General features: G+C 40.4%; 2 protein-coding genes across 2 annotated transcripts; both read left to right on the top strand.

Moving 5' to 3' along the window:
• The first annotated feature begins 22,316 nt into the window (after positions 1 to 22,316).
• On the top strand, positions 22,317 to 77,025 carry CRACDL (CRACD like). Its single transcript, XM_054586246.1, has 10 exons — positions 22,317 to 22,341; positions 34,210 to 34,289; positions 40,150 to 40,318; positions 45,032 to 45,167; positions 45,524 to 45,688; positions 51,801 to 52,028; positions 56,887 to 58,546; positions 74,079 to 74,266; positions 75,310 to 75,454; positions 76,262 to 77,025. Exons 1-10 carry the CDS (start codon positions 22,322 to 22,324, stop codon positions 76,402 to 76,404), a joined length of 2,934 nt encoding a protein of 977 aa, XP_054442221.1. The 5' UTR covers positions 22,317 to 22,321; the 3' UTR covers positions 76,405 to 77,025.
• Positions 77,026 to 157,080: 80,055 nt separating this feature from the next.
• Positions 157,081 to 288,069, top strand: MGAT4A (alpha-1,3-mannosyl-glycoprotein 4-beta-N-acetylglucosaminyltransferase A). The gene is made up of 16 exons (XM_054586235.1): positions 157,081 to 157,150; positions 161,944 to 162,237; positions 229,223 to 229,390; positions 230,803 to 230,943; positions 242,387 to 242,520; positions 262,023 to 262,069; positions 263,735 to 263,848; positions 265,304 to 265,379; positions 268,121 to 268,235; positions 269,532 to 269,662; positions 272,457 to 272,564; positions 272,689 to 272,882; positions 275,738 to 275,816; positions 276,495 to 276,561; positions 287,411 to 287,523; positions 287,651 to 288,069. The coding sequence occupies exons 2-16, from the start codon at positions 162,144 to 162,146 to the stop codon at positions 287,675 to 287,677; spliced, it is 1,608 nt and encodes a 535-aa protein (XP_054442210.1). The 5' UTR covers positions 157,081 to 157,150; positions 161,944 to 162,143; the 3' UTR covers positions 287,678 to 288,069.
• The last annotated feature ends 289 nt before the right edge of the window (positions 288,070 to 288,358 follow it).

The raw sequence follows: 288,358 nt of genomic DNA, 5'->3' as shown, positions 1-288,358 counted from the left end.
TACGGGCTTGTGTGAAATAGCCGTTTGCCATCCTATACAGAAGAACAGCCTGCCCTCATGCTCTTTGAGTACAGGGATAGCATTTCTGTAGCATTTGGCCTTTACAGTCCACAGTGATGGGATGCAAGGCCTCCATTCCCTGCTAAGCTGTAGACAATGCAGAAGTCATAGGCAGGTGCTGTGGGTCTGCGTAGGTGAGGCCCAGGCCCAGGAGGTCAGACTCTCAGTTGCAGCAAGCCTGCCTGAGCTAGGAGGGTGTGCCCTAGCCCGGACCATGCTCACTATGGCCAGGTAAGAGAACTGTTGGGGAGCTGGTTGGCCATTTTGGCCCTCCCTTTTCTAACGTTTGTGATATTTACCACCTCAATGCCTCTTGAATCGGCACTCGTTATAGCACTCCGTGCTTTGATGCTTTTGTCATGGGTGGATCTTCTCTCCCCCACTATATCAGGGAAGTGACAATTCAGTTTTGAGATTAAGACCCCCAAATCACCTACGAAGTTGACTTGCACATAGCCCTTTAATGAGTACTGATTATCGACTGTTTTTTCCTTTTTTGTGTGAAAAAAGCAGTAAAACCCCAACAACCAGCAGTAAAACTCCACATTCCAGCCAAGTTTCCTTTAGCTGATCCCAAAGTCTTTGTATCTTGATCTATACAGTAGCTAAACTCTAACACCATCAACTCTTGATTACTAATTTGTGAATTCATCATTTGGGATTATATGTGCCAAACTGTAAATCTCACATCAGCTTCCTCAACTACTCAGAAGGCTTTGGGACTCCCCAACCCACTCTATCAATGATGAAAGCATGGGGAGCACTATGATTTTAATGGAACCTAACTGCAGCAAGGGCAATAAGCTGTCTGAGGAAGCCTCACAGTGGGCTCCATAGTTTAGAGATGATCTGGGACCACCTCCCTAAAGGCAGGAAAAGGGCCACCTCTGTGTTCCCAGTACTGTGCTGTACAGTGTTTGCTAAATAAATCTTCAAGTGAGCATGCCAGCCAGAATGGCCTTGTAGCCCAAACTCTATGAATAGCAGAATGTGTGATTGCTCTGCCTTCCTTCTCCTCTCTTATTTTTATGAGATCAGTAAAACAATAACCAAGGCTTAACTGTATCTCCCAAGTTAAGTGTGTAAAGGATTAAAATAAAAGTTAACTTTTCTTTTTTTCGCTAGGTTAAATGGAGCATCCCTACTTTAGGAGTTAAAAGTGACCGAAAAGTTATACCAAAAAGAACCTTTAGGTGTTTTGTGGTTTACTAATCTACTTCAGTAAAAGTCACTGACTTTCCACATACTCCACATCATGAAGTCGGTTTGTTGTTATCAGGGCACCTGTGAGACATACAGTGTCACTAGCATCCGTGAAAGAGAAAATGCAGGTGATAAAAGGAGCAGAACAGCAATATCCATTCGCAATACTTTCAGTGCTTGTGTGTGCAACACCAGAAGGATAAAAGGAGCAAACTATTGTACATGCAACAGATTGGGTGAATCTTAAAAGCCTCATGCTTAGCGACAGGAGGCAGTCTCAAAATGTTTCACACTGTATGGTTCCATTTTTGTGACATTCTCAAAAAGAAAGGACTATGGTGATGGAGAACAGATCAGTGGTTGCCAGGGGGTGGGGGAGGGGGAGTGTGCATCTATAAAGGAGCCGCGGGGGCAGTTTCAGGGGCTGATGGAACTGCTCTGTGCCATGACTATGGTATCTGTACATGTGCCAAGACTCATGGAACTGTGCACACAAAAAAGTCAGATTTATCATAGGGTACTTTTAAAATAAAATAATACTAGAAGACTGAGCAGTGCCTAAATTGTATAGTCACTGACAACAGGTTCACGCCCCCCTCCTCTCCCAGAAGTAACCACCTCTGTGCTGAGAGGTTTAGAAAGATCCCCAACCCCAGGACCACTACCATGTTAGGAGTGTCCGCTGGTTGACTGTTGTCAGGGTATCCCCAAGGTTATGATCTGGTTTTCTCTGTTGCATACAAGATTGCGGGATTTGCTCTTTTCCTCCAGACTTGCCCCTTTGGGTGTATGTGGAGTGCAGGTTGGCGTGAATTTTTTTGGCCAATCTCAAGATTTCCTTTTGTATTTATAGAATTTATATGTGTTTAAATGAATGTAGATGTTTGTATAAAGTTAACAAATACAGAACAATTATTCCTTTTTGCTGTTAAGTTATTCCCCTGAAGTATTTTCTTCTCTGAAAATGTGCCCATGTCCAGAACTGTGAATACATCTTTGTTTCTCTCTCTCTCCAGCAAAGCCGAGTCTGCTGGCTCAGGGAGTGACTCCACTGTCCACTCACAAGCCCAGATTTAAAACCTGGGGTCTATGCTTGTTATCTCTTGCCAGCCCTGCTTTAGGTACCATGTCTTTTATATTGTGTCTCTTAAAGAGCCCTTGAACGGGTCCATTCCTCTCCATCCCATGCTGCCACCCCAGCCCACCACCCACTCTGCAACCAGAGTCTTTCTGACACTCATGTTTGAACATATCATTTTCAGGCTGAAAAATCTTGTTATGCTCTTATTAACATTAGAGTAGAGCCCAAACACCTTAACATGACAATGTTCTTGAATCTGTTAGCTTTCCTCTGCTTCTTTCTCCAGCTCAGTCTCCTTACACACCCCCAACCCAACACTCACACTTCCTACAGCCTTGGACAGGTTCTGTTTGCCTGCTCTGGCCTTTTCAGAGCAATATTCCTACACTTTGTGTCATGCCCCCACCTCTGATCACATAGCATCTGTTTGGCAAGTTTCCTGTTCATCTGTACGTCCTCAGCCAAGATCTCACCTTCTTCTAGGCTGGGCACCCTTCCTTCCCAGCCTTGGAGTAGTCTGTTCTCTTGTCCTGTCACACCATATCACAATTGCCCCCAGATCTCTGCAGGCAAGGTCCTCCCTGTGTGGTCATTCTTGTGTCCTGGGCACCTAGCACAGTGCCTAGAGCTAGAAGGTGCTGAGGAACAATTTTATGATACATGGACAGAGTCAACCTGTAAAATCTCAGAGCCAGCAACCAACAGGAATTTAATGACCTCGAGGCACTAGTTCCTGCCCTCTGAATTGCTTACAGTCTGGTCAGGGAAATGATAGCTGTTGCAATACTTGAATAATGATTGTGTTAAACCAAATGCTGTGGACTGTATGTAGGAGCAGAAGGGGTTGAAGCTGTTGGAGGTTTCACAGAACACCTTTCCCCACACCATTTCTCTGCCTGTTTTCTCACGTTATACAAATTTCCCTCCCTTTTCACACCATGCAGACTGTGGAGGTGTGGTTGTGTTGCTGCTTCTTTGCTCTAACTAGTGTGGAAACACACCCAGTTTGGCCTCTAATAAGCTTTTTCTCTTCTGCAACTCTTCCTCTCCTGTGGCATGTCCTGCAGCCAAATCGTGTATAGAAATGTGGAGGGGAGCAAGGTCCTCTCCCTTCTCTCTCCCCACTCCTCATTTTCCCCCTACACTTAGAAAGATGGCTTTCAACTTGAAAAACACAGTCAAAGTTTGAGCACACATGCAGATTGGAACCTGGGATGGGTCTCAAAGATATCCTTGTCTGGAAGTGGCCATGTGCAGGGATTTCTGCTCTGAGGTTGGGTCTCAGCTCCTCTGCTCAGACCCTAGACCCAGGTAATTGGGGGAAGATAGGTCAGGTGAGCATCTTGCTCCAGCAGGTCCCTGTGGTTCCCTGTAGGCAGGGGAGCGCTGTGCCTCACACACAGGGCTGGCTTGGCCATCTCTGAAGCTGCATCCAGTGCTAAGCTGAGCCAATCTGCCTATCTGCTCTTAAAGTTCCCTCAGGGAAGTTCCCTTGCATCTCACAGCCATTAAGACTGCCGAGGGGAAGGGCCACAGAGAGCTGACAAGCTCTGTTGGCTTCAAAGCTGTTTCAAGGCCAAGGGCACCTACCTGCCCTTGTTTGAAGCCTTGTCTGATTTCCTGATTAAAAACAAACCTCCTGGAACTGGGAAGTCTTACAGTCTTGGCTACAGGCACTGCCTTTGTGACAGGGCCCTGGGTTTATCCTAGCTTCCCACTGACCAGCCAGTGTGGCGCAGGGAGAAGTCACTGGCTTTTCTGGGTCTCTGTTTCCTCATCTCTCAAATGAGGGATTTGGATGAGATGACCACTGTGATTCTCTCCAGGAGTTTGATTTAATAAAGTTATAGTTCTGGAATTTTGGGATGGTAGACTACGCACACACATCCACTCGCCCTCTTCTCTGGGTCCCAATGAAATGACAAACAACAAGGTAAAAAGAAGTGAAGTCACAACAACCTCAGCAAACCAGAAATGCAGAGGAGTCCCTAGAAGGGAAGAATAGATGGGGTTGCCAAGGAAACCAGAGCAGCCTAAGACCCTAGGGAGAGTCTTTCATGGGAACTGTGTAGGCGATCCAAGCTCCCTGTGGTTAAATACAAGGATTAGAATGATGGTGGCGGCGGCAGTGGGAGTTGGGGGGGACGGGGAATCCAAGATGGTGGCAGGATAGGAGGATAGATCGCATACCTCCTCCCAGAACCAGAATGGAAATAAAATTAAAGAGAACACTCACCCAAGTCAAACTGAAGGTTACCTGATAAAGAGACCTTTAACCAAGGATGGCCAAAAGTCATGCCTAGAACAGTAGGAAGGGTGGGGACATCTTAAATGGGCCAGCCCCGTTAACATGGGCAGCTGGCCAAGGTGGCAAGCACAGCTGTAAGAGCTTTCCCTTGAGAGGAGAGAAGTCAGGACCACAGACCAGGCTCCCAAGCACAGAGAGCCAGTGTAGCCATCATCCCACCACGTAGCAAAACCAGTGGTGAGAGGCCACAGTCTTTCTCTGCAGGGAGAGATGAAAACCGCCAGAGACAAATCTACCATCTTTCCCCCCCGCCCACTAAAGGGGCAAAGCACAGGGTTTGGGCTCGCCACTACTCACCTTGGGCCCCAGCAAGGGGAGGGTAGTGTGAACTGGAGTCACATGCGGAGAGTCTGGAACAGGAGACTCTGGGGAGAGGCTTGGGGGAGTAGCTGTGGGATTTTCAGGGCCAGAATATACCTGAGCTCCACAGCAGCACATCTTTCTTGAGAAGAGCAAGCCCCCACCCTGCCCTGACCTCTGGAATTCCACTCACCACACCCTCTGGAATCCTGTTTACTCCACCCTGCACCTTTTTTGTTCTTCTTTCAGTTTGGTTCTCTCTTGGTGGTTTTTGTTTGTTTTTTTCTTAAAGGGACAAAACATAGGTTTTGTGTTTGCAGCTACTCACCTTGGGCCCCAGGGAAAGGGCGGGGGGTGCAGCATGGACTGGCATTGTGCCAGGAGAGTCTGGAGTAGAAGGCACTGGGGAGAGAGCTGGGGGAGCAACTGTGGGATTTTCAGGTTCAGGATATACCTGGGCTCCACAGCAGCCATCTTTCTTGAGAAGAGCAAGCTCCTCCTGGGGGAAAATCAATTACCTTACACTGCTCCCACCCTGCCCTGACCTCTGGAATTCCACTCACCACACCATCTGGAATCCTGTTCACTACACCCTGTACCTTTTTTGTTCTTCTTTCATTTTGGCTCTGTCTTGGTGGTTATTTTTTATTTCTTTATTTTTTTTTCTCCCATCCTGCTGAGGAGAGACTTGGGATGTCAGAGACCGCCTATAGTGCAGAGCCAACCCACTTTCCTGGGAAACAGATTGGTGCTTCTCCATCATGGGAGAGCCATAGAAACACTGTAATGGCTTTCAGGCAGACCCAAAAGCTAGGCTCAGGAGGCCTACTAGAGCCCCACCCTGCTTAGTACAAGAAAATAATCCCAGACAGACTCAGACTAGTGGCTCAGGGGAGGTGGAACACATGCACCATCTTCCCTGATGTCTGAAAGGCACCTGCCATGGGAGATTCAGAAATCACAGCCTCCTGTTTCTGCCAGAAGCCCTTTCAGAAATAGTCAGGTCTGTGACTATTAGACTATATAGTCTAAGATTGACAGCAGGCAGACAGAGACAGGCAGAGGCAGATCTTGAGATGACATGGGATGTTTGCTGACGTACCCCTGGACCCAATGCTGGTAAAAGCCAGCTTTGCAGAGTAGCTTGGCCCATCCTAGAAGCAGCAAAGCCTGGGGGAATCAGCCACAAGCTATGGATCAATTGTAGCTTTGAAAAGGCCGCTGAAGGCCAGATGTGGATAGCACCTGACATTGGCCTACACCAGAATCAGACATCAGAGCCATATCCAAAGGGAGAAATCAACAGGCAAGCACCGAACTCTGCTGAGGCCAATCCATTTAGTCCCTTTTTCACTATTTTCAGTATTTTTTCTTTTTCATAAGCCATTTTATTATTTTTATCTATATTTTATTTTCTTTTATTTTTGGTGTTCTATTTTTTCATACCTCTTATTTTATTCTCACCTTCGATTACACCATTTTCCCTTCTTTCCTTTTGTATATATTTTTGTTTTTCTCTCTGTTCCTTCTCCCCATTTTCCACTTTCAGTTCATTACTAGTATTAGTTCTCTTTCCCTTTCTCCTCTCACAATCACTTTTCTTTCTTCTGGTCCTCTCATATGCTTTTTCCTTTTCCCCTTTCTCTACTATTCAATTCCTCTTTCTGCTTTTATTATTCTTTGCTCTTTTGTAGTTGATATTGCTGTTGTGGTGGTGGTGGTTGTTTTTTATGTTGCTTTGCTTTGTTCTGCCAACACCTATAAAACACTGTACAAGACAGGGTAGGGGTCAAGCCTCTTAGTCAGCCAGCCATAGGGGAGTTCCCACCAACAAACAGGCCAGTAACAATCAGGACCCAAATACAGCAGTTGAGTCCAAATAACCTACACAAAGGACATTCCTAGAGCATCCAGATCAGTACAGTAGATTAAGGAGTGTGCACCACTGGTTCCCACAGAAATCCTACTACATAAGGCCACTCCACAGGACAGAGAGTCAAAGTAGATCTATCTAATACGTAGACAGAAATGCAAAGAGACAACTAAAAGGGAAAGACAAAGAAACAACACCCAAATGAAAGAAAAGGAGGAATCTCCAGAAAAGAGCTAAATGAAATCAAGGCAAACAATTTATCAGACATAGAGTTCAAAGTAATGGTTATAAGGATGCTCCAGGAACTTAGTGAGAACTACAAGGAATTTTGTGGGAACTACATCAGCATAAAAAAGGATATAGAAACTATGAATAAGAACCAGGCAAAAATGAAGAATACACTAGGAGGAATTAAAACCAGGCTAGATGAAGCAGAGGATCAAGTTAGCCAGTTGGAAGACAGGGTAGAAAAAAACACCCAGTAAAAGCAATAAAATGAAAAAAGACTAAAAAACAATGAGGATAGCTTAAGAGAGCATTGGGACAACATGCAGCATAACAATATTCCCATCATAGGGATACCAGAGAGAGAAGAAAAGGAACAAGGGATACAAAACCTGTTTGAAAAAAAATAATGACATAAAACTTCCCTAATCTGGTGAGGGAAAATGTTGTGCAAGTTCAGGAAGCACAGAGTGTCCCAATCCAGATGAACCCAAAGAGGCCTACTCCAAGACACATCACAATAAAAATGGCAAAATTTAAAGAAAAAGAGAATCTTAAAAGCAGCAAGGGAGAAACAGCGAGCATCATATAAGAGAACTCCAATAAAGCTATCAGCTGATTTCTCAACAGAAACACTACAAGCCAGAAGGGACTAGCACAAAATATTCCAAGTATTGAAAAGCAAGGACCTGAAACCAAGACTACTCTATCCAGCAAGGCTCTCATTCAAAATGGGAGAAGAAATAAAGAACTTCCCTGATTTAAAAAAAGGCTTTAAGAGTATAGCTCCACCAAACCAGCACTGCTAGAGATGCTAGAGGGACTGCTTTAAGAAGAAGAAATAGAGAGAGGAATGCAGGTACAATGGGAGAAAAATGGCAGTGAATAAGTACCTATCAATAATAACCTTAAATGTAAATGGATTAAATGCCCCAATCAAAATTCATAGAACAGTTGAATAGATAAGAAACACACCCACATATATGCTGTCTACAAGAGACCCACCTCAGAACAAAAGATATACACAGACTGAAAGTGAAGGGATGGAAAAAATACTCCATGTAAATGGACAGGGACAAAAAGCTGAGGTAGTGATATTTATATCAGACAAAATAGACTGCAAAACAGGCCTTAACAAGAGACAATGAAGGTTACTACATAATACTTAAGAGAGTAGTCTAACAAGAGGGTCTAACCCTTGTAAATATATGCACCTAACATAGGAGCACCTAAATATATAAAGAAAATTTTGAAGGACTTTAAGAAAGAGATCAGTAGCAATACCATCATTGCAGGGTGCATTTTAACACCCTACTGTCAACAATGGATAGATCTTTCAAGTATAGAATCAACAAGGATATTGTGGCACTGAATAACACTCTAGAGCAAATGGAATTAATTGATATATACAGAACCTTTCGCCCCAAAGAAGCAAAATATACATGTTTCTCAACTGCACACAGATCATTTGCAAAGATAGGCTGCATTGTTGGACACAGCACAACCTTAAGAAACACAAGAAAATTGAAATCATATGAAGCATCTTCTCTGATCATGACAGCTTGAAACTAGAAACCAACCTCCAGGGGAAAAAATTCAAAAACATTCAAATACATGGAGGCTGAATAACATATTATTAAATAATGAGTTAACAATGAGATCAAGGAAGAAATGAAAAAATATTTGGAAACAAATGAAAATGAAACACACAACAACCGAAAACCTATGAGACACAGTGAAAGTAGTCCTGAGACGGAAGTTCATAGCATTACAGGCCTACCTAAAGAAGACATAAAAATCTCATATAAACAACCTAACCCCACATCTACAAGAACTAAAGGAACAACAACAAACAAATCGCAGAGCTAGCTGAAGAAAGGAAATAATCAAGATCAGAGCAAGATTAAATGATAGAGACTAAAGAAAAAAAATTCAACGGATCAATGAATCCAAGAGCTGGTTCCCTAAAAAGATAAACAAAATTGACAAACCAGCCCTGGCTGGTGTGGCTCAGTGGATTGAATGCTGGCCTGTGAACCAAAGGGTCACCGATTTGATTCCCAGTCAGAGCACATGCTTGCATTGCAGACCAGGTCCCCAGTAGGGTGCATGAGAGAGGCAACCACATATGGATGTTTCTTTCCCTCTCTTTCTCCCTCCTGTTCCCTCTCTAAAAATAAATAAATAAAATCTTTAAAAAAAATTGACAAACCATTAATCAGACTCATAAAAAAAAAAGGGAGGGAAGCCCCAAATACATAAAATCAGAAATGAAAGAGGACAAGTAACAGCTGATACCAAAGAAACACAAATGATTGGAAGAAATTACTATAACAACAACACGCAAAGGAATTGAAAAACCTGGGTGAAATGGATAAATTTCTAGAAATATACATCTTTCCAAACTCAATCAGGAAGAAGCAGAAAACCTGAATAGACCAATTATGACTAGCTAAATAGACCAATAACAACTAGAAAAATAAACCAAAAAACAACTAACAACTAGGCAATAATAAAAAATCTCCTGGCACACAAAAGCCCTGGACCAGATGCTTCAAAAGCAAGTTTTACTATTCAAAAATGAACAAACACCTATCCTTCTCAAACTATTATAGAAAATTCAAGAATAGGGAAGCTCCCAAACTTTTTATGAAACCAGTATTATCCTAATTCCAAAACCAGGTAGACACAACAAAGAAGGAAAATTACAGGTCAATATTGTTGATGAACATAAATGTTAAATTCTCAACAAAATACTAGCAAACTGGATCCAGCAATACATTAGAAAGATAATATACCATGATCAAGTTGGATTGTTTCCAGGGATTCAAAGATGGTACAGTATTTGCAAATCAATAAACATCATGCATCATATAAACAAATTGCAAGACAAAAATCACATGATTGTATCAATAGATGCTGAAAAAGCATTTGATAAAGTACAGTACTCATTTATGATTAAAAACACTCAACAAAATGGAAGAAGAGAGAGCATACCTCAACATAACAAAGGCCATGTACAAAAAACCTACAGCCAACATCATACTCAATGGGCAAAAATTAAAAGCTTTCTCACTAAGATCAGGACCTAGACAAGGGATTGCTCTTTCACCATTCTTATTCAAAATAGTACTGGAAGTCTTAGCCACAGTGATCAGACAAGAAGAAGTAAAAGGCATCCAAATTGGAAAGGAGGAAGTAAAACTGTCATTATTTGCAGATGACATGGTAGTGTACGTAGAAAACCCTATAGGCTCCAACAAAAAACTACTCAACCTAATAAGTGAATTTGGCAAAGCAGCAGGATACAATATTCAGAAATTGATGGTACTTTTGTACACTAATAATGAACCAACAGAAAGAGAAACTAAGGAAAAAAAATCCATTTACTATAGCAACAAAAAGATAAACTACCTAGGAATAAATTTAACCAAAGAGGTAAAAGCCCTGTACTCAGAAAGCTATAGAACATTGAGAGAAACAAATTGAGGAAGATAACAAATCATTGGAAGTATGCACCATGTTCATGGATTGGAAGAATTAACATCATTAAACGGCCATAGTACCCAAAGCAATCTATAGAGTCAATGCAATTCCTATTAAAATACCAATAGTATATTTCACAGATATAGAAAAAAAGTTCCAAAAACTTATATGTAACCAAAAAAGACCCCAAATAGCCTCAGCAATCTTGAGAAAAAAGAACAAAAATGGAGGGATTACAATATCTAATATAAAACTATACTACAAGGCCACTGTAATCAAAACAGTCTGGTACTGGCATAAGAATAGACAGATAGATTAATGGAACAGAATAGATAGATGGAACAGAAATAAATCCATGTCTCTATGGTCAATTAATATTTGACAAAGAGTGTATGAGCATACAATGAAGTAAAAACAGCTTCTTCAATAAATGGTGCTGGGAGAACTGGATTGGTACATGCCAAAAAATGAAACTCAGCCACCAACTTACACCATACACCAGAATAAACTCAAAATGGATAAAAGACTTAAATATAAGTCATGATACCATAAAAATCATAGTGGAAAAAATAGGCAGTAAAATTTCAGATATCTCACATAGCAATCTTTTTGCCGATAAATCTTATAGGGCTAGGGAAATAAAGGAAAAGGTAAATAAATGGGACTACATCAAATTAAAAAGCTTCTTCATGGCTAAGAAACCATCATCAAAATGAAAAGGGGACCAATGTATGGGAGAACCTATTTGCCAATGATACATTGGACCTTCAAGGGTTTATCCTCAGAATATATGAAGAACTCATAGGACTCCACTCTAGGAAGGCAAACAAGCCAATTAAAAAATGGGCAAAGGACCTGAATAGAAAATTCTCCAAGGAGGATATACAGAGGGCCCATAGACCTATGAATGAATGCTCAACATCACTAGTCATGGAGAGATGCAAATTAAAACCACAATGAGATACCACCTCTCACTTACTAAAATGGCTATCATTAATACATGAACAGTCAACAAGTGCTGGCAAGGATGTGTAGGATGTGGAACCCTAGTGCACTGTTGATGGAAATGCAGACTGGTGCAGCCATTGTGGAAAACAGGATGGAATTTCCTCAAAAAGCTAAAACTGGAACTACCTTCTGAACCAGTGATTTGACTGCTGCGATTACACCCTAAGAATCCCGAAACACCAATTAAAAAGAATTTATGCACCCCTATGTTCATAGCAGCACAATTTACAATAGCCAAGATTTGGAAGCAGCCTAGGTACCCATCAGTAGATGAGTGGATTAAAAAACTGTGGTACATTTATACAATGGAATACTGTGCAGCACAAAAAAGGAAGGAATTCCAACCCTTTGTGACAGCATGAATGGAACTGGAGAGCATTATGCTAAGTGAAATAAGCCAGTTGGTGAAAGACAAATACTGTATGATCTCACTTATAAGTGGAATCTAATGAACAAAATAAACTAGTGACCAAAATAAAAACAGAGGCATAGAATCATGGAATAGACTGACAGCTGTAAGGGGCGGGGGTAGGGATTGATTAAAAGAAGATGCAGAGATTTAGTCAAAGAAATATAAGAAGGGCCCATGGACAACAGTGTGGGGTTGATTATGATGTGGGGGGCAGGCTTGGGGGGTGAAGAGGGACAAGCTGGGATGACTGTAATAGCAAAAACAATAAAAAAGAACTGTATGTGCTCCCCTGCCCTGAGAGCATTCCCTGAAAAAGGTGGTCATCAGTCTGTGTAGGCTCAGTGGTGATGTTGGGTCTGGGAATCGTTGCACAGTCTGAGATAGTAACTCAGACCTCTGAGCAGAATTGGAGGAAAACAAAACAAGGAAAGATGTTGCTGTTCAGGGTAAAGCTGTCTTATTTTTGGCAGTAATGAGATTGTCCCAGGCCTGCAGCCTGTCGACATGTCCCCCTTACCCAGCCAGAGCTACAGCCGCCCCCCATTCAGAGTAGAGGCCTAGGGGAAATATCTTCTACCAAAACTTCAGAATTGTAAGGGTAAAGGAAATATTGTTAAAACTTCTGCCAAAAAGAACAAAATCAAACTGGTAGCAGACTTCTCATCAGCACCACTTGAAGTGACAGTGGAGCCATGCCTGCCGGGGTCTGGGGGAGAGGATCTCTGACTTGGAATGCTGCTCCCTGCTAAATTATTGAAGTGTGAGAACCAATAAAGATGTTATCATTCCTGGAGTACCTCAGAATTCTGCCTTTACATGCTCTATGGGGGGAAAAAGAAAGAAAGATAAATCAGTTAAAGAAGCCCTCCAGATAAAGAAAACAAAATGAAAACAGGTTTTGCGTGGTGTACAAGGACCGGGAGCAGCCAATGATTCAGAAGAAATGAAGAAAGCTGGACAAACATGGAAATGCTTTAATAGATCCCAAGTCTTGAAAGATTTTTCAGATCATAGTACAGACCAGAAGGGAACATAGAAACTACCCATGTGTTATTAGTCTTCTTTAAACATTGGGTATAATTTAGCAGTGAAACCATCTGGGCCTGAGCTTTTCTTTGGAAAAGATTTCAAAATTCCTAATTCAATCTCTCTACTTGCAATAGGTTAATTCATAATTTCTTCTTGAGCTAGTTTTGGTAGTTTGTATCTTTCTAGGAGTATGTTCATTTCATCTGGGTCAGGGGTCTCCAACCCTTGGGCTGTGGACTGGCAGTGCTCTGTGGCCTGTTACGAACTGGGCCACAGGCAGGAGGTGAGCGGCAGGTGAGCAAGCGAAGCCTTGCTTGCATTACCTCCTGAGCTTGTCCGTGGAAAAATTGTCTTCCATGAAACTGGTTACTGGTGCCAAAAAGGTTGGGAATCACTGATCTAGATTACCTAGTTGGTGGCATACAGTTGTTCATAGTATTCCCCTATGATTGATCTTATTTCTGTAAGGCCAATGGTGATAGTCTATCTTTCATTCTTGATTTTAGTAATTTCAGTCTTTTCTCCTTTTTTCTTGGTCAATTTTGTTGATCTTTTCAAAGACCCAACTTTTGGTTTTGTTGATTTCCTCTATTTTTTAAAATTTTGTTTCATTTTTTTCTGTAATCTTTATTATAGTAATCTTTATTATATTTTTCTGCTTGCTTTCAGTTTAATTTGCTCTTTTTCTAATTTCTTAAGGTGGAATGTTAGACTGTTGGTTCGAAATCTTTTTAAATATAGGTATTTAAAGCTATACATTTCCTTATAAACACTGCTTTGTATGATTATAATATTTTTAAATGTATTGAGACTTGTTTTATGACCTAACAGATGACCTATCCTGGAGAATGTTTCATGTGCCCTTTAGAAGAATATGTATTCTACTGTTATTGGGTGAATGTTCTGTAGATATCTGTTGGATCTAGTTGATTTAGCATGTTATTCAAGTCTCCCTTGTTGATCTTATGTCTAGCAAAAATGGGCATTGAAGACTTCAACTACTACTGCTTAACTGTCTGTTTCTTCCTTCAGTTCTGTCAGTCTTGCTTCATGTATGTTGGGCATTGTTTATTAGGTGAATATATGTGTATAACTGTTAAATCTATTGATTGACCCCTAAGAAATTATATAATTTCTTACCTTGTCTCTACTAGTTTTTGTCTTGAATTCTGTTTTGTCTGATATTAGTATAGCCACTTCATCTCTATTTTGGTTGCTGTTTGCATGGTGTATCTTCTTTCCATCCTTCTACTTTCAAGCTATTTGTGTCTTTGAGTTTAAAGTGTGTCTCTTGTAAACAGCATATAGTTGGAGCGTTTTTAAAATCCATTTTACCAGTCTCTTATTTGAAGTGTAATTTAAAAATATTTTATTTATTGATTTGAGAGAGAGAGAGAGAGAGAAACATTAATTTGTTGTTTCATGTATTTGTGCATTCATTAGTTGATTCTTTTATGTGCCTATACTAGGGATCAATCCCACAACCTTGGCCTATCAGGTTGACATTCTAAACAACTGAGATACTCACCCAGGTGAAGTGTAATTATTAGTGTAATTATTAACAGGCAGGGTTTACGTCTGCCACTTTGTTCTTTGCTTTCTGTATGTCTTATGCCTTTTTTGCTTCTCTATTCCTCCATTGCTGTGGCATTTTGTGTTAAATAGATATCTTTTAGTGTACCATTTTAATTCCTTTGTCATTTCTTTACTTTTTAAAAAAAATTATTTTCTTAGTAGTTGCCTTTGGGAATTACAATTTACATTTTAATTTGTTGAACAGTCTAGTTCAAATTAACACCAACTGAATTTCAGCAGTATATAAAAATTTTGCTCTTATATAACTCCATTCCCTCTCCCCTTTTCTATGCTGTTATTATCACACAAATCTTTATGTACTGTGTGCTCATTAACACAGATTTGTGGCTATTGCTTTATGCAAATATTTTTAAAATTAGAAGGAAAATGGAGTTACAAACAATAATATATTTGTACTGTGTTTTATATTTACCTATGTAATTATCTTTACTGGTATCTATTTTTTCATGTGGATTTTAGATACTGTCTAGTTTCCGATAGTATATCTCATAGGGCATGTTTGTTAGTGACAGTTTCTCTCAGCTTTTGTTTATTTGGAAATGTCTTAATTTGTCTTATTTTTCCATAATTTAAAAAATTAAGATGAAAATTATATACATAAAATTAGCCCTTTTAAAGTGAATAATTCAGTGGCATTTAGTACATTCACAATGTTGTACAACCACCACCCCTATCTATGTCCAAAATATAATTTTCACCTCAAGAAGAAACTCTGTACCTGTTAAGCATAAGCTTCCTGTTTTTTTCAGTGTTAAAGGATAGTTTTACTGGATCTAGTATTCTTAGTCAACAGTCTTTTTCTTTCATATTGGAACAGTTTATTCCACTACCTTCTGGTCTCCATGGCTTCTGATGAGAAATCAGCTATTAATCTTATTTGAGGATTTCCTTTAGGTGATGCTTCACTTCCCATTTGCTACTTTCAAGATTTTCTCTGCCTTTGATGGTTTGATTATGATGTTCAAGTGTGAATATCTGATTTTTTCCTACTTGCAGTTTGTTGAAGTTTTTTGATATATTGGCTAATGTTTTCCTCAAAGTTTGAATGTATTCAGTTGTTGACTTTTGAGACAGTCCTTCTGCACAAATCTCTCCTCTCCTTTGGAGACTCCAAATATGGATGTGCATGCTCAGATATGTTCATTTTTATTCATTGCATTTTTTTATTTCTCTGATTGGTTAATCTCAAATGGCCTGTCTTAAAGGTCATTGAATCTTTCTCCTGTCGCTTCAGGTCTGCTATTGTGAGCACCTCTAGTGATTTTCTTTTTTAAATAATTTTGGTTACTATACTTTTAACTCCAGAATTCCTATTTGGTTCTCTTTTACAATTTCTATCTCTTTATTTATATTTTGTATTTTGTGAGACATCATTCTTATACTTTTCTTTATACACAGCTTCTTGGTTCTTTGACCATATTTAAAATAGCTGTTTCTCTTTTTCAATTTGTCTACCAAGTTCTACATCTGCACTTTCTGTACATGGATCATACGTGTGTGTGTGTGTGTGTGTGTGTGTGTGTGTGTGTGTGTCTTATAATGTTTTGTTGAACATTAAAAAAAATATGATGTGGCAACTTGGGGTAGCAGATCTCCTCCTGTTTCCCACCATTTGTTGTTTTTGTTTATTGCCTTTACAGTATTAATTCTATAAAGTCTGTATTTTTTGTGATGTATGGCAACTGATGTCTTTGCTTGGTTAACAATAATCAGCTAATGATTGGGAAGACTTTCTTAAACATCCTCTCAGTTTTTGCTGAGGGACTCTGTGCACTGGGGACACTCCTCCAACACTCATCCAGACATTTAACAGCTGTGTCTAAACCCTCCTTCTTACTTGCACAGAGCCTCAAGGTCAGCTAGAGGTGAGAATTTAGGGCCTGTGCTAAGGAGTTACTAAACTAAGGGTATATAGACTCCTGTGGTGTCTCATGAGTATGTGCACAACCCTCCATGTGGTCTTCCAGATTCCCAGGAATATGTTGGGTAATTTTTTCTTTTAAACATTTTCGTTAGTCTGTCATTGTTTGTCCCAACTGTTATCCACTACCAGTAAAGTTAAATATTTGCCTTTAATTGTCTTCAATAAACACCTCAGTGGGAGGAAAGGACTTTTTTTACACTGATTAGGCTCTGATTCAGGTAAGAATGGGGTTTTTCCCATTTGCAATTGGGGTTTTCTCAGGAACCACCAGACAGGACAAGTAATAACAATTCTTTGGGAATGGAGATTTGAAGAAGCTCCAGTCCAGTTCTTTCCCTCGGTAGTGGCTGCAAGGCTACTGATTTATTTGGTAATTATGAAGCTGTTGGTTTTCCTATTCTTACCAAGATTCAGCCATTTCTCTGGACTAAATCTCCATTAGTGCTATAAGCCTTTGGTTAATTTCAAGAGGTCTAAGAAAGTGGATTCTAACCTTTTATGGTGCCAGCTTTTTCACTGCTTTTATAGAGGAGAGATTTTCTTTTTTGGGGGGGGGGTGGAGGTTCTTATGCCACTATTTTTTGCTGATGTCACTGCTTTTGGTTTAATTGTTAAAAGTTTTTTGAATCCCATTGCATGTTTGGCATCATAATATTTGGATAACTAAGGAGCTCAGTTTTGCTACCTATTGATTGCCCTGGGGCAAGTTACAGACCCTGTCAGCCTCAGTTCTGTTTCTTGAAAAATTCGTTGCCAAGTGAGAACTCCAGTTTTTACCAGTTCTGAAATCCTGGGCTTCTAAATGCCATATGTTTATCTGCATTTTCCATTTTTCCTTATGCAGCTTTAACTGAGTTAATTTTTTAATATTCTTATCATACCCTGACAATTATATTTTGTGATAATTATTTAATTCTATATAAAGTGTAAACATTCTTCAAATAGCATCAGTGTGGTGTTTGGCTGTTATTTGTTCCTGCTGACAAACTTTGAAGATGCAGTTGCTATGTATTTTATCATAATTTTGTCAAAAGGGGTTGGTCTTCCCACTGATGTCCCCCCACCCTTAGTTTAGTAACTCCTTAGCACAAGATTGAAGAAGAGGCCTTTAAATCGGCCCTAGGACAGGGTAATGATGTCAAGGCTGAAGATAAGGTGCCATGTTACTTGAGCTACACGTTGTATGCCCCCTTTGACAGTTGCTGAAAAATCAACCCAAACACATATTTCAGTGACTGTCTTGACTATATCATCTCTGTAAACTGTGGTCCCTGTACTGGGCTTCAGTTTCCCTCTGATAGTCCTGTGGTGCAAACGCCCGATTGCTGCCCTTTCCACACTCTTGCTTTCTGTGCTAGGTGCCCTCTCACTGTCCTCCTTGTGAGGTGAAGTCAACTCAGTGACTTTTCCAGGGTTTGAAGAAGGGACACGGAGTCTAGCAGTTCTTTTGGGAAGGCCCAGATTCATCTCCCCATTTTTCAAGTCCCAGCAGGTGGGTGGCAGTGATGGGGTAGTGTGTACTTGTGGCGTGGCCAGGCAGGTTGGCTTTCTCTCACTGTGGATGAGAGTGGGGTTTAGGTCCAGCCCCACCATCTAACTCCTTTTTCACCTCCTTTCAGCCCTGCATGCTTCTTTGCTGAAGGCCTGCACTCAAGGTTGTGATTAGTCACTGTCTCTATCTGTCCATTGCCATGCCTTGTTCCTTTGCACTGAGCCCCACTCCTGTCTGTCTGAGCTGCGCAGGCCTCTGCATCATTTGACTGGTGCTGGTAATTTTCTACAGATCCAGGCTCTCTCAGATTTGGTGCTGCTCATCCCAGCGGAAAGGGGCAGGTGTTCCCAGCAGGAAGAGACAGGGTTGCCCTGCACTTCCATTGCCTCCTTAGCACCAGGTTCCAACCCACAGGTCCCTTTGCTCCCTCGGCTGGCCAAGTGGATTGGGCATCTGTGGGGGAACTTCTGTTAGCCAGCCAAAGATCGTCTCCTGTGGGCAGCACTATTTCCAAATCTCAGTGATTTAGGGACAGGCAAAGGGTGAAGGGCAAGGCCTGAGAGAGAGAGACAGCCCGGGCTGAGCCATGTAGTGGCAGGAAGATCCTTGGGTGGAAAGAGCTGCGAGTGGTGCTTAGGAAAGCCAGCCTCAGATGTCTCACATGGCGCACTGGGCCGCAGTGTGGGCAGGGAGGCAGAATGCCTCCTGTGCTTCAGGGGTGGTCTGGGGTGGGGCAGTTCACAAACACAGAGGGACCACAACAAGAGAAGACTCAACGCGAGAGCAGTAAACCAGAGCAGGCCTTGTTTGGAGGTGGTGTGGGTGTGTGTGCGTGTGCTGCATTCTGAGTGATGTCAAAAATAGTGGTGAGCAGTGAGATCTCCTGTTAGGCCCCCCTTCCTTCATGCATTATGTCATCTCAGCTGCTCCTTCACAGCAGCTTGTACAACAGGTCTCTTAATAGGCGAGAAACCGAGGCCCAGCTGAGAAGTAACAACCTGGACTCCAACGCAGACAGTAGCTTGGAGCTCTTTCTATTCTACTCAGAGCGGGGTTATTCCCCTATTTGGATTTAGATAGAATGTTATCACTTCCAGTCAGTCAAACAAGTTGCACTTTGTGTTAGTGTTGTACAAACACAGTCTTCCCGAGGTGGCATGGGACTAGTGGTGGATGGGAGCATGTGCTGCCATCTCTCATCCAGTGCCTGCTGTGAGCTGAGCCCCAGGTGCAGGTCTCAGGCCACCAGTGTAGGTGCCTGAAAACAACTTGGTTTTTCTCTAACTCGGCTTCATTCCTGCTTGGACCTGCCAGTGGCCTCTGGCCACCTGTCTTATTCTCAGCCCACATGGTGTTATATTCAGCCCTCAGCACCCAGTGGGTAGCATCTGGGTTCTGGGATGTGGTGCTTGGTATTGGGATGGGAGAAATGCTGCCAGACCTCAGTGCCATCTCTCAGGCCCATCAAGACCCCCCATCCTCCCACTTCTGCACCAGTCGCTCTGGGTTGGTGTTGAGTCCTCCCTTGTTGTGGTCCCTCTGTGTTTGTGAACTGCCCCACCCCAGACCACCCCTGAAGCACAGGAGGCATTCTGCCTCCCTGCCCACACTGCGGCCCAGTGCGCCATGTGAGACATCTGAGGCTGGCTTTCCTAAGCACCACTCGCAGCTCTTTCCACCCAAGGATCTTCCTGCCACTACATGCCTCAGCCTGGGTTGTCTCTTTCTCATGGCTCAGCCTGGGTTGTCTCTTTCTCAGGTCTTGCCCTTCATCCTTTACCAGATTGTTTTCCACCTAATGGAAGAAGTGAGGCCACCAGGACACAAAAGGCATGTGCAGGGAATGGTTCATAGCTCAGAGTTTGCTCATTTTGCTGATTACTGAGCTCTTCAGTGGTGACACTGATACAAAGGAATCATGCTTCTGCCTGGAGCAAATCCACAGTGAACATATTCTTCCTTTACTGATCCTTGCCTTATTGTTTGCCCTCATTATTTGTATATCATTTCAGCTATCCTGAAAGTTTACCAAACCCCTTTGTTCTATAGATCTAAAAATAGAAACAAAGAAAGCATGTCCAAGCAGCTCCAGAGGTTCAAATCATTTGATACCACTCATCCAACCCCTGTTTGCTCAGGGAATTAGTTAGGACTCTTTTCTTAGCATAGAGTGCTTGCAAAGACTTGTTTGGTTATAAAGCACCAGAGAGACAGACCTTGCAGCTCAGGTAACTGGAAAATCATGGATACTGACTTCAGGAACAGCTGGATCCAGGACTCTGAACAAGAGTCCCCAGGTACATTTGCTTTTTTCTCTCCATCTCTTGGTGATTTCTTCCTCTCTAAACTCACATCTTCTCAGACCCAACAGAAAATAAAGATCCTATTTCCACAATTGCATAAAGGCCCTGAACCTCACTCTCCCTGGCCTGAGATGAGTTGCATGCCTGTCCCTGAAACAACCACTCTTTCCAGGGTGTGGAACTTCAGTCACCAGCTTAGACCTGGACCATGTCTTAGCTCCTGTCTTGGCCACACTGTGTATTAAGACTCAGGCCTTGGCAGGTTTTGAGCTGGATGAACATAGTTTCCATCCTTCTGGAGGAAAAGCCTTCTCTGCATAATAGTGCTGGGAATAGAGTTGCTGCCTCTGCCACCGGTTCAAGCAGCATACAGTCTAAGTGGTCTCTAACCTCCTAGGATGGGTTCCCAGGAACTCCAGTTGTCCAGCCCTTCTGAGTATAGCTTAGTCATGATTAGATGGATCTTTCTGGGCTCCCCTGAGCCTGTAGTGGAAGAGCACCTCTTAGAAAGGGCCTGGGTCAATAAGAGCGCCCTCTCCCCAGCAGTGATGTGATGTGCCCAGCTCCCACCACCAGGTCATGACCATGGAGCCACGAATGCTCCCACCACTTGGATGGTGCAGGCACCAGGCTCATGGAAGCTCCTTGTCTTTGTGGGTGACCACCGCATCGTTACCCACGAGGAGTATTCCTGCGGGTGCCCCAGCTGAAGGCTCGTCTAACGACATGAGGGCCACACTCAGAGGTCTTGACTTGCCTCCAGAACAAGTGGTTCTCTACCCTGGATGCATTCTGAAATATCTGCAGGGCTAAAAAAGATACTAAAATCTGGGTCCCCACTGCCAGCAACTGGGCTGAGGCATGGCCTGAGTATCAGGAGTTTTGAAAGCTCCCCAGGTGATTCTGACATGCAGTCAGGTCAAGGACAACTGATCTAAATCATGGTTTCCAACCTTTCATGTGCAGCAGAATCACCTGGGGACCTTGTTCCATTGTGATTCTGTGTCCATAGGTCTGGGTGGAGCCAAGAGTCTGCACCTCTGACAAGCTCCAAGGTGGTGCTGAGGCTTCTGGCCCCCAGGCCACACTTTGAGTGGCAGGGGACCTGGCATGCCATCCATGAGGACTCTGAACATCCCCTGGCAGGTGGGCATATCAGCGTGGGCCAGTGCTTATCCCACCGTCATGGGCTCCATCTCACTGGGATGCCTTGGGTAGAAAGCAGAGCCAGAGCCTCCCCAGTCACAGGTGCCCCCCAGTTTCAGGCAAATGCCAAGGGTGCCCCCTCTGATGTGTCAGCCACAAAGCCATTAGGATCTCTGAAATAGCACTGACAGCCATCCTGAGGGTGAGGCACAGGTCTTCCAGGTTGGTTTACCTCTCAGTGTCTCGAGCTGTCATACAGAGCACTCAGGGAGCTTTCCTCCCTCAGGGGCACAATCAGTGGGGCAGGCGGGTTCTTCCATCGCACGTGGGTGGCTGTGTCACACTTGGCCACAGTTGCAGCGAGAGCATGGGCGGAGGGCTCTCCAGCACCTTGTCTTTCCTCAGAGCCCAGCGTGACTGAGTGTCAGGCGCTTCGCACTTGCCTGACACTAGAGGGCAGCTGCTATTCTCAGTGGCTTATGACCTGCAGCACCTTGGCCCTTTGAGAGAAATTTGGCGAGACAGAGATGGAAGAGAGCCTCCCAGCTGTATGCCTCCCTGACCTTGCTGTCAGAGATCTGGAAATCCTGCTACTACCTCAAGAGCACCCAGCAAACACACTCAGAAAGGAGTCCCTCCCTGGCCCCCAGGCTCACGGATACCAGACCTCAGGGCTCCACCTCCACCCTGCCCTGTGCCTGTGCCTCCTGCTGTTGCCGACTGCCACCTGGTGACTCTGCGTCTTCATGAACAACTTAGAATTGCCTGGCCTGGAAGAAGTACTTGTAATATTCAATGCCGCTAACATTTAGAGAGCAGATGTATGTGAAATATTTACAGCAGTTCCTGTCATGTGGTCAGCTGCCATGGTCATCATGCTTTGCCTTACTAGAAGGTAAAGTTTGAGAAAACTTCCTCATCCCCCTTTGTTCACAGGATCCGGCCTGATCAACGCAGCCTGCCTCCCTCTGCTCGCTTTCCTGCACGTCAGCCAGCAAGGGGATTCATGCAGTGCTCCCTCAATGATGACAATTCCGCGCAGTGCTGTGTCCACAAATGAGCCTGGACAGCAGGAGAAGTGCGTGGTTTATATGTTGCACTGTCTTAACCGCAGTGCATTTAAGAACCTATTGGACACTGGGCACTCTGGAATATACAGAAATAGTGAAATTCATTGGTATTGTTCTCAGACATCAGAGTCTAATGAGGAGGCTGGCTATGACCCATGAGACAATGCAAAAGTCAGTAAGTGTTAAATGGTGTGGGGTATCTATATACTACACCCAGCCCCACAAAACTATTTAAGAAAATGGGGACATTGCCGCTTTTTTACATCTTTAAAATACAGAGAGGCTGGAATAATTTGGGATTTTAGGTGTCTTCACATAACTAACCAAGTGCATGCTCACAGTGCTCCATGTCCTCACACTCCAAATGTGATGTCTTTGAATTACAAAATGGGGAGATATTTGTGTCAAACCCAATCAGCCCACGCATCTGATTCACACGGGAACACTCTGTTAGAAAATCTTACCAAATGGCTCAAATAAAATCAAGCATTGGAGGAACATTTATTTTCAACATTCTAAGGAAAGCTAATAAAGTAAAAGACCTTAGTAAAAGAGATTTGTTATCTAATGAGTGCTTTTTCTAAGCATGGGTGATGAGGCTCACTAATTTATAAAATGTTTACCTGCCGCGTGGTCCTGTCACTGCACAGTGAGCAGGGTAAGCCAGTGCCCAGCTAAAAAGAACAATTGGAAGGTCCCAGGAAAGTAGTTCACAAGACATGTAGGCCCTGAGGTATCACAATGAGCCTTTAAGAACAAATAACAAGAAAGCTGAAGCTAATGTGCAGGGCAGAGACGACATGTCCCCATAATGTCCCACACTGCAGGTCACAGGTGCACACACCAAGGAAGGCAGGAGAGTCATGCAAATGTTCTTGGTGGGGGAGCGAGAGGGTTCACAGGACCTGGGTGTGCCTAGCCCAAAACCTGGGATGTTCTCAGCATTAATTTTCGTTCTTCCTGGGACCAGCCTCAACTCAGATGGGGATGCAGCCCACCTAATCATTGCCCTTTGCCGGCTTAGAGTAAAAGAAGTGTATGTGTTTCTTAGGCAGCTTTGACTATGTGCTGTACATGTGCTGGGAGCCCGTGCGGGTGCCAGGCCCAGGGGAGCTGCTTGGTGAGATGACAAGGACGAGGGCCCCTGATCAGCACCCCGTGGTGTTCCGAGCACCGTAAGCCACTTTGGGGAAGACAAGAAAGTCTTCTCTCTGCAGTAAGTTTCCTGAGAATGAAAGTGCTGGAGGCTACTCCCCTTTCAGGAAGGTGGCTGCCTTCTCATAGGTGGTTGTCTGAGAGCAGAGAGGTGATGGGAGGACTGGAGGAGGCCATGCCACACCTGCCACCCCTGGGCACAGAATAGATCCAGTGTCTATTGTCCTGTGTTCCAGTGAGCTTATGGCGTCCTTCCTTACAGACATTATTTTATTTCCTTGAATTGTATGAGTTCTGGAACAAAATAATGATTTTCTTTGTTTTCTTTATAACACACACATATATTGAATGAGAGGGGAGCAGAGAGTAGAGGCAAGGTTGTGGGGGGGGAGATGAAGGGAAGGAAGGAGAGAGGAAGAGAACTGGGGGAAGAGAGCATTTTTCTCCTCAATATCCCATGCCTGTAACTTGGGTGCACATGCCACAGTCTGCATACCTAGGTGGAGAGGGGACAGCAGAGGTCAAGGTAAAAGGCCATTAGAATTGTTCTTATTCCTAAAGGTCAGCACCAAAGGGCTTGCTTTTCACTGACAGCCTTGGATGTGGGGGAGGACCCGCCGAGCTCCTGCAGACCAGAGGCCAGTGATCCTGCACAGAGCCGCCTCACCCCGCTGCAGGGCACCTCACCCCGGAAGGTGTTTGGATCTAGTGCATTTTGATTGTCACAACAGTATAGAGGGAAGTAGCGCTGTGGCATGATTTAAATCCGTTTTCTCAGCATAAACACATTGCATATCTTGTACACCAGGTGGAAAATTCCCAGTGTGGCAGCCTCTGTCGATTCAGATGATTGTCACATCTACACATCACTTGGGCTGGGTGGACGGTCTTGGGAAATTGATGTTGCATCTGCAGCAACACGCATCCCCAACAGTCACTCTGACGCCAGCCGCACTTTCTTTTGCTACGTAGGGACAATTATCCAACAACTTAAGGATCACTTGTGAATACAGGTCTTTGCACTGTGTGAAGCCCTGTGCATGGAAGTCATCATTATTGTTACTGTTTCGTTAAAAAAATTACTGATAATTACACAACCTCATTTTCTGATTCTGCCTATTTTGAATGGGTCAGAATAGAGTTGTGGTGTTACGTCTTCTTATCAATAGGCTTCATAGCATGACTTGCTACTAAAAAAGTCTTCACTCTGCATCTGCCAAGCTGCAGGAATGCCAATCACGTCTGGAACACCCCAAATAAATGAAGCCCTTGTGTCATTATTTTTGGTACACGTACATAAAAAGGGGGTTTATTGCCTCGATGAGCTCGTGAAGTTAAAAATAAAGCAGCCCTAGCGGCCTTCCCTGTACCCCTGCTCGGGGGCCCTGTGTGTTACCTGTACATGCAGCCACCAGCACAAAATGCAGCTCTCACTCCCAGAATGAAAGTCTCCAAGTTAGATCGCATCTTGGCATGGCTCCCCTAGCATTAGAATGAATTTATATTATATTTTCCCAAGAATTAGGCAGATACAATTTCTTGATTAAGGTCATGAAGTTTGAAGCTCTTATGCTCACCTATTTTTGAAATGATGGTTTTGTAAGTCTCTAATAGATTTTTTTTACTCTAATAACCTGAAAATGTATAAATTAATGTCTTTCAAATCTCATCATCCTAGATGAGTGAAAACAGGTTACTCCTCTGAAAGCTGACATGCACTGCAGTCTGACACAAGTTTTATTGAGCAGTATTCATGTAAATTTAGGTGATCTGTGTGAACTCAAGTTCTTGTGTGCGTGTGTATATTTATATGTGCTGCATTGGACAGCTGTCTGAGTTCCTGGCTAAGTAACTTACCACTCTGCCCATTCACAAGGACTCTAACTACCCATGAAACCAGCTCTTTATCTTATGTAGGATACTATTATGTGCTTATAACTGTGCTGCTGTTTATCTTGTTGATTACTGAGTTTGTTTGAATGAAGGTCTGTTTTTTCTTTGCAAAGAAACATCCTAGTGAGTTGTGGCCCACTGACTTGCTCTCTCTGGATGTCCCCACTGTCTCTGCCTGGCCCATGGCCAAGAGAAGCCTGAGGACGAGAACATGGTATCTGAGGCAGAGTCCTCTCCTACATCCATATTCCTTCACTCCCAAAGGCTGTTGAACTTTAGCTCTACGTGATTATAGGGAAGGTGATGTCTAAAGGAGGGAAATGGATAAGAAAAATCCAGGCTAAAGAAATGTGACATACTTTGGCTAAGTCATGGATTTTGAGGGAAGCCTGTCCTTAAGACAATGAAGTGCTAGGTGACTTGGGAGCTATGATTGGGTAGTTGATGCTGCCTCATTTTTATTAGGAGGTGATTCTCTTGTCTAGCAAGTGTTATGAGTACCTCTGGTTCATTCATTTGTTCATTCATTCTTTCATTCATTCAATAATACTTATTGAGCACCTGTTGTGTGGCAGTACCATGCTGGTCCATGTTCCCTGTCCTCAAGCAGTTAGTCTTCAAGTTTTATATACTTAGCAAGGTAGAAGAGGACTCACTCTCTAGGCCATGCCTAATTTTAGTTTTTTTATAAGATAAATAATTACAGGACACAAGGAAACATCACAACTCACCGCCCACTGAGTTCCTTTACTCTCTCTTCGTGCTCAAGCACAAGGACTCAGCATTTGAGGACTCAGCATCTGAGTTCTCTGGTTTCAGCCCTTTGCTTATGACATTTCTTTGATTTCTTTTTTCCCATATGTCACAGTAGATCTTTCCCTTTCTACTCTGTGTCTTTTCCGACAGGTAGACAGATGCTGTGTGCACACACATCAAAGTGTCTGCTTTAGGGCAGGAGATCCTCTGGCACCTTCAAGGAGAAATGGTTGGCTGTGGTGAGGTCCAGTCTTGACAACGCTGCGTTATGGGTCAGGTGCAGCGGTCATGTTTGCTGCTCTTGAGGAGAATCGTATCTACCATGATTCCATAAGCTGGCACAGTTTTCAAATGGAATTCTCATGGGGACTTTGCAAGCACTGCACATTCCATTTGCCTCAGTAATGTGAAACTTATTTTTCTAAAAATGTTATAGGCAGATCCTGGGGTGACTCACTAGAGAATAATGGTTAAGTCACAGTTTCTTTTCTTCTTTTTTTCCCATAAAAAGGAAAAATTGATTAAGTATATAGGGAATGTAAGCAGTCTTAAATCTATAAAGGGGAACTCGATTAAAGTCGTGCAAATGTTGAGAAGATTAAAACTGCTAAGTGCAGTGAACGAAAGGTACAGGGTGTTGCGGGAGGTCCTGGCTCATCCTGAAGGGCATATCAGTCTTTCCTGAGAAGTGGAATTGAAACTGCTGTCTGAAGGATGAGTAGGCCTTAATAAAAAGAAAGTGGAGCATGAGGGTAGGGAAGAGCATGTTCAAGCAGAGGGAACAGCATCTGCAAAGGCCCTGGCTGGAAGGAAATGAAATATTGTGGGAGGGGAGAGAGCAGGGCCAAAGCCCAAGTTTATGCTAATAGTGCACAGGGCCTCTAGCCAAAGTCCAGGATAATTGTTCGTCTCGTCCATATTTAGGTTTACCCACATAAATATTGCTGTCCATTCCTACCCACGCCTCTAAATGTCCATCTGAGATCATACCCTCTTTTCTCTAGTATTTGTTTTAGTGTGGGATTACTAGAGACAAATTGTATTGTGTTTTCTTTTCCAAAAATGTCTTTATTTTGCCTTTCTTTGTCTTTCTTTCTTTCTTTCTTTCTTTCTTTCTTTCTTTCTTTCTTTCTTTCTTTACTATTCCACTAATGTTTTATTTATATTACTATAAAAGATAGCATTATGGTCTCATATAATCTTTTTTTTAAAGTAGAGATTATATAATTAAGTTTTTCAAGTATCTGCCAGTTTGTTATGTAAAAATAAAATCTTATTGTGTTTCAATTTACCATGTTTGATTGTTAGTGAGGTTGTGAGATTGTATATATGTTCATGTGTTTAAATATCATTTTTACTTGTTTTATGTGAATTAACTTTTTATGTGTTATTCCTATTTCCATGAAATGAATTAGAAACTTATAAATTTTATCCCCAAATAATTTATCAATGCCAGAATATGACCTGTTTCTGATAATTTTTAAATTTATTTATTGATTTGAGAGAGAGAGAGAGAGAAAGAGAAAGGCATAGCTTTGTTGCTCCACTTATTTTATGCATTCTTTGGTTGATTTCTGTATGTGCCCTGACCAGGGATTGAACCTGCAACCCTGGCGTATCAGAGCAACACTCTAACCAACTGAGCTACCCGGCTAGGGACCTGTTTCTGAAAATTTTGCAATAATCATTCCACATACCTGCTAACAAAATATTTTTATTGACTTTATTGGAGTGATATTGGTTAATAAAATTACATATGTTTTAGGAGTACAATTCTGTAACATATCATCTGTGCACTGTTTGTTTTAACCACCCCGAGTCAAGTCTCCTTCTGTCACCATTCATTTCCCTTTACCCTATTCTACCTCCCCCACCCCCTTTCCCTCTGGTAATTACTGTACCATTGTCTACATCTATGAGATTTTTTCCTTTTTTAATCCCTTCACCTTTTTTCCCCCATAGCATAAAGTTCGTCTGTTTAAAGTGTAAAGTTGGTAGATTTTAATATATTTAGAGTTGTACAACTAAGAACATAATCTAATTTTAGAACACATTCACCTCCTCCCAAAGAAACACTGTGACCGTTACTCACTTCCCTTTCCAGCTCCCTTCCCCGAGCAGCCCACTCCCCAACCCCAGGCAAACAGTGATCTGCTTTCTGTCTCTAGGGGTTTGCCTCTTCTGGATATTTGCATATATATTAATAATTATTATATTTGCCTAATGGATTAAAAGCTGCTTCTGAGAGGATAATGTTCGTGCCATCACTGACCTGAAAGTTGGTGAGTACAGAGACCTGGAGGAGATGGCGCGGGACAGATGCAGGACGCTGCCGGGGACAGGAGAGAGAGGGAGAAACATTGGAAGGGCCAGTGGATGGACACTAAATGAAAGGTTTCTTTACCTGGTCTTCCCTAATTAGGTCACCTCCTCAAGCTGGCCCGGGGAAAGGTGAGCTAAGAGGTGACTACTGGTCTTTCTTGAGGTTAGATGAGCTGGTGTTCAAAATTCTAAAAGTCAGGATACTAATACCCATTGACCTTGGTTATTATAAATTTAATAAGCATCCAGTCGGCAGGTATATTTGGATATTCTGCCCCACAAAGCTGCTTTCTTAAAATGTTCTCTATCTGGCATATTCTCCTTTGACTAGTGATGTCCATGTTTACATCTCTGTGGCATTGCATCTCATGTTTGGGAGCATTTGTGGTTTAAACTCTAGGCCACCGAGGCCCCTGCCCTGCTCTCCTGAGCCGAATGTGCTCTGCAGTGTTAGGTGCATGTATGCAGTGTGTTTTGTTTTCTCTGTCATGGCTTCTCCTTCTATCCTTCTATCATTCTTTTATTTTCTATTCTGGGGAATAGTGACAAACGTTCTATAAGGGCAGAAAGATAGACTACTGGGCTGGATGTTAATATTCTGGTAGTCTTCAAGGGCATAGGTGGGAGACCCAGAAATTGATCAGCTGACAAGATGGGACTGATTGGAGTCTGGACGCTCTGAAGGCCCTCATAAATACCATACATTCCTGGAGCTGGAACTGTTTGTGTGAATAGTAAATGAAAAGCTGGTTATAGGCAGATTATGTCTTCAGGGCATTTAAAGAGAATGAAAGAGCAGTTGCCAATGTATGATGCCAGGAATGGTCTTCAGTCCTAAAGGATGTGAGTTTAGTTATTGTTCCATTGTCAGGATGGTGGCATCTGGCTTTCTCACCCACAACCCACCCAAATACACACACCACCATGCATACTCAAACACATGCTGCATTAGATGGGGTTTGAATGGTTGTGAAAGTAGGCTCTGTCGTTACGTGTATATGTATTAATATTCAAAGAGCGGTCATTAGGCTCATGAACACTTTTGAAGTTCAAGGACAAGTGTGTTATGTGGCATACCTGTTTGTTCATTCATTCTGCAAATGTGTTTTAGGTAACTTTTGTGGCCAGACACAGAGCCCCATACACAGATGGACAAGGTAGAGCTCTTGCCCCCAAAGTGCTCCCTCTAGGAAAAAGAGATAGTCCTAAGACTGAGGACTCTCTCAATGTTCCTCATTTTTAGAAACATTAAAAAGTTCAATCCAGTGATTGATAGTTTCAAGATAGCTGTTTGGAATTGGCACTAGGAACTTCAGCTGATTTGGCGCACAAACACTGGTATTTAGATTTGTTATGATTTGCTTTTAGACAAAAAAAAAATACCAAAACAAACAAACAAACAAAAAAAAACCTCTGCATTTATGGATCTGTGATCATTTGCTTTTAAATATCTTAAAGTTACCTAATTTTAATTTTCATCACTCACCTTCAGAATCTCAGGTACGGCCACATAGACAAAGGTGCAATCAACTTTCTTTAGGATGTGGTGACTCCATGTCTTGCAGCCATAGGCACAGGAAGAAGCATAAGAGAAGCACTCACAGGTTGGCCTCCCTGAAATGCAGTCACTTCTGTGCAAATTTACCTCTAGTTTCATCTTTTTAAAGTTGTGCTGCTCTTGTAAAGAAAATAAAGTTTCTTTCATTTCCCCCATAGACTGAAAGGGTCATGACAGGGATTATTTACTTTTTACAAGTCAGGTATCACTAATATCCTGGAGGACTTCCTCAGTCTGAAATTAGATGTAAAACTAGGTCTATTGATAGAATCCAATTGATGACTTTATTGCTGGTTTTTTTCTAGTTGATCATGTCCAGAAGCCCCTCAAGTGTTGTCACCTGTCATGTTTAAGTGTTGAGCTCAGTACAGTGCCCCAGGCACTGTCCTCGGTGCTAAGTGAGTGGCAGATGTGACAGGCACATAACTTGCCCCACCAAGCACACAGTCTTAGAAGGATAGGGCATGTTAGGCAGACATTTTACAAACAAGTCCTTGTTGGCAGCCTTGGTGAACATTGCGAAGAGAGGTACAGGGGCTGAGAAAGAACACTGCAGGGTTGTGACCATGGCCTGGAGGGTGGTGTGGAATTAGCTGGTCCACAGGGAGAACACGAAGGCTTTCATACATAATTACATGCTCAGAGGCTTGTAATCAGGTTATGGATTTTTGTGTGTGCATTGTGTAGATAAACATAATAGACCAAAACCTTTAAAATACCATATTAAAATCTGTTCTCGATCCTCACATAAATAAACTTCTGTAGAATTTTTCAATACGAGCTGCAACTAATGATGGCATTCTGCCCTCAACTTGCAAGAAGCCTGTGGTTACAGTTAGGGTTCAGGGAGAGGGAGTGGGACAGCCCTCACGGGGAGCCTTCTTTGGAGGAAAGACTTTCCTGGACTCTGCAGGCACGCAGGTACACACTGATTAGTGCTGAGAACTGCAGAGGGCACTGGAGGTTCAGCACCCCTTTTGAGTTTATTGGAAGCCCTGAAGAGGCACCCTCAGGTCCAGATTTAAAAACTAAGTTTTTCTATACTTGGACTTGAGCTTTCAGAACAGGGATGGCAGTGTGGGGGCAGAGCTGGTGAAGGGGGTTGTGAGCGGCCTGACTTCATTGAATCCTGAGTTCCACTGAGAAGCAAAGGGGTGCTGGGAGATAGGGGGCATTTGCCACATGGCCTTTCTGATTATGGTTTTCATTCTGGCTTTTCCTTGAATTTCATTCAGAAGGGGAGAACATGCATTCAGAAGGGCAGATTATTGGGCCCAACAGAGAAGACATCCCACTGTAACAGCAGTGGAGGCTTTCCACCCAGAGTGTCCAAGGGAAGGGGGCAGCCCTCCATCTGCACAGTCCACAGTCTCAGAGGACAGACTGCCTCCATGTCCTGGAATGTTTTCATTCGTTACTTGGTGACAGTTTCTCTTGTGGCCCTCAGACTGCAGGACCCGGGCAAGCTCAGGGCTCATCTGTGAATCCAGCTCTTGGTCTTTAACAGATCATGGTGGCTCTAACATGAGCCATTTGCAAGGACACTTTCTTCATGAGACAAATGGACACTCGTCTGCTGCCAGTGGCCAGGTGTGTGTTCCCATCTGCATCTGTGCATATATGTGAGTACATGGTGAGGTGTGGCTGTGGAAACCACCCGCTGTTTTCAGCCGGTGCTCATCTGTGCTGTGTTTTCCATCCCAGGTAGTTAAAGGATCATTATCTCTATTTTGTAGATGAGGAAACTGAGGCTCAACAATGGTAAATGATAGGTTGAGAACTCAACCCCAGGGCCGCCTGACTTCCAAGTCTTGGTCCCTTTTTCTCTGCACCCCGTTGTGGTCTTCCTAGTGTGAAGATGTTTGGAACATAAAACACAGACAGGTTTTAAAACCTCCCATGTGAGGTGAGTCAGTTTGTCATATCCTCATCTGGGGAGTAACTTTTGCCTCCATGTGTGAATCTTTAACAGCTTCTGTACCTGGCCATACCCTCTGCATCTGGGCCCCAGCAGGATGTGCCTACAACAAGCTGGAGACTGGGCCATCCTCAAGGGCCCCCCACCCTCCTGCTCACTCCTCAGCCCTCTGCCTGGTGAGCGTTTATCACCACATCATCCAGCTGAGGAGGAGCAAGTGTGAGCTTCTGGTTTTACTCCACGCTTGGTGGGTGAGGCACCGTCCAGAAGGCACAGAAGACCTATGACTTCTTTCCTCTGTTAAATATTTCCTTTGTATTTCTCCTTTCATTTCCCATTAAGTACTGTGCACAAGTGGTAAATGTTAATTGGTTAATTAAATATTTGAGCGCCCCTCTTAAGTGTGAGGGTTCATAGTAACTGTCAATAAGAAATAGTTTTTCAAATAAATGGTAAGTTTGTATGCGTTGGGTAGAGTGCATCATTTTACATTTAATCCCCACAGGAAGATATGTTTATTGATTTTGGAGGGAGGGAGAGGGAGGGAAGGGGGGAGAGAGAGAAAGAGAAGCATCAATTGGTTGCTTCCTGTATGTGCCCCAACTGAGGATCGAACCCTCAGCCTCTTGGTCTACAGAGCGACATTCCAGCCAACTGAATCACCTTGCCAGAGCTGGAATGCACCATTTAAAAGTTAGCTCTGAAAGGCAGGAACACAGCCCAATATTCTGTAGCAGGAATATTGACCATTAATCATTCATTTGATTTCCATGAAGAGTCAGAGATGTTTTATTTATGAAGAAGTACATATGGATGAAATGATAATAGTATTTGGGATGATTTGCTTTGAAATAACCTAGTAGGAGTTGGAGAGGGAGAAGGGGTAAAGATGAAACTACAGTGAACATATATTAAGCTCATTATATATTCTTTACACTTTTGTATCTGTTTGAAACTTCATAATGAAAAGTTCAAAAAAGAAACTCAATGTAAATTGATGGTGTGGCTTCATATCAAAATATTCTGTAGCCAGTACAATAACACTTAGAATTAGTTAGAAAATCAGGAAGAAATCAGTCTTCCTAGTATGGTATGTGTGTGCATATACACATAAATATTTGCATAGAAAAAAATGTGGGAAGGAAATACATTAAAACATTATCTGTTTTGGTTGATAAGACTATGGATGGTTTTCATTCTCCACATCTTCCAAACTTTTTACAGTGAGTAAGCAAAAAATATAACTTCTGAAAACATTTTTTAAAGAAAGAAACCAGATCTGCATTGTGTAAATTGGTGAAGGATTTTTTAAAAGTATTTTTTCTTTTTATTTGTTGTTCACTTACAGTTGTTCCACCTTTTTCCCCATTGCTCACGCCAACTCCATCCGCCCCTGCTCCCCCCCCCCCCCCCCGCGCCGTCAATCCCCCTCATTGCCCCTGCCCGTGAGTCCTCTATTCCTGTCCCTTTGCTGGCCCCTTCCCTTTCTCTCTCTTGTTATCTTCCTCCTCCCTCCCCTCTGGTCACTGTCAGTTTGTTGTTTATTTCCAAGTCTCTGGTTCTACTTTGTTCATTTGTTTGTTTTGTTGATTAGGTCACCACTTATAGGTGAGATGATATGGTATTTGTCTTACTTTTTTCAATTACATTTAACATCATTCTGTATTAGCATCAGATGTACTGCAAAGTGTCCAGAAAAATCACGTATTCTACAAAGTGGTCCCCCGCATTGCCCCAAACACCCGCCTGGTCCCATATCTATCTCTCTCGATATTATTGACTACATTCCCCATGTTGTAATCCACGTCTCTGTGGCTGTTCTGCAACTCATTTGCAGAAGCATTTGTCCCAGTCATCTATTTTCTATTAAAATGCTTTGGTCACTGATTAGATAAGTGCCTCTGTGGTTACTAATTGTGAGCTGTGTATGTGTTTTTGGGCTGCACTGTCCTGTATTCTGCTGTGCAACATGTCTTTGCTGGTGTGTGGGCAGGCACGGTCAGAGACAAGAAGCAGGCACCACCACACTTTTACTCACTGTTAACTTCTGTTAATCATGTTCCTTTAATGTGAATTTCCATCTGATTTTAGTGAGCTGGACATGATTTCCACAAGAGTGATGGACTTTAAGCTCCGGGAGGCTGCAGAAGGTGTTGGGGAGGACAGCACAGGTAAGGCCCTTGCTCCCCCTGCTCTGTGAAGTGCCTCATGGCGTTGTGGGCCAGGGAGAGGGGCTGATGGAACCAGGCCTTAGGGCTTCTCCACATGGACAATGGGGGTTCGGTTCACAGCATGCTTAGACACCCCCAGGTCTCTCATACTGTGACTGGAGAGCACCTCAGGGGTCGTCCCCCTGTGCTTCTCTGTCAAACATGGAGGATGGGTTAGAGTCATTTTCCTCATTCCTGTCCTGATGTTTGGTTGACTTGAAAGTTTAAGGAAGAGAGGTGCAAGAGAATCATTTATTACCCAAGAACATCTGAAGGTGCCAGTAGGAGACTGGACAAAGTATAAGATAACCAGATCATCCAGACAAATGATACTAACAAAAGGAAGCCTTTAATTCCTCATTCATGGCCATTCTTCTTCAGGAGATCTTATTATATCCTTCACTGAGCTAAATTCCAGGTCCATGAATCATCATCTCATAACATGTCCTAAGAGTTACTCAATTACGTGATTGGTTATTCATATATTGCTATTTATGTCTTCATACAGTTGTAAAATTGACATTAAAAAGCATTGATCTCCCTACAATGTATCTTTTCCATAGGTCAGCCATTTAGACTCACCTTATTTTGATAACAGATGTCTCCATCTCTTTCTATTTAAAGTCAAAATGCTAGTAGTCATTTTTAAATATAGTTCAGGGGGAGTAGCTTCAATAATATTAAATCATAGCTGCTAATCATTAGCTTCAGATAACTCATTTCATTAAAGACTATTTCATATATTTCAATAGATTTTTCTTATTATTCTATATTAGAACTACTTTTTCTTGTCACATTATAGATAGATGTTTCTTATTATTCCATATTAGAACTATTCTTCCTCTGTCGGAATTGAATAGATACCCTCCCCCAAATATATATAAGGTGAGGTTTTTTAAATTAACCCTGAGAAAAAATGCATTGCAAAATTTCTCACATTATGGGACACTAAATTACTACTGATTTAAACAAGAAAATACTGCTTGAAGAAGTAGTTCCTCAGCCTGAACAACCTCCATAACTACTAGCTTGTGGTCCTTACAGAGGTCACCACAAAGAATCAATTTTAAAAAATAAAAAAATAAAAGCTGTTCTTGTTCCTTTTCAAATAGTAGTGTACTAAGTTATTCAGATCAACCTCTTCCCATTAAAAATGTAAAATTCTAAATAAGAGCATTCTTTTAAAAATCTTTTTAAAAGTAAGAAGTAATGAGGCCAAAATTAGAGGAAAAGGACAAGCCAGAGAAGTAAGTGGACATAGAAGCCACTTTTGCCCTCAAATCATTTACCTATCTTGGAAATTTTAAATTTCATTTTTACATCTTCATGAAGTGGGAGGTGAGGGAGAGGGTCGTATATCAAGGTACAGACCTGTACCAGGTAGGCCCCCTTTAATAGAAGACCGTCCCTAAAATAATCTAAGAACCAAAGGAGAAACAAAACCCCTAGACTGAATGTGACCCCAGGTACCTTGCAGAAGGAAACAATCTTCTCTAAAGGAAGGCACCTTCTATCTAGACTTCAGATTATTACAGACTAATATTTTCAGTACTCTGATAGACATGTAATCAGTGATAACCAGGCATATAAGGCAACAAGGCACCCTGAATGAGAACCAACATGTTATGAGTTGAATTGTGTGCCTTCAAAATGCATGTGTTGAAGTCCTAACCCCCAGTATCTCAGAATGTGACCTTATTTGCAATTGGGTCTTTGCAGATGTAGTTAGTAATGATGATGTCATACTGGGATATGCCGGGCCCCTAAGCTAATGTAACTGATGTCATTATAAAAAGGGGGGATTTGGACATAGACTGCACAGGGAGAATACCATGTGAAGGTGAAGTCAGAGATCAGGCTGATGGCATCTACAAGCCAAAGAACTCCAAAGATTGCCAGCAAACCGCCAAAAGTTAGAGGAGAAACACGGAATAGATTTTTACATCACAACCCTTTAAAAGGCCAAAGCCACCTTGATTTCAGACTTCTAGCCTCCAGAACTGAGACAATAACAGTTCTGTTGTTACGCCACTCAGTTTATAGTAGTAATAATGGCAACCCTAGCAAATTAATACACAGCAGAAACAAGAGAAATAGACACCCAAAGGCATTGAATATCAGGATGATCAAATATGTGCTATAAAACAACATGCTATGTTTGAAGATTATTAATACAAAGAAGTTTGAAAATGTCTGGAAGGAACAAGGAACTGTAGAGAGTGTTGTAGCACCCAGCCAGTGCTATAAGGCATGAGAAAGAAATAAAAGGGATCTAGATAGAAAGAAGAAATAAAACTATCTCTTAACTGCAGATGACATGATTATAGAAAATATCAAAAAAAGTACCTAGAGCTCTAGCCCAGGTGGCTCTGTTGGTTGGAGCATTGTCCCATATACCAAAAGGTTGTGGGTTCGATCCCCAGTCAGGGCACATGCCTAGGTTGCAGATTCGATTCCCAGTCAGGGCGTGTACAGGAGGCAACCGGTTGATGTTCCTCCCCCATATCAATGTTTCTCTGCCATATCCATGTTTCCCTCCTTTTGTCTCTCCTTTCCTCTTTCTATAAAATCAATAAACATATCTTCAGATGAGGATTTTAAAAAAAGTACTTAGAACTCTTAAGCAAGTTTAGCAAATTTGCACTATACAAGGCCAATATTAAAAATCAATTATATTTTTATATGTTAGCAATGAACAATTAAAAATTGAAAGTTAATAAAGTGCCATTTACAGTAGTACCAATAAAAGGAATACTTAGGTATATATCTAACAAAGTATATGCAGGATTTACATACTGAAAAATATAAAAAATTGTTTGAAGAAATCAACCAAAACATATACACATGGAGAGATGTACTATGTGTTATGGACTGAATGTTTGTGCCCCTCCAAAATTCATAGGTTAAAATCCCAGTCCCCCAGTGGGGTCATATTTGGAGGTGGGGGCTTTGGGAAGTCATTGTGCTGAGGGCAGAGCCCTTGTGAATGGAATTAGTGTCCTTGTAAGGAGAGGCCAGAGAGCTACTCACTCTCTTCCTGCCATGTGAGGACACAGCAAGAAGTTGACAGACTGCAACCCAGAAGAGAGCTCTCAACAGAACTCCACCATGCTGTTAGACATGCTTTTATTAACATATCAGTAATTACAGTGAGTGTAAATAGATTAATTACATTAATTGTTCCACTTAGAAGTTAAAGATCATCAGTTTGGATTTCTAAAACTGATTCTCTTAAACATAAGGATTCATAAAGTTGAAGGTAAAAGGATAGAAAATCATGTGCCTTGCAAACACTGGGCAAAAGGAAGCTGGCATGTCTGTATTAACAGCGCTCAAAATAAAACTTAAGACAAAGGCATTATTAAAATTAAAGAGGGCATTTCACAAAAGGTTCAGTTCTGGAGCAAGATAACAGTTCTACCTTCCTATGCACCAACATAATGTCAAAAGTTATACAGAAAAATTGACAGTTGAAATAAGGCAAATAAAATCTATAATCAGAGTGGGTTATTTTTAGTATGCTGGTATCAGTAATTGTTAGAACAAATTAAAGGTATAAAGTATTTAGACAGCACAATTAAAAGGCTTTGTCCTATTTGACATATGTAAAACACTGAAAAAATGCATTATTTTTCAAGCACATTAGGAACATTTACAAATTTATGCAAGTCTCAACAAATTTGAGCCGATTTAAGCCATACAGAATATATTCTCTGAATCAAAATACAATTAAACTAGAAATCAGTAACAGAAAGTAATAAGAAAATTCCCAAGTGCTTAGAAATCACCTAAAATTAATAAATTAAACTGTCTAAAAATTAAATAGCTAAGTATCCATCTTATGAAGTTTAAAAAGATAGCAAAGTAGCCCTGGCTGGATGGTTCAGTTGGTTGAAGAATCATCCCATAAACGACAAAAGGTCATGAGTTTGATTCTCGGTCAGGGCACATGCCTGAGTTGCGGGTTTGGTTCCCCTTCAGGGTGCATACAGCAGGCAACTGATCAATATTCCTCTCTCACATCAGTGTTTCTCTCTTTCCCTTCCTTCCTCTCTCTCTAAAATCAATAAGCATGTCCTTAGGTGAGGATAAAAAAAAAAGATAGTAAAATAAACCTGAAAAAAGTAGGAAGGAAAGAATAAAGATAGGAACAGAAACATACAAAAAAATAAACATTCAATAAGGAGAATTAACAAAGACAGACATTTTTTTAAAGCAAATGAAATCAACAAACCTTTGATGAAATTGATCAAGGAAAAAGAGGAGACAAATAGTTAATATCAGGACTGTCAAAGAGAACTTTATTATGGATAGTGTGGATGCTAAAACAATAAGAGGATATTAATCACTATATGCCAAATGCTAAATGCTAAATTTGAAAATAATAGACAAATGCCCAGAAAAATATAACACTTAAATAGATTCAAGAAGTAGAAAACCTGAATAGTTCCTGTCACCATTAAAGATATTGAATTAAAAAATCTAGCAGGTGAATAAATGTAGCACAAACAGGCCCCTACTGGTTGACTGACCAATCACTGCAAGTCAAACCAAGTGTTCAGCGTGAGACTCCGGGCCTGGGTGGCCACTTTCCCCCATACCCACTTACCAGCAGCAGCCTCTTTGACTGTAAAGGACAGTGAGGCTGCATGTTTGCTCAGAGCTGCAGGGATGTGTACCTATTTGTCGACTAGGCAAAGGCCAGATGATGACCTGGCAAATGCAAAGAGCTCTTAAGAGTCTTTCTTGATAATAGATTCTCTGTGAGAACCCCAATTAACAACGTAATTTCTTGATTATAAAGGTAAGGACACTTGCATTAGACATTAAGAAGACTTGGCTGTAGAACTAAATTCCCTTTGGGCAAGGATTTGCTCCACCTAAGATACTATAGGAACTCTTACTAGAGTAATCCTAAATAATTCTCCACATCAGGGCAAAATCATGTACACTTCCTTGGGTGGGGGGTGGGGGGTGAAATGGTAATGTAAACAAAATCTAACAATTTTGTTTAATTTTTAAGAAATTCAGCTTACAGAATTATTCACTTATAAAACTAATAAATTGTTTCAGCAGATTTTCAGGATATGTTAGACAGCTTCCTGGTTATCCATGATGTTGCATCCTTCTATTGTTCATTCTCACAAAGATTCGGAAGGAAAGCAAGGAACTCTGCTTAGCTGCTAATGTGAAATCACAGGATCCCAGATATGATGGAATTTGTGGATGGGAATTCAGGAGGCATCACGTTTACAAGTGCTGTGAATTCTAACAATCCAGGAAGCATGGCAGTCAGATCATCTTTCATCTGCCATCATCGAGAGATAATTTTTCTCATCAAAAGTTGTTAGTTCATCATGGCTTTTGGACTCCCACAAGCACCTCTTGCCCATGAAGCCGGCCCTTCCCTGGCTGTTCGTGATGCTCATGTCCACTCCAAAGGAAGCAATTAAGATTATTTTGAAAAATAATTTGGGTTATGGCATGGTCTTTACCTCATCAGGACTTTTGCTTTTGACTTTGTGTATTTCAGAGATTAAAACTTGATTTCAAGTGAGAGGAAAATTGCTTATGCTTTGATTCTGTGATCATGCTCCAGAGCTTTCTTGGCTCTTTTATTATATGTCCAAAATAAACAGCAGTAAAGATTTGTTTCCAGGTGTGCAAAAACAGAGTGCTGTGTATGTCACGTACCTCTGTGTGGTAAAAGGACTCTTCATCAATGAATAATTTGATGCATGGACAGAAATCTGCGTTCTCTCTTTCTCATGCGTATCTCGCACAGGCTTGGTAAGCACTCACATGCATTCCTTCTGCACAGGAAAGAAAAAATCCAAATTCAAAACGTTTAAGAAGTTCTTTGGGAAGAAGAAAAGAAAGGAATCTCCTTCCTCCACAGGAAGTAGCACCTGGAAGCAAAGTCAGGCGAAGAGTGAGGTCATTGCCATCGAATCAGTGCCAGTGGGCTATGATTCAGAAGATGAGCTTGAGTAAGTTACTTTTCACATCCTTCTGGAGGGGGCATGGGAGGGCCTGTAGACCATATAATCGCCATGGTAAATTGCTGGATTTCTGAGCCTACTCCCTTCCTAGGTAATTTCATGGCAGATTCTCCCACAGAAGTTGTGTTTTCTGTCTTTTCATACATGGAGAAAGTTGGGGCAAAATTATTAGGCACCTGCTGTGTGCCAGGTGCTGCATCTATTAAAATTCTACGATAACTAGGATGGAGGTAGGATATAACAATTTATAAATGAGCAAACCAAGCATTAGTGAAATTTTGGAGAACTTGCCAAATATCCTACACCTGATAGTGGCAGGATTGGGATATGAGCCCTGATTTAATTTGATCTAAAATTCTTTTGAGGACCTGGATACTATAACAGAAAATATATCTCTTTAAGCTTGAACTTTGAATAACCTAATAAGAAAGGTTTATGAAAGAGACAGACAGACAGACAGGAGAGGAAGGCTTTTTGCTATTCCATTTTAGAAGAAGTATCTAAAAATATTTTTAAAGAGGACAGACTAAATAGGTTATGACAATTTTGGGAAGTCTTCTTAATTTTATAACTTGTATTTTCCCCAAAACAGTTACAATACATATGCTCAGTTTTTCCAGCAGTTTTATCTGTGAGTAAAAAGAAAAAAGATTTGTTGCCATGACAACTTTGTGTTTTCTCTGAAACAACATTGGCCCTTAATTTAAGGATAAAATTCTTCAAAGGTACAATGACCCTCGGGATTGGGAAACAGACCACGCGGAGATGGCGTCAGTGGCTTCAGCATCCCGGTGGTGGTGTTCTGCCCCCTCCTTCCTTCCCAGCAGTCTCTTCGCCTGTTTCTAATGGAGAAGAAATTACACTGACCACTTGGTGGCACCAAATGACTGATGAGGAAAGATTCGAGTTTTTTCTTTCTGTTTTTTGTTTTTTCAGTGGTGGTGGTGAACGTCATTCCCACACCACACCTCGTGAAGCACAGAGTGGACAGACTGAACGCTGGGTTTTTAGGCGGCATGCTCCAAACTCTTGCGGGGAAGACAGTATCTTGATATTGACACATTGCTAATTATTAAATGTCTTCACTGGGCCAGCCCGAGGGAAACTGTAACGCTCACGTCGCCCACCCCTCTTGACTAGGTCACACAGTTCTGGTGTTGGGAAGACAGTCCTGAGAGTGGTCCCTCCAACCATGAAACAGGAGTATGGCAGGAGGGGTGAGCAGGGTCAAATGACCTGTCCACTTGTCCATCTCCTCTATCATCAGAACCCATGGGAACGTGGGGACTGTGTCCTTTTCATCTCTCTATTCGCAGCACCTAGCAGGGGGCCTGGGCTTCTGTTACTGGAAATAGTTTGCTGGATTGATGCTAGGAAAGGAAGCTTGAGGATGGAGTAAAGTGGGTCTTTTGAAATGCAAGTAACATTTTTAGAGAGCTGCAGGGAGGATGGGCAAGATCTTAAATGCACTCTTCAGCCAATGCAAGAGTCTGCGAGTCTTGTAGACACTGCAGCAACTGCTCATCCATCACCTTGGCCAGGATGGTTCCATCTGCCAAGACACATTAATGCTGGCAAAGCCCATGGGACTCTGTGGATTTGAAAAGTTGTTGCCCATTTATTGCCTGTGGTTATGCCTCTTAAGTCTCTTAATCTGTAACAAACCCCTACTCCTTTGTTTCATGTCATTGATCTTCTGAAAGAGCAGGGTCAGAAGATTATCCCACATCCTGGCTTTGCTTTCTCTTGGCAGAACTGAATTTGTTTCTATACTCTTTGAATTTCTTGTGAAGCATTAGATGGTATTAAATTAGATTGAGGTTCAGGATGGTAGCTTTCAGATCACAGGGCACATGCTTTCTGGTTATTCCACTTCTGGTGACTCTAGTACCAAGCAGTGGGTTCAGGGGATTCTCCGTGTGATCCCTCCACCGGTCTTCACCTAGTGGGGTTGATACCCACTGATGGTCATTGCCTACATCCATCATTTCATTACAAAATGGTGTTTTTTCTAATTCTATCATTTATTCTGCATGTGCTAGCTGGAATTCTTCTATGAAGAAGACCTTTTCTTCATCAACTTCTTGGTGGTTCTCAAATACAGTTTGTACAGGAAGGGCAAGGTAATGCTTAAATAATTATCCTTTTGTTGATCCACCTTCATAGTGATGATCTGGTACCCTAGCAACTTCCAATTCTGACCAGTGAATTTTGTTTTTTCTTTAATATCATTATTAAGGCATGGATTTTTATATATTTGATTTGCTTTAGCCCCTGACAACTTTTATTGACCTTTTATGTTCACCTTATCCCATGTTATGCTATTGGAGACACTTCAGATTAGCTCCTGGGTTCTTTTAACATGACCCCATTTGTCTTTGAAAGCTTCTTTGCTTTCTTGCACAACGAGAAATCTCAGGTTTATTTTGCACATTTCCTGCCCTAGACCTGTAATCAGCCATTTTGTCACAGGATCCTATTTCATCTTAGTGTGAAGTGGTTTTAGAAGACCACAGGCTAGCTGTCGGGGTGACGATTGCTAGGTAGTTGGCTGTTGTTGCTTCTAGAACTTTCTAGGTCAAATAGCTAGGAAACATGCTTTATTTTTTAAGAGAAAAATAAATCATTAATTCATGAAAATTTCCATTTTAAATTTAGTAAGATAAAATTTTTACTTCTTTGATTCTTTATTTGAATTTATTTTTCTCTTGTACTGGATATCTTGGTTCCTAATGATATTAACAAAATTATTTTCTTCATTGTACAACATACTTATAATAATTTTATAGCCCTCCTTTCCCACACAGAGGTTATATATTATAAAGATTGCTCATCACTGTTGTTTTTTTTAAATCAGTATTACTACTGATTACCAAGTGCAATTTGATATTTGTGGTTGTTGTTCTTAGAATTTACCCTATTATATATAGATAGACAGTCAGAAGTCACTTGGATGTGGAGTTAAAGTCACTTGAAATCACTTTTTTCTGTATGGTTATGCCAACAACCTGATGTAAAATTTGGCTTGTTTCTGGTTGTTTTCTAGTTTTAGAGATTGTTTTATTTCCTTTTTGTTTGACTTTGTCTTTTAGCTATGTAAAATGCTTACATAGTTTCAAAGGCAAAATTGTAACTGTGGGTAACTTAGCACCCTGTCTCCCATCTTGTTCTGTCTGCCCCCCCCAAAGAAATAGTTTTTATTAATTTTTTACTTATCCTTTTATTTTTAGAAATATAAGCAAATACACAAATAGGTTTGCATATGTTTCTATATATTCATATCCCCTTTCCCACACCAAGCTAACACACCATAAATGTTGCTCTGCACTCTGCTTTTTTTTTTTTTTTTAAACTTAATATAGTCTGGTGCTGCCCATAGACAGTTTACAGAGATACTCCTCACCCACTGGTCAGCTGCAGAGGCCCCACTATATCATGTTCACCTCCTGAGGGACGTTTGGGTTGCTTCCGATCTTTTGCTGCCATAAATGTTGCTGTAGTGAATGGTCTCGTGTTTCTGCCAATGTATCTGCAGAGGCCTTTTCATGCTCTCTCAACACCCAGTTCCTTCCAGAGTGGAGGTGGTTGGGCAGTCAGTGTTCATGGCTTCCAAAGGGTGTGGACAGGGGCTGCCCACTGTGGAGGGAAGCCGGGTGTGCCTGTGATCCTTGTGACAAAAGCTTCCATTGGTGGGAGGGCCTGCCTGGTGCTTTCTCACCTGGCCTGATTCCCTCCCAGAAACATAAGGGCATACTCTTCTAGGAGCCATGGGTTCCCCACTTGCAAATTCACCCTTGCAGGCTAGAAAGTAGTCAGAGAGCGTCACTAACCAATATAATTAGATTTGCAGTAGAGCAGGGCCACACCTAAGAGTCCCTAATACCTCACAGAGGACAGGATGTGCAGGGCAGGGTGGTGTCAGGGGTCGTGGTGTACAAGATGGCCTCTGGGGGCAGGCTTTCCTCCTTTCATCATCAGGTCTTAATCACCTCCTTCCACCTATTGTTCAGGCAGCCACTGCTATTAGGAAAGCCCGACAGCTAACTCCCACATCCTCTTAGAACATTTTGTGAATGTCCTGTGGGTTCAGTTCCAAACTGGAGCCTTGAGCTGGGGACGAGGCTGGGGAAGGAGCTGGGTTGGTGATGACAGAGGGGGCTCCAGGACCTAGGCACGCAGGTTGGGCTGCAAGGATCATATCCGGTAATGAAAAAAGGGCATGGCTTTGCAGATGTGCAGGTCTCATTTCACACCTCGCCGTGGATGTGTGTTTTGGACCCTGTGAGGCGGCCTTTGTCAGGCAGGCCCTCGACCTGCTGTGCAGACATGGCCCCCAGCCCAGCGAGGCGCTGTGCGTGCGCCCACAGGAATGACCTCGCCCTCCCAAAAGCCCAGCCAGCCAGCCAAGGCCCCTGTTTTGGACCTCACACCTCGGCAGACCTTGGCTTTTCTATTAATAAAAAGAATTCACACAAACTTCAGGTACATTAGGAAAATTCCTAGCTCTGCAATGCTCCTAACAGTTGACTGGGGTATTTGACAGCGGGGGGATAAACCAAAGGTGGGCACACATCAAAAATAAACGCAGCATGGGCTGGTTGTATGCAAGGCCATTGACCCACAGGCCCCCACTGTTCATCTTGGGGTCCCCCAGTGAGAGGGGAGCAGTGAGCAGAGTTTAACAGTGTCTCCTTCTCCTAGGGAGTCAAGAGGCACGCTGGGCAGCCGGGCCCTCTCACATGACAGTATTTTCATTCCTGAGTTGGGACAGGACCCTCCACGGCCTGTGAGGGTGTTCTCCCAAGAAAACGTCTGTGACCGGATTAAGGCTCTGCAGGTAAACGTCATCTTGGCAGTGTCACTTGGTGTGTATGTCAGATATAAATTGAGATGTTTTAAAATGATGCCTGCTTGATTTATTTGATATATTTTAAAGTATAACTCTGTGCACATCACAATTTCCCCAAGACACGCCAAGTTAGTTACAACTGGATCTTGGCTCGTTCTGACTTATAACTACTGATTTTCAAGATGACGGCCAGGGAGCTGGCGGCAGATGTTCTTTTGGTTCAGTCCTCTGAACCCAGGCACGGGTGTTGAAAATATCTCCTGAATGAATGAATTGAGGCAGGAGGGTTTGTTGATAAACTTTGCTGATGAAAACAAGAGCAAATGTTCTTTATTCCAATCCAGTTAAAAATACAGTGTAATGTGAAAATGGGGCTGCCACCTCCTCCGGGGAGCCTTCCTGCCAAGCGGGGAGATGATGCTGGCATGAGTTCTGAGGATGACGGGCTGCCCAGGAGCCCCCCAGAGATGTCCTTCCTGCACGACATCGGTCCTGGTACAACCATAAAGGTAGATCAGCCTGCATCCCCCATGTGTTCATCCTCACCCACCACAGAGGGCAGCTGGGTACCCAGTGGCCCTTGGGTGATTCCCGTGGTGGGTGGCTGGGCTTGATGCAACAGGAGGCATTCCAGACCAGGTCACTGGAGCCCACAGTCAGTATTTATTTTCATTCTTTGAGCAGAAATTCAGGTCTTGTTAGGAGGTAGGGTTTGGGTGACATTCTTTATGATGGTTAGAGGTCTGATACAATCAACTCCTTACTTCGTTTTTCCTGTCTGAGCAGATGACCAGACAGCAAGGATCTTGTCTCAAAGAAGGAAACACCTTTGTGCCTGTTCTCTGTGGTCATGACACTTGGCCGGAGGGAGAAGGGAGTGGTAAACATATGTGACTTAAAACAGGCTCTTGTGCCTGAGTGAAGGACAATGAGAACTTGTTAGGTTAGGGCTAGGAATGTGAGGCTTGGTTCTGGTAAACAGGGCGAAAGGCAGGAGAGGTATTTATGGCCTCCACAGGGCAGGGAAACTCATCCTAGACACCATCTTCCCCATGAGAATCCATGAGGAGAAACTGAGCTCTTACTAATGTACGAACAACAGAGCCCATAGTGCCTCCATTTTAAGCCCATACCATGTACTTGTACATAAAGGATCACTTTTCCCTTGTAGACAAGCTTGCTCAGGGTTGGACAGGGTTAGAATTACCCATTTATGCTGATGCTTAGAAAACAAATGAAGGCCAGCACCCATTTTTTATAGCCGTGCTCTGGCCCAGAGCATCCTTGGAGTAGCCACTCCCGCCCTGGTGGAGGGCCATTCACAGGGAGGTATCGGGGGTTTCACTGTGACTCGGTGCCTTGCAGATTCTGTGCTGCTCTGAAATGCAGTCAGTAGTCACTTCAACCTGGACATCCGGAAGCCCTACTGCAAAGGCAGAGGAAAGAATATCTGCTCATTTGTGTGCACTTGTGGGTGCCCAGAGGCTCACTGATGACAGGCATGGGGAGGGCTGTGGTGTAACCGAGTGTAAACAAGCCCCAGAATTCTCTTGAGAATTCTGCTCGAGGCTAAGCCTCTCCCTGCTTTCTCCACAAGCAGGGTCTGAGGACAATACACTACCCACAACTGCTCTCCCACCCTGAGGAGAAGGGAGAGAGGACAGGAGGATGGTTTTCCCCATTTCTTAGACTTCACATCAACACTATACTCCTTAACACTTTAAAATAGTGGAGATGTTAATAGGCTTGTGGCTGCATACATTGTAATGATCATGTGACAGAGACATCTTCGCATCCTCAAGTGTGCAGCTTCAGCTGTGGACACTCAGGACCACACATGACTTTGTGTGCTTCAGGGCCACGTGGTGGGGGAGATGTCTCTTGTGAGCCTTTATTGACCAACTCACCCCCGACCCCGCCCATTCCATTACACAGCATTGTCTGATGCTCACAGCATTGAAGTTCTCTTTTTAGAGGGGACAGGCTGTACAGAGAACAGGTTGTTTCTAACTCTATTCACTAAGGAGTGAGCCCAGCTCCAAACCCACAAAAGGTCACCATGCGCAAATTCCACAGTTAGCTGAGTGGGAATCACTTGTGCTGGACAGGGCTGACCTCATCCTTCTCAACATCCCTCCCTTGGTGGTTATGTTCTTTCACAAGAAAAACATTCTGGGATCTTGTCAATTATTGGATAATATGAACAATCCACTAGCTTCATAGGGAACCAAAATCTGAGCCCTTAAGACTTAAAAAAAAGGAAAGATAATCTTTATCATCGTGGTTTTGAAGATACAATGATGCCCTGAAAGTTTTTAGTGTACAGAATGCTGACTGAGGGGGGAAACAATACACACTTTAAGGTGTGTGTATATAATACATGGTATTTGATATAATGGCTCCTTACATTCCAAAGGATGGGATTGTGGGCTGTTTAATTTTTTTCCTGCTACAACACCTGACACAGGCTTACATGCTGGACAGAGAAACTTAATGAAGATTATTGTGAAAAAAAAAAGGCAGTATTTGATGTCACTGCCAAGGTGATATTTCTTGGCAGAATGAGTTTTTCAGGAAATACATGGAATTATTCTTTTTAAATTGTATCACCATGTGATGTGGCAACTGATGAAACTAAATTGGGTTATTTTTAAAGTGAAATTAGATCTAACTAGTCATGTTCTAGGTTTCCTGCCATTAAGTACAGAATCTGGGATAGAGTGTAGCAAACTGGCAAGTCTGTTCCAGGAGGTGAGGGCAGGCTAGTAGAGGGGAGCAGCTCCGGTGGCAAGAGGGGGGCACACCCACCATGACAGGGCCCCCTGGGCAGGTTCTGTCTCCTCTAGGAACCTGTCCTCAGAAGGCTTGGGAGAGAATCAGAAGAGATCAGGCAGGTCAGTCCTTTCCCTCCCCTCACAAGCAAAGGTCAGCTGGCTTCCCATCCCAGAAACAGGGAACCCCAGCACCCCTGCTTCCAGCCAGCAGCTGCTCCTGAGCACACTGTCCTCAGCCGCCTGTCAAGGGCTGAGCCCTCTTTGAGGATGAACATCGTAAAGCAGCTGCCACCCACAGCGACCCCTGAAAAATCCTCTGAACCCCAGGCCCATTTCCTCAGGACCCTGTGAGCTGCATCCCCCAACACACAGCCACAGTTAGACTTTTAAATCATCCACTTCCAGAATCATCCAGAAGCAGATTTCAGGGAAAATTGGGTGACTGGGAGCAAGCAGCGCCAGTGTGAATGCTCAGATGCTGCCAACACACAGAAACTCCGGTCAGCTCTCCTGCCCCCCTCCCCTTGGACCCCATTCCACCTCCTGTAGTTACTTCAGTGATAAGAGATGAAGCCTTGGATTCTCTTAGTCCTGAAGAGGTTGGTCTTTCCAGGCCCCAAGGCCTCACACTGAACTGGGAGAGTTCAGTTCCCAGCAGGAAGTCCCACTGTGAGAGCCAGCACCGGGAGTGTACTGGGGCACAGGTCGTTCGTTGCTCACAGTGTCAGGGAAGTGAAGCTCCCGGACAAGGGCTCCCAGCACAGGGGCCAGCGTGGGCTGCACCAGGACCATCTGCCCAGGCAGAGCAAATGCAGGGGACCCTGGGGGAGAGGAGCAGGGAATGCCTGTCTTTTAGGTTTATAGAGGGGTGACTGGAGGCCCTTTGTAACAAAAGCAATCATTCTGCATTTGCAAAGCAACTTATCTGTTCTCTTGAGTTCCAGTCAGCAAAACAAAAAATCCAAAGTTTTACGAGTGTTTATGTATACTGCTCCCCTAGACAAATGGGGAAATGAAGGATTCTGTGTGATTTTGAAAAAGACTCATTCTGCTTGTGACACTTAAGAAGGACAACCTGGGAAGCTGTCACCAGTTCAATCCAAGGCGACTTCCTTAGTCCTCAGCTACAGCAGGGGCAGTTAAAGCCACAGGTACAAAGGAAGTTGTGGCCAGGAGTCCTGTGGTTTATTTTAAAAATATTTTTTCTTGCTGTAGTCCCATAAGAACCTGAGTAGCTTAAACAAGAGACCTAAAATTGATTATGTCCATTTTTTAAAAAAATATTTTATTTATTTATTTTTTAAAGAGAGGGCAAGGGAGGGAAGAAGAGAGGGAGAGAAACATCGATGTGAGGGTGCAACTTCAGTCGGTTGTTTCTTGCACGTGCCCAGACTGGGGACCCACCCCGCAACCCAGGCATGTGTCCTGACCAGGAATCAAACGGGCAACCTTTCTCTTTGCAGGATGATGCCCAACCAATGGAGCCACACCAGTGAGGGCCGATTATGTCCGCTTATAAGGTCTTTCCCCCGTTTTAGTAATTGTCTTCTCTCAACTGACAGAAATAAACTTCATACTTGCCTTAGAAGATGTAAGGGACCTTTACATGAACAGGGAAAGAGCAGTGCCCTGGCAAGGCAGTCTCTGCATCAGAGCTTGCCTCTCAGCAGCGTCTTCCTTTGGCCCCCCAGTCCCGGGTTAGTGGAGGCTGCTGGGCACCTGCTCTGTGTGGGGCTGCAGGGCTCAGAAAAATGGACCCACACCCCTGGTAGCTGCTCTCTGCCTCCTTCCTGAGAGACTGTTTTCTTCAAGACTCACTAAATCATTATGAGATGCATAAAAGTATGGGCTTAAGTTAAAAAGTAAACTTGACACCAGCTCACCCATTATGATGGCTACTATAAAAAAAAGGAACATATAGCAAGGACTCATGGACAAAACCAAAGGGGAAGAGCTGAGGGAGGGAAGGTGGGAGGGGGCAAGGGAAAGAGGTGCGGGGGAGGCAGAGACAAATGTATTTAAAAAGCAAATAAATTTAAAAAAATATTTTAAAATACAGTTAAAAAAAAAAACTTTTAGCGAGAACGTGGAGAAATTGGAATCCCAGGGCACTGGTGTTGGCAAAGTAAAACAGTGCAGCCACCATGGAAAACAGTATGGAGGTTTCTCAAGACACTGTGATTCAGCAATTCCACTTCTGGATAAATACCCAGAGAACTGAAAGCAAGTTCTTGAAAAGAGATTTGTACACCCATGTTCATAGCAGCATTAATCACAATAGCTAAAACATGCAAGCAGCACAACTGTTCATCAACAGACGATTGAATAAACAAAATGTGGTCTGTGCACACAAGGGAAGGAAACTGACACATGCCACAGTGTGGATGAACCTCAAGAACATTATGCTGAGTGAAATAAGCCCTTCACAAAAGGACAAATACTGTATGATTCCATTTATGTGAATTACTTAGAGAGGTCAAATTCATACAAACAGAAAGTAGAGTTGTAGGTGCAAAGGGCTAGGGATAAGGAAAATGAGGAGTTGTTTACTGGGCACAGAGTTTCAGTTTTACAAGAGGAAAAGTTCTGGAGATTGATGATGTCCTGCTTGCACAATAATATGAACGTATTTAATACTGCTGTACTACACACTTAAAAATAGTTAAGATGCTAGCCCTGGCCAGATGGTTCAGCTGGTTGGGGCATTCCCCCCACCATGCCCCTCCCACCGTACACCAAAAGGTTAAAGGTTCAATCCCTAGTCAGGGCACATGCCTAGGTAGTCGGTTCAATCCCCAAGTGGGGCACATATGGGAGGCAATTTATTGACGTTTCTCTCTTACATTAATTTCTCTCTCTCTCTCTCTCTCTCTCTCTCTCTCAAATAAAAATAAATATTCTTGGTGAGGATTTTAAAAAATAGTTAAGATGCTAAATTTTATTTGTATTTTACTACAGTAAAAAAAATGGAAAATACCATTGGAAAAACCATGTAAACATGAGAGTAATATTGAGCACCATGCTAGAATAGAACATTTGGTTGTGGGTGGCAGGGTTGTAACTAAGGCCAGCACCTCCCAGGTTCTCTCTGCACCTCTCTCATCACCTGGACTGAATTTGTCATGGTGTTCAGTGGGTGTCCCTTCTGTTACTTTATCCTGTTGAACATCTTTGCAGGCGACCCACATAGACCTCACTTGGTGGAGGAGTTTGCCAAGTTCAGTGGGCAGGGCTCTTAGGGTGTCACCATCATTCTTGCATGTGACAGCCAGACTCCCTGGCAACACTTTTGTTCTTAGCTGTCAATTGCTCTCTTCTGTAGTACAAACTAGTGAAATATTGTAACTTAACAGATGGTATCTTACAGTCAAATTTCTCTAAGAGAATGCATAAGGACACAGAAACCTTCTAGAATGAACAGACCACAGCTCTGTTGATGGACTGCCGAGTAGTGGGCTCGACGCATCCTGTGCCCCGGCCTGTAAGTCACACCGCTGAGGCATGCTTTCAGCTTCCAGGTTCCAAGCCTGGTTCTGCCCTTGGAGAAATCGAGCTGGTCTGCGTCATCGAAGAAACTAGCTCTTGTCTGAAGCGCCTGTGCCAGCAGCCATGGGCGGGCAAAGGCAGCTACCCTGGTGAGGGTGCCTGGGTACACGGGGTCTCTGCGTGGCCCAGCACTTCAAACTCCCAGCCCTTCACTCTAGGACCCACTCTGTTGAGACCCGATGTAAAACATGTCCTTTCATGGGAAGATGGGGCCCAGGAAAAGGAAAGAGTTGAAGTGTTGTTTGCTGTACCTATTCATATCAAGAATTAATTCTTGGTGTTTGCTCCTTCTCTCGAGAAGGTCTCTTTTGTTTCCTCATCCCGGCCGCCCTCTCCAGAACAGCCCTCCTCCAGGCACACGAGTGATACCCCCGTCTTTCCCCGGACCTTGAACAGCAGTGTGGCACCTGTGGCTGATTTCAGTCACCCTCCAGAATTCTCCTCCTGCCTGGACAACTCTGCAGCTAAGCACAAGCTCCTGGTTAAGCCCCGCAACCAGCGGTCAAGCAAAATGAGGCGCCTGTCTTCGGTAATTGTGCTTCCTCTCCACCCCCTCCACTCCCTTCTCTCCTCTCAGGATCAAGTGGCCCCTCTGAGTGACAATCATGGTACCATTGGCCTGCTGGATAAGGTCGAGTTGCTTGTCTTTTCAACATAAATTAGATATGTCTCTCCCCTTGCATAAGCCCACCCTTCCTTCCTTCCTTCTTTCCTTCATTCCTTCCGTCTGTCTGTCTTTCATTCTGCAACACTTATCAAGAACCTGCTATGTGCTGTGGGTCCTTTGCCTTCCCCGTGCATTCATTGTGGAGTCAACAGCCTAGGCCTGGCATGCCCGGGCCCTGCCTGTCTCTGAGATGCTTACCCTCTCCCACTCAACATACTCTGTCTCCTCCCTGCTTCTTGAGCTCTCTAAGCTGTCTGGGACCTCAGGCATTGCACCTGCTGATCTTCTGCTCAAGATGCTGTTCTCCTGGGGGATCCTTCTCAGCCTTGGGTTCTCAGCCAGAAGTCCTCTCCCCACGGAGGCTCACCTGACCGTCCTGCGGAGAGCAGCCCTACCTTCCCACCACCATGCTCACTTCCTTCATAGCATTCGCCACACACAGACGTGACCTTTGGAAATGTATGTGCTCGCTCGTTTACTGCCAGTCTTCTCCGAGACCTTGTCCCAGCTCTACTTCTAGCCCCTGGAGCAAGGCTAGTCACAGAGCTGACATCCAGTAAACATTTGTTGAATGAATAAATGAATGAGTGAGTGAATGGCTAAAGAAGCCGAACCACTAAAAGGGACACCTGCTGAGTAGCAGAGGAATGTGCCCCTGTAAGGACAGAGCCCTCTTTGGGCATGCTGCCTGGGCCAGTTGTCAGCTCGCAGTTCTGGGAGCCAAAGACTCACTTGTGGAGTACTTTGGCCTCGTGGTACCAGGGAATTAGTGGTCCACATAGGGTTGGTGCCTTTTCCCCTGCCTGGTGGTGCTTACACTGCCTCACCCCTGGAGGAGCAGAGAAACAGGGTGTGGCCCCGCCTGGCCACAGAGCATACAGTGCTGAGAAAGAGATACTCACAGGCCAACATTCTCTCCCGTCATCCCTTGAGACAGGACTGTGGAGCATTGATAACAAATGCAGGACAAGCTAGGTGCTTCACTGGAGACAGTGGCCTGGGGTCGCTCAGGATGTCAGGGACTCCCTAAGAGAGCAAGTTTTCCTTTGAGCATGCAGAATGTGCTTTTGAAACTTGTGCTAGAGGGCTTGGCATGAGTTTTAAAAGATTGACTTTTAAGGGGACTAAAGCTGGAGAAAGAAGCAAGCTATGGCTATCTCCAGGGCAGTGTGCCCTCATGCAGGCTGGGGACCAGGGGATGTGTACAAATGCTCACATATCCAGGACATTTACAGTTAAAGGCTCTGAGCTGTGGGGACTTGGCAAAGCCCAGTAGCTCTGACCTGCCTGTCCTTGTGCTGAGTGCAGTCACAGGGCAGGGACAAAGCCAGTTCCGTCTGGCCCTCAAGTGTGGGCTTTATTCTCATGGGATGCTTGTTACCTGCCAGGGTATGTTAACCAGCCACAGCTGAGCCAGGATGCAGTGGGAAGTACAGCATCCCTTCCTTCTGCCCTTGGGGGAAGAAGAGCTGTACTTCTCTTTCTTCGCTTTTGAACTTGTCTTAGCTCTTGAAACACATTTTTAGAATAAAAAAAAAGTCCGATTTTCTCAGTCTGGGTAACACACAGTCCTTCCTTCATTTAAACCATCATTTCCATATCTTCCACTCCTCTTTCCCTCCCCTCCTTGGTAGGCAATGGTATTGGTAAGTTTTTGGAGGCATTTGTATTTTTCTGACTGGGCATAGGTATCTGGCCAGTGATTACCAGTGTCACTGTTTGGTCCTCAGGTGGAGGCTTCTGTTCTTCAGTGTCCTCAGCCTCCTTTGCTCTTTGATCATAAGGACCTTCCTGGTAACCTGGCCCCTCTTGGGGACTAAAGTGCTTTCCAATGCTCTCATCCTGCTCTGCGGGTAGGGACGAGCCACCACACTGCACCTTCTGCTGCCCTCCTGACCCCGGGATGTCTGTGGAGGTTCACAGCCACCTTGGGCTTCACTAGACAGTGAGGTCCAAGTTTCCCCTGCTTTTCTGATCCCCCATATAGCTGGGATTTCTTTTTCTATCACCCGCCCACCCCTACCCCAGACTCAGGCACCTGCAGAGTCTCTGCTTTATTCTCTTCCTCCTCCTGCTCAAGTTCCTTCCTCCATTTGGGCAGAACAGCTGTCCATGCCTGGCCAGGCATCTCCAGCTCTGTTATCTGTGGGGCAAACTCTCCTCCACATCATGTAGGCTTTGACTCTTTTGGAGCTCTAGAAGAAAGCAAAACGGCTTTTCTTACCTTAAAAGCCCAATCTTGCACAGTTAAAAAAAATAATCCTTGGCTATCAAGACTGTGATATTTATTTCAAGTTTTAAAGACACAGTCAAGTGCTCATTTGGCTGAATCTGTCTGCCTTCTACTGCAAAGCAGAGGTCAGGAAAGACAAGCACAGGTTGTTATCTCAGCATTTTACCACACTACACAGAACCGGCCGTGTGTGCGGCTCCAGCACAGAAGTGGAAAACCCATACGTGTCTACACTAACATGTCGCCACACCAGTCAGCCCTCATCCCCACCCAGGCAGTGCCAGGAGGAGGGACTGTCATGAATTCTACCAGGAGCAGCATGATCAGATAACTAGATCAAGGTTGCATGGCTGGCAGAGCTGCCAGCTGGAAGTCCCAGGTCTCAGACAGAGACTGGTGCCTCCCTTCACCCCAGCACTGCTTGTCAGCAGCGTCTCCTGCTTGGAGATTATGTGAGTGCTGCCCCCAGACTCTTTCTGGTGAGAGAAGGTTGATGAGTAGAGTAGGCAGCCAGGATAGCCTCCATCCTTGTGCAGGCTGAGCAATGGTCCTCCACTTCCACTTTCTCGGGAGGGCCCAGTGGAGGAGGTGACAGGGATGTGGTGGAGATGGAGTGGCTGTACCCATCCTTGCTGCTGTCCCTAGCCAGAGAGCCCAGGCTGAGTCAAAGCCTCTTTGTTCCCTGCAAAGTTTCTGCTCAGCGCCCAAGTTCATCCTCTAGAGTCCGTGTTCCACACGAGCCTTTACGCTGCCTGCTCTTCCACTGGAGCCTCCTCGGAGCTGCCAGTGGTGCAGGTTGGGATGGGCCCACGTGGGGCATGCTCCTCTGCTCTGTGCTGACTTAGAGTGGGTTCCAAGCATTTTAAAAAATGTGACCCACATCCTAAAAAGGGTTTCAACATCAATGATTTCCTGTAACAGCAGAAGGTCAGTAATGCCTTTGTAGCTGTAGCTTTTGAAAATTCTCCTATAGATTTCCTTACACATCTTCCTCTTTTTGTACCCAGAAGAATAGGATTGTGCATCTTGGCAACAGTAGCTCAGGTATTCTTCAAACATTCCAGTTATCCTGTGTTCTTCTAGCAAGGAGATGCTGGCTAGAAAATGTTAAAAATAACATCAACAAACAACGAAACCCTATTGCAAGCACACCCGGAGTATTTCCTAAAAGGGGGAGGAGAGAGCTGTGCTTGTGCAACTGCCTGGGTAACTTTCCAGGCCCAATGTCATGGACTTTTTACAAAGATCAGTCTCAGCACCCTCTACCTTTGGGTCATTTTCACGTATGGCTTTTGAATGATTCATGATTCATTTTGAATGATTCATGTCTTGATCTCCTTTCCTTCCTAAGAGAGCAGGAACTGACTTAGTGCATGATAAGGAGGAAGTTGATTAAGTCCAAGGAAAATGCCACAAGACAGTTTAGGGTTTCATGAGAGAAGGGAGATTCATAAGCCTCAGGGAAGAAGCGAGGAAGGTTTTCTGTCAGAGCGGCATTTGAGACAGTCTTGAGGGTCCCGCAGAGCAGGGATCCCCAACCCCTGGGCCACAGACCGGTGCTGCTCTGTGGCCTGTTAGGAACAGGGCTGCACAGCAAGAGGTGAGCTTGAATGTAAGATGCTTGAATGATCCCCAAACCATCCCCCTGCCCCGGGTCCATGGAATAATTGCCTTCCATGAAATCAGTCCTTGGTGTCAAAAAGGTTGGAGACCACTAGTTTAGAGTACCCTGGGGGTGTGGGTGAGTCACCCAGACCCCCAGTGGGAGCTTGGCTGGACCTGAGTAGGGAGCTGGAGAAACAAGTTAAGAGCAGAGACTATAGGACTAAATTTAGCTGAAAGAAAAAGTTTGGACTTTATCCTATAAACTTTGGTTTACTGTTGGTCCTGTGTGACATGATGGGAATCACGTTTTAGGCACACCAGTCTGCCCTCGCTATGAGGGTGCACACCTGGGGAGAGAGCACGGAGGTGGAGGCCGCCTCTGAGGACGCCCAGGGTTACCAGCGCCAGTGTTCCACTGGCGCCATCAGCTCAGCCTTGACCAAGGTGTGGACCTGTCTGAGCTCCTGGGAGGAGTGGTAATCCTTTTCTCACTGGGATGAATTGAGGAGTAAATGAAGTAATGAGTGTTGAGCGCAAGACGCGGCAGACCTCCCCTGGTCTTGGTCCCCTTTCCTTTGCTTTGCTCTGTAGAGCACCATCCCCTAGTTTTGTGGCTTGGCCACGAGAGCCTTCGGCCACATTGATTTTGAGGGCATAGCTGCCACTGTCCTGCTGAAAGCTGAGCTTGTGAGGCAAAAATCCAAAATAGGCCAGTAAGGGGGGGATTAGGAAAAGACAACTGGATGTGAATGTCCACTCAGGTGCCAGCTTCTGAGACAACTGCTGCCTTTAAACCATATGATGCCTTGAATAAAGTGGGAAGGTCGCAGGCTTCCTAATATTCAGTGTGTGATGCTGTCTTTGTCCTCTTACCTCTCCTAGCGGGCACAGTCTGAATCCCTGAGCGACCTGACATGCACCCCCGAGGAAGAGGAATCAGATGAGAAGCCATTACCCACGCTCAGCTCAGAGGAGAAGCCCAGTGCTGGACAGCAGGATGTGGTCCTGGACAGAGGCCCGGAGCCCAGGGTCCCAGCCACCATACTGCCACCTGGGGGACTCAGTGCAAGACGGGCACGCCTGCAGCACTGCCCGGCGCTCAGTGCCAGTGCTGAGGAGGAGAGCTTCCCTGGGGACAATGCCTCTAGCCGCCCAGCCACCCCTGAAGTCACGGAGCCCATGTCAGGCCCAGCCCCCTGCTCAGAGTTCCCTCTTTTGCCAGAAGGCTCCCCCCACCCTGATCCCAACAGCAAAAATCAGAGGGAGGAGCTGTCCCTTGAAAGCACATGTCTGCTATCCAAGGACATAGATGATGAGGTGGTTTGTGCTTCTGGAGATGCTGAGAGTTTATTATCGCCCCACATCCCTGAGGAAGGCACAATACCTCCTGGGACCAGCCCCACCATCCTCTTGGAGATTCCCTCGGGTCCAGATGGGCCAGACCACCATGTACAGAAGGAGGCGGAGCTGACACTGGCAGTGCCCAGTCCTGAGGGACCAGAGACAGAATGTTCTAAGGACCATGCCCCAAGTCCCCCAGCCCCCAAGAGCTGCTTGAAGCACAAGGCCCCGGTGGCAAGCAGGAGCCTCAGTGTGTCCCCCACCTCACCCACCTTGGAGCCCTCTCAAGAGGAACCCACCCCCTGTGCCCTGGACAAAGAAGCCACCCCCCAAGAACCCCCCAGGGCTGAGCAAGCTGAGTCCCCACAGGGGGTGCCCAAAAGGGAGGCACCAGAGCATAAAATGGGGAAAGGAGGCAATGAGCCACGGGGCGTGAAGAAGTTCTCCGTGTCCTCTGGTCGGGGGTGGCCACACACAGGCCACAGGGAACGGCTGGGGCACCCTGGCCCTGTGGGCCCCACTGCTGTCTCCTCCACTATCCGTCTGCCCCTACTGAGGAGCAGCCTGGCCTGGAGGAGCGAGGCTGCCCTCGATGACCTCCGGGTGCCTCTGGACTGCCAGAACCAAAAACTGGACCCTGAGGAGCCACCTTCATCAGTTGAGTGTGGCTCTCAGGACTCAGGGAGCAGGGTGGCCAGCCAGGATGGGCCAGGGCAGAACCCGCAGGATGCGGTGACCGCGCCAGTCGCAAGAGACCTCTGCCCCACTGCCCAGGAGCCGCTCACTTGTGGGGACAGAAGCCCCTTCCCAGTCAAGCTCCGGTCCACATCTCTCTCTTTCAAACACAGAGATGTGTCCCTGCCAGAGGTGAAAGGAATCAAGAGGTATAGTGCTGAGGTCAGGCTGGAAAAAGGAAGACTGACTCTGCTCTCAAAAGATGACAAGCGTCACATGGGCATGGCCCCTACTATTCGGGGGGGCAGGTCCCCCAGTGACCAGGGAAAGGGGAAGGCCCGGCCATCAGAGCAGCTGGGCTCTAAGCCACCCCTGCCCAGGAAGCCGCTTCTGCATACCCTTACCCTCCCCTACCCACCTGCGTCCCCTGATGTCAGCCCTGGAGAACTGGAAAAGGTCACGCCACCCCCGGGCCCCAGAAAGGAGACTCGGACAGTGGAGAAAAGGTTGCCCCACCGGGAAACTGGTAAGAGCTCCAACCCAGGAGTTGCCTGGCCTGAACATGTTTGGGAAGGGTGGGGCAGTGGGAAATCACATTAGTGGGAATAGCTTGCTGGACATCCATCGAGTATGCAAATGCCTGGGTAAAAACCCTGTTGCTGGAGAATTGGAAGAAAAAGTCAAAATTCCTCATGGTCTCACTCACATGTTTGATTAAGACTTAGGAACGGAGAGTAGAGAAGGGGAAACAAATACCAGGATTCTGTGTAAGTTCAGAGAAGTCAAGAAATTGTCCACAATCATTTTGCGGGGCATTATTCCCTACGAGGAGGCGGGCCCCTCCGTAGAGCACTCACGTGTCGCTTCCACTGTTTACCTTGGGAACCCAGTGAGGTAAACAGAGCTCTGCCAGGGCCTGCATTCTTCTTGGTTATAAAGGAAGCATTTGGCTCCTTTATCATTAAGTATCCTGACCTTCGCCCCCAAGGAAGCACTTTCCCCGGTTTAGGAATTAGGTTCCCAGGGCCCGGTGCCATACAGGAAGCACCCTGTGTACTGGAGTCACAGCCTTTCTCAAGTGTGAGCCCCTTGGAGGGTGGGCATTAGCTCCCTGTTTCAAAAGGGAGATGGTGTTAGGGTTGAGGCCGAATGCAAGAATCTTCTGAAGCAACTGTCTTCTAAAATGAGCCCTGACAAAATCAATGACTTTTCTAAATCTTTGACATTTGTCACTTTTTATTTATAGTATTTCAAGTGAATTAACAGTCTGTTGGAAATGGGTATTTCCAGTGGAGCTGGAGAGTTTTTGGTGGGTTGTTTCTCACATTAGTGGAAAACTGCCAGAGAATGAAGCTCCACGAACCAGTCGTGTGCATGTATGATGAGGTCCAGGGGTGGGGTTGGGGGGTAACATGTCATGCTAAATTTTATTTAAAAAAAAAGCAACAACAAACTTTCAGGGTATTCTAAGTCCAGGACTCCACTTAAGCGCTGCATTGTGGGACAAAAGAAAGTAGGACCCGAGTTGTCCCCCTACGGGCCCCGCGCCCTGAAAACAAGATGAGAGCACACCCAGGAGGAAGAAACTAGCTCACACAAAGCAACCCGAAGACAGGTTTAAAAACATTCTAACCATTTTTGTCTCCCTCTTCTTTGGAAGTTAGTGAAAGTACAGGGTGCAAAGTGCTTCAAGGCCCTAAGGTGACCCCCAAGCGGCAGGCAGTTCCGGGGAGAAGGGCCAGGAAAACGGAAAGGTCCCCAAAGAGTGTGTGTGGCCTTCCTCGTCCTGCCCCCTGGCTCCACCAGGACCTGTTGGTGCCACCGCCACCACTGCATTAGGACAATTGGTAGGGGGTGTGGGGGAGATCCAGACCGTAGCCAAGGGTTCACTCTGCCCATTTCCAGCGAGGTTATTGAAGCTGTTGCGCAGTGATTCAAAAGCACTGGATTGAAACAGGGCAGGGAGCGGGGGAGGAGGGAGCTTGCTCTCTGCAGATAAAACCTAGACATCAGCACCATCCACCATCATGACCTGAAACTGAGAATGGCCCTCAAAGCCTTGCTGAACGGATGGAATGTAAAAGCGGCGTGCTCGCCTTCGTGGCAGGAGCTGGGGAAGGAGCTTCCGAGGGTGTACTTGGCACATTAATGATTCATAACTTCCTGCGCCATGAGAGTTCGACTCTGTTCCCTGTCAAATGCTTGGATGGGTCTGTAGTTAAAGGCCCTGGGTTTTTTATAAAACACAATATGGTATTTATTTATTAACGGCCTTGCCTGAATAGGAGAAGAGAATTGTCTTGTCCATCTACGTGTATTAACATTCTCTGAGCTACAAAAATAACCAATTCAGATGAATTCCAGAGTGAAAGAATCTAGGTTATGGGCACCGATAGTGATTTTCATTTCAATGCAAAGAAGAAGGAAAGAATTACCTACAATCTTTTGGGAACAGACCCTCCCAAGGGGGTGGTATTTGAGGGACAAGTGCTAGGACAGGCTGTGGCTGCTGCCTGGCCCCCTCAGGGCCTTGGGGTGCAAGGCTGCCACATGCAGATCAGAGCAGGGTCTCAGGGCCTGTGCTGCTGGACCCCGTCAGTAAAGCGGCCTCAGCGCCGTCCCCAGACATTGGATCCACTTGTGGTTTAGTTCATCATTATTACTGCTACCATCATCCTCATCACTCCCAAGTTATAGCAGCTGAAGGCAGTTTAGTTTATAGAAAACATACAAATCAGAGAAGTTTAATAAAGATATTACTCAGTTTTCCAGAAAGTCTTAATTATTGTTGTTTATTATCTCGTAGGGGCAGGCACTTTACCCAGAGCTCCCAATGGGCTGCCACCTCCCTGGTCCCTTTTCAACGGGAACAAACTATAAAGTCAGGTGTTGAGGTGTCCCAGGCAGATGCACAGCTCTGCCTCAGGGACCTAAGCTGCTTTATGCCCCCAGAACTCCTGCTTGCTCTTGCTTTTCTCCTGCACACTCTGTCTTCCTTCTTCGAAGGCCTGAGAAACTCCTCAGCAAGGGAAGCTGGGAGAATTTGATTGCAGTTGCAATAAACAGAGGAGCCCAGCTTGTTGAGGGGGGCTGGGCCTCACAGGGCCACCTTGAGGTGGTGACTGTGAGTCAAGTGCCATGTTTGCGTTCACCCCCCAGAGGACACTGGTCAATGCCCTGACCCGGGGCTATCGAACCTGTCCGCGTGCGCAGGGCGTCCCCGTCCTCCTGCTGGGCCGGTCCAGCCCAGGGTCTAAATTACAGCTTCCTGCATGCAGGATTAGAATTAGAACACAAAAGTCAGGGATTCTCTTGTAGAAAAATGGTAAAATACAGAAAGTATATAGAAAAAAATAATCATTTATGAGTCCATTCTCTAGGTGTTATCCCTGTCGGATTTCCTTCTAGTCTTTCTTTTGTGTGTGTGCATGTGTATAATTTATATTCTACATAGTTTTGGTCACATGGTAGATACTTTGGACAGTAGTGGGACAAATTGCCACCCTCGCCTGGGACCTCATTTGATAACCAGCCTCAGCCTCCAGTCCAGCTCGCCCCATCCAGAGTAGACTGGGGACGCAGGGGCACAATCAGGTTTCTGACCCTCTTTTTATAGATTCTCAGACTCATTCATGCAGTTGTCTTTTTAACAGATATTTCATGTGCTCCTGCCACATGCACATGCACAGCACAGTGCTGTCCCCAGAAGGCATTCAGGGAAAGCGCAAGGACCTGGCCCTCAAGGGGGAGGCAGGCGGCAGCTGGATGTCACAAGGGAGTGTTAGATACCCATCTTGTCTTTGGATGGCAGGGGTATTTTTCTGGAGGAAATGAGAACAAAGAGACTGTTACTTAATGAAAGTTATTTCAGTGTATCCAGGCTCATTTGAGCAGAATACAAGGGAGATGGATATTTTTGGTATCATGCTAAAAATATATTCATATGTCTTGAATTCTTAAAGAAGATCGACCTTGTTCACACGTACCTTTCTTTTTAGTCTTATCCTTCCCTTTGCATTCCTTCCTGAGGGAGTGTGGTCAACCCTCTGGCCTCCATTCCCCATCTTTCCTGTGCTCCTCAAACCACGAATGTCTCCTTGGCTCTCCCACACAGGACACGACACATCACGGATTCCCATCTGTTTCCTGACATTCGCTCTCCCATTGACTCACGCGGCCACAGCAGCTAGCCCCTAACCCTTGGTGGACAACCCTGACTTGACATCTCAACGTTCATAATTCAGTTTATCAACACCTCGCCCACCCCAGACCATTGCCCTTCTCGGAGCCCCCCCCCCCATCTATCCAGGTACACAAGCCAGAGACCTCAGAGTCATTAAAAATATTTTAATATGGAACATACTAAAAGGCCAAAATATTATAGGAAAAATCGCCTTGTAAGTCTACTGCTTAAACAATGACATAAAAAGGGACTTGCACTTCTGCCCGAGGAGGAGTAAACACACTCCACCCCGGCTCTCCCATGGATGCAGTTTAGAACTGGGACCGAATGCAGAGAGCGCACGTTAGCGGATGAAGGGCTGGTAGAGGGGCCAGGGAGGTCAGGGCGCCAGAGGCGACCGTGCTTGTCCACTTCGCCTCTGTGTATTCACCTGATTGTTTCTCTAGGATTGATGCTTAACATTAGGTTTTCCAGTTCACAGAGCATGTACAGTTTTAATTTAATAGACAACTAACTTCAAATGACCCTCCATAAAGGCTGGACCTGGATCACACTTCTTTGAGCAGGATAAAGACTATTTCTCCGCACATTCCTCTCAACATTAATAATTCAGCATGTAACTAGATGGACAGCACCAAATGTTGTCCATCTATTAAAATTTTTTTTCAATCTGATGGATGCAAATTGCTAGCTATGTTTTACACCTTGGTCAGAAAGTCCTGGACGTCCTGATATGAAGTGTCTTTGTCCTCCTCAACCGTGTCCCCATGTCAGCCTTCATCATCTTTAACCTGCCATCGGCAGCATCTCCTCCCCCAACACTCTTGCCTCTACCTTTTTTCCCCAAGTCATGGGTCTAACGTGGAGCTTTCCTCTTTTAAAAACTCTCAGTGTATTTGATGATATATGTAGAATAAAATTCAAACTCTGAGGTAAGGTATATAAGGCTTTTTAGATTTGTACCATAGTCAGCATTTTTGCCTTCCTGGGTTTGCCTGCCACGACTTCATTCCCTCTGATACCCCCGGCCCCACCCCTGCCACCAGCTCACCTCAGCATGCTGCACACACCCCTGCTCTCCCCAAGGACACTGCACCTTGCCCCTGAACTTGAGTTCCCTGAGAATAGCAGGGTTTGTTTGCTCTCTCAACAATCTGTGCCTGGGACTCCTGTCCTTTGGTGGGTGCCCGTGGCTGTGCTCATATGACCAGGTGCAAGGACAGGGAGGGAAACTAGCAAGGCAAGGGGCTGGGCAGTGAGATAGTAGAGCCTGGGTCTGAAGATTGTACTCCCAGATCCACTTACAGCACAGATCCAGGTGCTGAGAGATTTTGATCTGGTGTGTTCCTTAACTTCTGAGTCTTCCTCCTTTGTCAAAGGAGGTTAGTAATACCTAGGGCAGCAAAAGCATTTCAACGTGATACAGTGTCATACAATCCAGTCTCATTTTCCTAAGATGTACCAAAATATCATCCTCCAGGCTGCATAGAGAATGGAATTCTCCTGGTACTGGCTCTGATGAAGGCCCCAGTGTGTTGAGAGCATGTGTGCTGACTATTGTGGGGAGTCATGAACCACCACCCAGCACCCTGAGAACACACGTGGGTCCTGAGAGGGAAGAGGAAGAAAGGGGCTTTGCAAAACACTCTTCGAGAGCACAGCTGCAGTTCTGTGAGCCCCCAGCTCAGTGTGGTGGCACTGGGGAGCCCCCCTTGAGCAGTCTACAGGGGTCGGAGGGGAGGCTTCCCTGGTACTTCTTGGAGAACCTGACTCCACCACCAGGGGCCACACAACTGGCCTGTGCTCCCAGGGCCCTGCTCCATGAAGAGAGCAAAGGGCTACCAGGGCACAGGAGCTGGGGGACACCGAATCACAGCCAGAGAGGCACAGTGGTGGAGGGGAATCCCACAGTTTTAGACTCTGCTAGGCCCAGACAGGACAAAGCCCACTGAGAGCCCTGCCTGTCCTCTGCCGCCTCCCCTCCTGCCCGGACCTGCGGCCCTTGGGAAAGGAGCCCTCACCCCAGCTCAGAACCTGCATTTGGGAGACAGGAAATTTAATGCTGACTCAGCCCAGAGACTGCGCACTGTTCTGAAGTGACCACAGTGACTGCTAGGACCTGAGGGTGACCAGGGTGCCCAGGAAGGTGCTGCACATCTTCCAGTTCCTACCGCAGGGGGTGGGGGTGGGGTGGGCACTGTCGGAGATCAGGGTTGAGCTGTGCTCTGTTCTGTCTGGAGTCTGCTGGCCCAGCAGTCAGTTCCCGCAGGGTGCAGCCCGCCTCCTAGGCTGTAGGTCAGCAATGCCACGCATTGTCCGTCAGCTGTGTTGACGCCACTCCAGAGGGCACTTCAGCCCTTTCTCTAGGGCAGCCACAAAGCTCGTGTGGAGACTGAGGCCCACTGTGCACTTATCCCAGGGCTTGGCGCTGTGGGGGAAGAGTGGGTTTGAAGAGGGTGGGCAGTGTCTTCATGACAGAAGTGGGCGAGCACCCCTGACAGGGCCCCTCTGAAGAAGGCTGAGGACAGAGGGTGCGAGAAAGCCTGAGAGCAGAGGCCAGAGATGGGGACTGTGTAGTCACTAGCATGGCAGCCCTGGGAGTGGATGTCCAGATACAAGGCAGGCGTCCCCAGCTGGTTTCCAGGAGAGTTGGTCAGCCCCGTTGGCAGGCATTTTATATCAGTCAGAAAGAGGACACTGTGGCCTCTCACTTAAGGCTCCCTTGGGCTGGAAACTTGGAGGGCTCCGCAGGCAAGTCTAACGTGTGGCCAGTGCTGAGAACACCTGTTCTAGGGCAGCACTTAATAAGCTTACAGAGCTTGTTAGCATGGAGATTCTGATGCAGTAGGTCTGGGATGGGGACACATTTGCAGTTTAAATGTAAACTGAAATGGATTTAAATTAAATTTTAAAAATCAGTTCTTCTTTCACACTGGCTGCATTTCCAGAGCTCACTAGTGGCATGCGATTAGCCAACAGCACAGACATTTCAGCTTTTCCACCATTATAGGAAGTCCTGCTGAACAGTGCTGGTTAGATCGTGCTCTGGTTCAGAGCTGTCATTAGCAAGTAACATTTTTCTGAGACCCTGTCAGGCTTGTGCTGTTCCAAAAATGTCCTTGGTGTCAGAGCACCATAATACTTTCACCTGTTTGTCCGTGTGTCCGTCTCCAACATCAGGGTCCCACAGTTAAAGTCTGCATAGGATTTACCCATGATTCACACACACGGGCAGTAAGTGGATAGCTAATGACAGAGCTAAAGTATATTTAGCGCTTCCTAAGTACCAAGTGTCATGCCAAGTGCTTTGCAGTTTAATTTCCAACAACAGCCCTGTTTCATAGATGGGGGAGCTGAAGAACTTGCCCAAAAGCACGCAGCAAGTAAACCTTGGGAGGAGCCAGGGAGATGCCCCCGGCAGCCATGCCCTTCCCGCTGGTGGCAGCTGCACATGCTGCAGTGTGCAGGGCAGCTCCCCCTCAGCTGGGAATTACCCACCCCAAGATCTCCACAGGGCCAAGGCCGACTGACTGCCATCTTTCACCACTCAGTGATGGGTGGTAATGGGGAGGGAGTGGGGCGTAGGAAAGTTGTGATGTAGTGGGTGAAGATTGGAAATCAAAAAGCCTGGGTTCCGATGCCACTTGTTGCCGTGTTGGCCGCGTAGCCCTAACCAAGTCCTGTACTTCACAAGACTTGTCCTCTGAAATGGGGGTTGAATATATCCTTACATGAAAAAGAGAGTTGTGTGGGTCATTGTGAACATGATACTGCTCTGAAAATCAAGACCAAATAAACCTTGTCTGTTGGTATTTCTTTGGGAAGGAGAAATTTCCCTGTTCATCTAGGAGTAGGGGAGGGGCTCAGGTGTAATAAAGGAAGGGAAATCCAAGTCTGTGCATGAGGGCCATCCCTCAAACTCGTGATGTTCTCCAGTGGCCACTCGAGGCAGCTCTTGTAAGATTCCGACTATTCCTGGAGCTGCACCAGGAATCCAAGGCAGGGTGTTTGTGTACATTTTGAGTTGCGAGAGGGGGCCATGTAATATAATAGTTTCATTACTTTTTCTCCTTCGCCTGTTGTTGCTCAGAATTTTCAAGTAACAGTGCCTTTCCATCCCCATATATTTAGAAGTTCCCACTCTATCACCTGATAGGTGATGGAGACCAGTTATCTTTGTACTCAAATGGACTTTGGTCATTGTCTTCTGCTCAGAGGCTGTACTAATAGTACAGAGAGTAGTGGCTTAGCAAATGGACTTTCAGTGCTAAGTTTAATCTGAAGGTGGAACTAGAGCACAGCCCCATCAGGTAGAGCAGCAATCACAGCTCTGTGCCTAGGAGCCTGTCACTGGCTCCTGGGTCCCCACTACGAGATGAGGGGGTTGGGCTGGAGAACCCTGGGATATCTGCCAGCCCTGCCATACCAAGGGCTGGGCTCAGCACCTGAAGTCAAGCTATGAGTCAAAGCAGCTGACCTTTGGGGCACCCCAGTAAACATGTCTGCATGTGACCAACCCCACATATCCAAATACAGATGTGATTCATGCACTGATTTTTCTTTATAAATGCTTTTTCACAAATTCTACCTATGGGCAACAGTTAGAGTAGGTGCCGTAACAACAAACAAACAAAAAAGGCCCTAGATCCCCATTTGGGAAAAGACTTAAATGAATTCCTGCAGTGGAGGCCTGTACAAAGCCCCACCCTGTTCACTGCCCCCTGACATAAATGTGCCATATTATGAGACTCTTGCAAATGCTGGCACTGAGAAACCTTCTAACTCTATCGGGCCTTTTCACCGGGGCTGGCTTAGTGCTAAAACCATGACATACGGATAGTTATCAGTGTCGTTTAACTGACTGTGCCCTGCGCAGGTGAGCAAGTGAGATGCTTCACAGCAAGTGTCCACGATATGAGGAAGAGGGGCACAGGCTTAGCCCTCACTAGCTCTCACCTGTTATGGGAATGTTTAAAGAACAGTGGCATTTTTTCCCCCTGACATGTGGGTTAGAAGGTTGTGAGAGAGGAGGAGTATAGATCAGGGAAGGCAGTTTCAGAGGAGCCAGGGGAGGATGAGATCCCAGCACGGCAGTGCCTTCTGTCTTTGACATAGGGGAACGGGGTAGGGACACTTTGGCCCTGCTGGCCAAGAAAGAGACTCTGAGACAGTCACTGTCTTCCCTGGGAGCTCCTTGTTCCATGAGGCTGTGAAGTGAGTCTTTGTTTAGAGAGGCAAGCCCTCTTCCCCTGCAGATTTTGTAGTCTTTTCTGGGGAAGGAAAATGGATCCAGGGGAGCCTTCAGAGAGTGGCGGGGTTGGGGGGAGACTAGGAGGGCCAGGGGCAGCAATAGGAAAAGCATGTGGGCCAAGGACCCACAGTGCATCGAGGGCCAGGGGGAGTGAAGAGGCTGCGAAGGGTCTGCCAGTGAAGTGGAGGGCAGCGCCCCTGCCCCCTCTGGCAACAGCCTTCCCTAAGCACAATATGGAAACAGCCCCATGGTGCAAATATGCCCCATTTCTCTATATGGGCAGGGACCTAGGTTATTCTCCTGGTTGCTATCCATGCACTGAGTCCTGATTCTTTTAGAGTAGTTTTTAAAAAAATACTTTTTATTGAATAATTATACATGTGCAGAGAAGGGCACAGATCATGTATGTGCAGCTCAATGGATTTTCACACACTGAACACACCAACCAAAAAAACAATGAAACCAGTGCCCAGAGGCCTCTCCCATGCCCTCTTCCAGTGTGCTCTGGAACTCTTTCCTGGACCACGGACCCCTCTATTCATAATTGCTCTTGCAGGAAAGCGTGTGTGTGGTACACTGGAGAGATGTGCTAGATTAGAAAGATCCTTCCGCTCAGTGGTCTCAGTGTCTGCCACAGGGCCTGGAGCCTGGTGGGCACTCACCAAGTACAGCCAGTTTTGTGACTTGCAGTAGCCATGCTCTATAATGTCATTGCAAACACTGAATTAGCAGATACTGAACCATTGCTTCTGGAGAAATACAGGGTGAGGTTCCTGCAAGCCTCTGATTACAACATTTTACCAGCTGATCAGTACATAACCTTGCTGCTCTGCACGTGTCTGCAAATGACCATGAAGGATCACAGGTATTGATTTGGGTATTTCAAATACACTTTAGCAAGTAGGAAAATCCCCAAATATGAAATTTTCAAACAGTGAGGACCAACTGTATTTGTTGAATTAGTAAAGGCAGGAACGGTGCTAAGTTTAATCTGGAGGTGGAACTAGAGCACAGCCCCATCAGGTATCATTACAAACAGGAGCTTGCTCTGTGGAAAGTTCTCGCTCAGCCTCAAAATGCTCAGCATGGCTTTGAGATAAATGCTTGCACGAGCACTAAAGCTGCCAGGTTCTGTGGTGAGATCACGCAGCCCGGCTCTGGGCAGCGCCCTCACAGCCACTGCAGACTGCCAGCATGTATTGATCAGGGGCTGTCTGTGTAAGCTGAGACTGACAATAGATCAATAATTGCTTTAAAAAAATACCCTCAACTTTCATACAGAAGCCAGACCTAAACGCTCGGTGTGAGTGGGGCTCTCCCCACCACAGTGATCCCCTAGTGCCTGTGTACACACCTCCTCAGCTCCATGTAAACCAGGGCCTGGCAGAGGGCCTGGGAGTGGGACAGAAACAGAAAGATGCCCTGTCATCAAAGCCCCGAGGCACTGCTCTGGCCTCAGCTAGTGTGACATGTGTGGATGATGTACCGTGTTAGGTCGGAAATCATAGAGCGCATAGTCAGGTCTGTCCTTCCATGGAGAATGCTTTGAAGGGCAGGAATGAGCTGTTGCAATGTGTTTTTAAGATAACAGCATAACAGAAATAGTTGGAAGGAGTGTGCCAAAGTATTAACACAGTGCTGCTGGTTGTTGACTTATGGGGAACTTTTTCTCCTTCTTTACACGTTTATCTGCTCTCTGAAGTTGCACAATGTGCATGAGTGCTTTTATAAAAAGGAAGACATTTCATGAGAGAAAATAAAAATTGCCACTTCAAAACTGGCAGCACGTACCAAGTTTTTAAAAGGCGCAAGAATCCTGCCGTTCCTCTGTGTTAGCTTAGGGCCGAACATCTACTTTACTTTCTTAGCCAAAGGGCAAGAAACCACAGCAGTTTATATGGCGCAACTCAGGCCTCTCACTCAGGAGATGGTGTGCTTGACAACTCCCAGCTTGCAGACTCACAGCTGTGTCCTGCCTGCCATGTGGCTTGTAGACTGCTGTTAGAGTCTCACCCTCTCTTCTTACACTGGTCATTATAGGAGTTTTTGTGAATGAAGGAAACCCTACTTTAAGGCTGAATTTTAATAGGTACGAAAAAAGAAAAGAAAGAAAAAGAACCGTCACCAATCAGTAAGTCAAAATTAAGCAATAAGAGGCATCTCTCACAGAGGGATGGTTCGATATCTAGAAATGGCCTGACATGAGCGCTTCTGAATGGCTAATTTTAGGTCTTCCTGAAAACAAATGATTTGGTTAGAATTGTGTATTGAGGCAGAAAGAGATAAACAAAGTCTTCTCAACCCCTTTTATTTAATCAGGCATCACATCTATGTTATCTGGAATTAATGATCTTTTGAACATGCTTGATCTCAGAAGCTATTTTATGGTGGAATCTTGACCCTGAGTGTTGATCTCAGAAGGTATTTTATGGTGGTATCTTGACCCTGAGTGTTCCTGCTGTAGAGCTGTTGCAGCGTAAGGTTTTTGGCCCCTGAAACTTGCCTTCTCCTTCCCTTTCCCTGCCTGCCCCTTGTGGAGTATGGCACATGCCACATAGCCCTTGCCCCTGCCTGCTGTGGGTGCCAGGGAAGGACATGGGGTGCAGGGCAGAGCGGCCACTGAGGCCTTCCAGCACGTGGCACGATGGCTCCTCACCCAGCTGCTCTGCCTGTGCCCACCTGGGACAGGGACATGCCTGTAGGTTACCTGAGGTTCCAGGTGGAATCTCAGGCCTTTCTTAATTACGGTTGGGAGCTGTCATGGTTTCCCCCCTCCTTCCTGGTGTGTGGACCCTGTCTACCCCCTGTGCCATGTCCCCATGAGGCTGTGAAATGGTCTGGAGGGTATCAGATCCCTCTGGCCTGCTTGCACTCCTGATGAGGAGGAAAAGGGAAAGGAGAGTACAGAAAACAAGGGAAGACAACCACTCAGGGAAAAGAAGTGGTGAAACCAAAAAAGGGAGAAACAGTTGGTGAAAGATCTCGGCCATATGCTCGGTCCAGCACTAGGTGACGACTGCCATCGCAGGTAGCTGTGTCCCACACTGGCACAGCCTGGCACAGCTGTGGCACTTACTCCCTCCTGTGGGTCTGCCCGTGAACACAGACATAAGGGCACACACTTCCCCACAGACAGGCGATGCAGCAGTGACCCTTCTCTGCTCGCAGTGAAATTAGCCAGCACACTCTTGGTGGAAGGAAAGAAAACCACCAGCTCTTGCCAAGCTGGACCTAGTTGCCTTGTTGACAAGATTGCAGTTGCCATGAGCAGACTGGAAGGGAGGAGAATATGATTTTCCTCAGGTGTGAGATGTGGGCCTTGAACACAGTCCAGTCCATGGCCTTGGTCCACCCTCAGGACCCCCAGCCTTGTTCTAGGGCCTCCTCTTACCACAGTCCCCAGGAACACTGCATGCCCCCTGCTCCATAGAACTTTTCCCAGTGAGTTTTAAATACTTTTTTTTTTGGCTCAGAGAGGGTAATCCAATTGCATGGCATAGGAACTCACCAAAGCTATGTTTTGTGCCCTCATGGTAAGAGTGACATGAGTGTCTGGCACCCACACTGAGCTGCTGGGGGGCTGGAGAGGCAACCAGGGCTTCCCTCTCGCACCAGAGATGCTGGGGCTGCCTTGGCACTGCATAGCTATTGTTCTGCCTATAGATTAAAACCCATGAGAGAAATTTTTTCTCTATGTACACTTTATTTTGGCAAAATTATTCAGAATATTTTGTTGACTGAGGTAATGAGTTTCAGCCTGTAGTCCAATCCTTTTGTCCTGTCCGCCCATGCTGAGGCAAGGGCGCTGGGCAGCACATGCTGGCGCTGCCGAGAGGACAGCACGGCCCCGCACCGTGGGCCGGGGGAGAGCAGAGGGCGCAATTGGTGGCTTCACTGAGTGTGCAGAAAAGACCAGAGTTGTAAACTAAGCCTTTTAATAAAAGTCCAGGAAGACAGAGTATGAGAACTCTGCGAATAAGGGATTGATAACAAGGAGTGAGAAACGCAGACTTTCCATAAAACGTGCAGCCACCCAGCCTACCTTTCACATGCCAGGGTCTCTGGAAAAGCAATGAAATGTAAAATTATGTCAGAAATGGGCTACTACCAGAACAGGACCTGGTATGTAGTGAATGCCATGTGTTAAATAAATAAGAAGTTCTAATGACCAAAAGCATGTATCAGTGGGGTAGACAGCTAGCAGACGTGTGTAGTGCCAACCACTTGGGCAGATGTCTCAGAGAGTCACAGGAGAAATAGGAGAGGGAGAGATTGTCAACCTGTAGCCATGGTGGACAAGAAGGGGTGATTCTGGAAAAGGGCATCCAATCCCCTGCCAGTTCTCTGGACTGTGACCACAGCCTCCCTTCTCAGCTCCCTGTTCAGATGTGCCCCTGCATTAATCCCTCAAGGCTCCCCATATGGACAGGATAAAGGCCAGAAGGACCTTTCTCAGTTGCCCCACCTCCCTTGCAGCCTTTTTCAGGGCTTGCAGACCACTCTGCCTCTGCCCTCTGCACCCAAGAGGCCTTTCTTGCCCCCCTGCTCAGCTTAGGTTTGCTGTCCTCCAGGTCGCAGCCCCAGAAAGCATCCTCAAATCCTTACTACTGGCATTAGGCCCTGTGTCTATATAGAACTTTACAAATTGTACCGGTTTCCAATATCCACCATGGTTACTTGTTGGTACTCAATCTCCCGGCCTAGACTCTATTTTTGTAAAGGAACAATGTGTTGTTTCATTTTCCCACCTTAGCATTTAACACAATCCTTGCCCATAGCAGACAATGGATGGGTAGTTGGACAGGTGGATTGAATAGATGGGTAGAAGGGAGAGAGGGAGGAAAAAAGGGGAGTAGAAATGTTGGGCTGTGTCTAAGATTAAAAAGTAGGGCTGGGTGATGCGTTGGAAAGTAATCTGAGCAAATCTGAGTATTGAAATTAGGATTGGAACAGAGAGTCATTTGGGGAAGAAGAGATGCAGGCTGGGGATTGGAGAACAAGGAAGAATTTCCAGGTTTAGAAGCAAGAGTCTGGCAAGAACCTAGAAAGGGAGCACCCAAGGAGGACAAGCTTCCCAAGAGAGATTATGTGGTCACACCAGAGGTGCAGGGGGTAAAGCAAGTTGAGAATGGGGAAAGGCACCAGTATTTATGGTTCAGTGGCTGGGCAGATAGTGCAGTGTTCAGGTTGTGGCTGGGTTAGAAAGTAGCTGAAGAGACATGGACAGAGGCTATATGAGTTGAAGGTAAAGGGGAGTGGAGAACTGGAGCTTCACATGAATGGTGAGCCTCAATGGAGACATTTTTTTCTTTGAGCTGTAGGAGACCCAAACATTGTACAAAGCAACAGGGAAGAAGCCAGTGGCCAGGAAGAGCCTGAAGAGGCAGGAAGGGACAAGGGATGAGTCAAAGAGATGAGCAGGTTCCCAGGGAGCAGCCAGGAGAAGAGCAGGAGCCATTCCCAGCTGCCCAGGCCAAGGAGAGGTCAGTGTGTGAAGCCCTAGGCCATTCTCTGCTCTGGTGAGAGACAGAGGTTCTCAGAACAGTGGCTCCTGTCCCTTGTCCCTCCTTGGTGACCAAGGGACTGAGAGAAAAGGATTCCAGGTGGAACTGAAGGCAGAAGCATAAACACATAGAGTAATATCCCATACACACCAGAACAAGGGATGGCGTATTTCAGAACACAACGGCGATGCCAGCAGCTCTTGTCTTGGACATCCACTGTGAGGCAGACACTGCCTTCCCCTGGCCGACCAAGGCGCCAGTGCAGGACACACCCACGAGGGCCAGGAGCCAGGTGTACAGGGATGACATCAGTCTTTGCTCTGTGTGGTGGAGGCAGACATTCAGAGGGGCAGGCTGCGGGGAACATTCAGATATATGTACTTTGGAGAGAAAGTACTTTTGAACCTGTGAGAGGCCACTTACTTCATCTGCAGTTTTCCTTGAAAAAAAATAAAATCGCTTCATTTTCTTGTTGATGCAGGTAATAGATTCTTATTGTAGAAAATATGAAAATACAGAAGAGTTAAAAAGGGGGATATGGGAGATGCCTTAGTCTTACTACCCAAAGATAAGCACTGTGAACGCAAGAGAAAATTGAGTAAAATGTTATGGTTTTAAAGGCACCATTTCCCTTCTCTCTAAAGTGTTAAGGGAGACAGCTGTGGCCATTTGGGGTGTCATTCTTTACAAATGGAAGGGCATGCTTACAGTTTAAGAAGAAAGAGAATGATAATGTATCTACAACTTCCAAACAAATCAGGAAGTATGTACTAGTCCAAAATGAGAAGGTGATATTAAAAAAATATCTATTTGTGCATTTGCTTTTATGTCATTCCAGAAAAAATATCCCATAGGAGGAAGCTGGCTCTAAAATGTGTGTATAGGAGCAATTGTGGCTCAGTCTAGAGGAGCATAATTTCTTTGGTGAATCTTTTAATGAGAAAACAAAGTCCCCTAAAGAAAAGTAATAGTCTCCCCAGAGAGGCTCCCAGAGGCCTTTTCCCCTCCCACTACCCCCTGCTCCCCTCACCCCCACACAGTGTCCTCTGTGTGGAAGCAGCAAAAGTGAGACTGAAGAGGGGCCAGGACTGTTTTGACAACCTTATGTCTCCTCCCACAGAGAAGGGTCTGCCTCCCGCAGCAACGGAACCTGGAGCAGAGGGGCAGCCTGGGTTGCCCTGGGTCACTGTCACTCCACAGAAGCTGCGAGGAGCCCCGGAGCAGCCACCCCACCAGCAGGACAAGCATGTGGCCCAGACCCTGAAGTCTGAGATAGGAAAGCCAGCCAAGGTACCTGAGAGAACCCAGGTGCTTAGAGCCAACCCTTCCTGTGTGTAGGTGCGGGACAGAGCAGCGAGCTGGGGCTGGGGGCTGGGGGCTGGGGGCTGAGGCCCCGTGAGACCACATGCCCTGCCTGGTCTTTACAGAGCCCAGGGCCTGTGATGATGGCTGCTGTCTGCCTTTGGTGTGTGCTGAGCTTTTAAGGAGGCAGAGAAGCAGGTGGATCCGTTAGTAGGTGGAGACAGCTCTCTGCTCTCTGCCTCCTAGGCAACGCAGCATCTGGAGAAATGGAACAGGGTTAAAATAACTTCTCAGTTAGATGCAGCAACCATATCCAAAGCTCCATCTCAACTCCGTATGTGGTGATGAACCAGCCCCGCTTTTGCTGTTGCACAGCGTGCCTGCCAGGGTTCCTTACTCCCCTCCCAGAGCTGTGGGGCTGGAACCCAGAGATCCATTTTGCAGTCTCGACTGCAAACAACTTTTTCAAATCCAGATGACTGTGCTTTGAAACAAGCTGAGAATCACAGCATTTGTGTTCTCCCTAATAGTCACCACAGTGAATCCACGGGGTGTTTTATCCATCTGGGGAGGTGAGCCAGAGCCTGCACTAGGACCTGCTTCCCTTCAATCTAACCCAAACCTCAACTGGCCCCTTGCCTGAAAACCTGTTGACTTAGAGAATTTATAAAACAAATATTAACCAGTGATCTGATCTGGAGCCTCTGTGAGCACACCAAGTGTCAGAGAAACCTCAAAGCTATTTCCAAACACAATTCATTTTGACTCTCAAATGGGATCCCTGCTGGCCAATATCTGGGGCTGAGCCCAGGGGAAAGGGCAGAAACCAGGATGCCTGTGTGTGCCCTGGAGAAGCCCACATAGTCTGAGCGCCTGTGCTCCGAAGGCTGGACATCAGCAAGGGCACAGAGCAGAGCTCCCCTCAGAAAGCACCAGCCACAGATATCTGCTGGCAGAGAGACCTTGGATGACTTATTGCCCTGGGTTCTGCTTGTACCCATATGAGCTTCAGGTGACGGACAGCATGTGTCTTTCCTGTATCCTATTAGGAACCCATGAAGCAAGCTGACTTTGTCCGCAGCAAGTCATTCCTGGTGGCCCCAGCTAAGCCTACTGTGGACCGAAGGCAGGGCACCAAGCTCCACCTCCAGGAGGGGCTGCAAAGAGGAATCTCTTTGTCCCATCAGAACTTGGGTATGAAACCTGAAAATAGTCCCAAACACTCTAAAATATATTTCTGGGATGGGTCTTGCAGGTTTGGTTTGGTTGGGTTTTTTTTTTCTAAATTACTTGACACATTGATTATTTAAAATAGCTTTTAGTTATCATTTCCATGCTGTGAAACATCTGTTTTAAGTGTACAATTCAGTGAGTACTGATGGGCAATAAACATATACTTACCGAGTTGGACAACCATCACAACCGAATTTTAGAGCCCTGAAAAGCAACCTTGTGCCGCCTTACAGTCATTCATCACTCCCTGCCCCAGCTCTCGGCAACCACAAATCTACTTTCTGTCTCTCTATATTTACCTTTCTTCAACACTTCTTATAAATGGAATAATAAAATATGTAGTCTTTTGTAGCTGGCTTCTTTCACTGAGCATAATGTTTTTAGATTCGTCTCTGTAATTGCATGTATCAGTATTTTTTACATTTCTTTTTAATTATGGTAAAATGCACATAACAAAACTTACCATCCTAACCATTTTTCAGTGTGCAACTCAGTAGTGTTAAGAATGTTCACACTTGTACAACCACTCCCCAGCATTCTGCAGTTTTATTCTGGAAGTTTCTCCTCACTGCACTTGAGCCTACTTGTCAGTCTTCTTGTCACATAAGTTATTATGTGCCTAAATCTGCTTTACATTTTTGCATACTAAGGATTTTATGTTTGAGACCACAGTTAAGATCTTGATGTGTATTTTAAAGAAATTCAAGAGGCTTAAGTGAAAATTTAAACTCATTGCTCATGTTTCTGTTTGTTTTGTCACCTTACCAGCAGCTCAGTCTGCAGCAATGACAGAGAAGGAATTACACCAGCTGAAGAGAGCAAGTTATGCCAGTGCAGATCAGCCCTCCTGGATGGAACTTGCCAGAAAGAAATCTCAAGCTTGGAGCGACATGCCCCAAATTATAAAATAGGTTGACAGTGTGCTGATAAAAAAATGTCCACCACCTTGATGGGTCACTTAGTGAGAAAGTGCCACTAAAGGCAAACAAACCGAAACTTAAGAGTGATTTTTATCATCAGGTTATGGGAGGGCAAGGCTGGGGAAAACGAACCAAGCAAACAAGAAAGACAGACACACAGCCACAGTCCGGGCCAGCAGTGCCCGAAAACAAGAACACCATTCAAAAGGGCCAGGAACAAGGTCTGGTGCCCGAAGGTATGAATGCGAGTCTTTCAGAACCCCTTGATCAGAGGGGCCCCAACAAGGAAGAAAAAGGAAACGAAACATGGATGCATAACTAGGACAGGGAGAACGTGTGTCTGTGCCTCCACTTGAGATCAGCTTGTGTCTCTGGTCTTTGTCTTGCCTGTGGATCCTGTTTTCTCCTCTCATGTTTACTTCTGGGCATGATATTGATGGTAAACAGGGACGCCATTTCCAAGAGCAGCTATAAAAGTCAGTTTTCCTGAAGATAGGAGCAGGACAGAGCTCTACAAAGGAGCAGAAAGGGCACAGCAGGGCACATCAATTCATAGACTGTTTCCAAAAATAATTTTTAAACTTCTCCACTAGGCATCTGTGACTTAACCATTGCACAATACATTGCCTGTTCAATAAAAGGTTTCAAACATGCTTCTGTCATATGTGTAAATGTTATTTCTACTCACATTTAGAGAATGTCCTCCCATACTGAGTTAATGCAAAGTATGGAGTTTTGCTTAATATATATCTCATTTAATATCTCAATTGGGTTGATTTTGGAGTTTGTGTTTTTCTTAAACTAATTTTCTCCCAGTAAAATTTTGGTGTTTATTTTTTGGAAATCAGAAACTAATAATAGGTTTTTTTTCTCTTTTCATCTATTTGGTATAACGTGAAAAATATGAAATTTCCCAAAATGTTGTAATCCTTTAGCATCTAATTAATCTAGCCTGCATATTCCACTAAAAACTAGGTTTTCAATGCATTAGCTGGGATGACCCATGAATGCAGAATGTAGAGAAGCCAGCAGAGGAAGAACATATATTTTGGGATCTCAGAATCATGCCTCTGTTATATAATACCTCTATTTTTAAAAAACATTCCCAATTTGCTCCTTTTAACAAGCTAACCTCCATGGGAATATGTATCTGGTCAGGAACGTTTAGCCATTGGAATCAGTAAGGCCTGTCATGATTTTACATACGCTAAATTCTGGTACTTTTTTTGCATTTTTCATCTTCATGTATAATTACTTTTCCAGCTGTTAGAATTACACAATTTCATCAGGTCTACCTTTATTGAAAATGTCTTGGGATAGTTTTTTTCCTTAACCAAACTGATTTATTAATTACATTGTCTTAGGGAGCATCAATACTGAATGCCATGGTGAATGTGCTCTGAACGAGAACCCCATCCATCTAGTCTCATTCCAAAAGCTTAGACATGAAAAGATTTAACTAGAAAAAAAATTCATGTGGCTATTCCCCCTAACCACTTCCCCCTAAAGTTACAGGAACTATCTCAAGTTTGAGCAAGGCTGCCAATTTGAGGATAACAAGGCTTCCTCGTCCTCACTGAGGAGACGAAATCATCTCCTCTTCACAGAAGAGAAATCATCAAGAAGGATAAAAACACTGAGCTAATATAGGTGCCCCTGTAATTTTAAGAAAAATGTGCTCAGTGAGATGGGTCCTAGATTTGCATCAATTGTATGTGGAAGACTGAGGAAGAAAAAAAATTGAAAGGCAGCAATCTCTGTATTGGATCCTAAGAGAAACAATAGGGAGATATTTCTATGGCAGCTGCAGTGGTTTTAAAATATGCCACAATTTTTGGACAGTCCTCCCTTCAAAACGTGGAGCCTAATTTGCCTTTTGTGAGTGTGAGACAGACTTAATGCTCACTTCTAATCCCAGAATGTAGCAGAAGCTATTTGTGTGACTTCTGAAGTGAGGTGAGGAAAGAGGTTGCTGCCTTACCCTGCACTCTTTGGGACTGTCCTCTCTGAGAGGAGTCAGTCGTCATGTCTTGAGGATGTTATAGTGGCCTACGGAGACACCCAGGTGGAAAGAATGGAGACTTTCTGTTATGAGTTAAATTGTGCCCCCACTACCACCACACACACAAATTATATGTTGAAGTCCTAACCCCCAGGATCTGGAGACAGGACCTTTAAAGAGGTAATTAAGTTAGACAAGATCATGAGGGTGGACCTTTATCCAATATGACTGATGTTCTTATGAGAAGAAATTTGACACAGATACACACAAAGGGAAGACCATTTGACAACAGGAGGAGAAGACAGCCATATACAAGCCAAGGCGAGAGGCCTCAGAAGAAATCAACCCTGCCCGATGCCTTGATCTCAGACTTCCAGTCTTCAGAACTGTGAGACAATACATTTCTGTTGTCTAAGTCCCCAGTGTGTGGCACTTTGTTATGGCAGCAGGAGCAGACTAATAGGCACCTCCTGTCAGTCACTAGCACCAGCTTGCCAGCCATGTGAAAGAGTCCCTTAGAATTGGCTGAGTCCAGCCCCAATCAAGCCTTAGATGACTGTAGCCTGGTTGACATACTGACTGTGACCTCATGAGAGATCACAGGCCAGACTGCCCAGGTAGTCTAGGCTGCGCCTAAATCCTGACACACTGAAATTGTTAGGTAACAAATGTGTGTTAGCATTTAAACCATTAAATTTTGTAGTAATTTGTTACTTAGCTACAGGTACCTAATATAGCAGTTATGTGTTCTTTTTCTGGGTCTTAAAGTGAAAAGTCCTTGTTTTTACATTAATATTTTACCATGTACACAGTATATCTAACACTTCCCAAACTGCAATCTGTCCAAGGTTGTATGGCAGAGATAGCTAGGGGTGTACACGAAAGACCTGTAACCACCTCATGTAGTGTGGGGTTGTTTCTGGAAGCAGATACCCAAGCAGAGACCACATCTCCAGCTGCACCCCTCCTGCCCATCACACACCTGCCTACACATGGGACCCTGTCATTGAGTTGTGGCTGATGGACTGAGAGCACAAGTGATGACCATCTCACACACAAAGTTCTAAGTTTCTAGAGAGGGTCCAGGCAGGCAGCCAAGTTGACAAGGAAGTGTCCTATGGAAGAAATTTCAGAGAAAGGAGATGTTCTGGTCAGAAAGGCCACGGGAAGGCAGCAGAGGTCCCCTCAGGTGTTTGAAGAAAGAGAAGAGAATTGACTTACTCTATGAAACTCCACAGGGAACAAATCAGGACCAGAAATGACAGCTCCAGAGAAGGAGAGAGACATGTTTTACCTATCAGAGTTACACAGCACAACTCCTCAAGGGAGGGTAAGGAACATGGGGCAGGATGCTGTCAGGTCATCCCCCGATGCTCAAGGGGAGCAAGCTGTGGAGGATGGGTGGCCATGCCTCTGGGATGCAGGACAGATCTTGGCCCTGGAAAGGAATGTGGGCTGGGGGCTGACCCCAGAGCTACTCTGGATCTACAAAGCAGGGCCTTTTGCATCCATTTTGTAATGTAGTTACATTATATTGTTCTTAGCTCTAATTATAACCAAGAAGTAACCATCCAGAAAATGATCCAAATGGGCTTTTATGCACAATGTGGTTGTTCAGAGTGCTTTGAAAGCTTTTTAGTGCCAGGAGGAGGAAGCCAGGCAGAAGCAGCCAGTCAGCAGATGGGCCTTCCCAGCCTCCTACTGTAGTTGTACGTGATGGGGGAGGGGCACAGATCTGCTTCCCTAGCCCCACCCCTGAATCTTCCGGTCAGCTCTACTGAACCCCCTCACAGAGGGAAATATTTATTTATTCCTTAGTAGATGAAAATAATCTCTAACGAATAGGCTTCTTAGCACCAAATAGCAGAAATAGTGCAGGCTGAACACATGCATTTTGGGTAATAGCACAGGTGCTCAGGCAGTGGCTGACATTTGCTTTATGTGAGTTGTCTAGTTTCCTTCCTGCTTCTTTGTAGGGAAATTATCATTAGCATAGGAGTAAAGAAGAGCTGTGTTTGTGATGCCCAGAAGATTATTAACAACAACAGTCAGGCTAGGTGTTGGGGTGTGCTCCAGTTTGCTTATTAACCTCTCCCAAGAGCACAGGAAGCATTTGCAGAGAGGCCAGAGGCCTCTAGACTTGGACACCTCTGCTATTACATTTGCAGAAAAACAGAGATTCAACTTTTAGCCCACTATTCAAGAAAGAAGTTGCCCCGGAAAGATTTCCCCACAGGAATAAGAATTCTGGTATTAAATTTAAGAAAATACAAAATTGCTACCGAGACAGAAAAAATGAGGGGCAAATCACTAGGGAGTCCTTTAGAAAAAATAAACCCAATCTTTCAGAAGCTGAAGTCTTTAAATTCAGATGCCCCTTCTTTCTTCTCAAAGGAGGGAAAGGAGGAAAACAATCAGATTGTTTTCGCTGTTGCCCACCCCCACCACCTCATCTACCACGTTCTCTGGGCAGGGGTGCTGCCCAGGCTCCACAAGGCCAGAGCAGGAGGCAGAGCGTGGATGCCCATTACCTCGCTGAGTGTAGGGTATCTCTGCAGAGCCCCAGCCTCTGGGAGCACCATGCACTGGTGGTGCTGAAATGCTGCGAGCATGAGAAATGTTGATGATGGATGTGGGGCTAGGCACTGAATTAGTTGTGGACAAGTTGGGAGCTTGGCTTCCCTGGCAGCAGCTGGAGCCAGACATATCCTGGGTCACCTGGGAACCTGGGAAATTCCAGAAGCTCCTGCCCTTGCAGGCTGAGGTTCTGTGCATCTGCTGGACACATCTGCACTGGCTGTAGCAGTTTTCCAGAGCTGCCTTCTATTTAGGACCTCGATCCACTTGGTGCTGTGCTTCCAAGCTGTTACAGGCTCATGTCCCCCCATATTCATTTGTTGAAGTGCCAATCCCCAGGACCTCAGAATGTGACCGTATTTGGAGAGAGGGCCTTTAAAGAGGTGATTAAGCTATGTGAGGTCATTTGGGTGGGCCCTAATCTTGTCACTGAGGTCCTAGTAAGAGACTGAGGCACAGATCCACACAAGGGAAGACCATGTGGTGACCAAAGGAGATGATGACCATCTACAAGCCAAGGAGAGAGGCCTGAGAAGAAACCAGCTGTGCCGATACCTTGATCTTGAACTTCTATTCTCCAGCATGATGAGAAAATGGATTTCTGTTGTTTAAGCCATCTAGTCTGTGGTGCTTTATTATGACAGCCTGAGAAAACTAATAAACAAGTCTGGATTGGTCTACATTTTGGATTGAGGCTGCCTCTCTCTTCTGGCCTGGGAGAGGTGGCCTCATGGGCCCTTGTGGTGAGCCACAAGGAAGATCAGCTTATTGCCTTGAGCAAAAGCTTTGGCACTTCTGGCAGATTATTGTTTACTGAGGAAAAGAGAGCAATCCCCAGTTTTTAATGCTCTCTCCCCACTTCCTGATACCTTCGCTTCTGTACACCTCATGAGTTGTCAAGACATTCCAGTCTATAATAAAACACCTCATTTCAGTCACATACACTTCACCCTCCTTCATTTCCTGCTTGTCAGAGCCCAGAGCAAAGGTTCTTAGTGGGAGTGGAAGGGCGGGTAGAGAGGGAAAGGAGGAAGTGGGAAAAAGAATCAGTTATATAATACCTTTTTCAAGTTACTCAACCCTACTATTCTCTGGTGTGTCTCAGGCCAAAACTACCTGGTACTTGGAATGTAGCCTTTACACTGACATTTAGTGGCCTGAAGTATGGTGGTTGTTCTTGGCCACTGTTCTATGTGCACTCAGGAAAAGCTGAGTGGAATGTTTTAAAAAACTCACTGAAATCAAGTTGGTTGACAGTGTTGTTTGAGTCCTTTATATCCTTACAATTTTGTGCCTACTTGTTCTGTCATTTACTGAAAGACAATGTTGAACTCTTCATCTCTAATTGTGGATTGTCTATGTCTCCTTTCAGATCTATTTGTTTTTGCCTTGTATATTTTGAAGCTCTGTTGTTAGGTGCAAACATGTAGAATTATGTCTTCTTGGAGATTTGACCCCTTTACCACTATGGAATGTCTCTCTTTATTCCCCAATAACCTTCCTTGTTCTGGAGTTTACTTTAAAATTAATATAGCTACTCCACCCCTTTACTCCACCTCTTTCAGTTAATGGTTGCATGTTATATATTACTGTAGATAGCATATAGTTAATGAGTGCTTTTGTTCAAATGAATGTGAATGTGTTCCAATAAAACTTTATTTATAAAACTAGGCAGCCAGCCTATGGGCCATAATTTGCTGACTTCTGAGCTGTAGAATAACATGAAATGAAAAATCCAAGCCTTGCCCTCCCAGAAGCAATCCCACTCTCTAGAGTAACCACATTAAACAGTTTTTGGCATTCCAGGGTACTGAAACCCATAATTCTAGATAATATGCTTGTTTGGTTTATTAATTTTACATGGCACCTACTGAGTCCCCCTATAAATATGAAAAAATTACCTGACTCACATTCCTCCTCCTCCACTCCTCCCTAAGACTTGTCTTTTATAAACATTATATTTACAGTTTTTCTAATGTTTATCCTTATAACTTTGCTGTTTTTTCCATTAAACAGGACACCATTCCTCTTGCTCCTCCCCACCATGATGTGGGGACCCTCTTTTTCCTTATCACTCTACACTTTTCCCCATCCTCACTCAGGAACCAGGACAAAAACCAAATATGTATTTCTTATATCACAGTATCATGGGGACCGTGACAGGAAAAACAGATTTGTATGTAAGGAAGTTACCTGCTGGACTTCTGGAGATGCTGAGCAAGCACACAGAGTTCAGAACTGAGGTCTGGAATGGAGACATAAAACTGGGAATTGTTAGCATATGGATGAGAGTAATGTTACATAAATTCAAACAAAAACTTTTCAGTGATTTTTCATGGGTTTTGGAATAAACTCTTAACTCCTGCCCATTCTCTGGCACAGTGCTTCCTCCCCCTCAGCTCACTGCTCCTCAGGGTTAGGCCTCAGTGCAGGCGTCACAGGCAGGGCATCCACTGAGTCCCCACCTTCCCTAGGTCAGGATGGATGGTCAGCCAGTATTTGTCAAAAGAAAATGGTGTGGAATTGTTACAGTGGAAAATTATAATGGTGGAAAATTATAACCCACCTCACCATTCTTTTGACATTGTTTCTGTAAGTGCTGACTCTGACTAATATGTAGCTTGTAGGTGAACAGCACGTCTGTATAAGAATCCTAGGAACTAGTTTCAAAAGATGCAGACCCCGACCTTCAAGCATTCCAGTTTCAGGAGAGTTGCTGACATTCAACCATGGAACTGGGACAATGTAAAGCCAGGATGACTAACCAGGATGATGCACACTGGACCATCACCTGCCTTAAGAATGGACTTGCTCTCATCTGCACATAGAGAGCTTTGCAACCCCCTCCCTTGATCTCTTTGTTCTGTTCCCCTCCCCCTCTTTATAAAAACCTCTGCCTCCACTGAGAGGTGAAGATGGGCTTTGTGACATGACTCCCCCATCTTCCAAGTGGCCAGCACCTGAAAATAAAAGACTTTCCTATACATCAGCTCCTGCCTCTCAGGTATTGGCTTTCATAGCAGCAGGCAGCAGGACCTGCGTTCAGTTACAGAATGACCTTTCTGACGCTTATGAGCCAGCCCCAGAGAATACAGATCCCAACGCTGCTGCTATTGGAAGCATCTGGTCACTGGAGTGCAGCCAGTCCCTCCTGGATGCAGTGGAACGTGGGCCCAGAGTGGCATCAAGGATGCCAAGAACAATGCCTATTTGCCCCTTCAGTGTCAGCCTCCCCTTTTCTGGCCATATTTTGATCAACTCTCAAAAGCTTGATCACTGCAGGAAAACTTCCCTAGACCCATCTTGGGTATACACACAGCCGCCACTGTCCACCTTCTACTTGCTGCTCTCAGACGCATTTTCTCTGGAATGCGAGCTCTAATTTATTATTATTTTTACATGTACCTCCATTTATGGCTGAGTTATGTACAAAAAGGTGCTGATCTGCCTCTTTACGCAGGTGTTGCAGCTTTTGGATTATCACTGCTCTGGCAGGAAGCAAAGACTACCAGTTGGAATCACGGTTGACATGAGGTTTTCTGGAATAATTCAAAGATCCCTCAGGGGAGTTGCAGCAGTGAGGACAGGAAAGAATGCCCATTCATTTCAGATTTACTATTTGGGACTGTGCTGGGTGGCCAACAGAAGAACTTCTTAGGTTCCAGGAACCAGGTATCAGCTATTCAAATCAAATAGGAAATATCTGTAGCTGTTCTTTATTAAACTGGACATCTTGCTCAGTGTCAAGGTGTCTGCAGAGTACCGTGGGATGAGCATGGCCTTGGGCAGCAGGATGAAGTCCAGGAAGCCTGCCTGCCCTCCTGCCCGACCCCAGGCCCACACGAGGCAGTCACCTGGAAGCGGCTGGAGAAAGCAATCAGAAGCCTGGTTCGCTATGAGGCTGGCACTCGGAGCGGCCCTGCAGGGCTGTGGTTTCACTCTAATGAAGCCCACAGACTCCTACAGCTTGGCATGAGAAGGCCGTCGGCCATCTATGTTTTACAGATTGAGGTCACTTCAGGAGCTTTGAGATACAATCTCAGAGAATAAGAGTCAGCTGTGTACATGTGCGTGGTCATGGAGGGAACAGTCTTGATACCCTCCTCCTTCAGAGCCCTCCGACTGAACTAGAGGCAGACCTCGCACAGGTGTAGGTGAGTTCTCACCTTCCTCAGAGTTGGCTGAGAACCAGAGGCAATTCCAAGATATACAGCCTTCCTTTTTCCTGTCTCTGGTTTAAAGTGGAAGTCATAGCAACATTCTCTGCAGAGTCCCCCTACCTCCACAGCCCCACTCCCACATCTGACCCATGGGTGGCTTTACCCTTCAGTAAACCACTTTTTTTTTTATTGTTCAAATACATTTGTCTCCATTTTCCCACCACCACTTTCCCCTGCCCCACCCACCCCCAGCTCCCACCCTCAATCCTTCCCCACTTTGGCTTTGTCCATGGGTCCTTTATACATGATCCTTGATTTGACCCTTCCCCTTCTTTTCCCTGTTACCCGCTCTCTCCTTCCCTCTCATCACTGTCAGTTTCTTTTTTTCTTTCAATGTTGCTGGCTATAACCATTTTCTTATCCACCATACCTCGCCAATCTGTTCTAAAGTGGGGGAAGTTATAGCTGGTAAATTATCAGTCTGGGCAACCATTTCCCAGTGTTATTCCAGAATAAAATGTGTGAGGACAGCCTTGACAGTTATTGTCCTTGAAATATAAATTAGAAATCACTGGTAGGTGGTATATTAGTCAGGGTCTCCTAGAGAAACATAGCCAGTAGGACACACATAAAGAAGCTTATTACAAGGTATTGGCTCATAGGATAATGGAGGTTGAAAGTCCAATCACCTGATGTGCACAAGCTGGGAATCCCAGGGAGGCTGGTGAAGTTTGAAGGTTTAAGGGCTGGAGGACGATGGTGTAAATTCCAGCCTGAGGCCTGAGCCTGAAGGCCTGAGAACCAGGAGTGCCAAGCAGGGGAAGACCAGTGTTCCAAATGGGCAGTCAGGCAGAGAGAGCAAATCCAGCACTACTACCTTTTTGGTCTACTCAGGCCTTCGACATATTAGATGATGCTCACCCTGGGGAGGACCATCTGCTTCACTTAGTCTACTGATTTAAATGCTACTCTTTTCTCAAAACACCCTTACAGACACACCCAGAGAGCATGTTTAACCAGCTATCTCAGCATCAAGTAGTCCAATCACAGTGACATAAAATTAACTATCATGATTGGTCATGGTGGTTTTTCCCTCAAAATGTCTGAAATTAAGGTTAAACAGTGTCCACTTTACACTATTACAAAATGCAAATGAAGGGACATTTACGTGATTTGGCATTTTCAAAACAAAGTCCAGCCTGAAGCATCTCTGAGTCAGCCCCACAGGCTGCTTTTTGGTCCATGGTGCAACGCTGTCATAGAAGTACAAGCTGAGCCCTAGCTGAGCATTGTCCCGTACATAAACCAAAAAATTTGTGGGTTAAATACCCAGTTAGGACATATACCTAGGTTGTGGGTCCAATCCCTTCTCAGGGTGAGTACAGGAGGCAACCAATCGATGTTTCTCTCTCACATTGGTGTTTCTATGTTGCCCTCTCTCTTTCTCTCTCCCCCAGTCTTCCTCTCTCTCAAATCAATAAACAACATGTCCTTGGGTCAGGATTAAAATAATTAACTTATTTTTTTAAAGTTGCAAGCTGGGTGTTTAAAATTTGCAGATGATATTTAAGTGGTGCATTATAGAAAAAAGAATAAAATGCCTTTTGTCTCTTTTCTGTTTTCAGTAACGTTCTTGGCAACATGTTTATGGTTTTTTGGTACAGAGGCCATAAGTAAATATTGTGGAAAACACATTTGTGTACCTTCCAAGGCCTTGGTCATTGTGGCAGTTATCAAAGGCCTAAAAAAGCTTCAGCACTAAATCACATGACTCAGAAGTGCAGTAATAAATCTATAGTTGAGTCTTTCCAGAAGAAATGTGAACTACAAATCAACTGGCCTCAGACAATTCGTTTATTTAATTTATCTTTTGGATTTAGAAGGGAGCCAATTAATTTAAAGATGCTTTCATTGGTGCTGGCTGCTCTGGATGGTTCTTTGTTGAGAATGTTAAGTTCCTGGAAGCAATGACTCACATCTTATATTTCTGTGCATCCTGTTCAGTCCCTAGAACTGAGCTCTCTTCATCTCAGAAGCCCAAGGGATTAACCCCTTCAGATCCTTCAAGGGGACTCTTTACTAGGATTGAGGTGCTGAAAGGACCTTTCTTCCAAAGGAGAATCTTTCATGCTGACAGACCTGGATCAGAAAATACTCACCCCTTCACCAAATGCTATCTGAGGCTTAAAAAGCATTTCTAGAGCCTTTGCTGAGAACACCAAGCTCAGGCTCGTAAGAACTAATGTGTGAGCTTAAACTCCCACAGAGGCAATGCAACTCATTCCTTACTTAGTTAAACTTCAGCTGTTGACCTCACTTTTAGTTTCCCAAGCTGATAAAATGATGCATAATATCAATATACAGGGAAGGAGAAAACAGTTCTGCTTAATGGATTAATAATATTCTTTCAAATACCCCTAGAATATGAAGAACTGGGACCAATAACCTCCTCTTTGGAGAAAGATAAATTCAGGTTAAAATTCTGTTTTGGAGACTTTTACAAACTAGCAGATCTCTTTAGAATTACTATTCCTTATATTCAAATAATGGAAAAATATAAGTGATTGTTTGATATGAAACTAAGATTTTCCATACTGTATGAATTATTTGGTTAAGGTTTTTTACAAAGTTAAATCTACCTTGTGTATCTCAACTGGTGGGCAAATGTACCTACAGCTTCCTGTTTTCTAGGTTGCCAGCTGGTGGTTTAAAAACAAAAAGAGTACAAGAGAGAAGACTGACCGTGCCTACTACCCATAGTTACTTGATTTTATATTCCGGAGAACAGAAGAGGGTGCCAGCAGCAGATCAGATATTGACATAATGTTTGGAGGTGGAAAGTGGACATGATGACATTGCTGAGTTTCTGTAGCCCAGTGAGCCATAGCCCAGAGGATGCAAAAGAGAAAATAGCCTGGAAACAGAGCCTTTGTCTTGGCTCCCCAAAAGCTCTAAGCTCAGAATTCACAGGTACAAAACATACCAGTGGAAATAGAGGCTGAACTTAGGTTGGTTCAACAAAGGTATCAGAAAAACTGTGCCGCACAGTGCCAACTCTGAATATTACCCCAGCTAAACCGGGATAGCTGCCCTCTATTGAAATGACAAGGTGGGGGTCTGGGGGAGTTGGGTTAGGCCCCAGTGTGGATGTTTGTGCTCCCTCCCAGAGGAAAGTCCTCCTTATTTGGAGGATAGGAGATAGTAGTTACCTGTTTCCTGCCTATGCACTCTAAAATTGATCTTATCAAATGATCTTCCCATCCATGAACTTTATCTTCCTATTTTTGAATGGGATTTGGGGGAGAAAAGGACCACACAAATGCAGAGGAACCCACAACCACTTCCCTTACCAGTCTGGCTTTCATCCATAAAAACAAATGGACAACCAAGTTAGCCTGGAGGAAAAACCAACAGCTTCAGAGAAGAACTGAGACAAATAACTCAAGGATAGTTCCCAGGGGAAGGAGAGAGAATTCAAGAAAGGGATGTCTCAGAGCTCTTTGTGAGGGTTTGCTTCTGTGAAACAAGAACAGGTTAACCTGAAAAAAAAGGCTGAGAACAAGTATTCTTGAAGGTTAATGAGAGGATTTCCAGGATAAGACTGCAAATTAAAATGCGATATGATTTTGAGTATTTGCTGGAGTATAAGAAAACAACAATCCACATTGCTTTGATGCTTAGGACATTCTCTATGGAGAGATGTATTTAGTACTAGAGGATTGTATTTATTTTTCCAATCACACAACTTGGTTCTGCAGTGATTAATATTTACATAATTCAAACATTTTAAATGTCATGTCCTAGTTTGTAATTTTTAGGATCAACTTCTGACAGAGTACCAAAGACATAGTTCATTTACAAAATGAACTGTAAACACTATGATATGGGCCTTGAAAAGTTAACAATGAAACTGACAGTAGCAGTCTTTGTCCTGGTTCCTGCCACAAAAGCTCCTACAGCCCTGGTGATTTCTTGTTTGAGGTGAGGGGAGCAGCTTTTTTTTCTTCACAATCAGCCTCTTTCCACTACACCTGAGTTCATTCTCCAGGTGACTTCTGGAGGATGGGGACTGGCTATGGGAGAAAGGAACCTGTAATTAGGGATTGGAACCTTTCACTCCACCTCCAGACATCCAGGAAACACTTCATTCTGGGGATCTTGTAGAAATTCCGATTCTGTTTCAGCCGGCCTTGGGTGGGTCTTGAGATTTGTAACAGTGTCCAGGCAATGCTGAGGCCACCGATCCTAAGATTTCACTGATGGTAGTAAAGTCCTAGGGGAACACTAGGAGCCAGGTTAGCCAGAATGTCTTGCTAGAGGGGAGATAGCTCAAGATGAGGCCGGAGATGTGGGTGATACATGCTCAGTCAGGGCCTTGGGGTACAGTAAGAAGATTGGGTATTGTTCTAAGTGGACAGAAACCCACTAAAGGGTTTTTATGCAGACTAGAGGTGGAAGTGGCATGCATGATCTAAGTTTTGCTTCTAAATTACTCTAGCTGCTAGGTGGGTGGGCATAGTGACAATGGGGAGACCCATGGGGAAGCTATTGCACAAATATCATTCCGAGATGATGGTGACTAGATCAATGTGGTGAGGGAGAAAATGGGTGAAAGTAGACAGACTCCAGATGCATTCTGAAGGTGGAACTAAAAGAACTCTGAAGAGTTTGATATGGGGAGTGGAGGAAAGGGAGGAATCAAGGACTTCCCTTGGGTTTTTTACCTGAGCAAGTGAGCGGCTGTATTGCCATTGACTGAGATGGAAGGAGAAGCAGCGAAGGGAGGGGATGAGCTTCTCGGAGTGGAGATGTCAATGAGATAGATAGTTCTGTGAGTCTGGAGCTCTGAGGAGGATCCTGGATTAATATATAAATTGGGAGTTGTCAGCATTGACATTTTTAAGGCTGTGAAAATGGTAATACTGCCTAGGAAAGGGATATATAGAGAGAAGAGTAGAAGCTCTAGGAGAAACCCTGAAGCTCACCAATATTAAGAGAGTGGGTAGATAGAATGAGCAACCAGGCTGGAAAGCAGGAAGACAACAGCATCCACTACCATCAGAGGTTTGAAGTGGGAAAGGCTGGGCAGTCCGAAGAACTAAGGCATTCGTGGAATCATTTTAAAAGAGAAAAGAAGGGTGGGAGGGCGAGTGAGGGCCACCTGTGGAACATATCTCCCTGGCTTTGAGGGGATTAACCCAGCATTTGTCAAATCATAGCTACTCGATGAACAGACAAAGGCTAAACCTGCAAATCATAGCAGATACAGCCTGTTTGCCTTTCTGTCCTGTTCATATTCTTCATGTTGATCTGTTACTTTAATAATTTAGTCATTGTGTGTCCAATGATCATTTTCTTACCATTTGTTTATTACTATTTCTTGATTTATATTGTCACATTAGATTTTATACACATGGGAGCCTATAGGGAATATCTTTGTTTATTAGTTTGCAACTTAAAAAATGAATATTTTATATATAGAAACGTTTAAAACAGAGGCAGAAAAACTCTTAACCCAGTTTTATCATAATGCTAAAAATGCTATCACTAATTCTCAAGCCTCTAAGCACTGTGCAAATAATCCTTGAGGAAAGGGTATTATCAATTATTAATGACTATTAAATTAGCATGGAGTTTGATTCTCCCCTAAGAATATTTCATAACTGTGAGGGAGGGAAGGGCCTCTGTTCCCTCCTGGGCCTCTTGCTCAGACAAAGCTGAAGCTTGTCCAGTCACCTGGGCTCAAGGTGTACGCCAGTCACTGAGCCCATGGCTACTGCCCCTGATCTGCAGGGCACCCTAGGAGGGGGCAACCCAGGCCCAGGGCATCCCCAGGCCTAGGAAATCCTCTCAGAGGGAAGGATGAGCCCATTTTCCAGGGAATTCCTGGCAGGGACACATGACCCCAGTGTTCTCCACAAGTCGGAGAAGGGGGCTATGTTTGGATTTTGTCCTCCCCGTCACCTATTATGTGCCGAAATAGGTACCCCCACACCAAATCCATATGTTGAAGTCCTAAACTTCCATACCTCAGAATATGATCATATTTGGAGATGAACATTTAGATAGGTAGTAAGTTAAAATGGGGTCATTAGAGTGGACACTGATCCAACATGATTGGTGTCCTTATAAGAAGAGGTTAGGAAATAGACATCACAAACAGAAATATGACCATCCATAAGCCAAGGACAGAGGCCAAAAAAGCAAACGTGCTCACACCTTGATCTTGGACTTCTGATCTCCAGAATTGTGAGAAAATGAATTTCTGTTGTTTAAGCTGCCCAGTCTATGGTGTTTGTATGGTAGCCCCAGCAAACTAATACACCATCTGTGTCCCATCTTCCTATTATGTTTGGTGTCCTCATAACTGTCCCTCTGTCTAACTCTGCCCTGAAGGGGGTCTCACCCAGCCTTGCCCTGTGTATACATCTCCCCTTTCTCCCTTTTAAAACATGATCTGGGAAGCTGTGCTTTGGTGATCATTAAAGTGTAAGAAGTTGTGAAGAGCTTAATATATTGCCCTGACCATCGCAGTGACCCAGCCCAGGAAATGAGAAACCAAATCAAGAGGTACTTTGAACCTCACCAACTGTCTTTAAACAGAGTAGATTGGGGGGAGCAGAAGAGCCCTTCCTTTTGCCCTGTCCACACCCACCCAATTAAGGCCATGACTTGCACCTGCCTTTTTCCCAGGAAGTGTTTACAATAGCTCTTCCCAACCCCAGGTGGCTGCTGGTCCTTTCTGGAAGTTCTTTGAATTTTGGCCCTACAGTTAAGGAGTCAAACATTACCTGCTGCCAGGCATTCCCTCAGGCCACCTCTAGCTGTTCCCCAAACCTGGACCACCCAATCCTAATTAAAGAAATTGAGGTTTCCTGTTGAAATGGAGATGACTCTGTTGGAGGGTAGAAGAGAGGCTTAGGAGAACCACCATCCCTGACTGGGCTGGGATTGTCTGGGATACTCTCTTCACCTGAGTAAGTATCATGATTTTTTAAAATAAAATACTACACATCTGTGGTTAGGAAAAAACCACACAAGAAATGAAGCTCTAACAGTTAGTTGCCTTGTGGGAATTTCTTCCTCTCACTAGGACTACTGAACCCCAACAAAATAATACCTAGTGGAGAAAACACATTTCAGGAAACCCATCCCTCCACCCAAAAGTAATACAGTTGTCATTAAGCTATGGACAGCCTTGTCAAAATGGTCTGTGATGGAAACAGCGAGGAGTGAGAGGGAAGAGCTGTGATGGGTAAAGGAGAAAAAAGAAGGTACTAACCATTTGCCTGGATTATTGTTTCTGCAGAGAGTGGGAACAGCTGGCTATTATTCTTCTTAACACAGGTTGCCTATAAGTAAGTTAACTTCCCCGATCCAGGTGTATAGTTCCCGCATTGAATCAGCTGAGTAGAGGCAGCACACGAAGGACAGCTGCTTTTCCCAGTCAGATCGGCCTTGGAGAGAAGATGAATGGATCTAGCCAAAGAGGCCTGTCTATCCTCCTTCTATGTACTCTACACAAACCTTTAAGACCAACCTGGGCAGAAAGAAAAGATAAGTGAGGCCCATGATTCTGAGTTTTCACCAGAATTACCTCAAAACCCCAGAGTATTTGAGATCTCTATTCTGTGCTTTCAAAGCTAGTGAGAAAAAAATTTTACATATATATAAATATATAGATAGAGGTGCATGTATGTATACATGTATGTGTGTACACACACATACACACGCACAGCTGTTAAGAGCTGTTTTCACAAACCCCAAACAACAAATCACTTTCAGTGACAAATGGTACTCTAAGTGTGTATTCTCAGTTAGGAAGGTTTAGAAGAGCCTGATGAGGGTGCTTAGAGTCCCTCAAGTCACCTCAAAAGAGCCTACTCCCTGCTTGAAGCTAGGGACTGCCCTTCTTTTAATCTGTCCAGCATCCCATACATTGTGCCTTTTGCAGATTGTCTTTCTGTTAGCTATGGGGACTACAAGGACCTTCTGCTTTGTTCTTAGTGGACAGCATAGACAGGGAAGAGATACAGGCTTTGGAATCAGGTTTATTTGAGTTTGTATCCCAGATTTAATATAGGTGAGCCTAGGCAATTTAATTATTTATGTGCCTCAGTTTTCTCATCTGTGAAATGGAATTATAATGGTAGCATCCCCTTTGGTAGTCTGAGACCATTTTCAATGTGTGTGGAGACGTGTGGAGATGTGTGGAGGGTTCCCCCTTACCAACAACAAGAAATACTGCAACACCAGCTGAGTGTCCTACAATTCAACTTAATTCTGTCACTGTCTCCCCAGAGATAGCATCAGGTCCTAGATTAAAGGCTCAGTTCTACAAGACTGCCCTCTATCACCATATTAAATGCCAGTCAAAAGTCCAGGTTGTTACTCATGCCCAAGACCGACTGGTTACAGACTGGAGGTCCCCATGACCCCCTCCCTTGGTCCAATTTGCTAGAGAGGCTGACAGAATTCAGAGAAACCTTTTACTTACTAGATCACCTGTTTGTTAGAAATTCAGGAAGCAGCCAGAGGGAACAAATGCATAGACGAGGTCTGGGGAAAGGTCAGGAGCTTCCATGCCCTTGCAGACATGTTACTCTCCCTGCAGCTCCACCTGTTCACCAACACAGAAGTCCTTCAAACCCTTTCCTCTTAAGTTTTTAAGGAGGCTTCATAAAATTATGTAGGCATGATTGATTAAGTCATTGGCCATTTGTGATTGAATCAACCTTCAGCCCGTCTCTCCTCCCTGGAGGTCAAGGGGGTGGGACCAAAAGATCTAGTCCTCTAATCACACGGTTGGCTCTCCTGGCCACCAGCCCCATCCTTAGGTAGGGTCCAAAAAAATGCCTCATTAACATAAAAAAGGTACCTTTATCACTGTCAACACAGGAAATTCTGAGGTTTTGTGGGAGATGCAAGCTAGGAACTAGATGAAAACCAAGTTAACATTTCTTATAAGTCACAATATCATACTGTCTCCTAGGGTTATGAGGATTAAATGAGTTAGTGTATGATCTTGGCATGTTGTAAGAGTGTTCAGTGGCATTGTCATCTTGATTAGCTGGGTAAGCCTAGGTTTCCCTATCTATAGCATGGAGCTTTATTAAAAGAATTAAATGAGATACTGGATGTCAAGCACCTGGGACACAGTAAATGTTCAATTAATGTTTATTCATTTTTCCCTTCTGTTATTTTAAGGAAAGCTGATAAGTCAGTAGCATCTCATTTGGTAGGAACATCCATTGACATCTGTCGTGGGGAGCGGTGGGATGTGGGTGCTCCTGGACCTGAGGGTTACTGTCCAGAGCCAGCAGAGAAGGGAGTGGGGCTCTGAAACCCACAGAGCCTGTCCCAGGGTTGTCACAAATAGGGGGAATAAACACGAGTTGTCGCAAATACTTCTCTGTTTGCCAGGAGAGGGGACATGGTTCTTCCCTCTAGGGGAGAGAAGGCCTCAATCCCTATGTCCAAAGGCTTTTTTTTGAGAACCATATGCACAGGGGTATGGATGCAAAGCTCATCAATCAATGTCAAAAGGTTATGTTTACAGAAAACAGACAGAGATCAGAGATAACAATTGGAGGAACGCAAGAGATCTGCCTCAGTTCAGACTGTATGATAGTGTAAATCTCCTTCCCAGTATGAGCCAGTCATCATCACTTTTGAGGGAAGAACAAGCAGGCTTAGAGGAATTTACTTCTAGGCCTGATTATCCCTGGGAACCGCCTGGTCCAGTTTAGGGCTCTACCTGCCTTTAGTATCATTCCAAGCCTGAGCCAGGAGGGCAGGGCAGAGCCACGAAGAGATAAGGAGGCTTCTTTCAGATAGAATGAGGACTCTGGCCATGTCCAAGCTAAGCCGAAGGGTGTGGGCCTTTTTGCTCTTTCTCCATGTCCCCCAAGTCCTTGTCTGCTGCCCATACCTGCCAATGTCTGGCTTAGGTCGTCCCTCCTCTTGAGAGAACTTACCTGTCATAGATCACCGACCATCACAGGGCCAAAGAGGGGAATACAAAGGGGGAAGGGGCTGCGCCTCTGCCAGGGGGACAGGTTTGTCTCCTCAGTGGCCTGTTTTCCCAAGGCCTCCTTGATTATCTCCAGTCTTGGGGCCCTCTCGCCTGTTGGCGAGGCTACAGTCCCTGAAACCAGATGGAACGTTTCCCAACAGGCACCAATGTGTTTATTCATCGAAACACAGCCAAAATGAGTGCCATGCTCAGAGGACTCTGTGCTCTCTCCCCTTCACAGAAATGAAGTTCTTTTGAACACTTAGAATGAATCAGATACAACTTCAGCCACAAGTTCTGTCTCACTTAATCCTCATAACAATACTATGAGGTAAATATCATCATCCCTGTCTTATATATGAAGAAACTGGAGCTTAGAGGGGATAGAGAACTTGTTCAAGGTCACAGTGATTATGTTACAGCCTAGTCGTTAAATCCAGGTCAGTAACAGAGTGAAATGCTCAACCTCTCTGACTCCATCTTGTTCAAGCCTGCTTTGTTCCCATGACCTTCAGGCTAATAGCTTCTGCTTAGTCTGACATGTAGACATGCTAATCATTAGAGGAATTCTGTTTATGAGTTGAGTTTTATTGTACAAAAATAGCCCCTTACCAAGAGGTACATCTTCTGAGGAGATAAAGAAAATAAAATAATAACAATAATAATAATGAGAGAATCAAGAAGGCAGAGGAGTGAATGGAAGTCACATTGACCTCCTCCCAGGGCCAATCTGGAACTACAACTAAGTTGTGGAGAAATAACCTGGAATTAACAGCTGAACAATAGTGAGAGAGGAGACTTATAACATTGGACAGACTGAACAACCTGCTTTAGCGCAACCTAAACTGCTTTAGCACACTCCTGGTAAGGAGTGTGGTAGAGACTCGAGAAGGTGAGGGGGGCAAACATGGGCAGCAGCACCAGATAGATATTGAAACAGCTAGTTGTATCCCCCTGAGAAAAGTGGGGTCCAAACCATAAGCAGGAATCTCCAGCCTACAGCACCAGAGCCCAAAAAGTACATCGAAAACAGCCAGCTATGAAAAGTGCCAGGGCTGTTCTCTGTCAGAGACAGGAGGCTGGAGATGCGAAGAGCCTTTTAAAGGGCCACAACATAAATTTTTATTTGCAGCCACTTACCCTAGTCTCTGGCAAAGGCGGAGGCAGAATATGCTAGAGACACCTGAGGAGAGACTGGGGAAGGAGGCTTTGGGGAAAGAACTGAGAGAGCAGCCAGTAGGATCCTGGTGCTGACTCATCCCCTACATGGCAGCAGCCATTTGGCTCAGGCAGATCACTCCCCGCTGAGAGGCAGCAGCTGAGAGGACACAATAGCACCACATCCAGGAGGGCCTTGGGCCTGGCCCTGGTTCTGTAGTGCTAAAGGCTGACTACTGAGTACAGAGTGGTAGCCACGGATAGTAGATCCCTGACTAAGGAGGTGCAGAGTGGTGTAGAGAAACTTGAGGAGAGACTAGAGACAGAGATTTTGGGGAGAGAACTGAGTAGCCGGCAGGATCCCAGTGCTGACTCCTCCCCCACATGGCAGCAGCCATTTGGCTCATGCAGACTACTCCTCTGACTGGCAGCAGTATGAGAGAACCCAATAACCCCATCTTCAGGAGGAATTCTGCCCTGCCCTGTGGTGTTTAAGCCTGGCTGCTGAGTGCAGAGTGACTAGATTAACAACTGAAGGACACCGCCACAGACAGTAGATTCCTGGAAGTCTCAAACAGACTGCCTAAGCTCAGACTGGGTCAATATCTGACATCATCAGAGGCAGATCCAGAAAGAAAAAACAGTGCTCTCCTACCATAGAAGTTCATACCACAAAGTCAGAAAATCAAGAAAGGTCAATTTAAGAAGAAGTGAAAAACAGGAGTCTCACGAATAATGGGAAGACAGAGAAACATCCCCCCGTCCCAACTGAAAGGAAAGGGGAAATCCCCAGAAAGAGAACTAAATGAAATAGAGGCAAGTAAACTATCAGATATTGAGTTCAAAACAGCGGTTATAAGGAAGCTCAATGAGCTCAGTGAGCTCAAAAAACTACAGGGAAACAATAAGGAACTTACTGCAAACTGTATCAGCATGAAAAAGGTCATAGAAACTATCAATAAGAGGCAAGAGGAAATGACGAATACCATTTCTGAATTGGAGAACACAGTATAAGGAATCAAAAGCAAGCTAGATGAAGCAGAGAAACAAATCAGAGATATGGAGGATACGGTAGAAAAAAAGCTCCCAGGAAGAGCAAGAAAATGAAAAAAGACTAGAAAGAATGAAGAAGCAGGACAACCTGAAATGTAATAATATCCATATAATAGGGTATACCAGAAGGAGAAGAAGAGGAGGAAGGGATAGAGAACCTGTTTGAAAAAGGAATGAGGGAAAACTTCCCTAATTGGAGGAGAGAAAAAGTCACACAAGTCCAGGAAGCACAGAGGGTCCCATTCAAGAGGAACCCAATGAGGCCCACTCCAAGACACATCATCATTAAAATGGCAAATATCAAAGACAAACAGAGAATCCTAAAGGAAGCAAGGGAGAAACAGGTAGTAATGTACAAGGGATCCCTGGTACAGCTAGCAGCTGACTTCTGAACAGAAACACTGCAAGCCAGAAGGGAATGGCAAGAAATCTTCCAAGTAAGGAAAAGCAAAGGCCTCCAACCGAGATTACTCTACCCGGCGAGGCTCTCAATTGAAATGGCGAAATAAAGAGTTTCCCAGACAAAAGAAGGCTAAAAGAATACACCTCCACCAAACCAGCATTGCAAAATATGCTAAAGGGACTTCTTTAAGAAGCTGAAGAAAAAGAGTCTCTTAATACCCAGCTCCTTTCACAGTCACCAATACTTGATATTACCAATATTTTTAATACTTAGTAATATGATTGTGACAATGATGTCATTTAATTATTACTTTATTATTTGTTGAAACTAAACCTCTTTTTGTATATTCTTTGCCTATTTCTATTATTTTTAAAAAGATTTAAATAACTTTTTGGTATTCTTTATCCATTTATTGACTAAACATTTGTAGAATTTTTTCCCTAAAAAAACCCAAAAAACTATTAACCCTTTTTTAGATGTGTTGCAAATACTTTCCTATTCTATTACTTTTCCTTTAACTATTTTATATGTGTATTACTGTATAGTTTTAAATGGTTAATATAGTCATATTGTCAATATTTTACTTTATAGCTTCTGGGTTTGAATATTTTACTTCAGGGTAAGAAAAATATTACTTTGTATTTTCTCCTAAAACTCGTTAGATTTTATTTATTGATTTTTAACTCACCTGAATATTTTTTTGTATAATGGGTGACATAGGGCTCTATGTTTGTTTTACTTCAGGTAATAGGGCCCGTGCACTTTATTTGTTGAATAAGTCTTATTTTCCCCATTGATCTGAAATATCAGTTTAATCATATATTCTATTGTTAGACTGATATATACATTTGTTCCTAGAATGCTCATTTTATGTCATTGATCTACTGTATTATTTCTGTGCTGGTGTCATGTTGTTTTAATTGCTGAGACACTATAATGGATTTAATTTTTTTAATATTTTATCATGGAATTTGACATTTAAAAAAATAAATAAAATCAATCTGCATTTAAAAAAAAGGAAAGAAGAAACTCCTGCCTTTTGTGACAACATGGGTGGAAATGGAGAATAATATGGTAAGTGAAAAAAGCCAGTTGATGAAAGACAAATACAATATGATCTCACCTATAAGTGGAATGTATTCAATAAAATAAACTAACAAACAAAATAAACCACTGGCATGGAAACATGTAGCAGACTGAAAGTGACCAGAGGGGATGGGGAAAGAGGACAATGGTGGAAAGAAGGAGAAGGGACTGGACAAAGAATGTGTAGGAATGACCCATGGACATGGACAACAGAGTAGTAGGAATTGACTGTGGGAGTGGAGGGCAAAGGGGGAAAAACTGAGGCAAGTGTAATAAAATAAACATGATTTAAAAATAAAAATAATAAAAATTGTAATGATTGTTCATCAAAGATTTGCAGGAACCAATTCACTTCAATTAGCACAATCTTCCTTGGACCCCTGGTGCTGCCCATATACCTGTGGTGGTCAATCCCCTCTTGGCCCTCCCATTTCCCCTTCCCTTGACATAAAAGAAGCCTGAATTCTGTACTTGGTGAGACAGACCTGAGGATTAGGTGTTCATCTTGGTTGGCACCTTCATGATCAATAAACCATTCCTAACTCCAAACTCTGGCATTTTGAATCTTGGACCTTTGAAGCAGCAGGAACATGGACTTTGGACCAGTGAGGCCTTTCTTACTTCTGAACCTGACCTTAAACCTCTGTGGCGTCCAGCAGCAGAGTGGATCGGAAGCAACTCATGCTATAGAACCTGTCATAGGCAGCCACAAGGACAAGAGGGAAAAGGTATAGCAGAGTAGTTCTGAGCAAAGAATCAAGAGGGACAAGAGGGAAAAGATATAGCAGAGTAGTTCTGAGCAAAGAATCAAGAGGGGCCAAGAATCCTTCAGGATCAAATAGGAGCTATTAGCAGCTCCTTCTGAGGTGCTGTGCTGTCAGCTTTCCTCATCCTTGTTCAGGTGTTTTTCCTTTGTCTTCTGTGAACATTGCTAACCTGTCTTTTAAAATATGGCTTTGTTGAGATTTATTTCTCATACCACAAAATTTACCCATTTAATCTGTACAATGCAATGGCTTTCAATATAGTCATGGAGTTGTGAATTCACCACCACAATTATTAGAACAGTGTCATTTCCCCCCAAAAGAAACCCACATCCCTTAGCTTACCCCCTCCCACCCGCTAGGTTTAGGAAGCCACCAGTCTACTTTCTATCTTTACAGATTTGCCTGTTTTGGATACTTTATATGAATGGAATGATACAATATGTGGTCTTTTGTGACCTGGTTTTAAAGTAAATAATAAAATGGTACAGTATTTTGCACAAAGTAGAGGGGCTCAATAAATGCTTATTGAATTGAAATTAGTCATACATGTTTGCCCTGGCTCATCAAGAAAAGGTTACATTATACTCACCACATTCTTTAAGAAAGCAGAGAAATGATTGATACCTTTTTTAAAATTTTCCATTGAAAATAGATAAAAACATATAATTAGTGCTTAAAGATGTCTTGACTGCTGGAAACTTGGTTATCTAGAGGGATTTGTTCTTGGGGACTCCAGAGAGTAGATGTTTTACTATATTATGTTTTCACTCCATTTTTTATTTGTTTGATTGTTTCTCTATCATTGAAGGTATATGATGCTATCAAACTTTATTCTGTATATTGGTGACTACTGATTTCTAAGTTTCTATTTCCTGTCTTAGATGGTTAGTTAGTATATTAGTAGGTTCTAACTCCATGCTGGGTCATCTCTTTTATTCATTTATTTATGCACCATCCTCTCTCATCACTGATGAAAATGTTAGATATACTGACCCAAGGCCAGTCTTTGAAAACACTCTCTGTATGTCTTTGACATGTTGACCATATTTTTCTGGTTTATTGAGTGGTTATATGGGACAAATTTGATCCCTTGTCAAAGTTAAGATATATCATGTATACGGTATATAAACAATAACCTTTGACTTATCAAACTTAGAACCAGTGAAGTGTTACCAGTCTGACAGGATTTGTTATTCCCAAAGCCATAATAAATAGTACTTTATTTATTCCTGGGAAGGGTTAAGTAATGAGAGGTCCATAATTACTAGGATTAGGTTATTTTCCTTTTTGATGATTTTGAGAATTATTTTTACCAGTTCCTTGTAGTTCCTCACATTGCTAATTCTCCTAAAATTACTAAAATCAATGGCAATTGTTCAGGTACTCTAAATCTCCAGGGCTTATGGTTTATGCATATTTCTAATTAAATACATGTAAATTAATTCTTTACTTCTGGATCATTTCTGCAAATTCCTAATTGTGATGTCGAATTTTCATGTAACCTAGATGCTGGCCCAGGCCACAGGTAGGTTGTGGAGCTGCCTTCCAGGTTCTCCCACACCTTCTATGACCCAGTCCTGACAGTTCCAGGAATCCGCAGGGGCTGTTCTCGTAGATTGAACTTGAAAACCCTTTCCTTTCTGGAAAGCTTGTAATTTGTCGCCAGCAGGCTAAGGCTGAGACTGAGGCTGTGGGGGCAGCAAGAGGGCTTCCAGCATCACAGACGCAGCCCCTCCTCTCACAGTTTTTCCCGGCCTCTGAATCCTGCCCTGGTTCCTTCAGCTGCGTGCACTGTCATCCGCCCCCCACCTTGGCTTCCTATTTCTTCTATTTCCCAATCTGCTCTGTTTGTAGCTGATTACAGTTGGCAGACAGCCAGAAGCCTCATTCACCAAGTGCAGAGTCAGGTCTACAGAGCAGGTGTCCCTGCTCTGGGCTAACCCAGCACCTGGCACGGGCAGGGACTTTTCTAATTCTTGGTACTTCACTGCGTCTGAACCCCTGGGGCTGTTAAGTTTTTCCCATCCTTGGTGCACTTCTCTCCAGAAACCACCTGGCCCACTCCCAGTTTTGTGTAGCCCAGCATTCAAAATAAAAAAATAGAAAAATCAAATAGAGTCTCACAGAAAGATAAATAGAAATCCCATGTATACCTAAAATCCATCTGCTCTTAATCTATTACTTTGAAAATTGTAGCTTATCCTTGGTTCTGAGGCCAAATGGTACAAAAATTATTCATTATGGTAGAAGTTATCATCAATTGCTACAAACTTTGAGAAGTGTAATTTAGTAATATGTGTCAGGACTACTTAAAAACACGTAGAATTACTCATTCCACTCCTAGGAATTTATTCTAAAGACATTAACAGATGTGCACAGGAATTTATGTACAAAGAATATCATGTGGTGTATCTATATTGAAAAACCTTACAAACAGTCTAAGTGCCCCCAAAATAGGACTAAATAAAATATGGCATGTCAATATAGCAAAATGTTATATAACTAGTCAGTTATGTTTTAGAACAATATTTTTAAAATAAGAGAAACTCCAAAACTTGAAGAATTAAAAAAAAAGAGTATATAAGTAAAAAGTGAGATATAATATTTTCTATAATATTATCCCAATTTTGTAAAGAGAAAGTAAAATGTTTGCAGGTAGGCATGCTTAGGACAAACACAAAAACATTAACAGTATTTACCTTTCAGTGGTAGAATTACTGGTGATTTTAAACATATATTTTCCTATCTTTTACAAATCTTCAACAATGTATGCATTATTTCCCTAATCAGAGAAACAATGACTGTTATTTACTAAAGAAATTAGGCCACAAAAAAGGCAAAAACGTAAAAAACACTAAAGGCCTATTGCCTGTTTTTTTTTTTAACCTCTCGACTAACTGTTTCACCCCATCCTTTCTTGTTGACGTAGATCTTGTTGATGATCTATTTCCTTCTGATAGCTTTGGAAGGTGCACATTTTTCCCATTTTAAAGGTAAGGAAACAAATCACAAAGAAAAGGGTGGGAAAACCAAGGTGTGAGTACAGGTCCATTGGTTCTTTCACTTCTATGCTGTCCCTACTTGTAACTTTTCTTTTGAGTTATAATGGATATGAAATATTATATTAGTTTTATATGTATGACATAATCATTCGATATTTGTATATATTGCAAAATGAGCACCACAATTAAGGCCATTTAACATCTATCACTATACATAGTTCCATTTTTTCTCTCATGTTGAAAATTTTTAAGATCTATTTTCCTAGCTACTTTCAAATATGCAATACAGTATTAGTTAACTATAGTCACCATTCTGTACTTTAGATCTCCATGACTTATTTATTTATATAACTGGAGGTTTGTACCTTTGACCCTTTTGCCCATTTGCCCACGCCTCCTTCCCCACTTCTGACAATCACCAGTCTCTCCTCTGTATTTATGAAACTCAGTTTTCTTTTTGTGTTTTTTAGATTCCACACATAAATGAGATCATATTGTATTTGTCTTTCTCTGATTTATTTCATTTAGCATAATGCCCCCAGGGTTTATCCATGTTGTCACAAATGGCAAGATTTCATTATTTTTATGGCTGAATAACATGCCATTGTATTTTGTGTCACATTTTCTTTATCCATTCATTTATTGATGAACAGTTAAGTTGTTTCCATATTTTGGCTTTTATAAATACTGGTGCAATGAACATGTGAGTGCATAAATCTTTTCAAGTTAGTGTGTTCATTTTCTACCAATAAATAACTAGAACTAGAATTGCTGGCTCATATGGTAGTTCTATATTTATTTTTTGAGATATCGCCATACTGTTTTCCATAGTGGCTGTACCAATTTACAATTGCTTCAACAGTGCAGAAGCGTTCATGAACACTTGTTATTTCTTGTCTTTTTTATAATCGCCACTCTAACAGTGTGAGGTGATATCTCGTTGTGTTTTTGATTTGCATTTTCCCGATGATTAATGATGTTGAGCACCTTTTCATGTATCTGTTGGCCATCTGTATGTCTTCTTCAGAAAATTGTCTATTTAATTGGGTTGTTTGTTTTGTTGTTGTTGTTGGGTTGTATGAGTTCTTTATATAGTTTGGATATTAACCCTTTATTGGATATATGATTTGCAAATATCTTTTCCCATTCAGTAGTTGCATTTTCATTTTGTTGACGATTTCCTTTGCTGTGCAGACGCTTATAGTTTGATGGAGTCCCACTTATTTATTTTTGCTCTTGTCTCTGCTTTTGGTGTCAATACAAATAATCATCACCAAGACCTGTGTCAAGGAGCTTAACTCCTATGCTTTCTTCTAGAAGTCATCTGGTTTCAGGCCTTATATTCAAGTCTTTAATCCACTTTGAGTTAATTTTTGTGCCTGGTATAAGGTAGTCATCCAGTTTTAATCTTTTATATTCTTGGATCCTTGTCATAGATTAACTGACCATATATATGTTGCTTTGTTTCTAGGCTCTCTATTCTGTTCCCTTGATCTATGTGTCTGTTTTTATGCCAGTACCATATTGTCTTTTATTACTATATCCTGGTAATATAGTTTGAAACCAGGAAGTGTGATGCCTCCAGCTTTGTTCTTCTTTCTCAAGATTATTTGGGATATTCAGGGTCTTTTATGGTTTTATACCTACTTGTGATACTTTTAAGTTGCATCTTATACTGTTCCCAATCTTTCTGATTTTATCATAATAAACCGCCTTTTAATAAGAAAGATATTCTACTTCCTATAAAATTCTCATTCTAGCTAACTTTCTTTTGCTAAGATTTTTACCTAAAGAGTATCAATTCTTTGAATAATAATATTAAAAAGACAGTCTAATTGGTTTTAATAAAGTTGAACAACTGAATGGTTAAACAAGCTGGATACAGCATTTTTGCATGTGTCTTATTTTGGCACAGCAATAATTATAAACAAATGTTCAACACAAAAGTCTTAAAGAAGTGATAGTTTATTGCCGTAAGACTGAAGAAGTTGTCATCTCCCCATTTCCTCACAGAATGTGCTTGTGACTGGTGGCATTAGAATTCTGCCCATCCAGGTGAAGGCCTGACATGTTACAGGAAGCCCCAGGTGGGGGCTTACCAGGCCTCAAATACTCCTACATGTCACCTCAAAGTTCATATAGTCATGAAAATTACCATTAATTACCCATGTTCCCTGGATTTGAGATAACTTGTAATTATGGTAGTTGTATCATTTTGCCATTTTCCTGCCTCTGTAGTTACACTGCCATCATATACAAATCATCACTGTGTTCTAGTAACCTGTTATAAGACCTAGGAGAATCAGCAGATATGCCTGAGTTGGGCAAAATCCAAATGTTTTTCTTCACATTTTATAATAAGGATATGGGGTACCAGAAAAGTTAAGCAATTTACCCAAGGTCATGCAATTTTGAGTGCATCTCTCTCTCTGAATTGTGCTGTTAATAGATGTGCTGCTGCTGCGTGTGACTATTGAGCACTTGAAATGTGGCTAGTCCAAACTGTGATGTGCTATAAGTGTAAACTCAAATTTGGATTTCAAAAACAGTTTGAAAAAAAATAATGTAAAGTATCTCACTTGTTATATTTTATATAATTTCATATGTAAATGATTATTCTGAATATACTGAGTTGAACAGAAATATATTATTAAAACTCATTTCACCCTATTCTTTTTACCTTTTAAAAATGTAGTTACTAGCCCTGGCTGGTGTGGCTCAGTGGTTGAAGCATCATCCCATAACCAAAGGGTCATGGGTTTGACCCCCAGTTAGGACACTTACCTAGATTGCAGTTTCAATCCCCAGTCTGGGAGCTTGTGATCCCTGTTCTGGGCATGTACAGGAGGCAACCAATTAGTGCTTCTCTCTTGCATCGATGTTTCTCTCTCTCCCTTTCTCTCTCTCTCTCAAAGCAATGAAAAAAAAAATGTCCTCTGGTGAAGTTTAAAAAAAAATGTAGATACCAGTAAATCTTAAATTACAAATGTGATTCGCAGTATATTTTTATTGGACAGTGTTGTCACAGAACCTGTTTCTTTATCTGCAAAATGAGGTTAACAATCAGAACACACATAAAGTGCCCAAGTCAGTAAGTGTTCTATAAATGTTTGCATTCCTCCCCCCGCTACTTTTTATCACCAGAACACCCAAGTCTTCTGACTTTCATGTGCATGAATGTCCAGAGACTTAAAAGAACTGCTGTTCCTCTATTTCCTCCAGACTCCTCTTTAGTAAGGGCATTTTTTTAGTCATGTGTTATTTGAAATCTCATGATGTACGGTTTGTAAATAGCAAGTCAGAAATTGGAAATTCAAGCCAGCAGAGACACTAGAGAATGTACCCATTCATAAACCTGCCACAGGCACTGACGAAAAGGGAGACTCAAGTGTAGACAGGAAATGCATACAAGGAAATTCATTGCTGTTGAAATTCACTGAGCTTCAATCTGGTTTGATATGAATCATTCATGCATCCCCCTCATGGTACCCTTATGTTGAAGACTGATATCAGACAGGATCTGTACTCCCTTCTCCAACTCTATGCTGAGCAGTTGTGTACAGGGGCAACCCCCCAGCTCTCCTCCAAGTGGGCCCAGAGACTGAGAGGTCAGCCACCACAGTTAGGCCTCCTTGTCCAGCTACCAGAAGACAGATGAATTCACCCAGCAACCAGCCCAGAACTCCTGAGTGAAGACCTGGAGATAATATATAGAATTGATTTATGCTGCTCCTCTTTCCACAAGAATTTATGGTAGCTGTATAATATAAGTGGCCTTTTGTTGAATTTACACACGTGTCTTCTAATTTCATGTTTCATATGTCCCAGCTGCAAATGACAAATTCATATGCTAAGGGCCCAAGCAGTTACATTGATAAAGAATAAGGCAACCGGGAGTGGTGGAGCCTGCTCTGAAGCAAAGGAGGCCTGCCACAGGGGTTTGGGTTTGGGTTTGTTACATCCTCTGATTTTTCATAAGAAGCCAGGTTCCCAGATTTTAATGGGGAAATCTCTTGATTTGTAAATTTTGGAGGTGAATGAAGCCTTTTATTAGTCCACTTCAACCAGGTTGCTTATAATATCTGACCCTGTGTATTTACCCATAGAAATGGTAGGCTTTTGTGGGAAGGAACTCTAACTTCCATGTCCTCTCTAGTGCTTACCACTCCTTGCATAATATATAATATTTATATCAGTTATCATTTTCAAAGTTAGACACCAGTTACCACTTTGCTAGTTGTTCCACATTCTTTTTCTACTTCTTAATTATTCCTTTTTGTGCGCTTCCTCTTGTTTCTTGAAGTTTTCCAGACAGCAAAAGAGAAGAGGAAGCATGAACAGGAGTTAGTAATGGCTCTTTATTGACAATACCCTGCTCATCTGTAAGAAACTGTGAATAAAACCCCCTTTCCATGTTTTATCTTTTGTACAGCCAGGACATAGCCAAGGTGGCAGGGGCTTAGGAATGTAGAAGGAAGGAATTCCAAGTGAGGGCCCAGAAGGCTTCTCCTTTGATTTAAGGCAGTGCTACAGCTGTTAAAGTCATGCCCAACCCATTTTCATACATCATTCACCCTGCCCTGCTCCCACCTCTGCATATACCCACTGCTTTTGGAAACAGTCTCCCTTTTCTGTGGCCCGTTCTGTGATGAGGGTGCCCCGCATCCTAATACTCACCCCCATTCAACCAGATATTTTGTCTTTGATGACATGCCCGAAGGTCCTGAGGAAATCTAGGCTGTTTCTGCACAATTAACCAAAGCCTCTCGGTATAATTCAGTTAGGTAACTGGCTATTTGGAGCCTAACAGGCAGCTTATTGGGTTTTGGTGTCTGTTTCTGCAGTATTTATTTCTGAGAAAGACACACATTGACTCCTGTCCATAGGAAGCAGATCCAGACCACTTCTTTAACAGATGCTCTGAAGCCAAAGTTTTGGGAAATGTAGTATAGTTATAAAATATGTTAAAACGTTTTTTAAGGAATTGAGCGAGGAGAGCTTTATGCTCAGGAAATAGATTGAGAAACACTCAGTGAAGACACATTTGTTTCCACTTGTGCAAAAACCCAGACATGCAGCAGGAAGTTTGCCCTATTTGTGGCCCATCTGATGGGCCACACTGTGAACAGATATAACACGATGGTGACATGTTCTGCCACGGTGCAGCTACTTTCCTGGTAAGGTACAGGAAGACCAACTTCCTGTAAAAATACTGTACATGAAACATTTGATACAGGTGCCAAGTTTTGCTGCTGCTCAGAGAGAGCCAGCACACACAGAGAATTTATTCTTTAAGGATTTTACTCACCCAGTCTTGGAGCTCGTGGGACTTCTTTAGATTTCTGCAGCTAAGGATGCCAACACAGACATTTCAAAGTTCTCTGTGGGGAGCAGGGGAACAGCCTGATCCCCACGTTGACGATATGGAGTATTCAGAGACAGTGTTTTATATTTGAGGGCACACAGTTTGCCTCCATATTTTGTTTGGGGCAGTATACACTGACCTACATATGTCTGCAAATATATCTACTTCTATCCCTACACATTTATCTATCGTTTTTTTGATCTATCAACCTATCTCAGTATATCTATATACACTCACATGAGATCATGAAGTGCACACAATTTGATAACTTTTTAAAACTGAATATATCATGAGCATTTTCCCATGTCATTTTCTTCTACTATTGTATAGTCTACTAAATTACTTTTAATAATTTAATGCATAATATTTCATATAGCCTACTTTTACCAACCCTCTGTTGTTTATTAAGATAAACTCATAGAGGTGGAATTATGAATAAAAAGTGTAAGGCTTTTGCTGTTCAATGACACTGTCCCCCAGATGGTCTGTTTCTATTTCTACTCCACCAGCAGGGTTTGAGAGGGCCTGCTTTCCTGCCTCACGACCAAACATTAGTTTAAAATTTTATGTTTTGTTTTGTGCTTTTAATGTTTTGTTTAAGAAATATTCTCCCTGAAGTCATGAAGTTATTCTCCTATGTTTGCGTCTAAAGTTTTATTGTTTTACTGGCCCTGTTTAGGTCAGGCGTCCACCAATTCTATGTAGTATCTATGTGCCCTACATCTACAGCTCTCAGTTATCATTCTAACTAGAAACATACTGAGTGGCTGAGAACAGGCAATTCCCCAATGAAAGAAGGTTGTATCTGTGAGCTATTGCATTTAGCTGCAAGTGAAAAAAACTAGAAAAGCAGTGGCTTAAATAAAGTAGGGCAGTGATTCTCAACGTTTGCTCTGTAGTAGGATCATCTGGAAATTTTAAAAAACAACATGCCCTGCTGGCTTCTTATCAATTACATCATAATCTTTAAAAGTGAAATCCAGGCAGCAGTCATTTTTAAAGCTCCTCTGGTGAGTACAATGAACAAACACATGCAGGGAACCACTGATGAGGGAGTTTATTGTTCTCTCACAGGACAAGAGATACGAAGGTAGAGAGTTCGAGGCTAGCGAGGCAGCTTCACAAAGCGCTAGGGAGCCAGGCTTCTCCTAGCCCTTTTGTCTAATATTCCTGGGGCTGAAGCCTTTTTCCTTATAGTCATAAAATTACTGTGAAAGCCCCAGCCACCAGCTCCACATTCTGTACAACAGGAAAGAGGAACAGCCAAGAGTAAAAGTTCACTTAATAATTTCTACTTAACTATCAATGGCAGGAACTTTATTATACTGTCGCCCATATTTGTAAGGGGGACTGGGAAATGTATTCATTTGGTCAGGTACTTGCCATTCCCAGAAGAATGGAGAACTGAAATAGGATAGACAATTTTCTGTTCCTGCCACAAGAGTGCTTGTTAAACAAAATCCAATAGTTGCCCATTAGAGTTCCCTTCACATCCCTGGAAGCCTCCAGTGTATAGAGGAAGAAATGTCTATGCCACACAATCTAATGATAGATGAAAATAAAAGCATACTTTCTAAAAAGATTAAGACATATAGTAAGTCTCATTTTAACATGTGCCTTTGAAAAACGTCTTCAGCTTAAAGAGACAAATTTCTTTTCTCAGACATTTTTATTGCATAGGCCCTTTATGATTTAAAATCATATTTTTTGGACAAAAAGATGGCAGAGGAGTGAATAGGAGTCACGCTGACCTCCTCCCCCCAAGACCAAACTGGAATTGCGACTAAATAGTGAAGTAATAACCTGGAAAACAATGGAACGATAGTGGGAGAGGAGCCTTGGAGCCGCTGACAGACAGTGGATTCAACTCTCACACATCCCAACGGGTGAGAAGTGCGGTGGAGGCTCGAGAGGGTGGGCTGGGTGCCCAAGGGCACTAGCACCAGAGGGACATTGAAACAGCCAGTTAGCTCCCCCCGAGAAAAACAGGGTCTGAATCATAAACAGGGACCCCTAAACTACAGCAGCTAAAACCAAGAAAATACAGACAAAATGCAACCCCAAAAAGCTTAGGGGCGCTCTCTGGCAGAGACAGGAGGCTGGGGATGCAAAGAGACATTTAAAGGGCCAACACAAAAATTGCAGTGGCAGCCACCCTCCTTGATCTCTGGGTAGAGGCACAGCAGGGTGGGCTGGTGCCTGGGAAAAGACTGGTGAGGAAAACTTTGTGAAGAGAACTGAGATGGTGGCCGGTGGAGCCCGGGTGATAACGCACCTCCCACTCTGCTGCTACCATCTCGCTCAGGCATAAGGGAATCAATTAACCTGCCTTTTGTGCGCTCCGCACACAGCTTGTACGCGTGTGAGCTACGGGGCTGAGTGCAGACTGGCTGGGAAAGCCTTGAGGAGAGACTGGAGACAGAGGCATTGGGGAAAGAACGGGAGGAGGAACCAGAGAGTCCCGACTCCCTCCCCGTTCGGTAGTCTCCATTGTGGGCTGGAAAGGCGCACCCCCAAAGAGGCAGAAGTAGGGCACGGATGAAACATACTGCCTGCTATTGAAATGCAGCCCACACAGGGGGTGGATCCTTGGCCGAAGGGGTCACGGAACTGCCCAGAGACTCCTGAGGAGAGACTGGAAACGCAGGCATTGGGGAAAGAACGGGAGGAGGAACCGGGGAGTCCCGACTCCTTCTCCTTGCCGTAGTCTCCATTGTGAGGGAAGAGGCCACACCCCTAAAGAGCCAAAAGCCGAAAAGCACACATAACACCCCAAAGCCACCCAGTGCAGACGCGCACACTTGCACCAGTGGCCAGCAAGGGTTGGCGAGCATGTGTGTGGACCCGCGCAGGCTGGCGAGGGCTTGCATGGGCTGGCAAGGCCTCCCACAGATTGGCACCGATAGGGCCTGCGAGGGAGTGCACAGAGCGGCAAGGGCAGGTGTAAACTGATCCAAGCGGCCCGCGATTATGGAGTGGCTCACAGAATTAGTAGATCTGGGGCCGAAGGGGTCACAGAGCTGCCCAGAGTCCCTGGAGGAGAGACCTGAGACAGGATTAACTGGAGAGTCCTGGAGCTGAGTTCCTCCCATTTCTGTAGTCTCCATTTGGCGAGGGCAAGCAACGCACCAAAAGAGCCAAAAGCGGGGAAAACACACAATAGAAGACCCTAAACTGACCAGAGCCAGGGTGCCCACTGGCCAGGGGGGCCAGACGAGTACGCGAGGTCGCGAATAAGCCCCCTGGTCTGGGGCAAGCAGGCGCGAGCCCAGGCCAGTGGGGGATCCTGCTGCGCGGGGAGCGTGCTCAAGGAGCCGGCGTGAGAGTGCGGAGCAATCCAAAGAAACAGTCCATCCCTGACCGAAGGGGTCACAGAGCTGCCCCAAGCAGGAGTCAGACACAGAAAGTAGACTTCTGGAAGGCTCAAACAAACGACTCAATGTCATAGAGGATCAACAACTGATATCATCAGAGGCAGGCCCAGAAAGAAAAGTAAAAGGGAAAATAAATAAATAAATAATTAAAAAGACCCACCTACTACCATAGAACTTTAATCCACAAAGTCAGGAAATCTAGATGGATCAATTGAAGCAGAAGCAAAAATAAGTGAATAAATAAATGAAAAATAATAGACTCTCACAAAAATGGGAATAAAAAGAAGTTCCCCTCAAATGAGTGGAAAAGGGGACTCCCCACAGAGAGAGCTAAATGAAATAGAGGCAAGGGAACTAGCAGATACTGAATTCAAAACAAAGGCTCTAAGGAAGCTCAATGAGCTCAGCCAGCTCATATAGAACTATGAGAAACTGCAGAGAAACTATCGGGATCTTACAACAAACTATAGCAACCTGGAAAAGGACATAGAAACTATCAAGAAGACACAAGAAGATATGAAGAATACCATTTCTGAATTGAAGAACACAGTAGAAGGAATCCAAAGCAGGCTGGATGAAGCCAAGGATCGAATCAGTGAGATGGAGGATAAGGTAGAAAGAAGCTCCCAGAAAGAACAAGAAATGGAAAGAAGACTCCAAAAGAATGAAGAGACATTTAGGGAATTGCCGGACAACCTGAAACACAATAATATACATATAATAGGGATACCAGAAGGAGAAGAAGAGGAGCAAGGGATAGAGAACCTCCTCGAAAAAGTAATATGGAAAATTTCCCCAATTTGAGGAGAGAAAGGCTCTCATGGATCCAGGAGGCACAGAGGACCCCACTCAAGAGGGACTCAAAGAGGTCCACTCCAAGACACATCATCATTAAAATGTCAACTATCAAAGACAAAGAGAGAATCCTCAAGGCAGCAAGGGAGAAGGAGAAAGTAACATACAAGGGGGCCCTGATACGCCTAGGAGCTGACTTCTCAACAGAAACACTACAAGCCAGAAGGGAATTGCAACAAATATTCCAAGCCATGAAAAGCAAGGGCCTACAGCCAAGGCTGCTCTACCCAGCTAGGCTCTCAATTAAAATAAAAGGGGAAATAAGGGGTTTCCAAGACAAGAGAAGGCTAAAAGAATACATCTCTACCAAACCAGCACTCCAAGATATGCTAAGGGGACTGGTTTAAGAAGATGAAGGAAAAGAATGAGAGAGAGAGGAACACCGGTACAAAGAGAAAAGATGAGTAAGTTTCTATCAGTAATATCTCTCAATGTGAATGGACTAAATGCCCCAATCAAAAGACACAGGGTAGCTAAATGGATAAGAAAACATGACCCACACATATGCTGCCTACTAGAGACCCACCTCAGAGCAAGAGACCTACACAGATTGAAAGTAAAGGGATGGAAAAAAATATTCCAAGCAAATGGGCATGAGAAAAAGGCCAGGGTTGCCATACTTGTATCAGACAAAGTAGATTTCAAAACAAAGGCCATAAAAGGAGACCCAGAGGGGCACTTTATCATACTTAAAGGAAGAATCTATCAAAAAGACAGAAACATTGTAAACTTGTATGCTCCCAATATAAGAGCCCCCAAGTATATAAGGAAATTGTTGGACGATTTCAAAAAGATATAGATGGCAACACACTGATAGTAGGGGATTTCAACACCCCACTGTCAAAAATGGACAGATCTTCCAAACAAAACATTAATAAAGATATTGTGCAGCTGAATGACACACTGAATCAAAGAGACTTAATTGACATACATAGAACCTTACATCCCAAAGAAGAAAAATACACATTCTTTTCAATTGCTCATGGCAGTTTTTCAAAGATAGACCACATGATAAGACACAAAGCAAACTTCAGCAAATTCAGGAATATCTAAATAATACCAAACTTTTCCTCAGACCACAAGGCCTTGAAACTCGAAATCAACCTCAAAGAGAAACTTCAAAAACTTGCAAACTCATGGAGACTGAACACTACAATATTAAACAATGAATGGGTCAATAATGAGATAAGAGAAGAAATCAAAAATTTCTGGAAACAAATGAAAATGAACAGACAACAGTCCAAAACCTATGGGACACAGCAAAGGCAGTCCTGAGAGGGAAGTTCATAGCAATACAGGCTTACCAAAGAAAGACAGAAACATTTCAAATAAAATACCTAACACTACAACTTCAAGAATTGGAGAAACACAAAATAAATCCCAGAGCAAGTAGAAGGAAGGAAATAGTCAAGATTAGAGCAGAACTGAATGACATAGAGATGAAAAAACAATTCAAAGGATCAACCAATCCAGAAGCTGGATCTTTGAAAACATAAATAAGATTGACAAGCCTTTAAGCAGACTCATCAAGAAAAAAAGGGAGAGGACCCAAATTAATAATATCAGACACAAAAGAGGAGAAATAACAACTGACACCACAGAAACACAAAAGATTGTCAGAAACTACTATGAACAATTACATGCCAAGAAATTTAAAAATCTTGATGAAATGGACAAATTTTTAGAAAAGTATAATCTCCCAACACTGAAGGAGGAAGAAACAGAAAGCTTGAACAGACCGATAACAGCTGGGGAAATTGAAGCAGTAATCAAGAAACTCCCGGTACACAAAAGCCCTGGGCTGGATGGTTTCACAGGAGAATTTTACAAAACATTTAAGGAAGAGCTAACCCCTGTCCTTCTCAGACTATTCCAAAAAATCCAAGAGGAGGGGAGACTCCCAGACTCTTTTTATGAGGCCAACATCACCCTAATCCCCAAACCAGGTAAAGACCCTACAAAGAAGGAAAACTACAGGCCAATTTTGCTGATGAACATAGATGCTAAAATCCTCAACAAAATATTGCCAAACCGCATCCAGCAGTACAGTAAAAAGATTATCCACCACAATCAAGTAGGATTCACCCCAGGGATGCAGGGATGGTTCAAGATACGCAAGTCAATAAACATGATACATCGCATAAATGAAAGAAAAGAAAAAAACCACATGATCATCTCGATAGACACAGAAAAAACATTTGATAAGGTCCAACACCCATTTATGATCAAAACACTCAGCAAAATGGGAATAAATGGGGCATTCCTCAACGTAATAAAGGCCACATATGAAAAACCTACAGCCAACGTCATACTCAATGGGCAAAAACTGAAAGCTTTCCCACTAAGATCGGGAACACGACAAGGATGTCCGCTCTCACCGCTTCTTTTCAACATCGTATTGGAAGTCCTAGCCACAGTGGTCAGACAAGAGAAAGAGATAAAAGGCATCCAAATAGGAAAGGAGGAAGTAAAGCTATCATTGTTTGCAGATGACATGATAGTGTACATAGAAAACCCTGTAGACTCTACCAAAAAACTCCTCAACCTAATAAGTGAATTTGGCAAACCAGCAGGATAGAAAGTCAACATTCAGAAATCAAAGGCATTTTTGTATACCAGCAATGCAATAGAAGAAGAAGAAATCAGAGAAAAAATACCATTCGATATAGCAACAAGAAAAATAAAGTAGCTAGGCATAAATTTAACCAAAGACATAAAAGACCTGTACGCAGAAAACTATACAATATTGAAGAAAGAAATTAAGGAAGACACAAATAAATGGAAGCATATACCGTGCTCATGGATTGGAAGAATTAATATCCTCAAAATGTCCATACTACCCAAAGCAATTTATAGATTCAACGCAATCCCTATTAAGATACCAATGACGTATTTCACAGAAACAGAACAGACATTTCAAAAATTTATATGGAACCATAAACGACCCCGAATAGCCGCAGCAATTTTGAGAAAGAAACACAAAGTAGGAGGGATCACAATACCGGACATCAAACTCTACTACAAAGCCACCATACTCAAAACAATCTGGTACTGGCACAAGAACAGACCCATAGACCAGTGGAACAGAATAGAAAGCCCAGAAATAAGGACACCTAAAGCCCAGGTCTCTACGGACATCTAATATTTGACAAAGGGGACAGAAACATAAAATGGAGCGATAATAGCCTCTTCAACAAATGGTGTTGGGAGAGCTGGACGGCTACATGCAAAAAATTGAAATTGGATCATCAGCTGACACCATACACAAAAATAAACTCAAGATAGATAAAAGACTTAAATATAAGTCGCAACACCATCAAAGTCCTAGAGGAGAACATTGGCAGAAAACTCTCAGATATCCCATACAGCAATTTTTTCACTGATATGTCTCCTAAAGCAAGGGACATAAAGGAAAGAATAAACAAGTGGGACCTCATCAAAATAAGAAGCTTCTGCACGGCGAAAGAAACATCAGCAAAATGAAAAGGGAGCCAACCATATGGGAAAATATATTTGCTAATATACATCAGATAGAGGTTTGATCTCAAAGATATATAAAGAATTCACTCAAAAGAAGACAAACGATCCAATCAAAAAATGGGCAAAAGCAAAAGATATATACGATCTGAAGAGGAACCAGAGTACCTAACCAACAATACAAAGATGCAAGGAAAATAAGACCAGCAACACTGAAAGGAAAAGAAATCAACAGAGACAAGAGGGAAGGAGGGGAGGGGGCGGGGAAAGTGGTGGGGGGGGAGGCAGAGACAAATGTATTTGAAAAAATAAATAAAAAATAAAAAAATGAAAAATAAAAAATAAATAAAATCATGTTTTTCTGAGTAGTATGAGGAAAGAGAAGCAGGTGTTTTTGAGGGAAAATATGCATGAGGTAATATTGGAGAGGAAGGAATGACATATCTGTGTCCAGCTTCAAGTGCCAGGCCACAGAGTTTGGGACTCATCCTTCACAACAGAGGGAGTGCTCCCCACCCCGACCCTTCCCAACCCTTCTCTCAGATCAACTAACTTTTTATGCTCATTGAAGCCCAATGTTTGGCTCTGTTTCTTGGTTTCAATCTCTCATGAAGCCTGGATGTATCCCCTTTCTGTGTTTAGGATAGACTGCAGGGGTTTCTGTAACACTTTGCCAAAAGGCTGAGGTCATGGGGACTTGTCCCAATGAGGGGACAGGAGAAATGAGAGAAAATGCCTGTACAATTTATGAAAGGCAGACAGGTAGGAGTTGGCAGCTGACTCCAAGTGCAGAGAGAGTTGGGAGGGGCGTACGCTGTCTGAGATTTCAGCCTCAGTCACTGTGAACAGAGAATCCTATCCTTCCGGTGGGAACATGGGGAGGAAATGTATGTTGGAGAAGATGATGAGTTCAGTTTTAGAATGGAAAAAAGAACACGAACTGGTCCCTAACATTCACCCAGAGGGAGCCCACTCTGGGCTTGTTCTGTGTTGGACAGTCTACACAGTGGTCGGACAGACAATGATGCTAAAAGCCGCCCGAATACAGTTGCCATGCTGACTTACTGAGAGGTTTTCTGGGCAGAAGTGGGAATGGAGACATGTGCTGGTAAGAGGGTGAGAGCACTCTGGGACAAAGAGGACAGAGGGGCCTGGGGCTGAGGACTGGACCTCAGGCCATTTACATGTCAGTGCAGGAGGAAGGCATCAACTCAGAACCTGGAGGGGCTCAGAACAGTGAGGTTCTGGGCACAGAAGGAAAGGGAGTTTCAGAAAGGGCCCAGCAGAGCTGAGTGTTGCTGAAGGGGGTAGGAAATCCAGACCGAGAAAAACTGTTGGGTTTGGGAATTTCTGGGTGCTGGTAATATATGTCCATCTAACAAGTATAAATATAACACTGAAAGTCTCCCATTGTTACTGGTATTAGGGTTCTTGGGTTCCTCAAGATAGGAATTGAGTGGAAACCTCAGAGAAATTTAGTGATAGACATTATTAAGCTTATGCTTGAGTGCAAGGGAGGCAGCACAGAGGAAAGGACTTTCCTCTGAACTGGCTCAGGGGCTGACTCTGCTGGGCTGCTTTTATAAGCTGGGGAACAGAGCAGGCTGGTGTGAAAAGGTGGGCTTTTAAAAAAAGGAAGGCTTGCAAAATTTTCAATTACAGCTGACATTAATATTATGATATTAGCTTCAGGTATACAGCATAGTGATTAGACATTTGTATAACTTACAAAGTGGTCCCACCAATAAATCTAGGACCCATCTGACACAATACATAGTTACTACAACATTATTGACTATATTTTCTATATATACCTTCCATCCCCATGACTATTTTGTAACTACCAATTTGCATATCTTAATCCCTTAACATTTTTCTCCCCCTGTCTCATCTGGCAACTATCAAAATGCTCTGTCTGTATGTATAAGTTCATTTCTGTTTTGTTTGTTTGTTTTAAATTCTACATATAAGTGAAATTATATGGTATATATCTTTCTCTGACTTATTTCACTTAGCATAGTACTTTCTAAGTCCATCTATGCTGTTGCAAACATCAAAATTTTCTTCTTTTGTATGGCTGAGTAATACTGTATATATATTTATTTATTTTTAAAAGTATTATTTTTTTAAATTACAGTTGATATACAACTCAGGTGCACACTCCAGTGATTAGACATTATATAACTTATTAAGAGATCATCCTGATAAATCTCACACTGATCTGACAGCATACATAGTCTTTATAATATTTTTGGCCATATTCCCTATGCTGTACTTTACCTCCCCATGACTATTCGGTAAGAACCAGCTTGTACTTTTTAATTCCTTCACCTTTTTTACCCATGACCCCTCCCATCTGACAACCATCAAAATGTTCTTTGTAGCTATGAATCTGTTTCAGTTCTGCTTGTTTATTTTGTTTTTTGATTCAATAATTGATAGGTATGTATTTATTGCCATTTCATTTGTCAACTTTATTATCCTTTCTCCTCCTCCTCTGCCTTCTCCTCCTCCTTCTTCTTCCATCTTCTTCCTTCTTCTCCTTCTCCTTCTTCCTTCTTCCTCTTCCTCTTCTTCTCCTTCTCCCCCTCCCTTCCCCTTCCCATCCCCTCCCCATTCTTCTTCCTCTTCTTCTCCTCCTTCCTCTTCCTCCTCCTCCTCTTCTTCTTCTTCTCCTCCTCCTCTTCCTCCTCCTCCTCCTCCTCCTCCCCCTTCTTCTTCCTTCTTCTTCTTAAAAAATGCAATTAACATTTCTTACAATACTGATTTGGTAGTGATTAACTCCTTTAGCTTTTTCTCGCCTGGGAAGCTCTTTATCTGTCCTTTGATTCTAAATGATAGCTTTGCTGAGTAGAGTAACCTTGATTGTAGGTCCTTGCTTTTCATGACTTTGAATATTTCTTGTCACTCCCTTCTGGCCTGCGAAGTTTCTGTTGAGAAATCAGCTCACAGTTTCATGGGAGCTCCCTGTGGTTAACTAACTGATTTTCTCTTGCTGCTTTTAAGACTCCCTGTTTGTCATTATCCTTTTGCATTTTAACCATGATGTGTCTTGGTGGGTTCATCTTGTTTGGGACTCTATGCTTCCTGGGCTTGTATGTCTATTTCCTTCACCAAGTTAGGGAAGTTTTCTGTCATTATTTTTTCACATAGGTTTTCAATTTCTTTCTCTCTCTCTTCTCCTTCTGGCAGCCCCATGATACAAATGTCGGTATGCTTGACGTTGTCCCAGAGGCTCCTTATACTATCATCATTTTTAAAATTCTTTTTTCATTTTGCTGTTCTGATTGTATGTTTTTTGCTTCCTGTATTCCAAATTGCTAACTTGATTCTTGGCTTCATCTACTCTATTGTTGATCCCCTGTAAACTAGTCTTCATTTCAGTTAGCGTATCCTTCATTTCTGACTGGTCCTTTTTAATGCTGTTGATGTTCTCACTAAGTTCATTGAGCATCTTTATAACCAGTGTTTTGAACTCCACATTTGGTTGCTTGTCTCCATTTTGTTTAGTTCTTTTTCTGGAGTTTTGTTCTGTTCTTTCATTTTGGACATGTTTCTTTGTCTTCTCATTTTGGCAGCCTCCCTGTGTTTGTTTCTATGTATTAAGTAGAGATGCTATATCTCCCAGGCTTGGCAGATTGGCCTTAATGTATTAGGTGTTCTTTAGGGTCCAGTGGCACAGCCTCCCTGATCACCCAAGATAGGCACTAAGACGCACCCCTGTGTGGGCTGTGTACAGCTTCCTCTTGTAGTTGAGCCTTGATTGCTCTTGGTGCCTCACTGGGAGAGATTTTCCCCCAGTCTGATCAACTGTAAGGACTGACTACGAATACCAACTTCTGGCTACAGTGGAGGATTAGCTGTGCAGGCATCCATCCTACAGAGCAGGACTTACTTCACTGGGGCTCTGGTGCCCACTGAGTCTTCCCCTTGAGTGTGTTGCTTGTTGAGGTAATTGGGTGGTAATGTTTTGACATAGTCTGAAGCTATCCACTGGGTGCACTGTCTCAGAGAAGTGCAGGCCAAAGTCAGCTGCCACCTGTGTTCTGCCCAGGGCCACCTGGAATGAGCTACAGAGTGATATGCAGATGACTGCTACTTGTACTGGGCTTAAAGATACCCAGAAAAGCTGCAAACCAAGGCTGGAGGCCTCTAGTGCCAGGCCTGGGGCCACTTAGCAAGAGGTACTTCTGTATGAGGGTTTGCCAAAGCCGGATGCTATTTGTTTGAGAGATTTTAGGAAAATCTGAAGCTGGCCATTGGTATGAAAATCCCACTTATGTGGGCCTGGAGATTGGGTGTGGTGGAGACTAAGGCAATCTCCAGCATGGGGCAGTGTTAACCATGTTAATGGAGTCTCAGATATGATGCCTGCCTGCCCTCTCTGTGGGGGAAGGGGCTCATCAAAGGAACAATGGCCTTTGGCTGCACTTCTGTCTAGAAAAAAGCTGCCCCTCAGCTCTTGCCCTGATGCCAGACACTTCAGTTTCTCCCCATATGCCTCTGGTGCCTTTCAAGCTGCTGTCCCAGTGCTGGAGCTCAGAGGGAGTGCGTCTGAGTAAATCAGTGTATGGGCCCTTTAAGAGGGACTGCCTGGGACTCCAGAAACCCTCCATCTTCTTAAGCTTCAACCCCTGCTGGTTTCTATAGCCAGAAGTCATGGAGAAAAGTCATGGACTTTTCTTCCCTGCACTGGAACCCTGGGCTGGCGGCCTGGTGTGGACTTGCGACCTCTTGCTTCTCAAGGGTGACCTCTGCAGCTAATATATCCCTTCCGATTTTTATCTTGCACACGTGGGTGTGGGACCAGCCCATTCATCATGTCCACCCTTCCTACAGGTCTTAATGTGACTTCTTTAAATTCCTAATTTTAGGACTTCCATTCAGCCAGATTTCAGGTGGTTTTGAACGATGGTTGTTCTGCAGTTTAGTTTTAATTTTTTAGAAAAAGATTTTGTTTATTTATTTATTTTTTTAGAGAGGGGAAAAGAGAGAGAGAGGGAGAAAAACAGTGACTGGTGGTCTCTCATGTGCCCCAACAAGGGACCCAAACTGCAGCCCAGGCATGTTCCCTGACTGGGAATCAAACCAGCGGACTTTCACTTTGTGGAACAATGACCGACCAACTGAGCCACACTGATCAGGGCTAGTAGTACTTTTGATATGGCTATGGGAGGAGATGAGTGAATACCACCTTTACCTACTCCACCATCTTATGTATATTTTTTATATAAAAAAGTAAATGTTTTTGTATTTTCCTTGTCATTCAATTTAATTATAGAAATAAAATGGCCTCAAACATAGGCTTTTGCATCTCCAAGACAAATTTGAAAGATGATTACTGAGTAGAAATAACTTCTCTTTCTCTTGCTTACAAGGTTTAATACCACCCAAAAAGCTTAAACAGTTTGAGGAGAGACTTATTTTTCAAAATGTGCTTTTTGTTTCTTTGCCCATGTGTAGGGCCATTTAGGGAATAGCCGTGTTTGCACAGTAAGTTGTGTGTGTGTGTATGTGTGTGTAAAGTTATTTTTGCAGGAGAAAATCCTTTAGTGTTTTCCCACTACTGCATCCTTGTTGGCAGCAAGATGGAATGTGTGAAGAAGTGATGATTTGTGACTGCAGCTCACACGCTGAGAGCTTCAGTGCTAAAAAGAAGTGAGCGAATACTAAAAAGGACCAATACCAACACTGCACAGTTCATGTCCCTAATACAGATATGAGTTTTGTTCTGTAGGGTCTAAGAGGCTTCTTCTGAAGCATTTTTCTTGCCTCCCTAGTGGATCAAGAGAAGAACCATGGAGCTACCTTTCCTCTGCATGTTTCTCCTGTAATTGTCACTTATGCATGGATCAATTAATTCATTTAAAAACATTCCTTTGAATTGTTCTTTTCATCTCTATGTCATTCAGTTCTGCTCTAATCTTGACTATTTCCTTTCTTCTACTTGCTCTGGGATTTATTGGTTGTTGTTTCTCCAGTTCTTGAAGTTGTAGTGTTAGGTCTTTTATTTGAAATGTTTCTGTCTTTCTTAGGTAAGCCTGTATTGCTATGAACTACCCTCTCAGGACTGCCTTTGCTGTGTCCCATAGGTTTTGGACTGTTGTCTGTTCATTTTCATTTGTTTCCAGAAATTTTTTTATTTCTTCTCTTATCTCAATATTGTACTGTTCAGTCTCCATGAGTTTGCAAGTTTTTGAAGTTTCTCTTTGAGGTTGATTTCCAGTTTCAAACCCTTGTGGTCTGAGAAAAAGTTTGGTATTATTTCGATTTTCCTGAATTTGCTGAGGTTTGCTTTGTGTCCTATCATGTGGTCTATCTTTGAAAAACTGCCATGAGCAATTGAAAAGAATGTGTATTTTTCTTCTTTGGGATGTAAGGTTCTATATATGTCAGTTAAGTCTCTTTGATTCAGTGTGTTATTCAGCGCCACAATATGTTTATTAATGTTTTGTTTGGAAGATCTGTCCATTTTTGACAGTGGTGTATTGAAATCCCCTACTATCGGTGTGTTGCTGTCTATATCTTTTTTGAAGTCATCCAACAATTTCCTTATAAACTTGGAATAGAACAGACATTTCAAAAATTTATATGGAACCATAAATGACCCTGAATAGCTGCAGCAATTTTGAGAAAGAAAAACAAAGTAGGAGGGATCACAGTACTGGACATCAAACTCTATTACAAAGCCACTATACTCAAAACAATCTGGTACTGGCACAAGAACAGACCTGTAGCCCAGTGGAACAGAATAGAAAGCCCAGAAATAACCCCAGGTCTATATGGGCATCTAATATTTGACAAAGGGGGCAGAAGCATAAAATGGAGCGATAATAGCCTCTTCAACAAATGGTGTTGGGAGAGCTGGACGGCTACATGTAAAAAATTGAAATTGGATCATCAGCCGACACCATATACAAAAATAAACTCAGGATGGATAAAAGACTTAAGTGTAAGTCACAACACCATAAAAGTCCTAGTGGAGAACATTGGCAGGAAACTCTCAGATATCCCACGCAGTAATTTTTTCACTGATATGTCTCCTAAAGCAAGGGACATAAAGGAAAGAATAAACAAATGGGACCTCATCAAAATGCAAAGCTTCTGCATGGCTAAGGAAAACATCAGCAAAATGAAAAGGGAGCCAACCGTATGGGAAAATATATTTGCTAATGATACATCAGATAGAGGTTTGATCTCCAAGATATATAAAGAACTCACTTGACTCTACACCAAGAAGACAAACATTCCAATCAAAAAATGGGCAAAGGACCTGGGCAGATGCTTTTCCAAGGAGGAGATACAGAGGGCACAGAGGCATTTGAAAGGATGCTCAGCATCACTAGCCATCAGAGAAATGCAGATCAAAACCACCGTGAGGTACCACCTCACACCGGTCAGAATGGCCATCATAAACAGATCCACAAACAACAGGTGCTGGCGAGGCTGTGGAGAAAAGGGAACCCTAGTACACTGTTGGTGGGAATGCAGACTGGTGCAGCCACTGTGGAAAGCAGTGTGGAATTTCCTCAGAAAGCTGAAAATGGAACTGCCTTTTGATCCAGTGATTCCCCTGCTGGGACTATACCCTACGAATACCAAAAGGCCAATACAAAAGAACCTATGCACCCCAATGTTCATAGCAGCACAATTTACAATAGCCAAGTGTTGGAAGCAACCTAAATGCCCATCAGTAGATGATTGGTTCAAAAAATTATGGTACATATACACAATGGAATACTACGCAGCAGAATGAAAAAAAGAACTACTAAACTTTGCGACAGCATGGATGGAACTGGAGAGCATCATGCTAAGCGAAATAAGCCAGGGAGCAAAAGACAAATACCATATGATCTCACCTATAAGTGGAACCTAACCAACAATACAAAGATGCAAGGAAAATATGACCAGCAACACTGAAAGGAAAAGAAATCAACAGAGACAAGAGGGAAGGAGGGAGGGGGGTCAGGGAAAAGGAAGGGAAGGGGAAAGTCAAGGAACATATAGCAAGGACTCATGGACAAAACCAAAGGGGAAGAGCTTAGGGAGGGAAGGAGGGAGAGGGCAAGGGAAAGTGGTTGGGGGGAGGCAGAGACAAATGTATTTGAAAAAATAAATTTAAAAAAATATTATAATAAAAATAATTAAAAAAAGAGAAAACAAAACATTCCTTAATCACTTGCAATGTAGACCTCATCAACACTCTCTTCTGTGTACAAACAGTGTAAGGCCAGAAGGGGTAAGAGATTGGATGGAGATAAGGGGTGGGGACAGAGAAAGGAAATGAGTCTTGCTCAGTGGCAGAAAGGAACATGCTATCTCAGGGCAACTTCTCAAGGAAAGGCTTGAGTGAACTGCAGCTTGTGGACAGGTTACTTCCATTCACCCTCACCCTGAACTGGGTTCTAGGGCACAGCCTCCCCTAATGCTTCCTTCCTCTCTCACAGCACTCTCGAGCTCCTTTGGATGCAATGGAAAGACTCTGGATATTGACTTGCACTCAGACTTGACCTTGGCCTGGCCACTCTATTGTTCCAGGTGGTGGTTCCTTATAATGTAAAAGAAAGCATTTGACAAGAGGGGCTTTAGGGTTCCTCTTAGTTCAGAGTCCTTCATGTCTAGGCTTATGTATGATGCAGGCAGGTTTTTCAGCTCTCCTACATAGGTATTTGAAGTAACTGATATTGAATGTAGACTGTGTAATTCTCTGAAATGAGCTAGTCTATAAATCAAATGAGAGATTTTTATGATTATGTTTAGTTTCTGCAAAATTCCTAGGACTCCTATTATATATTTTTGTGGTTAGGGGAATCCAGCATCTTGATTAACAGCACAGACTCTGGCAGGTTGCTTGAGCTGAATCCTGAGGTACTTCCTAACTGTGTGAATTTAGGCAAGTTATTTAATGTCACAGTGTAAAATGAAAAATGAGGGTCTCAACCTTATAGGGCCATTGTGAAGATTAAATTAATATGTATAAAGTTCATAGTATGATGGCTAGTGGAGTGTGGATGTTCTAGGAATGCTAACTATATTGACCATTATTTTGTTCTTATTTGAAATTATAGAAAAATAGCAGAAGCACAGTGAATGGTTAGGAATATCAAGCTGGCAAATCCAAAAGGGAATGCTCAGTAGGATGTAGCCAGGTAGGGGAGAGATAGGGATTTATCCATTAGATCCCCCTTTTCTTAATCTTTAAATGTTTGTGATCTTAAAAACAAACCTAGAAAGTCTTTATTCACTCCACTCTGCAAAAGCATAGCCCAAGCTCCCTGTCTTCTGAGCCTTATCGCCCACACATCCTTGGCAAATGGCCATGTGGCTTTTCACCAATACTGCTCCACTGAAATGGCCCTTGTGAAGACAGGGACCTAGTTGGTAAACCCCCACAGCTCCTACTCACCCCTCATCCCTCTTCATCTTGCTGGTGTCACCTGATCTTTCTCTCATTTCCTACTCCTGCCAAAGAGCAAGATCTCCATGTCTCTTAACAACTCTGATTGAGTCAAAATGAAGTTATCTTAGTCCCATCTCCATCACTGTGACTGCCGATTTGATTTGAATTGCTGTCAGCCCTATCACTGGGCTCAAATCTCTGTGTCACTGTTGCCCTCTTATTGCCTGTCCTTTCAGCAGTCCTAAATTGGAACTGATTAGCTCTTGCTCAGAGGATCCACTCTCCTTTTCTTCTACCCATTATACAAGCTCTGACCAGTCATTCCCCCAAATGCCTGATGACTTTATATAGTCTATCAAATAAAATCCAAACTCCTTTGCTAGCACCAAAGTCTCCCTAACATAACTAAAACAAACAAACAAAAAAAAAAAACTTACCTAAAGCCCCAATCTTTCTGTGCAATCTCATTTTTTCCTATATTTTGGATCTTATCCCATGAACTCCAGATAAATTGAAGATCCATCTTCAGTTGTGTGTATCACAGGGCATTTGGTGCCCAGAAAATGGTAAGGTAAGCAATCAATAAACATTTGGGGGTTTTTTGATTTTTATTTTTTTTAAATTTTATCACATATTCTGTGGAATTTTTTAAAAATTTTCTAAAATCATGTTTATTCTATTACAATTGTCTCAATTCCCTGCCCCCTTGTCCTCCTGTACCCACCCCACCCTTCCAACAGTCAATTCCACACTCTTAAGGAAAGCAGATGTTCAGCATAAACCAAATTGCTTGTACAAATAGTTTAGGCACAATGAGCCACTCTTATCATAGGAAAAGTTTTGTGTCAGTGGTTTACCAGCCAAGTTTCCTGATGCCAGCCAAGAACCAACCTTTCAAGAAGGCCTCTCTGATGATCAGCAGTCTCAGATCCGCTGTTAACTCATTTTTTTCTCATAATATTTTTAAATTTATTTTTTAATCATGCTTATTCTATTATAGTTGTCTCCGTTTTTCCCCCTTTGCCCTCCTCCACCCATCCCATGCCCCATCCTCCACTCCCACAGTCAATTCCCACTCTGTTGTCCATGTCCATGGGTCATTCATACATGTCCTTTTTCTAGTCCCTTCCCCTTCTTTCCACAATTGTCCTCCATCCCCATCCCCTCTGACCACTTTCAGTCTGCTCCATGTTTCCATGCCTGTGGTTTATTTATTCGTTAGTTAATTTTGTTGTATAGATTCCACGTATAGGTGAGATCATACGGTATTTGACTTTCACCGACTGGCTTACTTCACTTAGCATAATATTCTCCAGTTCCATCCATGTTGTCACAAAAGATAGGAGTCTCTTCTTTCTTTCTTTCTTTTTATTTTAAATGAAGATTGATTTTACTTATTTATTTTTTAAATATCAAAATCCATTATAAAATATTTAAAAACTTAAATCCATTTTAAAGTCTCAGCAATTAAAACATGACACCAACACAGAAATAATCAAGTAGATCAATGACATAAAATGAGCATTCTAGAAACAAACATATATATCTGTCTAACAATGTAATGTATGATTCAATTGATATTTCAAATCAATGGGGAAAATAAGACTTATTCAACAAATAAAGTGCATGGACCAATATTAGTTGAAATAAAACAAACATAGAGCCCTGTGTCACCCATTATACAAAAAATATTCAGGTGAGTTAAAAATCAATATGTAAAGTCTAAGGAGTTTTAGGAGAAAATACAAACTAATGTTTTTCTTACCCTGAAGTAAAATATTCAAACCCAGAAGCTATAAAGTAAAATGTTGACAATATGACTATATTAAACATTTAAAACTATACAGTAATAAACATATAAAAAAGTTAAAGGAAAAGTAATAGAATAGGAAAGTATTTGCAGCACATCTAAGAAAGGGTTAATAGTGGTTTTTTTTGGGAAAAAATTCTGCAAACATTTAGTTGAAAAATGGATAAGGAATACCAAAAAGTCATTTAATGCTTTTCTAACATAATAGAAATAAGCAAGAAATATGCAAAAACAGGTTTAGTTTCAACAAATAATGAAGTAACAATTAAAATAGCATATAATTGTCACAATCAGTTTAATAAATATTAAAAAATATTGGTAATATCAAGTACTGGTGATTGTGAAAGGAACTGGCTATTCCTAGATCTTGCAATGCTGGTTTGGTGGAGGTGTATTCTTTTAGCCTTCTTTTGTCTGGGAAACTCTTTATTTCGCCATTTCAATTGAGAGCCTCGCCGGGTAGAGTAATCTCAGTTGGAGGCCTTTGCTTTTCCTTACTTGGAAGATTTCTTGCCATTCCCTTCTGGCTTGCAGTGTTTCTGTTCAGAAGTCAGCTGCTAGCTGTACCAGGGATCCCTTGTACATTACTACCTGTTTCTCCCTTGCTTCCTTTAGGATTCTCTGTTTGTCTTTGATATTTGCCATTTTAATGATGATGTGTCTTGGAGTGGGCCTCATTGGGTTCCTCTTGAATGGGACCCTCTGTGCTTCCTGGACTTGTGTGACTTTTTCTCTCCTCCAATTAGGGAAGTTTTCCCTCATTCCTTTTTCAAACAGGTTCTCTATCCCTTCCTCTTCTTCTTCTCCTTCTGGTATCCCTATTATATGGATATTATTACATTTCAGGTTGTCCTGCTTCTTCATTCTTTCTGAGTCTTTTTTCATTTTCTTGCTCTTCCTGGGAGCTTTTTTTCTACCGTATCCTCCATATCTCTGATTTGTTTCTCTGTTTCATCTAGCTTGCTTTTGATTCCTTATACTGTGTTCTCCAATTCAGAAATGGTATTCGTCATTTCCTCTTGCCTCTTATTGATAGTTTCTATGACCTTTTTCATGCTGATATAGTTTGCAGTAAGTTCCTCATAGTTTCCCTGTAGTTTTTGGTAATTTTCTCTGAGCTCACTGAGTTCATTGAGCTTCCTTTGAACCGTTGTTTGGAACTCAATACTTGATAGTTTACTTGCCTCTGTTTCATTTAATTCTCTCTGAGGATTCCTCCTTTCTTTTCAATTGAGTATGGGGTGTTTCTTTGTCTTCCCATTATTTGTGAGACTCTTCTTTTTTGCTTCTGCTTCTTAAATTGATCTGCATTGATTTTCTGAATGTGTGGTGTGAACTTCTATGGTAGGAGAGCACTGTTTTTTTTCTTTCTGGATCTGCCTCTGATGATGTCAGATATTGACCCAGTCTGAGCTTAGGCAGTCTGTTTGAGACTTCCAGGAATCTACTGTCTGTGGCGGTCTCCTTCAGTTATTAATCTAGTCACTCTGCACTCAGCAGCCAGGCTTAAGCACCACAGGGCAGGGCAGAATTCCTCCTGAAGATGGGGTTATTGGGTTCTCTCATACTGCTGCCAGTCAGAGGAGTGGTCTGCATGAGCCAGATGGCTGCTGTCACATGGGGGAGGAGTCAACACCAGGATCCCACTAGCTCTTCTCTCCATTCTCTCCCCAACACCTGTCTCCAGTTTCTCCTCAAGTGTCTGTAGACCACTCTGCACCCTTTTAACCAGGGATCGATTATCTGTGGCTGCCACTCTGTACTCAGCAGTCAAGGTTTAGCACCACCAAGCCAGGGAAGAGTCCTTCCTTGGGTCAGGGCTATTGTGTCCTCTCACGCTGTTGCTGCTCAGGGTTGTGGTCTGCTTAAGCCAGATGGCTGCTGCTGAATGGGGAATTAGTTAGCACAGGGATCCTGTCATCTACTCTCTCAGTTCTTTCCCCAAAGCCTCCTTCCCCAGTCTCTCCTCAGTCATCTCTAGCCTACTCTGCCACCGCCTTTGCCGGAGACCAGGGTAAGTGGCTGCAAATAAAAATGTATGCGTTGGCCCTTTAAAAGGCTGTTTGGATCTTCAGCTGCCCATCTCTGTCAGAGAGCAACCCTGCCACTTTTCACAGCTGGTTGTTATCTGTGTATTTTGGGGGCTCTGGTGCTATAAGCCTATGATCCCTGCTTATGGTTTAGAAGCCGCTCTTCTCTGGAGGATCCAACTGGCTGTTTCAATATCTATTTGGCACTGCTGCCCATGTTCACCCCCCCTCACCTTCTTGAGTCTCTACCACACTCCTTACCTGTTAGGTTGTGCTAAAGCTGATTCTTCTCTGTGTCCGAGGTTATGTCTCCCCTCTTGCTATTGTTCAGTTGTTTGTTTCAGGTGATTTCTCCACAATCTAGTTGTAATTCCAGATTGGTCCTGGGAGGAGGGTAGCATGACTTCCACACACTCCTCTGCCACCTTGATTTCTCTCTACATATTTGTTGAATAAGAAATATGATATGTAGACAAATAGCAGCTATAACGTGCTAAAATTCATGAGGAAGAAGCTCCCTAAATATTTGTTCTCTGCAGGGGCTAAGATGATGACTTAATCTTCAGTCCTTGTAAGATGAAGAAATTGGCACATGTGTTTTCACTGCAAGGTTGAAGCTTTCACTTGACAGGAGAAATTATTTCAGGTTGCTGGACAAGGGGTACTTTCATAATTACAAAAGCATTTGACAGATGGTAAAGTGTAATGTCCCTTTATAGGAGGGCAGTGAAATGATAAATTATAAAGACTATTTGATGATTAAGGGGAACTTTTTTTTTACTCTTATCAAGTAAAATCAATTCTTATTTGAGACAAGTTCTTTTGGGCACTTTCCCAGTAAAATGTCAATTTATTTTTCTATTATCTATGAGAAGTTCTTATATTGTTTTTCATTGTAAGTCCATGGTGCCAAGTCCACATCCTGCTAGAAGTTTCAGAGTCCAGCTTCCCCCCGAAATTCACTCTCTGTGTTATTGCTAGGTGGCAACATAAATGTGACCAATGAGATAGGATTCATATTGAAAAATTAGAAAGCTGATAAAAAGTAATATCACACAGGCAGTTCCAATGAACGCTAAAATGCAAGATGATTTATCCATGTCATCTCATGTTTTGGGTTTTGGGGAAATTAATGGAACAATGAAGTTATAATAATTATTAGAAATAGACCATTTTTTTCCTTTTATATAATGATTTTAGAATCTACATTGATAAGCCATACATCATCAAAGCTTGACCTGGATAGATCACTGGCTGCTCTGATGATGTTAGGAAACTTGGCCTCTCTACCCCTTCAATCCATAGCCAACTGCCTTAAAGTCAAGCTTCAAAATGAAAATGAATTTAATTCCCTACTTCTATTTTCAACTAATAGGTGACAGAAGTATGGAATAATAGAGTGCATAACATAAACCATGGATAATCTAAAAAGCATGTATATGAGTTTGATTCTAGAATGTTTCAGGTTTTGTTTTTGAATCTGTATACATGATTTTGTAGGCGCTCACAGTCTATTACAAAAAAACAATTAAGTCCTATTTATGAAGACTCAGATGCCTTCCTTAAATTCCTGACCCCTTTGCCCTTATACATTTGTTGGTAAGTTTTGAGAAGAGAAGGAATCTACACTCACAGCCTCATGGACAGGTTCAAGTCTGTCTGTTCCCGTCCTGCCATCAGCAGGCACTTCTGTTGTCCCATAACAGCTCAGCCCCAAGAGAAGCTCTAGCAACTGCCTTACTCAAGCCTCAACTGCTCAGCATCTGCTTCTCCCCCAGCCTGTGGCTTCTCAGCTTTTCATGGACTCACTTCTCTCTATTTTACTCTTCATTTTTTTGTCTTCCTCTTTACTCATGGCTCCTGCCTAGTTCATTCTCTGTTTTGTTGCTTCTGTCGTGACACTGAATGAGATTTGAGGAGTCTGTTAGTCTCTGCCCAGGTTAAGTCATTCCTATGAGAGATGATATGCCAGCTAGTCTGTAGATATTAGCCATCTTTGAATCACGTAGCTCATGGGTTTGAATCAGAACTTTTGATTAACTACTTATCTGTCAATCTGTATCTATGTATCATTTAATAATAGAAAAATGTTTATGCAATCCATTTAGCTTGTTTGGTATGCAAAAGCTTTTAAGTAACATAGGGTTCTTAGGAGGAAAACCAACAGGAACCAAAGATTCCTGGTAATGAAAAGACGAGACAATTGTTCAGTTGGTCAAATAAGTCAACATATGAAGGAAGCCTTGCTGGCTGGTTGGAAGATGGCTCAAGGCTATATGAACTGGGCCTGATAGCCCAGAGGAAAAGGAAAGGGAACAAAGTGGGCACAAGACCTGAGCTCTCTGAATGAGGCCTCCGTGTTTGTAAATCAACTATGTTCAGGTTCTTTGTACCTCTCTTAAGATTGTTCCCTTGTCCTCCTCAACTCCCCCCTACCCCCACTCATCCAGGGAAGGACTTGATGATATCCCCTTTACCTCCAGGATAAGATCTGAACATTCCCCTCCATCCCCTTACCATACAGAACCAGAGGTAGGTCACTTTCACAATGTGTACCCTCAATAAGCTTTTTTTAAGGACACAAACAATTGCTATCCAAAAACATTTTAGAAAATTTTTTAAAAGTTAATTTTACAAATCACTCTGTGGAGATTGTCTTGAAATGTTATTTTTTATATGTCCATGCACCAAGATTCTATATTCAGAGGACATTCTAATTTCTTACCTTCCCAAATTCCTTATTTAGAGGTTAACTAGAACAAGTCTATTGAGTGGACTGTTCAGAATTCTGGAAGATTCTTTTCTCTTAAGAAATACCCTAGTTCTCACTACGTTTCATTTCTGAAGTGACATGTTATTTTTAGTTGCATTGTAAACACTATTAGAACATTCATTTGCTGAAGAGAACTTCCTCTAATCTCCTTTATCTTAATTTAAGCCTTATGATTTTGAACCTAGACAAATGTAAAATTTAAAGAAGGAAACAAAACCAAAGCAATGAACAAATATGTACTCGCCACCTCTAGTAGAGGTGTGTAGATGGGCCATATAGTAGCAGATCAGTGAAATTTTTTGATGATCATAATACCCAATTTTTTTTCATTCAGGTGAAAATATTACAGCAACTCTCTAGTTAGTGTCAATGACATGAAGACTCCCCTACTCTTGGATTTTTTTTTTATAACATGTTTTTCTATTCAGAAATCTTTAGTGCTTTCCTCTCACGAGAGGCTGAGGTCCAGTCTCTTCAATGATGTCATATTTCCCATGGTGCCTCTGTTCATTCCCTTCTGCCCCAGTGCTATGAGCATGGAGTATGCATTGCCCTCTTTATGAGTGCTCATTTTCTTGTAATGTTTATTTCCTTTTTCCCTACATCTGCCCAAATCCTACACCTGTTCTTCAAGGCTCAGAGCAAGTGTGTCCTCTTTCACAAAGTCCTCCTTCATTCTGTCAATGGACACTTGCAGAGTAGCTCCCATGTGCCTACCATACATTGATGAATAAGATGGTCCCTGCTCTCAAGCGGCAGAACAGCTGAGTGAATGAGCAGACAATTATATTGGTGCTGCACAACTTTTTCACAAAATAAAACATAGAGAAAATGACAACATTCATCATGACCCCTAAGCTCCTTGTAGCTGGAGGGTTCCAGCTGCCTCAGACCAGATCCAACAACTCCAAAGGCTGAGAAGCACCAAAGCAAACTTTTTGAAAATCAGGGTGATGGTACCCTGTGATAAATCCACTGATAGAAGTAAAGACAAAGTGTGGTGGGTCCTTCTCCCAGGCTTGGGGGTGAGGGAAGGCTTCCTGGGGAAGAAGCATCAAGTTGACTCTTGAAGGATGTTAGCTAGCCAAGTGGGTGGTGGAGTGGGGATAAGGTATTATTTGTCTCTGGCATGTGCCTCTTCATGGAAGGGAGACAGAGGTCCAGCATGGCATGGCTCCGCTTGAGTAGCAGAGACAAGAATGTGGCTCTAACGGCAAGCAGGCATGAGTTGAAGAGGGCCTTATGTGTTGCTCCAACCAGGCCATGAACTCCTTGAGGGTTGAGACCACATTTTATAATTTGTATCTTTCTAAACTGATGATTACTTAAGGTCTCAGCACAGCATCACTGATAGAAAATCTCTGTTTGCTAGTGACAATGTTGCGATGGCTGCCACCAGACTGTGAACGGGGCCTCTGAAGAGCAATGTGAATGTGAAAGGTGTTTTCTAGAGTTTGTGTAAGTCCAACTGGGGTGGAAAGAGATGGCATGCTTGTAATTCTCCACTTCATGTTTCCAGGACAAGTTCCTGGTTTCACTTTAAAGAATGCCTAATATGGTTTTTATTCTGACACTGGGCTAGTTATTTACCCATCGCCTCCAGCCCCACATGCTGTTGCCTTTCTGTAGTCTGCTTTGTGATGCTGGAGCTATATGGGAGCTAATTCCTGGGCTTCCAGGAGCTGGCTTTCTATTGGTATCTACCAATACAGAGCACTGGTTGGAGATCAGAAGGCAGCTGAAGGAGAGAAGCCTCTGGCTTCTACCTCCAACAACGTGGAAGTTCCTGGAGATGGTTGGTAACAGCTAAACATATAGAGGGGCTGGGGTGATTCCTGGCTTCAGCTGCCCAGGCTCAGGCCACATCTCATTTCAGAGGTCCAGAACCAACAACAACAGTCCTCCAACAGTGTGCATCAGCAGGTGCAAGCTCAAGATGTCCACACAGGACCATTAGCAGCCTCTGATCTTTGGGTTTCCATCCTGCTTCCTCTTTGCTTTTTACCCTGTCTTTCTTCATTCAATGCTTCTAGCACTTTTGCAAGCAATCTCCTTTATAGTATTTCATCTGTCCAAAATACCTAGAATAGCTTCCTTTCCTCTCTCCCTCCCTCTCTCTCGCCATCTATCCCTCTTTTCTTATCTTTTTCTCTTCTTTTCTTTTCTTTTTTCTTCTCTTCTCTTTCCAGACTAGTCCCTGGCTGGTACAGATACCTACTTGGAGGGGTGTGTTCAGTTGCTATAAAAGAGGGTAAAGACACACTGGGACTATGAAAAAGTTGACACAGATTATGTTGTCCAGATACCCATAACTCCAAATGGCCTAATATTTGGCAGTCATGGTCCTGTGTATTTTGTTTGAGCAAAGGTTTTTTATCCTGTTTGAAATGATGTACTGAGAGAGAAGCACAATTGAACTGTCCAGATTGTTTTTGTGCATGGATGGATTTCAGATGCAGGGTTATTGATCCAACATCTTTTATAAGCACCAAATTCACAGAGGAAGAAAAATAAAAGAAAAAATATCTTTAAAGCTCTGTAATTCTCAAGCACACAAGTCTCTCCTACCATGTCTTCAGAGTATACATCAAATATAATAAAACCAGTGAGTCAGCTTTAATGGTGGGGTGAAGCCACTTAGAAGAGAAGAGTGATCCTTCTAAACTTCCTGAACAATCTTGGTGGAGATTTCTCTCGCCACCAGGGATGGCTGATAGTTCTGACAATGCCTAGAAGGGAGCTTGTTTCCAGTTACATGGCTGTATTCTGTCTTGTTTTTAGTTTTCTTGAAAAATTTTAGCAATGTCTTATACACATATGTGAACACCATTGGCCACAACCTTAAGTATGATAAGGTTTTGTAAGACCATAATTCTGTAGCCACACAGCCTGGCTTTTGTCTGCATATCCAGACATATCTACACTAACAGTGTGCATGTGAATGAATAAGAAAGGCATCTTTCAAAGGTCTGCTCACATAGAGATAAGAAAGGTGTGGGGAGGAAGTATAAACATAAAATATAAAAACAATGTAGCTGAGGGGATCCAGTATGGTGGCAGAGTAGCTGGCAGCTCTGTCCACTTCCTCCCAGACCCAGACCAGACTTGCAGTCAAAACACAGAGCGGAGAGTGAGTGAGAGAGTCTGTGAGTGAGCATGTACACGTATGAGAATGTGGGGAGTGCATGGCAGTGAGCAAGAGCCAGCCCACCTTCTGGGTGCCCAGGAGCGGGAGCAGGGGGTGGCCAGGGCTTTTTAAGCGAAGCTGCCATGGCTGCCTAGCCCAGCCCAGCCCAGCCCTTCTGGCTGCACACAGTTGGGGTGGTGGATGGGCTCACTTGCCACAAGCTATCAGGGCAGAGTGTGAAGGCTTGGGAGGTGCTGGTCCCAGAAAGAATGTGGCAGGAGCAGGCCCGCTGAGGCTGAAGATCTCTGGAAGGAGTGGGCTCAGCACTCTGCCACCGCCCTGTGTTATATAATATAGCTGTGGGGCTTTTTCCTATGTAATCTGGGAAAGATCCAGAGAGAAACTTCATCTAAAACTGTTGGAGGCTCTGAAAGGTGGTGGCCAGCCCTGACCTTAAGAGACTGTGATTTTTGGCAAAGGGGAGCACATGGAGGACGGACCCCCCAGGGACCGGTGCTACAGCTTAGAGGCCACACAGAAACTCATAAAAAAGAGGGCGAGTTTAAACCCAAGACTCAGCAGGGACCCGTGGCTCCCATGCCTGTGTGCCTGTCTGTGTACGTGGCTGCAGAGGCTCTGCTAACCAGAAACTCAGAGGGATGAAACACACTGAAGGAACAGTAGGACCAATCCAGCATGGCTTAGGAACAGAGAGCTGGCTGTTCAGAGTGGAGAATTCAGGCTGAGGCTCCTGTAAGAGAGCAGCAGGCTTGGGACTAGAAGGCAGGAGCTGAATGCCTGAGATTTGCTGCAGCCAGCCTGGTTCCCTCATAGACAGGGGAGCCCAACCCCCACCTACTGGATTATAGGCCCTGCATATCAGTGTCTCCAGGCTCAGGAGCTTCCTGCTGGGTACATTTCCACAGGAGAAAGGAGAAAAAGCACTGAAAGGGCCTTTGGCTGGACACTACACACTACATGGTTCTGCAGGCCCTGATCTACTAAACCCAGCAGAGCAGAGAATAGAGACATGCATAGCAAGCTGCTTTCTTCTCTCCTAGATAGTTAACATTAATTCTTTATCCTTCAAATTTGGGCCTAACATGACACTGGGTTTTATATTATAGTTTATTTCCAATCCCATATTTTGCTCTTCCCTTCTACTCCATTTTACCTTCTTCCTTCCTCTTCTTATTTTTGTTTTAAATTATATTTTCTTTTTTGACACAACTTGTTTACTATTTCTACCTTCTCCAGCCTCTCAAAACCATTTGTTATTGTCATTAGTCATTTCACATTCTTTTTCCCATTCTTAAATTACCCTTATTTTCTCTCCACCTTTATCAATCTTTGCTCATTGGTTGTCGATAAGGTGGTTGTTGTTCCATTTTTTTCAATCTTATTTCTAGATAGTCACTAATTTTGAACTTGAAATCTCAAGTTTTATTGTTCCCCTCCCCTACTCCATTTTGTCTTCCTCCTGTCCTTTCTTTTTTTCATTTTAAAGATTAATTTTTCCCTGTCTTGGCCTGGTTTTCATTCCTTACTCTCAGTATTCTTTCTCCCTCTATACTCTCAAAACAACTTCTCTTATAAGATTAGACATCTTATAAGCTTTTCTTTCTTTTTTTCCTCCTCTTATTCCAATCCTACCTATATAAATCTTAGCTCATTTGTTGTTGATATTTTTATGGTGGATCTTTTTCTCCAATTGGGTCTTTATTTTATATATATAAATATAAATCCTTTGTGGTGGTGTTTTTTTTCTCTCACTAGATATATATATTTTTTTAAAAATAAATTTCAGTTTAAACATAATATTATAAGCTTCCCTTCTCCTACTCCATTCTTCCTTCCCTCCTCCCTTTTTTATTTATGATGTAAATTTTATTTTCTTCCTCTCTTCACCTTGCCTCTATTTCCTACTCTTATTATTGCTCCTCCCTTTCCCCTCTCAAAATAATTTTTCTTGCAGTTAAACATCTCCCATTCATTTTTCCTTTCTTATAGAAGTCTCAATCTCTTTACAACTTTATTAATATTGGCTCATTTGCTGTTGATAGTGTGGTTGTGGGTGGGGGTTACTCTTGCAGGTGTAGATTTGTTTCCTGTGCTGCTTGATTTTTCTTCCAGCAGCCCCTGTACGACAGTAAACAAGATGTGGTGTGCAAAGTGACACTCAGTTAGCCAACTGGAGTGAAGGTTAGCAAAGAATGACCCAACAGACACCAAAACCCAATAACAACCAGAGAACCCATATAAATGGCATAAACAGCAGCCCAAGAGCATCAAGCTCAGAAGATCAAGGAGACTGCACCATTGAGTCCCATAGGTCTCCTACCACAGGAGTTCACACCATGAAGACAGAAAATCAAAACAGATCAATTTAATACACAGATACAAACAAGAAGAGTCACCTAATATAAGTAGACAAAGAAACAACCCACAATCAAAAGGAGAGGAAGAATCCCCAGAAAGCCTGCTAAACAAAATTGACACAAGGACACTATCAGACATTGAGTTCAAAATAATGGTTATAAGGATGCTCAAGGAGCTCAGTGTGAACTACAAAGAACTCCAGGGAAGCTTCAAGAAACTCACTATGAACTAAACCAGTATGAAAAAGGACATAGAAACTATCAATAAAAGCCAGGAGGAAATGAAAAAAATACAATATCTGAAATGAAGAACACAGTAGAAGGAATTAAAAACAGACTGGATGAAGCAGAGGATTGGATCAATACACTGGAAGACAAGGTAGAAAAAAATTCACAGACAGAGCAACAAAATGAAAAAAGACTCAAAAAGAACACAGGGAAGCTAAGAGAGCTGCAGAACAACATGAAACAAAATAGTATCCATATAATAGGGATAACAGAAGGAGAAGAAGAGGAGCAAGTGATAGAAAACCTATTTGAAAAAGTATTAACAGGAAACTTCCCTAATATGATGAGATGAAAAGTCACGCAAGTCCAGGAAGCACAGGGGGTCCAAATCAAGATGAACCCAAAGAGGCCAACTCCAAGGCACAACATAATTAAAATGGCACAATTCAAAGACAAAGAGAGAATCTTGAAGTCAACAAAGGAGAAACAGATACTAACATAAATGGGAGCTCCAACAAGGCTATCAGCTGATTTCTCAACAGAAACACTACAAGTAAGAAGAGAATGGCAAGAAATATTCCAAATGATGAAAAGCAAAGGCCTTCAACCAAGACTACTCAACCAATCAAGGCTCTCATTTAAAATGGAAAGGAAGGGAAGGGGAAAGTCAAGGAACATATAGCAAGGACTCATGGACAAAACCAAAGGGGAAGAGTTGAGGGAGGGAAGGAGGGAGGGGGCAAGGGAAAGTGGTGGGGGGGGGTAGGCAGAAACAAATGTATTTGAAAAAATAAATTAATTAATTTAAAAAAATGGAAAGCAAAATAAGAAGTGTCCCAGAAAAAAAGAATGCTAAAAGAATACATCTCCACCAAACCAGCATTGCAAGACATGCTAAAGGGACTGCTTTAAGAAGATGGAGAGAGAGAGAGAGGAGAGAGAGAGAAAGAGGAATACAAGTACAAAGGGAAAAATGGCAATGAATAAGTATCTATCAATAATAACCTTAAAAGTTAATATATTAAATTTAATTATCCAATTAAAAGACATAGGCTAACTGAATGGATAAGAAAACACGAACTGCATATGTGCTATCTACAAGAGACCCACCTCAGAACAAAAAACCTACACAGATGGAAAAAATATTCCAAGCAAATGCACAGGGGGAAAAAAAAGCCATGGTTGAAATACCTATATCAGAGAAAATATATTTCAAAACAAAGGCCATATAAAGAGACCCAGAAGGATACCTCATCATACTTAAGGGAAGAATCCATCAAGAAGATATAATCACTGTAAACATATATACACCCAACATAGGAGCACCCAAATATCTTGGAGGAAAATCTTGGAGGACTTCAAGAAAGATATACACAGTAACACACTTATATTAGAGGATTTTACACCCCACTGTCAACAATTGACAGATCTTTAAAAGAATCAACAAGTATATTGTGGCACTGAATGACACTCTTGATCAAATGGACTAAACTGATACATACAGAACCTGTCACCCCAAAAAAGGAAAATATACATCATTTTTAAATGCACATGGAACATTTTCAAAGATAGACCACATGTTAGGATACAAAACACAGGCCTCAACAAATTCAAGAAAGTTGAAGTCATATCAAGCATCTTCTCAGATAACAATGGCTTGGAACTAGAAACCAAACTCAAGGAAAACACTCAAAGACATTAAATTCATGGAGACTGAATAACATGCTATTAAACAATGAATGGGTAAACAATGAGATCAAGGAAGAAATCAAAAAGTTTCTGGAAACAAGAACCGGAAGATGGCAGAGGAGTGAATGGGAGTCACGCTGACCTCCTCCCAAAACCAAACTGGAATTGCAACTAAATAATGGAGTAATCACCTGGAAAGCAGTGGAGCAATACTGGGAGAGGAGCCTTGGTGCCGCGGACAGTGGATTCTACTCTCAAACATCCCAACGGGTGAGAATTGTGGTGGAGGCTCGAGAGGGTGGGCTGGGTGCCCACAGGCACTGGCACCAGAGGGACATTGAAACGGCCAGTTAGCTCCCCCCGAGAAGAACGGGGTCTGAATCATAAACAGGAACCCCTAAACTACAGCAGCTAAAGCCAAGAAAATACAGACAAAACGCAACCCCAAAAAGCTTAGGGGCGCTCTCTGCCAGAGACAGGTGGCTGGGGATGCAAAAAGACATTTAAAGGGCCAACACAAAAATTGCAGCGGCAGCCACCCTCCTTGATCGCTGGGTAGAGGCGGCAGCAGGGTGGGCTGGTGCCTGGGAAAAGAATGGTGAGAAAAACTTTGTGAAGAGAACTGACACTGCGGCCAGTGGAGCCCGGGTGATAACGCACTTCCCACTCTGCAGCTAGCATCTCGCTCAGGCATAAGGGAATCAATTAACCTGCCTTTTGTGTGCTCTGCACACAGCTTGTACGTGTGTGAGCTGCGGGGCTGAGTGCAGACTGGATGGGAGAGCCTTGAGGAGAGACTGGAGACGGAGGCGAGGCGTTGGGGAAAGAACGGGAGGAGGAACCGGGGAGGCCCAACTCCCTCCCCGTTCGGTAGTCTCCATTGTGGGCTGGAAAGGCGGGACCCCAAAGAGGCAGAAGCAGGGCGCGCATGAACCAGACTGCCTGCTATTGAAACGCAGTCCACACAGGGGGTGGGTCCTTGGCCAAAGGGGTCACAGAACTGCCCAGAGGCCCCTGAGGAGAGACTAGAAACGGAGGCATTGGGGAAAGAACAGGAGGAGGAACTGGGGAGTCCCGACTCCTTCTCCTTGCTGAAGTCTCCATTGCGCGGGAAGAGGCCACACCCCCAAAGAGCCAAAAGCCGAAAAGCACACACAGACACCCCAAAACACCCAGAGCAGGCGCGCACACTTGCGCCGAGTGACTGGCGAGGGTTGGCGAGCGTGTGTGTGTGATCCACGCGGGCTGGTGAACGCTTGCACCGGCCAGCAAGGCCTCACACAGACTGGCACCCATACGGCCTGCGAGGGAGTGCGCAGAGCAGCAAGGGCAGGCGTAAATTGACCTGCCCGCCGGGATTGCGGAGCAGCCCACAAAATTAGTAGAGCTGCCCAGAGTCCCTGGAGGAGAGACCAGAAACAGGATTAACCGGAGAGTCCTAGAGCTGATTTCCTCCCATTTCCGTAGTCCCCATTTGGCGAGGGCAAGCAACGCACCCAAAGAGCCAAAAGCGCGGAAAATACACAATAGAAGACCCTAAACTGACCAGTGCCACGAAGCTCGCTTGCCAAGGGGGGCCAGATGAGTACGCAAGGTCGCGAATAAGACCCCTGGTCTGGGGCAAGCACATGCGAGCCCAGGCGGGTGGGGGACCCTGCCGCGCTGGGAACGCGCTCAAGGAGCCCGCGTGAAAGCGCAGAGAGATACCAAAAAATAGCCCAGCCCTGACCGAAGGGGTCACAGAGGTGCTCCAAGCAGGAGTCAGACACAGGCATTAGACTCCTGAAAGGCTCAAACAACCAACCTAAGGCCCTATAGGGTGAACAACTGACATCATTAGAGGCAAGCCCAGAAAGAAAAGTAAAGGACAAAAATACTTAACAGACTCTCACAAAAATGGGAAGGAAATGAAGTTCCTCTCAAATGAGTGGAAAAGGGGACTCCCCACAGAGAGAGCTAAATGAAATAGAGGCAAGGGAACTATCAGATATGGAATTCAAAACAATGGTTCTAAGGAAGCTCAATGAGCTCAGCCAGCTCAAAGATAACTATGAGAAACTGCAGAGAAACAATCAGGATCTTACAGCAAACTATATCAGCCTGGAAAAGGACATAGAAACTATCAAGAAGACACAAGAGGATATGAAGAATACCATTTCTGAATTGAAGAACACAGTAGAAGGAATCCAAACCAGGCTGGATGAAGCCGAGGATCGAATCAGTGAGATGGAGGAAAAGGTAGAAAGAAGCTCCCAGAAAGAACAAGAAATGGAAAGAAGACTCCAAAAGAATGAAGAGGCATTTAGGAAAATGCAGGACAACCTGAAACGCAATAATATCTGTATAATAGGGATACCAGAAGGAGAAGAAGAGGAGCAAGGAATAGAGAACCTCCTTCAAAAAGTAATGATGGAAAATTTCCCCAATTTGAGGAGAGAAAGGCTCTCATGGATCCAGGAGGCACAGAGGACCCCACTCAAGAGGGACTCAAAGAGGTCCACTCCAAGACACATCATCATTAAAATGGCAACTATCAAAGGCAAAGAGAGAATCCTCAAGGCAGCAAGGGAGAAGGAGAAAGTAACATACAAGGGGGCCCTGATACGCCTAGGAGCTGACTTCTCAACAGAAACACTACAAGCCAGAAGGGAATGGCAACAAATATTCCAAGCCATGAAAAACAAGGGCCTACAGCCAAGGCTGCTCTACCCAGCTAGGCTCTCCATTAAAATAGAAGGAGAAATATGGAGTTTCCCAGACAAGAGAAGGCTAAAAGAATACATCTCTACCAAACCAGCACTCCAAGATATGCTAAGGGGACTGGTTTAAGCAGATGAAGGAAAAGAATGAGAGAGAGAGGAACACAGGTACAAAGAGAAAAGATGAGTAAGTTTCTATCAGTAATATCTCTCAATGTGAATGGACTAAATGCCCCAATCAAAAGACACAGGGTAGCTGAATGGATAAGAAAACATGACCCACACATATGCTGCCTACAAGAGACCCACCTCAGAGCAAGAGACCTACACAGATTGAAAGTAAAGGAATGGAAAATAATATTCCAAGCAAATGTGCATGAGAAAAAGGCTGGTGTTGCCATACTTGTATCAGACAAAGTAGATTTCAAAACAAAGGCCATAAAGAGAGACCCAGAAGGGCACTTTATCATACTTAAAGGAAGAATCTATCAAGAAGACATCAACATTGTAAACTTATATGCTCCCAATATAGGAGCCCCCAAGTTTATAAGGAAATTGTTGGATGACTTTAAAAAGATATAGACAGCAACACACTGAGAATAGGGGATTTCAACACCCCACTGTCAAAAATGGACAGATCTTCCAAACAAAACATTAATAAACATATCGTGGCGCTGAATGACACGCTGAATCAAAGAGACTTAACTGACATATATAGAACCTTACATCCCAAAGAAGCAAAATACACATTCTTTTCAAATGCTCATGGCAGTTTTTCAAAGATAGAGCACATGATAGGACAGAAAGCAAACCTCAGCAAATTCAGGAAAATTGGAATAACACCAAACTTTTTCTCAGACCACAAGGCCTTGAACCTCGAAATCAACCTCAAAGAGAAACTTCAAAAACTTGCAAACTCATGGAGACTGAACACTACAATATTAAACAATGAATGGGTCAATAACGAGATAAGAGAAGAAATCAAAAAATTTTTGGAAACAAATGAAAATGAACAGGCAACTGTCCACAACCTATGGGACACAGCAAAGGCGGTCCTGAGAGGGAAGTTCATAGCATTACAGGCTTACCTAAAAAAGATAGAAGCATTTCAAATAAAAGACCTAACACTACAACTTCAAGAACTGGAGAAACAACAACCAATAAATCCCAGAGCAAGTAGAAGGAAGGAAATAGTCAAGATTAGAGCAGAACTGAATGACATAGAGACAAAAAGAATAATTGGTTGAGAGGATCAACCAATCCAGAAGCTGATTCTTTGAAAAGATAAATAAAATTGACAAGCTTTTAAGCAGACTCATCAAGAAAAAAAGGGAGAGGACACAAATTAATAATATCAGAAATGAAAGAGCAGAAATAACAACTGATACCACAGAAATACAAAGGATTGTCAGAAACTACTATGAACAATTATATGCCAAGAAATTTCAAAAGCTTGATAAAATGGACAAATTTTTAGAAAAGTATAATCTTCCAACACGTAAGGAGGAAGAAACAGAAAGTTTGAACAGACCGATAACAGCTGGGGAAATTGAAGCAGTAATCAAGAAACTCCCAGCACACAAAAGCCCAGGGCCAGACGGTTTCCCAGGAGAATTTTACAAAACATTTAAGGAAGAGCTAACCCCTGTCCTTCTCAGACTATTCCAAAAAATCCAAGAGGAGGGAAGACTGCCAGACTCCTTCTATGAGGCCAGCATCACCCTGATCCCAAAACCAGATAAAGACCCTACAAAGAAAGAAAACTACAGGCCAGTTTCGCTGATGAACATAGATGCTAAAATCCTGAACAAAATATTGGCAAACCGCATCCAGCAATACATTCAAAAGATTATCCACCACGATCAAGTGGCATTCATCCCAGGCATGCAGGGATGGTTCAATATACGCAAATCAGTAAACGTGATACATCACATAAATAAAAGACAAGACAAAAACCACATGATCATCTCGATAGACACAGAAAAAGCATTTGATAAGGTCCAACACCCATTTATGATCAAAACACTCAGCAAAATGGGAATAAATGGGGCATTCCTCAACGTAATAAAGGCCATATATGAAAAACCTACAGCCAACATCATACTCAATTGGCAAAACCTGAAAGCTTTCCCACTAAGATCGGGAACACGACAAGGATGTCCGCTCTCACCGCTTCTTTTCAACATCTTATTGGAAGTCCTAGCCACAGCGGTCAGACAAGAGAAAGAGATAAAAGGCATCCAAATAGGAAAGGAGGAAGTAAAACTATCATTGTTTGCAGATGACATGATAGTGTACATAGAAAACCCTGTAGACTCTACCAAAAAACTCCTCAACCTAATAAGTGAATTTGGCAAAACAGCAGGATACAAAGTCAACATTCAGAAATCAAAGGCATTTTTGTACACCAGCAATGCAATAGAAGAAGAAGAAATCAGAGAAAAAATACCATTCGATATAGCAAGGAGAAAAATAAAGTAGCTAGGCATAAATTTAACCAAAGACGTAAAAGACCTGTACGCAGAAAACTATACAATATTGAAAAAAGAAATTAAGGAAGACACAAATAAAGGGAAGCATATACCGTGCTCATGGATTGGAAGAATTAATATCCTCAAAATGTCCATACTACCCAAAGCAATTTATAGATTCAACGCAATCCCTACTAAGATACCAATGACGTATTTCACAGAAATAGAACAGACATTTCAAAAATTTATATGGAACCATAAACGACCCCGAATAGCTGCAGCAATTTTGAGAAAGAAACACAAAGTAGGAGGGATCACAATACCGGACATCAAACTCTACTACAAAGCCACCATACTCAAAACAATCTGGTACTGGCACAAGAACAGACCCATAGACCAGTGGAACAGAATAGAAAGCCCAGAAATAAGACACCTAACCCAGGTCTATATGGGCATCTAATATTTGACAAAGGGGGCAGAAGCATAAAATGGAGCGATAATAGCCTCTTCAACAAATGGTGTTGGGAGAGCTGGACGGCTACATGCAAAAAATTGAAATTGGATCATCAGCTGACACCATACACAAAAATAAACTCAAGATGGATAAAAGACTTAAATATAAGTAGCAACACCATCAAAGTCCTAGAGAAGAACATTGGCAGGAAACTCTCAGATATCTCACGCAGCAATTTTTTCACTGATATGTCTCCTAAAGCAAGGGACATAAAGGAAAGAATAAACAAATGGGACCTCATCAAAATGCAAAGCTTCTGCATGGCTAAGGAAAACATCAGCAAAATGAAAAGGGAGCCAACCGTATGGGAAAATATATTTGCTAATGATACATCAGATAGAGGTTTGATCTCCAAGATATATAAAGAACTCACTTGACTCTACACCAAGAAGACAAACATTCCAATCAAAAAATGGGCAAAGGACCTGGGCAGATGCTTTTCCAAGGAGGAGATACAGAGGGCACAGAGGCATTTGAAAGGATGCTCAGCATCACTAGCCATCAGAGAAATGCAGATCAAAACCACCGTGAGGTACCACCTCACACCGGTCAGAATGGCCATCATAAACAGATCCACAAACAACAGGTGCTGGCGAGGCTGTGGAGAAAAGGGAACCCTAGTACACTGTTGGTGGGAATGCAGACTGGTGCAGCCACTGTGGAAAGCAGTGTGGAATTTCCTCAGAAAGCTGAAAATGGAACTGCCTTTTGATCCAGTGATTCCCCTGCTGGGACTATACCCTACGAATACCAAAAGGCCAATACAAAAGAACCTATGCACCCCAATGTTCATAGCAGCACAATTTACAATAGCCAAGTGTTGGAAGCAACCTAAATGCCCATCAGTAGATGACTGGTTCAAAAAGTGATGGTACATATACACAATGGAACACTACGCAGCAGAAAGAAAAAAGAACTATAAACTTCGCGACAGCATGGATGGAACTGGAGAGCATCATGCTAAGCGAAATAAGCCAGGGAGCAAAAGACAAATACCATATGATCTCACCTATAAGTGGAACCTAACCAACAATGCAAAGATGCAAGGAAAATATGACCAGCAACACTGAAAGGAAAAGAAATCAACAGAGACAAGAGGGAAGGGGGGGCAGGGAAAGGGAAGGGAAGGGGAAAGTCAAGGAACATATAGCAAGGACTCATGGACAAAACCAAAGGGGAGGAGCTGAGGGAGGGAAGGAGGGAGGGGGCAAGGGAAAGTGGTTGGGGGGAGGCAGAGACAAATATATTTAAAAAGTAAATAAATTTTTAAAAAAAAAGTTTCTGGAAACAGAGGAAAATGAACACACAGCAGTCCAAAATCTATGGGACACAGTGAAAGCAGTCCTGAGATGGAAGTTCATAGCAATACAGATCTACCTAAAAAAAGAGAAAAATTTCAAATAAACAAGCTAACCCTACCTCTATCTACAAAAACTAGAAGAACAACAACAAACAGAGCCCAAAGTGATTAGAAGGAAGGAAATAATCAAGATCAGAGCAGAAATAAATAACATAGGGACTAAAAGAAATTCAAAGGATCAATTAATCCAAGATGTGGTTCTTTCAAAAGGTAAAATCAACATGTCTTTAATCTGACTAATCAAGAAAAAAAGAGAGAGGACCAAAATAAATAAAATCAGAAACAAAATAGGAGAAATTACAACCAATACCACAGAAACACAATGGATTGTTAGAAATTTTATGAACAACTACATGGCCAGAAACTTGAAAACCAGGGTGAAATGGACAAATTCCTAGAAAAATATAATATTCCAAATTGAATCAAGAAGAAGCATAAAGCCTGAATATACTGATAACATCTAGTGAAATTGAAGCAGTAATCAAAAAACTCCAGGCACACAAAAGCTCTGGACCAGATAGCTTCATGGGACCAGAAAATTCAAGAAGAGAAAATACTCCAAAACTCTTTTCACGAGGCCAGTATTATCCTAATTCCAAAACTAGGTAAAGACACAACAAAGAAAACTACAGGCCAATATTGCTGATGAACATAGACGCTAAAATCCTCAACAAAATATCTGCAAGCCGCATCCAGCAATACATTAAAAAGATTATCCACCATAATCGAGTGGGATTCATTGCAGGGATGCAAGGATGGTACAATATTTGCAAATCAATAAATGTAATACATCACATAAACAAAAGGAAAGACAAAAATCATATGATTATATCAATAGATGCTGAAGAAGCTTTGATAAATTACAGTATCCATTTATGATTAAAAAAACATTCAACAAAATGGGAGTAGAGGGAACACCCGTCAACATCATAAAGACCATATATGAAAAACCTACAGCCAACATCATACTCAATGGGCAAAACTTGAAAACTTTTCCCCTAGGATCAGGAACAAGACAAGGGTGTTTGCTTTCACCACTTCTATTCAACATATTATTGGAAGTTGTAGCCACAGCAATTGGACAAGAAAAATTAATTTCCCAAATTAATTTAAAATTGGCATCCCAAAAAGGAGGAAGTAAAACTGTCATTGCATATAACATGATCGTATACATAGAAAATCCTATCGCTCCACCAAAAAAAAAAAAAAAATCCGACTTAATAAATGAATTTGGCAAAACAGTAGGCTACACAGACAATATTCAGTAATTGAAAATGTTTTTGTAAACCAACAATGAAAAATCACAAAAAGAAATTAGGAAAAAAATCCCAATCTACTATACCAATAAGAAAAGTACCTAGGAATAAACTTAACCAAGGAGATAAAAGACTGGTACTCAGAAAACTACAGAACACTGAACAACTGAAGGATATAGCCACAAAAAGTAGATGCCTAGAAGTCTCGAACAGTCTGCCTAAGATCAGAGAGGGTCAACATCTGACATCCAGAGGCAGATTCAGAAAGAAAGACAGTGCTCTCCTACCATAGAAGTTCATACCATAAAGTCAGAAAATCAAGACAGATCAATTTAAGAAGCAGAAGCAAAAAAGAAGTCTCACAAATAATGGGAAGACAAAGAAACACCCCCCACTGAAAGGGAAAGGAGGAATCCCCAGAGAGAGAATTAAATGAAACAGAGGCAAGTAAACTACCAGGCATTGAGTTCCAAACAACAGTTCCAAGGAGGCTGAATGAGCTCAGTGAGCTCAGAGAGAATTACCAAAAACTACAGGGAAACTACAAGGAACTTACTGCAAACTATATCAGCATGAAGAAGGACATAGAAGCTATCAGTAAGAGACAAGAAGAAATGAAGAATACAATTTGTGAATTGAAGAACACAATAGAAGGAATCGAAAGCATGCTAGATGAAGCAGAGGATTGAATCAGTGAGCTGGAGGACAAGGCAGAAAAAAACTACCAGAAAGAGCAAGAAAATGAAAAAAGACTGAAAGAGTAAAGAGGCATTTAGGGAAATGCAGGACAACCTGAAATGTAATGGTATTCATATAATAGGGATACCAGAAAGAGAAGAAGAGGAGCAAGGGATAGAGAACCTGTTGGAAAAAAGAATGAGGGAAAACTTCCCTAATTGGTGGAGAGAAAAAGTCACACAAGTCCAGGAAGCACAGAGGGTCCCATTCAAGAGGAACTCAGTGAGGCCCACTCCAAAACATATCATCATGAAAATGGCAAATATTAAAGACAAACAGAAAATCCTAAAGGCATCAAGAGAGAAACAGGTAGTAACATATAAGGGAGCCCTGGATATGGCTAGCAGCTGACTTCTCAACAGAAACACTGTAAGCCAGAAGGGAATGGCAAGAAATCTTCCAAGTCATGAAATGCAAAGGCTTGCAACCAAGACTGCTCTACCCAGCAAGGCTCTCAAATGAAATGGAAGGTGAAATACGGTGTTTCCCAAACAAAAGAAGGCTAAAAGAATATACCTCCACCAAACTGGCACTGCAAGATATGCTAAAAGGACTGCTTTAAGATGAAGAAAAGAGTGAAGAAAGAGAGGAACACCGGTACAAAGGGAAAAAATGAATACATATCTATCTATAATAACTTTAAATGTAAATTAATTAAATGCTCCAATCAAAAGGCAGGGTAGCTAAATGAATAAGAAAGCATGATCTGCACATACACTGCCTACAAGAGACGCACCTCAGAAAAAAGGACCTACACAGACTGAAAGTAAAGAGATGGAAAAAAATATTCCAAGCAAATTGACACAAAAAAAGCAGGGGTAGCAACACTTATATCAGACTAAATTGATTTCAAAATAAAGGCCATAAAAAGAGACCCAGAAGAACACTTCATAATACACATAGGAAGAATCTATCAAGAAGACATAAACATTGTAAACTAATATGCACCAAATATAGGAGCACCCAAGTATATAAGGAAAATCTTGAAGGATGTCAAGAAAGATATAGACAGTGAAACGCTGATAGTAGGGGATTTTAACATCCCACTGTCAACAATGGATAGAGCTTTCAAACAAAATATCAGCAAGGATATTGTGGAACTGAATGGTGCATTAGATCAAACAGACTTAACTGATATACATAGAGCCTTTCATCCCAAAGAAGCAATGTGCACATTCTTTTCAAATGCACATGGAACATTTTCAAAGATAGACCACATGATAAGATACAAAACAAGCCTCAACAAATTCAAGAAAATTGAAATATTAACAAGCATTTTCTCAGACCACAAGAGCTTGAAACTAGAAACCAACCTCAAGGAAAAAACTCAAAAACGGTGAAACTCATGGAGACTGAATAGCATGCTATTAAAGAATGAATGGGTCAATAATGAGATCAAAGGAGAAATCAAAATGTTTCTGGAAACAAATGAAAATGAACACACAACAGTCTAAAACCCATGGGACACAGCGAAGGCAGTCCTGAGAGGGAAATTCATAGCAATACAGGCCTACCTACAAAAGACAGAAATATTTCAAATAAACAACCTAACCCTATACCTTCCAGAACTGGTGAAACAACAAAAAACAAAGCCCAGAGCGAGTAGATGGAAGGAAATAATCAGGATCAGAGCAGAACTGAATGGCATAGAGACTAAAAGAACAATTCAAAGGATCAACCAACCCAGGAGCTGGTTCTTTGAAAAGATAAAGAAAATCGACAGGCCTTTAAGCAGACTCATCAAGAAAAAAAGGGAGAGGACCCAAATAAATAAAATTAGATACGAAAGAGGAGAAATTACAACTGATACCACAGAAATACAGAGGATTATAAGAAATTACTATGAACAATTATATGCCAAGAAATAAGAAAACCTGGGTGAAATGGATAAATTTTAGAAAAATATAACCTTCCAACCCTGAGTGAAGAAGAATCAGAAAGCCTGAACAGACTGATAAAAACTAGTGAAATTTAAGCAATAATAAAAAATCTCCTACATACAAAAGCCCTGAACTGGAGAGTCTCAAAGGAGAATTTTACAAAATATTTAAGGAAGAGTCAACCCCTGTCCTTCTCAGACTATTCCAAAAAATCCAGGAAGAGGGAAGACTCCCAAACTCTTTTCATGATGCCAGCATCATCCTAATCCCCAAACCAGATAAAGACACACCAACAAAAGGAAATTACAGGCCAATGTTGCTGATGAATACAGACACTAAAATCCTCAACAAAATATCCACAAGCCGCATCCAGCAATACATTAAAAAGATCATCCATCATGATCAAGTGGGATTCATCCCAGGGATGCAAGGATGGTCAATATCTGCAAATTAATAAATGTAATACATCTGAAAAAGAAAAAAAGAAAACTACAGAACACTGAAGAAAGAAATTAAGGAAAATACAAATAAATGGGAACATATACTGTGTTCATGCATTAGAAGAATTAACATAATTAAAATATCCATATTACCCAAGGCAATCTCTCTTAAAATACCAATGACATATGTCACAGATTTAGAACAATATTTCAAAAATTTATATGGAAACTTAAATAACTCCAAATAGCTTCAGCAATTTGAGAGAGAAGAACAACGTAGGAGGGATCACAGTACCTGATATCAAGCTATATTACATGGCCCCTGTAATCAAAACAGTCTGGTACAGACATAAGAACAGACACATAGATCAATGGAACAGAATAGAGAGTCCAGAAATAAACCCATGTCTCTCTGGTCAATTATTATTTGACAAAGGGGACAGAAGCATAAAATGGAGTAAAAATAGCCTCTTCAACAAACGGTTTTGGGAGATCTGGACAGGTCCGTGCAAAAAAAAGAAATTAGACCACCAATTTACACCATACACAAAAATAAATTCAAGATGGACAAAACTTAAATGTAAGTCACGACACCATAAAAGTCCTAGAAGAAAACATAGCCAGAAAAATTTCAGATATCCCACACAGCCAATTTTTTGTTGGTATATCTCCTAGGGCAAGGGATATAAAAAAGAATAAAGAAATGAGAATACATCGAATTAAGAACCTTCTGCTCTACTAAAGAAAACATCAGCAAAAATGAAAAGGGATCAACCATATGGGAAAACATATTTGCCAATGATACCTCAGACAACGGTTTGGTTTCCAAAGTATATAAAGAATTTACATGACTCAACACCCAGAAGACAAACAATCCAATTAAAAAATGAGCAAAGGACCTGAACAGACACTTCTCCAAAGAGGACATACAAAGGGCCCATAGACCTATGAAAGAATGCTTAACTTCACTAATCATCAGAGAGATGCAAATTAAAACCACAGGGAAATACCACTTCACACCAGTCATAATGGACATCATAAACAAATCAACAAACAAGTGCTGGTGAGGTTATAGAGAAAAGGGAACCTTGGTGCACTGCTGGTGAGAATGCAAACTGCTGTAGCCACTGTGGAGAACAGTATGGAATTTCTTCAAAAAACTAAAAATGGAACCGCCTTTTTATCTAGTGATCCCACTTGTGGGATTATACCTGAAGAATCCTGAAACACCAATTCAAAAGAACTAGGCACCCCAATGTTCATAGCAGCATTATTCATAATAGCCAAGTGCTGGAAACAGCCTAAGTGCCCATAAGTAAATGAGTGGATCGAAATCTGTGGTGCACATACACAATGGAATATTATGCAACAGAAAGAAAGAAGGAACTCCTACCCTTTGCAACAGCATGGATGGAACTGGAGAGTATTATGCTAAGTGAAATAACCCCGAGGGCAAAAGATAAATAGCATATGATCTCACATATAATTTGAACCGAATGAAAAAAACAAACAAATGAGCAAAATAGAACCAGAGATATGGAAATAAGGAACAAACTGACACTGACCAGAGGGGTGACAGAAAGGGGAAAACTGGGGTAAGAAGGGGTAGAGTCTAGTCAAGGGTCATGTATAAAGCACTGATGGACATGGACAGCAGGCTGGGGATTTACTGTGGGAGGAGGGTTAGGTGGGGCAGGGGAGAGAACGGGAGAAAAATTGGGACACCTTCAATAGAATAACAATATAAAAAAAAATGTAGCTCTCTGCTATCCTGAACCTACTTTCTACCTAGAATTGAATATTAAATGGTTCTGTTTTAATTCCTTCATGAATTGCTTGGACTTCATGTGCCCTGTCTGACTATACAATAGAAGTAGTTTGTACGCTGTATCTGAAACACTCTGCAGCTAACAAAGAGTTAAAAGAGTTATGGCTCATCCTGGTCCCAGTTTTGCTATGGCTACTAGACTACAGTGATAGAATGTACTGTTCATGTGAAATGGGAGGGTTCCTACTACCTCTAAATAAGCTATTCTAAAAAGCCAGGAAGACCCTCCTGATGCAATCACTCCTGAAGCCTTTATGACTGAAGAAAGTTCCACTTGAGCTAGTAGCCAAGGAACCAAAATCACAACATTTATAAACACTCATAGATCAGGCAAGTTGGGTTGTTAACACAAGGAGGGGACTGAAGTAGCAGAGAACTAAAGACCTTGTGCTTGATTTCTTAGAAGCTAATTGCTGTAGTCAGGGCTGCATCAACAACTACTCATCATCAAAAACAACGAAAGGAGAAGATAAGCTTCCTATGTGTGCTCTGCCTGTAGGTCAGAGGTCAGTTCCAGAAAGCCTTCCCTGCCCCAAGAATCTGAGTGACAGCTCCATCCTGTCTCCTGTCCTAGGACCTTAGGCTTGTGGCTTAATTCCTTACCCAACCTCTCCTGCTCATCTGTGATCATACCATGGTTAGACACCAGTTGCCTCTGCACATCACAGGCACTCAGAAAATGTTTGAGGAAAGGACAGTCACCATACAGCAAGGACAGAATATAGAATGAAGTCACAGACAGAACTTCTTACCTAAGCACTTCACCCATTTCCACTGATGTGTAAACTAAAGGCCCTGAAAAGGCAAAATGAGAAACTGCAAGAGTAAAGAAGAAACAAAAAAGGGAATAATAGAAAAGGAGAATGCTCATGGAAAAGAGAAAAAGACATATGAGAAGGGACTCCACCCCTCTCCCCAAAACCCTGAAATTTATTTATAAAAAATTGTGTGTGTATTCTTACATGTTTAAACATCAATCACCTAGAAAGTACTGTCCATTTGATGCAATACACCCATTGAGATGCTTTTTTCCACCACTCAAAACAGTTTTGAATTCATTGATTTTGATGCCTTTCAGTGTTTCTGCTGTTTTTTGTTTTACCTCTTCCATATCAGCAACACATTTCCCTTTGAGGACTTTTTTCATCTGGGGAAACAAGCGTTGCTCAGGGTGAGATGAGGTGATGGGGCGGGGGTGAGGGTACAGGGGTCATGCCATTTTTGGTCCAAAACTGCTGAACACAGCTTGGTGTGAGCAGGTACACTCATAGCACCCGTCATGAAATGGGCAAATGTGTTGAAAGAGCCTTCAAAAAAATTCACTAAATCTGAATGCAGCGTCTCACAACAATGCTAGTTGGTACATTGATATAGATTGGGTCTCAGAACATTCACTTAGTGGGGTAAGCCTGTATTACAAGAGGCCCACCCTCCAGAGGATAATTCTGGTTGTTTTGGGTCCTCCCTGGTAGATTGGACTCAGTGGGGTTTGGAATGATTGCCTTTTGATGGTTTATTAAACAAATACAATACACTTGTTTGGAAAATCCAGGACTGCGTAACCTGCAAAGTTATGATATATGATCAACCAATTTTTAACTAATCCTTGAAGGCTTAGTGTTCCAGGTCATTCCATTTTCTAAACAACAAACTGAAATCCAAACTTTTCTGAGCTAAAATGTGAATTGTCTGTGACAAGTGTACTGTGCCACCAGATTTCTTCCCAATGCTGCCCTTCTGCTGCCAGGTGACATAGCAAAAAATCATCAGAAAAGCCCCAGAAGAAAGGCAGTTGTATTTTACCTGGCTTTTTTTGTCTTCTGCTGTGGGTTTTACCACTAATCAGCATCCAGAGAGAATTCTTGCTGTCTTCCTGAATAATCCCATTGAGTCTGCGTTTGAAGCTTGTCCTTCCTGGCTTTCCTTTCTCCTCTGACATATGCTTATGGAATGTTTGTTAATGCTTTCATTTCCTTCCCGCACTGAGAAAAAAAATAGAGTCAGTGGAGAGAAACATGTATATGAGGTATATCCGGAAAAAGTACAGCCATTGTTAATATAACAAGAACAATGTGCACGACATCGATGTAACCTGGCAGCCAAGGAGAGTGGACTGGAATGTGCATGCATGAACAATAATGACTTCACTGTACTACTCAGTGGAGGCCATAGACACTGTTGAGTGAGCATGTGTACTGTGTGGCCATTGCATTTTAAATGACTGAGGGAGTAAAGCAATGAATCTGTATGAAATTTTACATTAAGCTTGAACATGCCTCTGAGGAAACTATTTGGAAGATTCAGAATGCCACAGCTATGGGTAACTGGTGATTGGCAGCTTCATCACAACAACCACTGGCTGGTTCAGGGTCTTTTGGCGATACGTTGAATCTCCCGGGTAACTCAGCCCCACAACACCCAGATTTAGCACCCTGCATCTTCTGGCTTTTCCCAAAACTAAAATCACCTTTGAAAGGGAAGACATTTCAGATTGTGTATGAGATTCAGGAAAATATGATGGGGCAGCTGATAGTGATTGGGAGAACTGATTGTGGTCCGAAGGTGCCTACTTTGAAGGGGACTGAGGCATCATAGTCTTAAGGACAATGTTCCTTATATCTTGTATCTTCTTCAGTAAATGTCTCTATTTTTCATATTACAGGGCTGGATACCTTCCTGACAGACCTTGTATTTTAGTATTCATCCACTCAATAAAAGTTTATCAGTTCCTGAAGATGGGAGCAGAGACGTGGTACGGTAGATGTTATAGAAACTGACATCAAACAGCCCTGGATTTGAATTCTGGTTGGATCATTTACTAGCCGCTTATATTACTATTTATATCTGCAGAATTAAACCTGAGTTTCTTCCTCCGTAAAATAGGGATAGTAGGTACGTGTGGTATTAGGTCTTTGGCCAATCCTGTGGATGTGGCTCGGTAGCTTTCTCCATCATTGTCAAAAGGCAGTGGTTTCTTCATCTGCAAGAAGGAATTTGCTTGTCTGTCATTAAGAGCACCATATGACAAGGTCTAGGATTGTCCATTCATAAGAGAGATTTTAGGCAAGATATATCAAACAATGGATCAAAAGTTGTAACCTGGAATGGTCTGTCTTTATTGCTTACATCTGGTGATGAAATCTGTTACCAGCTTGCTAGTAGGAAATGTTTTTGTCATTGAATACAGGAAGTCTGAATCTCAGGCCCTCAAAGCAGACAGAAAAGTTGTCATATGGTGTCATGGCTGTTGTGCTTAAGTTATGTTCATGGTACTGAACAGTGGCTAAACCTCTTTTGTCTGCTCCCCTAAATCAGAGGGGAATCACAGAAAAGGGGAATCATGTATTTCTTTCTGAACCTTTAAAACAATTTGACAGTTACAGAGAGAGAACTCACCATGGGAGAGCTGAGAAACCCATGCATATCATAGCTGATCATTAATTACTTCTATCTTGAGACAAAAATAAAGGAATTTTGCTTGAAAAAAAGTATTCTGATTGATGGTTAACTTTTAGAGTTTTGAATCTTTGAATTATTATTTTCTAAAAAGAATCTATTTATTATTTTGGGAGCTTGGCAGGAGCAAGTATGTTTTCTTGATCTTGAGTCCCTAATTTCCTGTAAATATTAACTTGCAAGGTGGTTATAAGGGTTATTATAGTGGTTAAAATAACACATTTCTGGAGTTTGAATTGAGATCTAACAACAGCTCTACGACTTGGGCAAACTCTCTGAGCTCCAGTTTCCTCATGAAAAATGGGGATTAAACAAGATAACACAATTGAAATCTTAGCATCTTGCCTGGTATCTGATAAATATCCAAAAAAGATGTACCCCATGGTAGTTGCTACTTGTTTACTGAATTTATTAAGCAAGTCATAGTACATGTTGATACTAGGAAAAACGGGACAGACCATTCAGGCTTTCTATAAATGATTATTTATTTGTTCTGAAATTAATCTCAAACCTTGGGAAACGGCTGTAGATTAAAGGCGTGGGGCTCAGAAGAAAGGGGCAGGACAGCTTGGTGTAGTGGGAAGTGACAGGCTTTAGCCCCCAAATGACCTGCGTTTAAACTCTAGTTATAGTTTTTGTTCCTAGTTGCTTAAGCCAGTCCTTCTCCCTGGGTACCCGTCTCCTCATCTGTAAATTGGGGATAACGACATCTGTGGCTGGAGGTATCTTGACGATCAGAGACAGTCAGTGAGGTGCCTGGAACCACGGCCCTTGGAAGCTATTGTTGGATTAGACCTGTCACCAGGAGGGCTACCCACGCAGTACGGCCAGCAACGGGACCCGCGGTGGCGGCAAGGGACCAGACTGGGGCAGCCCGCAGCGACCAGGTTGTGCGCTGAAGCGGAGGCCGAGGGCTTGCAGGGCCTTTTGTTGGTGGTCTAGGCGGCCTCTGCCCATGCTGGGGAGGATGAAAGCCAAGTGTGTCGGTGGCGCGACAGCAGGGCGTCGGGGAGAAGCCAAGCTCTGAGTCTAGGACCAGAGAAGAAGACGCTTCTACAGACCCCGCCGGGACAGTAAAAGAAGGTGGGGGTGGAAATGCAGATCTCACGAGAATTATATAGGCTGCGAGACCGCACCCCTAAATGACAGCCGCGTGGGCCACTGACGCGGGCGGCTCGGCCGCGTGGGGGCGCCCAGTGGACGGCGCGCAGCCCTGGCGGCCAATGGCTGGCGGGGTCGCGGGCGGGGCTGCCCGCGCTCCAGAGGCAGAGGTGGAGGCGGAGTCTCAGCGGGGAGGCGGGGCACCCGGCAGCGGCGGCGGCAGCGGCAGCAGCGCGGGTCCACAGCAATCTCGGCAGCGGCGGTGGTAAGATGAACGAGGTTGAGGGGGCTCGCGGGGAACGCGGGTGGTGCGCGACCAGGAGGCGGCGGCGCAGGGAGGCTGGGCCGAAAGGCGCGGAGCTAAGGCGTGGCGCCCACTGCCAGGCTCTCAGGCGCAGGGTTGCCGGGGATCCACCTGCTGGTAACGGAGCCTCCCCCGTCGCGGCCCGGCCGGGAGCTCGCGCGCCTCGGACTGCTGCGGGGCCAGTCAGGGCACCGGCCGGGCCCCAGGGCGTGGGCCGGGTGTCCTGGTCGCTCTGCCAGCCCCTTGCCCCCAACGCTGCGGCCCCTTGGTGCCGCGCGCTCTCCAGTGGCCAGCCGGGCTCCTGGTGAGTTCCCGGCGCTGCTCGGCGCAGCGGGGCTGGTCTACTTTGGGGCAAAGTGGAGGAGAGAGTGGGTTTGGGGGTGCGGAGGGGGAGTGAGCGTTGTACGCGGACCGAACAGGGCTGCCTGAGGGCCCGTGCCCGGCGTTTCTCCGGGGCCGTGGGGCAGGTGGGGTGGGGACGAGGCAGTCCCGGGCCCAGAGGCGGCGTAGCTGCTCCCGCCTTGGTGAGGAGGCGTTGCAGCCTTGGTAGCGAATTTACCTACGAAGTGAAGACCTGGTGATGGTGTGGTGTCAAAGAGCAGCCCATTTCCCCACCACCTAAGGAGGAAGCTGCACGTGGGACCCTTAGGTTGGGTCCCAGTGATTCCACAGAGTGTGCCAGGTGATATCTCGAAGGCGAATTTTATGAGCTGGCAGTCCTACCCCTTGCGTGCCCGCATTTATTTCTCGCAGCGTGTGTTCTCTGTAACCCGTTCATTGCTTACAATCCAAAATTGCGGAATATGAGCAGGCGCAATGTATTTGTTTAATGCTTCCCATATATTTTGCTGTTGTGCTTTTGCCTTTGGGCAAATTCTGAGGTAAGATAATGACGTTGTTTATTTGAACTTAGAACCTAAATTTTGAATCAAATAATACGCGTTTTGTGGTTTATGTTTCCTTTTCTGATTATTTTAAAAAATAGTTGCCTAAGAGGGCATCGTGGTATCGGTTTCTTTACTCACACGTGTAAATCCGAAAACGCACTGGGCGATGAAATTATGTAAGATGTATTAAGTAAAAATATTAATCCTTTTATAAATATAAAATAAGTGAATTTTAACCTAATTGCGGTGTATAGAGAGCTTACATCTTGGATTTCATGATTGTGCTTTTCTTTCCTTCCTTCTGTCCATCCCTCTCCTGTCTGTCTGTCTGTCTCTCTTTCGGAATCTGTGTCCTTTCTGTAGGACGGGAATTAAGGAATTTGTCAAATGTTCAGCAGAAGTATTCTGAGCAATGGAACAGAATTGTGTAGAGGACACTGTAAAATAATTTATTATATAATAATAGAAATATAGGACTGCAGCCCTTAAAAATCTGTTAATAAAACTTTTTTTTTTTTTCGGTCTGAGATCTAGAGTTGAAAGTTCCATTCATTTTGTCAGGATGGAGAAGACGACTAGTAATTTTAGCCACTAACTTTTTTGTTGTTAAAGATTCAAATGTGTAAAGTGATAGTCTCAGAATAAAATTTTTGCGAATGTGGATACTTTAAAATATGGGTCACTTTGTCTCTTATTTGAGTTAGTCAATCCAGAAGGCTTTTGGTTGTCCAGCCTAGCAATTGCCTCGGGTGGTTTAAGGGCCCAGAGATCATTAGTTTTGCTCTTGTCCAGAGCCTTCACTTGTGCTATGCAATTAAACTTCAATAGTTTGGAAACCTTGATTTAAAATGTATGACTATATTCTTCCTGAGTTAAATGCTGTTGTAGTTCTCTTGCAGAATTTTAGATCTTATTTGTTAGTAGAATTCATTATTAGTACAATATCTTCTTTAACCCAGGGCTTAATAACTTCCTCTGTTTAATATTTCTTATGTTTCTCAATAGTATATCTGTAGTCTACTTTTAGAATTCATTCACTTTTAATTGTCTCTGCCCATTTATACTGAATTTTATTATATGGGTTTTATTTATATTTGATAAAACTGTATTTTAAAATATCCTTAATTTTATGATTCTCTGCTTCTCTACTTCCCCGTGATTATTAATTGAATGTTTACTTTAACTCGTATATTTTTAGATCTTTTACTAGGACAAACTCCTTCCTGAAGTTAGGTAGGGCTAAGTATATAGCAACAAAAAGTTATACACATTTTTATGTTTTATGTAAAAAAGTCTGTTCAGTTTTTTCTGTAAAATAAAAGACACATTTTTCATTTTCACCAATAACTTTATTGTTTGGATATTTTGAGTATGTCGGCTATCTCCTGCTATTGGCTTCTAGTGCTGCTAGAAGCAGGGGTGCTGCTCATCATCTTCCAATGCATAAGACAGCCCCACAGCAAAGAATCATTTGGGCAAAGTGTCAGTAGTACCAAGAAATTTTGCAAACCACTTTTGACATGTTTGATCAGTCACAGCACCTTCTCCATAAACTGCACAAATCTTTTTTTTTTTTTTGCATTTCAGTTGTTTTTACCTTTCTTGAAATAATAAAACATAATATGCCAAAAATGTGTATCTTCTATCTTCAATATTAAAATGGCTGCACAAAAATTCACCAATTTTTGATAAGTTTTTAAAAAATGCACGCTGATATGTCAGCTATCACAATACAATCTAATGAAATTGTTTTGAATGAAGTTGAAGACAACTAAGTGCTACTAGAGCCATAGTACAGAAAAAATGTAGTAGACTTTTTGGCCAACCCAATATAATGTCACACCATGGTTAAAATTCCAAGTTATATAATTCACTGTGTTATCACTTTTTTTTATATTCAGAACTCACTATTGGGTGCTTAGTGATAAAAAATTATTAGGCACTTTATAGAATTGAAATTATAGAATTTCACCATGAAAATTTTAAATTGTGAACACTAGACATGGGCATATTTGTCTTAACTATGCAATGTGAATAACTTGGGGTTTAGAAAACAGTGATAACTTGCAAGAGAATATCTTTGAGGTTCCTTGTTTTTGTATAGTAAGAATAATCAAGGAGGTGGAGTGGGGGTGGGGAGTTCAGTGTTTCTAGAATATTATACCACAGTTAGAGGGGCTGGCTAAGAAGGATTAACAGGCATGCCTGAGGGCATGTGCGCGCACGTATTATAGGGAGGAAGCTTAGCCAAAGGCTGTAGGAAGAGAAATTTGTTCAAGGTTTTATGTTTAAACCTTGAGATTTCTTACAAATTTTGCAGCTTATTTCATAATAGTTCCATGTTTGTTATGGAACATAAACATTTTTTTAAAATTCATACTTAAGCTGTTGGCTAAACTTGACACCTTGTGAACATTCTTCATGTAACCTGAGACTTGGAAGTATCCCTGGCACCTCTCTCCCTGCGTGGGTGCAGGTGGCTGAGTTGGAGAGGCAAAAGGTCTGGTAGGTAAGAGTGTAGACTGTGGAGTCATACAAATTAGGGTTCTCTTTGGGTTCATTTTCTTGTGTGTAAAATAGGGTTACTGATGCCTGCCACGTAGGATTTTGTGACGATTGAAAACATATACGACAGTGTGGTAATTGCTGGGGGGAGGTGGGTATGAGGGGCTAAATGGTAATGGAAAAAAATGCAATAAAGATTTATATATAATGGGCCCAGCACATAGGAAATAACTCTATGAGTTGTAGTGTCTATTATTACTAATACTGTGCTCTAGTGATCTTTCTTCACTGTAGAGATTTCTAGTAATGTTCAGTTATACAAAGTAGCTGCGATGGGTATTTTCAGAATTGCCTACAAGTGGCTGCTTTAGTCAGCCATATTCTTCTTCTGAGGGAATTGTCTTGTGGGCTTGGTAGGCCTTTTTGGAGGTACATTAAGTCACCCCACTAGAGTGTAATTTAGTATATTGCAAAGTGCATCTTGTGGTCCCCTTGAGGCCATCAGTTATCAATGCACATCTCAGAGTGTTTGACATGCCTCCAGGGAATGATACCAGCTATGCATAAAGTGGACTGTACAAGTGGCTGGCTATAGTTTTTTGTTTGTTTGTTTGCTTTTATTTTTAATACAGTTAACATTTATTGAGAACCTATTATGTGCTAGGCAACTATGCTCAAGTACTTCTGAGGACTGCATTTCATTCTATTTTTTTCAGTAGTTTTATTAGATGGGTGGTGATAAGTGATGGATCCTCAGTCATACAGTATTCTGGTTGGATAACGGCGTTTTTAAAATGCCTAAACTTTCCTAATTTGGGGGCAGGCATTAGATTTGTCTACTAAAGAACAATGCCTAAAGTGACATCCTTGTCATGTAAGTAATAATGGAGCCAGATCCAGGACCCAGGTTTTTTGACCCTTGGATGTTGTCAATTTTCTTAAATTTAAAAAAAAAAAAAAAAGAAAGAACTACTATTGTGCTATAGGAAAACTGAGGAGAGTGAAGATTATGTTATTCAGGAACCATTGTGTGATCATTAAGAGTTCTCAGCTTGGAATCTGGCTTATTATATGTTTAATGAGCCCCACAACTTCTCTCCTTAAATACATAACCATAACTTTCTTTTCACAGATAAAACCAAACAAATGAGGAGGGAATACAGGTAGTTGGATGCTTTTTTCACCTGAGGAGAAGCAGCCTGTAATCCTGGTATATTAAATGAGTGGTTTAAAGGTGGGAATAAACTGCAAAGACACAGTTTGGCCCTGCCAAAAGTCTGCTTGTAACGGTGACTCATGAATGAAGAAACCAATATGTTGTATTACTGAACAAGTTTTTCTTTCTGTTTTCTTCTTGGATAGGAAGAAAGCCTGAGACATCAACCTATGAAGACTGTGAAGACAATTCTCAATAGCAGTTGTGACTGGTGTTGCTATCAGACTTATTCTGCACAGCATCTGGAATGAACCTCTCTTATTGACTGATTTCATTGGCCCAGAGCCTGGAGTACTGGATTCACCTGACTTCGTAAATGTATGAACCAGTGTGATGGTGAAATGAGATGAGGCTCCGAAATGGAACTGTAGCCACCGTTTTAGCATTTATCACTTCGTTCCTTACTTTATCTTGGTATACTACATGGCAAAATGGAAAAGGTAAGGAAAATATCTCTAAAAATGTGCATGAAATATATCAGGCTTTGTGCTTTGTTAATGGTGCGTATATGCTTAGGTTAAATACCCCAACAGTCTGCATGTCGCATGCCAGCTGCTGGTGGCCTGGCAGTTTCTTTCTGACATAAAAATGAAACAATATTCTTGGGCAGGGGAGACAGAAAATTTTTAATTTGAATGGGGCTTGTTTTGTGGTTCCTTATAATTGCATTTGGAGAAACATATTGAACAGTGGTTTATGTTATGCATGACAAGCAAGTTGCATAATCAAGACTCTTCACCCTTTTTTTTAATTATTAAACATCATAAATGTTTAATAAGCATCCTTTACTGGATGTCGTACAGTGTCTAAAAGGATCCAATTGGCAACTTCATGAAACTTACATTATGATTATACTATGATTTGATGCTGTATGGTTAATGATTTAAACTGCATGTGTTGACAGATTGCTCTTTTGGCAAAAGTATTTATGAAGTTAATGAGAAATTCTGATTATAAAACAAAAAGTTTAAAAAATTAATTTTTACACTGTTGAACTGTGTTTTTAAGAAAGGTTATTTGTTTAGTGATTGGAACTATATTCAGGGATAATTCATTTTTTTTTTGGCTTTTTTTGAAGAGACATTATTTCGAGTAGATTCCTATCTATACTTTTTACCTGTCTCCTTTCCTTATAATAATCTAAGGAATGTTGATGGCAGGAAGGATGGAGGTGTCGAGTTGAGGGAATATTTGTTTTGTTAGAGTTCAGTTAGAGTAATCATCATAACCTGGTTATTTGATGATGCTATTGCTGACGTTATTTTATTGATTTGTATGAAGATAACTGAAAAGATGGATTCATGACAATTTTTCTCAGTGTTCATATAGATATGCATAGATATCGTATATCTTTGTGAATATATATATAAAATAAATAAGCTGATATAAGTGAAAAATATATGCTCTCAGCTTTAAGCAAGTATGTTACTCTTTTTCTTTTTTTTTTTTTTCTTGTGATCTGGGCTCTAATTTGGGGGGAAATTCTTTGGAGAAAAATGAATGAAAACTTGTTGAAGACCTTTCTTCTTTGTGGACAAATTTATGCATTTTAGATTTTATTTTTTAATTGTACCAAAGGAAGAAGGTTTATGCAAGGAGAACTTTGTTTAGTTAATTTAATCAAGCTATTGACTGTCCCTGATATGGACAAAACAGATGACTGGCCCTACAAGTCTACTTATGAAGTAAGAGAATTAGCCATAAGAAGTGTATATGGACTTTTTTTTTTTTTTAAATCAGGAAACTTACCTATTCAGGGAGTTATAATAGTGGAGAAACTTGACTCTTCTCACTGTGTCTTATTTAAGGGATTAAAAGTTTTGGAATATCTATTCTATTTATCTCGTTTCTTACATAAAGGCATTATAAGCATTTTTTCGTATTAAGCTGTCTTTAGATTCAAAATTAATTTTAAAAATATAAGGTCCTTTCACCATGTGATTTATATACACACATAAAAAAAATCTGTTCTCTTTGATTATTACTCCTTAAACAGCTCTGTAATGCTTCCATACATACTCTTCTGTTCTGTTTTTCTGCTTAGTGTTTTCCATACTCTTTCAGGTATCAACAGAGACCTGCTATAGTTAAGTAAAATCCCCTGTGTTGTAATACTATATCATTTATGTAATCACCCTAACTGCTGAGCATTTGTATTCTTTCTAGATTGTTCTGGCAGTCAGACAACTTGGATTTTTCATAGCGGACCTGATTTCAGATATTCCAGTATATCCATTAACCATGTGCTCTAATTTTTATATTGAAAGCATAGTTTCCGTAATCTTGATATTGCTGGATTAACAGTCTTTATTTTTCATTCATTCCTTCGTCCCTTTTATGTATCTATCTTGTGCCTAGCACTGTATTATATGCTATGAATACAAGAAGGAATAAGAAACTTCACACCTTTGAGAAGCTAAGGGATGTAGGTAAGGGAAGATGCCTGTAAACAAATATGATACCATCAATTTGGAGATAGAAGCAGTAACAGTGCTGGGCTTGTATTGTTATACGCACATTACATGTTGTGTATTCTTTCATTTAATCCTCGTAACAACCCTGGGAGGCATTATTACCTCCTCTCTATAGGTGAGAAACCAACACAGAATGGTTAAAAAACTTGCCAAGGTCATACATTAAGTGGTAGAGTGAAATTTGGACTCAGGGCTGCTGATTCCAGAGATGATGCTCTTAGCTATTGCTTTATTGACCAGTAGAGCGGAGGCAGAGATTACTGATTTTTGAGACATTTCACATGGGATGAGTAAATGTGAAGGCTGTTCCAGGTAGAGTAGGGAACAGTAGGCATATCAGGTAGAGGGAGCTACAGGTGCATCCATGGAGTTCTGAAAGGGTGTAGAGTATTTATTTGAGCTTTGGAATTGTGAGATGCTCATTGTGATTGGCACATAGGATTCCTTTACTGTCCAAAGTTTGAGCTGGTAATCACAGTGCAGTTTCTAGAAGTATATCTAGTTTGTCATAGGTCTTCATTTACGACGTGAAAGAATACATGAGCACCAAGGGATTGGTATAAATTGGGGAGGATGTTAGGAACCTATCTGGGGAGTTGGAATTTGGACTAGGGTACCAGTTCTAGAGTATATCATATTCTCATATAAAAATGAGCAGAATTCTGAACTTGTGGCATGGACAGGTTGAGAAAGTGGAAAGCAGGTGTTGTGAAGTGGGACAGGAATAGTTACATGTCTTACTTGGTAGGGGTGGGACCCCTAATGAAGCTCCTGCTTTGGTCAGGAACAATCCAGAAACTGGGCAAGACTGAGCAAGGAGTTGTGGATCCTTGTCCATGGGGATATTTAACATTCATGTACATGTTTCTATGTGGACATATGCTTTCAGTCTTGGGTATTTTTACCTAAGAGTGGAATTGTTGGGTTGTATTGTAACTTACGTTTAATCATTTGATGTGCTACCAGACTGGTTTCCAAAACAACTGGGTCATTATGCATTTCCTTCAGCAGGGCATCAGAGTTTTGATTTTTTTACATTGTTGGCAACACTTGTTATCTGGCTTTTTGATTATACTATCCTAGTGGTTGTGAAGTAGTATTTCATTGTGGTTTTGATTTACCTGATGTCTAATGATGTCTAACATCTTTTATGTCCTTGATAGCCATTTGTATAACTGCCTTGAAAAAATGTCTATTCAGATCCTGTGCCTGTTTTTAAAAATGAGTTGCCGTTATTAAAAAAAAAAAAATTTCATTGATTATACTATTACTGTGGTCCCAATTTTTGCCTTTTTGCCTGCCTCCACTCAGTACACCCCCATTCCCACCATCATTTTCCCCCCTTTAGTTCATGTCCATGGGGTATATATAGCTCTTTGGCTACTCTATTTCCTATACTGTTCTTAACATCCCCCATCTATTCTGTACCTACAAATTTGTACTTCTTAATCCCTGCACCTTATCCCCCATTCTTCCCCTTCTCCCTCTCGACTGATAACCCTCCAAATGATCTCCATATCTATGATTCTGTTCCTGTTCCGCTGTTTGCACAGGCTGTTTTTAGAGTCAGTCGTTGATAGTTGTGAATTTATCATCATTTTAATATTCATAGTTTTGATCTTCTTTTTCTTAAGTAAGTCCTTTTAACATTTCAAATAATAATGGTTTGATGATGATGAACTCCTTTAGCTTTACCTTGTCTGGAAAGCACTTTATCTGCCTTATCATTCTAAATGAGAGCTTTTCTCGATAGAGTAATCTATATTGTAGGTCCTTGATTTTCATCACTTTGAATACTTGCTGGTCCTTTCTAGCCTGCAAAGTTTCTTTTGAGAAATCACCTGGCAGTCTTAATGGGAACTCCTTTGTAGGTAACTATCTGCTTTTCTCTTACTGCTTTTATTCTCTGTCTTTAACCTTGGGCATTTTAATAATAATGAGCTTTGTTTTGGTCCCCTTCGTGTCCATCTTGTTTGGGACTCACTGAGCTTCCTGGACTTGTATGTCTGTTTCCTTCACCAAATTAGGGAAGCTTTCTTTCATTATTTTTTCAAGTAGATTTCCAGTTTCTTGCTCTTCCTCTTCTCCTTCTGGCACCCCATGATGCGAATGTTGCTGTGCTTAAAGTTGTCCCAGAGGCTGCTTACACTCTCTTTGTATCTTTGTGGGGTTTTTTGGATTCTTTTTCTCTTCTCCTTGTTCTGATTGCTTGTTTTTTGCTTCCTTATGTTCCAAATTATTGATTTGATTCTTGGCTTAATCCACTCTACTGTTGTTTCCCTCTAAGTTCTTTATTTCAGTTAGTGTATCCTTCGTTTCTGACTGGATCTTTTTTATGCTCTTCAGGTCTTCACTAACTTCCTTAAACATTCTTATAACCAGTGTTTTAAACTCCGTTTCTTGTATATTGCTTATCTCCATTTTGTTTAGTTCTTTTTCTGGAGTTTTGCTCTGTTCTTTTATTTGGGCCATGTTTCTTTGTCCCCTCATTTTGGCAGCCTCCCTGTGTTTGTTTCTATGCATTAGGTAGAGCTGCTTGGACTCCCTGTCTTAGTAGTATGGCCTATTGTAGAAAAGCTCACTGGTAAGTTGCAGGTCGGGGAGGATCTTAGGTAATTGCCAGGGCGGGTCAACCCATGTGAACCATGTTGATGGAATACCCGATATGGTGTTGCTGCTCTGTGGCTCTGTATAGGGGAGGGCTCAGAAAGGGGCAATGCCACTGCCTGGCCTCTGGAGTTTTGTACAGGAGGAAGCTGTCCCCTGGCACTCCCCCTGATGACAGACAGTTCAATTTCTCCCTGTATGCCACTGGTGCCCTTCTAGCTGCTGCCCTGGTGCTGAAACCCAGAGGGAGTGAGTCTGTATAAGGCCTAAGTCCATTACTGTCCCTTTAATAGGACAATTCTAAGAATCCTGCAGTTCCTTCTGCTCCCCTAACCCCTAGTGTTTTTTTACAGCCAGAAGTTATGGGAACTTACCTTCCTGGCACTGGAACCCTGGCCTGGGTGGTCTGGTGTGGGGCTGAGATCCCTTGCTCCTGAGGTATCCCTTCTGATTTTTATCCACCACACGTGGGTATAGAACTGCCTGTTCGACATCTCTGCCTGTCCGCCCCTCCTACTTGTCTGGATGAATGTGGTTTCTTTAATTCCCTGGTTGTCGGACTTCCATAGAGCTCAATTTTATGGTAATTCTGGGTGGTATCGGTTTTGTAGTCTAGTCATAATTTTTGCTGTGGTTGTGCGGGGAGGTGAGCCATGTTTACCTAAGCCTCCATCTTGACCGGAAATGGGGTTTCTTTTTTATTAACTTGTAAGAGTTCTTTATATATTCTAGATATAAGTTGCTTATCAGATATATGATTTGCAAACATTTTTTCTGCTTTTGTAAGTTTTCTTTTCACATTCTTGATGGTGTATTGTGAGATACAAAATAATATAATTTTGATGAATTCCAGTCTATTTTTTTGTTGTTGCTTGTGCTTTTGGTGTCATAGCTAAGAATCTGTTGCCAGATACAAGATCATGAAGAATCTCCTATATTTCTTCTAAGGTTTTTATAGTTTTTGCTCTTGTGTTTAGTTCCTAGATCCATTTTAACTTAATTTTTGTTATGTGTTGGATGTCAAGGTCCACCATGTTCAAGTGACCCTTATTTTATTGAACAGTGTTCCCTTCATTATTTTTCATGTGGCTCTCCAGTTGTCCTAGCACCATTGGTTAAAAAGACTGTTGTCTCTCATTGAGTGGTCTTGGTACTCGTGTTGAAAATCAGGTGATCATAGATTATGGATTTATTTTTGGATTTACAGCTCTATTCCTTTGACCTTCCTTGTGCTAATATCATACTGTCTTTTTATTATTGAGGTAAAATTGGTACATAACATTTTACAGGGGTCTAGCTCAAATAACATCCTTGTTTTATTGCAAAATCTTTTATTACAAAATCATAAACATGTAATTATGCAACATAACAATGTCACACTCAAACACACCATATGACATTTCAGGTGAAATGTTCAAATTAAAAATATAAATTATTACACCCATATTATTACCTTACCAACCACACTCAAGCATTACTTCTGCTGGATCCTGTATAAGTTTTAGGTGTATAGCATTATAATTTGATATTTGTATACACTATAAAGTGATTACCACTTTACTATCCATCACCATACAGTAGACCCCGTCCACCAATTTTGCCCGTGCTACCCCTTTCCCCTCTGATAACTACCATTCTGTTTTCCATATCTATGAATTTGTTTTTGTCTTTTAGATTCCAGTTATAAGTGAAGTCATATGTTATTTGTCTTTCTCTGTCTCACTTATTTTACTTAGTATAATACCCTCAAGGTTCATCCATCTTGTCACAAATGACAAGATTTCTTTCTTTTGTAGAGTTGTGTAGTATTCCATTTACATGTACCACATCTTCTTTATCCAGTCATCCATTGATGCGCACTTAGGTTGTGTTCATATCTTGGCTATTGTAAATACTGCTGCAGTGAACATTGAAGTGTATACAGTAGACACCCTTTCTGTGGGGGATATGTTCCAAGACCTCCAGCAGAGGCCAGTAACTGTGAATAGTACCATTTTATATATATTTATATGTACACAACATGTTTTTAAAAAATGCATACATACTGTGATAAAGTTTAATTTATAAATTAGGTGCATTAGGAGATTAACAGCAACAATAATAAACTAGAACAATTATAACAGTATAATAAAAGTTATGTGAATGTGGTCTCTTCTTAAAATATCTTATTGTACTATATCCACCCTTCTTTTTCTTGTGATAATGTAAGATGATAATATGCCTAGGTGATGAGATGAAGTGAGGTGTAGCGTTAGGCTACTTTTAACCTTTTGATGATATATTAGTAAATGTCAGGGTTACGTTTGTTTCAGGGGGTCCTTTGATAAAGTCTTCGTATAGACTTAATGCTTTCTGGTGCAACCCCTTGCTGTCAGTCAGAATACATTCTCTGCTTATGTCTTCCACCCACAAATTTAATGTCTTTTCTACCTTAACTAAGCAGTTATCTCACACTATGACCATAACTTTTGCAGTTTGAGGTATGACAGCAAAATTAGCACAAATTTCTTTTTCCTTCTTTACAATTTCATGGATAGAAGATTCTTACTGTAGTTCTTAGCAACCTTTTCACATAAAAGAAGCATTTTAGGCTTCTCCTTGGCATATCTGAATTGCCAGCATTATTACTCTTGCACTTTGGGAACATGATTAAATAAAATAAGGGTCACTTGAACGAAAGCACTGTGACACCACAGCAGTCCATCAGATAACTAGGCCAACTTCTAAATGTCTAAGGGACAGGTGGCACAAACAATGTGAAGATGCTGGACAATGTGATGATATATGTCTTAGGTGGAGCAGAGCAAAACAGTGATAAGTTTCAGTATGATACTCAGAGCAGCACACAATTTAAAACTTGGTGATTTTTTTTATTTCTGGAATTTTCCATTTAATATTATTGGACTGCACTAGACTGCAGCTAACCAAAACTGCAAAAAATAAAACCACAGATAAGAGGGGGACAACTGCATATATTTTCAAAATAGTGTTTTTATCTTCATCTACAAAATACCCAAAAGTGAAATTGCTGTATCATATTGTAATTCTTTTAATTTTTGGAGGAATCTCCATACTCTTATCCACAATGGCTGCACCAGTTTACATTCTTACCACATCCTCTCCAGTACTTGTTATTTCTTGCCTTTTGTTAATAGCTATTCTCATAGGTGTGAGGTGATATCTCATTGTGGTTTTCATTTGCATTTCCCTGACAGTTAATGATGTTGAATATCTGTTCATGTGCCTGTTGTCCATCTGTGTGCCTTTTTTGGAAAAATGTGCCTTCTCTGGAAAAATGGAGGATCTGAATAGATCCTCTGCCCATATTTTAATTAGATTGTTTGTTTATTTTGTTGTATAAGTTGTTACATTTTTTTGTTATTGAAGAGACACGTTTCCCCATTGTATGTTTTTGGCTTCCTTGTTGTAAATTAATTGTCCATATATGTGTGGCTTTATTTCTGGGCTATTCTGTGCCGTTGGTCTGTGTGTCTGTTTTTATGCCAATACCATACTGTAACTTTGTAATATAGTTTGAAACAGGGAGCATGATACTTCCAGGTTTTTCTTTCTTTCTCAAGATTACTTTGGCCATTTGGGATCTTTTGTGTTTCCATACAAATTTTAGAATCATTTGTTCTAATTCTGTGAAAATGCCTTTGGAATTTCGGTAAGGATTGCACTGAATCTGTAGACTGCTTTTGGGTAATATGGCCATTTTAACAATATTTTTTCTTACAATCCATGACCGTGGAATATCTTTCCATTTATTTGTGTCCTCTTCAATTTCTTTCATTATGTCTTACAGTTTTCTGTGTACTGGTCTTTCACCTCATTGGTTAAATGTATTTCTAGGTATTTTATTCTTTTTGTTGCAATTGTAAATGGTATTGTCTTACTAATTTCTCTTCCTGATAGTCCATTATTAGTATATAGAAATTCCAGACATTCTGTATATTGATTTCTGTGTCCTGCAACTTTTCTGAATACATTTATTTTAACAGTTTTTTTTGGTGGAGTCTTCAGGGTTTTCTATATGCAGGATCATGTCATCTGCAAATAATGACAGTTTTACTTTTTTCTTTTGATTTTACATGCTTTTATTTCTTCTCTTGCTGTGCTAATTGTTGAAGTAGGACTTTCAATACTATGTTGAATAAAAGTGGCAAGAGTGGGCATCTTTGTCTTGTTCCTGATCTTAGAGGAAAAGCTTTCAGCTTTTCATCATTATGATGATAGCTGTGGGTTTGTCATGCAAAGTCTGTCTGGAAAAAGTCCAGCCATTGTTAATATAACAAGAATGGTTTGCGCAACATCAGTGTAGCCTGACAGCCAAAAAGAGTGGACTGGAGTGCGCGTTCATGAACAATGAGAACTTCACTGTGCTACTCAGTGAGGGCAGTAGATGCTGTTGAGCGAGCATGTGTACTGTGTGGCTTTTGCATTCAAAATAACTGAGGGAGTACAGCAATAAATCTGTGTAGAATTTGTGTTAAGCTTGAGCATTACTCTGCAGAAACTATTTGGATGATTCAGAAAGCCACAGCTATGGGCAACTGGTGATTGGTAGCTTCATCACGACAGTGCGCCCACTCATGCATCACATCTGGTGCAGAGTTTTTTGGCAATACATCAAATCACCCAGGTGAATTGGCACCCCCTACAGCCCAGATTTGTTGCCCTACAACATCTGGCTTTTCCCAAAACTAAAATCACTTTTGAAAGGGAAGAGATTTCAGACCAATGATGAGATTCGGGAAAATATGATGGGGTAGCTGATGGTGATTGGGAGAACTGTGTGAGGTCCCAAGGTGCCTACTTTGAAGGGGACTGAGGCACAATGTACGATGTTTCTTGTACCTACTTCAATAAATGTCTCTATTTTTCATAGTACATGGCTGGATACCTTCTGGACAGACTTCATATATGGCTTTTACTATAATGAGGCATTTTCCTATATACCCACTTTGTTGAGAGTTTTCATCATAAATGGGTGTTGAATTTTGTTAGATGCTTCCCCTGAATCTATTGAAATGATCAAATGATTTTTTTCATGTTGGTTGATTTGCAGATACTGAATAATCTTTATATCCCTGGGATATATCCCACTTGATCATGGTGTGTGATCCTTTTAATGTATAGTTGAATTAGATTTGCTAGTATTTTTTGAGGATTTTTACATCTGTGTTAATCAGGGATATTAACCTGTGATTCCCTCCCTCCTTCCTTCCTTCCTCCTTTTCTCTCTCTCTCTTTTTCATATTATCCTTTTTCTGGTTTTCGTATCAGGGTAATGCTGGCCTTGTAGAATGAGTTTGGAAGCATTTTCCCTCTTCAGTCTTTTGGAAGAGTTTAAGAAGGATAGATACTAAATTTTCTTTTAATATTTGGTAGATTTCACCACGGAAGCCCTCTGGTCCTGGACTCTTGTTGTTGTTGTTGTTGTTGTTGTTTTTAAATTACTGATTCAATCTTTTTACTAGTAATTGGTTTATTCAGATTTTGTATTTTTTTCTTGGTTCAGTCTTGGAAGATGGTATTTTTGTAGGAATTTATTTTTTCTAGGTTGTCCAACTTGTTGCCATATAACAGTTCATAGTGTTTTATGCTCTTTTGTATTTCTGTGGTATTAGTTGTGACTTCTCTTTGATTTCTGATTTTATTTGTTTGAGCCCTCTCTTTTTCTTGGTGAGTCTAGTTAAAGGTTTGTCAGTTTCATCTTTTTGAAGACCCCTAGGTTCATTGATCTTTTCTATTGTTTTTTCAGTCTGTATTTCATTTGTTTCTGCTGTGCTATTTGTTTCCTTTCTTTTACTAACTTTGGGCATTGATTACTTTTCCTCATTCTTTTAGGTGTTAAGTTAGATTGTTTATTTGAAATTTTTCTTGTTTCTTGAGGTAGGCCTGTGTTGCTATGAAGTTGCCTCTCATATCTGCTATTGCTGCATTCCATAGATTTTGGAATGTTGTATTTCCATTTTCATTTCATTGGTCTCAAGTCATTTTTTGGCTTCCCTTTTGATTTCTTCATTTACCCAATTTTTTTTTTAGTAGCATGTTTAATGTCCACATATTTGTGAATTCATCAGTTTTTTGGGGGGGGGGATTTATTTCTAGTGTCATACCATTGTGGCCTATAAAGATGATTGATATGATTTTAGTCTTAGGAAATTTATTCAGACTTGTTTTGTGACCTAACATACAATCTAGCTGGCAATGTGCCATGTGCACTGGAGAATTCTGTATTCTGTTGCTTTTGGATGGAATGTTCAGTATAGACCAGATATAAGTCCATCTGGTCTAATGTGTCACTTAAGGTTGGTGTTTTATTGATTTTCTGCTTGGATGATTTATCCATTGATGTAAGTAGGATATTAAAGTCCTCTACCATTTTTTAAAAATATCTTTATTTTATTTTTAGAGAGGAAAGGAGGGAGAAAGAGAAAGAGAGAAACATCAATGTGTAGTTGCCTCTTGCATGCCCCCTGCTGGGGACCTAGCCCGTAACCCAGGCATGTGCCCTGACTGGGAATTGAACCAGCAACCCTTTGGTTCTCAGGTTAGAGATCAGTCCACTGAGCCACAGCAGCCAGGGCAAAAGTCTCCTACCATTATTGTATTGATGTTGATTTCTCCCTTTAACTCTTATTATTTGCTTGCTTTGTATTTTCAGGTGCTCCTCTATTGGGTGCATATATATTTACAAATGTTATAGTTTTTTGTTGGATTGACCCTTTATCACTATGTAATGCCAGTGTTTGTCTTTTATTACAGCTTTTGTTTTAAAGCCTATTTTGTCCAGTATAAATAAGCTGTTCCAGCTCTCTTTTGGTTTCCATTTGAGTGAAACATCTTTTCTGTCCCTTCACCTTAAGTCCTTGTGTGTCTTTGTATCTGAAGTATGTCTCTTTTAGGTAACATGTAGACACATCTTTTTAAAATTCATTTAGCCATTCCATGTCTTTTGATTGGAGAATTTAGTTCATTTACAATTAGAGTAATTATAGTTACATATAGGTATGTATCCATACTTACTGCCATTTTGTTAATTGTTTTCTGGCTGTTTTATAGTTCCTTTGTGTTCCTTTCTTCTCTTGCTCTTTTTCTGTGTGTTTTGATGACTTTTTTTTGTGTCTTTTAGCTTGCATTGTTATCTTTTGTGTATGTACTGATTTTTTTTGTGTTATGGTTACCATGTGGGTCACATATATTATTTTTTTATATATACTTCAGTTTATATATATCATATATGACAATCTATCAATCTATTTTAGGTTAATAACAAGTTTAAATTTTAACACATTAGAAAATCCTGTATTTTTCTCTCCCTCTTACATTTTGTTTTTGGTGTCACATTTTGTATCTTTTTATTTTCTTTGTCTCTTTGTTATAGTTATTTTTACTACTTTTTTAACTTTTATATATTAGCTTTATAATTGATTAGTCTACTATATTTACTATGTATTTTTGTTTACCAGTGAAAATTTTACTTTCCTTTGTTTTCTTGTTATTAATGAGTGATCTTTCTTTTAACCTTTAAACCCCTTTAACATTTCTTGTAGATCCAGTTCAGTGGTGTTTAATTCCTTTAGTTTTTTGTTGTTTCAAAAACTGTATCTCTCCTTTGCTTCTGAATGATAATTTTTCCAGGTAAAGCATTGTTAGTTGGAAGTATTTAGCTTTCAGCACTTTGAATATATAACCCTACCTTCTGGCCTGCAAGTTTCTGCTGAAAAATGTGGTGATAGTCTTATGGATGTTTCTGTGTACATGACAAGTTGTTTTTCTCTTGCTGCTTTTAAGTTTCTTTCCATCTTTAACTTCCGATGTTTTAATTATAATGTTTCTTTGAGTAGATCTCTTTGCCTTTATCTTGTTGAGAATTCACTAGACTTCTTGGATCTGGATGTCTGTTTCTTTCCCCAGGTCAAGGAAGTTTTCAGACATGATTTTTTCAAATAAGCTTTCTACCCTTTTATTTTTTTCTCTCTCCTCCTTCTGGGATCCATATAATGTGAATGTTGTGTGAATGTTGTTTTATTAGATGTTGTCCCATAGGTCCCTTAAACTAACTTCACTTCAAATTTTTTTTCCTGCTCTGTGTTACTGCCAATGCCCTATCTGCTAGGTTACTGATCTTTTTTCTGCTTCACCTAGTCTGCTCTTGAACCCCTCTAGTATTTTCCAGTGTAGTTATTGTATTCTTCAATTCTGTGATTTCTATTTGGTACTTTTTAATATTTTTTATCTCTTGTTGGAGTTCTGTGTTCATTCATTCTTTTCTTGAAATTGGAGAGCATCTTTATGACCATTATTTGAATTTTTTATCAGGTAAATTGCTTCTTCATTTCATTTAAGTTTGTTTTTTTTTGCGGGGGTAGGGGCGGTATGTTGTTTCATTTGGAACATATTCCCTATTTATTCATTTTGCTTGACTGTTTCTTTGTATTAGGCAAAGCAGCCATCTCTCCAAGTCTTGAACAAGTGGTCATCGGCAATCTGCAGATGTGTTTCAGTCTGATGTTTTTGCAGTGCATGGGGGAAGTGGCCAGCCAAGAACTATCTCTAAGATTGTTTCAGTCCCATGGGGCCCAGAAACAAAAGCCACCCCCCCCCATCACTGACACCAGGTGTTTAAAGGGTGTCTTTTGTGTGGATTATAAGCACCTCCAGGTCTTGTGGGGCAGGCCCACAAAAGAAGACCACAGGACCAGGGCGAGCACCTCCTCCCCCACTAGGTTGGGCTGGGACAGGAACTGGTGGAGGAGCGCCGGGCTGGGGGTGGGGATAGAAGCCACAAGGGAGCACTGGTATGGGGCATTTGGTGACGAGTGCCAAATATTGTGCCCACCAGCACCTTTGTTCCCTGAGAGAGATTTTCAACAGACTCCTGTCTCTCCAGCATGCACTTTAAGAGCATTTCATGAATCTTCCCCCATGTATGATCTGGACACTTTTTAAACTGCTGCCTCTGTTTCCTGTAGTCCTGGGTCTCCTGGATGTAAGCTTTGTTGGTTTTCAAAGACAAATGTTTTGGAGGCTTGTCTTTCTGGTGCAGGCCTCGAGAGTTTGGGTGCCTGAAGTAGGGCTCCTGCCCTTTGCTCCTTGGCAGGAGCTCCACATTTGTGGTATCTGTCCCACTTGTGTTGCCGTGCTGGAGAGGGCGTCCTGGTGAGACTGAGCCTCTGCCCTTCTTACCCATCTTAGCCTTTTTATCCTTTGGGGTAAAAGAGCTATTCTACTAGTTTTCAGGTATTTTTCAAAGAAAGTTGTTTCATATGGTGTATCTGTGGGAGGAAATGAGCTCAGGATCTCTCTATGTCACCATTTTGAACCCACTTTTATACCACACTGTCTTGATTATTGTTGCTTTATAGTAAGTTTTGAAATAGGGACCTGTAAGTCCTGTTACTTTATTCTTTTCTCAGGGTTAGTTTGGATATTTTGGATCCCTTGCAACTTCATATGGATTTTAGAATCAACTTCTTTTGTATTAAGAAGTCATTTTGGATTCTGATAGGGATTGTGTTGAATCTGTATTTCATATCTGGTAGTATTACCATCTTAACAATGTCAGGTCTTCCTATCTGAAAATGAGATTTTTAAATTTATTTTTACCTTTAATTTATTTCAACATTGTTATGTTTTCATAGTAAAATTTTTATGCTTCTTTTATTCAATTTGCACCTCTTTTATTCTTTCTGATGGTATTTTGAATGAGATTGTTTTAATTTTATTCATTGGAAGTTTATAGAAATGCAACTGATTTTTGTGTATTGATTTTGTATCCTGCAAACTTGTTGAACTTAATTATTTAGTTTTAATAGGTTTTTAGTGGATTCCTTAGGATTTTCTACATATAAGATCATGCCATCTGTGGATGGAAATAATTTTACTTGTTCCTTCCAATATGGATGCTTTTTTTTTTCTGGTGTGTGTGTAATTTTCCTGGCTAGGACCTTCATTATAGTGTTGAATAGAAATGGTGAGAGCCAACATCCTGTCTTCTTTCTGATGACGGAGAAATCAGCCAGTCTTCCACATTTAACTAAGATGTTAGTGTGGTTTTTAAGTATATGCTTTTTTGTTATTGTTAAGGAAGTTGCCTTTATTGAAAGTTGGGTTTTGTCAAATTCTTTTACTACATTTGTTGAGATGAACATCTATCAGTATCTATTGAGTAATTTTTGTTTTGTATGCTATTAAGATACATTGCATTAATTGATATTTAGGTGTTCAACCAACCTTGCATCTCTAGGATAAATAACACTTTGTCATGGTGTATAACCCTTTTTGTTTGTTGCTGAATTTGGTTTGCTAGTATTTGTTGGGGATTTTTCATCCATATAAATAAGGGATATTGGATTGTAGTTTTCTTTTAGTATGTCAGGTTTTGATATCAGGGTATTAATAGCCTTAGAATGACTTGAAAAGTGTTTCTTCCTGTTCTTTTTTATTTTTGGAAGACTGGAAAATTGGCATTTCAGTTTTCCCCTCTTACCTTGTAATTTTGCTTTCTGCAATTTCAGTTACCTGTGGTCAGTTGTGCATGGTCTGAAAATATTAAATGGAATATTTCAGAAATAAGCTATTCATGAGTTTTAAATTACATGCTGTTCTGAGTAACATGATGAAAGCTTTCAGCATCCTACTCCAATCCCACCTGGGATATGAATCATCCTTTTGTCCAGCATATTCATGTTGTATACACTACCTGCCCATTAGTCATTAAGTAGCTGTCTCAGTTATCTGATTGACTGTTGTGGTATGGTAGTACTTGTGCTCAAGTTATTTTACTTAATAATGGCCCCAAAATGCAAGAGTAGTGGTGCTGGCAATTTGGATATGCTAAAGAGAAGCCATAAAGTACTTTTTTAAAGTGAAAAGGTGAGTACAGTGCACTAAGATATTTTGAGAGTGACCACAGGCATATAACTTTTATTACAGTACATGTATATTGCTATTTTATTATTATTGTTGTCTTATACTGTGCCTAATTTGTAAACAAAACTTTATTGTAAGTATGTATATCTAGACAAGAACAGTAAGAGGGTTTAGTACTATCCGCAGTTTTAGTCATTCATTGGGGGTCTTGGCCAATATCCCCTTGCAGATAAGGGGTGGGAGACTACTGTAAATCTTTGAATGGTTGGTAGAATCAGCAGTCAAGTCATCTGGGTCCGGTCTGTGTGGGTAATTTTTGGTGACTGATTCAATCTTTCCATTTGTTACAGTGTTTTCAGATTGTATATTTCTTCTCCAGTCAGTTTCTGTAGTTGATATTATTCTAGGAATTTGTCCATTTCATTTAAGATATCTAATTTTTTTTGTGTACAATTATTCATAGTCCCTTCTTTCCTGATTTTAGTAATTTGCGTCTTCTATTTTTCTTGGTCATACTGAATAAATGTTTGTTAATTTTGTTGATCTTGCAAAGAACCAGCTTTTGATTTCTTGATTTTCTCCATTTTTCTATCCTCTATTTCACTAATTTCTGGGCTAATCTTGATCACTTCCTTTGTTCTACTTGTTTTTTAGACTTTGTTTTTTTTCTGGTGTCTTAAGGTGGAGAGTAAAGTTATTGATTGGAGATCTTCTTTCATAATATAGCCATTTACAGCAATAAATTTTTCTCTAAGCACTGCTTTAGCTGCATCCCGTAAGTTTTGGTACATCGTATTTTTAATTTTCATTTATCCCAAAGTATTTTCTGATTTCTTTTGACCAATTGTTTATTTAGGAGAGTGTTCAGAAGACATATTTTATAACATTTCTATCTTCTGAAATTTATTTAGGTGTGTTTTATTACCTAGAATATTCCATGTGCACTTGAGAAGAATGTATATTCTGTTGTTGGGTGGAGTGTTCTATAGATGTCTGTCAGCTCCAGCTTGTGTATAGTACTTTGCAAGTCTTCTGTTTCTTTGTTGACTTTCTGTCTAGTAGTTCTATCCATTATTGAAAGTAGTGTATCGAAGTCTCTAGCTATTATTATAGAATTGTCTATTTCAGTCTTCATTTCTGTCAGTTTTTTGCTTCATTTGTTTTGGGTTGTGATATTGGGTGCATATATGTTTATAATTTTTAAGTCTTCTCTCTTTATTTCTAATAACATTTATTGTTTTAATATTTATTTAGTCTGATTATTAATATAGCCAGTCTAGCTTTATTGTGATTTCTACTTGTATGGTATGCCTTTTTCCATTTTTTTTCTTAAACCTATTTGTGTCTTTAAATTGTTAGTTGTTAAACCCTATTTTTTTCCTCTCCTTGCCTCCCCCCACCCCCCAAGGTTGTTGTTCCTCAAGGAGGCATAGTTTGAGGGATCATCCTGGGATTACTGTTGTCCCTGGTAGGGTTCTCTCCTACTTTTTCAGTGACCTCTACACTAATTACTGGCTAATTATTCTGTTGTTTACAACAGTGCACTGGAGCATAAATTCTACAAACTAATCTAATCAAATCATGGTTCCTTTGAAGAAATTGTTTCTGAGTTCAATGTTTGTTATTTCTGACCCATAGAAAGACGGCACTTTCCTGGTTCTCTTTTGCAAATTAGCCACCTACAGTCTAGGCTTTATTTTCATTGGCTCTCCAATTCTCCCAGTTCCTTTATCTATAGCCTCCAGAGGGCTTTAGGTTTTTTTTTTAATTCCTCACCTGAGGATATGTTCACTGATTTTAGAAAAAGAAGAGAGAGAGAGAGAGAGAGAGAATAGAGAAGAGGAGAAGAGACGAGAAGAGAAGAAAAGAGAAGAGAAGAGAAGAGAAAACACTGATGTGAGAGAGAAACATTGATTGTTTTTTTCCTGTACATGCCCAGACTGGAAATCAAACATTCAGCCTAGGTATGTGCCCTGACCAGGGATTGAACCTGCAACGTTTTTGTGTATGGGACAGTGCTCCAAAAACTGAGCCACCTGTCCAGGTCAGAGAGGGCTTTAGCTTTAAACGCCACCATACTCAGTTGGAAATAAAGTGAATTCCTTTGGGAAGAGATTAGGAGAGGGAAATACCTAAACCTGGTCTCTGGAGATGGGAGTGGAGATAATGACAGGCTTCTTTCTTAGTGGTACCCCCACTGTAGGAGCTGAGCCCTGGATGAAGGGAGGGAGGCAGCAGCTTGAGGTTCTCTTGGCTCTGTCAGACCTGGCAGGGAAACACTGCCTCACTAGCTGGAGGAAAGGGTATTGGGTCCTTAGTATTCTTAGCATACTGCACCCAGTGTAGAGCTTTAGTACATGAAAGTGCATGAAAAGACCAGATGTCATATCCTGTTAGTTATAAAAATGTAGACACTAAATAAAGCTTTTTGTTTAAAAGTATGACTTGTATTTGTGAACAAAAATAGTGAACAAAATCTTTTAGATTTTTTTAGTTTTTCTTTACGGAATAAAAAAAGCTAATTTCAAACAGGATATAAAGAAATTTAATGGTAAGTCTAGGATTTGGAGTACAGTATTATGGTTCTGATTCACTGAGGTTGTGTAATAGTTTTTGTTGAGTGCCTTCTGTGTGCCAGGCACTATAGTAAGAGGTTTGGGTTACATTAGTAAATGTATCAGAGGAAAAGTCTCCTGTAGTGGTGGGGGGAGAGCTGAAAAAACATAAATAACGTTAATTAAACAGTAAGTTGAAGAGTAATAAGCGTATTTTTAAAATGTTTTATTTTGAAATAATTTTAGATTTGTAATAAATTTATAAAAATAGTACACAGAATTCTCCATACCTCCTAATATAAACAACTTATATAACCATAGAACATAGTTTTCTGAAACAAAGAATTCACTTTTATATAATGCTATTAACTGATCTACAAACCTTATTTGAATTTCACCAGTTGTTCCACTCATGTACTTCTTCTGTTTCAGGATCTAGTCCAGAATCTCACATTGCATTTAGTTGTCATATTTACTAGTTTCCTCCATTGTGGGGCATTCCCTCAATTTTTTTTCCTCTGTCATTTATGTCCTTGGCACTGTTGAAGATACACAGCCAGTTATTTTGTAGAATATCTCTTAATTTGAGTATGTCTGATGATTTCTTATGATCAGATTGAAGTAATGCGTTTCTTGGCAAGAATACCACAGAAATTATATTGTGTCTTTCTTAGTGCATTATGTTGAGAGGCGCATGATGTTGACGTGTATCATCATGGATTATGTTAACGTGGATCACTTGGTTAAAGTGGTGTCTGCCTGACTCCTCCTGTGAAGTTCTTATTTTTTTTTTGTAATTAATAAGCATTTTGTGGAGCCATACTTTAAAACGAAGCAGATATTTTTCTCAGCATACTCTTGACCAGGAATTTTAACCTTCAGTGATGATTTTTGTCTGCATCAATTATTACTGTGATGTTTCCCAAATGTGATTTTTTTATTTCCATCATTCCTTCTATACTTGGAACTCTGCTGAAAGGAAGAGATATCCCTTCTCCCTCATTAATTTATTTCTTTATATAAGTATGAACTCATATTTATTTTGTTCTATGGGTTATTATCTTTTATTATCATTATTTTGTTGTTTAAATTGTCCTATGGGGACCATTGGCTTTTGTGTCTTCAACGTGTTCCTGTCATTTCTAAAAATGTATTGAGGAAGAATTTATATAACATAAAATTAACCATATTAAAAAGAACAATTTAGTGGGACTTAGTACATTTCATTGTGTTGTACAATCACCATCTTTATCTAGTTCCCATTCATTTTTTGAACAATTTTTAATTTTCTGGTGCCATAAGATGCTCCAGGTTCATCCTGTATTTTCCCTGCCCCTGCCCTTGAAGTAATTATTCTCCCAAGGAACCCATAGTTCCTTTGCAGGATGGAGTCTTGGTGTGTTCATTCCTATTACAAGGTCCTTCTCAGTGGGCATTACAAGGAAATATATGTGTGTATACATGAACATTTGTATCTATTTCTATATATATCTGGATATATATTTAAAAACCCACCGTGAGTTCATTGATTTCTCTGATTTTAATCCATTATTATAGTATTTATTCTAGTATCCGCTTTTCCTTATTTGTAACCCCTGTCTCCAGCAGTAAAAAACATGTCTGTTAGTATCCTAATATAATTCCTTATTTGCTCAATTTCAGTATATACTTATGTTCATTTCAGAATTACTAACCCATACCCAATGAAAAATAAATTTAGTAAGTTCAGTGTTTGTGCACAGTTGTTTTTGTATTTAGTCTTATAATTATATAGTCAAATGCTGCTTCCCAAACATTGCTCAGCTTATTTGTTGTCTTAGTTACTTCTCCTTCAGTGTTGTTATGCTATATTCATACACCTAGGTCCATTTACTACTGTTTGTATTCTGTTTTGAGTTTCATCCATATCTGTTTAATTGCAATCATTTACATTTTGGATACGTAAAACATTATCTTGGTTCTGAGACTCAGACTGTAATAAAAGGTATCCTGAGAGAAATGTCCCTTCTCATTCCTTTTACCCACTTTCATTCCTCCCTTTTTCGTACCCAGTTCCTATATATCCCATGTAGGTATTCAATCTCATTGTTTGCAGAAATTGAGCAGATACATGAACATTTCCTATATTCTCCTTTTTCTTATATGAAGGATAGCATGCAATAGATACCACTTTAATTTTATATATTGCTTTTTCCACTTAGCAACATATCCTGGAAATCACTTCATATCAGTTCATAGAGATCTTCCTCATTTTTTTTACAACTTTATAACATTTCATTGTGTGGATGTAGCATAATTTATCCAACGATTCTACTTCTGTTTCTGTTAGATTTTTATGCATACACCCGTTTATTTTTCTTAGGTATGTTTTTGGGTGGGCATTGTGCTAGGCCTTGAGTAGTGGAAATCTAGTTTATAGAGTTTGTTTTTTAATTTTTAAGTTTAATTTTAGTTTTAATTTTTTCATGCAAACCACGGGAAATCAAGAACTTAATTTTTGGGAGAAAACGTCTGTATTGTAAACACGAAAGTTTGGGGCTAGAGTTGATTTGATTAACATTTATATTTATTTTTTTATTTTTAGTCTTATTATTTTTTAATTAGTTTTTTAAATTATAAATCATGTTTATTCTATTACAGTTGTCTCAATTCTCCCCCCTTTACCCAGCTCCACCCAACCCCCTCCTCCACTCCCACAGTCAATTCCCACTCTGTTGTCCATGTCCACTGGCCATTTATACATGTTCTTTGTCTAGTCCTTTCCCCTTCTTTCCACCATTGTCCTCTTTTCCCCTCTCCTCTGGTCCCTTTCAGTCTGCTCCATGTTTCCGTGCCTGTGGTTTATGTTGTTCATTAGTTTAATTTGTTGAATAGAGTCCAGTTATAGGTGAGATCATATGGTAATTGTCTTTCATCAACTGGCTTATTTCACTTAGCTTAATATTTTCCACTTCTATCCATGTTGTCGCAAAACATTGGAGTTCCATCTCTCTCTTTCTTAAATGTAGATTGATTTTATTTTTTCAAATGTCAAAATTAATTATAAAATATTAAAAAAATTAAAAACCCTTATAAAGTCTCAGCAATTAAACCAACATGACACCAGCACAGAAATAATCAAGTAGATCAATGAAATATAATGAACATTCTAGAGACAAACACATATATCTGAATAATATATGTATGATTCAGTTGATATTTCACATCAATAGGGAAAATAAGGCTTATTCAACAAATAAGGTGCCCAATGAGGCCCACTCCAAGACGACATCATCATGGACCACTATTACTTGAAATAAAACAAACGTAGAGCCCTGTTTCACACATTATACAAGAAATATCCAGGTGAGTTAAAAATCAATATGTAGAATCAAAGGATACTAAAATCATCATCAAAAAGGAGTTTTCCAAGAAAATAGAACTAATATTTTTCATGACCTGAAGTAAATATTCAACCCCAGAAGCTATAAAGTAAATATTGACAATATGACTATATTAAACATTTAACTATATAGTAATGTACATATAAAAAAAGTTCAAGGACAAGGAGTAGAATAGGAAAGTATTCGCAACACATCTAAAACATGGGTAATAGGGGTTTTTTTTGGCGGGGGAGAGTTCTACAAACCTTTCATCAATAAATGGATAAAGAATACCAAAAAGTCATGTAAAGCTTTTTTTAAAAAAAATAATAGAAATAGGCAAGAAATATACAGAAACAGGCTTAGTTTCAATGAATAGTAAAGGAACAACAAAAATAAACATTGTCACAATCAGATTAATGAGTATTAAAAATATTGGTAATACCAAGTATTGACAACTCTAAAACGAACTGGGTATTCATAGAAACTTTTTCTTCATCTTAAAGCAATCCCTTTAGCATATTTTGCAGTGCTGGTTTGGTGGAGGTGTATTCTCTTAGCCTTCTTTTGTCTGGAAAACTCCTTATTTTGCCTTCCATTTTAATTGAGAGCCTTGCTGGGTAGAGCAGTCTTGGTTGCCGGCCTTTGCTTTTCATTTCTTGGAATATTTCTTGCCATTCCCTTCTGGCTTGCAGTGTTTCTGTTGAGAAGTCAGATGCTAGCCGTATCTGGGCTCCCTTATATGTTACTACCTCTTTCTCTCTTGCTTGCTTTAGGATTCTCTGTTTGTCTTTGATATTTGCCATTTTAATGATGATGTCGTCTTGGGGTGGGCCTCATTGGGTTCCTCTTGAATGGGAAACCCTCTGTTGCTTCCTGGACTTGTGTGACTTTTTCTCTCCTCCAATTAGGAAAGTTTTCCATCATGACTTTTTCAAACAGGTTCTCTGTCCCTTGCTCCTCCTCTTCTCTTTCTGGTATCCCTATTATATGAATACCATTACATTTCAGGTTGTCCTGCATTTCCCTAAATGCCTCTTTATTCTTTTGTAGTCTTTTTTCATTTTCTTGCTCTTTCTGGGAGTTTTTTACTACCTTGTCCACTGATTCAATCCTCTGCTTCATCTAGTCTGCTTTCGATTCCTTCTATTGTGTTCTTCACTTCACAAATTGTATTTCTCATTTCCTCTTGTCTTGTATCGATAGTTTCAATGTCCTTTTTCATGGTGATATAGTTTGCAGTAAGTTCCTCATAGTTTCCCTGTAGTTTTTGGTATTCTCTCTGAGCTTACTGAGCTCATTGAGCTTGCTTAAAACTGTTGTTTGAAACTCTATCTGATAGTTTACTTGCCTCTCTTTCATTTAGTTCTTTTTGTGGGGATTCCTCCTTTCCCTTCGAGTAGGGTGTATTTCTTTGTCTTCCCGTTATTTGTGAGACTTTTCTCCTTTGCTTCTGCTTGTTAAGGTGATCTGTCTTGATTTCCTGAGTTTATGGTGTGAACTTCTGTGGTAGGAGACCACTGTTTTTACTTTCTGGATATGCCTCTGATGATGTCAGTTGTTGACCCTGTCTGACCTTAGACAGTCTGTTCGAGACTTCCAGGAATCTACTGTTTGTGGCTGTCTTCTCCAGCTGTTAATCTAGTTACCATACACTCAGCAGTCTGCCTTAGACAGTTCAGGGCGGGCGGAGTTTCTCCTGGGAGCCAGGTTATTGGGTCCTTTCACGCTGCTGCCATATGGGGGAGGAGTCTGCACTGGGATCCCGCTGGCTCCTCTCTCTGTTCTCTCCCCAAAGCCTCCATCCCCAGTCTCTCCTCAAGTGTCGCCAGACTTCTCTGCGCCCCCTTGAGCTAGGGATGTACTGTCTGTGGCTGACACTCTGCACTCAGCAGGCAGCTTAGACAGCACAGGGTGGGGTGGAATCCCACCTGGGGGCGGGGCTATTGGGTCCTTTGACTTTGCTGCCGCTCAGTGGGAGTGGTCTCTTCCTGAGCAAAATGGCTGCTGCTGCCTGAGGGATGAGTTAGCACCGAGATCCCGCCGGCTACTCTCTCAGTTCTCTCCCCAAAGCCTCCTTTCTCAGTCTTTCCTCAGGTGTCTCTAGCCCACTCTGCCCCTGCCTTTTCCAGAGACCAGGGTAAGTGGCTGCAAATAAAAATTTATCCATTGGACCCTTAAAAGGCTCTTTGCTTCTCTAGCTGCCTATCTCTGGCAGAGAGCAACCCTGCTGCTTTTTGCAGCTGGCTGTTATCTGTGTACTTTTGGGCTCTGGTGCTGGAGGCTGGAGATCCCTACTGATGGTTTAGATCCCGCTCTTCTTAGGGGGATCCAAGTGGCCATTTCAGTATCCTTCTGGTGCTGCCGCCTGGGAGCGCCCAGCCCACCTTCTTGAGTTTCTGCCACACACTTTATCAGTCAGGTTGTTGCTAAAACTGATTCTTCTGTCTGTCTGAGGTTATGAGGCTCCTCTCTCGCTATTGTTTACTTGTTTGTTCCGGGTAATTTCTCCACGATTTAGTTGTAATTCTGGATTGGTCCTGGGAGGAGGTCAGTGTGACTTCCATTCACTCCTCCACCATCTTGCCTCCCCTCTTTTTGCTGTTCTGATTGGGGTTTTTTTGTTTACTTATGTTTCAAGTCATTCACTTGATTCTTTTCTTCATCCACACTATTGTTTCCCTGTAAATTGTTCTTTATTTCAATTTGTGTATCCTTCATTTCTGCCTGGGTCTTTTATATGCTATTGAGGTCCTCATTAAGTTCTGTGAACATCGTTATAACCAGTGTTCTGAACTCTGCATCTGATGGATTGCTTATCTCCATTTGGCTTAATTCTTTTTCTGGGGTTTTGCTCTGTTCTTTCATTTGGGCTATGTTTCTTTGTCTCCTAATTTTGTCAGCCTCCCTGTATTTATTTCTGTATATTTGGTAGAGCTGCTATTACTCTGTTTCTTGGTATCCTGGCCTAATGGAGTCTCTGTCCTGTAGGGTCCTGTGGCACTGCTTTCCTTATCGCCTAAGCTGGGTACAGGAGGTGCACCCTCTGTGTGGGCTGAGCGTATCCTCTTGCAATTGAGCCTCGTGTGCTCTTGGCAGGTCAATTGGAGGGGTTTACCTAGGACTGTCAGCTGCAAGTAGAGGCTGTGACGATTGACCATCAACCTCCGTCCTCTCTGGAGGATCACCTATGCTGGTGCCCATTCTATGGAGCAGGACTCAACTTCAGAAGGGCTCTGCAACTTGCTAAGTTCACCACTTGAGCATGTCACTTTTGAAGGTGTTTGGGTGGTGGTGCTCTGTCTTGATCTGTGGCTGTGCAGGCTCTGGAGTTTCCCAAGTGGTGCAGACTAGAGTCACTTGTGTTCTATCGGGGACCTCTTGGCATCAGCTATAAAACAATCTTTAGATGGCTGTTACTTGTGTTGGGCTTGAAGGTGTCAAAGCAAGGCCAGACTGTCAACTGAGGCCAGCAGCTGCTAGTGCCGGGCCTGGGGCCACTTAGCAAGAGATATGGGAGTGGTGGCTTCCTGAGGTCCCTGTTGCTTGTTTGAGAGAATTTAGGAAGATCTAAAGTATGAGCCAAAACAAGTCATTTATATGGACAAGCCACTGTTAAAAGCTTGTGGATCCAAAAGTTAGGTGTGGTGGAGCCTCAAGAAATCAGCGGCATGGGGCAAAGTGTGTGATCCAGGTTACTGGAGTCTCAGATGTGGTACCTGCATGGAGGCTCTGTGGCGGGAAGGACTCAGAAAAGGAACAATGGCCTATGCCCACATTTCTGTCAGGGAGAAAGTTGTCTTCCAGCTCTCATCCTGATGTTTGTATCTCCAGTTCCTCCTCGTATGCCACTGGTGCCTTTCAAGCTGCTACCCTGGTGCTGGAGCTCAGAGGGAATGAGTCTGAGTAAGTCAGCGTGTGGGCCTTTTAAGAGGAACTGCTTGGGAATCCAGCAGTTTCTTCCATTGACTCAGTCCCCATAGGTTTTTACAGCCTGAAGTTATGAGGACTTACCTTCCTGGCGCTGGAACCCTGGGCTGGGGGGCTTGGTGTGGGGCTGAGAACCCTGAGTCCCAAGATATCCCTCCTAATTTTTATTCTCCACACTTGGGTATGGGACCATCCTGTTCTGCATCTCTGTATCTCTGCCCCTCCTACCAGTCTGGATGGATGTGGTTTCTTTAATTCCATAGTTGTTGGATTTCCATTCAACTTGAATTCTGACAGTTGTGAGTGATACTTGTAATTTTGATGTGAATGTGTGAGGAGGCAAGCCATATTTACCTGTGCCTCCATCTTGATTGGAAGTCCTATTTATTTACTTTTAGAGAGAGGGAAAGGAAGGAGCCATAGAGGGAGAGAAACATCAATTGGTCACTTCTTGTATGCGCCCCATCTAGGGATGGAACCTGCAACCCAGTCATGTGCTCTGACTGGGAATCAAATCTGCACCCCTTTGCTTTGCAGGCTAACGCCCAACCAATAGAGCCACCTGGTAAGGGCTAGAAGTCTCATTTTGTTGGTCACCTGAAGAACTGATTTTCAACCAGTTGTACCTCAAGAATTTTTAAAACATGCAATACCTGACTATTTTGTCAGGGACACTGACATCTTTTCCCTTAAATTGTCAATAAATAATGACAACAGCAAATGCAACAATAGTTGTCCAGTGTGATTGAATCAAAATTATGCCTATTTTCTTTTGTTAGATTGGCAAAAAAATATATTTTTTGGTGTGCCACAGAATTTTAGTAATTAGATTATGGGTGCCATGAGATGACTCACATGCATTTTTGAAAACAGTGTTCTCTTTTATAGTATATAATCATAATCTAGCTCTATTTGTTTATGTCGCAATTTTTTTTTAAAGTGTAGTTTCAATCTTTAAGAAATTAGCAAAATCCAGTTTAACTTGATTATTTTTAAGTTAAAAAGTTAGTACATCCTGTCATTTGTTAAAGGAAACTCAAGTCATCAAATAATCTGTTGTGTACTGTAAAAGAAAGTTCCCTTTAAATTGAAGTGTCTGTATTATTGGTTGCTGGCATTTCTGGAAGAAGTGTGTGTTAACTCGAGTGATGATGGTGGATTTTTCCTTTGTTAACTGAGTACAACCATCAAAATGTCTTCGTAGCAAAATGTGTGCCATAGTTTAGAATGGATATAACCTTTCCCCCCCAAGAAATAACTACACAGAATATTAGACTTTAGGTATTTAGATTTATGACTTTGATGCAGGGAAGGACACATAAATCAGATGGCTTTTGATTAAAATAAAACATATCATCAATAACTCTATCAGATTTAGTATGTTTCGCTTTTATTATGGTCCTGAAAAGCAGACTTGCCAGTTGTACTCACTGAAGTGATCTTGATATTGAATAAATTACAGAGGAGGATGTCGTAGGCTTGGCCTATATATTTTTGTCTATAACCTACCTGATAAGGCAGCTGGTGAAAGTGTATATGTGGTTAGAAAATGTAGCTTTGCGATGTGGAACTTACAGTTACTTTAAAACCATTTTCTATGAGTGAGTTACATTGAGAGCCAGGTATATCATGGAATATGTGAAATTTTTTACTTCTAACAGATGTTTAAATATTTTAATTAAGTCATAGAAAAGATAACTTTAGAGGTTACAAATGACTTGCCTTCCTCTGGATTAGTAAGACTTGATCTCTTTTCAGAAGTGAAAGGCAGAGTGGTGTAGAGGTTATTAAACTCTTAACATACTGTTCATGGTTCCCCCTGGCCCTCTCCTGCAAGGAACAATGGGAAGAAAAAGAGCCTAGAAGCGTTGGTTCTCTTGTAGCTTGCTCTTTGATTTTGGAAAAGTCACGTTTAGCAATCCTGAGACTTGGTTTTCATTTCTTTTTTCTTTCTTTCTTCCTTTTTTATTTTTTAAACTCTCATTTCACTGTTAATGATTATAGAGGAATTTAAAGATTAGGAGAAGTGCTAGAAGACAAGTATAGGCAAACAAGATTATTGTTCTTTTTTTTTTTTTTAAAGGACAAGAAGGTGGATACTGCAAATTACAGAGTTTGACATTTGGGGACAGATACTAATTGGGTACTTTGTGAGAATGAATACTCATGAAAAGAAGTAGTGATTGCTAGCAACCAGTAAAAATGAACTAGGATTGAGTATAGACAATGGGCTTCTTCAGGACAGAGACCATGTCTTCCCTCTATCCTTTAGAATTCTTTTTAAGTATACAGAGAAATGTAGTGAATAATATAGAACCATTCGCTTTATCTTTTCATATTTACTTTCAGTCTTTCATTTTAATTAAAGCATGTAGGTCTATCTAAAATCTCCCACCCATTTTCACCTCCATCCCCTCCATGCAATTTACATCATGTTTTGTTAACTGAGGCAACTCACATCATGTTATGTGTATTTATAGGCACATATATATACACACACACACACACACACATATAGGTATTTATACATACATATATATAATTTTGTGTGTTTTAAAATGTTTACACAAATGGTATTATGCTATATATAATATAATAATACTATGCAAGTATTACTCTTTATAGATAAAAACATCTCAGTTTTTCCTATTCGCATCATTTCAATGTGTCTGGGGAGGAAAACACCCTGGAAGACCATACTCTACCATTTTTGCTGATGTTATTGTATAGACATTTTTATACTATTCTCTTTAGTTTCTGGCAAGATTCTGGTCCAAGTTTTTCTAAACCATCTGTATAACATTTTCATCCTTGTTCATTCACATGCATGTCTTTTAGGGTGTAATTCATGGCATGGAAGACATGAATTTCTTGTTCCTACAAACATGGTTGATAATGTTTAGGACATGATATCAAAACCTCTATTATTTTTTTAAATTTCCTTTCTTTAATTTTTCAAATACATTTGTCTCTGCCTTTCTCCCACCACCTTCCCCTGTCACCTCCCCCACCTTCCCTCAATCCTTCCCCTTTGGTTTTGTCCATGAAACCTTGCTACATGTTCCCCGACCCTCCCATTCCCTTCCTTTTCCCCCGTCCACCCTTCCCTCCATCCCTCTTGTCTCTGTTTCTTTTCCTTTCAGGGTTGCTGGTCTTATTTTCCTTGCATCTTTGTATTGTTGGTTAGGGTCCACTTACAGGTGATATCATATGGTATTTGTCTTTCGCCCCCTGGCTTATTTCGCTTAGTATAACGCTCTCTAGTTCCATCCATGCTGTCGCGGTTTAGTAGTTCTTTTTTTCTTTCTGCTGCGTAGTATTCCATTGTGTAAATGTACCATAATTTTTTGATCCAATCCTCAAAAAATTATAGGCGTTTAGGTTGCTTCCAACACTTGGCTATTGTAAATTGTGCTGCTATGAACATTGGGGTGCATAGGTTCTTTTGAATTGGCGTTTTGGGATTCTTAGGGTATAGTCCCAGCAGGGGAATCACTGGATCAAAAGGCAGTTCCATTTTCAGCTCTTCTAGGAAATTCCACACTGCTTTCCACAGTGGCTGGATCAGTCTGCATTCCCACCAACAGTGGACTAGGGTTCCCTTTTCTCCACAGCCTCGCCAGCACCTGTTGTTTGTTGATCTGTTTATCATGGCCATTCTGACCGGTGTGAGGAGGTGGTACCTCATGGTGGTTTTGATCTGCATTTCTCTGATGGCTAGTGATGCCGAGCATCCTTTCAAATGCCTCTGGGCCCTCTGTATCTCCTCCTTGGAAAAGCGTCTGCCCAGGTCCTTTTCTCATTTTTTGATTGGATCATTTGTCGTCTTGGCATGGAGTCGAGTGAGTTCTTTATGCATCTTGGAGCTCAGACCTCTATCTGATATATCATTAGCAAATATATTTTCCCATACGGTTGGCTCCCTTTTCATTTTGCTGATGTTTCTTTAGCTGTGCCGAAGCTTCTTATTTTGATGAGGTCCCACTTGTTTATTCTTTCCTTTACGTCCCTTGCTTTAGGAGACATATCAGTGAAAAAATTGCTGCGTGGGATATCTGAGAGTTTCCTGCAAATGTTCTCCTCTAGGACTTTTATGGTGTTGAGACTTATATTTAAGTCTTTTATCCATCTTGAGTTTATTTTTGTGTATGGTGTCAGCTGATGATCCAATTTCAATTTTTTGCATGTAGCCGTCCAGCTTTCCCAGCACCATTTGTTGAAGAGGCTATTATCGCTCCATTTTATGCTTCTGCCCCCTTTGTCAAATATTAGATGCCCATAGAGACCTGGGGTTATTTCTGGGCTTTCTGTTCTGTTCCACTGGTCTATGGATCTGTTCTTGTGCCAGTACCAGATTGTTTTGAGTATAGTGGCTTTGTAGTAGAGTTTGATGTCCGGTATTGTGATCCCTCCTACTTTGTGTTTTTTCTCAAAATTGCTGCGGCTATTCGGGGTCGTTTATGGTTCCATATAAATTTTTGAAATGTCTGTTCTGTTTCTGTGAAATACGTCATTGGTATTTTAATAGGGATTGCGTTGAATCTATAAATTGCTTTGGGTAGTATGGACATTTTGATGATATTAATTCTTCCAATCCATGAGCATGGTATATGCTTCCATTTATTTGTGTCTTCCTTAATTTCTGTCTTCAATGTTGTATAGTTTTCTGCGTACAGGTCTTTTACCTCCTTGGTTAAATTTATTCCTAGGTACTTTATTTTTCTTGTTGCTATATCGAATGGTATTTTTTTTTTCTGATTTCCTCTACTATTTCATTACTGGTGTATAAAAATGCCTTTGATTTCTGAATATTGACTTTGTATCCCGCTGCTTTGCCAAATTCACTTAATAGGTTGAGGAGTTTTTTTGGTGGATTCTACAGGGTTTTCTATGTACACTACCATGTCATCTGCAAACAATGATAGCTTTACTTCGTCCTTTCCTATTTGGATGCCTTTATTTCTTTTTCTTCTCTGACCGCTGTGACTAGGGCTTCCAATACCATGTTGAAAAGAAGTGGTGAAAGCAGACATCCTTGTCGTGTTCCCGATCTTAGTGGGAAAGCTTTTAGTTTTTGCCCATTGAGTACGATGTTGGCTGTAGGTTTTTCGTATATGGCCTTTATTACGTTGAGGAATGCCCCATTTATTCCCATTTTGCTGAGTGTTTTGATCATAAATGGGTGCTGGACCTTATCAAATGCTTTTTCTGCGTCTATCGAGATGATCATGTGGTTTTTGTCTTTTCTTTTATTTATGGGATGTATTACGTTTATTGATTTGCGTATATTGAACCATCCCTGCATCCCTGGGGTGAATCCCACTTGATCGTGGTGGATAATCTTTCGAATGTATTGCTGGATGCGGTCAGCCAATATTATGTTGAGGTTTTTAGCATCTATGTTCATCAGCGAAATTGGCCTGTAGTTTTCTTTCTTTGTAGGGTCTTTATCTGGTTCTGGGATTAGGGTGATGCTGGCCTTATAAAAAGAGTCTGGGAGTCTCCCCTCCTCTTGGATTTTCTGGAATAGTCTGAAAAGGACAGGGGTTAGCTCTTCCTTAAATGTTTGGTAAAATTCTCCTGTGAAACTGTCCGGCCCAGGGCTTTTGTGTGCCGGGAGTTTCTTGATGACTGCTTCAATTTCCCCAGCTGTTACCGGTCTGTTCAAGCTTTCTGTTTCTTCCTCCTTCCGTGTTGGAAGATTATACTTTTCTAGAAATTTGTCCATTTCATCGATGTTTTCAAATTTCTTGGCATGTAATTATTCATAGTAGTTTCTGACAATCCTTTGTATTTCTGTGGTATCAGTTGTTATTTCTCCTCTTTCGTTTCTGATATTATTTATTTGAGTCCTCTCCCTTTTTTCCTTGATGAGTCTGCTTAAAGGCTTGTCGGTTTTAGTTATCTTTTCAAAGAACCTGGTCCTGGATTGGTTGATCCTTTAAACTGTTCTCTTCATCTCTATGTCATTCAGTTCTGCTCTAATCTTGACTATTTCCTTCCTTCTACTTGCTCTGGGATTTATTGGTTGTTGTTTCTCCAGTTCTTGAAGTTGTAGTGTTAGGTCTTTTATTTGAAATGTTTCTGTCTTTCTTAGGTAAGCCTGTATTGCTATGAACTTCCCTCTCAGGACTGCCTTTGCTGTGTCCCATAGGTTTTGGACTGTTGTCTGTTCATTTTTATTTGTTTCCAGAAATTTTTTGATCTCTTCTCTTACCTCATTATCGACCCATTCATTGTTTAATATTGTACTGTTCAGTCTCCATGAGTTTGCAAGTTTTTGAAGTTTCTCTTTGAGGTTGATTTCCAGTTTCAAGCCCTTGTGGTCCGAGAAAAAGTGTGGTATTATTTCAGTTTTCCTGAATTTGCTGAGGCTTGCTTTGTGTCCTATCATGCGGTCTATCTTTGAAAAACTGCCATGAGCATTTGAAAAGAATGTGTATTTTTCTTCTTTGGGATGTAAGGTTCTATATATGTCAGTTACGTCTCTTTGATTCAGTGTGTCATTCAGCTGCACGGTATCTTTATTAATGTTTTGTTTGGAAGATCTGTCCATTTTTGACAGTGGGGTGTTGAAATCCCCTACTCTCAGTGTGTTGCCGTCTATATCTTTTTGAAGTCGTCCATCAATTTCCTTATATACTTGGGGGCCCCTATATTGGGAGCATATAAGTTTATAATGTTTCTGTCTTCTCGATAGATTCTTCCTTTAAGTATTATAAAGTGCCCCTCTGGGTCTCTTTTTATGGCCTTTGCTTTGAAATCTACTTTGTCTGATACCAGTATGGCAACCCTGGCCTTTTTCTCTTGCCCATTTGCTTGGAATATTTTTTTCCATCCCTTTACTTTCAATCTGTGTAGGTCTTTGGCTCTGAGGTGGGTCTCTTGTAGGCAGCATATGTGTGGGTCATGTTTTCTTATCCATTCAGCTACCCTGTGTCTCTTGATTGGGGCATTTAGTCCATTTACATTGAGAGTTATTACTGATAGAAACCTATTCATTTTTTCTCTTTGTACCTGTCTTTTTCTCTTTCTCACTCTTTTCCTTCATCTTCTTAAACCAGTCCCTTTAGCATATCTTGGAGTGCTGGTTTGGTAGAGATGTATTCTTTTAGCCTTCTTTTGTCTGGGAAACCCCTTATTTCCCCTCCTATTTTAATTGAGAGCCTTGCTGGGTAGAGCAGCCTTGGTTGCAGGCCCTTGCTTTTCATTACTTCGAATATTTGTTGCCATTCCCTTCTGGCTTGTAGTGTGTCTGTTGAGAAGTCAGCTCCTAGGCGTATCGGGGCCCCCCTTGTATGTTACTTTCTCCTACTTTGCTGCCTTGAGGATTCTCTCTTTGCCTTTGATAGTTGCCATTTTAATGATGATGTGTCTTGGAGTGGACCTCCTTGGGTCCCTCTTGAGTGGGGCCCTCTGGCCTCCTGGATCCATGAGACCTCTTCTCTTCTCAGATTGGGGAAATTTTCCATCATTACTTTTTCGAGGAGGTTCTCTATCCCTTGCTCCTCTTCTTCTCCTTCTGGTATCCCTATTATGCGGATATTATTGCGTTTCAGGTTGTCCTGCATTTCCCTAAATGCCTCTTCATTCTTTTGGAGTCTTTTTCCATTTCTTGTTCTTTCTGGGAGCTTTTTTCTACCTTATCCTCCATCTCACTGATTCAACCCTTGGCTTCATCCAGCCTGCTTTGGATTCCTTCTACTGTGTTCTTCAATTCAGAAATGGTATTTTTCATATCCTCTTGTGTCTTCTAGATAGTTTCTGTGTCCTTTTCCAGGTGTATATAGTTTGCTGTAAGATCCTGATAGTTTCTCTGCAGTTTCTCAAAGTTATCTTTGAGCTGGCTGAGCTCATTGAGCTTCCTTAGAGCCTTTGTTTTGAATTCAGTATCTGCTACTTCCCTTGCCTCTATTTCATTTAGCTCTCTCTGTGGGGAGTCCCCTTTTCCACTCATTTGGGGGAACTTCTTTTTCTTCCCATTTTTGTGAGAGTCTATTATTTTTCATTTATTTATTCACTTACTTTTGCTTCTGCTTCAATTGATCCGTCTAGATTTCCTGACTTTGTGGATTAAAGTTCTATGGTAGTAGGTGGGTCATTTATTTATTTATCCTTTACTTTTCTTTCTGGGCCTGTCTCTGATGATGTCAGTTGTTGACCCTCTATGACCTTGGGTCGTTTGTTTGAGCCTTCCAGGAGTCTACTGCCTGTGTCTGACTCCTGCTTGGGGCAGCTCTGTGACCCCTGCGGCCAGGGATCCACTATTTCTGTGGATCGCTGTGCACTCTCACGCCAGCTCCTTGAGCAAGCTCCCCGGCCCGGCAGGATGCCTTGCCCGCCTGGGCGCACGTGTGCTTTCCCCAGCCCAGGGTGCTTATTCGTGACCTCGCGTACTCGTCTGGCCTCCCAGGCTGGCGGCCACCCTGGCTCTGGTCAGTTTAGGGTCTTCTATTGTGTGCTTTCCCCGCTTTTGGCTCTTTCAGTGCGTTGCTTGCCCTTGTCAAATGGAGACTATGGAAATGGGAGGAAGTCAGCTCCAGGACTCTCTCGGTAATCCTTTCTCCAGTGTCTCCTCCAGGGACTCTGGGCAGCTCTGTGACCCCTTTGGCCCGGGATCCACTATTTCTGCGGACCGCTCTGCACTAGCGGCCCGCACAGGCCGATTTACGCCTGCCCCTGCCGATCTGCGCACTCCCTCGCTTGCCCCTTGCGCCAAACTGAGGGATTCCTTGGCAGTCCGCGTGGGTCCGCACACACTTGCCAACCTTCGCCAGCCACTCGGCGCGAGTGTGCGTGCCTGCACTGGGTGGTTTTGGGCGGTCTATTGTGTGTTTTTCAGCTTTTGGCTCTTTGGGTGTGTGGTTTGTTCCCGCACAGTGAAGATTACGGAAAGGAGAAGGAGTCCGGACTCCCCGGTTCCTCCTCCCATTCTTTCCCCAACACCTCTGTCTCCAGTCTCTCCTCAGGGGTCTCTGGGCAGTTCTGTGACCCCTTAGGCCAGGGATCCACTATTTCTGCGGACCACGTTGTAATTGCAGACCGTCTGGCTCTTGCGCGCCCTGCTTCTGCCTCTTTGGGGGCGCTTCCTCCAGCACCAAAATGGAGACTACGGAATGGGGAGGGAGTCGGGACTTCCCGGTTCCTCCTCCTGTTCTTTCCCCAACGCCTCCGTCTCTAGTCTCTCCTCAAGGCTCTCTACGCAGCTGTGTGATCCCTTTGGCCAGGAATCTGGTATTTCTTCCAGCTTGTCTGCACTTAGCCCCCCAGCTCACACGCACACAAGCTGTGTGTGGAGTGCACAAAAGGCAGGTTAATTGATTCCCTTCTGCCTGAGCGAGATGGTAGCTGCAGAGTGGGAAGTGAGTTATCACCGGGGCTCCGCCAGCCACCATATCAATTCTCTTCACAAAGTTTTCCTCACCAATCTTTTCCCAGGCACCAGCCCACTCTGCTGCTGCCTCTACCGGGAGATCAAGGAGGGCGGCTGCTGCGGCAAATTTTTGCTTTTGGCCCTTTAAATGTCTCTTTGCATCCCCAGCCGCCTGTCTCTGGCGGAGAGCGCCCCTAAGCTTTTTGGGGTTGCGTTTTGTCTGTGCGTTTTCCTGGTTTCAGCTGCTGTAGTCTAGGGGTCCCTGTTTATGGTTCAGACCCTGTTCTTCTCAGGGGGATCCAACTGGCCGTTTCCGTGTCCCTCTGGGGCTGGTGCCCGTGGGCGCCCAGCCCGCCCTCTGGAGCCTCCACCGCACTTCTCCCCCCGTTAGGATGTGTGAGAGTTGAATCCACTGTCTGTCTGCGGCTCCAAGGCTCCTCTCCCTCTATCGTTCCATTGTTTTCCAGGTGATTTCTCCACTATTTAGTCGCAATTCCAGTTTGGTCTTGGGAGGAGGTCAGCGTGACTCCCATTCACTCCTCCGCCATCTTCTCTATCCTCTACTGTGTTCTTCAGTTCAGAAATTGTATTTCTCATTTACTCTTGCCTCTAATTGATGGTTCCTATGTCCTCTTTCATGCTGATATCATTTGCAGTAAGTTCCTTGTAGTTTTTTGTAATTCTCCCTGAGCTCACTGAGCTCATTGAGCTTCCTTAGAACCGTTGTTTTCAACTCAATATCTGCTAGTTTACTTGCCTTTATTTCATTTAGTTCTCTTTCTGGGGATTCTTCCTTTCCCTCTGATTGGGGAGTGTTTCTTTTTCCTCCCATTTATTAATTCATTTCTTTATAGCAAGAATCATATTTTAGGTTTTTGTCCCTAAGTGCCAATGTGTTGTAAATGGCAGGTAATTAGCAGTAATGCCAGTTAACTGAAGCAAGTCTTTTTAAACTTTAGAGAAGAAATTACCATAGGAATCTGATCAATAATAGATGCAAAATACATGCATTATTCGTAAGGCTAAGTTAATGATGGTAAGTATATAATGGAATATTATGGAGCCACCAAAAATCACAACATAGGAAACATCTGTGATATATTAGGCAAACAGATTATATAACATGCTCAATGCAATGTCAATTACCTATTGTTTATATTTAATACAGTAGCTCTCAAATTTTTTGGTCTCCGAACACCTTTACACTCTTCCAAATAAGAGGACGTCAAAGATCTTCTGTTTATGTGAATTTTATCTATCCAGACTTACCATATTTAAAAAAAGACCGTATTAGAAATTAAAACTAATAAACATAAAATATTTTAAATTCATTTAAAAAAATAAACTTATTACATGTTAACATAAGTAACATTTTATCAAAAATAACTGTTATTTCCTAAAACAAAAATTTAGTGTTGTGACATTGCTCAAAAACCTTTAATGTCTGCCTTAAAAAATACAGCTGAATTCTCATATCTGCTTCTGCTATTTCTTCTGAGAGTGAAAAGGCCAAATAAACAAATAACATCAATATTATTATAAAAACAGTCCTGAGTTTATGAACCTCCTGAGTTTATGGATCCTTGGACCATACTTTAAAAACCACTAGTCCAGGAAAGTGAAAGAAAATATACCAAAATGTTAACACTGCTCTAACAGTTAGATTCTGCTGATTAGCCCTTTAAGATTTCCATGCACTTACATTCTATTTAGTAAGACTGACCTATTACTCTCTTTTTTATGATATTCTTGTCCAGTACTGGTTTAAGGGTTGAGCACAGCTTTTATCCACGTACTTCATTAAATAATGGGGTCTAGAACTGGACAATCACTTGTATTCCTAAAACCTGACTGGCAGTCATCCTAAAGCAGCGCAAAAATCCAGTTAGCTAATAATGCTCTGTAATAATCCAATGTTCTCAATTTAGCCTCCTCTAATATATCATCCATGAATAATATCCTTTCAGAGTTAAGAATACATCAAGCACAGATTCCAGATAACCTCTTAGCATAGTGCATGTACTGCTTTAATAAGCTTTCCAATCTGGAAAAATTAGATTAGGAAACTGGTTTAGGAAATGGACGCTAGCCAACTAAGCTGAACACAAAATAAATCATTAACAAGTTGAAGGGCTAAATCTACCAACTTTAATGTACAAACAAGAAAGGCTGCTGGCCAACTTGGCAGAATCTAGTTTTATATTCTAGCCCCTCTTTAGGTCCTGTTTTAAAACTAGGTCCTTATTTATAACACCTCAGATAGTAAAGCCTTTTTTTTTTTTTGCCAATGCAACATGGCAAAAACTTTACTATGCCATGATTTTATGTGTATGCACAGGAATGGGCAAAAGCAGGTTTACAGTTGTTCATATGGAAAATAAAATAATTAATAAAGAATACAGGAATAAACTGTTTTATGTAGTCAAAACTGTAAACATATTTTTTCCCACCCCTGTACTTAGAGCTTAGAGAATCCTAAGTGCAATGATTTTCAACTCTAGCTCCATATCAGATTATCTAAGGGAATATTTTAAAAACGCCTAGGGGACTTTTCTAACTTCTGGCATCACTGATAAGGAGGCCCACAAATTCTCTCCCCAAAAATCAACTATAAAGATGGACAAAAGAGTCAAAACAACTATTTCAGTGCTCTGGAAATCAACCAAAGTCATGTGACAAACTGAGAGATGTTTATTCATGAAATGACAGCACTTTGGGTATGAACAGCATAAGTCTGTGATTTTGTTGCCAGGAACTGCCCTCATTCTTTTCCAGCTCTATTACTTCAGAAATTCATCAAGGAGGCAGCAGACCTTGGAACCAGCAGATTCATTGCCAAATATCATGGAGGGGGCAAGCATTTGATTTGGAGTGTTTTTGGTCATAATGGCAATCTCAGAGACAAATGAATAGAGAGGGCTAGAGGCTCTGCTAGCCAGAGGCTGCTGTCCTGCTTGGGGCAAGCAATGGACTGGGGGACTAGCCAGAGCGTTACAGGGGAAGGGAGTTTCAGGGAGTGAGACAACTTTAAAAAGCTCTTCACAAATCCCAGGTTGATTAGAGGTTATGAGCATGCAAAGCAGAGATTAGAGTGGGCCCAAGCCACCCACACATGCCTGGCTAATGAACTCATTGCATATACATAGAGGAACTGATAAAGCGGTCAGAAGAAAGTAAAGCTGGGGCAAACCTGAAAACAGCCTGTGTGTGACTGTGCTCACACAGTCCACATGAACCCATCAGCAGAGAGGAGACCCTTACTGACTCAAAGAGTCAGAATGTAACCTCTGATCAACCTTTTGCTGAACACTATGCTATGCAGACACAGTGGCAACCCCTCTAGAAAACCAGGCTTAAAAATAAAAATAAATCAAAACAGAAGTGTCAAGACATCAGTACTCACGTACTAGGAGAGACAGAGACTGTGGAGATTTAGTCTAGTTCTGTTACTAAACAAATGAGCAAATGAAACTCTACACAAACACCTTCAGGGGTAAAAAGTAAAAACCTAGAGTTGCATCATTATATTATCTAAAGTATCTTCATAAGACATGCAAGGAAAAAAGAAAGTGTGACCCATATTCAGGGATAAAAACAAAAGCAGTCAATAAAAATGGTTTCTGAGTGTCCCCAGATGCTGGATTCAGCAGAGGAAGGTTGCAAAGCAACTAAGATAAAATAACTAATAAAACCATGTTTAAAGAATTAAAGGGATGTGTGATGAAACTGATGCAATAAATGGAAAAAATAAAGAGACAGAATTACAAAACAAAAAATTCTGGAGTTGAAAGTTCAGTAACTAAAATGAAAAGCTCACTGGAGAGGCTCAACAGATTTGTGATGGCAAAGAATCAGTGAACTTGAGTTAGGTAAATAGAAATTATCCAGTCTGAAGAACAGAGAGAAAAAAGATCGAAGATTACTGAATAGAATCTCAGAGTATGAGCTATACCCAGAGAGAGATGAGAGAAAAAGTGGTAGAAAAAAAATGTATGGAAAAAGTAATAGTTTTCCACAAACTAGGAATAGAGGGGAACTTCCTCAACTTGAGAAAGGATATCTACAATAAATGTAAAACTAACATCACATTTAACAGTGAGAAACTAAGTGCTTTGCCACTAAGATCAGGAGCAAGGCAAGGGTATCTACTCTCACCCCTACTAGTCAACATCATACTGGATGCAATAAAATAGGGAAAGGAAATTAGAAGTATACTTGGGAAGAAATAAAACTTTTTTTTTCACAGATGACATAACTGTTTACACAGAAAACACTAAAGGTAAAAAAAAAAAAGCAATTATGGCAGTGTTTCAACACAAAATTAATATATGAAAATCAATTGCTTTCTTATAAACCAGCAATAAAGAACTGGGATTTGAAATTAAAAGCACAATATCATTTACAGTATCAGCCCGTAAAATTAAATACTTTGGTATAAATCTAAAAAAAAAGGTACAGAATCTATATGCAGTAACTATAAAATTCTGCTGAAAGAAATCAAAGACTATATAAATAAATAGATATTTCATGATACCAGTTCTTCCAAATTTAATCTACAGATTAAGATGTGCTTTTTCACAAGTTAGTCTATAGAGAAAAATCAACAAAGCCAAAAGTTAGTTTTTTGTAAAAATCTTCCCCAAGAAAAAATTCCAGTTTCACATGATAGTGAATGCATGGTTGGGTCAACATCAGAAATCATTAATATAATACACCATATTAATAGAATAAAGGACAAAAATACGATTTTCAATAATGCATTAAAAGCATTTGATAAAAATCCAAAACTCATTTATGATATAAAAAAATAAATTCACATCATACTTAAGGGGAAAAGGGCAAGGCTGTCCACTCATGTCACTTTTATTCAACATTGCACTGGGAGGGAGAGAAGGAGAGAGAAAAAGGAAAATATAAAATAAAGTTTTTAAGTTTCTGAAAGGGTAAGGGAAACACGGAATATACCCAGAATATAGGATTCATCTTAAGAATGTGCCACAGCAAAGCAAAGGGAAAAGTCAAGAAAGAAAAACCTGGGATCTAGAAAACAGGATCTGAAGGCTGGGAAACAAAGGGAACTCCCATGATAATGGTGAAGGGAGGAAAGACAGCTCAGCAGAAGGCCTAATGCAACCAGTTAGACTGGAGAAGGACAGAGTTTCAAGAGGAAACGAACTGGAAAGAAAATAAAATTGATAGGATATCTGGCATATTAAAACATTTGGAAAAAACAACTAATTAGACATAGGGCATAGAGAATCAACTGGAAAAAATAGACATGAGGAAAATTATACAAGAGAAGAATGAGACAAATATTAATACCAAGAAAAACAAAAAGTTGTGCAATAAAGGAGAGGAACAAGTACAATACTTTGCTCAAAAGTAAGATATATTTACTCAATCACAATTATGTAAATAGGGAGTAATAATTTAGCTAAAAAATGTGATGTAACTATATTGGAAGAAGTAAAAGGAAAGAGGGAATAAGAGCTAAACTGTCATCTACAATAAGAAGTCTAAATTTGGACAATAGGATGTCTAAAATTGACAAAAATCAAGAAATAATAGTGTATCATCTATATACATAATTTATAAATATGAAAATACCAAAAACAACAGCCAAAAGAATTGAATATAGCTTCTGGGAAATAAGTCTGGGAGAGTACAGAGAGGTGCAGCTGTATCTATAGTTTCTTTTTTAAAAATATTTTTTATTGATTATGCTATTACGGTTGTTCTGGTTCTTCTGCCTTTGCCTCCCTCAACCCAGCACCCCCCACTCCCTCAGGCAATCCCTGCACCATTGTTCATGTCCATGGGTCTCCTGTATAAGTTCTTTGGCTACTCCATTTCCAATATTGTACTTTACATCCCCATGGCTATTCTGTAACTACCTATTTGTACTTCTTATTCCCCTAAATTCTTTCTTCCATTCTCCTGCACCCCCTCCCATCTAGCAACCATCTGGTAACTAACTTCTTTTCTCTTGATGCTTTTAAGATTCTCTCTTTATCTTTAACCTTTGGCATTTTAATTATTATGTGTCTTGGACTGGGCTTCCTTGCATGCATCTTGTTTGGGACTCTATGTTTCCTAGACTTGCATACTTATTTTCTTCACCAAATTAGGGAAGTTTTCTTTCATTATTTTTTCAGATAGATTTTCAATTTCTTGCTCTTTCTCTTCTCCCTCTGTCATCCCTATGATACAAATGCTGGCACTCTTGAAGTTGTCCCAGGGGCTACTTATACTATCTTCATTTTTCTGGATTCTTTTTTCATTTTGTTCTGCGTGTTGTTCTTTGTTTCCTTATGTTCCAAATCATTGATTTGATTCTCAGCTTCACCCACTCTATAGCTGACTCCCTGTAAATTGTTCTTTCTTTCAATTAGTGAATCCTTCATTTCTGACTGGATCTTTTTTATGCTGCTGAGGTGCTCACTATGTTCCTTGAGCATTCTTATACCAGTGTTTTGAACAGACTGCTTACTTCCATTTCGTTAAGCTATTTTTCTGGAGTTTTGATCTGTAATTTCATTTGGGCTATGTGTCTTTGTCTCCTCATTCTGGCAGCCTCCCTGTGTTTGTTTCTATGTATTAGGTAGAGATGCTTTGATTCCATGTCTTGGTAGTGTGACCTAATGTAGTAGGTGTCCTGTAGGGTCCAGTAGCACAGCCTCCCCTATCACTCAAGTTGGGTACTTGAGACTTGCCTTTCGTGTGGGCTAAGCACATCCTCCTCTTGTAGGTGAGCCTTGGTTGCTGTTGGCAGGTCAAGGGGAGGGATTTACCCAGGCCAGTCAGTTGCAAGGATTGACTGTGACCACTGACCACCAACCTCCGTCCTCTGTGGAGGATCAGCTGTGCAGGGGCAGGGTGGTAGTGCTCTGACATGGTCTGTAGCAGTCCCCTGGGTGTGGTGGCCCTAGGGTTTCCAGGAGGCTCAGGGTACTTCTGTACCAAGTTCCAAAACCAGTTCTTAGTCATGATGATACATAGGTGACATGCTGGCAAGTGAAGTGCCATGAAGGTTCAAAGAGAGAGCTAGAGATAAAAGAGAGTGTTGAGGCACTTACACTAGAACCTATGGAACAGGTAAGGCTGTGACAACAAGGGTTAGGGGAAAAGCATCTGCAAGTATAAAGGTCAACAAGTTTGGGTTAATATTAAGTACTTAGGACAGTGATAACTTAGAAGATGAAGATGAGCTCGATCGTTAAGACCAATGAAATGTCAATATAAGAAACTTAAAATTGGTCTGTCTTCATCTTAAACTCTCAACAGCCTTCCATGTGATTGACCACTTTTCTCCTTGAAACACTTCCATCATTGATTTCTTTGGAATCACAATTTCTTAATATTCTTCCTACTTCACTAATTGCTTCATTTCCTCTACTTGACTCCAATGGTGGAGTGCAACAGGGCTCAACCCTTTAAGTTATCTCATCCATTCTCATGACTAAATTTCACCTACATGGAAATTATATCAAAATTTGTATCTCTAGCCTAAGCATCTCAAATTTATCACTTGATGCCCATACTCCCTGCACCTTTTATTTCTTTGCTTTACCCACACTGACTTTATTCTTTCAACGTGCTAAGCTCATTCTTACCGCAAGATTTTTATACTTGCTATTTCTATTGTGGATCTTCTCTCCTTTGGCTTTTTATCATTTAGGCCTCAATTCAAATGTCACCTCAACAGAGAGGCCTTTTCTAACTACCTATATCTAAATAGCCCTCATTCCCACCTCCGTCATTCTACATCACATTACCTTGTCATATGGTCAGTATTCATTGCTACCTGAAATAATCTAGTCTGTTCAATTACTAATCTATTATTGTATAATACCTCTTCCCCCACTTAGCATCTCTATAAATAGTCTCTATGCCAGCAAGAATGTCATATATCTTGTTTACGACAATATAGCCTATTGAACAGTACCTTGTCCATGCTCAATGAACACCAGGTGAATGAATAAATTAACTGAGCTAAAGAGGCAAAAAGGAGCAATACGAATAAAGTTACAAGTTAGAGTACTATGCCTATCAACCATTAATATCCTATAACTGGGAGAGTAAGTTTCCCTCAAGGTCTATTATAGCAGTAGTTTAGCACAAGACTGGTAAAGGCATTGTTCAATTATTCCACTATAGTTTAGTATATTAACTTCTGGAGAGTATCCCAAAAGATTACAAGAGGCACAATTCACACGCAAGAGGAAACTTCCCTTAAGGAAGGTGACAGGACATCTGGCATATCCTATTTTCACCTTATTTTTAATCTTAGTTTTATGACAAGGAGACCCAAATTATCTTTACTCTTACATCCAATCAGGTCAGAAAGGGCAAAGTTCATTTACTTTGAGAAGAGGTTTTGTTCTAGATAGGTTTATTAAGACCTTCTAGATTGTAATTGGCACACTAAAATGTAACTTCCTTTCATTACAACTTCAGTAAATGCTGGCCACCACCTCAGGGAAGTTTTCCCCTCTCTTGCTTATGCTTTCTTGTTACAGCACTAATTGCCATTCTGTACAGTTTCCTGTGTTCTACAAATGCCCTGGATCATGCACTTTCTCAGGCACATAGGTTCACAATGATTCTGAATGACAGCTCTAGATCACTGAAAACTTTGTTTTTCAGCGCTATTGAATCAACAGTATTGTTCTGTCAGAACATGGCCCATCATTTTCTACCATTGTCCTTTCACTTCATTAGGACAGTTCCACTTTATAACTGATACCTCAGCATAATTGTTAAGAGCACTCCTTTTACTCTGTGCCCAGATTGAACAATAAATTCTGTGATCATGGAACAGTGTGAACTTAATGAAAATCAACTAATAATAAAATTTGTATTATTAGATACCAGGAACTAAGTGCACCCAAACACTGAAAATGAGGAATACAATCTGGATGTTGAAGAGAATGTTAAAAATAATAAAGGAGAGGAGCAAAGATGGCGGCGGAGTGAATGGGAGTCACGCTGACCTCCTCCCAAGACCAAACTGGAATTGCGACTAAATAGTGGAGAAATCACCTGGAAAACAATGGAACGATAGAGGGAGAGGAGCCTTGGAGCCGCGGACAGACAGTGGATTCAACTCTCACACATCCTAACGGGGGGAGAAGTGCGGTGGAGGCTCCAGAGGGCGGGCTGGGCGCCCACGGGCACCAGCCCCAGAGGGACACGGAAACGGCCAGTTGGATCCCCCTGAGAAGAACAGGGTCTGAACCATAAACAGGGACCCCTAGACTACAGCAGCTGAAACCAGGAAAACGCACAGACAAAACGCAACCCCAAAAAGCTTAGGGGCGCTCTCCGCCAGAGACAGGCGGCTGGGGATGCAAAGAGACATTTAAAGGGCCAAAAGCAAAAATTTGCCGCAGCAGCCGCCCTCCTTGATCTCCCGGTAGAAGCAGCAGCAGAGTGGGCTGGTGCCTGGGAAAAGATTGGTGAGGAAAACTTTGTGAAGAGAATTGATATGGTGGCTGGCGGAGCCCCGGTGATAACTCACTTCCCACTCTGCAGCTACCATCTCGCTCAGGCAGAAGGGAATCAATTAACCTGCCTTTTGTGCACTCCACACACAGCTTGTGTGCGTGTGAGCTGGGGGGCTAAGTGCAGACAAGCTGGAAGAAATACCAGATTCCTGGCCAAAGGGATCACACAGCTGCGTAGAGAGCCTTGAGGAGAGACTAGAGACCGAGGCGTTGGGGAAAGAACAGGAGGAGGAACCGGGAAGTCCCGACTCCCTCCCCATTCCGTAGTCTCCATTTTGGTGCTGGAGGAAGCGCCCCCAAAGAGGCAGAAGCAGGGCGCGCAAGAGCCAGACGGTCCGCAATTACAACGTGGTCCGCAGAAATAGTGGATCCCTGGCCTAAGGGGTCACAGAACTGCCCAGAGACCCCTGAGGAGAGACTGGAGAGAGAGGTGTTGGGGAAAGAATGGGAGGAGGAACCGGGGAGTCCGGACTCCTTCTCCTTTCCGTAATCTTCACTGTGCGGGAACAAACCACACACCCAAAGAGCCAAAAGCTGAAAAACACACAATAGACCGCCCAAAACCACCCAGTGCAGGCACGCACACTCGCGCCGAGTGGCTGGCGAAGGTTGGCAAGTGTGTGCGGACCCACGCGGACTGCCAAGGAATCCCTCAGTTTGGCGCAAGGGGCAAGCGAGGGAGTGCGCAGATCGGCAGGGGCAGGCGTAAATCGGCCTGTGCGGGCCGCTAGTGCAGAGCGGTCCGCAGAAATAGTGGATCCCGGGCCAAAGGGGTCACAGAGCTGCCCAGAGTCCCTGGAGGAGACACTGGAGAAAGGATTACCGAGAGAGTCCTGGAGCTGACTTCCTCCCATTTCCATAGTCTCCATTTGACAAGGGCAAGCAACGCACTGAAAGAGCCAAAAGCGGGGAAAGCACACAATAGAAGACCCTAAACTGACCAGAGCCAGGGTGGCCGCCAGCCTGGGAGGCCAGACGAGTACGCGAGGTCACGAATAAGCGCCCTGGGCTGGGGAAAGCACACGTGCGCCCAGGCGGGCAAGGCATCCTGCCGGGCCAGGGAGCTTGCTCAAGGAGCCGGCGTGAGAGTGCACAGCGATCCGCAGAAATAGTGGATCCCTGGCCGCAGGGGTCACAGAGCTGCCCCAAGCAGGAGTCAGACACAGGCAGTAGACTCCTGGAAGGCTCAAACAAACGACCCAAGGTCATAGAGGGTCAACAACTGACATCATCAGAGACAGGCCCAGAAAGAAAAGTAAAGGATAAATAAATAAATGACCCACCTACTACCATAGAACTTTAATCCACAAAGTCAGGAAATCTAGACGGATCAATTGAAGCAGAAGCAAAAGTAAGTGAATAAATAAATGAAAAATAATAGACTCTCACAAAAATGGGAAGAAAAAGAAGTTCCCCCAAATGAGTGGAAAAGGGGACTCCCCACAGAGAGAGCTAAATGAAATAGAGGCAAGGGAAGTAGCAGATACTGAATTCAAAACAAAGGCTCTAAGGAAGCTCAATGAGCTCAGCCAGCTCAAAGATAACTTTGAGAAACTGCAGAGAAACTATCAGGATCTTACAGCAAACTATATACACCTGGAAAAGGACACAGAAACTATCTAGAAGACACAAGAGGATATGAAAAATACCATTTCTGAATTGAAGAACACAGTAGAAGGAATCCAAAGCAGGCTGGATGAAGCCAAGGGTTGAATCAGTGAGATGGAGGATAAGGTAGAAAAAAGCTCCCAGAAAGAACAAGAAATGGAAAAAGACTCCCAAAGAATGAAGAGGCATTTAGGGAAATGCAGGACAACCTGAAACGCAATAATATCCACATAATAGGGATACCAGAAGGAGAAGAAGAGGAGCAAGGGATAGAGAACCTCCTCGAAAAAGTAATGATGGAAAATTTCCCCAATCTGAGAAGAGAAGAGGTCTCATGGATCCAGGAGGCCAGAGGGCCCCACTCAAGAGGGACCCAAGGAGGTCCACTCCAAGACACATCATCATTAAAATGGCAACTATCAAAGACAAAGAGAGAATCCTCAAGGCAGCAAAGTAGGAGAAAGTAACATACAAGGGGGCCCCGATACGCCTAGGAGCTGACTTCTCAACAGACACACTACAAGCCAGAAGGGAATGGCAACAAATATTCGAAGTAATGAAAAGCAAGGGCCTGCAACCAAGGCTGCTCTACCCAGCAAGGCTCTCAATTAAAATAGGAGGGGAAATAAGGGGTTTCCCAGACAAAAGAAGGCTAAAAGAATACATCTCTACCAAACCAGCACTCCAAGATATGCTAAAGGGACTGGTTTAAGAAGATGAAGGAAAAGAGTGAGAAAGAGAAAAAGACAGGTACAAAGAGAAAAAATGAATAGGTTTCTATCAGTAATAACTCTCAATGTAAATGGACTAAATGCCCCAATCAAGAGACACAGGGTAGCTGAATGGATAAGAAAACATGACCCACACATATGCTGCCTACAAGAGACCCACCTCAGAGCCAAAGACCTACACAGATTGAAAGTAAAGGGATGGAAAAAAATATTCCAAGCAAATGGGCAAGAGAAAAAGGCCAGGGTTGCCATACTGGTATCAGACAAAGTAGATTTCAAAGCAAAGGCCATAAAAAGAGACCCAGAGGGGCACTTTATAATACTTAAAGGAAGAATCTATCGAGAAGACAGAAACATTATAAACTTATATGCTCCCAATATAGGGGCCCCCAAGTATATAAGGAAATTGATGGACGACTTCAAAAAGATATAGACGGCAACACACTGAGAGTAGGGGATTTCAACACCCCACTGTCAAAAATGGACAGATCTTCCAAACAAAACATTAATAAAGATACCGTGCAGCTGAATGACACACTGAATCAAAGAGACGTAACTGACATATATAGAACCTTACATCCCAAAGAAGAAAAATACACATTCTTTTCAAATGCTCATGGCAGTTTTTCAAAGATAGACCGCATGATAGGACACAAAGCAAGCCTCAGCAAATTCAGGAAAACTGAAATAATACCACACTTTTTCTCGGACCACAAGGGCTTGAAACTGGAAATCAACCTCAAAGAGAAACTTCAAAAACTTGCAAACTCATGGAGACTGAACAGTACAATATTAAACAATGAATGGGTCGATAATGAGGTAAGAGAAGAGATCAAAAAATTTCTGGAAACAAATAAAAATGAACAGACAACAGTCCAAAACCTATGGGACACAGCAAAGGCAGTCCTGAGAGGGAAGTTCATAGCAATACAGGCTTACCTAAGAAAGACAGAAACATTTCAAATAAAAGACCTAACACTACAACTTCAAGAACTGGAGAAACAACAACCAATAAATCCCAGAGCAAGTAGAAGGAAGGAAATAGTCAAGATTAGAGCAGAACTGAATGACATAGAGATGAAGAGAACAGTTTAAAGGATCAACCAATCCAGGACCAGGTTCTTTGAAAAGATAACTAAAACCGACAAGCCTTTAAGCAGACTCATCAAGGAAAAAAGGGAGAGGACTCAAATAAATAATATCAGAAACGAAAGAGGAGAAATAACAACTGATACCACAGAAATACAAAGGATTGTCAGAAACTACTATGAATAATTACATGCCAAGAAATTTGAAAACATCGATGAAATGGACAAATTTCTAGAAAAGTATAATCTTCCAACACGGAAGGAGGAAGAAACAGAAAGCTTGAACAGACCGGTAACAGCTGGGGAAATTGAAGCAGTCATCAAGAAACTCCCGGCACACAAAAGCCCTGGGCCGGACAGTTTCACAGGAGAATTTTACCAAACATTTAAGGAAGAGCTAACCCCTGTCCTTTTCAGACTATTCCAGAAAATCCAAGAGGAGGGGAGACTCCCAGACTCTTTTTATAAGGCCAGCATCACCCTAATCCCAGAACCAGATAAAGACCCTACAAAGAAAGAAAACTACAGGCCAATTTCGCTGATGAACATAGATGCTAAAAACCTCAACATAATATTGGCTGACCGCATCCAGCAATACATTCGAAAGATTATCCACCACGATCAAGTGGGATTCACCCCAGGGATGCAGGGATGGTTCAATATACGCAAATCAATAAACGTAATATATCCCATAAATAAAAGAAAAGACAAAAACCACATGATCATCTCGATAGACGCAGAAAAAGCATTTGATAAGGTCCAGCACCCATTTATGATCAAAACACTCAGCAAAATGGGAATAAATGGGGCATTCCTCAACGTAATAAAGGCCATATACGAAAAACCTACAGCCAACATCGTACTCAATGGGCAAAAACTAAAAGCTTTCCCACTAAGATCGGGAACACGACAAGGATGTCTGCTTTCACCACTTCTTTTCAACATGGTATTGGAAGCCCTAGTCACAGCGGTCAGAGAAGAAAAAGAAATAAAGGCATCCAAATAGGAAAGGACGAAGTAAAGCTATCATTGTTTGCAGATGACATGGTAGTGTACATAGAAAACCCTGTAGAATCCACCAAAAAAACTCCTCAACCTATTAAGTGAATTTGGCAAAGCAGCGGGATACAAAGTCAATATTCAGAAATCAAAGGCATTTTTATACACCAGTAATGAAATAGTAGAGGAAATCAGAAAAAAAAAATACCATTCGATATAGCAACAAGAAAAATAAAGTACCTAGGAATAAATTTAACCAAGGAGGTAAAAGACCTGTACGCAGAAAACTATACAACATTGAAGACAGAAATTAAGGAAGACACAAATAAATGGAAGCATATACCGTGCTCATGGATTGGAAGAATTAATATCATCAAAATGTCCATACTACCCAAAGCAATTTATAGATTCAACGCAATCCCTATTAAAATACCAATGACGTATTTCACAGAAACAGAACAGACATTTCAAAAATTTATATGGAACCATAAACGACCCCGAATAGCCGCAGCAATTTTGAGAAAAAACACAAAGTAGGAGGGATCACAATACCGGACATCAAACTCTACTACAAAGCCACTATACTCAAAACAATCTGGTACTGGCACAAGAACAGATCCATAGACCAGTGGAACAGAACAGAAAGCCCAGAAATAACCCCAGGTCTCTATGGGCATCTAATATTTGACAAAGGGGGCAGAAGCATAAAATGGAGCGATAATAGCCTCTTCAACAAATGGTGCTGGGAAAGCTGGACGGCTACATGCAAAAAATTGAAATTGGATCATCAGCTGACACCATACACAAAAATAAACTCAAGATGGATAAAAGACTTAAATATAAGTCTCAACACCATAAAAGTCCTAGAGGAGAACATTTGCAGGAAACTCTCAGATATCCCACGCAGCAATTTTTTCACTGATATGTCTCCTAAAGCAAGGGACGTAAAGGAAAGAATAAACAAGTGGGACCTCATCAAAATAAGAAGCTTCGGCACAGCTAAAGAAACATCAGCAAAATGAAAAGGGAGCCAACCGTATGGGAAAATATATTTGCTAATGATATATCAGATAGAGGTCTGAGCTCCAAGATGCATAAAGAACTCACTTGACTCCATGCCAAGACGACAAACGATCCAATCAAAAAATGAGAAAAGGACCTGGGCAGACGCTTTTCCAAGGAGGAGATACAGAGGGCCCAGAGGCATTTGAAAGGATGCTCGGCATCACTAGCCATCAGAGAAATGCAGATCAAAACCACCATGAGGTACCACCTCCTCACACCGGTCAGAATGGCCATGATAAACAGATCAACAAACAACAGGTGCTGGCGAGGCTGTGGAGAAAAGGGAACCCTAGTCCACTGTTGGTGGGAACGCAGACTGATCCAGCCACTGTGGAAAGCAGTGTGGAATTTCCTAGAAGAGCTGAAAATGGAACTGCCTTTTGATCCAGTGATTCCCCTGCTGGGACTCTACCCTAAGAATCCCAAAATGCCAATTCAAAAGAACCTATGCACCCCAATGTTCATAGCAGCACAATTTACAATAGCCAAGTGTTGGAAGCAACCTAAACGCCTATAATTTTTTGATGATTGGATCAAAAAATTATGGTACATTTACACAATGGAATACTACGCAGCAGAAAGAAAAAAAGAACTACTAAACCGCGACAGCATGGATGGAACTAGAGAGCGTTATCCTAAGCGAAATAAGCCAGGGGGCGAAAGACAAATACCATATGATATCACCTGTAAGTGGACCCTAACCAACAATACAAAGATGCAAGGAAAATAAGACCAGCAACCCTGAAAGGAAAAGAAACCAACAGAGACAAGAGTGAAGGATGGAGGGTGGGCGGGGGTAAAGGAAGGGAAGGAGAAAGTCAAGGAACATATAGCAAGGACTCATGGACAAAACCGAAGGGGAAGAGGGGAGGTAAGGAGGGGGAAGGGAAAGTGGTGGGTGGTAGGTGGAGACAAATGTATTTGAAAAAATAAATTAATTTTAATAAAACCAAAAAAACCCCAGGAATTATCACTTCTTTTGTATCCAGCTAAATGCTCATGAATTGTCATGCATGAAACTGGAACATCCTATTTGTAAGTTATATAATTCCAAATTTCAAATACATCTTTAGTAGGTTCTAGCTCGTCATTACTACTAGTTCTAGTGCACTTGCATCATCAAAACACAAAACTCTTGAAAACTTTGCAGCTCATAATTTTCTTGATGAAAGGATGGTAATCTTCTTTGTTCCTTAATAGTAAAACATTTTCATTATTAATTTTATGAACACCAGTCAGAATCATCAGTCCAGTGGATTTTTCATTTCTATATTATCTTTTCTAATAACTTTTATATTCACAACAGCTTTTATCATTTGTCTTTTTATGAACTCACCCAGTAAATTCTGTTGCACAAATACCTAAGAGACAAAAGAATACTGTTACCCATGCTTTTAGCAGAACATAATATTCTGGGTTCTTATGGTAAACATTGAGATGGAATCTTTCCAGTTGAATAACTAACTGGATGAAAGTGCTATATTTCTTTTTTGTCCTTAGAAATTTCATTCATTTATTGATTCTTTTTTGTTTTTTAAAAAGTTGTTTAATTTTAAATAATTATAGAGCCCTGGTTAGAACGTCATTCTGTAAACCAAAAGGTCACAGGGTATGATTCCTGCTCACAGCATATGCCTGGGTTTTGGGTTCGGTTCCCTGTTGGGGCACATATGGGAGGCAACTGATCCATGTTTCTCTCATCAATGTTTCTCTCTCTCTCTCTCTCTCTCTCTCTCTCTCTCTCTGGAATCAATACATATATATTTGGGTTAGGATTAAATAAAATTTTTAAAAAAATTATAGAATTGCCAGAAGCTGCAAAGACAATAAGAGATGCATTGTAACTTTCACCCATTTTTCTCCATTGGGTTACTTCTTTTAAGTTCTATATGTATACTGTACAGTGTCAAAATCAGGATATCGACATTGGTGCTATGACTGTATAATATAGTTCTAAGCTACATTACCACATGTGCAGACTTTCATAACCACCGCCATTAACAAGCTACGGAAAGTTTTTATCACAACAAAGATCTCCTTGGAGCTATGCCTTTATAGTCTCACCCACTCCTCCATCCCCGCTATCCCTGACTTATGGCAACCACTGTTATCCATCACTATAACTGTCATTTTGGAAATGTTATACGAGTATAAATTGAATCATACACTGTGTGACCTGTTGAAATCGACATTTTCCACTCATCGTAACTGAGGTCCATCCAAGATGTTGGGTGTTCTAATTGAGGTCCATCCAAGATGTTGGGTGTTCTAGTAGTTCTTTATTGCTGAATAAGATTCCATGGATGTCAGTCTTGTAGACAGCATAGAATTGGATAATATATTTTTTTAATTAATTTTTCCAAATACATTTGTCTCTGCCTTCCCTCCACCACTTTCCCCTGCCCCCCTCCCCCATCTCCTTCCCTCAATGAATGAATACTTTTCATTTTGTCATCATTGATACTGTCATTTTATTTTTGTTCACTGTTATTCTGTATTTTTCTTTTTCCTGACTGCTTGTGCCTTGAACATTTTTGAAAATTCCATTATTATTTATCTATAGTGTTTTTGAGTGCATGTATCCCTTTGTATAGATATTTTAGTGGTTGCTTTAGGTATTATACAAATGTAACTAATCACAGTCTGCTGCTCTTGACACATCAGTTTGAGTGAAATGTAGAAACCTTATCCTTTTTAAAGTCCCTTTACCCTCCTTAGTTTATAATTGCTTTAAATATTTCCTCTACATGGAAAAGCACATCAGACAATGTTACACTTTTTGCTTCAACCATAAACACAATTTTTAAAACTCCAAGAGAACAGAAGTCTGTTGTATTTACCTGTATTTTTGCTCTTGTAGTTCTTCCTTCCTGGTGTTCCAAGATCTTTCTAATTCAGGAACTTCCTTTAGCCATTCTTTTAGGGTGTGTTTGCTGATGAAAATGTCCATTATTTTCCTTTGAGAATATCTTGATTGCCCTTTCATTCCTTAAGGATAATTTTGCCAGACAGGGAACCTGTGGTTGGTTGTTTTGGGGTTTTTTTTAAGTACAGTCATGGACCATATAATGACATTTCAGTCAGCGACAGACCTCATACATACCAGGTGGTACGTTATGATTATGATGGACCTGAAAATATTCTTATTGCTTAGTGATATTGTAGCCATTGTGACATCATATCACAACAAATTACTCATGTATGTATGATGCTGGTGTAAACAAACCTATTACACTGCCAGTTGTATAACCATACCATCTAGGTTTCTGTAAGTGCACTCTGTGGTGTTCACACAACCATGAAATCACCCAGTGACACATTTCTCAGAATGTATTTCATAATTTTGTTATTAAGCAACTTGAAAAATATGGTGCCACTTCCTTATGGCTGCCACAGTTTCTGATGAGAAACTCTATCCATTCAAATTGTTTTTTCTCAGTAGGTAAAGTGTCATTTCTCTCTAGCAGCTTTCAAGATTTTTTCTTTGTTTCTAGATTTTTTTAAGTGTATTTTATTGATTATGCTATTCCAGTTCTCTCATTTTTTTTCCTTCCCTTTATTCCCCTCTGCCCTGCATCCTCCCCTCCTAGCAGCGACGCCCCGCCCCCCAATTAGTTCATGACCATGTGTCATACATATAAGTTCTTTGGTTTTTCTATTTCCTATACAGTTCTTAACATCCCCCTGTCTATTTTGTACTTACCATTTATGCTTCTTATTCCCTTTACCTTTTCCACCATTCTCCCCTCCCGCTCCTTGCTGAGCACCCTCCATATGATCTCCATTTCTGTGATTCTGTTCCTGTTCTAGTTGTTTGCTAAGTTTGTTTTTGTTTTTAGGTTCAGTTGTTGATAGTTGTGAGTTTGTTGTCATTTTAATGTTCATAGTTTTGATCTTCTTTTTCTTAGATAAGTGCCTTTAACATTTCATGTAGTATGGGCTTGGTGATGATGAGCTCTTTTAACTTGACCTTATCTGGGAAGCACTTTATCTGTCCTTCCATTCTAAATGATAGTTTTCCTGGATAAAGTAATCTTGGATATAGGCCCTTGTCTTTCTTGACTTGGAATACTTCTTGCCTGTAAGGTTTCTTTTGAGAAGTCAGCTGATAGCCTTATAGGAAATCCTTTGTAGGTAACTGTCTCCTTTTCTCTTGCTGCTTTTAAAATTCTCTCCTTATCTTTCATCTTGGGTAATGTAATTATGTTGTGCCTTGGTGTGTGCTTCCTTGGGCCCAACTGCTTTGGAACTCTCTTATCTTCCTGGACTTCCTGGATTGGGGAAGTTTCTTGACCATGTTGGGGAAGTTCTCCTTCATTATTTTTTCAATTTCCTGTTTCTTGCTTTCCTCTTCTCCTTCTGGCACTTCTCTGATTCAAATGTTGGAATGTTTCAAGTTGTCTCAGAGGTTCCTAAGCCTCTCCTCATTTTTTTTTTTTGAATTCTTGTTTCTTCATTCCGTTCTGGTTGAATGTTTTATTTCTTCCTTCTGCTCCCAATTGTTGATTTGAGTCTCAGTTTCCTTCCCTTCACTGTTGGTTCCCTATATGTTTTTCTTTATTTCACTTTTCATAGCCTTCACTTTTTCCTCTATTTTGCAACCATACTCAACCATTTCTGTGAACATCCAGATTACCAGTGTTTTGAACTGTGCATCTGATTGGTTGGCCGTCTCTTCATTGCTTAGTTGTTTTTCTGGAGTTTTGATCTGTTCTTTCCTTTGGGCCATATTTTTTTTTTGTCTCTGGACACCTGTTACATTGTAAGGGGCAGAGCCTTAGTTATTCACCAGGGTGGGGCAACCCCTGCCTTTGGGTTGTGACACTGTGTGTGGGTGAGGGGTCAGAGAGGGAACAATGTCTCTTGCTCGGCTCTCTGTGGCTTTCAGTCACTTCTTCCATTACCCACAAGCAAATTGGGCCCTTTTGGTGCTGATTCCCAGGTGGATTGGCATGTGCATGTTCTAGGATCCTGTGGTTCTATCTCTCCAGTGAACTCACCTGTGAGGCTGGGGGTTTCTTCTGTCTCCGCAACCCCCACAGATTTTTATAGCCAGAGGTTTTGAGGCTTTCTCTTCTTTTGCTGGAACCCTGGGTTGAGCAGTGTGTCTCTTTTCTCTTTTGTACCTCCCAGTTTATCTGCACCCAGATGTGGGACCACCCAGTCCACCAACTGCCACCTCATCTGCTTGGTCCTCCAGCCGCCACCCTGCTGCGCATCCTTTCCAGCTTGGCTGCCCGCCTCTGCCCCTCCTACCAGTCTGGATGAGCATTTCCTCCATTAACCAAGTTAATTCCTTGGTTGTCGGACTTTCATACTGTTTGATTTTCTGCCAGTTCTGGTTTTTTTTGTTTTGAAATTTGTTGTTCTTCCTTTGGGTGTGTGAGGAGGCAAAGTGTATCTGCCTATACCTCTATCTTGGCCAGAGTGTCTCTATATTTTTGAAGTTCATTTATAGTGCTTCTTGGGATGAGTTTTTTTGTGTGCGTTTATCCTGTTTGGGGTCTTTTCAACCTCTTGAACCTTTATATAGGTTTAAGTCTTTTGCCAAATTTGGGAAATTCTTGTCATTATTTCTTCTAATACTTGTTCTCCCCCTCCCTCTTTTTCTTTTCTTTCTGGAACTCTAATGATAGGCATGTTAGATCTTTTATCTGTTGTTAAAGTTCCAAAAGTCCATGAGGCTCTGTTAATTTTTTTTTTTCCAGTCAGTTCTCCCTCTATTGTTCCGACTGGGTAAATTCAGTTGGCTTTCTCAAGATCCACTGATATTTCCTTCTCTCCATTCTGCTATTGAGTCCATCCACTGGGTTTTTTTTGTTTGTTTGTTTTAAATATATTTTCTGTTCTAAAGTTTTTATTTGTTTCTGTAATTTATATCTTCTGTTTCTTTGATTTTCTGTTTCTTTCACTTGTTTAATTTGCCCATTGAAGCACTTTTATCATAGCTGCTTTAAAGTACTTATTAGATAATTCCAACGTTTGTATTACTTTGGTTTTGGAATATGTAGATTGTCTTTTTCAAGTTGAGATTTTACTGGTTCCTAATATGATGAATGATTTTCAGTTGTATAGAGGGTATTTTGGGTATTATACTATGAACCTCTGGCTCTTAAGTTTTCTGTGTCTTAGTTGGCTTTTTCTAACACCATTCTGGGATGGGAAGAGGGAGTGCCACTTTGTTACTACCAGGTGAAGGTAGAAGTCCAGATTCCTTACTTGGCCTCCATTGCTACTCAGATAGGAAGGGTTTGTCAGTCATTACTTTTGTGCAGGGTGGGAGATAAATTCTCCATTAGGCCTCTGCTGACAGCATGCTGGCTGGCAGTGGGGAAGGTATTCTCTTACTGGTTTTCATGTGGCTTCCACTGATAGCTTATTGGGGGAGCTCATCACTGCTGGAGGGCAGTAAAATGCTGGGTCCTCACTCATGTTTCTCTGATACCACCTCAGTGAGCATGTGTTTTTGTGTCCTTGTTATAGTTGAGAAGCTGTGGAAGTTCCTTACTTGGCTTTTGCCAATGGGATGGGGATGGAACTTTATTTCCACGGCAGTTGGTTGAAATAGAGCAGTTAATTGTCTAAAAGTTTTCTGTCTTGTTAGGTTGTCCCATCCTTAGTTCTTTGTCTATAGAGAGCAGGCATTTCTTGGGACATTTTTGTGTGCTCCTGTTGATGTTTCTAGATTCTTCCCTCTCCAGTACACAGTCTCAGATATATGAAGCAAAAAGAAAACTTGTTCCTTGAGTCCCCAGGTCACTTATATCTGCCTTCTCTTTACCTTTCAGAGTCTTCTGTATATTTGTTTAATGTGTAATGTACAGGGTTTTTGTTTCATGTAGTAGAAAAAAATAGGAAGAAGTATGCCTACTCCATCTTGGTCTGTAACTGGAAGTCCTAATCTTGAACTTGAGAAAATTCATTTAGGATATTGTCATATGAAGACTCATAGTCTTGAGATTGCATTTTTACAGTCAGTTTCACTAACATTATTAGAGTTTAGCGTGACAGTACCTGTATCTCTATATTCATTTTCTGATTCATCTTATTGTGAACTGTTTTCTTCTGCCAGTTTTCTTCTCATTGCCATTATGTGTACAAGGGGGCAAAATCCTAAATTCTTAGTTCTTTTCAGTGAAACTTATAAAAGTCTACAAAGTTAGTGTTTCCAGGTAAGTGGACCATTTATGTGAGTTGGAGAAAAAAAGTCCTCAGTAATTTGAAACAAAGACAGCAGAGAAGATGGGGATATTGAAGGGTGAATGCGGGTGTGTGTGAATAATATGAAAGAAAGATGAGAGTTGGGAAGTTTGTGGTTGAAAAGGAAAAATTCAGAGAAACACAGAAGAATTTGAAAAGGGTTTTGTGGAAGAATAATTGGAAAGGTGGAAAATAAAGAACAACAGGAAAGTGAAGAAAGGAAAGATGAAATAAGTCATGAAAAGAATAACTAGGTTAGCTGGGGAGATACAATTAGTGGACATCATGTTTGTTGGTAGAGCTAGTTAGTCAATTGTGTAAGACTGATTAATTATGAGTATTCTTCTCTTTAAAGATGATTCTAATATAGAACAAAATTCAAGGCCTTGAGGGATTCTTCATAGGAAAATACATACCATTATGTCTTTTAGAACACAAGATTTTTGCGGGGGGGGGGGGGCGGGATGAAGAAACAGTTTTGTGGAAGAATGTCTGCCAATACATTTAAGTACTTAAGGAAAATAGTTTATAACCATTTGATAATTTTTGCTCCAAGCTCCATATGGCTTGTTAAATTTCAAAGAATCAGTTTGAATAAAGTGATTGTCAACATTTTTTTAATGTAAAAAACTGTTATAAACATACTCTCTAATGAACATTATCCTAAGTTATACAATTTATTGTTTTTTCTTCTCATTTCACTATGATAATAGTTTTCGGGACTTTATGATAAAGTTATTGAAAAGAGATTGACCTGTCCTTTAGGAAAATCAAGGAAAATGGTTGCAGCTATTCAGATTAAGGAAATATTTCTAAGAACGTGTGTATTATGGGTATTTGCAGCATCATTTGATTATCTGAAGGTATTGTGCTTTATAAGGTCAGTGGATAGATTGTAACTTATAAACCTCTACCTAGAAGTTTGTTTTGACTAACAATGTTAATGATTATATTGCTTAGGGAACAACTCGCAAATAATGATTGTGTTCTAGAAAACTTTTCAACCATAACATATCTGGTATTCACCAGTTAGGATCCTGTTTTGTAAGCACTGTGAAAACATCGTGTAAGGGAACAAATGGGATTATTTTCTCTGTTTTAATTTACATACAGTATATGATTCTATATTCTATGAATCCCATTTTCCCTTTTGAGTTTAAAATAGTGCAAGTATTTTCATAATCTGTGCTTACATGGTAGATTCTGACTAGACTACCACAGGTCCTTGAATAACATTGTTTCTTTTAATGTCATTTCATATAACTTAGGTGAGATGCTGTACAAACTTAACTCTTATTTATATCAGTTAGCCTATGGTAAAATTGTTTTTGTTATATGTCATTTCATTTAAAGTCTAGAACTTATTGATGACATTAAGTGAGGATTTAACTATACACCAAAACCAAGAATGATCTTGTTCTACATAATTCTTAAAAGAGACTATGGAAATAGATGTCCACTGGATTATGAAACCCCTCTCCCACCCACATGTAATCTTGAAGATTATGGCCCTAAAAATTTTAATAAACCCCTCCTATCTCTGGATCCCTTAACATGTCAGCCAGAGGAGAGAAGGAGGTGATAGAGCAGAACTCTATAAATTTCCAGGTTACTGGAGTCTGGACCTACTTTGAGGACACTATTGGCTACATCACTGCTACTCAATGGGTTAGGTAGTTCAGCATCACTGTGGAGCTTGTTAGAAATTCTCAGACCCCATGTCAGACCTACTGAATCAGAATCTCTGGAATTGGGGTCCAGAGTTCTGTGTTTTAACAAGCTTTTCACCAGGTGGATGTTCTGCACGATAAAGCCAGAGAAACTGTGAGATATCTAGTCTTGTTTGTCATTTTTATGTATCCATTCTAATCAGAATTGCCTGTTCTTTCAACCTGTTTCCTGTGGACTCTGGTTTACTATATCTTTCATTTTTTCTAGATTTAGTTCTAAATCTAGTTCTCTTATTTTTCTCTTTAAGTTCTTTATAAGTGGGAAATTGCTTATAATTTCATTTTGGCTTTCTTTCTATTTAAAAATGGTTGTATAAGAATGATGAATGTGAAATAAAATGTTTTCCAGTGTAGTACTAAAGGACAGAGTGATGGAACAGATGACTTACCAACACTTCTTTCCAGGACCAGAAATTTATTATTTAGTAAAATTAAAATTAATAAATTTAAAAGTAGGCTTAATTTTTGGTCATTTTAATTTCAACACAAAAAGCCAGTTTTAATGTTGGCTCATAGAATTCAGTGCCACCCCCAACATCCTGCTAATAAGAAGGTACTGTTTTTTTTTAAGATTTCATTTATTTATTTTTTTTAGAGGGGAAGGAGGGAGAAAGAGAGGGAGAGGAACATCAATGTGTGGTTGCCTCTTGCACACCCCCTACTGGTGACCTGGTCAGCAATCCAGGCACATGCCGTGACTGGGAATCGAACTGGCAACCCTTTGTTTCACAGGCGGACACTCAATCCGCTGAGCCACACCAGCCAGGGTAAGAAGGTACTGTTTAAAAAAATAAAGTTTTCAGAAAGACATCCGGCCGAGATGGAGGTGTAGGTAGACACATTTTGCTTCCTCACACCACCAAAAAAAGGACAACAACTTTAAAAACAAAAAAATAATCAGTACTGCCAGAAAATTGAACTGTATGGAAGTTCAACAACCAAAGAGCCAGTAGGAGGGGTGGAGACAGGCAGCCAGGGCAGAGGGCAAGCCAGTGGCTGGCAAACCGGGCAGTCCCACATTTGTGTGAGGATAAACTGGGAGGAACAGCTGGGGACTGAGACAGACTACACAATCCAGGGATCCAGTGCAGGAAAAGAAAGCCTCAAAACCCCTGGACATAAAAACCTGTGGGGGTTGAGGCAGTGGGAAAAACTCCCAACCTCACAGGAGATTTTGTTGGAGAGACCCACAGGGTTGTAGAATGTTTACAAACTCACCCACCTGGGAATCAGCACCAAAAGGACTCAATTTGCTTGTGGGTACCAGGAGAAACGACTGAAAGCCAGCGGAGAGCCAAGCAAGAGACATTGTTCCTGCTCTGACCCCTCATCCACATACAGTGTCACAACGCAGGAGCCTCAGTTGCCCTGCCCAGGCGAATACCTAAGGCTCTGCTCCTTACAATGGAACATGTGCTCTGAGACAAGGAGATATGGCCCAAATGAAAGAACAGATCAAAACTCTAGAAAAACAACTAAGCAACGAAGAGACAGCCAACCAATCAGATGCACAGTTCAAAACACTGGTAATCTGGATGCTCAATGAATTGGTTGAGTATGGTCACAAAATGGAGGGGGAAAATGAAGGCTACGCAAAGTGAAATGAAGAAAAATATACAGGGAACCAACAGTAAAGGGAAGGAAACTGGGACTCAAATCAACAATTGGGAGCAGACGGAAGAAATAAAACATTCAACCAGAACAGAATGAAGAAACAAGAATTCAAAGAAAATGAGAGGCTGAGGAGCACCTAGGATAACTTTAAATGTTCCAACATCCGAATCATAGGGCTGCCAGAAGGAGAAGAGGAAGAGCAAGAAATTGCAATCTTATTTGAAAAAATAATGAAGGAGAACTTCCCCAGTCTGGCCGAGGAAATAGACTTCTAGGAGATCTGGGAAGCTCAGAGAGTCCTAAGGAAGTTAGACCCAAATAAGCATACACCAAGACACATCATAATTACATCATCCAAGATTAGAGCTAAGGAGAGAATCTTAAAAGCAGCAAGAGAAAAGGAGACAGTTACCTACAAAGGAGTTCCCATAAGAGTATCAGCTGATTTCTCCAAAGAAACCTTGCAGGCAAGAAGGGGCTGTAAGAAGTATTCAAAGTCCTGAAATGCAAAGACCTGCATCTGAGATTACTCTATCCAGCAAAGCAATCATTTAGAATGGAAGCGCAGATGAAGTGCTTTCCAGATAAGGTCAAGTTAAAGGAGTTCATCATCACCAAGCCCTTATTATATGAAATGTTCAGGGGACTTATCTAAGAAAAAGACGATCAAGAACTATGAACATTAAAATGACAACAAACTCACAACTATCAACAACTGAATCAAAAACAAAAACAAACTAAGCAAACAATTGGAACAGGAACAGAATCTTAGAAACAGAGATCAGAAAGGAGGGGGAGGGAGAAAAATGTACAGAGAATAAGAGGCATAAATGGTGGGTACAATATCGTCAGGAGGAGGTTAAGAATAGTATAGGAAATGGAGAAGCCAAAGAACTTATATGTATGACCCATGGACATGAACTAAGGCAGGTGGGGAGGGGAATGCTGGGGGATGGGGCAGTGCAGGGTGGAGGAGAAAAAAGGGGAGGAAAAAATGGGACAACTGTAATAGCATAATCAATAAAGTATATATTAAAAAATAAAAATAAAGTTTTCTATTGTTTCTAAATGCTATGCTATGCATTAGGCATTAGTTATTAGTGCTTCTGTATTTAATTTTTCATCTATACTGTTTGCATTTTTAAAATTAATTTGAGCCCAAAGCTGTTGTTTAAATTTTTGAATCATGAAAAATGATCAAATCAATAATTTCATGTAGTTCAACCTAATAAGTCTTTGAAAGCCTAAAGGTTACCGTTTTCGCTGGAAAACTGACTTGATTATATGATTTGAAGGAATTAAATTGTTTCCTTGGGAATTTTGTTATGTTTCAGAATTTTAGGTTCACAAAACATGATTTGTACTTTCACCATTTAATATGGACATATAACTTTCTACAATTTAAAAAAAGGTAGATTCTATCTACAATAAAAACAAAACTAATCACTTCCCAGTAAGATATTGGGTAAGAGTTCCTTCAGTTTCTTGCAGTGTCCCTGACCCCACCCCATAGAAACTAACTGAAATGATTCAAAGAAAAGCAAAAATAAGAAATTGCTACTAACATTAAAAATAGGAAATTGTCAATCACATACCACTAATTTGAAGGAGTTTGTGGCCTATTATGTTAAAGTTTGAACTAAACTGGGAGCTGATAACACCACTCTTCTCAAGGGAGCCATGCAGTACTATGGGAAATATAAATCTAGGAAAAGTCACTAATAAACCTATGTTTCGGGTGGAGGATGGAGGATAGACTGCAAGGGAGGGCCGTAGGAAGATAATATATAACTCCTTCCTTCTTAGAAGAGCCAACAGCATTCTGTGGTCTTCCTATCCTAGCAAGACTAGCGGAGGGCTTTACCACACACGTTGTTTTTCACTGACTTGGCTTCCTCGATGGAGTATGGACTTGCACTGATGTCCTTTTAATAAAGAAGGAGGGTGAGAAACAAAGGACGGATGTAAGAGAGGTGCAAAATGACCCATTGGAAGCCCTTTCATAGCTGTGGGCTTTGGACTTAGAGCAGCAGTGACACCTGGGCCTGAAAGAAAATAATTGTGACTTTATCCAGCAGTTCTTGTGCATAGCTAATCCACCTCAAAGCAGGGGAGAATTTTGCAATCAGGGGTGGGGGTATTTCTCTATTGGTCCTGATTACTCTCCCTACATGGTAAACCTGGCCTCTGGGAAGGTGGTTTCAAAAAGTACCAAGAAAAAAATGCATATAGGGATGGAGACTGCCTTCAGATCCATATTCTCCCATACTAAATGACTGAACCTTTATGCCATCTATCATTTTGTTTGCTTTTTAAAAACTTTTTAGTTTTAGAAAAGTTTCAAATGAAAAATGAAGAGTTCCAAGGATCATACAAATAAATTCTCTATATAATTCACCAATTTTAAACATTTTGTGTCTATCATCTTTTTATCTATAGATGTTTATTTTCTGAAACATTTGAAAGTAAATTACAGAAATCATGCCTTTTTACCCATAAATAATTTAATATTTATTTCCTAAGAACAGGAATTCTCTTATATTATTACAGTACAGTAAGTCCTCACCTACTGTTGTTGGTTTTAAACAGTTTTACCATAGGCTAATTGATATAAACAAGAGTTGAGGTCCTATGGCATATGTCTGTATATCAATTAGCTTGTGGTAAAATTGGTTTCATTATATGTTGTTTTGCTTAAAGTTGCACTTTTCAAGAACCCATCAATGATGTTAAGTGAGGCATATTAATAAGGCAAAATAAGTGTCAAATTTAGGAAATTTAACATTGGGAAAATATTACTCTATAACCTATATTATATTATATTATTTTTTCCCCAGTAATGGACTTTATAGCATTTATTTTTTTCTGGTCTGGGATCCAATCCAGAATTGTGTTTTGCATTTAGTTGTAATGTTTCCTTTATTCCCTTAATCTCAGGCAATTCCTACTTAATTTTGATGACCTTGACATTTAAATTTAAGTACAAGCTTTTTGTTTTGTACATTGGCCCTCAGTTTGGATGTGAGTGATATTTCCCTGAAATTAGGTTCAGATAATGTGTTTTTGCAGGAATGCCACATAAATGAGGTGCACGCTCTGTGCATCATATCAGAAAGCACATGATGTCTGTTCCATTGTTGTTCAGGTGAACTTTGATCATTTGATTAAGATGACATCTGCCACATTTCTCCGTGGTAAATTAGGAAGATACTTTGAGATGATATGTATCTTATTCCTCATCAAATTTTCATCTGTTAGTTTTAGCATCCATTTTTGATTCATGCCTGAATAGTTTATTGCTATGAGAGTTGCAAATGGTGATTTTTTTAGCATTCATCATTCCTCCTATGCTTCTTAGTTGGCATACTACTCTAAAAAGCACATTCCCCTCATCTGTTAATTTTTATTTACTATCGATATGGAGTCATGGATTCTTATTTTATTCAATAGGTTATAATCTGATAACATCAATATTTGATTTGGTACTTAAATTATCCCAAATTTGGTCATTCAGAGAGCCTCAAGAACCTCCCTATGCCTTTTTGACAAGTCTTGCTTTTTTTTAAAATATTTTATTACTTGACACGGAATGCTCCAAGTTCATCTTAAAGTTACTTCTCCAAAGAGCTTTAATTCTTTTTAGGGCAGATAATGTTTAGAAACTACTCTGTCAATACTGTGTAAGTGTTAAGGAGGGGATTTTAATTTGCTCATGTAAAGAGGTAAGAATTCAGAGGGCAGTTTACTCATGCTAACTTTGGACACATTCTGCTTGGCATAATAGGACTTTTGTCCATACTGGTGGACCTGGCATTCCATACTGTTTGAATTTCTATAGCCTTCTTTTACGTTCTGATCTTAAAGAAAGTTTCCCTTATTTCTAGAATTTTTGGGGGGATCCTTTAAAAACATTCTGTCTCCTAGATGGATTTTAGAATATCATGTAAAAAAGTCAAATTCCAAAAAACATGTTATTGTTATTTTTAAAAGTATTGAATTAAATTTATTATTTAGCTTAGGGCAGAAATTATCTTTTTTACAAGCCTGTGTCTTCCCATTTAGGATTAAGAGATGACTTCATTTAGCCTTGACTGGTGTGGCTTAGTTGGTTGAGTGTTGGTTTCCAGACTGCAAGGTCACTGGTTCGATTCCTGATCTGGGCACATACCTGGGTTGTGGGCCAGGTCCCCAGTTGAGGGCATGTGAAAGGCAACCAATCCTCACATCAATGTTTCTCTCCCTCTCTTTTTCCCTCCCTTCCCTTGTCTCTAAAAGAATAAATAAAATCTTAAAAAAAATAGAGATGACTTCATTTATTCTTTGGTTATAGACTTCAGTAAAGGGGCTTGTATTTTTCATCACATAAATGTTGCATGTCAACTATTATAATTGTCGCAGTTTTTGTGATAATGTGTAGTTGATTCCTGAACAATGTGGGGTTTGAACTGCCTGGATTCACTTATATGCTGATTTTTTTCAATAAATACATTAAATATATTTTCCTTATAATTTTCTTGATAACATTTTCTTTTCTATAACTTAATTTACAGCATATAATATACATAACATATAAAATATGGGTTAATTGACTGTTTATATTATTGGTACAGCTTCTAGACAACAGTAGGCTATCAGTGTAGTCAACCCTCTGCATCCGTAGATTCCAACCTGTGGATCGAAAAATATTTTCAAATATTTTCAAAATATTTTTTTCGATCCACAGTTGGTTGAGTCTGCAGATACAAGATCGATGGACACAAAGGGCCAACTGTAGTTAAGTTTTGGGGAGTGAAAAGGTATATGTGGAGTTTCCACTGTGTGTGGTTTCAGCACCCTTAACCCTGACATTGCTCAAGGTAATCAGTAATTGGTTATAGTTTTGTGTTTGCGAATACTATCTTTTAACAATTCTTATTATGAATTTACACATATGGAAAAGTGCCTAAACCTTGAATATATAGTAATAAATTTTATTTAATCACTACCCAGCTCAATTAATAGAACTTTGCTGGCACCTGAAGCTCCCTGTTTGCCCTTTCCTCGTCACAACCCCCTTCTCACCGTCCTTCTCTCTTAAAGCCAGCAAATTAAGGGAAATACAGCTGCTCACATGGCTTTCATTGTTCAATGTAGGAAGCATGACAGTTAAGCAGGAGAGACTTTATTTTCCTGACACAGACATTTACTGTGGGCCTTTATGTAAGAGACAAGGACTGTATAATTGACTCTTTTTTAAGGCTAGTTTTATGAAATATGCAGATTTTTCATAAGTTTGTTTCTTACTGAGTCTATGCTAGAATAAAGCAGATTATAATATTAAAATTTTTTAAAACGTCTTTCTAAGGTATTTTTAATTTAGATGTCAAAATAGTAGCCTGGGATTATCTAGCCTGTTGAAAATCATTGTTTTGGCCCTGACTAGGGTGGCTCAGTTGGTTGAGTGTTGCCCTGCAAAGTGAAAAGTCACCAGTCCATTTCCTGGTCAAGGCACATGCTTGGGTTGTGGGGTGTATACTAGAGGCAGCCTGTTGATGTTTCTCTTTCTTCCCCGCTCCTAAACAAACAAACAAACAAATAAAATCTTGAAAAGGAAAGAAAATCATTGGTCTGGTTTCTCTTAGTTTAGTGAGTTTGTGGAAGTTGCTGATATCTTGCCATAGCCTCAACTGCCTTTCAGCACTGGTGATCAAGATAAATGAATGTTTTTTTCTTCTACCATCTCTTAGATTTTGGTGTCTAGTCGGTCCTTGGGCCTCTTCTTACTGTGTACTTTTTCTCTGAGCTATCTCCTACTGTTGCTTTAGTGCTTACATTTATCCTCATAAAAATCTACATTTATTTCCAAGACCAGGTTTTCCTGACCTGTGATTCTCTCAAATAAAAATGAATGGGTTTTAACTAGGGTTATCTTATATTTACGTGAATGAGTTTTTAGTGATCAGGAATTTGACTGAAGTCTGGCCTAGGGAAATCTTTGCAGAATTGGAAATGCAGAGGAAACAGCCTATGGAAATTAATGATCATGCTATAAAAGAGATTATATTCATTATGTTATTAGATATTATTTTTTAATTTACAAGTAGTTCTTTTTATTTTTTAAATGTGCCACATTATTTTTTATTATATTTATTGGAGTAACATTGGTTAATAAGATTATATAAGTTTAAAGTGTAGATTTCTATGATATGTGATCTGTATATTGCATTGTGTGCCCACTACCCAAAGTCAAATCATCTTCCATCACAATATATTTGGTCCCCTTTACCCTTTACTACCCCCTGCCCCAACCCCTTCCCTCTGGGAATGACCATACTATGCTAATTGTATTAGCACCATATTATGCTAATCAAAATTATATATACTATCATCAGTTTCAGTGCCTCACCTCTCTGTCTTCTTTATACATCTTTATAGCTGTTTGTATCTTTTAAGAAATGATGTTAATATTATTCTTGAAGTGTTAATTCTAAAAACTTTTGTATTTTTCTCCCTATCTTTTATTTTCTGAAGTGCTAACTAAAAGTGCTCACATTCTGGCAGATATTAAGAGGCACACTTAGTTAATGGTGCTTTCTTATATAACTCATCAGGGCTCCTTTTTATTTTCAGTACTGTTTTATGCTGTTTGTTTCTCTCTTTCTCTCTCTCTTTTTTTTTTTTTTTAGAAATAACACTAATAACTTTTGCATTTGCTTCTAGAAAAACTGATTGCTTATCAACGAGAATTTCTTGCTTTGAAAGAACGTCTTCGAATAGCTGAACATAGAATCTCACAGCGCTCTTCTGAATTAAGTGCCATTGTACAGCAGTTCAGGCGTGTAGGAGCAGAAACAAATGGGAGTAAGGACACGTTGAATAAATTTTCAGGTACAAATTATATTTTTGGTTACATAAAACGATTGTATTTTCAAAGAGTTATGTGAAATATTTTATTTGGAAGTTGTGTAGAGTAGCTTATCAAGCAGCATTTTTCACCCTTTTCAGAGAAAAATCACACATAAAACTTTGTATTATGGTAAATTATAAAACCGTTTTAATTAATTGATTTTAATTAATTATTAAGAGTAGTAATGGGTTAAATTTCAGTTGTACACATTTCGTTGATGCCAGTGTTTTTATGTTTTTAAAATCATATTCAAAATGAGATCAAATTTTAACTTTGCATTTATACATGTTTATGTTGTCACTTGGCTGGACCTTAGATATACTCTGGAGAATCTTTGAGCTATTTGAAGCAATTAGTGATCTTAGATCTGATTTATAAGAAAAAATACGAAGTTTTATTATGGGTACTTTTGGAGATATTTGACTTTTTCCCTCTCCGAGAACTTCTGATCAGAGTAAAATGAATGCCAATCTTCTCTGTTTCTGTGCTGTTCTTATTCTAATAACTAAATTGATATATGTAATTCCTCTTAACATTCATTACCTTATCTTATTTTTAAAATTTCACGCTTATTGTTTCCCCTCCTGATTATGGAATTGATTATGGGATAACAACATTTAAAATTATGGAGCAGTATAGGTAACAAAAATAAATCAGCCATAAACCTCCTGCCAAGTGATTTCTTTTTTTTCTTCAAAAAACAATATTTTTCTTAAAAATTGTGACTGTGTGTTATAGCTTGATTTGTACTCTTGAAATTATGCTATTAGCACTTAATGTGCCATTGAGTATTCTTCAAAAATACCATTTTAATGGCTTTATAACTTCTCAGTTAATCATATATTGTAATCTATTAAACATTTTACTATAATTAGGCAAATAGAATGTTTTGGGTGGTTTTTCCGCCCCACATTTTAGCTCTGTGATGAACATCTTTGCATATAAGTCTGTCATATTTTTGGTAGCCCTTTAGGTTATTTTCATTAGGTTATGACAGTCTTAAAAACAGGATTTATGTTTTGGTGACTGTTGATTTCCAAACACACAGCACAGTGGCTGCAACAAAATAGATAATCACTAAATATTCATTGAATGCATAAAAGTTAAATTTCTAAAAGGGAAATTATTGAATAATGGGACAGATATGTTTTAGGGTTTTTGATGTTCTGAATAGCTAAAACATTTATCACATTATCACCAAAATTTATTATCATTATTTAATTTGGTTTCAAAAGTGTCTTTGTCGTTTTAAATGGAGATCTCATGCATCAAAGTATGAAATTAGGAAAGAAAATTCTTTAGTCCTAGTTTCATAAATTTTACTGCTATGTATGTAAAAGCTGCAATTTCTGTAAGTAAGGTGTCCTGTGGATTAATTATTCTTCTGTTTCAGATAATACCCTGAAGCTGTTAAAGGAGTTAACAAGCAAAAAATCTCTTCAAGTGCCAAGTATTTATTATCATTTGCCTCATTTATTGCAAAATGAAGGAAGCCTTCAACCTGCTGTGCAGATTGGTAATGGAAGAACAGGAGGTAGGTTTACTTTGGTTCTTTTTGTGGTTGTACCGCTAGTTTTAATTTGTGTCTTGCAGTATTACATTGACTGTTAGAAGTCTGGCAGGTGAAAGAATAAAAATCGTTTTTGTGTGCATAGTAACTTAGGGCCCATTCTAAAGTTCACATTGAAAGGAGTTGGACATTTTTCTTCATAGACCAGATTAACAGAGCTGAAAAACATCACAAGAAACCTAGTTCAAGCCCCATTTATCCAGGCAGAAAAACGTTTAAACTTTTGTCATTTTCAGTTTTAAAAATTTGAGAGAGATGACTTTTTTCTTCAATATTAATAGCTCTTATAGTCATGTCAAGATTTTTCTTGTATCTGTCCCTACTTCTTATAGAGAAGGAAGTACATAGTTACTTTATTTTACCTTTCATTTAATAATAGAAATATGTTACTTTGTTTCTTTTTTTATATAACCAAAGATAATTTATATCATTTTTTTCTCTTCATAGAGCTACCAGATTTTCTTCAATTTTTCTTGTGGGACTTCTTTACTATTCTTGTATACTTCTATTTCTCTACTTTGTGTTAATTTTTCTTTGTAGATTTTTAAATATACAGACCAAAATATTATTTTGCTTTCTTAATAAGTCTTTATCAAACGATGAAACCATAACTTCAGTTATTGACATTTATATTTTTTAATTTATTTTTAAAAATTATTTTATTGATTATTCTATTACAGTAGTCCAAATTTTCACACTTTGACCCCCTCCACCGGGTACTCCCATTCCCTCCAGCAATGTCCCTCCTTAGTTCATGTTCATGGGTCAGGCATAGAAGTCCTTTTACTACTCCATTTCCTATACTACTCTTAACATCCCCCTGTCTATTTAGTGCCTACCAATCTGTACTTCTTCATACTTGTGCCTTTTCTCCCATTCTTTCCCCCCACACAGCTGATAACCCTCCAAATGATCTCCAATATATGATTCTGTTCCTGTTCTGGTTTACTTGCTTTGTTTTTTTTTTAAACATTTTTATTGCTTTTATTTTTTTTAAATTTATAAATCATGTTTATTCTATTACACTTGTCTCAGTTTCCCCCCCTTATTCCCCTCCACCCATCCCACCCCCACCCCCTCCCCCTGCTCCGACAGTCAACTCCCACTCTGTTGTCCATGCCCATGGGTCATTCATACATGTTCTTTATCTAGTCCCTTCCCCTTCTTTCCACCGTTGTCCTCTTTACCCCTCCCCTCTGATCACTTTCAGTCTGCTTCATGTTTCCATGCCTGTGGTTTATTTTGTTCATTAATTTATTTTGTTAAATAGAGTCTAATTATAGGTGAGATCATATGATAATTGTCTTTCATCAACTGGCTTATTTCACTTAGCTTAATATTCTCCAGTTCCATCCCATGTTGTTGCAAAAGGTAGGAGTTCCATCTCTCTCTCTTTCTTTCCTTCTTAAATGCAGATTGATTTATTTTTTAAATGTCAAAATTAATTATAAAATATTTTAAAAAATTTAAAACCATTATAAAGTCTCAGCAATTAAACCAACATGACACCAGCACAGAAATAATCACGTAGATCAATGAACTATAATGAACATTCTAGAGACAAATGTATATATATATCTGATTAATATATGTATGATTAAGTTGATATTTCAAATAATGGGTAAAATAAGGCTTATTCAACAAATAAGGTGCATGGACCACTATTACTTGAAATAAAACAAACATAGAGCCCTGTTTCACACATTATACAAGAAATATCCAGGTGAGTTAAAAATCAATATGTAGAATCAAAGGAGTTTTACAAGAAAATAGAACTAATATTTTTCATGACCTGAAGTAAAATATTCAACCCCAGAAGCTATAAAGTAAATATTGACAATATGACTATATTAAACATTTAACTATATAGTAATGTACATATAAAAGAAGTTAAAGGACAAGGAGTAGAATAGGAAAGTATTTGTAACACATCTAAAAACATGGTTAATGGGTTTTTTTTGGGAAGGGGAGAGTTCTACAAACCTTTCATCAATAAATGGATAAAGAATACCAAAAAGTCATGTAAAGCTTTTTTTAAAAAAAATAATAGAAATAGGCAAGAAATATACAGAAACAGGTTTAGTTTCAACAAATAGTAAAGGAAAAACAAAAATAAACATCATTGTCACAATCAGATTAATGAGTATTAAAAATATTGGTAATACCAAGTATTGACAACTCTAAAACGAACTGGGTATTCATAGAAACTTTTTCTCCATCTTAAAGCAATCCCTTTAGCATATTTTGCAGTGCTGGTTTGGTGGAGGTGTATTCTCTTAGCCTTCTTTTGTCTGGGAAACTCCTTATTTTGCCTTCCATTTTAATTGAGAGCCTTGCTGGGTAGAGCAGTCTTGGTTGCCGGCCTTTGCTTTTCATTTCTTGGAATATTTCTTGCCATTCCCTTCTGGCTTGCAGTGTTTCTGTTGAGAAGTCAGATGCTAGCCGTATCTGGGCTCCCTTATATGTTACTACCTCTTTCTCTCTTGCTTGCTTTAGGATTCTCTGTTTGTCTTTGATATTTGCCATTTTAATGATGATGTCGTCTTGGGGTGGGCCTCATTGGGTTCCTCTTGAATGGGAAACCCTCTGTTGCTTCCTGGACTTGTGTGACTTTTTCTCTCCTCCAATTAGGGAAGTTTTCCATCATGACTTTTTCAAACAGGTTCTCTATCCCTTCCTCATCCTCCTCGCCTTCTGGTATCCCTATTATATGGATATTTTTACGTTTCAGGTTGTCCTGCATTTCCCTAAATGCCTCTTTATTCTTTTGTAGTCTTTTTTCATTTTCTTGCTCTTTCTGGGAGTTTTTTACTACCTTGTCCTCCAGCTCGCCGATTCGGTCCTCAGCTTCATCTAGCCTGCTTTGGATTCCTTCTGTTGTGTTCTTCAATTCAGAAATTGTATTCTTCATTTCCTCTTGTCTCTTATTGATAGTTTCTATGTCCTTTTTCATGGTGATATAGTTTGCAGTAAGTTCCTCGTAGTTTCCCTGTAGTTTTTGGTAATTCTCTCTGAGCTGACTGAGCTCATTGAGCTTCCTTAGAACCGTTGTTTGGAACTCAATATCTGATAGCTTTACTTGCCTCTATTTCATTTAGTTCTCTTTGTGGGGATTCCTCCTTTCCTTTTGAGTAGGGTGTATTTCTTTGTCTTCCCATTATTTGATAGAGACTCTTCTCCTTTGCTTCTGCTTGTTAAGGTGATCTGTCTTGATTTCCTGACTTTGTGGTGTGAACTTCTATGGTTGGAGACTGCTGTTTTTACTTTGTGGATCTGCCTCTGATGATGTCAGTTGTTGACCCTGTCTGACCTTAGGCAGTCTGTTTGAGACTTCCAGTAATCTACTGTTTGTGGCTGTCTCCTTCAGCTGTTAATCTATTCAATCTTCATTCAGCAGGCCGCCTTAGACAGCTCAGGGCGGGGCAGAGTCCCTCCTGGAGGTGGGGTTATTGGGTCCTCTCACATATGGGGGAGGAGTCCACACTGGGTTCCCGCCGGCTACTCTCTCTTCTCTCCCCAAAGCCTCCATCCCTAGTCTCTTCAAGTATTGCCAGCCCTCTCTGCACCCCCTTTAGCCAGGGATCTACTGTCTGTGGCTGCCACTCTGCACTCAGCAGGCAGCTTAGCCAGCACGGGGGCGGGGGGGGGGGGGGAATTTCACCTGGGGGTAGGGCTATTGGGTCCTTTGACGTTGATACTGCTTAGTGGGTGTGGTCTCTGCGTGAGCAAGATGGCTGCTGCCGCATGGGAGAAGAGTCAGCACCGAGATCTCAGCAGCTACTCTCTCAGTTCTCTCCCCAAAGCTGCCTTCCGCAGTCTTTCAGGCATTTCTAGCCCACTCTGCCCACACTTTTGCCAGAGACCATGGTAAGTGGCTGCGAATGAAAATTTATGCATTGGCCCTTTAAACTGTTGTTTGAGTCTTCAGCCATCTCTCTGTGGCAGAGAACCACCCTGCCGCTTTTCTCAGCTGGCTGTTTTTTCTGTATGTTTTGGGCTCTGGCGCTGTGGGCTAGAGATCGCTGCTTCTGGTTTAGACCCCACTCTTCTCAGGGGGATCCAACTGGCCGTTTCAATACCCTTCTGGTGCTGCTGCCCTGGGCGCCCCGCCTGTCTTCTCAGGTCTGTACCGCACTCCTTACCAGTTAGATTGAGCTAAAGCTGATTCTTTTGTCTTCGAGGTTACAAGGCTCCTCTCTCGCTCTTGTTCATTTGTTTGTTCCACGTGAGTGCTCCACATTTTAGTTGTAATTCCAGGTTGCTCCTGGGAGGAGGTCAGTGTGACTTCCACTTACTCCTCCGCTATCTTGATTCTCCTGGTGTTTTTTATTTTTATTTTTTCAAGTATATTTTATTGATTATGGTATTACAGTTGTCCCATTCTTTTTTTCTCCCTCTTATCCCCTCCCTGCCTGTTACCCCCATTCCCTCCAGCATTCCCCCCTCCTCAGGTCATGCCCATGGGTCATCCATATAAATCCTTTGGATTCTCCTTTTCCTATGCTATTTTTAACCTCTCCCTGTCTATTTCGTTCCTACCTATTATACTTGTTATTCCCTGTACCTTTTCCCCATTCTCCCCCTCTCCCTCCCTGGTGATAACCCTCCATGTGATCTCCATTTCTATGATCCTGTTCCTGTTCTAGTTGTTTTCTTAGTTTGCTTTTGTTTTGTTTTTTAGGTTCAGTTATTGATAGTTGTGAGTTTGTTGTCATTTTACTGTTCATAGTTTTTATCTTCTTTTTCTTAGATAAGTGCCTTTAACATTTCATATAATAAGGCTTGGTGATGATGAGCTCCTTTAACTTGACCTTTTCTGAGAAACACTTTATCTGTCCTTCAATTCTAAGTAATATTTTGCTGGATAGAGTAATCTAGGTTGTAGGTCCTTGCTGGTCATCACTATGAATACTTCTTGCCAGTCCCTCCTAGCCTGCAAGGTTTCTTTTGAGAAACCAGCTGACAGTCTTATGGGAATTTATTTGTAGGTAACTATCTGCTTTTCTCTTGCTGCTTTTAAGATTCTCTCTTTATCTTTAACATTTGACATGTTATTTATGATAAGTTATGGTATGGTCCTCTTTGGGTCCATCTTGTTTAGGACTCTCTACTTCCTGGACCTGTATGTCTATTTCTTTCACCAAATTAGGGAAGTTTTCTGTCATTATTTTTTCATATAAGTTTTCAATTTCTTGCTCTTCCTCTTTTTCTTCTGTTACCCCTATGATTCGGATGTTAGTTCATTTGGAGTTGTCCCAGATGCTCCTTAGCCTATCCTCATTTTTTTAAAATTCTTTTTTGTTCTGGCTGTTTTGATTGAGTGCTTTTTTTCTTCCTTATGTTCCAAATCATTGATTTGACTCTTGGCCTCATCCCCTCCACTGTTGATTCTCTGCAGATTTTTATTTCACTTAGTGTAACTTCATTTCTGCCTGGGTCTTTTATATGTTGTTGCAGTACCCCGTGAGTTCCTTGAACATCCTGATAACCAGTCTTTTGAATTCTGCATCTGATAGGTTGCTTATCTCCATTTCATTTAGTTCTTTTCTGGAGTTTTGTTCTCTTCTTTAATTTGGACCATATTTCTTTGTCTCCTCAGTTTGGCAGCCTCCCTTTGTTTGTTTCTGTGTATTAGGTAGAGCTGCTTTGATTCCCTGTCTTATCAGCATGGCCTAATGTAGAAAAGTGCACCTGTAAGTAGGATGGGGTAGAACATTAGGTAATCGGAAGTGAAGCGCAACTCATTCATCACTTTGTGGCTCTGTGTCAAGGAGGGCTTGGAGAGGGGACATTGCCTCTGCCTGGCCTCTGGAGTTTTGCCCAGGATAATGCTGTCTCACAGCACTCCCTGTGTTGCCAGTCACGTCACTTTGTCCCCATATGCCACTGGTGCTGAATCCCAACAGAGGGGTTGGGTCTGTGTAAGTCCTAAGACCTTTGCAGGCCCTTTAAGGAGTCTCTTGAGAATCCCAGTTTCTTCTGCTGCCCCAACCCCCACTGATTTTTATAGCCAGAAGTTATGGGGACTTAACTTCCTGGTGCTGGAACCCTGGGCTGGGTGCGTTGGTCTGGGCCTGGGATCCCTCACTCCCAAGGTTATCCTTCCCAATTTTTATCTACCACACGTGGATGTGGTACCACCCATTCTGTGTCCCTATGCCTCTCTGTGCCTGTTTCTTTGCTCCTCCAGACCATCTGGATGAATGTGGCTTATTTAAATCCATGGTTGTCAGACTTCCAAACAGCACGATTTTCTGACAAATCTTGGGTGATATTTGTTTTGTAGTCTAGTTCTGAATTTTACTGTAGTTGTACAAGGAGGTGAAGTGTGTTTACCTACACCTCCATCTTGAATGGAAGTCTTCTTTTTGTTCCTTTTGAAGATATTTATTCCATCCCATTTGTTTATAACTTTATCCATCTAAATGAAATCTTGGTCAACTGAGCTTCCCAGCAGTTAACATTATTAAGTTGACACTATTTTTGAGAGAGAGAAAAAACACTCAACTCAAAGATAAACAAGAAAAACCTCACATTTACTTAAAAAAATCTTCCCTCCTAAATTTTTAGGCAATGGTTCTTAACATTTTTAGAGTCACAGAACCCTTTGGAAGTCCTGGGAAAGCTGTCAACCTTCTACTTTAAAAATGCACATAGAATAAGTAACTTTTTGTGTAATTTCTGGGATTTTGTGGGACCCCAAAACCTAATTAATGACTTCATGTTAAGAACTTAATGTCTTAGAGAAAAGAAAAACAAACAAACCTGCTTTTTGCTAAAAATTCTGTTCTCCAGTGGTCAGGCTGATTAAAGAACAGCACTGAGACCAGCTAAGCAAAGCTTTCCTGAGGCTGAAGAGGGAGAATAGTGCTCCAGGCAGTTACTCTTCCTCTAGACATTGACTGGAATTCTCACATCTAGAATGAAAAACTGTCATCACACAGTACCCCCGCCACACTCCAGATTCCCCCACAAAACTTGCAGAGGTAGGTTACAGTATACAGACACAGCAATTACAGGTACGAGACGGGCATATTGTCCAACTAGGGTTACCATTATAGTTAAGAAAGTCAATATCATGAATGACTTAATACTCAAAAAAATTGAATGCGTAGAGTAATCATAATATAATTTTAAAATAAAAATAATATATATATTAGAGGGGAGATGTCAACTTAAAACTATTATAAAAAGATCAGTTGGAAATCTTTGTGTTTTTATTTCAATAGTTATATTTAAAATTTCCACATGAATGGACTGATGAGGAGAGTAGGCACAGCTGAAGGTCACATTAGTGGTAAGAAAGATTGAGCTGGGTAGTTCTTCCAGAATGCAGCATAAAAGGCACAAAGAATTGGGGCAGACAAAAGTTTGAGCATTTGTCTAATAGGAATTTCAGAAGGAGAGAACAGAGTAAAGAAAGGAAACAAATATGTAATAGAAGGAAACTTCTTTGAATTGAAGGAAGACAGGTCTTCAGATGCTGAACAGTATGGCCGAGAAAAGACCCTCCACAGGTCACCTGCCAAAATGGCATTACCAGTTGGTAAGAGGATAGCAGGCCATTCTCTGTTTGCTCAAGTAAAATATCCATGAGCACCTGCTATGTGCAGACATTTAGCCAGGTACTCTGGTACACAAAATTAGATGATGTTCCTACTCTTGTGAAGCTTCAATTGAAAGGAGAATGCATCAGTCAAATAACCAATTACATAAATAATTGTATAATTACAACTTTAAATAGTGTTATAAAGGATGCTTTGAGAATGTATCATAAGGGCATTTGACTTAATTAAGGAACACAGGAAAGTTTTAAAAAATATATTTGACCTGAGATCAGTAGATTATATAGTTTCCTGCTACAGATATGTGTATTTGCTTCCTATTTCTGCTCTAAAAAATTACCACAAACCCCATGACTTAAAACATGTTTATGATCTTAGAGTTTTGGGGGTCTGATGTCCAGAAATCAGTATTTTGACAGGGATGTGCTCCTTCTGGAAGCTTTAGGAAAGAGTCCATTCCCTTGCCTTTTCTAGCTTCTAGAGGTCACCTGTATTCATTAGTTTGTGGCCCCTCCTTCATCTTCAAAGTATAGCATCTTCCAGTCTGACTCTGGTCCCGTTATTTCTCATTTTGACTCTCCTGCCTTCCTTTTATAAGGACCCATGTGAGTACATTAGGCTCACCTGGATAATCCAAGATACTATTCCCATCTGAAGACCCTTAATGACATCCACAAAGTCCCTTTTGCCACATAAGGTAATGTTTTCACAAATTCCAGGGATTAGGGCCTGGGCATCTTTGGTGAGGAAGATATTATTCTGTCACATGGGAGAAAGGTTTGTTCCAGAAAATGAATTTTGCTTCCACGGTATCTCATCCTGTATTAGGCATCTTAGAATAATATGGTCAAAACAGTGTGTATTTCTTGTATAATGTGTGAAATAGGGCTCTATATTTGTTTTATTTCAAGTAATAGTGGTCCATGCACCTTATTTGTTGAATAAGCCTTATGTTCCTGATTGATTTGAAATTTCAATTTAATGATTTCTTACATTGTTAGACAGATATATATGTTTGTTTCTAGAATGCTCATTTTAGTTCATTGATCTACTTGGTTATTTCTGTGTTGGTGTCATGTTTTAATTGCTGAGATTTATAATGGATTTATAATTTTTAATATTTTATTATGGATTTTGACATTTAAAATAAATAAAATCAATCTGCATTTAAAAAAAAAGAAAGAAGGAATGCCTGTCTTTTGTGACAAAATGGATGGAACTGGAGAATATTATGCTAAGTGAAATATGCCAGTTGGTGAAAGAAAATTACCATATGATCTCACCTGTAAGTGGACTCTATTCAACAAAATAAACTAATGAAAAAAATAAACCACAGGCATGGAAATATGGAGCAGACTGAAAATGAACAGAGAGGATGGAGAAGGAGGACAATGGTGGAAAGAGGAAGGGACTAAACAAAGAACATGTAGGAATGTCCCGTGGGCATGGACAACAGAGTGGGAATTGACTGTGGGAGAGGCGGGCAGTGTGGGATGGATGGAAGAGGTCAAAAGGGGAAAAATTGAGACAACGGTAAATGAATAAACATGACTTAAAAATAAATTTTTTTTAAAAGGAAATTACTGTTGGTGGGAATGCAGACTGGTAAAGCCACTGTGGAAAACAGTTTGGAATTTCCTCAAAAAGCTAAAAATGGAACTGCCCTTTGACCCAGCAATTCCACTGCTGGTATTATATCCGAAGAATCCCAAAACAGCAATTCAAAGGAACCTATGCACCCCAGTGTTCATAGCACAATTTATAATAGTCAAGTGCTGGAAGCACCCTAAGTGTCCATCAATAAATGAGTGGATCAAAAAACTATGGACATTTACACAACGGAATACTATGTAGCAGAAAGAAAGAGCTACTACCCTTTGCAACAGCATGGATGGAACTGGAGAGTATTATGCTAAGTCAAATAAGCCAGCGGGTAAAAGACAAATACCATATAATCTCATCTATAAGTGGAACTTTAAAAACAAAACAAACAAGCAACAAAATATAATCAGCAACATTGAAAGAAAAAATAAACCAACAGTGATGAGAAGGAAGGAGAGAGGGGGGTAATGGGGAAAAGAGGGGGAAGGGTCAAATCAAGGATCATGTATAAAGGACCCATGGACAAAGCCAAGTGAGGAAGGATTAAGGGTGGGAGGTGGGTGTGGCCAGGGCAGGGGAATGTGGTGGTGGAAGGATGGAGACAAATGTATTTGAACAATAAAAAAGATTTAAAAGTAAAAAGAATGAAACCTTACCTTTTGCAGTAGCTTGGATGGAACTGGAGAGCATTATGCTAAGTGAAATAAGCCAGTCTGTGAAAGACAAATACCACATGATCTCACTTATAAATGGAACCTAACCAACAAAACAGAAGTGAGGAAAATGGAACCAGAGACATGGAAATAAAGAATAAACTTACAGTAACCAGAGGGGAGGGGGAAGGGAGATAACCCAAAAGAAGGAGAAGGGTCATCAAGGAACATATATAAAGGACTCATGGAGCAAAGCCAAGAGTGGGGGGAGGGGATTGAATGTGGGAGGTGGAGGTGGGTAGGGCACGGGGAGAGTAATGGGAAAATGGGGACAATTGTAATTGAACAACGCTAAAATTAAGAAAAAAGTTACTACTATAAACATGGTACTCTACCTTGAAAAAAACCCAATGTTTGTGTGTTAAAATGGGCTTCAGAGGACTGCAGCTTGGAAGCTTTGGGGGAGTGGCGCAAGGCAGACTATCTGAAATCTGACATAAAGTAGTAACACCATATGTGGATAGGAATGGTTCATAGCTTGATGCAGTGAGCTGAGGCAGCAGGGTCACTCAGCTGATAATGTGTGTATTTTGTGTATTTCTCCATTACTCCATTCAGTTTTCTGACCTCTGTTCCAATGGGTGGAATTTTCTGTGTTCATCTAGTGAAGTGTTTGTCCCAGAGTAGAAATTGCACTTGAGTAAATATGAAATCCATGTTATGCTAAAATGGTTCTCTAATATACTAATTACACATAGGGACACACTTGCTTTTCAAAACAAGCATTGTAGTAAAGCTGAAATTTTAGACCTAGAAATATTTGCATGAATGGTGCAGTTTCCATATAGCTCACCAAGTTCCTCTGAATATTTACATCTTATATAACCATAGTACCAGAAAATAAACATTGATATTATACTGTAAATTCAGATTTTGTCATTTTTTTCATTATTGTTTTTCTTTTCCAGGAGCTAGATCTGGATCCCATTTTTCACCCAATTATCATGCCTTCTTAGTCTTCCTCAGTCAGGGACAGTCCCTCATGCTTTCTGCTTCCTTGTGCTTCCTGATATTGTCACTTTAGAGAGTAGTGGTCAGTCAGTTATTTTGTAAGAGTGCTCCCCTAATTTGGATTTGTTTGATATTTCTTCATGGTTAGATTGAGGTTATGCATTTTGGGCAAGGAAACTACAGAAGGGGTGTCATATCCTTCTCAGTGCACCATATACATGAGATTTGGGACTTCAATTTTTAAGATGCTTTTAGTGTTTCTAAGGTTTAGTTGTAAAATTAAATTTGTTGTTTATGCTTTACAGCCATTGGTTTTTAATGTGAGGTTTAATATCCTTCCTTTTTATTGGCTCTTTGACATTATTTCTTTTCTTATGGATAAGCCCTGTGGAAAATTACAGTATTATGGGTAATGCCGTTATATCCTTTGGTTGTTTTTCTTTCTGAAATGTAGTATATTTTGATCCCTCAATTATTTTTATCAATTTCAGAGGGTATGATACTTTTAAAGTAATGGTGTTTTTCTGTATTTCTTTGTAAAATATTTATATAATTAGTATCATTATTTTGTTTCAGTTTCAATAGTAATGGGAATTCCTACTGTGAAGAGAGAAGTTAAATCTTACCTCGTAGAAACTCTTCATTCCCTTATTGATAATTTGTATCCTGAAGAGAAGTTGGACTGTGTAATAGTAGTCTTCATAGGAGAGGTAATTATTTAATTGTTGGGTTTTTTTTTTACCTTATATAATCTGTAAGAGTTGAAACTGTAATTGAATATTTGAATGTACTTTTATGAGTATTTTTTAAAAATGTGATGAGTGAAGGTTAGATAATATGTTCCATCTGATTTATGTCTAACTTGTTATGTTTGCCTTAACTTCTCTCCTGTAGTTACAGTCCAGGAATAATCATCTGTTTTTGGTAGGATAAATATTACATACATTGATCTTTAAGAACAGTGAGTCCCTATTTCTAGCTCTAGGACCTAAATTTGGAGATTTGCACTGATGTTCTTTGGGAGCTGTGAAACCTGAGAAAGGTTTAGCCTAGCCCAGGGTTTTATCATCTTGTTACTCTCGCCTCATCTGTACTCACAAGAGGCAACCATCATTATTATTGAAAAAAAATATCATGAGAATGAGGACTATCATATATCTTATATTTTAGTTTGCTCAGAAGGTCCAGGGAAAGAATAAATTTTGAGCAAGTTTTTTATAAGTAATGAGGAAAAAGCACCCTGGAGTAATTATTTTCTTTATTATTATATAGAATTTCAGAATGTGAAAGGATTTACAACATGATTCCCAACTTTTCAGTGTTTCTTATATCTTTTTAAATAAAAAATGTTCTTAATGTTTTTCCTAATATAAGAGTAAACAAATTCATACTGTTTAAAAACAATTCAGAAATGTGTGATGAAAAATTATCTGTTATTCCTCCATACAGATAGAACAATTACAGATATTTGGAAATATATTCTAAGAAAAATTTTCCATGGCTTGTGTGTGTGTGTGTGTGTGTGTGTGTATGTATGTATTTGTTCTATATGTATTTTAATATCATGGACATTTTTTTCATGTTAAAAAGAATATCACAGAATCATTTCTTCTGGCTACAAAATATTCCATTGTATGGTTTTAACATGATTTATTTAATTTCTGATTGTTAGACATTTAAAATGTTCAGATTTTTGCTCTTATTTTCAACATATTGAGCATTACTCTAAATAAACTTTTGTGAGATGGGACCAATTTCTAAGTGCGGAATTGCCTTGGCCCACATACATTAAAATGTTCATATACGGCTTCAATGTCTTGCAGAAATCGAGCCAGTTTATCTCTCTTCTAACATGCAGTGAGAAAGCTTCTTTCCCTCTTCCCATGCTCTGCTAGATAATAACAGTCTTTAAAGTTTGTTGTCAATTGATGGGTGAAAAGCAATACATGGCTTAATTTGTATTTTTTTACTGAGTGGGATTAAATGTTGATTCATAGGTTTTTATGGATCATTTGTATTTATAATTGTTTTTATAACCTGTGTCCATTTTTTATTTGTAAGAAATTTTCATATATGAAAGGAATGAATTCTTTGAAATATTTAGTCCAGTTTGTCTTTTGCGTAAATTTCATTGATGATTTTTCTTGTCTATTACAGAAATTTTACATTTTAAGTCTCTAAATTTGTCATTTGCATATTATATACCAGTAGAAATTGGTACAATCTCCTTAGAAAGCAATTTGGCAATAGTTAATAAAATTTAAAGTATACTCTGTGACACAGTTTTCTGCAAGCACATACACACATACATACAGCTCCTACATGTGCATTAATAAAATGAATAGAGAACCTGGCCAGGTGCTCAGTTGGTTGGAGCATCATCCCATACAGCAAAGGATGCAGGTTCAATTCCCAGTCAAGGCACATACCTAGGTTTTGGGTTTGATGCCCCACTGGGATATGTACAGTAGGCAACCAATCAGTGTTTCTCACATTGATGTCTCTCTCTCCCCCCGAACCCCCCTCCCTTCTCTCCCTGCCCCCAAAGTCAGTAAACATATCCTTGGATGAGGATTAAAAAAAAACAAATAGAGAAAATGGTCTTGTAGAATATACTGCAAACTATTAGCAGCAGGTATCTTGAAAGTTGAGATGGGAAGATGCCACTTTCTATTGTATACAGTTTTATAAAATTAGATTTTTTAACAATGCACATGTTGATTTTTAATCAGAAAAAGTCTTAAACTATAAAAGAAAAAAATGTATCCTTATACACTTGAAAAATGATGTACAGTATATAGACAGATTAGTGTACATAAAGATTCAAGACCCTCTTGCCATAGTCATTCATCTGACACTAAGATGTGATAATACTCTGGAGTCAAATGACTTGTGTTCAGGGCTTACATTTTGCCACTTACTGCCACTTGAGCAAGTTGTTTTTCTTTATCCTCAGTTTCTTCATCTCTAAAATGAGAATATATAATGTTACTGAGCTGTCTGAGCTTAGTGTTGTTACAGGGAGGCTTGAGGATATCTATCACACATGAAGAGGTGTTGTAAATTCAAAGTGTGGTACAAGTGTCAGCAGTATTCTGATCCATGAACACTGCCCCCTCCCCCAAACTGCAGTGTTTGCATATGTATCTATATATAATTTTAATATTTGCAAGAAAATCTGAACTGAAGAATTAATTTACAGAGTTGATTGAATTGACTGTAGACACCTTAAAATTCTTAATTATTACATTTGGTTCTACCTCGGATAGTTTTAACCTAAGTATCTGGTAGCCTGGGGCTCATTAACACTAGAAACAAGTGATACCCTCTGGCTTTTACCTTGATCTACAGGTGGGATGGTTCCTAGATCTAGACAGATCTCTAACCTCTTCCTGAGCCCATATTTCCAACTGCCTTTGTAATCTGAATTGTTTTTATGGGCAGTTCTTAATCCATCTATAACTAAAATAGTCTGGTTTCCTCAAACAGCTTCTCTTCCAGGTTTCCTATCTGTTTATTAAAGCTTCTTTACATCCTAGAATTAATAGTCCTGTGTTCTAATCATTCTACTCCCAGTTCAGTATGTAGACCTTGTGCATTTTCAGTTGTGGCTGTATTACTCTTCAGCCTGAAACATGACCTCTTTCTTATTCATCCTTCAGGTCCCAGCCCATCCCCTTTAAAATTAATATAGAGTAAATAAGCAAAAGTAAATTTATCTTTTATAAACATTTTCAGTTTTTGTAAAAGATTGAATTATGTCTGGTTCACTTTAACATATGAGGAGAAAATTAAGAATGAGAAAAACCTGGGAAAGAAACAAATAGACAACAAAAGGCATCATATTATTTTCATCCTCGTTTGATTTGCTGTTCATTGTATTCTTTTCTTGAAGGGAGGGACCGTAAAGTGCCTCTCTGGGAGTAGAGAAGAGACAGGAAAGTAATTATTTGCTATATTTTGTTCATTGTTTCTCTCTGGTGTTGCTCCCTTGGGAGTTCATTGGACATATCTGATGAGACATTTATAGAACATGTAGGGTTCTGGACAGTTGATTATTGATGCATCATTTGAAATGGATTCCATTCTGGAATTGCAGAAGGAGTTGAGAGGAATGAATTCCAGTTGTTCTGAAGGATCCATGAAATGATCCAAGTGTGGTGCTCACATTTTAAGATTGTACCATTTTTGTGTCTACTTTTACATAGAATTTAATTATAATTTTTGTATTCTAATCATTTGTTTCTCTGTGCCTCCTTATTTCTGTTATATATTTTATGCTGTTATTTATTATTCATATTTCTTATTATACTATATCATTATTTCTATTATTCATGATCATTTCTGGCAAAACATTCTCCTACATCGTACTCTGAATTTTAGCAAAAATGTTTTCCTGTCCTATTCTTATATTTGGAGAATTCCATACTATATGAATCTTGGTGAGAGGAAGTGCCTTCCTCCCACTGTGGAAACTAAAAGTGTCAGATACTTGCTTTACTAGTTCAGGTACATGACCTGGGCTCAGCCACTTGGATGTTCCTATCTTGGATTTGAGTGGAGCTTTATTGTTTTCAGATGACACAGAAAACCCAAAGGAATAAACACGTAAGTTATTAGAAATAGCAGGACTTTATCAAGGTGGCTGGATATAGGATCAACTTACATTTCTATATGCCAGTAACAAAAAGTAAGAAAATACGTTTAGAAGAAATACTTTTCTAAAGAATCAGGTGTTGTGGGCAGTCCATTCTGGTCATAGACAGTGGCGGTTTCTTTCTTGGGATCACAGGGTCAGGGTCCAGAGGCATTGAAGATTGATGGTGAAGACTTTGCAAGCTGTGGCATTGGGAGCATTCTGTGATTTTGGGATGTCATCCAGCCTTATTTCTGCCACCTTTGTAGTCTGGTTCCTCAGCTTAACTGGAGGTTCTGTGAATTCTATGCTTTCAGTAAATTGATCTCTATTAGGCCAGAGTCAGTTTCTGTTATGACTGAGATCCTGACTGATAGAGCTTGTATCTTCTTCAAAAGTACCTCAATTGCTATACAACTGCCACCGAAACAGAACGTGTAATCAACATGGAAGAGCAAGGCTAGGTGGCTAAATGTTACTCCCAAGTGAAAGAAAGAGATGAAATGAATTTTTGAGGTGGGTTTCATATAGACTATTGCCTAAATTATAACAGCCAGATTATGTTGATGATAACCAAACAATTTGATGAATTTGGAAAGATAACTTTAGGTAGCATATCTTTTACAGCATTCTGATTGTTCACATTGTTTCTGCAATTTGCCTAAAAACATTCCAAAGGCATGTTCAATTTTTAAGTTCCTAAACTGAAGGATTCAAGTTGAGATTCTATAATGAAATAAGAAATTCATCATGTTGGAAAAGCACCTAAAGGTAGTCTCTGAAAAACTGAGTTTAGAGAATTTCCAACTCATAATGTGTTTAGTATATAGTGTGAAGATAGTTTTGCTTTTTATTTAGTTTTCTCATTTTACTGTTGTACAGATTTTAGCTTGTGTTTTACAGTCAGAGTGACTGAGGCCTTTACCATGCCTTCTTTAAAATTCTTCCACCAGCTATGGGTAGAAATTTGCAAAGTAGATAAATTTATAAATGAATGCAGAAGGTGAATAAGCAGAAAATGATCAAATTGCTTTGGGTTAAAAAATTTATTTTATTATATATTTTATTTGCTAAGAAACATTATTTCCTGTTTACTTATTAATTTTTTTGGATCAATAATGTGATCATGTGCTTTAAAGCTTATAAATGCGTGTTGTATACTTTGAAAAGTATCCCGTTTAGTGCTGTCCCCTAGCCACTGATTACGTCTCTGCAGGCAACAACTGTTAATGGTGGTGGTTCACATTCATAGATATTTAATGGGTATATATGTAGGTAAATTCTTTTTCTCCCTATTTCTGTAGATGGCATAATATTCACTTCATATTAGAACATAAAGAGCTATTTAGATTTTTTGTAAAATATTTTCTTAGAAAATTATCCATTTTATCTAAGTTTTAAAATTTGCTTCATACAGAGTGGAGCAAAGTAATTTTGTTCTATTTGTGGTTATTTCCCCCTGATTTCTTTGTGTATGTGTGTATATTTGTATTCCTCCCCCTTTTTTGAATGGTTAGCTAGTTAATGGATCTGTTTTTAAAAAAGATTATATTTATTTTTAGAGAGAAGGGGAGGGAGGAAGACAGGTAGAGAAACATCGATGTGTGAAAGAAACACCAATTGGTTGCCTCTCACGCATGCCTCTCCTGGGGATCAGTCCACAATGTGCACATGTGCCCTGACCAGGAATCAAATTGGTGACCTTTCATTTTGTGGGACAATGCTCAACTAACAGCAACACCAGTCAGGGCAGATCTGTTTTTATTTATTATTTCAAAAACCGTCTTTTGGGTATATTTATTATCTCTCTTTATTTTGTTTCCTAATTCATTAACATCTGCTTTTAACATTATTAAATTTTTCTGCTTTTGCTAGTTCCATGTTATACTTTACAAACATCTTGTCCCAGATACTAAATTCATTTATTTCCATTATTTCTTTTTTGTTAACATAAGAATTAATATGATTTTTTTTCTGAACACTGTGTTAGCTCTATTCCACAGATTGTCTATTCCATAGATTTGTATCTGATTTTCATTGGTAATTGCATATAATGTTAATGCTTTGGTTCTGGGTAAACTCTATGTAAGTGGTTTAGTCTTTTCTAAAGTTAGACAGTTTAGTGTGCTTTCAGCCAATGTTTGGTAACCTGAATGCTTTAGACCTTTTTTTTCTTTGTAATAGTTCATTTTTTACTACCATGTATCTCACCTATACCCTCTTCAAACTCCACCTCTTCTCCCTCTTGCCATCACCATACTGTTGTCTGTTTTTATGAGTTCTTTTTGGTGTTTTTGCTCTTTTCCTCTACCTCCCCTCCCTAGTGCCCCCACACCAAGCAGACAGCGTACTCTCTATATATGAGTCTGTTTCTCTGTTGTTTGTTAGTTTATTTTGTTCATTAGATTCCACATGTAAGTGAGATCATATGTTATTTTCTCTCTCTGACTGGCATATTTCACTTAGCATAATATTCTCCAGGTCAATCCCACTGTCACAAAGAGTAAAATTCTTTTTTTATGGCAGAGTAGTATTCCCTTGTGTGAATGTACCAAGCAGTCTTATCCACTCATCTGTTGATGGACACTTGGGCTGCTTTCAGATCTTAGCTATTGTAAATAATGCTGCAGTCAACATAGGGGTGCATATATTCTTTTGAATTAGTGTTTCAGCTTTCTTTGGATAAATCCCCAGAACTGGAATCTCTGGGTCATAAGGCAGTTCCATTTTTAATTTTTAAGATGATTCCATACAGCTTTCCATAGTGGTTGCATCAATATGCATTTCTACCAACAGCACACAAGGTTTTTCCTTTCTCCACATCCTCACCAGCACTTGTTGATTGTTGATGATAGCCATTCTGACAGGTGTGAGGTGCTATCTCAATGTGGTTTTAATTTGCATGTCTCTGATGATTAGTGAAATTAAGCATCTTTTCATATGTTTTTTGGCCATCAGTATCTCCTGTTTGGAGAAGTGCCTGTTCAGGTTGTTTGTCCATTTTTTAATTGTATTGTTTGTTTTTTGGTGTCGAGTTTTATAAGTTCTTTTTAAATTTTGGGTATTCACTCCTTATCAACTCCTTATCAGCAGATATGTTCTCCGATTCAATGCTTTTACTTGCTGTGCAAAAACTTTTTAGTTTTATGTAGTCCCATCTGTTTATTTATTTTTTTGTTTCCTTTGCCCAAGGAAATATTTTTTAAAAATTTGCTATGAGAGATGTCTGAGATTTACTTTCTCTGTTTTTTCTAGGATTTTTGTGCTTTCTAGTCTAACGTTAAAGTCTTAAATATATTTTCAGTTTATTCTTGTGTGTGGCATAAGAAGTGGTCTAGTTTCATTTTCTATGTACACACCTGTCCAAATTTTCCAGCCCCTTTAATAAATAAACTATATTTAACCCATTGTATGTTTTTGCCTCCTCTGTCAACTAATAATTGACAGTAAAGGCATGGGTTTATTTCTGGGCTTTCTATTCTGCTCTGTTATGTATATGTCTGTTTTTATGCCAGTACCATACTATTTTGATTACTATGGCCTTACAGTATAGTTTGATAGTAGGTAACCTGATCTGTCCAGCTTTGTTCTTCTTAAGATTGCTATTGCAGCTCTGACTGGTGTGGCTTAGTGGGTTGGGTGTGGTCCTGCAAACCGAAAGGTCACCACTTTGATTCCCAGTCAGGGCACATGCCTGGGGCCTGGGGCATGGGCCAGGTGGTGACTTGTTGGGCACATGCGAGAGGCAGCTGATCGATGTTTCATGCATCAGTGTTGCTCTCCCTCTCTTCCACCTTTTACCTCTCTCTAAAAATAAATAAAATCTTAAATATGATTGCTATTGCTATTCGGGGTCTTTTGTGGTTCCATATACAGTTTTAGATTATTTGTTCTAGTTCTGTGAAATACATCATTGGTACCTTGTTTGGAATTATGTTGAATCTATATATTGCTTTGGGTAGTATGGACATTTTAATGGTGCTAATTTTTCCTATCCATGAACACAGCATATGCTTACACTTATTTGTATCTTCTTCAGTTTCTTATAATTTTCTGGGTATACGTCTTTTACATTCTTGGTCAAATTTATTCCCTGGTGTTTTTTTCTTTTTGAAGCAGTTGTAAGTGGGATTTTTTACTTTATATCCCTTTCTGATAGTTCAGTATTGACATATAAAAATGCAACTGATTTCTGGATATCAATTTTGTATCCTGCCACTTTACTGAATTCATTTATCAGTTCTGGTAGTTTCTTGGTGGAATCTTTAGGGCTCATTATATGTAGTATCATGTCATCTGCAAATAATGACAGTTTCACCTCTTGCTTTCCAATATGGATGCCTTTTATTTCTTTCTCTTGTTTGTTTGCTATGGCTAGGCCTTCTAGTACTATGCTGAATAAAAGTGGTGAAACCAGACATCCCTGTCTTATTCCCAATCTTAAGTGAAACATTTGGAGTTTTTGGCCATTGAGTGTGATATTAGTTGTGGGTTTATCATATATGGTCTTTATTACATTGAGGTATGTTCCCTCTATTCCTACTTTGTCAAGAGTTTTTATCATAAATGGGTGCTGGATTTTACCAAATGCTTTTTCTGCATCTATTAATATGATCATGTGGTTTTTACCTTTCATTTTGCTTATGTGGTGTATCATGTTTAATTTTTTGCAGATACTGCACAAGCCCTGCCTCAGTTGGATGAATCCCACTTGATCATGGAGTGTGATCTTTTTCATGCATTGCTGTATTTGGTTGGCTAATATTTTATTGAAGATTTTAGTATCTATGTTCATCAGGGATATTGGCTTGTAATTTTCTTTCTTTGTAGCGTCTTTATCTGGCTTTGGAAATAGGATAATGCTGGTCTTGTAAAGTGAGCATGGGAGTCTTCCGTCCTCTTCTGTTTTTTGGAATAGTTTAAGAAAGAGAGGTGTAAATTCTTCTCGGAATGTTTGGTAACATTTACCTGTGAAGGCATCTGGTCCAGGGCTTTTGTTTTTTGGGAGGGTTTTTTTTTAATTTCTTAATTTTGATTTTTTAACTACTTCAGTTTTAGTAGTTGTAATTTGTCTATTCAGATTCTTTCTGATTTAGTTTTAGAAGGTTTTATGTTTCTAGGAATTGATCCATTTTGTCCAGATTGTCCTCTGTTGGCATATTGTTGATCACATTATTTCCTTACAATCCTCTGTATTTCTTTGGTGTCAGTTGTTATTCTTTCATTTCTGATTTTATTTATTTGCATTCTCTTTTTTCTTAAAGAGTCTACTTAAAGATTTATCAATGCTGTATACCTTTTGAAAGAACCACCACTTAGATTCATTGATCTTTTGTTACCATTTTTTTACTCTTTTATTTATTTCTGTTCTAATCTTTATTATATCCTTCTTCTACTCACTTTGGGCTGTTGTTCTTTTTCCAGTTTCTTTAAGTGTAAAGTTAGATTGTTTATTTTGAGCTTTTTCTTGTTTCTTGAGATAGGCCTGTAATGCTATGACTTTCCCTCTTAGGACTGCTTTCACTGTGTTCCACAAATTTTGGGTAGCTGTGTTCTCATTTTCATTGCTTCAGGGTATCTTTTGACTTCTTCTGTGATCTCATTGTTTATAACATGTTCTTTAGCTTCCATGTCTTCGTGTATTTTTCAGTGTCCTTGCAATTGATTTCTAGTTTCATAACATTAAGGTCCGAGAAGATGCTTGACATGATTTCAGTCTTCTTAAATTTATTGAGACTTGTTTTGTGTCCTAACATGTGGACTGTCTTAGAAAACGTTCCATATGCACTTGAAAAGAATTTATTCTACTTCTTTGTGGTGAAAACATCAAGGTGAAATGACAGTCCCTCTGGCCTGAAATGTTTCTGTGGAGAAATCAGATGACAGTATTATGGGAATTCTCTTGTAGGTAACCAACTGCCTTCCTTTTGCAGCTTTTAATATTCTCACCTTGTATTTCGGCTTTGCCAAATTAATTATAATGTGCCTTGGTGTACCTTTTTGGGTCCATCTTATTTGGGACTCGCTCGTTTTCTGGACTTGTGCATCTTTTTCCTTCACCAGGTTAGGGAAGTTTTCAGTCATTATTTATTCATATAGGTTCTTGATCCCTTGCTCTTCCTCTTCTCCTTCTGGTACCTTTGTGATGTGGATGTTGTTACAATTCTGTTGTCCCAAAAGTCCCCTAAACTATCCTTGTGTTTTTTAAATTATTTTTTCCTTTTGTTGCTCTGATTTTTTTCTACTTTGTCTTCCAAATCACTGATTCAGTCCTTTGCGTTATCTAACCTACTCTTTATTCCTTCCAGTGTATTAGTTATTTAAAATTTTGTATTCTTTATTTCTGACTTTTTTTTTATGGTTTCTATGTCTTTTTAATGCTGTTGAGCATCCTTAATAATCATTACTTTGAACTCTATATCTGATAAATTGCTTATCTCCATTTCTTTTAGTCCTTCTTCTTGAGAAGTCTTATGTTCTTTCATTTGGGGCCTATTTCTTCATCTCTTCATTTTGGCTGCCTTTTTGTGTTTGTTTTTATGTATTCAGTAAATCTACAAAGATTGTGGTGCAGTTCTTTCTCAGACGTTGTCTTTGACTGGCCCTGGGCAACTTGTATGTTGCTATCAATGATCCACAGCTTGTGGCACCCTTTGCTGAACCTGAGTTTATGAGTAAAATAGCAATCTGTGCACCAAGGCTGGCTTTTACCAGCACTGGGCCTGGGGGAAGGTCATAGCACCCAGAGATCTGCCTCTGCCTGCAGACTGTTGGTTAGGCTGAATCACTGAAAGTGCCTCCAGCTGTACTCCTCAGAACCCGGGCTTAAGCGCTAAAGGGTGGGGTGACAGGAATTCCTGCAGGTGGGGTTATTGCCACCCTCTAGGCTGATGCCACATGGAGGGGAGTATTCTGCCCGAAAGTTGGCTTCTGCAGTATGAGGAATGACTGAGCACAGCGAACTTGGTGGCTAACCTGTCAGCTTTCTTCCCAGAACCACCAACCCCAGACTTTCCTTATGTAGCTCTAGTTTGCTTTGCCCTTCCTTTGCTGGAGCCCAGGGTAAGTGGCTGCAAATGAAATTTTATGCATTGCCCCTTTAAGAATGTGGCAGCATCTCTAGCTATCTCTCCCTGGCAGACAGAAACCCCACTAGCTTTCATAGGCAGATGTTATGTGGATGCCTTTCCCAGCTCTGGTGCCCTCGGCTGTGGAGCCTGGCTTGAGGTTTGGTTTTGACCCCACACTTCTTAGGTGGACCCTCTCTGGACACAAATATCCCTCTGAAACTTCAGCTGCTGCCCATGGGAGCCCAGCCATCCTCTCGCGCCTCCTCCGCACTTCCTACCAGTCTCAATGTGGTGATGTGGTTTCTTCAATAAGTTTTTGATTATGAGGCTTAGCTCCTGCTCATCTTCAGTTGGTTATTCAGGATGATTTTTCTATAATTTTGTTGTAATTCCAATTTGGTCCTGGGAGGAAGTTAGTGTCGCTTCTACTTACTCTGCCACCGTCTTGGATCTCCCTTAACTTTTTTATACTCTAAAACACCTGAGAAATACAGTAGCCTCAGAAATAAATAGTAGTCCTCTCTATAGTTGTATTTTCTCAAGCTCTCATAATACCTGTTTGTCTCTTTTTTAATAAAGGCAAAAGCACATATTTTATTCTAAGCATTCACTCAATAATAAAGTAGTTATTGATTGAAGTAATAGAATGCGGAATATACTGGAGGAGACTAAAATCTTTAAAAAATCCATTAAACAATATATTGTATCTTTAACTTGTAGTCTGGCATTACCCAGTGATATTTTTTCTATGACTTTGTCAATTTTCAATAAACATTTATTTTTGTAAATATTTCTTACATATGCACATGGCTTAAGAGTCCAGTTTTCTACAGAGTTCATTACACTATTAAATAGCATTAACTTGTCTTTATTTTTCTATCTTTGTCCCCTCTTTCTTTTCCCTTTTTCTTTACCTCCCTCTCTGAGACCTTTTGGCTCTTTTAGTTCTAGGTGGCTAATCAAACAAGTGAAGCGACTTCTTGCCATGCTTTTCCATTGATATTCTTCTTTGATCTTTTTAAAACACCAACTTTTAGTTTTATTGACTTTATTATTTCTCTGTTTTCTATTTAATTGATTTTCTTCTGCTCACTTTAAGTTTGGCTTACTCTTCCTTTTCTAGATTTTTAAGGTGAATGCTTTAATTATTGGTTGGAAATATTTTTCTAATATAGGCAGTTTGAAGCTATAAGTTTCCCTCTAAGCACCACTTTAGCTGCATCCCAATACATTTGATATATCATTTTAATTTTCATTCAGATCAAAATATTTTCTAACTTATAATTACTTCTTTTACCCATAGTTTATTTAGAAATGTGTTGTTTGATTTTTACCTATGTGTGGATAGCCCCAATTTCCTTCTGTTGTTTTATTTTTAATTCATCTCCATTGTAGTCAGAGAAGAGACTTTCTATGATTTCAGACATTTTGAATTTATCGATACAGTAGTCCCTCCTTATCTATGGGGACATTATTCCACCACCCCAAGTAGATGAAACTGTGAATAATACTGAACTGTATATATTATAGTAGAACTCAGTTCTTGAACTTAAGTCATTTAAAAACTGTTTGAGAATTGAATTGTTTGAAATCTGAATCTTTTTTGTTTTTCCCCTGAGAGATGTGTGACAGATTATACAGGTATGGGCATGAAAGGGTTGTCAGGTCGAGAACTGAAGTTTTCTTTGACAACTGAGATATATTTTTTGTGAACAACTCGGTCAAGAACCGAATTTTTAAGACGGGAGATGTTCAAGAACCAAGGTTTATCTGCATTGGTTTTTCCTATACATATATACCTTTTCACCTAAAGGAAGCACTTTATGGCTCACTTTTGCACACTTGAATTGCCAGCATCACTACTTGTATGCTTTGGGGTCGTTATTAGATAAAATAAGAGTTACTTGAACACAAACACTGTGATACTACAATAGTCAGTCTGATAACCAAGATGGCTATTAAGTAATTCACAGACACGTAGCATGTACAGTGTAGATACACTTGATAAAGGGATGACTCCTGGGGAGGGATGGAGTGGGACAGTGCAAGATTTCATATGGTACTCAGAATGTCATATGATTTAAAATTTAGGATTTGTTTATTCCTGGAGTTTTTCATTTAATATTTTCTGACCATTGACTGTGGGTAACTGAAACTGTGGGAAGTGAAATGTGGATGGGAGGGGGGACTCCTGTACTTGTTTATGGACCAGCATATTGAACGTATGAACAAAGTTCCATGTGTACTTAAAGCTAATTTATGAAATTGCATATGGAATTTATCCTGGACAAGGTTCCATGTGTGCTTAAAAAGAATGGATTTTGCTGTTGTTAATAGGAATGTTTTATAGATGCCTGTTAGAGCAAGATGGTTGATAGTGTTGTTCAAGTTCTCCATAGAATTGTTGATTTTATGTCTAGTTGTTTCTATTCTTGAGTTTAAATTACAGATTATTGCATTGGTGCAGTAGTAGTATTTAGGCTTGTAATTTTCCAGGGGCTAGATTTTAAGATGTTTACTTATGCATTGGTTATAAATCATACAAATCCAATGGGGAAGAAATTGGCTCTCCCATAAAATTTGCTTGTAATTCAACAAATTTTTACTGAAACAGTGATAAGTGCCAGGCATATCACTGAGTAAAGCAAAGACTGCTCAGTGAAACCTACTTTATAAAGAAGAACAGGTGAACTAATGTATAGTACAGCAATTTTCAACTGGTGTGCCACAAGAATTTTTAAAACATGGGACTGTTTAGTCAGGGGCACTGACCTCTTTTCCCTTAGATTGTCAAATGAAAAAAATGGCAACAGCCAATAGAACAATAGTGTTTGTGTGAATGAACCAAAATTATATTAATTTTTTTTGTCAGATTGGCCAAAAATATAATACATTTTTTGGTGTGCTGCAGAATTTTAGTAAATAGTGTGCATTACCATGAGATGAAAAATGTTGAAAATCACTGGTATGGTATGATAGGTGGTAGTGAGTGCTACGAAGAGTAAATCAGTAGACAGGAAAGGGAGTGCAGGGTTGCCAGGGGATGGTTTACTAGAGAGGTCGTCACTTGGACAAAGACCTGAAGGATGCTGCTGTTTTTGCCCCCAAACCACCATAGATACTGTTTAAATGAGTGGGTAGAGCTCAGTTCACATAAATTTTTACTTTACAAAAACATGCCCTGGCTGGTGTGGCTCAGTGGATTGAGTGCTGGCCTGTAAACCAAAGGCTCGCTGGTTTGATTCCCAGTCAGGGCACATGCCTGGGTTGCAGGCCAGGTCCCCAGTAGGGGGCACATGAGAGGCAACCACACGTAGATGTTTCTCTCCCTCTCTTTCTCCCTCACTTCCCCTCTCTAAAAATAAAATAAATAAAATTTTAAAAAACGTTTTACTTTACAAAAACTGGCATCCTGTCTGTTTTGCCAGCTTCTACTCTAATTAAGATGTAAAGTCATTTAGGGAGGGGAAAGTGGGGGTGGGAAAATGAGACAAATGTAAAAAGAAAAAGAAAGATGTAAAGCCATTTAAAGGTTACAAGTAGAGGAGACACTTGGCTTACTTTTTTTTTTCCTTTAAGGCACTTTAAAACACTTTCAAAATAATTTTAGATTTACAGAAAAGTTAGAAAAATAATACAGAATATTCCATTCACTCAGCTTGTTCTAATGTTAAAAACTTATATAGCCATAATAAAATGCTCAAAACCAGTAACTTAACATCGTTATGATACAACTAGCTAAACTAGAGACTTTATTCAAGTTCCGTGTTTTTCCAACTCAGGTCTCTTTTCTGTTTCAGCATTCAATCCAGAATATCACATTGCATTTAGTTTTTTTTCTATCCATGACAGTTCCTCTGTTTTCTCTTGTTTTTCATGAACTTAGACACTTGTAACGAGTAAGTTATTTTGTACACTGTCTCAATTTGAATTTGTCTGGTATTTTCTCATGATGGGATTGTAGATATGCATTTTTTGCAAGAATAACAAAGGATCACACTGGTTGCTGTGGAGAGGGCAGAGTAAGGAGACTCCTTAGAAAAGTATTGTGGCTCAGTTGGTTGGGCATTGTCCTGCAAAGCAAAAGGTCACTGATTCAGTTCCCAGTCAGGGCACATGCCTGGGTTGTGGGTTTGGTTCTCAGCTGGGGCAAGAATGAGAGGCAGTCGACTGATATTCCTCTCTCACACTGCTGTTTCTCTCATGCTCTTTCTCTCTCCCTTCCCCTCTCTCTAAAAATAAATAAAATAAAATAAAATAAAATAAAATAAGCCTGTAAGAGATCAACTGATCCACCATTAGCTATCTGCTAGAAGAAAGAAAGCTCAACCCTTTTTTAAAGAAGACAGCAAAATCAGGACAGTCAAAAATGTATCATGTATAATATCCAGTACCATATAAAAAATTATTAGAATGCCAGGGAGTAAAACAAAAATATGACTATAGCTAGAATAAAATTTAACCAATAGAAATAAATTTGGAAATGACAGAGATGATAGAAGTGACAGATTAAGGATAATGAACAGCTGTCACAAACATTTTCAAGTACTTGAAAGAAAACAGTGGGAAATGGAATGGCATATGTGTAAGAGAATTGAATGGAACGTAAAACAATGAAAATTACAAATATGAAATTGAAAATTCGCTGCAAGGGCTTAATAACAGCTGATACACAGCAGAATAAAAGGTCAGTGAACTTAAAAGAGTAACAATAGAATCTATCCAAAATAAAATATATAGATTAAAAGACTTAAAAATGTGCTGGGGTAGAAAACCCACTTTTTTTGTGAACTGTCTTACATTTAGTCAATCAACATAACATAGAGTTTATGCTGCATACAACCTCTTTAACACCCAGGTGTATGGGCACCCGTAAAAGGGAGGAACTCCAACCTCTATCCCTTCTACAGGTGAGCACCCTGAGGACCCATTCACAGTGCTTGCTTGCCTGGCCTCCTGCTGTGTCTCAGGCTGTTGATCTTTTGTGGACCAGTGGGCTTCTGAGACCTACACAAGTCCTTTCATAATCTTTGTTTAAGATTTCAAGTTCATTTTGTTTAGGTACTTGATAGAATGGGTAGAGAGTAAATAAGTGAGACTAGAGAAGGCTTGAACGATGCTATTCACTTAATGATATAAAGTTATAAGAGGTTATTTAGAAGGTAACCATCAAAGGTGGTAGATACCATCTTTATTTTTATTACTTCTTCCCCTAGACCACCTTAAGAGCTATTTGGCTAATTCAGCCTGTCTCACTAGAGCTCAGCCAATATAGGCATTATCTAAGCTTCTCTGCTCAGAATTCCATTAATCACATGTTCCTAATTTGAATTTATAGAGGATATTTATGAATTACATGTATACTATTAATAATCGCATGTTATATCCATTAAAATGTATCAAAAATAGAAAATTTTACATTCTGACATATTCCAGTGGATTATCTTGCACATACCCTATCTCTCGGCAGAGGCAAAACCCTAATTAACATATCAGTTTGTCTACAGATTTCTTTTTAGTGTTTTCTGTTTATTTTTGTAGATTTGAATGGAAATATGTATCAGATTTAGGATTAAATGTCAAATCTTCAAAGAGACTTTCTCTGACTATCCTACTTAGATAGGTCATCTGTTTTTCCATATTATTGCATACAATTTTTATAATACTTTATAAATATTCAATTATATATTTATATATAAGATTTTGGTATTTTCATGGACTGCATCTTTCACTAGTTTTAAATTCTGCAAAGCAGAGGTTCTGTCTAATTACCAACTTACACGTAGAGCTTGATGACATATCCCAGGTTATGGTTTAGGCACTGAGTAAATATTTGTGGAGTGAAATGACTAGAAAGAAGATAGTAATTTTACATAAAAAGAATATTTTTAAAACCAGTTTTTACCTTTAAGTTATTTAAAACTTAATTCTCTTAATTCTATATTCTCTTTTGATCTGGTGCTTAAAATTTTTTCTCAGATCTAGGTAACTTTTATAGCAACCTCAAGTCTCTAACATTTGCAATATTTATTTTTCTTTCATAGGAGCTTACCTACAACTTTCTGTTCTTTGGACCATTAGAAATAAATATATATAATTCATTTTAAAATGTATGTTTTTACTCAGAGTTCTTTTTCACACATCTCTACAGTGTTACAGAACATAACAACTATAGCATATTCAGAAATAATGTTATTTCGGAACATTTTATATAAGCACAGTCATATAATATGTGGTTTTTTGTGACTGGCTTCCTTTCACTTAGCATAATGTTTTCACGTTTCATGCATGTTGCAGTATTATCAGCAATATCTCCTAGTTTTAATATAAAAAATATTTAACTTTACTTAACCGTGAAGAACACTTGATTCTGTAGGGGAAAAAATGCTCTTCTGCTATGTGTGTCCATTTTTCTTTTCTTTTTTTCTTTTTTTTTGTTTGTTTTTTCCTTTTTTTTTAATTTAATTTTAATTTATTTTTTCAAATACATTTGTCTCTGCCTACCCCCCACCACCTTCCCTTGCCCCCTCCCTCCGTCCCTCCTTCAGCTCTTCCCCTTTGGTTTTGTCCATGAGTCCTTGCTATATGTTCCTTGACTTTCCCCTTCCCTTCCTTTTCCCCGCCCCCCCACCCTCCTTCCCTCTTGTTTCTGTTGATTTCTTTTCCTTTCAGTGTTGCTGGTCTTATTTTCCTTGCATCTTTGTATTGTTGGTTAGGTTCCACTTATAGGTGAGATCATATGGTATTTTCTCAGAACTGGATGACAGTATTACCCTTTTAAACGTCTCCACATGCCTTTAAAAATGTCTCAGGAAGAACTCTCTTTACGTAAATTGAGTATGCCCCCATATCTCAAAGACTGCCTTTCCTACTGCCAACATTTAAGAGCTGGGGAGAGGGAGCAGAGGCCCTACTGTGAGACACAGGTGGGCCTGGCTGTGTGTTCTGGGCCAGTTATATGTTTAGCTTTCTACAGAGATGCTCTAGAACAGTTCCCTCAGCTGATGGTAGAAAGGATTGCTTCTGTTGTATGAAAGTGACACCAGTGATAGTCGTTCAAGTGAATCTTTTGTTAGTTACGTAATTTAGCATGCAACATAAGGATTTTGTGTAGTATTAGATATAGAGCACTTGCTTCATAAATTTTATTACATATGACACAATAAATCTCCATTCATATAGGTTTATTCATCTTGGCCCTCCTCTTAGAGTGCCTCCTGAGGATAGGGAGCCTCCTGAGGATAGAGAGCTGGTCTTGTTCATCTTTGTATTCTTGTTTCCTTGGGTAGGAAAATTACTGACACTTAGTAAATGCTTATTATATTGATTTTCAGGTTGTTGCTAAACTTATTATAGTTTATATAAACCAGGCTTGATCATGTTCTCAAAATTAGAACCTAACAAGTAGCAAGATACTTACTGGTTAAACATGTACCCAGGTAATAATTTATTGATAAATCACTACTGTTTGCATTTATGTAGAGGAAGTACAGCGGGTTGTGGTCTATGTTCTAGTTGTAGCTCCATTATGCTTTAGAGTTTGAAGGATGTGGTCTTAATAAGATGTCTCACTTCTAAGTCTATAAATTTAACAAGAAAAATAGGAATTACTTTTAACTAACAGAAATTAAAGTTAAAATACTTTTCCATAAAACCTCTTATAAAGCAACATTTTATAATCCAGTAGTTTTGTAATTTTAGGGTTAAGCTTTATCTTTGTTTTTCCTAAGGTTTTAAGTGTTTTGGTGGTCTGTTAACATAGATCAGACTTGATGTGTCATTAATTTCTTTTAACAGTTGAGCATTTTAATATAAGCTGCCACTGAATTTAAAATTGATAGGGGTATTGGATCTGCACTTGTATATAATTTGAAAGTACACAGGTCTAATAACTATTTATTTCTAACAGTGGTTAAAGTGCTCTTGACTTGGGTTCCCATTATCAACCTGATAATAAAAATACAGAATAACAACTAAGCTTGTTATTACATTTTTATCACTTACTGTCATAGTCTCTGAGGTATTTTTCCTCCCACTTTTATTTTTTTAATGGAGTAGGAAACTGAAGCTCAGAGAAGTGGCGTACTTTAAATTATCCAGGCCAGTAGCTACAGAGGCAAATCTTGAAGCTAGGTTTTTATGATTCCAAGTGAACAAATCTTTCCCTATAGCATGCTGCAGCTGTTAATTTATTCATTATTTATAGCCTGGATGTTTCAGAAAAAGTAGAAATAGTTTCTGTGCTCGATTTTTTTCTATTGAATTGAACACGGACAAGTGAAAATAATAAAAACTTAGTTGTCTGCTTATTGTGTTAGTAAGTACTCAGTGATATATAGTGGTGCTGTAAGGTAGAATACAGAAGGGCAAATCCCATAAACTATCTAAAAATTTAATGTAATGTTTTCAATGAATGTTTTATTTATTTAATTTTGAGTTCAGTATTAAAAGTTAAATAAAAATATAAAAACAATGAACGTAGGTACAATTTTTTTTTCTTTCCCAGACAGATATTGATTATGTACACGGTGTTATAGCCAACCTGGAGAAAGAGTAAGTTATTCTCAATTATGGAAGTGAAAATAATCGTTACTATTATTTCTTCGCTATCTGCTAAAAGATAATGCCTTCTTTTATAGTTCATTCCTCTGGAGTTCAGTGTTCATTGGACCACCTATGGTCTCTGACACTGTCATAAAGTAGGTACATATCTGTCCAGTTTCCTGATGGTATAAATTGGTGTATTTCATTATAGAAAAGATTTGAATGTTTTATTCATGTAACATTATCAAATAACAGTCTATCTGGAAGACAGTGAATGTAGAGAAAATCATATGACATTACTTAAATCTTTAACCTTCTTGTTTACCAAGCAAAAATTTTTCTGCTGTCAGGGCAGATGGTCATGTAGCAGTTTCAAACCTCAGTGCTAAACTGTTTAAATCTGATCTATTTTGCAAAGATTGAGTAACAATTTACTGGGAACAAGGCACATTGCAGGTAACTGATGGAAAGTTTAGAAAATATCAGGTATCACTGATTTTTAAAATACTGTCTTGATAGTTTTAATAGAAACATTAAAAAGTTAGTCTTGATATGGTTTCTTTACTGAATGGTATCTCTTTTTGTCTCCCCCAAAAACTATCTTCTACCTAAAAGGCAAAAGAGAAGCAACAATTATTTGTCAATTCTAGATTTTAAATGATGTGGCTCTATCCTTGTCTTTCAAAATGCTAAAACCAGAGATTTTTAAAAAATGTATAGTTCAGGATTAAACTGTGCATTTGTTAGATTTTCTCTCAAGTGCCCAATTTCTTGGCAGATTCCTTAATGTAAGACCAGGGAAATAATTATTAGTCCTCTTCCCTTGGGCCACGTAGGCAGGTCTGTGGGGCACAGGCAATGATTCAGTTGATTCCTTTCTTCATCTGTGTGTAGGAAAACCATGCCCAGAAAAAAAGTGCAGTTAAGCACTAAGAACATTTGTGTGAAGGCAGGTAATTGCACAGGCATTTTGTAGAGATTTACAAAAATGAAATAAAGGGGAGGACAAATTAGAAAGAAATTATAGTTGAGTAAGATTGATTTTAAAAACTTCAGAACAGAGTGTCTTAACCTTGGCACTGTTAATATCTTGGGCTAGATAATTCTTTGTTGTGAGGACTGTCCTTAGATGTCCCTACTGTCCATAGTTATGATGACCACATGTCTCTAGACATTGTTCAGTGTACCCTCAGGGGAAAAGATCCCTCTCAGTTGAGAAACACTAGTTTAGAATGGCATAGTGTATAACCCACAACAAAACCTTCCTGAAAATTGAAGTGCTTTGATTTTTGCATAAATATATGTATATAGATACACACATACACACATTTGTTTCTTTTTCTTCAATTCCTATTTTTTGTGACACATTGATTTGATTTGTTAAAATTCTTATACTTTTTAGGAAAGCAATACCTGCAGTTGACCTAGGATTTCCATGCTGCTCCAAGGATAGTGGCATTTACACTTTTTTTTTTAAAGCATTATTTAGAAAACAAAAACCATTGTGGTATTGGGAAAATTTGAACTTTCTGGCAACTCAGTGATATTTCATTGAACACATTGTGACCATAACACACCTTACTGATGTGTTTTATGTTAACACAGTGAATTGAGCATTAAGATAAATAAAACCTCACAGAGCTTAAATAACTCAGCTAACCTTTCTCATGATAGATTTTCTAAAGAAATCAGCTCTGGTTTGGTGGAAATAATATCACCTCCTGAAAGCTATTATCCTGACTTGACAAACTTAAAGGAGACATTTGGAGACTCTAAAGAAAGAGTAAGGTGAGCCTGTGTCTTTAGAACCCGCACCCTTGTGAATATAATATATGATGAATGTTGTTCTTATTTATCAAAGCTTCGTACATTTTAGGTGTGAGCCAATTAGTGAAAGCTAATGAATTCTCGGGTATTTTATTGGAAATTATCTGGAGTTCTGATGAGAGTTTGAATTTGGTAAACAATAATTTTTGTAACTGCTGCTCTGATGTTATGGCTTTTCTTAAGAGTATATTATCTACAACTCAGAAGTTAGTCCATATAGAAATATTATGTCTGTATGCAACATAATTGAGAACTGACTCAGTAAAAGTGATAAAAACAATAAGGCTGTTCGACAAAATTACATCATAATAATGTAATTAATCAGTTGAATGTGTCTTTAAATTGAAGGACTTAAATTTCATTGTGTTATTAAAAACAAAGTTATCTAAGAGATATTGGTATTGCTTTTGGATTTTATGTAACTAGAGAAAAAAAAAAGAGGACACAGATATATTTGGGGAAGAGATTTGTTGTACTTCTTGAGTTGTTAATTTGTCCCAAAGACAGATATATCCACATAATTGGTTAATTGTCTCTCAATAAATATAATTTTATTTAAAAAAAATTTAGGGTTACATTTGGTAAAAAATTCTAGAACATAAAATTAAGAACAGCCCATGAGCTATATTATGAAGTTTGCTTAGTATGATTGAAAACTTTTAGTTTACTGGGGTTTTTTTCACTTGGCTTTAGAACCATTTTTCTTATTTAACATTAAGACAGTTTCTGAGGCTACCAGGATTCACTGAAAGGACTTAATATTGTTAATTTTAATAGGATGTTTTGGATTTTTTAAGCATTCAGTGCATATTTATTAATTTCTACTGACTTGAAGCACAGTCCTAGGTATCAGAGCAGTGATCCCCAAAGTATAATTTATAAAGCGCAAGTTCCCAGAAACATTAAGATGTTAAGAAAAAAAAGGGCCAAGGAAGTTTGGAAAATGCTGAATTGCCTATTTTTTTTCAGCAAATGTGTTTACTGCAGGGTGTTTCAGTGCCTCTTTATATGTATTAATATATCTCCAGAGGGGGAATATCTGTCCTTCCAAAACTTCCTTGACAGTAGACTCCTTTTTTCATCAGGATATCTTGAAAATTAGTGTTCTGGGGAATACATTTTGATAAAGGCTTCATTAGAGAAAAGTGAATTTTCTTTCATTCTCTCCTAAGTGGATATACTGTGTATGTGTGTATTTCTATATATTTATAATTTCTATATATCTGTATATCTAGATATATATTGTGTATTCATCATGTATATGGAATATATCATACACATATTGTGTCTATGTAATATAGATACATACTATACAATATTATGTTATATCATAATAGTATAAAATACAATACATTTAATCCTATTTTGCTTAATTTGGGTCCAATTCCTAACTTATTTTTGAAAATTTTCTTTCAGATGGAGAACAAAGCAAAACCTAGATTATTGTTTTCTAATGATGTATGCTCAGGAAAAGGGCATATATTACATTCAGGTATGTGTGGTTTTCCTTTAATGTTTTTCACACATTTAAAGAAAAAGTAACATCATGGGTATACTTTCATTAAAAGAGGATGTGTTGAAAGCATAAACCTTTGGCGATCTATAAGATTATAACAATACATATTATCAGAGAGAGAAGGGTTTATCATAGTGAGTATGTGGGCTCTGAGGTCCTATTCTCTGGTTTAGCACAAACACTAGCTCTCCACTTAGTGGTGTGACAATGGACAGGTCACCCATTTCCCTTTTCTCCCCTTCCTCCATCTTCTCTCTTTGGGAAATTTTTAAAGAAGGATTTCCTTATAATTTTATTAGTGGTCTTACTAGTATAGTTTGTATGCAACAGTACATTTACATTTATATTGAAGATAATAAAACTGACTTTTAATTTGGGAGCATGGCTAAGAGAATAAATGTATAAGGATACGAGTTTTAAGTTAGCCACGAGACAACATCTCTATAATCTAGAAAGCTCTTCTTTCTTTCAAGTCTTATTTTCCTCAATGACTTCAGCTTAAATTTTCCAATTGGAATTTGTTTCTTTCACCAAAGGCCTTTATTCCCTGCTTGAAATGTAAATACCCCCCAAAGGAATAGCACACTAAGCCTGTAATTTACATTTCAGTATAAAAAAGTTTTTTAGATCTTTTCCTAGGAAGATGTTTTGATGAAAATGTCAAGAAGAGGTTTTGTGTCCCTGAATCAGAAAGGAAATGGTGGACAGCTCCAAGGGGTTAGGGGTGGTCGGGAGGGTGTTGGTAAGGGAGGAAAGAAGGAAGAAGCTTGGCATCACATGGGAAGGTAGGTTTATTGAGGTCAGGCTTTGTCTCCCTTGACATTTTACCTTGGACCAGCTGCATTGGTTCACAGGAATGGAGATGTAAATGTTGGTAGGGTCAGAATTTAACATTGTCTATAACAGTATACAACAGTTGAGCATATAAAAACCAATATCCTAAATTTAGAGAGTACATTTCCTTTAAATAACTTCAAAACATTTACTTTAACATATCCCCAATATTACTGTAGTTAAACCTTGCTGTTTGTTCTAGGGCCACTATATAAATATTTGCACTATAGTTAAGAACTTTATAGAGAGAATTTAAAAGTATAGTTGCTTTGCTTTTAAAATTTGCTTTAAATTTCTTTCCAAGGAGAATAGTAATGGAGTCTTAAAGCTTTTTTGTGGAATGTAGGAAAAACAAATATTTAGAAAATTAAGGAAGGATGAGTTTAGAAAGAGGATGATAAGAAAAACTTCCCTAAGCAGGGTCAGTATGTAACAGCAGGGGTCAGTATTACAACAGCAGCAGCTATGAACTAGCATTTATTGCATGCTTATCATGTGTCAGGTATTGTTCTTTACAATTTATGCTTTACACATATAAAATAATTTAATATGACCCTTTTTACAAGAGTAGGACTATACTGTACATAGTGTTTTATAGCCTATTTTGCTGTTACTTAGCATATTGTAGACACCTTTGTATGCCAGTGACATATTCCCAGGGTTTAGTATGGTGTCTAGAACATAATAAAAGCTCAGTAAATATTTGGTGAGTTATTATTATATCTTTTCAAATACTACTACTCTTACCAATGTTTCTTCACAGATAGGAAGAAGAAACCTTATAGGACTTAAATACATGAAAATTCTGTATGCTAAAATAAGTGAAAATTACTTAGGTAACTAGAAATGATAATGTGAAATTAAGAAAAGGAAAAGGTTTCTTTGGATATTCAAATTATCTTGTGACTTTAAAATTATATTAAAGAAGATTCTGGGGAGGAAATCTTTGCATATATTCATGATTGCTGATCTCTCTCAACTCCCTACTGAAATGGCAAAAATTCCAAGCATTGGTAACACATTGTGCTAGCAGAACATATGGGGTTAACTGTTACTCTATGAACTGCTATGGCTTTTTAAGGATTTTGAAGATATCTTTTAAAACACAAAAAAGAAACTTATAGGAACTTATCATACAGAAATGAAAAGTATGTAAGTATAAGCATATTAGCACAGCACCATTTGCACAGACAAAAAATGAGAAACAAGCTGAATGTCTGCCTATGAGCTGGGCAAGTTGAACGAGTTGTTGTACATCTGTGGCATGGAATATTATGCATTTATTAAAAAGGATGGTTTAAATATGTATTTGTTAACCTGGAAAACTAATTCATGATATATGAAGAAAAAAATGTTCACAATATGATCCCCCTTTTTAATAAAAATGTAGAGTGGAATGGGAACCTTAAGAGTATATGGGTCTCTGTGTGGTGTGTGTCCCTACAAAAGGTGTTGAATGGATGCACACTCAACTTTTAACATCAGTTACCTCAGCCAGCAGGGTAGTGGGCAGAGAAGGGAAATTATTAGCTTTTTTTACTTTCTCTTTGACTTGGTATGCGTTTCATGTTAAAAGGAAAAAGCCTACAAAAATTTGTTTCCTTTAAAAAGAAAAAAGGTACGAAATCATGTTGCTGTTGGGCACTTTATATAAAAAGACCAACTATTTCACATGGAAAGGAAGTGGTTTAGTTAACTTGCTTTGTACATCTTTCATTTTATTTTAATAAAATTTAGTTTTGCACTTTTATCATTTTTGACCATTGCTTACTTTATTTTCATGATAAAGTATGCTTGATTTTTTTCCATAATAAAGAAGTTTCTTCTATCTAAATCTTTCCTCTCTTCCTGATTTACTAATATGATTGTTCAACTTTCTGTAGCTTGAAGATGATATTATTGCCAAACAGAATTACTTTAATACTATAAAAAATTTTGCCCTTCAACTTTCTTCTGAGGAATGGATGATACTAGAGTTCTCCCAGCTAGGCTTCATTGGTAAGAAAAATGTTGTATTTATCTACTTTTCAGAAATAATTGTGTATCTTGGGATATTGGATTTTTTTTTTCACTGTAAAATTGTCTTTATTCTGCCTTGACTGGTGTGGCTCAGTTAGTTGGCATCATTCTGCAAGGTAAAAGGTCACCAGTTCGATTCCCAGTCGAGGCACACGTCTGGATTGTAGGTCCAGTCAGAGCACATACGAGAGGCAATTTATTGATGTTTCTCTCACTCTTTCTCCCTCACTGCCCCTCTCTCTAGAGATAAATAAATCAAATATTTAATAACATAAAATAAAGTTGTCTTTATTCTCTGGAAATGGATTACTTTTTAGGAAATTTATCTTTAGTAAATGATGAAAGTCAAGCCAAAATAGTAATTGGAGATTTCTAAGATTGTAGTATTTACTGTGGAGTTCTACAAGGCAGCCATTGGCCCGTATGTCCACGTGTAAAGCCAGCCGTGGTCCTGGTGAACATGTCTGAGTTCTCATACTTCTGCTATAGCCCACTGCTTTTGCAAGATTTTTTTTTTTTTTAAGAATGCCAGACTCACAGTTTTATAATATGAATTCCTGGTATTTGATGTAGTACATGAAGTTCCTGTTCAGTGATTAATTTGCATTCATTTGTTTCTTTTATTGACTACTCAGGGTGCTCGTTTTAAAAGGTTTTTTCCACTGGTATTCCTAAGTTATACAACTTAAGAAAATATGTTGAAAGATGAAGAACTGAAGGAAAAATACTGGTTTTAAAAAACATCCAGAGAATAATATTTCACTTCTTATAGTACTGTAAAACTTTATTAGAGGCTGGGCCTTTGATCTTGTTGATCATGCATCTCAAACTGAATTTAAGAGTCCAAAAACATCTTTACTTGTTAAGGTTTAAATGAAGACAGAATTAGGAGTTGTCATTTAAAATTTGTTTTACCATAACCTCTTTTTTTTTTTAATGGGAAGAATCTTAATAAGACATGAAGGAAAAATCTCAACTTGTATGTATTACAAAATCTGTATGACAGATCACTTGTATGTATTACAAAAAATCTGTATGTCCTACAGATTTTCTAATAGAGAAAACAGGAATTCAGTACTTCCATTTATACCCAGATGACAGCTCAATGTTTAGCTAAAGCAAGTTTGTTGTTTTTGATAAGACAAATGGGGACATTATTCATAATGATTTATAGTTGAAAGCACAAACTTTGGTTTATTTGTTATATAGGTTTCACTTAAGCCAAATTGATGCTTGGCTTCTTTATTACAGCTGTTAACTGGAATATCTTTTCAGGTAAAATGTTTCAAGCTCCAGACCTCACTCTGATTGTAGAATTCATATTTATGTTCTATAAGGAGAAGCCCATTGATTGGCTCTTGGACCATATTCTCTGGGTGAAAGTCTGCAACCCTGAAAAAGATGCAGTAAGTTAATTTCTTTTGAGGGTAAAAGAAATTTCTTTTCTGTATTTTTGAAAGTGACTTTTATGGAGCTAAATTTTGTAAATGAACAGTGAAATAGGTGTTTCCACTTAACATTTCAAGTGTTTGCCTTCTTTCTTGAATTCACAAAGTTTCTATAGTAGAGGTACTTTTAAATAGCAGCATGAAAATCCAGTAAATCGGTAAAGCCCACCTTTCTTTAAGTAGGCTCTGCTTTTTCATTACTATTGACTGCAGGTGTTGATCCTATCTGTCCTGTGTGGGGTGTTATTTCAATTTTCTTCATATTCTCTATCAACCTTCTTTTTTCAAATATATTGGGGACAAGATCAGACCCCTACCCATCTGGAAATAAGTAATAACATAGAAGTAATATTTTATACTGAAGCAATGGCAGATCAAAAAAAAGTACCTTTTAGTTTATTACTTGGAAGAAACCAGTGTTCATACTGATACACTGACCTATAGGATCGGGTGGTAAGTGAACGATGATTTTTGCTGATTGTTCAAATATCAAGTTACTTTCTTGGAAATCTTAATGCAAAAATTAGAGTTTTTCTTGTCCAATTTGAATTGTAGCTCTGAAAAAAACACGCATTTTAAAAATTTTTTTAAATTTTATGTTTAAATCATGTTTATTCTATTACAGTTGTCTCAGTTTTTCCCCCTTTTCCCCTCACCACCCATCCCACCCCCCACCCCCCTCTCCCACAGTCAGTTCCCACTCTGCTGTCCATGTCCACGGGTCATTCACACATGTTCTTTGTCTAGTTCCTTCCCCTTCTTTCCACCATTGTCCTCCTTCCCCATCCCCTCTGGTCACTTTCAGTCTGCTTCATAAAACACATTTTTAAAAATTTGGTGTAAGCATAAAGGAAATATGAGTGTATACATTCTTAAAAATGAATAAATTTTGATGTGTAATAACCAGTAAATGTTAATTTAAGCATATGTCATTTTAGGGTTGACTTATTAGTCATTCTAACAAACATTTAACTTAATTTGACTTCACAACCTTATACGACCTAGAATAGTTCTATTATCTTACTTTCCAATTATCTTTTAGGACACTATCTTCTGGTGTCTGTAAGGTATTGTTGCATTCATTTTCTCTCTCTCTCTCTCTGTTTTTTTCTTTTTTAATAACCAGTTTCTTAGAGAAAATTGTCAAATATAATGAAATAGCAGAATATCTACTTTCCAACATATAAATTGATCTGAACAACTCATTTTTATGATGTAAGGCCATACCTGTGTTTTCTTTGTGAATTACAAGAACTTTTATTTATAGGACACAAAAAATATCATCTTTACACTCCTAAAATATACTTGCATTTAATTCGTCCTCTGCAGCTTAATCTAATATATGGTTTGGTTCTAAAATGAACTCCTGAGGCTAAAATCTCTGATAATAAAAATTAAGACCATGAAAATCTTTTCAATCACTGGTAAATTTTAGTACACAACCCTTTGGCCAGTTCTATCTATCCTTTCACTTTTAGGCCACATTTTTCTATGGCCTGTAATTCTTAAGTTGCCTCCATTAGGCTTTCAAAAAAGCAGTCTCCACTTACTGTACTTGCTGGCATCTGGAACAGTCTCTCTGACAGTGGTCTGGGGAACCCTTCAGGACATTTACACATTCTTTCAAAGTTCTGTCAGTTGGCTCTGACTCTTCAGGCCCATATGTGTTCATTGCCTGTTGAGTGGTTGACTCAGTCTCAGTCCCCATTTATTCTTTTCTTTTCCCCCTACCTTTGTTCTTCCCCTTCCCTCTCCCTCTCCTTCCACTTGAGTAGTTGAACTTGTGTGAATCAAATATACTATTCTACTTCTATTGTTAGTAGTAATGCTAACCTCTTGTTTAAATTTGATAAGCCAGTCAATGTAGAAAGGTTGGTGATTATTGAAATATGCTTGGTCTTACAATTCAGACCTCTTATTCATAGTGTGATTTATTACAGAATTTTTTATGTGATTAACAGATGTGAGAAGACAGTAGGTCCCCCCAAAATCAGGCCTTATAACACCCAGGAAGTTATCTGAAGTCTTTCAAAATGGAAATGTTTTATAAATACGTCTTTTTCAATATGTTCTGGGCCTAAACGTTATAACAAAGCCATTGAAATGAAGAGCTTATAAAAGCTTGGCCAGCTAACCATGGCTATCTTGAAGCACCAGACTAACACACATTGATAGTCCCGCTGACATCATGGGTGTCTCACTATGATCAAGTTTGAGGACAGATTGTAATCTGAAGTCTGAGTCATGAGGCACTTTGAGTTGAAACATAGGTGTCCCTTAACTGTGGTGAGATGGGTTTGTCTGTGGAAATTTTAGTATTGTTTACATGCTTATATAAGTTGTTGCCTCACATTTTCAAATTGCTTTCATGCAACAAAATGTGCCTAATTTATTATTTGCAAATTCTTCATTCTATTCTTTTTGCATGTTTTGTCTGTTTGCTCCAAACCCCTATTTTATAGTTTGTGCATTTTAATATTAAAAGTCAAGTCTCTTTTCACATATCTTAAGAAATGTTTGAAATTTTTAACTCTTCCTTTAGATGTGCTTATTTTAAATTTACATCGTGTCTGTTAATCAGGTAGGTAGTAATTCTATTAATGCCTCAATGAGGACTGTAAAAAATGTGATTTGTTATTATGAGACGAAGTGGGATTTTCTTTTCAATATTTACCTAAAGAACTTCTCATTTTTCAGATGAGAAGATTTCACTTCATAATGTAACACTAACATGATTTTTTTTCCTAATTAGAAACATTGTGATAGACAGAAAGCAAATCTACGAATTCGCTTCAGACCTTCCCTCTTTCAACATGTTGGTCTGCATTCTTCACTAACAGGAAAAATTCAGAAACTTACGGTTGGTGATTTCATTTGATTTTTCTCATGAACGTAAAATTTGTTATTTAGTGCATTATTACTGCTCTTCTTAAGTATAAATAAGCTATAGGTTGTTACAATTGCATATATATCTTCCCTTCTAGGATAAAGATTACATGAAACCATTACTTCTTAAAATCCATGTCAACCCCCCTGCAGAAGTATCTACTTCTTTGAAGGTCTACCAAGGACATACACTGGAGAAAACATATATGGGGGAGGACTTCTTCTGGGCTATAACCCCGATGGCTGGAGACTACATCTTGTTTAAATTTGATAAGCCAGTCAATGTAGAAAGGTTGGTGATTATTGAAATATATTTGAGCTTACAGTTAAAGCCTCTTTCATAATGTAATTTATGATGGAATATTTTGTGTGTAACAGATGTGAGGAGACAGTGGGTCCCAAATATTGTGTTATAAGATATATATTCTTCAACTCGGTAATAAAATGGGTGTGTTGTTTTAAGATAGAAGAGCAGTGTTCAGTGTATTTGATAAATTCTTTTGCTATGTATGAACATATATTTAGTATATTTTTAATACTTTAATGTAGAATTGTGCCACAAAACCTCAAATTCATGTTCTCATCCTTATCCTGGAATATCCCTTAAGATTTCACTGAGAGATGATTGACTACTCAGAAAAGTGGTTGAAATGGCAAGTTTAACAGACTATCTCTAGTCAATGGTTTTGCGAATTTTGGGGGTTTTTAAATTACATCATTGAGGAATTCACAACCCTTCTATGTTTTTCAACATTTATGTCCATTGTATAAAGTTTTGGACTCTTTCTCTTCATTTTTTATTTAGCAGTCATGAGTCCTTCAAACTTTCTGTTTTGGCTATGTTTCCCAGATTGTATGTAGCATACTTATATGTGATCCCCAGAAATGAATATAATTTTCTAGTCTCTGGTGTATTATGTTATGTGTTCTTGTGAGAGGGTCATTTGGTTTTTAGAATCTGCCAAAAATCATTTGGAATAATTCTGTTTAAGGTAGACAAAAACAATGCAGAGCTATAATGTAATATTATTAATTTTCTTTAATTACCCAAAACTGATTCTAAAGAGGACTAAGTGTGAAGATGTTTTAAGGAATGGGAATATCACTGGAAAAAACATAAAAATACTGTTAAGTAATATTTTGCACTTAGATGAGTATGTAATATTTGTTGTTACTTAATGCTTATTTTTATACTATATAGTGATAATCTCTACTTTGATGGATTATTTACCACACTTAGAATCATCACAGAATTAGAAACAACAATTTTCTTTCACCTTCTTGATGAATAAGAATAGCCTCAAGCATGTCTATTGGTTTATTTTTAGCAAATTAAGATAATTCCCTTGAATAATCTCCCTAAAAACCTCATGTATTGAAGATGAAATTTCTTAACAACAAATACATTTACAATAAATCTCTGTAAAGTAGTATTTACATGCCCCTACTGAGGGCACTCTTCTAGTAGAAACTCAGATGAATTTTAGAGTTCTTGGGTAGACCCACCCTTCCTAGGACAGAAAAAAAAATTACTTTTTGATTTTCATAATATCTTATACACTAAGAAGGGGAAAAGCAGAAGTCATATTTATCAATACAGGCATGATGTATTAGGGAAAATGTTTTCTGACTGTATAGCATGATATGTGTTCATTATACAAAAATTTAAAAGCCTGAGGAATAAGGAAAGAATCACAACTCCAAAGACACCATTGTGGCCATATTGGCACATTTTTTTTTTTCTTGGTTATTCTTTGTGCTTTCTAATTTAAGGTCATAGTATATGTGTAATTTTATATCTTATGTTTTCCACTATTATACTCTTTGATGTATGATTTGTGAACATTTTAGTGGCTGCACAGTATCCTACTGTGTGGTTCCACCATCATTTACTTCTTTTCAGTGTTAAACTTTTAGGTGGTATTGACTTTTTCACTATAGATAATCACATAGTGAACACCTCTGAATCAACTCTCTAAACTCCAGATTATATCCACTCGTATTTTTGCATCTGTAGCTGAGATATTGAATGGGCCATGGTTATATGAAGTAGCGTTCCAAGGCAAAGATGTCTTAAAAAGAAGAGTCTCAGAGAGGATCTGGAAGTAATTTTTGGTGTAGCTTAGGAGGAGCTTCTTATTAGGGTCCTCTGACCTGTGTAACATTTGAAAATCAAGTCCTCGTAACAGATGGCTTCTGCCCACAAGTATCATACTGTAACTGTCAGAGCTCTATTGTATCTATTACTTGCTGAGTATTTTTAATATGCAATGTACTTTTTGTCAGTTCTCATAAACTTCGTGATAACTATCATGTGAGGGTGAGAATATCTGCATTGTGAAGATAAACTCAGGTTCAGAAAGCTCATGCAACTTGCTAAGGTGAAAATTCCAGTAACTGAGACACCTAGGACTTGGATGCAGGTCTTTGTGACTACTAAGAATAAACTTTTAACTATTTACCTTAACTAACCTTGAGTTTTAGATTTGGATTTAGATATGCTTTGTGTGCCCCATCTGGTTTCCAACCTCCTCCACTTACCACACACACTAGTTTTCAGAGTATCAAAACATAAGAACAAAATGCTCATACCCAGAGAGTATTTTAGATTTACCACGGTATATCATGTAATCAGTCATTATTCAAATATTCGTTAACACTGACAAATGGAATTATTCAGATAGTTGGAATTGGTTAATTCATTTTTACTCTACTAATACTAAATTTATTTGTAATGGATAACACTAATCTTTGAACTTGCCACAGCTTGTGTCTGTGGTAGTGAAAATTTTCTCTGATCAAGACATGGTATTGTAATGCAATTTTGATTATTCCTGTCAAGAAGTTCATATATTTAAAGCCATATAAACAGCAACATAAAATTGTCATCATTTTTAATCTGTTAAGTACATTGTTATGTTAAGCAGCAAACAAGCCCCTTCTGATAGAAGGAATAAACATGCCACCTAAGGGTTGCACCCTTCAGTTTTTAATTCTTTACAGCTGTTCAGAACATAATGTGCAGTTACTACAAGTTCTAGTGTTGACAGCTTGCGTAGAAAGCTTCCTCTGCAGGAAGGCCACCTTCTTGAACATTTATAAAGTTTAGTCTGACTTATATTTTTATTTCTTTGTTTGTATTTTTAGTTATTTGTTCCATAGTGGCAACCAAGAACATCCAGGAGATATGCTGCTAAATACATCTGTGGAAGTTTTGCCTTTTAAGGTATGACTATTTTTTCCCCTTAATTTTCCTTAAGAATACCAGTAGACTTGGTTTGAGGCTATTCTTGTTTATGAAGTGAAAGAAAGTTTTCATTATTGTGGGACCTCATTGGTAATATTAATTATTTTTGAAATATGAAACACTGTTTTGTCCTGTTTGCCTTACTCAAAGAATGAGTCTTCATTTTGTTTCTCATTGGAAAATACTTGAAAGTTTATATTAGGAAAATAAATGAATCATTCTTTTACTTTAATGTTTACCTGCTGTTTGTATTTTGAGTCTCCAAATACCATGTGATTGTAGTGCCTGTTGATTAATACACAAAATTAATGTATTGGCCTCTAAGGAATTCTTAGATTTCTTTCAAGTTAGCACACAGTTCTTGTGCATATTTTTAACAGAAACTAGTGTTTTATTAAACTAATTTGAATTTTAAGTTATTTAAAATTTAATTCCTAATCACCAGTATATTATATATCGGTTCAGATGATGGTTAGAAAAAAAGAACACTCATACTGATAAGTGTTTTAAGGTTTAAGACTGAAATGACATTTTCTGTTTTTAGAGATAGCTGTGCCACAAATGCCACTTTTATATTTGTTAAGATATAGTAATAACTTAGCTTTGTTTTAAATAGAAGACATTGTTTATAAAATTAAATGTTTTTTTCTGTTTTAGAGTGAAGGTTTGGAAATAAACAAAGAAACCAAAGACAAACGATTAGAAGATGGTTATTTCAGGATAGGTAATGCCTACTTTTAGACTGGTAAAAATGTCCTTGATTTTTTTTTAACTTATCCTAAAGTAATTTTAAATACTTTCAAATGTTTAACAGCTTTAGGATTACAATTACCAGTGTACTCCAACTTGCGTTTTATTATCTCAACACAACTAGGATTTCAGATCAAAGGTTCATTCACTGGTTCCCCTTTTTCCTTCCACCTGCCATTTGTAGATATTCACTGACAGATAATCTGCCTTCAGCTGCCTTCTGCAGTCGTGCTGCATTACCTTAGCTACTCTCATGGCCTCAGCAAAATCCACATGGCAGAACCACTTACACTGAGAATGCATAATACTGACTTTTTTTTATTGCTTGCCACCATTCATCTGGTTGCCTGAACCTAATGTGGGAAGATACCCTGAATACCACCCCATGCACTTTACTGCCCATTAGCATAAATATGTACATTTGCTATGGTGCTCTAGGCTCTGTGCCTCTGTGTCTGAACCAGAGAGGGACTGCATCTGCTGGTATCCTTTTCTTGGCTTTCCACAAAGCCACTGCAGTTACCTTTTAAAAATGTTGCTATTATTGGGTTGGCCAAAAGAATTCCATTTAGTTTTTTCTATAAAATAAAAGACACATTTTTCACTATCACCAAAAATTTTACTGATTTGGATATTTTGAGTATGTTGGCTATCTTCCATTATTGGTTTCTAGTGGGTAGAGGCCAAGGGTGCCACTAAATAAACATCTTCCAATGCATAAGACAGCCCCACAGCAAAGAATTATTTGGCCAAAATGTCCATAGTACCACGAAACTTTGTAAATCACATTTGACACATTCGATTGGTCACAGCACCTTCTCCATACACTGCACAGATCATTGTGTTGTTTTTGTTTTTTTTTTTTTACTTTTCAGTTGCATTTTTACCATTCTCAAAATACTAAAGCATAATACACTGAAAATGTTGCATATCGTCTCCATCTTAAGTATTAAAATAGCTGCACAAAAATTCACCAGTTTTGATAAGTTTTTTTAAATGCACACTGATATGACAGCTGTCACAATACAATCTAGCAAAATTGCTTTGAATGAAGTTAAAGACAACTAGAGCCATCGTATGGGAAAAACGTAGGGGACTTGTTGACCAACCCAATATAACTATGTCAACCTATAGGTGAAACCTAATGACCTTCCACTATTAGATTCCTTAGTTACCATTCACATTCACAACTTCTTGCTTTCCTCTTATTCTTTATTTCTCCAGTCCCAAGACTGTTGGTCCTCTCATGCCCCGTGCTCTCATGTGCAGCCATGTCTGTGGGTATTTTTTCACCTGAAATGATCAATTGATATGTCTCCTCCTAGTGAATGCTTTCTCATCTTTTATTAACCATTTTAGTTGCCTCTCTTTTTTGCTCTTCATACCACACTGTGTGTACCTGTACTGTGTAGTCATAGTACAGTTCTCTGTTGTCACTGTGGAAAGGGAGGGGTGTTGTACAATGTCACATACGGCCTGTCACTTGATAGATATCAACTCAGTGAATGTATATTTTCTTTTCTTTTTTTAAGTATATTTTATTGATTATGCTATTACAGTTGTCCTATTTTTTTTCCTCCCTTTTATCCCCCTCTGTCCAGTACCCCTATTCCCGCCAACATTCCCCACCCCCCTGATTTCATGTCCATGGGTCATACATACAAGTTCTTCAGCTTCTTCATTTCCTATACTAAGCTTAACCTCCCCCTGTCTATTTTGTACCTACCAATTATGCTTCTTATTTCTTGTATCTTTTCCCCCAATCTCCCTACCCCATCCTTGTCGGTAACCTACCAAGTGATCTCCATTTTTGTGATTCTGTTCCTGTTCTAGTTGTTTGCTTAGTTTGTTTTTTGTTTGATTTTAGGTTCAGTTGTTGATAGTTGTGAGTTTGTTGTTATTTTAATGTTCATAGCTTTGATCTTCTCCCTTTTTCTTAGATAAGTCCTTTAAACATTTCATACAATAAGGGCTTAGTGATGAACTCCTTTAGCTTTACCTTATATGGGAAGCCTTTATCTGCCCTTCCATTCAAAATGATAGCTTTGATGGGTAGAATAATCTTGGATGTAGGTCCTTGCTTTTCATGACTTTTAATACTTTTTTCCAGCTCCTTCTTTCCCGTAAGGTTTCTTTTGAGAAATCAGCTGATAATCTTATGGGAACTCCTTCGTAGGTAACTGTCTCCTTTTCTCTTGCTGCTTTTAAGATTCTCTCCTTATCTTTCATCTTGGTAACTTAATTATGATGTGTCTTGGTGTGTTCCTCTTTAGCTCCAAAATTATTTGGGATTCTCTGAGCTTCCTGGACTTGTATATCTGTTTTCTTCACCAGCTTGAGGAAGTTTTCTTTCATTATTTTTTCATATAAATTTTCAATTTCTTGGTCTTCCTGTTCTCCTTCTGGCACCCCTATGATTCGGATTCTTTATTTCTCCAGTCTCAAGACTGTTGGTCCTCTCATGCCCCGTGCTCTCATGTGCAGCCATGTCTGTGGGTATTTTTTTCACCTGAAATGATCAATTGATATGTCTCCTCCTAGTGAATGCTTTCTCATCTTTTATTAACCATTTTAGTTGCCTCTCTTTTTTGCTCTTCATACCACATATTGGATATTGGAATGTTTAAAGTTGTCCCAGAGGTTCCTCAGCCTCTGCTCGTTTTTTTGAAGTCTTCTTTCTTCATTCTGTTCCAGTTGAATCTTTTTTTCTTCCTTCTGTACCAAATCTTTGATTTGAGTCCTAGTTTCTTTCCCTTCACTGTTTGTTCCATCTATATTTTGCTTTATTTCACTTTGTGTAGCCTTCACTTCTTCCTTTATCTTGTGACCATACTCAGTCATTTCTGTGAGCATCCTGATTACCAGTGTTTTGAACTCTGCATCTGATAGGTTGGCTCTCTCCTTGTTGCTTAGTTTTTTTTCTGTAGTTTTGATCTGTTCTTTCACTTGGGCCATATTTCCTTGTCTCAGCGTACCTGTTACGTTGTAAGGAGCAGAGTCTTAGGTATTTGCGAGGGTGGGGCAACCAGGTGGTGCTGTATATGGGGGAGGAGTCAGAGAGGGAACAATGCCTCTTGTTTGCCTCTTGCCCTGATTTCAGTCACTTCCCTCATTACCCACAAGCGAATTGTGCCCTTACAGGTGCTGCCCTGGTGCTGATTCCCAGGTGGGTGGGCTTGTGTATGTTGTAGGATCCCATGGGCCCCTCCAACAGACTCTCCTGTGAGACTGGCAGTTTCTCCCGCCACTGCAACCCCCACAGGTTTTTACAGCCAGAGGTTTTGAGGCTTTTAATTTCCTGCACTGGAACCCTTGGTTGCATGGTCTGTCCCGTTCCCCTGTTTTTCCTCCTCATTTATCTGCACAAAAATGTGGGACCACCTGGTCTGCCAGCTGCCACTTTGCAACCTTACATCCTGGTTGCCCCTTGCACCTTGTATCCTCTCTGCTTGGCTGCCCATCTCTTCCCCTTCTGCCAGCCTAGATGCATGTATCTTCTTTAACTCCTTGGTTGTCAGAATCCATACAGTTTGATTTTTTGGCAGTCCTGGTTTTTTCATTGTTAAATTGGTTGTTATCCTTCTTTTGGTTGTGCAAGGAAGTGAAGCGTATCTACCTACGCCTCTATCCTGGCCAGAAGAGCCTATTTTCTTTTACTTACAAAAAATTAATGCTTATCTTAGTAGTAGGCAAAAGGAATATTGGTAAATTAATATTTTGAGTATACAGGACAGATACAGCCTTGTGTATATCTCTAGAACAGTTTCACATTTGGTGAATGTCATTCAATATTTGCTACAAGGCTTGTATGCTAACCCTGACTAATTTCTATGTAGTTTGGATGTAAAGATGAGTTTATTTTCATATTTGGGTTGTATCTTAGCCCACCTCTAGAAAAATACATAAAATGGCAGAGTATATGAGACATTAACCCCATTATCTGTCAATTACTAATTTCTGAGAATGTTGTATTCTAGGTAATGAAAGTAGCAGAGGAAATAGATGCATCTATATTTAATATCTCTGCAGCAATTTGAAGATAAGACCATCTCAAACATCATCTCATACATATTTAGAACCAGAAGAGAACTTATGAATCATCAAACCCCTAGGATCGTGCATCACAAAAGCATAGAAACATAGAGCAGTGTTTGTTTTTTTTTTCCAACTGAACGGAAAAAAATTCTGCTCCCTTAAGAAGTACGCTTTAGTGGAATGGTGTGTGAGGGGCTCATGGACCTTATTCCTAGTGAAATAGCAACAACTGGTGAAAAAAATTTTTTGTATTCTCTCCTGAGGATATGCTTTTATTGATTTTAGAAAGAGAAAGAGATACAAGGGGGAGAGAGAGAGATAAAGAGAGAAACATACATTTAGGGATTAACTCTCGTATGTGCCCTGACTGAGGATTGAACCAGCAACTCCTTGCTGTGCAGGATGATGCTTCAACTGACTGAACCACCTGCCTAGGGCATGAAAATTATTATTTTTTTAAAATATAGCAAATGGAGAAACATGAAAATCTGAATCTCAGTAAGAACATTAAGAGTCCAAGGCATTTGAGCCCTCAGCCCCTCCTTTACCCACACTGCCCAAGTCAGTGAGGTAGAAGCTCTACTCTCTGCCAGTGCAGCCGAGAACACTGAATTCCCTCTCCCACCAGCTCCCATGCTGGGGCAGTGGAATCTCACCAAGAAGGGCAGGCGCCCACGTCTCTCCCCTTCCCCAACTCTGTACTGCAGAAGCTCTGTTCCAGGCAAGAGCAGCCAAGAAATCTGAGGCTACTGTCCATTCATAGGGCAGTAGCTCTTTGTCAGGCACAGCGGGGTGAGAAGACTTGGCTCTGATCACTCTCACCCCGGACCACTTGCTCCAGCACACTGGGAGAGGTGAGCCAAGAGAATGGAAGGCTACTGCTACAACCCAGTGCTCTGCTCGTAAAGCAGGGGTGCAACTCCAGGAGACATAGGCTGCTGTCCTTGCCAAACATCCTAGGCAGCTGTACAGAGATTTTCTCCAGGGAAGAGGGAGGCTTAAGAACAGAGAGCTCTGTAGCACTCCTAAAGGGGACTAACTTACTTGAAACAGAGCTTGGTGAAGTTCAAGCCTAAGGGCACTGCGGAATATAATTGGGATTTTGTTGGTAAGCAATTAAGAGGAGATTGGTAGTTACATTCAGGCTAAACTATAGCCTATCCAGAAGTTTGACAGAACCAGGGAAAGAGCTAGCTAATGTCTTCTTGGGTGGGAAGGCGCCTCAAAGACTGATACACCAAGGGGCTCAGATTTAATTGGGTCTGATTCTGCAACAAATTATGCCTGAAGCCATGTCAGAAACAATAGATGGTCAGCTGGCAATTAGTAGAGTACTATTGGTTGAAGGTGGGGTAGGTTAGACGGGTGTGGCATGACAACAAAGGACAGTCTTGTGAAAGAAATAGTAGATTTATTAGTGAAGTTAAGGCAGAAGAGCCTTTCACCAAGAAACACTGAAAGAATAAATGGCCCATTGTCAGAGTGGCAGAAGGAAAAAGGACAACCTTGGAAGTCCCTGGCAATGCCAGCATTTTACAATAGGATTCTAGTCACTGCATATTAATTTCCTCCTTCATTTTCCCCTTTTTTCCTGCCTTGCTTACCTAGTATACCATTGAGTTAAGGACAGAAGTTGAATTTGTTGTTTGGAAAGATAATACATGCGCATGATACCAAATACAAATTTAAAAGGGTACATACACCTAAGTCTTTTTTTAGATTTTTAAAATCCTCACCTGATGAAATTTTTTTTTTTTTTTTTTTTTAAGAGACAAGGAGAGAGAGAAACACAGATGAGAAACATATGTTGTGGAAAACTTAGTTCTTCTGGCCAATGTAGTAAAGAATTAAATATCAACAAGCTGATTAATATACAGGCAGAGTTTATTAGTAATACGTTCTCAGGGAGAACAGGCCTATCCAAGGTGGACGAGAGAGGCATAGGTTCCAGGTCCGTTTGTCCTGAGGACTTAGTTTGCAGGGTGAGGTGAAGGAGTTACATATTGATTGGTGGGTGAAGGCCTAGGCCCGTTCTCCTCCCTGAGAATGTATTACTAATAAACTCTGCCTGTATACTAACCAGCTTGCCGATCTTTCCTTCTTCACTGTCAGCGAGCAAAATCGAGTTCCCCACGACATATCGATCAGCTTCCTGCACGCACCCCAACTGGGAATTGAACCTAACAACCTTGTGGCATCCAAGGTGATGCCCCAACCAACTTAGCCACCCAGCCAGGGCTAAACTTAAGTCTTATTCTCTCTTCTTTCCCCTGCTACTCAATGCTTCCCAGAGGCAATTCCTATAATGATTTATGCCCTTTCAGAAGTAGCCTAATCATAAATAAAAATATGAATAAATGCTTTAAAAACACAGTCATGCACAAATGATTACATACAGAGTGTATAATCTTGTTCTGCATCTTTTTTTTTTACTGAACAAAATACATATGTGCAAATGGAAGATGAACATTTTTAAAAATTGCAAATACTGCATATATATAAAAAGATGCAGATATAATGAATACGTGTTATCTAGCCTAAGATTTGCCAATTCAGTTGTTCTTCCCTCCTCCTTTTTCCGTCCACCCAAGGGTCACTGCTGTCCTAAGTTTTGTGGCTACCATTTCCATGTGCGCTATACTACATATGTATAAAACGTCCCTGAGCAATGCTCAGTGTTATTTTTCTTGTTTTTAAATTTGATATGTTACATCGTTCTGTAGTCTATAATTTTCTTCTCTCACCATTGTGAGAGTAATCCACATGGATGTGTATCTATGGCTCATTCATTTTCACTGCTATATAGATTCTCTTGCTTGGCATAAAGTTTGTTTCCATCTTTTTGTTGTTATAAACAATGCTTATTTGAACACTTTTGCATGTGTATGAGTTTCTGTACAACATATGTATAGAGATGGCAGGAAGCCTTCAACTGCATTATCTTCAACTTCACTCTTCATTCTTTGCATTAACTGCCTAGTATTTCCTCACATTAGCATAATTTATTTAGTCGGCTTCCTAGTGATGGTTACATAGTTTGTTTGCAATTTTTTCGCGTGTGAGAACACATCTGCAGAATAAAATTGCTGGGTGAAAGTGTTTTAGCGAGGCCAATTATATCATTTGGTAATTGTTTTTCTAATTAAATGATCGCATCAGGTGACAGTGCCAGGTATCTAATTACTTAAAGTGTTTCAAGTTTCACAATAGCTTAAGGCTCTAGCTGGTGTGGCTCAGTGGATTGAGCGCCTGCCTGCAAAACAAAGTGTCACTGGTTCGATTCCCAGGGTAGGGCACATGCCTGGGTTGCAGGTTAGGTCCCCAGTAGGGGGTGCACAAGATGCAACCACATGTTGATGTTTCTCTCCCTTTCTTTCTCTCTCCCTATTCTTCTCTAAAAATAAATAAATAAAATCTTATAAAAATAGTTGTTAAAAAAAGAAAAAGTTTCACAGTAATATTCAGCCTTGAATCCCTGCATAACCCAAAGTCAGTAATACTTTTTTGTATTCCTTATCCTGGTCCAGTCCCAAGTATGGACATACTTTTATGAAATAAGTTGATTAATAACTTTTGAATAAAACGATTACTTTGGAAGTATATGTTTAATATTTTTATACAAATGATTACAAGCCTTGTCTGGTATGATTTCCAACTTGTTTGCAACCTGTCTTACCAGAAGTCTAGTCAGTATGTTGTAAGGCCCTAGAATAGACTGTAACACCACAAGGGTCAGCAAAATACAGCCCAGGGTCAGATCTGGCTCACTGCGCGTTTTTGAATGGACCTTGAACTAAGAATATTAACAAAAAATTCTTTCTAATTGTTTATTTTCACTTTTAAATGGTTAAAAAAATAAAAAGAATATCATTCACATGTAAAATTTATAAAAAGTTCTAATTTTAGTGTCCATAAATAAAGTTGTGTTGGAACACAGCCATGCTCATTTGTATTTGTATTATGTATTGTCTGCATGCTTTTATGCTTCAACAGCAGAGTGAGAAGTTGCAATAGATACTGAGGCAGTGCTCCGAGTTGTTGCTTGGTGCACTACAGATAGCAATGATGCATTTCTAATTTGACTGTTTCTGGTTCCACACACATTACTATACTGTGACATTTAACAAAAAAATTGCCAGTCCCTACCTACCATGTCAAAGCAAGAAAAGTAGACTCTGAATGCTTTTTAACTCAGTGGAATGTGGATTTTCTTACAAAATTAGGTGACCGATCATTATGGTTGATATGTAGTGATGCAGTAGCTATGCTAAAGAAGACATAACAATACTAAGCACTCACAGCAATATTTCCAGCTCACAGGAAAGCAATGATCAGAAAACTTAGAAAATTTAAATTGGAATATTTCATCACAGCAGAATTTCTTCACAAAAATAGAAATTCAAATGAGACTGTAAACAAAGTGAGTTTTAAAATGGCTCTTGTGTTAAGCAAGTTAAACCACTTACCAACTGTGAATTAATTAAATCACACTTAATTGCAATGGCCAAAGATATGTGTGCAGAGGAGAAAAAACTTTAAACTGTTAGGCTTTCAGAAGCAATTGCTTGAAGAGTTGAGGATTATTTGGGGAAACAATATCAATAGTTAGAAAGAATAGCAAATTGTTTTAATTGTTTTCCTTGGCTCTTGATGAGTTGACAGATGTTACTGATACTGCCCAGTTATTTGGAGCCAATACCACTTTTGAAGTGACTGAAGAATTGGTCTCTGTGAATAGTCTGTGGAACAACTGTAGACAAGAATGTTTTCAAACAAGTTGAGAAAACAAAATCCGTACAATCTGAAGTGGAATCTGCTAAGAATGTTACAATGAATGGTGATAAAAATATATGTGAAGGAGCCCTGGCTGGTGTGGCTCAGTGGGTTGAGTGTTGGCCTGCGAACCAAAGGGTTGCCAGTTGATTCCTAGTCTGGGACACAGGCCTGGGTTGCAGGCCAGGTCCCCAGTGAGGGGCATGAGAGAGGCAACTACACATTGATGTTTCTCTTCCTCCTTTCTCAGTCCCTCCCTTTCTTTAAAAAAATAAATAAAATCTTTCAAAATATATGTCGAGAGAGGGAGAGAGAAGATTTGGATAAATTTACAAAGCTTATGAAAAATGTAAAGTTTTTAAAGCCTATGGTTACTTTATTATTCATCAGCAGGTACTTTACAGAGAATATTTGAATCTGTCATTATTTTATTGAACCAGCAATGTCTATAGTGAATTTTACTCACTTTCATGGACTTTGCCATCATCATTTTGTGAATTTTTGTCAGAAATAAGAACTGAGTATCCTGACTTGCCCTACCACACAGTTCTGGAGCTTAGCAGCAATTAAAAAAATTTTTTTTTAAATTTTGAGCTCAGGAACAAGATTAAAGTTTTTCCAAGTGAGAAGAACTGCCCTCAACCACTATTATCTCTTTGAAAAATAATTATTGCTGTAGACTTGATATTTCTTAATGAATTCAGCCTAAAATTACAAAACAGTGCTTATATGCAAAACTCATATTGCAGTCAAGTCACTGATGAGATTATTTGAACTACAAGTAATATCAAGCTAATTGAAGTGCTTCCATAAATCATTTTGATTTACAGTAGTGACACACTAAGGCAAATATCAAAGAGAAGAATCTAAGAATTCCATAAATAACTTCCAAGTGATGAATATGCTACATTAAAATCATGTGCTTGTGGATTATGTCATTATTAGGCAGTATCTAGGCTGTGTAAAAGGAAATAGGATGAAATATATAAAGTCTTCATTGATCCACATAAACATAAGACCAGTTGCGATTGATTTTTGATGAAAAGGAACACTAATTTTGAATTCCAGTTAATTGAAATGTTATCCCCCCCAAAAGAATTATACTCTCCTTAGTACACCTGTAATAGGGGGAAGAAATTGTACTCATTCGTTCTCAATATATTTTGAATTTCATCAATAAAGATTTTGTGGAAATCTGTTTTCTCTCTATATGTACATACCTATGTGGTATTCTCAGTTTTCCTCTTGGTCCGTAAAGCCCCAAATATTTACTGTCTGCCTTTTATAGAAAAAGTTTGCCAATCCCTGGCTTAGGGAAATGTGGCTCAGAACTAAACATTTTCCCGTCACTCTTTCAATGGCATTATTTGGTTTTGTTTTAAAAAGAGTATTATTCCTCACAGCAAGAAAAATTGGGAATAGAGCACATTAACTGTTACAGAAGTTCTTGGTCCTTATCCTTATGGGAGAGACCTTTTTCAGCTTGTCATTTATAATGGAGTTTTGCATTGTAATTGCCTAGAGAAGGTATCACTTCATAATTCCTTCTAGATGTGAACTTGGAAAGAATACACATAGACTGAGACCCTGCTCAAGGCCACCCATTGTATTAATAGGTATGTCTAATTAAAGCATTGAAATTTGTTTATTGACTTAACTCTTAAAGTGGTTGGTACATAGTATACTTTTGTGCGGTTTAAGTCACATTTTACTGAAAACCTGTATTGTTAAAACACTGTTGATACAAGAACAAATACATCTTTGTTTTCTTAATTTACAATAAAAGTACAGCTCTGCCTCTTCAAATGGATTGTTTCTAATGTTTTAAAGCATGTACTACTTCATGAAAAATTTTAAAGCTGAATAAAAGTAGGAAGAAGGAAAAATTCACCCATTCCTTATCTGAAGACCTCCACTAGAAGTATTTTGGTGTTTTCCTCTCCTGCTTTACGTCAGTGATATCTGATGTGTGCTTGTTCCAGCCTACCCAACAAGTGTTAATTTTTATTTTGAAGGAAAATTTGAGAATGGTGTTGCAGAAGGAATGGTGGATCCCAACCTAAACCCCATTGCAGCCTTTCGACTTTCAGTTATTCAGAATTCTGCTGTTTGGGCCATTCTTAATGAGGTAAGACATCAGTGAAACAGCTCAGAGTCTACATTTTTTTTTTTTCACATTCTGATTTCATATTTAAGGTCTTTTTGGAAATGAAAAATAATTGCCTCACTGTTCTCTTCACAATTTTGTATTTCAGATTCATATTAAAAAAGTCACCAACTGACCAGCTCCTAAAAAACCAAGACTTTTTTTCCTGTAAAGTTGATTAAAGATAATGAAGCATGTTTTTTTTTTTTTTTTTTTTTTTACTTGAACGCTACCTCTTGTGAAATCTACTGTAGATGATTGTCATTTCCACTCGGAAAGTGAATCTCCCACAGATAATTATATTCATTCAAACCTAAGCTGTCCTCCAATTTTAACTTGACTCAAACATTTTACAGTTACGACAGCCTGTTAATATGACTTGTACTATTTTGGTATTATACTAATACATAAGAGTTGTACATATTGTTACATTCCTTAAATTTGAAAAAAATTAATGGATACATTTTATGAAGGGGGTACTTTTGAAATTCATTTATTTTACTATTATAAACCCTCTTTTATAGATTATCAGGGATTATATATATATATATATATATAAAAATATACATAAAAATGTTATGGAGTTAATTTATTAGAAACACTTAAGAAGTACATATTTTTGTGCAGTAAATTTTTGAATCAATACTTTTTTTGAAAACCAGTTACCTTGCTTTTTTAAGTTCTTTCTATATTTTCCTTTAGAAATGCAGACATTACAGGTTAATGCCATTTTTCAAATGCACTGCCATTTAAGAGTGATTCTAGATCGACTTCCTAACTGAAATACTTTTTTACAGTAGCCCCCCCCCCCACATCT

This window comes from Pteronotus mesoamericanus, unplaced genomic scaffold (genome assembly GCF_021234165.1).
Source record: "Pteronotus mesoamericanus isolate MK-2021 breed Mesoamerican mustached bat unplaced genomic scaffold, CSHL_Meso_final contig_121, whole genome shotgun sequence".
Lineage (NCBI taxonomy): Eukaryota > Metazoa > Chordata > Mammalia > Chiroptera > Mormoopidae > Pteronotus > Pteronotus mesoamericanus.
This window is presented reverse-complemented; position numbering and strand designations above follow the sequence as displayed.

What these genes read in the sequence shown, in the direction of transcription:
- CRACDL (XM_054586246.1), top strand. Translation starts at nt 22,322, where the DNA reads ATGCTTTGCCTTACTAGAAG. An exon ending in GTCCTGGTACAACCATAAAG is followed by an intron (nt 45,689 to 51,800) that starts GTAGATCAGCCT and finishes TCTCTCGAGAAG; the next exon opens with GTCTCTTTTGTTTCCTCATC. An exon ending in AGGTACCTGAGAGAACCCAG is followed by an intron (nt 74,267 to 75,309) that starts GTGCTTAGAGCC and finishes GTATCCTATTAG; the next exon opens with GAACCCATGAAGCAAGCTGA.
- MGAT4A (XM_054586235.1), top strand. Translation starts at nt 162,144, where the DNA reads ATGAGGCTCCGAAATGGAACTGTAGCCACCGTTTTAGCATTTATCACT. An exon ending in GACTCTAAAGAAAGAGTAAG is followed by an intron (nt 263,849 to 265,303) that starts GTGAGCCTGTGT and finishes ATTTTCTTTCAG; the next exon opens with ATGGAGAACAAAGCAAAACC. An exon ending in AGATGGTTATTTCAGGATAG is followed by an intron (nt 276,562 to 287,410) that starts GTAATGCCTACT and finishes TTTATTTTGAAG; the next exon opens with GAAAATTTGAGAATGGTGTT.